Here is a 284,507-nt window from a genome sequence, read left to right as displayed (position 1 = left end):
TTGCAGCTACTAGGGAGGCTGAGGCAAGAGAATTGCTTGAACCTGGGAGGCAGAGGTTGCAGTGAGCCGAAATCACGCCACCGCACTCCAGTATGGGCGACAGAGTGACACTCTGTCTCAAACAAAACAAAACAGGACAAGACAAAACAAAACAAAGCAAAACAAAACAAAAAAAGAATGGGGGTGATGTTAAAAGTTCTAGAGCAGGAATTCTTACCCTGAGATCCAGGGTTTATTTCCAGAGGGAGCTATGGCTCACCCACATTATACACAGAATGTGGATTGGTTGTGTGCACTCCTACGACTGTCTTAGGGGATGGTCCATGTTTTTCACCAGATTTTCAGAGGCCAGGACTCACAAGAGTTACAACCTCTGTTTGAGAGACTGAAAGGCTTGTGTCCAGCAGAAGCGACTGAACAGTGAACCCCAGGTCCCTCTCACACCCAAGCAGGACTCCAGCGGGCAGAGGGCTCTCACGATCATCCACAGCTTTCCTTAGCAATGGGGCTCTCTGGCTTGGCTTTTCCTTCCCACTGTCACCACTTGTGCTTTCATTCCTGACTCCACTTCACTTAGCCTGGCCCCTCCCCTCATCCCTGAGGCCATCCTATAGTGCCTGATGAGGCTAGTTCCCCTGCATTCTAAACCGAATTTCTTGCTGTCTCCCTACCTCCATCCCCTGGCCTCAGCTGAAACCTGTGTCTGCCAGGACACCAAGTCCCAGGTCTCCAAATCTTCCCTGTATCAGCCATCAGAGGGGGTCATGGTGGGGCAAGGGTCTGATCCCTGAGCTGCTATGCACTTGGGCCTCCCCACTGGGTGTTTACTCGACCCAGCTAACCCCAGAGATGAGAAGTCAAGGACAGGACCTTGGGAGGCTGGAATCAAAGGAGAGCAAGCTGGTTTCAGAGTAGGAGTGTCTGCAGCCGGACCCAGGATGCTGTTTGGAGCAATGTGGGTTATGATGACCCAGAGAGACAAATCTAGTCAGAGGCCACCTAAGACTCCACTGGAAAGACCAAATATAAACATGTGTTCCAAAGGCCAGAGACAAGATCAATATTTTTTTGCAACGCTAAGAGTTAAGACACAGAGGGAGGCCAAACTCAGACAAAAAAAAACAGGACAGGGACAAATGAGAAGGATCCAGGACCATCGTCCTGGTTGGACTCAGGCATATGTTTGCATAAAGGCAGTACAGTGGTTAAGAGCATGGACTCTGGCACCGGACTGCTTACATTCAAATTCTGGCTCATCTGCTTCCCAGCTGTGTGACCTTGGGCAAGTTACTTAAGTGCTGCGTGCCTCAGTTTACCCATCTACAAAATGGGGAATACTAATCACACTTACCTCTTGGGCTTGTTGAGAGAATTGAGTGGTTTAACGCATGTGAAGGATTTAGAATGGTGCCTGGCACACCGTAAGTAAGTGTCAGCTGATATTATAAAGTCCACACATGGTGATTCACAGGCAGGCCCTTGTGAGTTCAATATCCATGTGAACACGTCACCTAACACCACCATTTCTGCACTGTTCTGGCTCTGTTGCAGGCCACTGACACCAATGATAGCCACGCACCAGCCCAGGTGAAGCCTGAATAGCTCATCACATGCCACACTCTATTCCCAGCTGCCAGGCTTGGAATGCCAGTGCCTGGACTTTTTTTTTTTTTTGAGATGGAGTCTCGCTCTGTTGCCCAGGCTGGAATGCAGTGGTGCGATCTTGGCTCACTGCAACCTCCGCTTCCCAGGTTCAAGCGATTCTCCTGCCTCAGCCTCCCGAGTAGCTGGGATTACAGGCATGCGTCACCATGCCCAGCTAATTTTTTTTTGTATTTTTAGTAGAGACGTGGTTTCGCCATGTTGGCCAGGCTGATCTTGAACTCTTGACCTCAAGTGATCCGCCTGCCTCAGTCTCCCAAAGTGCTGGGATTACACGCATGAGCCACTGCATTCGCCAGGGCCTTAACTTTCTTCTGCTCAAGCTTCTCTCTCTCAGAACCCCAATCTAGCTTTTTACTGTCTGATTTTCAAAATCCACCACTTTACCCAAACCCATGCATGCATGATCCTGACTCCCTTTCAGTCGTGATCACCTAGTTACCAGCTCAGTGCATTCTTCACTAATACTCAAACCTAATCTTATATAATTTTAATATATAATATCTCCCAAAAATCAAGTGATCTTCCCATCTCAGCCTCCCATGTAGCTGGGACCAGAGGTGTGCACCAACATGCCTGGCTGTTTTTTTAATTTTTGGTAGAGATGTGGTCTCGCTATGTTGCCCAGGCTTGTCTCAAACTCATGGACTCAAGCAATCCTCCCACCTCAGCCTCTCAAAGTGCTGGGATTACAGGTGTGAGCCATTGAACCCCGCCAGGCTTGACATTTATACCAATGAACTTTTTCTAATCTTTCCAAAGCTGCCTGCCTCTCTCAACGTCCCTTATTGTCCTTTAGGCCACTGTAGCAGTACTGACTCTAAGTTAGAAAAAAGTTTGCTTGAAGAGGAGAGAAAAAAAAGAAACAAGTTTGCTTGGCTGGATGCAGTGGCTCACGCCTGTAATCCTAACACTTTGGGAGGCCGAGGTGGGTGGATCACCTGAGGTCAGGAGTTCGAGACAAGCCTGGCCAACAAGGCAAAACCCCATCTCTACTAAAAATATAAAAATTAGCCGGGTGTGGTTGCAGGCACCTATAATTCCAGCCACTCAGGGGGCTGAGGCAGGAGAATCGCTTGAACCCAGGCGGGGGCGGACGTTGCAGTGAGCCAAGATTGCGCCACTTCACTCCAGCCTGGGTGAAACAGTGAAACTCCATCTAAAAAAAAAAATTTGCTTGCTTGAATATAATTATTGCTTTGCTTGAATTTGTAGATTATTTACTAGAAACAGCCTCGGGAAAACAGGGCTTTCAATGAAGATAAAAGAAAACACGCAGACCAACAACTCTGGGAACGGGCTGACTGGCCTGATAAGAATACGCTGATGGTGCCTGCAGAAGGCCACAGAAAGTTGACCAAGAAAGCAATTATTAACTGCCTGTCAGAGGCCATGCATGTTTTGCAAGAATTTTTGTTCGTTTGTTTTTGAGACAGAGTTTTCCTCTGTCACCCAGGCTGGAGTGCAGTGGTGCGATCTTGGCTCACTGCAACCTCCGCCTCTTGGGTTCAAGTGATTCTCTAGCCTCAGCCTCCCGAGTAGATGGGATTACAAGCACGTGCCACCATACCCGGCTAATTTTTGTATTTTTAATAGAGATGGGGTTTCACTATGTTGGCTAGGCTGGTCTCGAACTCCTAACCTCAGGTTATCCACCTGCCTTGGCCTCCCAGAATGCTGAGATTACAGGCATGAGCCACCGCGCCTGGTCCGCAAGAACGTTTTGATCATCATTTCCCCTAATTTCTCTTAAAAACCCCTGATCCAGAGGCACAAGTAGGAAAGCTGGTCTTTCAATGCTAATTTAATGCCTGCCTCAGGTTGCTGGCTTCTCAGATAAAACTAACTTTCCTTTCAACAAAGCTGATCTCTTAAGTTTTTGGCTTTTAGGTGATGAGTGGCCCAGACCTGAGCTCAGTTACAACACCACAATTCTCCCGAGCCCTGGAGCCCTCTTTAATTTCTCTGTAGTCTTCTGGATGCAACAGTAGCCAAGTCCTATCAACAATTTCCCAGTTTGTTTTCATTGCTTCCCTTATTTTCATTCGTGAGGCCATGGTCCTAGTTCAGGCCATTACCTCCACCCATCTTCCGACAACGGCCTTGGCCTGGGAACACTTTCTCCTGTCTCCGGCTCTCTCTTCTCTTCAGTCCATCCTATATGGAGTTGCCAAGCTAATCCGCCTAAATCACAGCTTGGATCGTGTCACTGCCTAGCTAAGAAAAGCTTTGTGACTGCCCACGCTCTACAAAGAAAGATCCAGGCTCCTCACGGGACTCTGAAGGCCTCTTGGAGGCTGCTCTTTGCCTGGTGGACAGAGGCACGAGCAGAACGGCCCAGGTGGGGAGAAGCTTTGGGCTTAACAGCAGCCCGCTCCCACCTGTTTTCCATCCTGAGCCCTAATTGCGGACACGCTCACGCATTTTGCTGACCATTCAGAGGCCCCGCACTCTGGCTCCACTGTGCTTCCCAAAATCCAATTTCACTCTTTGGAGCGTTAAACCTCTTCCTGTTCACTATGCAAATCCCAGCCAGCCTCCAAGACCCCATCCCATTCCAACTTTTCCTCTTTTTTTTTTTTCTTTTTTGAGACAGAGTCTCTTTCTGTCTCCCAGGCTGGAGTGCAGTGGCACATTCTCGGCTCACTGCAACCTCCTCCTCCCAGGTTCAAGCCATTCTCCTGCCTCAGCCTCCTGAGTAGCCGGGATTACAAGCATGTGCCACCACGCCCGGCTAATTTTTGTATTTTTAGTAAAGATGGAGTTTCTCCATGTTGGTCAGGCTGGTCTCAAACTCCTGACCTCGGGTGATCCATCCACCTCGGCCTCCCAAAGTGCTGGGATTACAGGCCTGAGCCACCACACCCAGCTTATAGAAGTATATTTTTAATACCACTCATTTGAGATTCATTCCTCTACTGCCATCACTAGATTTCTTGCACTGGCATGTCGAATTGTCGGTTTTCTCTACATTTTTGTATGTTCAGTGCCAAGCAAGCATCGATATACCAAAAGTTATATTTAACAACTATCTGCACAATAGTTGGCATTATTAAATTTTTAAATATCTCAAACATATAGAAGAATAAAGACACCAATGTAATAGACAACTATGCCACCAACTCCCAGGTTTAACAGATGCTAATATGTAACCAAATTTGCTTCGGAAATCTTAAAAAGAAAGAAAATAAAAACATAACAGGATAAAAGCCCACCTCCTTCCCCTCAACCCATATATATACTTGCTCCTTCCTTTTCTCTCCAGAGGCCACCACTGTCCTCATTCCCAAGAATGTTTGTACTTTTAACTATATATGTATATTTCCGTAAATAATATCTAGAACTGTATGCTTTAAAATTTTACACAGATATCATGTTGCTATGGTTTGAATGTTCCTTCCAAAGCTCATGTTGAAACTTAATCCCTAACGTGGCAGTATTGAGAGGTGGGGCCTTTTAAAAAATATATTATAAATAGAGACAGGGCTGGGTGCGGTGGCTCACGCCTGTAATCCCAGTACTTTGAGAGGTTGATCGCTTGAGCCCAGGAGTTTGAGACCAGCCTGGGCAACACAGCAAAACCTCATCTCTACAAAAAAAAAAAAAAAAAAAAAAAAAATTAGCTGAGCGTGATTGTGCATGCCTGTGGTCCCAGCTACTCAGGAGGCTGAGGCAGGAGGATTGCTTGATCCCAGGAAGCAGAGGTTACAGTGAGCTGAGATGGCACCACTGCACTCCAGCCTGGGTGACAGAAGGAGGCTCTGTCTCAAAAAAAAAAAAAAAAAAGAAATAAAGAGAAAGGGTCTCTCTATGCTGCCCAGCCTGATCTCAAACTCCTAGCCTCAAGTGATCCTCCTGCCTCGGCCTCCCTGGGTGCTAGAATTACAGGTATGAGCCACTGCACCCAGCCAAGACGTGGGGCCTTTAAAAAGTGATTGGGTCCTAAGGGCTCTGCCTTCATGAATAGACAAATTTATTCATAGATTCATGGATTAATGGGTTATCATGAGAGAAGAATTAGGGGCTTTGTAAGAAGAAGAGAGACCTGAGCTAGCATCTTAGCACGCTCAGCCCGCTCACCGTATGGTGCCCCTCGCCATCTTGGGACTCTGCAGAGAGCCCTCATCAACAAGAAGGCTCTCACCAGATGTAGCCCCTTGACCTTGGTCATTTTCTTTATAAATTACTCAGTTTCAGGTATTCTGTTGTAAGTAACAGAAAATAGGCTAAGAGGGTGGGCGTGGTGGCTCACACCTGTAATCCCAGTACTTTGGGAGGCCAAAGTGGGAGGATTACTTAAGCCTAGGAGTTCGAGACCAGCCTGGGCAACATAGAGAGACCCTGTCTTAAAAAAAAAAAAAAAAAGAAAACAAAGACACATGTACCTGTCCTGTTCCAATGTGCCTTTTCTTTTAAACCAAAGGTTGTTTTTTGTTTGTTTGTTTGTTTTTTTGAGACAGAGTCTCACTCTGTTGCCCAGGCTGGAGTGCAGTGGCGCCATCTCAGCTCACTGCAACTTTAGCCTCTCGGGTTCAAGTGATTCTCCTGCCTTAGCTTTCCGAGTAGCTGGGATTACAGGCATGTGCCACCACAGCCGGCTAATTTTTGTATTTTTAGTAGAGATGGGGTTTCACCGTGTGTTGGCCAGGCTGGTCTCGAACTCCTGATCTCAAGTGATCCATCCACCTCGGCCTCCCAAAGTGCTGGCATTACAGGCGTGAGCCACTGTGCCTGGCCATAAACCAAAGGTTTTGTTTTGAGATTTTTTTCATATTGATGGCTTTATTCATTGTGCCCGTCATCCATTGTACCAGTTGCATGAGTTCGCGTCACATTAAGAATGAGATGGCATATACCCAGCAGATTTAACTAAGGAGAGTTCATTTCAGGGGCTCCTGTGAGAGATACGGGCAGGCTTAAGGGAACCAATAAGGAATGATGGTGACTTGCCCAGGGACTAGCAGCATCAGGAAGGTTTTGTGCTGATTCTCTTTGCTCCAAATTCATCCTTTCTTGCCAGCTCTGTGAAAATGGATCTGGGCTGGTCTGAAGACAGTGGTGTTAACAATTAATTGATCACAACCAGCTGTAGATTTCTTTGTTCCTTCTTCACTCCCACTGTTTCCCTTGATTAGCCTTAAAAAATAATAAAAAGAAAAAAAAAAAAAGAAAATGGATCTCAGCCCTTTAAGTATCTTGCCTTTGGGCCGGCTGCGGTGGCTCACGCTTGTAATCCCAGCACTTTGGGAGGCCGAGGCGGGGAGATCACTTGAGGTCAGGGGTTGAAGCCTGGCCTGGGCAACATGGTGAAACCCCGTCTCTACTAAAAATACAAAAATTAGCTGGGCGTGGTGGCGCACGCTTGTAGTCCCAGCTACTCAGGGGGCTGAGGCATGAGAATTGCTTGAACCTGGGAGGCGGAGGTTGCAGTGAGCCGAGATCTTGCCACTGCACTCCAGCCTGGACGACAGAGCAAGACTCTGTCTCAAAAAAACAAAACAAAACAAAAAACAAACAAAAAAAACTATCTGGCCAAAAAAAAAAAAAAAACCAACTAACAAAAAAAAACTATCTTGCCTTTGCCAGCTGGCATGATATAAAGCATCAGTAGAGGGTGAGGGAGTGATGCTGTGGGAGGAAAGGGTTTGGGCAGCATGCTTGCTGGGCCGGCTCCTGTAGCACTCACAACTCCAGTGCTTGGCTCTTGCTGTATACAGCAGCCGGCATCGCCCTGCGGCCAGCAGGTTCCCCTGCCACCCACCTTAGGTGGTTTGGCAGCCTCTAGTGAGTCGCTTTGCCTGGCACCCTAAAGGAAAGATTCCCAGAAAGTTCCAGAGCACAGATTTGCAGTCCCACCTGCGCAGCAGCTCAGTGCCTTCTCTGCTTTTTAGTGAGCCAGGGCTGCATGCTCGCAGTGTGGTCTGGATCTCAGCTTTGGAGCAGGGAAGGGCTCTTTCTTGCGAGCTCCATCACAACCATCCGGTAGCAGGAGCTGCTCCTCCTGTCGGCTAATCCTAGATTCTCCAGAGTTCTGTATGTTTCTTACTAGCCGATCCCTCTCTGCTACAATGAATCATTGTTCATATTAAACTTTCTCTGGTCAAGTGATTGTGTGGCTTCTCTTTCCTGATTGGCCCCAAATTGATAGACAGTTCTCATCCCTAAGCCTGAAGGGCCAAGAAGAGGGAACCAGCTACTGAAATCCAGCAAGAAGCGAAGTTATGGGAGAGTGCTGCCTCATTTGGACAATGAATACGTAATTGGAGGCTTGTTCATACAGCGAAATGCGGTGCAACCGTGAATGCTAGGCAGTCTCTATTCTCCCTTCCAGACACTGTCTCAATGCTTCTTCCCCCTGCTCTGCGCCTGGGAAACCGACAGCAGGGTGCCGGCAAATAGTTAACAAGTACGTGGGCAAAAAAATAATGATCCTGGTTTGTAGTGTTGGCTGATTTCTTTGGCATAAATACTCCCACCAGGGCTAAGAGCCAGCCCCAGCACACCACAGGCGGCTAAGACCGCAAACCTCAGGCTCCTTCGCCCTTTGGTTTTCAGATGGCTGGGCCACTGGGAGGCCCAGCAGATGCGAGGTGAGATGAGATCCTTTCCTTGACCGCCCCGCCCGCGCACCTTGTAGGCTGCGGTTTGGATGGGCCTCTGTATCTCTCCGCACAAGAGGCCTAGTTAAGTTGTTTCTGCCTTTTCTCTATGACACAGCACAGCCGCAGTGAGAATCTTCATGTGCATGTGCACGTCCCCTGGACCCAGGTGTGACAATTTTCCTTGCTGCAGGGCTGTCACATAAAATACAGGGTGCCGGGCCGGGCGCGGTGGCTCACACTTGTAATCCCAGCACTTTGGGAGGCCGAGGCGGGCAGATCACGAGGTCAGGAGATCGAGACCATCTTGGCTAACACGGTGAAACCCCGTCTCTACTGAAAATACAAAAAATTAGCCGGGCATGGTGGCGGGCGCCTGTAGTCCCGGCTACTCAGGAGGCTGAGGCAGGAGAATGGCATGAACCCGGGAGGCGGAGCTTGCAGTGAGCGGAGATCGCACCACTGCAGTCCGGCCTGGGCGAAAGAGCGAGACTCCGTCTCAAAAATAAATAAATAAAAATAAAATAAAATACAGGATGCCAAGCTAAACCTGAATTTCAGATAAACACCAAATAATTTTTTGGTATACATTTGTCTTAAATATTGCATGAGACATATTTATGCTAAAAAACTGTGAGAGTAGAATGATGGCTACCAGAAGCTGGGAAGGGTTGTGGTGGGTGGGAGGGGGATGGGATGGATGTGGGATAGAATGGGCACAAAAATATAGTTAGATAAAATGAATAAGATCTAGTATTTAATAGCACAACGGGGGCCAGGCACGGTGGCTCACCCCTGTAATCCCAGCACTTTGGGAGGCCAAGGCAGGTGGATCAGGAGGTCAGGAGTTCAAGACCAGCCTGGCCAAGATGGTGACACCCCGTCTCTACTAAAAATACAAAAATTAGCCGGATGTGGTGGTGGGCACTTGTAATCCCAGCTACTCGGGAGGCTGTGGCAGATAATCGCTTAAACCCGAGAGGCAGAGGTTGCAGTGAGTTGAGATCACACCACTGCACTCCAGCCCGGGCAACAGAGTGAGACTCTGTCTCAAAAAAAAAAAAATTGCACAAATAGCACAACAGGATGACTACAGTCAGTACAGTCAGCAATAATTTATCATACATGTAAAAATAACTAAAAACATATAATTGGATTGCTTATAACACAAAGGATAAATGCTTGAGGTGATGGATACCCCATTCACCGTGATGGGATTATTACACATTGTATGCCTATATCAAAATATCTAAGTGATATGGTTTGGCTGTGTCCCCACCCAAATCTCATCTTGAATTCCCATGTGCTGTGGGAGGAACCTTGTGGGAGATAATTGAATCATGGGGGCAGGTCTTTCCCGTACTGTTCTCGTGATAGTGAATAAGCCTTACAAGATCTGATGGTTTTAGGAAGGGGAATTTCCCTGCACAAGCTCTCTCTTTGCTTGCTGCCATCCAGGTAAGACGTGACTTGTTCCTCCCTGCCTTTCGCCATGACTGTGAGGCCTCCCCAGCTATGTGGAACTGTAAGGCCAATTAAACCTCTTTCTTTTGTAAATGGCCCAGTCTTGGGTATGTCTTTATCAGTAGCATGAAAACGGACTAATACAGTAAATGTACCCCATAAATATATAAACATACTATGTACCCACAAATTAAAAATTTAAAAATTTAAAACCATTCATTGTTTATCTGAATATAAAATTTAATTGGCTCTCCTTTTTTTTTATTGTTTGTTTTTTGCTAAATCTGACAACTCTACCTGGGGAGACTCCTAGAAATGGAATTTCTTTCTCTTTTTTTTCCTTTTTTTGAGACAGGGTCTCATTGCCCATGCTGGAGTACAGTGGCGTGATCTTAGCTCAATGTGGCCTTGACCTCCTGGGCTCAAGCGATCCTCCCATCTGGAATTTCTAAAATAATGTCTCCAACATGGTTTGAGTTCTGTAAATTAAATTAAATTAAATTAATTACTTAACTTTGAGACAGGGTCTCACTCTCGCCCAGGCTGCAGTGCAGTGGCACAATCATGGCTCACTGCAGCCTAAACCTCCTAGGCTCAAACAATCCTCCCACCACAGCCTCCCAAGTAGCAGGGACCACAGGTGCGTGCCACCACACCCAGCTAACTTTTTATTTTTTGTAGAGATGATTCTCACTATGTTGCCCAGGCTGGTTTCAAACTATTGGGCTCAAGGGATATACCTGCCTCGGCCTCCCAAGGTGCTGGGATTATAGGCGTGAACCACTGTGCCCTGCCCAGGTCCTGTAAATATTATATAATTTGTTTTCCTGTTCTTAAGATACCCCTTGATCTAGTTTTTGGTCATCTGTAACCCCGTATTGGGTCTTTAACAGGGCTTGACAGGGGGTGGGGCCGTGGTCACATGATGACAATATAGAGGCTAGAGCTCTCTGGTGCTATGAGCAAGACTCTGTCACATGAGACATGTCCATGGAGGAGGCTGAGGAATATGCTTCCGTCTGAAATTCAGCACCTCTGGACCCAGCCTCCCCTCCACCTTAACACTGATTGGCAAATGCCTCTGAGTGGGCCAATGCAGATTTGCCTTTAGAGCGGAGGTCCCTTCCCTTCCAAAATTCCCTCCCCCTGGCCTCAGTTCCCAGAGGCCTGACTCTGGGGTCCTTCTCAGGCTTCCACCCTTGAGCATCAGACCTGATCCTCTCCCTGTTTCCCTAGCAAGTCTTTCTGGTTTGGGAAAGTTTCTTTACTGTCAGGGTATTACAAAGCAAGGTGACAAATTAATTCCCAGAAAGGTCTTAATGATGGTGAAATGTGTTGCCCTCTTGGAGCATTTATGTTTAAAGCAGTAATCCAAAGGGCTGGATTTTTTGTTTGTTTGTTTTTTGAGATGAAGTCTTGCTCTGTTGCCCAGGCTGGAGTGCAGTGATGCGATCTCGGCTTACTGTAACCTCTGCCTCCCGGGTTCAAGTGATTCTCCTGCCTCAGCCTCCTGAGTAGCTGGGATTACAGGCGCCTGCCACCATGCCTGGTTAATTTTTGTATTTTTAGTAGAGACGGGGTTTCACTATGTTGGCCAGGCTGGTCTTGAACTCCTGGTCTCAAGTGATCTGAAGGGCTGGATTTTAAGAGACCATTTTAGGGAGACTTTCTGCTGCTTATGTATTTAAATGCAACTTCTCCTTCTCTTCTAGGGGAAGAGTCCTTGTCTTCTTTTCCACCATTTCCTCTAAGTTTATCTTATATTTCCTCATCCAGAAGAATTCCTAATCTTCTGACCTTGGAGATACAGATTTTATAAACAGGTCTGGATCAAGCAGCCGATTGTGTTCTATCAGGTCTGTTTCCTTCCACGCTACTTGAAATAAGTTTTTATATTAATCGTTATCCCACAGCGCCATCTGCTGGCTGAAAGCAGTAGGTACCCGTAAGTTATTTTACAAGAGCGGGTTTTTTTTTTTTTGTTTTTTTTTTGTTGTTGTTTTTGATTTTTTTTCTTAAAGAGAAAGAGATTTGTTTCCTTGGTTGGAATAGGTCGAGTTAGGTTAGGTTTGGGTTGGTTTGGTTTGACTAGGTTTGCTTTGCTTCGCTTTGTAACACTGATGAACTGGGGTTCTACATAACTGGAAAATTTTCAAAAGCTTTAGTTCTTCTAAGAAGGCATCGCCCAGTGAGTGGAGTCTGTTTCAGGGGGTCTGGGCCAGAAATGCTGCATTTCTAACAAGTCTCAGGTGATGCCAGTGCCACTGATCCAAGGGTCACCGTTGAGTAGCGAGGGGATACACCTGAGTAGAGCAGACACCTGGGCAGGAGACCCTTATAGTATAACCCTCCTGGATGCATTTTTTTTCATGCTTTCAGTTAATACATAGAAAAACAACTTCTTTCTCTTCCTTCATAAGATAATTTTATCTTTCCTCATCTAGACAATTTCTTAATCTTCTGACCTTGGAAGTGTAGATTTTAAATAGGTCCAGATCAAGCAGAAAATTGTGTTTGATTTTGTTTCCTTGTTTTCTTCCAAGCTACATTAAAAACAATTACAGCCAGGCGTGGTAGCTCACTCCTGTAATCAATCCTAGCACTTTGGGAGGCCGAGGCGGGCGGCTCACTTGAGGTCAGGTGTTTGAGACCAGCCTGGCCAACATGACGAAACCCTGTCTCTTATAAAAATACAAAAATTAGCTGGGCGTGGTGGTGCACGCCTGTAATTCCAGCTGATCAGGAGGCGAGGCAGGAGAATCAGAGTACCTGGGAGGTGGAGGTTGCAGTGATCTGAGATTGTGCCACTGCACTCCAGCTTGGGAGACAGAGTGAGACTCCATCTCAAAAAAAACAAAACAAAACAAACAAAAAAACCCAATCACTTTCTTCTAGTTGTCCCCCAGTGCCACCTACTGTCTAAAAGCAGCAGGCACCTGAAAGTGACTTGATAATGTATTTTGTAAGAAAGAGCAAGTCCTCCTCTGGAAGGAACAATGAAGTTATTTGTTCCTCACCATTTGTTTCCTAATATACCTCTGAGGTTCTATATAACTAAAACTTTTTAAAAGCCTAAAAGTTCTTAGGAGAATTTAAATAAAGTTTTAAAAAATTTCTTCGAGCACTTTAATGATCCAACGTTTTGATTTTTATTATGTCTTTATTTGATGGTGCCAGAAAGGGTGTTTTAATTCAATCAGACTTTCACCTCATTAATGAAGCATCTGTTGGTGGCAAAGCTCTGAGCCTGGCCCTTTGCAAGGCAAAGCTCCCTGGGAGTAGGGGCTGGAACAGCACAAAATCCAGGCAGGGCACAAGAGAGCTCAGAGGGGCTTTTTTTTTTTTTTTTTTTGACAGAATCTCGCTCTGTTGTTTAGGCTGGAGTGCACTGGCGTGATCTCGGCTCACTGCAACCTCCGCCTCCTGGGTTCTAAGGGATTCTCGTGCCTCAGCCTCCTGAGTAGCTGAGATTACAGATGCATGACACCTTGCCCGGCTAGTTTTGTATTTTTAGTAGAGAGGGTGTTTCACCATGTTAGCCAGGCTGGTGTCGAACTCCTGACCTTAGGTGATCCACCCACCTCAGCCTCCCAAAGTGCTGGGATTACAGGCGTAAGCCACCGCGCCCGGCAAGAGGGGCTTCTTGATGTCATGTGGAAGAAGATGCCAGAGATGGGACATCTCCCTCCTTCCCAAGTCTGGAAAGTAATCAGCTCTAGCGGGAACATTTACAGGCCACACCACATGTGGGCACCTGGACACAGCCATAGTGAAGCTGACAGCAACCAGGAAGCCCCTCTCAACACAGCATCAGCTGTGGTTTTCATCCAGGCTTCTCAAATCTGCAAATCCTGGCTGCGTTTTGTGCAGAAGCAGTGAAAGTGCCTCTTGTCCCACTTGGTGTGACCCATTGTCACAAGGGCACAAATTTGGGACTATTTTTGCCCCAAACTTCTACAGAGTTTGTAATAAAATGGCCAAATGGCCTTTTCACTTTCTTTTTTTTTGAGATGGAGTCTTGCTCTGTAGCCCAGGCTGGAGCACAGTGGCATGATCTCGGCTCACTGCAACCTCCGCCTCCCTGGTTCAAGCAATTCTCCTGCCTCAGCCTCCCAAGTAGCTGGGATTACGGGTACATGCCACCATGCCCAGCTAATTTTTGTATTTTTAGTAGAGACGAGGTTTCATCATGTTGGCCAGGCTGGTCACGAACTCCTGACCTAAAGTGATCCACCCACCTCGGCCTCCCAAAGTGCTGGGACACTTTTTTATTTTTATTTTTATTTTTTTGAGACAGGATCTCTCTGTTGCCCAGGCTGGAGTGCAGCGGCATGATCATAGCGCACTGCAGCCTCGACCTCTGGGACTCAAGCAATCCACCCACCTCAGCCCTCTGAGTAGTTGGGACTACAGGTACATACCAGCACACCTGCCACCACATCCAACTAATCTTTTTATTTTTAATTTTTAGTAGAGATGAGGTCTTCCTATGTTGCCCAGGCTGGTCTCAAACTCCTGAGCTCAGGCGCTCCTCCTGCCTTGGCCTCTTAAAGTGCTGGGATTACAGGTGTGAACCACTGGCCCGGCCAATTCTCTACTCTTATAGAATGAGTTCATTCCTAAGAGGCACCTCAGGCCATGCATGAGTCTAGTCCCTTTTAGTTGCAAGGTCAGAAACCCAATCAACTGGCTTAAGCAAGGCAGAAAAAAAGAAAAGGAAATAAATTGGCTTATGTTATTGGGAAATCCAGAGGTGTACTTCAGGCATGGAGGGATCCAGGGACCACAAACTGTTGTCGGGGCTTTCTCTATTTCCAACTTTTACTTCTGCTGCTTTCTCTGTTTGTCCTCATTCTTTCCCAGTTTATAAGGGCTTCCTCTAGTGGCAGGAATATGACCATTGAGATCTTCAGGCTTATAGCATCACAGCTCAAGAGCCAGGGAAAGTGAGAGTGGTTCTCATTTCCAGCACTCATATATATGATTCTCAGAGATGCAGTCTAACTGGGCTTGCTGGGTTCATGTGCCCATCTCTTGAACAAATCAGTGGCCAAGAGGATGGAGTAGCAGAGTCAAGCACTGTGGTCGGTTGTCTGCCTTCAAGATGGCTCTCAATAATCCCTGCCTCTCTCAATAGTTATGCCTTTGCCTAATGTCCTCCCAAATGGTATCAAGCTGGTCTGTGTGACCAGTAGAAGAATAAGGCAATCGTGATTGTGTGTGACTTCTGATGGTAGGTCATAAAAGGCACTGCAAATGCCTCTTGGTCTTTCTCTTGGATCATGCCCTCTGTGGGAAGCCAACTGCCATGCCTTTAGGAGAGATCCATTCATTAAGGCACTGAGGTCTCCTGCTGACAGTGTGGGGGTGAGGCTGGAAGTGGATTCTCCAGCCACAATCAGACCTTCACATGACTATAGTCCCAGCCGACATTTGGATTGCCACCTCAGAACCACCTAGCTAAGCCACTTCCAAATTCCTTATTTATTTATTTATTTAGAGACAGGGTCTCGCTCTGTCACCCAGGCTGGAGTCCAATGGCACAATCTTAGCTCACTGCAATCTCCACCTCCTGGGTTCAAGCGATTCTCCTGCCTCAGCCTCCCCAGTAACTGGGACTATAAGTGCGCACCACCAGGCCTGGCTAATTTTTTTTTTTTTTTTTTTAGACAGAGTCTCGCTCTGTCACCCAGGCTGGAGTGCAGTGGCCCAATCTCGGCAACATCCGCCTCCCAGCTTCAAGCAATTCTTCTGCCTCAGCCTCCCGAGTAGCTGGGACTACAGGCGCCTGCCACCATGCCCAGCTAATTTTTCTATTTTTTGTAGAGACGGGGTTTCACCGTATTGGCCAGGCTGGTCTCGAACTCCTGACCTTGTGATTCACCCGCTTCGGCCTCCCAAAGTGCTGGAATTACAGGCGTGAGCCACTGCGCCTGGCTTAATTTTTGCATTTTTAGTAGAGACAGGGTTTCACCATGTTGGCCAGGCTGATCTCAAACTCTTGAGCTCAAGTGATCAGCACGCCTTGGCCTCCCAAAGTGCTGGATTGCAGGCGTGAATCACCACACCCAGCCCCAAATTCCTGATTGTTTTGAAATGATGAGATTAAAACATGTTTGCTATTACAAGCACTAACTTTGGAGGTCATTGGAGAAGATGGAGTGCTAATATGGGAAAAATGGATATCTTGCTGATCCTTGAAAGGATGCTGGGCAGGCCCAAATAACAGCTGCCCAATACCATCCCTCATGCTGGGAGGAGTTCAGCTGACTGCCAGGGCTACAAACCTGCCAGGTGGGCCTGACACTCACCGATGAACTGGACCCAGGCTCTAGTTACTGTTACTAGTAGGAGAGTAATGATGAAACATACTAAGTTGGCTGGGCATGGTAGGCTCACACCCATAATCCCACACTTTGGATGCCGAGGTGGGAGGATGGCTTGAGCCCGGGTTTTCAAGACCAGCCTAGGCAACATAGTGAGATCCCCATCTCCACAAAAACTAAAAATAAATTTAGGGCTGGGCGCAGTGGCTCATGCTTGTAATCCCAGCACTTTGGGAGGCCAAGGCGGGTGGATCACTTGAGGTCAGGAGTTCGAGACCAGCCTCACCAACATGGTGAAACACTGTCTCTACTAAAAATACAAAAATTAGCCAGGCACGGTGGTAGGTGCCTGTAATCCCAACTACTTGGGAGGCTGAGGCAGGAGAATCGCTTGAACCCGGGAGGCAGAGGTTGCAGTGAGCCTAGATCGTTCCATTTCACTCCAGCTTGGGCAACAAGAGTGAAACTCTGTCTCAAAAAAAAAAAATAATAATAAAATAAATACATTTAGCCAGGTGTGGTGGCACATACCTGTAGTCCTAGCTCTGGAGGCTGAGGTGGGAAGACCACTTGAGCCCAGGAGGTTGAGGCTGCAGTGAGCTATGATTGCGACTGTACTCCAGCCTGGACGCCAGAGTGAGATTCTATCTAAACAAACAAACAAACAAACAAACAAACCCACAAATATACTAAGTTATTCCTGGTCCTAATTTTCCCTGTTACCAAGAGATTGGGCTTTGGTGCCAGCTATGTGGTAACAGACAAGTTACCTCTCTAAGACTCAGTTTCCTCATCTGCAAAATGGGGTAACATTTGTATCTACCCGTTAGGGCGATGGTAAAGATGAAATGAATGTACATGCTTAGTCCAGTACTTCCCACTTGATGAAGCCCAGTGATGCTGGCTGTTTGGATTATTTACATTCGTAATAGGCTAAATAATGCCCCCGAATATATCAGGTCCAGTCCCTGGAATCTGGGAATGCTACCTTATATGGCAAAGACTTTGCAGATGTGATTAAGCAAAGGAGACTGAGATGGGGAGATTATCCTGGATTATCCAGATTCTCCCTAGATGCAACCAGAAGGGTTCTTTTCTTTTTCTTTTTTTTTGAGATGGAGTTTCACTCTTGTCACCCAGGCTGGAGTGCAATGGCACGATCGCAGCTCACTGCAACCTCCTCCTCTTGGGTTCAAGCGATTCTCCAGCCTCAGCCTCCCAAGTATCTGGGATTACAGGCACATGCCACCATGACCAGTTAATTTTTGTATTTTTAGTAGAGACAGGGTTTCGCCATGTTGGCCAGGCTGGTCTCAAACTCCTGACCTCAGGTGATCCGCCCACCTCGGACTCTCAAAGTGCTGGGATTACAGGCATGAGCCACTGCGCCCGGCCTCAAGGGTTCTTGTGATTTAAGAGGGTGGCAAAAGGAGATTATGCACACGCAGAAGAGGAAAAGGCAATGTGACTGCAAAGGCAGAGATTGGACTGGTGTTGCCCCAAGCCCAGGAATGCCGACAGCCACCGGAAGCTGGAAAAGGCAAGGAATAGATTTTCCTCTAGGACTCCCAGAGAGAGCCACCTTGATTTTAGCCCACTGAAGTGATTTCAAATTTCTGGCCTCCAGAACTGTCAGATAATACATTTCTGGTTTGTTTGTTTTGTTTTTGAGATAGGATCTTGCTGTGTCGCCCAGGTGAGAGTGCAGTGGTGTGATCACCACTCATTGTAGCCTTGACTACCTGGGCTCCAATAATCCTGCCACCTCAGCCTCTTAAGTAGCTGGGATTACAGGTGTACACCACCACCCCCTGCTAATATTTTTGTTTTTTGTAGACATGGGGGTCTCACTTTATTGCCCAGATTGGTCTTAAACTCTTGGCTTCAAGTGATCCTCCTGCCTTGGCCTCCAAAAGCACTGGGATTACAGGCATGAGCCACCATGCCCAGCCACCTTCTTTTGTTAAGCTTGTAGTCATTTGTTTCTGCAGCCACAGGAAACTAATGCAGTATTATTATCTTTTTTTTGTTTTTTTGTTTTTTTTTTTGAGACAGAGTTTCTCTCTTGTTGCCCAGGCTGGAGTGTAATGCTGCAATCTCGGCTCACTGCAACCTCCGCCTCCCACGTTCAAGCAATTCTTCTGCCTCAGCCTCCTGAGTAGCTGGGATTACAGGCATGCGCCACCACACCTGGCTAATTTTTCTATTTTTAGTAGAGACGGAGTTTCATCATGTTGGCCAGGCTGGTCTCGAACTCCTGACCTCAGGTGATCCACCCGCCTTGGCCTCCCAAAGTGCTGGGATTACAGGCATGAGCCACTGCGCCCGGCCTAATACAGCATTATCATCTAAAAGCCACCTGCAGCTGTCCATTCCATGGCACGCAATTTAAAAGAAAATGTAGAAATGGATGTGCTCTAAGACTTCATGGTGATCCTTTGGAAAAAAAAAAAAGAGAAATAGAAGTGATTTAGAAATTAGACTTCTTCACTGTTCCTGACCTTTTCTACCAAATATATAGAAATATCCTATATTACATTAATACAGATATTCATTTTTACCTTGCAAGCTAAAGAGATAAGAGAACTCGGCAGAAAATTCAATCTAAAATTCTAAGGAAAGAAGAAGAAATTCAAAAATGGTACTTAATGCGATACTTAATGCTTCCTTACTATGGCACCTACTCTCCTGAAAAACAAAAAAATTTTAAATTTTAATTTTTTTTTTTTTTTGAGATGGAGTTTCTCTCTTGTCGCCCAGGCTGGAGTGCAATGGCACAATCTCGGCTCACTGCAACCTCCACCTCCTGGGTTCAAGCGATTCTCCTGCCTCAGCTTCCTGAGTAGCTGGAACTGCAGGTATGTGCCACCACGCCCGGCTAATTTTTGTATTTTTATTAGAGACAGGGTTTCACCATGTTGGTCAGGCTGGTATCGAACTCCTGACCTCAGGTGATCCACCCGGCTCGGCCTCCCAAAGTGCTGGGATTACAGGTGTGAGCCACTGTGCCCAGCCTTTAAATTGTTTTTTAACACACTAGATTTGGATCTCTTTTTTGATGATCATCTATAGAATGCTCCTTTATCCACTTATTGTTATCACCTTCTAATTTTGGTAGACTGAAAATATTGCTAGTAAAGTTTGTCAATGGAGCAAAGATTCATCTAAACCATCTCTTCAAATTCCATTCGCAGGCTTCTATTTCAGGAATGTAATTAAAAGCAGCTGCAACGGCTTGAATTCTCACTGGATAAAATCTCTGCAGGCCAATCTCTTTGGTGGATTGCATTTAAATTTTATGTTAATTACAAATTTTGTCTAATTAAAACTGCTACCTTGTGGTCCTACTCTGAACCTTTACGCCTTGATAGTCCAAGGGTGGACCTGATAGTGCTGGCTTTGTATGTTTCTTGTACTTAGGTTTTTTTTTTAGTACTTTCAGGCAGTTCCTCGCTGTAGAATATTAGAATTTGTGTCTTAAAATTCATATTGTCTGGGGGACTCTTTCCAGCAAACATTACTCCCATTGATGGGAGATTTGCAGGTATAATGTTTTAGCTCTCACCAGGCCACCCTATCCTGGGTGCGAGGGCGAAGTATGTTGGAACTGCAGGCCACAGCTGCCTGGGTGTTTACAGCGACCAAAGCTCAGAGGGTAGAGCCACGGAAATAGCAGCTCCTGCTGCTCATTGAGAATTAATTGTTGTGTGTGGATGCAAAAATAGAAGTGGATTCTACCTTTCCCGTTGTGGCGTCCCACTAATGACACAATGATGGCACCAATGTCAAAATTTCCAGAGCTTAAAAATCCCAATTTCACAGTCGTTGAGTTCCTTGAAAATTGTCAGGACCATGTGACACAATGACAAAGGAGGTGGTTGCGAGAGGCACAAACCTAGCAGAAGCTACAGCAGACAAAAGAGAGAGGAATGCAGTCGCGTGCCCAACACGTAGACACCACACAAGGTCGCTGGATAGTAGGCCAAGAAATGTGAGATCTTTTTAAATATCATATGAGACACCATGATTTCTGGTGTTTGCAGCTTCTGGATCTTGATGCCCTTATCTCATGGATGCTGACGCTTTATCATGTCTTAAAATCTTGGCCAAATGCATATCGGGCCGAGTGCTATTTATCTTTAGTGGCTGACTCTGCTTTTTGGTTAGTGTTCAGTTTGTTCTAAACAGGAAATCAACTTACATTTAAAGATAACAGACTGGTCAAGGTCAGAGAATTTGTGGATGGCAGGGGAAGGAGAGGTCCTTGAAGCCAACCAGATTCTTCCACTATGCCACACTGCTTGCCCTAGAGGAGAGATACAGATTTATCTTGTAACCCATTACTCACTAGAAAACGCCAGGGCAATACAAGGAGGCAGGTTGTGATCTAGTAATTATTTCTTTTCTTTCTTTCTTTTTTTTTTTGAGATGGAGTCTCCCTCTGTTGCCCAGGATGGAACGATCTCAGCTCACTGCACCCTCCACCTCCCGGGTTCAAGCGATTCTCCTGCCTCAGCCTCCCGGGTAGCTGGGATTACAGGCACATGCCACCACTCCCGGCTAATTTTCGTACTTTTAGTAGAGACGGGATTTCGCCTTGTTGTCCAGGCTGGTCTTGAACTCCTGACCTCAAGTGATCCACCCGTCTTGGCCTCCCAAACTGCTGGGATTATAGGCGTGAGCCACCGTGCCCCGCCCCGCCAAAAACTTAAATTTTTTATTGTTAATCAATCTAACAGGTAACAGTTTGTTCAAAATAATAAGAGCAACAATGTAGTCAATTGTGTGTGCTTACATATATTGCTTATGTATAAGTGAAATGAATGGCAGCAGGGCTATCATGGATGGGAGGACAGGACTAGGATTATTTTGTTATTTTAAGGTACCTGCACTACCTGTAAAGTGGTATAGTGTTAGTTGAAAGTGGACTTGGATTAGTTGTAAATGCATATTGCAAACTGTAGGACAATCACTAAAAAAGTAAAAAGAAATATAATTGATATGCTAACAGAGGAGAGAAAATGGAATCATATAAAATGCCCAATTAAAACCACAAAAAGCAGAAAAAGTATGGAAGACGAAAGTAGAAACAGAACAAGGGCAACAAATAGCAGGCAGTAACAAATATGGTAGCTATTAATCCAATTATATAAAGAAAAATCACTTTAGGTCGGGCACGGTGGCTCATGCCTGTAAGCCCAGCACTTTGGGAGGCTGAGGCAGGCAGATCACTTGAGCTCAGGAATTCAAGACCAGCCTGGGCAACATGGCAAAACCCTGTCTCTACAGAAAATAAAAAAAATTAGCTGGGTGTGTTGGTGTGCTCCTGTAGTCCCAGCTACTTGGGAGGCTGAGGAGAGTGGATTGCTTGAGCCCGGGAGGTTGAGGCTGCAGTGAGCTGTGATTGTGCCACTGCACTCCAGCCTGGGTGACAGAGCAAGACCGTGTCTCAAAAAAAAAAAAAAAAATCACTTTAAATATAAATGATCTAAACATATCAAACAAAAGACAGAAATTGTCAAATGGATGATGATAAAACAAAGGCCAACTATACGTTGTCTACGAGAAATGTACTTTAAATATAAAGACATATATAGATTGAAAGTTAAGGGATAGAGAAAACTATCCAATGCTAACACTCATCAAAAGAAAGCAGGTGTAGCTGTATTAATTTCAGACAGAGCAGACTTTAGAGCAAGGAAAGTTATCAGGAATAAAGAGGAGCATTACATAATGATAAAGGAGTCAAAACTATAAGAGGGTATAACAATCCTAATGTGTATATGCCTAACAAAAGAACATCAAAATTACCTTACAACAGACGCAAAACTTTTTGTCTCTACAAAAAATTTTTTAAAAATTAGCTGGGCATGGTGGTGCATGCCTGTGGTCCCAGCTACTCATGAGGCTGAGGTGGGAGGACTGCTTAAGCCCAGGAGTTTAAGGCTGCCGTGAGTCATCGATCATACCAGTGCACTCCAGCCTGGGCAACAGAGTGAAACCCTGCCGCAAAAAAAAAAAACCCAATAATATTTACATTAGCACCCCCAAAAAAGGAAATACTTAGGTATAAATCTAACCAAATATGTACGACATCTATATGAGGAAAAGTATAAAACTGATGAAACAAATCAAATAATAACTCGATAAATGAAGAGATATTCCATGTGCATGGACAGGAAAACTCAATATTATCAAGATGTCAGTTCTCCCCAATTTGATCTATAGATTCAACACAATCCTAATCAAATTCCCAGTCAGTTATTTTGTGGATATCAGCAAATTGCTTCTAAAGTTTATATGGAGGGGCAAAAGACCCAGAATAGCCACTGCAATACTGAAGAAGATCAGTGTTAGAGGACTGACGCTACCTGACTTCAAGATCTACTAAAAAGCTACAGTAATCAAGACAGTGTGGTATTGGCATAAGAATAGACAAATAGATCAATGGAATGGAATAGAGAGCTCAGAAATAGACTCACACAAATATAGTCTACTCATTTTTTTTTTTTTTTTTGAGACAGAGTCTCACTCTGTCGCCCAGGATGGAGTGCAGTGGTGCAATCTTGGCTCACTGCAACCTCCACCTCCCAGGTTCAAGCAATTCTCGTGTCTCAGCCTCCCGAGTAGCTGGGATTACAGGCACGCACAACGACGCTCGGCTAATTTTTGTATTTTTAGTAGAGACAGGGTTTCTCCATGTTGGCCAGGCTGGTCTTGAACTCCTCGACCTCAGGTGATCCGCCCACCTTCACCTCCCAAAGTGCTGGGATTACAGATGGAGCCACCATGCCCGGCCCCCTAGGTTCTGACAAGTAGTCATCTTTACCTAAAACTCAGTTAACATGATTTGTTTTCACACTATTCATTCCTTTTAAAATTTTATTTAAAAAATTGATATATGGCTCACGCCTGTAATCTCACATCTATAATCCCAGCACTTTGGGAGGCTGAGGCAGGTGGATCACCTGAGGTCAGGAGTTTGAGACCAGCCTGGCTAACATGGTGAAACCCCATCTCTACTAAAAATACAAAAATTAGCCTGGCGTGGTGGCGGGCACCTGTAATCCCAGCTACTCGGGAGGCCGAGGCAGGAGAATCGCTTGAACCCAGGAGGCGGAGGTTGCGGTGAGCCGAGATCTCGCCATTGCACTTCAGCCCGGGCGACAGAGTGAGATTCTGTCTCAAAAAACAAAACAAAACAAAAACAAAACAAAACAAAAAAACCACACAAAAACTTACAAAACATAACCTATGTACAAAAATGCATACTAAACATATGTACTTTTTATTTTAAAGGAAGAAACAATCTAATGTAAGTCACCCATGTCAACAAAACAGAATATTACAGAACTCCCCCACATGTAAGTAACCTCCTGCATCATGACTCTCAACCTCCTCCCCAGAGGTAACTCCTAACTCATAATAAATCCAGTCCTTGTTTTTCACATGTGTTTGTTTTTGTTTTACACTGAGGGGTGCATCCTGGATTTGAGTATTGTATGGATGGGATGGAGTCTTACCCTTTGGATTCATTCTCTCTCTCTCTCTTCTTTGGCTGAACATTATGATTTTGAGGTATCATCCATGTCTCAATGTACAGTTGTGTATTTTCATTCTATAGACTATTTGTTCTATTGAACGAGTATGCCACAATTTAATTTGCATTTTACTATAGATGGACTTCGGGCTTTCCATTTGGGGTTATTATAAATTATGCTGTTATGAAGGTTTTTTTTTTGTTTTTTAGAGACAGGGTCTCGTTCTGTTGCCTATGTGGGAGTGCAGTTGTGCTATCACAGCTCACTGTGGCCTCAACCTCCTGGGCTCAGGTGATCCTCCCTCAGCCTCCTGAGTAGCTCGGACTACAGGCATGTGACACCACATCCAGCTAATTTTTTGTATTTTTAAAATAGAGACAGAGTCTCCCTATGTTGCCCAGGCTGGTCTCAAACCCCTGGACTCAAGCGATCCACCCACCTTGGCCTCCCAAAGTGCTGGGATTACAGGCGTGAGCCACTGCGCCTGGAAATATTCTTAAACACTTACCTCGACGTACAATGTGCATACACATGTTTCTCCAGGGCATAGACATAGGGTAGAACTGCCCACAGGCTATGCTCATCTTCAACTTTATTAGATAATGCCAAACTGAGCTCATATCCAGTTACTTGGGTGTGAGGCTTCCAGGCAAAAAAGTTGTTAAATTTTTTTTTTTTTTTTTTTTTAGAGACGGAGTGTTGCTCTGTCACTTAGACTGGAATGCAGTGGTGCAATCTCAGCTTACTACAACCTCCGCCTCCCAGGTTCAAGCAATTCTCCTGCCTCAGCTTCCCAAGTAGCTGGGACTACAGGTGTGTGCCACCACACCCGGCTAATTTTTGTATTTTTTAGTAGAGATGGGGTTTCACTATATGCTGGCCAGGCTGGTCTCGAACTCCTGACCTCAGGTGATTTGCCCGCCTCAGCCTCCCAAAGTGCTGGGATTATAGGCATGAGCCACCACACCTGGCCTAAAAAGTTGTTTAAAAAAGATAATGCCAAATTGTTTTCCAAAGTGGTTCTACTAATTTACACTCCCACCCGCAGCATATGACAGTTCCTATGCTCCACATTATCAAAACCTGATATTGTCAGTCTTTTCCCTACTTTGTAATACTGGAGCTGCACCTGCGCAACCTACGTTTTGTGTTTTGGCAGCCAGCTCCATGTTATACTCTGCCAATAGGGGGCACTAAAGGACTTTTCTGCTTCCTGTTTGCTGCTTTGTTTCTCCTCACTGCTGGGACTGGCTTGATGGGCGCAGTGTAGCACTGGCCCCGTGGCATTCCCTGTGCGGTGGGCATCCAGTGAGTTTCCTCCTCACTGTGGTGGTGGGTAGTGGGTTCCTGCAGAAGCTGCAAAATTCTTTTCTTTCCTTTTGTTTTGGTTTTGATACAGAGTCTCTCTCTGTCACCCAGGCTGGAGTGCAGTGGTTCCATCATGGCTCACTGCAGCCTTGAACTCCTGGACTCAAATGATCCTCCTGCCTCAACCTCCCAAAGTGCTGGGATTACAGGTGTGAGCCACCACATCCTGCCCAACATTTTTTTGTTTTTTTTTAAGGCGGGGGCTTGCCCAGGCTGGAACGCAGTGGCCAATCATAGCTCACTGCAGCCTTGAACTCCCTGCTCAAGCGATCCTCCTGCCTCAGCCTCCCCAGTAGCTGGGACTGAAGGCATGCACCACCACATCCAGCTAATTTTTAAATTTTTTTGCACAATGAGGGCTCGGTATGTTGCCCAGGCTGGTCTCAAACTCCTGAGTTCAAGCAATCCTCCTGACTTGGTCTCCCAAGGAGCTGGGATTACAGGTGTGAACCATCACTCCTGGCCTGCTTAACTCTCTAAATACTTTACCTACACCTGTTCCAGCGTCTTATAGTCACGTCCCAGTATTTAGTGGGGGCAGAATCAGGTAGTTATAAGTGGCTAGCTAGCCAGGAGGAAAGACTTGGTACTGATCCCTTCCTAGCTTGGGACAACTTTCTTTGGGGAGCTGGAGAGATAGTTTGGCTGGACAAATGAGGGGGCTCAGGGTCTAAGAGCAAATTACAGACAGAAATGGGATAGGTGATCCAGGATGAAGTAGCCAGCATGTCAATCAATCACAGTAGTCCTGTCACTGGAGTTGTCCAGGTTCTTGGCGTTTTGAACGAAGAATTGGACAAAACACACAAACGAAGCAATGAAAGAATGAAGCAATGAAAGGACAGATTTATTGAAATGAAAGTACACTCCAGAATGGGAGCGGGCTCAAGCAAATGGCTTGATAGCACTGATTACAGAATTTTCTGGGGTTTAAATACCCTCTAGAGGTTTCCCATTGGCTACTTGGTTATACCCTATGTAAATGAAGACTTGGCCCACAACTAGTCTGATTGGTCGTGGGAGGCGAACAATTAGAGGCTGAAGTGAAGTTACAAAGGCGGTGGCTCACACCTGTAATTCCAGCACTTTGGGAGGCCTAGGCGGGTGGATTATTTGAGGTCAGGAGTTCGAGACCAGCCTGGCCAACATGGTGAAACCCCATCTCTACTAAAAATACAAAAATTAGCCGGGCTTGGTAACATGCACTATAGTCCCAACTACCTGGGAGGCTGCGCTGAGGCAGGAGAATTGCGTGAACCCAGGAGGTGGAGGTTGCAGTGAACCGAGATCACACCACTGCACTATAGCCTGGGTGACAGAGTGAGACCCCGTCTCAAAAAAAAAAAAAAAAAAAAAAACTTGGCCTGCAACCAGTCTGATTGGTCATGGGAGGGGACCAATCAGAGGTGCTTTCCATTTTTCATCACAACACAGTGATAAGGGAGTAGCTTCTGATCCTTTTGTTACTTGGGTGTGGAGAGGTGGGGTTTTCCTTTTGATTCAGTACTAGGAAGTCAGTGTGAATTGGCTTTGGGTTCCCTGCCTCCAGACCCTATTCTCCTGCCTCATTTCCCCACTGAGAGATGTGATCCCCATACATTTTTATGGGAGGCAGAGGGACCAATGGTCTCTCTTATGTGACTGCTTCCAGCTGACTTGGGGCGTAGTCCCTACCATTGGGGATCACAGAACTCTTGCCACGCTCTGTCTAGTGGAGACAGGGTGGCTTCTTGATGGCCAAACAGTAGTGTCCTCAGCTGGAACTGGCTGGAAACCTTGTTGCATGATCATCTGAAGTTTGATGGTCCCTAGGCAAGAGGAAATGAAATTGGTTAAGAGATTTAACAAACATGGTCCAAAAACCAAGACAAGTATAGTCATTAATAATTGGCCAGCCAGCAGAAGGAGCCATGAACCCCTACTTAGCATTTTTGACCAGGAGCCCCATGACTTGGACAGCTGTTGTCGTACCTTAGAGGCCCAATTGGCTAGTTTTCTGGTGTCATCTCATTAATCCTGATTGATTGATATAAAAAAGCATTCTTCTAGGAAAAGACATAAGCCACCTTTTTCAGCAGTTAGGAGATCCAGTCCCCTTCTGTTTTGTAAAGCAACTGCTGCCAAGGAGTCTATTTGATTGTGTATAGATACTTTGGGCAATGTCTTCCAAGCTGTCTGAAAGCTTGTCTGAGTCATGGGGCTCCTGGTCAAAAATGCTAAGTGGTGGTTCATGGCTCCTTCCTCTGGCTGGCCAATTATTAATTATTATACTTGTCTTGGTTTTGGTTTTTGGACTTTTTTTTCTTTTTTTTTTTTGAGACGAAGTCTTGCTCTGTTGCCCAGGCTGGAGTGCCATGGCGTGATCTCAGCTCACTGTAACCTCTGCCTCCCAGGTTCAAGCAATTCTCCTGTGTCAGCCTCCGGAGTAGCTGGGATTACAGGCATGTGCCATCATGCCTGGTTAATTTTTGTATTTTTAGTGGAAATGGGGTTTCACCATATCGGCCAGGCTTGTCTCAAATTCCTGACCTCAGGTGATCCGCCCACCTCAGCCTCCCAAAGTGTTGGAATTACAGGCATGAGCCACCGAGCCTGGCCTGGACCATCTTTGTTAAATCTCTTAACCGAATTCATTTCCTCTTGCCTAGAGACCATCAAGCTTCAGATGATCCTGCGACAAGGTTTCCAGCCAGTTCCAGGTGAAGACACTACCACCGGCCATCAAGAAGCCACCCTCCACTAGACAGAGCGGAGCGAGAGTTCTGTGACCCTTGGACAAGCATTGGTAATAGGACAGGGAAGTTGCAAGCCCACCAACTCCCATTCCTACTCCCGCTGTTATTTCTAGGCTTACCAAAAGGGGTAGGAGTTGGATGGCTCGTTTGTGTCTGGCAGTTGCAGTTAAAGGTATAATGAGGGATTGGTTCTTGGGAGCTATATTGATATCGGAGGCTAAATAAACAAGTGTACAGGTTCCAGTCCAATTGGCTGGTAATCATAAGTAAACTAGTCCCACACAGGAAAAAGGCTCCTTGTTTTTCAAGACAAAAATTGTTTGTTTGCTTTTTGAGGTGGAGTTTTGCTCTGTCGCCCAGGCTGGAGTGCAGTGGCGCAATCTCGGCTCACTGCAACCTCTGCCTCCCGGGTTCAAGCGATTCTCCTGCCTCAGCCTCCCAAGTAGCTGGAATTACAGGTGCCCGCCACCATGCCCGGCTAATTTTTTGTATTTTTAGTAGAGATGGGGGTTTCTCCATGTTAGTCAGGCTGGTCTCGAACTCCTGACCTCATGACCCGCCCGCCTCGGCCTCCCAAAGTGGTGGGATTACAGGTGTGAGCCACTGAGCCCGACAAAGTGTTCTTACTACAAAAGCAAAAACAGGGCTGGGTGTGGTGGCTCACGCCTGTAATCCCAACACTTTGGGAGGCCAAGGCAGGTAGATCACCTGAGGTCAGAAGCTCAAGACCAGCCTGACCAACATGGTGAAACCCCGTCTCTACTAAAAATACAAAAAATTAGCCAGGCATGGTGGCAGGCACCTGTAATCCCAGCTACTTGGGAGGCTGAGGCAGGAGAATCGCTTGAACCCGGGAGGGGGAGGTTGCAGTGAGCCGAGATTGCGCCACTGCACTCCAGCCTGGGTGACAGAGCGAGATTCCATCTCAAAAAAAAAAAAAAAAGAAAAAAACAAGGAAACTTTAGCAGGCGTTGGACTTGTATATTACCTTGATTGTGGTGATGTTATCAACTAGTGTTTGCATATGTCCAAGCTCATCACATTGTATACAAGAAATATGTGCAGTTCTTCCTATGTTGATTATACCTCAATAAAGTTGTTGAGGAGGAGGATGAAGATGAGGAGGACGAAGAAGAAGGTGCCATCTAGTAGCTGCAGTTCTGGGGAAGCTCTCCAGTTCATGCAGGGATCCCAGGTCAAGGAAAAGATAGACTTTGAAAGTTATTAGAACCAAAAACGAGGGACAGAGGCCACGGTAGAATCCAATGATAAGATCTAGAACCCCCAGTAGGAGACTGAGATGTTAAGCAAGTTTCCAGAATAGGTACTTGGGGCAGTGACAAAGTAAGAATCCTGGATGTAAGAATTAAGGTCCCACATCAGAATCAAATGATGCGGAAGGGCAGCTGGATGCTTATGTCTGGCCTTCCAGGGGCTGGAGTCTGTTAAATGTCTCTTGCCTTAGGTTAGATCAATCCTGGGATTTGATTCAGTGCTGATTTTATGGGTATGGGCAAAACCTTGCACATTCCTTTCTCCTTGATAATGGTTTCTGCTGTATAAATGTCATCTCCTCCACTGGTCTGCAAGCTCCTGAGGCCAGGGCTTTCTCGGGTTTACCTTCCATTGTAGCTAACTCAGTGCATTGCACAGAGTGAAAGTGACTGGTATTAAATAAATGTACGTTGAGAGAGGTAAGGAGTAGGCCTGGATCTCTGGAGTGAAAAAATAGGGAATGGAGATGTGGTTGTTGGGGATGAAGAGGAAAACTGGCACAGGCAATGATTCAAGATGAGAAGCTGGGACTAGGGAAGAGTGAGTGAGACGCCAGGCTGGAGTGGGGTAAGCTGGATTGAGCCAATGCAAACCTTACTCTGGCAAGGTTGGGAGAGAAAGGGAGTTGTGGGGCATCCCCTGGATACCTATTCATATGAGGGAGCCTATCTATATGTAGAGGTCATATATACTATATATATAGAGGTCGGAGAGTGGCTGAAAATAAAAAAACTTACTAAATATGTAAATTGGAGATCATTACATGTGCAACACAGTGATTATTTGCCTTACAGAAGGGTTCATTATAGGGATGCTATTAAAAACAAAAATAGGCTGGGTATGGTAGCTCACACCTGTAATTCCAGGACTTTGGTAGGCTGAGGCAGGTGGATCACCTGAGGTCTGGAGTTCGAGACCAGCCTGGCCAACATGGTAAAACCCCGTCTCTACTAAAAATACAAAAATTAGCCGGGTGCGGTGGCGCGCGCCTGTAGTCTCAGCTCCTCAGGGGGCTGAAGTGAGAGGACAGCTTGAACCCAGGAGGCGGAGGCTGCAGTGAGCTGAGATGACACCACTGCACTCCAGCCTGGGCGACAGAGCGAGACTCAGTCTCAAAAAAAAAAAAAAAAAAAAAAAAACCAAAACATTAAGGGTCCACCAAGCCATTTGAAATTTGATTCCTGCTCCCACGCCTCCACTAGGCAATACTCTAATGCCGACTGTCTGTGGTGGCTCCACCCATGAAGCAGAGATTTCTGCCTGGGCCCCCATGCTATCCATAATGTCCCTTCTAACCTAGGTGGAGGTAGCCATGCCCCCACAGCTCTTGCATTCGGTGAGCCTGCAGACTTAACACCATGTAGATGCTGTCAAGGTTTACTGCTTCTGCCCTCTGGAGTGGGGGCCCAAGCCGTGCCTTGGGACACTTGGGCCACTTGAGCCACGACTGGGATGGCCAAGGGATGCTGCAGTGGAATAAGTCCCAAGGCAGGCCTGGGCAGTGAGCCTTCAGGGGGTGCCTCAGGCCTGTTCCCTAAAACCATTCTGCCCTCCTAGAGCTCTGGGCCTCTGATGGGAGAGGCAGCCTCAAAGATCTCTGAAACACCTTTGGGGTAATTTTCCTGTTGTTTTGATGAATAGCACTTGGCTTCCTTCTGCCCATACTAGTCTCTTTAGCAAATGGTTGCTTGGCCACACCCTTAGTATTCTCTTGAGAACACGCTTTCTCACTCTTTATGTGGCTAGGCTGTGAATTTTCCAAATCTTTCTATTCTGCTTCCCTTATCATTATAAATTCTGTCTTTAAGTAGCGTGTTTGCTCTCACATCTCACTGTATGCCATTAAAAGTAGCCACACAGCAGCCCGAATGCTTTGCTGCTTAGATATTTCTTCCACTGGATATCGTAGTTTATCATTCTTATGTTCTACAATCCATAAAGTCCTAGGACGTGGACACAATTCAGCCAAGGCCTTTGCAACTTTATAACAAGGATGGCCTTTACTCCAAGGTAAGTTTCTAACACCTTGTACTCATTTCCATCTAAGACCACATCAAAAAGGCCTTTATTGTCCATATTTCTACCAGCATTCTGATCACAACCACTTTTGTAATCTCTAAGAAGGTCCAGACTTTCCCTACAGCTCTTGTCATTTTTTTTTTTTTTTTTTTTTTTTTTTTTTTGAGACAGTCTCGCTCTGTTGCCTGGGCTGGAGTGCAGTGGCGCGATCTTGGCTCATGCAACCTCGGCCTCCCAGCTTCAAATGATTCTCATGACTCAACCTCCCTAGTAGCTGGGACTACAGGCATGTGCCACCATGCCCAGCTATTTTTTTTTAAATTTATTTTATTTTTAGTAGCGAAGGGATTTCGCTGTGTTGGCCAGGCTGGTCTTGAACTCCTGGCCTCAAGTGATTCGCCCACCTCAGTCTGCTCTTGTCTTCTTCTGAGCCCTCACCAGAATCACCCTTAATGCTCTATTCACAGTAATAGAGGCTTTTTCTAGCCCGCTCCTCCAAATTCTCCCAGCCTCTACCCAGCACCCAGTTCCAAAGCCGCTTCCACATTTTCAGGTATTTAGTACAGCAGCAACCCACTCCTAGTACCAATTTTCTGTTTTAGTCCATTTTCTTTTGTTATAACAGATACCACAGACTAGATAATTTATAAAGAACAGAATGCTATTTGGCTCATGGTTCTGGAGTCCAGGAAGTCCAAGAGCACAGTGCTAGCATCTGGCCAGGGTCATCCCATGGCAGAAGGCATCACATGGCAAGGGGGCACATGTGTGAGACAGAGAGAAAAAGGAGGGCAAACTACTTGTGATAATGAATCCACTTCCGCAGTAACAGCATTCATCCATTCATGACCTAATCGCCTCTTTTTTATATTTATTTATTTTATTTTTATTTATTTATTTTTGAGACGGAGTCTCACTCTGTTGCCAGGCTGGAGTGCAGTGGTGCGATCTTGGCTCACTGCAACCTTTGCCTCCCGGGTTCAAGCAATTCTCCTGCCTCAGCCTCCCCAGTAGCTGGGACTACAGGCAGCTAATTTTGTGTTTTTAGTAGAGACGGGGTTTCACCATGTTGGCCAGGATGGTCTCAATCTCTTGACCTCGTGATCTACCCGCCTCAGCCTCCCAAAGTGCTGGGATTATAGGCATGAGCCACTGCACCTGGCATCTCTTTTTTATTGAAACAGGGTCTTACTCTGTCACCCAGGCTACAGTGCAGTGGTACAATCAATCCTAGTTCACCACAGGCTTGAACCACTGGGCTCAAGCAATCCTCCAACCTCAGCCTCCTGAGTAGCTAGAACCACAGGTCCTAATCACCTTTTAAAGGTCCTACCTTTTAGTACCATTACAATGGCAATTACTTTTTTTTTTTTTTTTTGAGATGGAGTCTCACTCTGTCACCCAGGCTGAAGTGGAGTGGCGCCATCTCAGCTCACTGAAACCTCCGCCTCCCAGGCTCAAGTGATCCTCCCTTCTTAGCCTCCTGAGTAGCTGGGACTACACACCTGCACCACCATGCCTGGCTATTTTTTTTTATTTTTTGTAGAGATGGGATTTTGCCATGTTGGCCAGGCTATTTTCAAACTCCTGGGCTCAAGGGATCCGCCTGCTTCAGCCTCCCAGATTATAAGCATGTTGGGATTATAAGCGTGAGCCATCGTGCCTGGCCTAGGTGATTCTTATGATCAAACCAGTCTAGGAAACATTGACTTAGACCAGCGCTTCTCAAACCTTAATATGCATACAAATAGCCTGGGCATTTTGTTAAAATGAAGATTCTAATTCGGTAGGTTTGGTGTGGGGCCTGAGATTCTGCCTTTCTGACAAGCTCCCAGACGACGCTGAAGCTGCTAGTCCATGCTTTGTGTAGCAAGGACTTAGAACAATTCTAATAGAACTTTCTTTGAGATGGAAATGTTCTGCATGGCCCAATATGGCAGCCACTAGCCACGTGTCATTATATAGCATGTGAAATGAGGCAGATATGACTGAGGAGCTACATTTTAAATTGTATTTCATTTAGATTAAACTTAAATTCAAATTGAAATAGACACATGTGGCTAGTGGCTACCATATGGAAAGCCAGATTCAGAACATTCTTCAGGATAACTTGCTGAAGAAAGTACTCCAGAATCATTCCAGGTTAGTAAGTTATGCTGGTTTTTCAAACCTTTGATTTAGAAATTAGCATTCTCAGGCCAGGCTCAGTGGTTCACGCCTGTAATCCTAGCATTTTGGGAGGCCAAGGAGAGTGGATCACCTGAGGTCAGGAGTTCGAGACCAGCCTGATCAACATGGTGAAACCCCGTCTCTACTCAAATACAAAATATTAGCTAGGTGTGGTGGTGGGAGCCTGTAATCTCAGCTACTTGGGAGGCTGAGGCAGGAGAATTGCTTGAACCCAGGAGGTGGAGGTTACAGTGAGCCGAGATCGTGCCATTGCACTCCAGCCTGGGCAACAAGAGCGAAACTCTGTCTCAAAAAAAGAAAAAAAAAAAAAGAAAAAGAAATTAGTATTCTCATACAGTAAAGACTGTGGGCGGTGTACTTTATTCCTGGAAGCCTCAATCGAGTCATGTTCTCTGTATAATGTGCTTTCTAGGAAATTTTTCTTTATCTCAACTTCTGCTATTTGGTTTCTAAAGTTTGTTTCTCATTTACAAACTTTTCCAAAGTCATCAACATTTAAGACAGGGAAATAGAGTAACTCATTTATTGAAATCTTTATTATTGAAAAAAATTCACCCTAAAATAATTCTGAATGTCCAATTCAGAAATAGCAAAACATAGTTGGGACTGTTGGCAACTCTATTTACCAAGGAGTTGAAATACTTAAGGCTGTTCACGCCAGAAAACATTTGCAGTCATTTCCTTAGAGAGACTGCCAGAAAATTGGCCCCTCCTGCCCTGCCAAAACATTTTATGAAAATTTGGAGCTTGCCTGTTATTTGTGGAAACTGTGCTAGCAAATGGGTAGACGACAAGGACTTGATTGTTCATGACACCAAACCTTTAATGTCTTATGTCGTGCTTTGGAAGTTTGCAGGCTTAGGCTTGGTATATTTTTCTTTCTCTATCCTAGCCAACACTACATAATAAAAAAGGTTTGCACACTGTGAGTTTACACAAAGCATCCCACAGAGCCACAGATTTCCATCTTCTTTTCTCAGGCACCTGGGTTGACGGTCCCCACCACTGGAGGGGAGAAGAGAAGCCATTGAGAGTACTGTAGTATTCAGGCCTGCTGGGTCCAGGTCTTTAGACCACGTTGTGGGCTGACTCCCTCTCTCTAGATGCCTAGAGGCAAGGTTTGGAAAGACAACTTGCTGAAAATGTGTGAAGCAGAGTGTATTGGAAATTTCCAAAACTCAGGAGCTAAACGACTTCTTTAGGAAAAGGAGGAAAATGTCCTCTGAGTGAATTTCGTGTTAGGTTGTCTAATTTCACTGTGCTCTATACTCAAAGTCTATAGGATTTTGCATGAAAGACTATTTCTGTTCATTTACATAAACATGTAAGAGTCCATTTGCTTAATAAATGAATACCTATTTGTGCCTACGAGAAATGCGAGCAATGAGTTAACTTCATTGATAACTCTGACCATTAAAATTGCTTATTAATTTATCTGCAGATTATGTATGTATCGCAGGACGTAGCGTGTGGTAGGCTTAGTAAATACTTCCTGCCTGAATGTGGAATGAATGTGCATGATGTTTCATGCAGATGAATTACAATGCTGGATGCTGGCTTTAGCTGGGTGGTCTGAAACAGCTCTGAGAGGGGCTTATGTCTGTGGGCTTTTCCAGTCATTATAGAGTCATGTTGCCCAGGCTGGAGTTCAATGGCGTGATCTAGGTTCACTGCAACCTCTGCCTCCTGGGTTCAAGAGATTCTTGTGCCTCAGCCTCCTGAGTAGCTGGGATTACAGGCGCCAGCCACCATGACCGGCTAATTTTTGTATTTTTAGTAGAGACAAGGTTTCACCGTGTTGGCCAGGCTGGTCTCGAACTCCTGACCTCAGGTGATCCACCCACCTCGGCCTCCCAAAATGCTGGGATTACAGTCGTGAGCCACTGCACCCTGCCTATCCTGTCATTTCTAAAAAGTAATTTGAGATTTTTAATTTTGATTTTTTTTTTTTTTTGAGACAAGGTCTCACTATGTTGCCCTGGCTGGTCTTGAATTCCTGGGCTCAAGCAATCCGCCTGCCTTGGCCTCCCAAAGTGCTGGGATTACAGGCATGAGCCACCATGCCTGGCACAATTTGAAATATTTTAAAATGGTAAGTCTTTGGTTTTGAGTTTCTCTGATGTGTGTTTGTCGCTGAAGTGGTGTTGATTCCATATTTACACCTTTTCAATTACTCACTTAAAAATATGTTTATGCTCCTCTGCCTGCCTCTTCTGAGCATGGTTTTATTTTATTTTGGACGTTTTCTTATTTATTTTGCCTAAATCCCTTTATGTAGTGTCAGTCTTAAATGTCACCCTTTGGCAACCCTTGATGAACAGCTTCTCAAACTTTTTTTCTTTTCTTTTCTTTCTTTTTTTGTTTTTGAGAGAGGGTCTTGCTCTGTTGTCCAGGCTGTAGTGCAATGGCACGATCACATCTCATTGCAGCCTCAAACTCCCAGGCTCAAGCAATCCTCCTACCTCAGCCTCCCGAGTAGCTGGGACTACAGGTGCACACCACCAACCCTGGTTAATTTGTTTAGTTTTTGGTAGAGATGGGGGTCTCACTATGTTGCCCAGATTGGTCTTGAATTGCTAGCCTCAAGCTATCCTCCTGCCTCAGTCTCCCAAAGTGCTGTGATTATGGGCATGAGCCACTGTGCCTAGCCCTCAAACTTTAACCTGCATCAGAATCCCCCGGGAGATTTGTTAAAACACAGATTGCTGGACCTACCCCCTGGTTTCTGCTTCAGTGGGTTTGAGGCAAAGCCCAAGAAATTTGCATTGCTAATAAGTACCCAGGTGAGACAGATGCTGCCGCTCTGGGGACTGCACTTTGAGAACCGCTGACCTAAGGGATCAAGGCATTGAACATCAACAGCTGCTGATGTCATAAAAGGAGAGACGACCAGGTGTTACGTGCCTCCTGATGAAAAAGCACACTGCCTACCATCTAGGAAACATTCTTGCCAAAAAAAAAAAAAAAAAGAACTTGAATCTTACCAAACCTCTAAACTACCAATTTGTAGGAAATATAGAGACAGTAACATATGGGGATGCAATTGGCCAAGTCCAGAACATGAGAAATCAGGATTCTTCAAATAACAAATTACAAAAAAAGAAAGAAAGAGAGAGATGGAGGAGGAACCCACAGATTAAAAGAGATTTCAGGCCGGGTGAGGTGGCTTATGCTTGTAATCCCAGCACTCTGGGAGGCCAAGGTGGGTGGGTCACTTGAGGACAAGACTTTGAGACCAGCCTGGCGAATATGGTGAAACCCCATCTCTACTAAAAATACAAAAATTAGCCAGGCTTGGTGGTGTGTGCCTGTAGTTCCAGCTACTCAGGAGGCTGAGGCAGGAGAATCACTTGAACCCGGGAGGCAGAGGTTGAGATGAGCTGACATCACGCCACTGCATTCCAGCCTGGGCGACAGAGCAAGACTCTGTCTCAAAAACAAAACAAAAAAAAGATTTCAAAGGCCTATCAATCAACTGCAACATACGGACCATATTTTCTTCTAAAGCTGTAAAAAAATTATTATTATTATTATTTTTTAAGACAGAGTCTTGCTGTGTCGCCCAGGCTGGAGTACAGTGGTGCAATCTCAGCTCACTGCAACCTCCGCCTCCAGGTTCAAGGGATTCTCCTGCCTCAGCCTCCCGAGTAGCTGGGACTACAGGCATGTGCCACTATGCCCGGCTAATTTTTTGTATTTTTAGTAGAGATGGGGTTTTGCCGTGTTAGCCAGGATGGTCTCGATCTCCTGACCTCATGATCCTCCTGCCTCTGCCTCCCAAAGTGCTGGGTTTACAGGCGTGAGTCACTGCGCCGGGCAAAAAAATGTGTATTTTTATCAGAAAATTGGGAATTTGAATAGTGAGTGGTATCTTATGATATTAAGAAATTATTTTAAATTATTTAGGTGGCATTATGGTTATGTTGTGTGGTACATAGGATAATAGCTCCCCCAAAGATGTCCACATCCTAATCTCTGGAACCTGTAAATATGTGGCAGAAGGGACTTTGCAGATGTGTTTAAGTTAAGGATCTTTTAGTGGGGAATTATCCTGGATTGTCTGGTTGTGCCCAATGTAATCACAGGATCCTTATGAAGGAAAGAAGAGAGTAGGAGAGTCAAAGTCAGAGAAGGGAATGTGACAATGGAAGAAAAGGTCAGAGAGAGTAAGAAAGAGAGCTTTGGGGCCAGGTACAGTGGCTCGTGTCTGTAATATTGGTGCTTTGGAAGTCTGAGGTGGGAGGATCGCTTGAAGCCAGAAGGTTAAGACCAGCCTGGGCAACATAGTGAGACTGCATCTCTATTAAAAGTAAAACAAATTAGCTGGGCATGGTGGCATGCTTCTGTAGTCCCAGCAACATGGGAGGTTGAGGCAGGAGGACTTCTTGAGCCCAGGAGTTGGAGGCTGCAGTGAGCCATGATTGCACCACTACACTAAAGCCTGGGCAACACAGTGAGACCTTGTCTGTAAAATTTTTTTTTTTTAAAAGAGAGAGCTTTGAAGATGTTAGATTGCTGGCTTTGAAGATGGACAAAGGACCACAAGCCAAAGAATGCAGGTGGAAAGGACAAGTTAGAAGTTAGAAGTTAGAAAGGACAAGGAAGTGGATTCTCCCCTAGAGCCTCCAAAAGGAATGCAACTGGGCTGACCCATTCTGGACTTCTGACCTCCAGAACTTTAAGATAAACTTCAGTTTTTTTGTTGTTGTTGTTGTTGTTTTTGAGATGGAGTCTCACTCTGTCACCCAGGCTGGTGGCACAATCTTGGCTCACTGCAACCTCTGCCTCCTGTGTTCAAGCAATTCTCCTGTCTCAGCCTCCTGAGTAGCTGGGACTACAGGCACACACCACCACACCTGGCTAAGTTTTGTATTTTTGTACTTTTTTTTTTTTTTGAGATGGAGTCTTGCTCTGTCGCCCAGGCTGGAGTCCAGTGGCGTGATCTCGTCTCACTGCAACCTCCGCCTCTTGGGTTCAAGCGATTCTCCAGCCTCAGCCTCCCGAGTAGATGGGATTACAAGCATGTGCCACTACACCTGGCTAAGTTTTGTATTTTTAGTAGAGATGGGGTTTCACCATGTTGGCCAGGCTGGTCTTGATCTCCTGACCTCAGGTGATCCGCCCTCAGGTGATCAGCCTGCCTCAGCCTCCCAAAGTGTTGGGATTACAGGCATGAGCCACTGCACCTGGCCTGTATTTTTTTTAGTAGAGACGGGGTTTCACCATGTTGGCCAGGCTGATCTCAAACTCTTGACCTCAAGCAATCTGCCTGCCTCAGCCTCCCAAAGTGCTAGGATTATAGGAGTGAGCCACCGCACCCAGCCAACTTCTGTCATTTTAAGCCACTAAGTTTGTGATAGCAGCAATAGAAAGCTAATACAGTTATGCTATAAAAAGGGTCATCAGCCGGGCATGGTGGCTCATTCCTGTAATCCCAGCAATTTGGGAGGCTGAGGCGGGTGGATCACCTGAGGTCAGGAGTTTGAGACCAGCCTGGCCAATATGGTGAAACCCTGTCCCTACTAAAAATACAAAAAAAAAAAAAATTAGCCGTGCATGGTGGTGGGCACCTGTAATCCCAGCTACTCGGGAGGCTGAGGCAGGAGACACGCTTGAACCCAAGAGGCGGAGATTGCAGTGAGCCGAGATCGCATCACTGCACTCCAGCCTGGGCAACAAGAGCGAAACTCCGTCTCAAAAAAAAAAAAAAAAAGCCATCTTTTAGAGATGCATAATTAAATACTTACAAAATACATGATATGTTTTCTAGAATTTGTTTCAAAATACTATGGCAGTGGGGAGAATAGAGAGAGGTGTGCAGGGGCAGAATTGACCATAATTATTGGGGCTGAGTGATGAGTGCATTCTTTGTGTATTTTAAAAATTGAACACAAATACATACACACGAAAAAGAATAGTTACATCTAAATGTTATAAACCAAAATACTTCTGAAGACCTAGGTTAGTGAAATCCAAGCTGGTCTCACCTAGGGGTGGTAACACAGCCAAAGTGGGAGTATTATAAGGACTGAAGTGAGAGGGACCATTCTTCAAGCTGGCACTGGAATGGGAGAAGACCTAAGGGGCCCAGCCCAGGAAAGACACAGGCTGGAAGGGAAATGAATGATGCGAGGCTCTAGCAAAGTGGAAGCGTTAAATCAGCAAATACATACAAGGAACAGAAAGGCAGTGAAATGAACCAGTCAAGGGGAAAAATTGTGCCTTGTTTCATAGAGCCAAATGTTCTACTTGCGCTCTCTTAGGCTCTGGGTCACCTTGGTGTTCCAGAGTAGACAGATGCCCACTTCCATTCACGAGTTTGCTTCCTTTTGCCCTCTTTTCCAGTTCTTTTGAACTCATGCTCCCTGAATTATACCCTTCCCTTTGTCAGATACTGTTGCTTCCTATTTCCATGATTGCCTATTGTATTAGGCCATTCTCACATTGCTATACAGAAATACCTGACGTTGGACAATTTATAAAGAAAAAAGATTTAATTGGTTCATGGTTCTGCAGGATGTTCAGGAAGCATGGCACTGGCATCGGCTTGGCTTCTGGTGAGGCTTCAGGAAACTTCCAATGACGGTGGAAGGCAAAAGGGGGACTGGTATATCATATGGCAAGAGCGGGAGCAAGAAAGAGAGGGAGGTGCTACACACTTTTAAACAGCCAGATCTCGCGAACTCATTCATCATCGCTAGGACAGCACCAATGGGTTGGTGCTAACATTCATGAGAAATCCACCTCCCACCAGGCCCCATCTCCAACACTAGGGATTACAGTATAACATGAGATTTAAAGGGGGCAACATGTAAGCTATATCACCTATATTCATTTGACTTTATGCCTTTCCAATCAATTTTTCTTGGTTGTTTGCTTTTTTTTTTTGCTTGTTTTTGGCAAGACAGAGGCAAACAAGCAGAATAAAAATGCCCACATAGGTGGTATACATGGAATGCAAAGGGCCTCTAAATATGTTTTTCTTCCCAACCACCACGCTGGTTTACAAATCTGTATTATTTTTATTTTTATTTTTATTTTTTTGAGACGGAGTCTCGCTCTTGTCGCCCAGGCTGGAGTGCAACGGCACGATCTCGGCTCACTGCAACCTCCGCCTCACAGGTTCAAGTGATTCTCCTGCCTTACCCTCCCGAGTTGCTGGGATTACAGGCGCCCGCCACCACGCCCAGCTAATTTTTATATTTTTAGTAGAGACGGGGTTTCACCATGTTGTCCAGGCTGGTCCCGAACTCCTGACCTCAGGTGTTCCACACGCATCGGCCTCCCAAAGTGCTGGGATTACAGGCGTGAGCCACCGTGCCTGGGTATTTTTAGTTTTTTGAGATGGAGTTTTGCTCTTGTTGCCCAGGCTGGAGTGCAATGGTGCGATCTTGGTTCGCTGCAACCTCTGTGTCCCAGGTTCAAGAGATTCTCCTGCCTCAGCCTCCCGAGTAGCTGGGAATACAGGCGTGTACCACCACACCCAACGAATTATTGTATTTTTAGTAGAGACGGGGTTTCTCTATGTTGGCCAGACTGGCCTTGAACTCCTGACCTCAGCCTGCCTCGGCCTCCCAAAGTGCTGGGATTACAGGTGTGAGCCACCGCGCCCGGCCTCAAATCTGTATTTAGATCGAGGACTCTAAGGGGAGGAAGGCTCCACAATTTACCTACACAATACCCTGCACAGGTGAAAGGTGAAAACTGCTGTTGGCTATGAATTAAAGCAAAGCTTTCATTATTAAGATGACTAAGGTTTAATATAATTGGAGGCCTTAATGAAAGATAATTCACTGTAAGAAGGAGGAGAAAATAATTGGAAGGCAAATTACAATAGCTTTGATAAAAAAGAAGAGGGGTACAGGGAAGCTGTCTGCAACATTTCCTAAAATGAGGGTGATGCTTTACCAGCAGGGATGAACGTCAAGGACATAATGTTTAGTGAAAGAAGCCAGACTCAATAGAGGACATATTATGCGAGTCCATTGATGAGATATCCAGGAACAGGGAAAACTAATCTATAGTGATAGAAATCAGAATAATGGTTACCCAAGCAGGAGGTGTCATGAGAAGATTTTCTGGGGTAGTGGAAATGTTTGTTTGTTTATTTATTTGAGACACGGTCTCGCTCTCTCACCCAGGCTGGAGTGCAGTGGTGTGATCATAGCTCATTGCAGTATTGCACTCTGGGCTCAAGGGATCCTTCCACCTCAGCCTCTCCAGTAGCTTGGGACTACAGGTGTGCTAATTTAATTTTTAAATGAGCTGGCCATGGTGGTGCGCACCTGTAGTCCCAAGTACAGTGAGAGATATATTGCCCAGGCTGGTCTCGAATTCCTGGCCTCAAGTGATCCTTCTGCCTCAGCTTCCCAAAGTGTTGGAGTACAGGTGTGAGGCACCGTGCCCAGCCAGAAATGTTTATAACTTGGTGTTGGTGACAACAAGTGGCTGTATGCATATATAAAAAATTAAGCTGTAGATTTATAATTTCTGCACTTTACTATGTGTAGGTTAAACCTCAACTGAAGAAAAAAAAAGGATGAGACCACACTTGGCCTTCTGGATTGCTAATCCAGCTGGCTTGCTGCCTACTGTGCTGCGCGTCACTCTCCCTGTGACCATGAAACTCAAACTGCCCTGACTGTTCCCAGCCTCCGCCCACTCCAGCCAGTGGTCCCCTGTCAGTGCTCATCCCATCTCTGGCTGCTCTTGCAGACATCACGTTTCCACTAGGAGAGGTGGGCAGAGCCCTCCGAGTGGTAGCAGCAGCTAGAGGGGTGGTGGGATCTGCAATTGTTTCTACAAGTTTTCTGCTTAATAACCATCAATGGATCCCCATTCCCCACAGAATGAAGTTCAGATACCTTAGCATAGCACTCCAAGTCCTGTCTAAATTGACCCCTTCTTCTTCTTATGATTATTTTTTGAGGCGGGGTCTTATCCTGTCTCCCAGGCTGGAGTGCAGTGGCGCGAACTCGGCTCACTGCAACCTCCGCTTCCCAGGCTCAGGCGATTCTCCTGCCTCAGCCTGCTGCGTAGCTGAAACCACAGGCGTTCACCACACGCCTGGCTAATTTTTTGTATTTTTGGTAGAGACGGGGTTTCACCATGTTGCCCAGGCTGGTCTCGAACTCGTGAGCTCGAGCGATTCACTTGCCTCAGCCTCCCAAAGTGCTGGGGTTACAGGCGTGAGCCATCGCGCCCGGCCGCTGCAGTGACTTTTCATTACTTTGTGCACATGCTGTTCTCTATGTGCTTCTGTGTCTGTCAAACTCTGCATTCTTCCCGTCTCAACTCAAATGTCACTTCTTTTACCCTCTTAAAAAATAGGCGCATGAGGAACTAACACTTGTGGAGAGTCTGTTATCAACCGGATAGCATTTAGGTGCTTTTCATACCTTATCTTCTTTAACCTTCACTCTAAGACACTTTCTTCAAATCAATTTTATCCACTCGTAGCTCATAGTATTATAGTGCCTTCCATAAAACAGGCTGTGAAATCTTTAAGTGCTATAGACACAGTGCTTCAGGTCTCTACGTTCTCAAACACTTTACAGAAATATTTGAGGCTCCCAGCCCCACAGTTGGTTGGCTTGAAATATGAAAAGAAAACTGTTTCAATAATGGTCCCAGCAGAAACAGAAGATGTAGTCATAAGTGATTTTGAATTTACTGGGTTATTTACAGAGGTGTGGGTAGGTTCAAGGGAACTAGCAAAAGATGCTGAAGGAGCCAGGGACTGGCGGAAGCTAGAAGGTGTACCTGCTTCTTCCCCAACCCCTCACCTTCCTGAAGACGCAGTGAGAACCAAAGCTGTGAAAAGGGGACCCCTGCCAGGAGCTGTCATTGTACTGCCACTGCCACTGTCACTGCCAGAACTGAGGTCCCAGAAGAAAGGGCCGTGGGTGAGGGGGAAGGACTCAAATGGAGAATAACCAGAACAAAAGGTGTAAAATAATTTTTTTTTTGTTTGAGACAGGGTCTCACTCTGTCACCCAGGCTGGAATTCAGTGGTGTGATCTTGCTCACTGCAGCCTCGACCTCCCTGGGCTCAAGCCATCCTCCCACCTCAGCCTCCTGAGTAGCTGGGACTACAGGCGTGCACCATCATGCCCAGCTAATTTTTGGATTATGTATGTATGTATGTATGTATGTATTGTGTAGAGACGAGGTTTTGCCATATTGCCCAGGCTGGTCTCAAACTGCTGGGCTCAAGTGATCCACTTGCCTCGGTCTCCCAAAGTGCTAGGATTACAGGCATGAAAATCAAAATGATAAATGTTTTAGTGAAATGTCCAAAAGGCCAGTTGTCAGCTGGTCAACTGCAATTCCATTCATCTAGTTATACAAAAAATATAATATAGGTACATCTAAAAAGGTTCGATATGTGGAAGGGTGTGGTAATAGATCCTAGTTCCTCTGAAGATCTTAAAACATACGTCTATCTATCTCTGTCTCTCCTCTTTGGATGGGGTGTAAACTCCTGGAGTATTCAAACTGTCTTATTCATCCTGGTATTCTCACTTCTGGCAGAGTGGCAAGTTAAGCATTCAATACATCACTGAATGAAGGACTGACTGAATGTAATAATGGTCAAATGCAGTGTAGTGTTCACTGAGGTTATGCCAGTTTTCACAGCATATAAAACTCTTGACTTGGCCAAAGTCAGCTTAGGTGTCATGCACTTTGTTGGTAAAAGGCTAATGTAATTTTACTTTTTTAAATGTGGGGATTTGTTAAGCAAAGACCATGTGGTTTTCTGATAGATTTGACTAGTATTTTCCCCATTTGTGAAGTAAATGTAGCAGATTTTATTATCCCCATTAAAAAAATTAAAACAATCTGAGGCATGGAAAGGTTCTAAAGAAATATAGTTACTTGACATAGACTAATGATAGACTTGAGATTCCAGACAAGAGACAGGGCTGGTCCTCCTTTTGCTAGAATACGATGCCTTCCTGTTAGACTGGCTTCTCTGTCTTCCTATTGCACTTCACTTCTTGATCTTTTTCCAGGGAAGTTACTATTTTGAAGTTAAAAAAAGAGGTTTATTGTAAGCAACCATAACAATACTGAAAACAATTTATATCTTACAGATATGTGCTCTTGGTTTAATGGGGAAAAAAGGGCAAATTGTTAGAAACATGGATCTGAAGATGTTTGTAAAGTCACTATTTTAAACAATCAGTTATTTAATACCCATTCTATGGATTTTTACACTAAGGTGAAAATATGAATAGTGGGTTTACTAGTTACAACTTGGAGCTCCAGTCTCTGCCAGGCTTAGTTAGGCTTCTGTGTTTTAGGGAGAAAGATGCCCATTTAGTAGGAAAACTAGAGGGAGTGTTCACTAATCCTAAAACGTTAACTTTATGTATGCAAATTACATTGTTTCTTTTTTTTTTTTTTTTTTTTTTCCGAGACTTAGTTTCGTTCTTGTGGCCCAGGCTGGAGTGCAGTGGCGCGATCTCGGCTCACTGCAGCCTCCACCTCCCGGGTTCAAGCGATTCTCCTGCCTCAGACTCTCAAGTAGCTAGGATTACAGGCACCCGCCACGCCACCTGGCTAATTTTTGTATTTTTAGTAGAGAAGGGGTTTCGCCATGTTGGCCAGGCTGGTCTCAAACTCCTGACCTCAGGTGATCCACCTGCCTCGGCCTCCCAAAGTGGGGGGATTACAGGTGTGAGCCACTGCGCCTGGCCGATATTGTTTCAACATAAGCATGTGTACTGATGAAGATCTAGATTAAACTTGCTTATCTAGGGAAGACTATCTTTTCAATCTAATATCGAACTCTTAAAAAAGGTACAAAAGGAAGTAATAAAACACACTTGAAATACAGGAGTATTTTGCCCTGGACTTGGACTGGGTGGGGTGATGTGTTTTTTTGAAGGTTGTCACAGGTTTGGGGCCAAATCAGGAGAACTGTAAGAGCAAATTCACAAGAGCAAATCTGAGGCTTGAAAAATAAATCATGAAAACTTGGATTTCACCAGCTTTAGTTCTTACTCTTTCAGTTCACAATTTCTTTATTTTCATGTTTTCTAGGCAAAGTTAATTGAACATAATAATAGTAGGTATTCATTTATCCATTCATCTATTCACTCATTCAACAAATATTTACCAAATTCCTACTATGTGCAAGAGACTTACATATAATGTAAGAGAAACGGTGATGTTCCAACCTGTGTTAACATTATGAAAAAGCTGTCTCAAATTTATTTTGGCAAAGGTGGAAAAGCAGGGTATAATAAAATAATTATTGAAAACTTTATATACGTAGTGGACAAAAGCACAATTGATGACAAGGGTGGAAGGAATTATTAGGACATATTTGAATATATTAATATATTCAGAAGCTAACTGCCACTTATTTGCTGTGTATTAATTTATTTTCCTCATCTGTAAAATGGGAATGAGAGTATCTACCTCATAGGAAAGTTGTGAAAGAACATTGCAAATATTGGAAATTTATCTCTAAAGAGACTAAGCGTGATTCTTAGCACATGCTCAATAAATGGTAGCTATTGTTATTATCAATAACTCAGATTTAATATAACGAAGAGTCACACATCTATAAATCCTTTGGTGAGGATAGTAACTGAGATGTTCTAGGATAGATAATTCAAATTTCATTTTTAGAGTAAAGGCTTCAGTAATTTCATGTTAACAGAAATATGAAAAATAGATTAGGCATCAGTGAGCCAGGCAATTCAGCAATCATAGTAGGATTCCTACAATTTAATAGAGTCCATAGACGTAAAAAAGGTATGTGATAAGCCAAAGTAAATCTTTCTTTTTTTTTTTGAGATGGAGTCCCAAATAAATCTTTCATACGTAGAATGTAGAGGTGAATTTCAAATATTTCCATTGCATCGAGATTAGAAGGACAGTGGCCACTAATTAAGAATTTAAGTCCTCCTCAGCCCTGCTGGTGCCCATAATAAGGTTTGTTTAGATTAAACCTCTGTTTAATTTCTTCCTGTTAAAGATCTCCTTCTGGCTTTTTTTTTTTTTTTTTTTGAGACAGAATTTCGCTCTTGTTGCCCAGGCTGGAGTGCAATGGCGCGATCTCGGCTCACGGCAACCTCTGCTTCCCAGGTTCAAGTGATTCTCCTGCCTCAGCCTCCTGAGTAGCTGGGATTACAGGCGCGTGCCACCACGCCCGGCTAATATTATGTACTTTTAGTAGAGACAGGGTTTCTCTATGTTGGTCACGCTGGTCTCCAACTCCCGACCTCAGGTGATCCACTCGCCTCGGCCTCCCAAAGTGCTGCGATTACAGGCGTGAGCCACCGTGTCTGGCCTCTTTCAGGCTTTTAAAAACATGTTTGGGCCGGGCGTAGTGGCTCACGCCTGTAATCCCAGCACTTTGGGAGGCAGAGGCGGGTGGATCATGAGGTCAGGAGATCGAGACCATCCTGGCTAACACGATGAAACCCCGTCTCTACTAAAAATACAAAAAATTAGCCGGGCCTAGTGGCATGCGCCTGTAGTCCCAGCTACTCAGGAGGCTGAGGCAGGAGAATCGCTTGAACCCGGGAGGCGGAGGTTGCAGTGAGCCGAGATCGTGCCACTGCTCTCCAGCCTGGGCGACAAAACGAGACTCTTGTCTCAAAAAACAAAACAAATAAAAAAATATGTTTGAACCTTCATCTTAGAACACTCCAACATTTTCTCCTATGTGATATACATTATAGAATTGATAGGACCAAATCTCACTTTAATATTTGCATATCATCAACTTAGTCTTTCTATTTTCGCTTTAAAGTTTACTTGAATTTGGCATTAACATTTAGGTTTTCATTTTTAAAGGATTAAATAATAGATCCATTTGATTCTGTGCCACTTGCCAATGTTTAGATATAATAAACACTTTGACTTTTGCTTAATACTGCAGAAGCTGCAACTGGAAAATTCTATCCTGCGTTGTAGACAATGGATATATTCCACAGGAGTTTTTTGTTCTTAGTTTTAAGCTCTGATTTCCAAATCATTATTTAAAAAGTATATCATGCCTTCTGCACTAAGTTAGGCGATCACAGATGCAAAACCTACACCCAGCTTTGGAAAGAGTTCTAGAGAGAGAAGCCCTACCAATGGTTTGTTTTTGGCTAACATAGCACATTGTATTATTTTTCAAACAAAAGTTTGAAATCAGCTTATACCTAACCTGAGAACGAGGGACAGATGTTTTTCTCCGGCGTTCTGTTTGCTGTAATTTGTGCTGAGAGATTCACTGGTCGTTTTAAAGCTATTTTTACGCCCCCTCCTTGGTGCGACCTCCACTTGCGCTATGGGCCTTGCCCGGTGGGAAAGGGAGCGTGCAGAAGGGACCCCAAAACGCACTCTCGGGGATGCTCCTGAGTCAGTAAGCAAGTGATTTCCCCCTGCGGGTTCATCTAGTTCCCGTTAGCTCAACCCTGGGTTTAGAGGAAGAACGAAATCCAGAGAGTGAAGCTGGGAGGGGAATGCGTGGCAAAAACTCATGGAAAAAAAAAAAAAAAAAAAAAAAGCAGTTTCAAGGACTATGCTGCAACCCGCCAAGCAGTGGCTTTCCTCAAGCTGCTGTAACCAGCTGCTTCTCCCTGCTCCTCGAACTTGCTTGAGTTCCGAGGGAAGCGCCTTCTTTTTGGGTGCGTGGCCAGGGTGGGTGGTGGCCAGGATTCGAAGGCGACAGCGAAGGGGAGCGAGTTCCCGGAATGGAACTTGACGCGGAACCCGGGGTCCCATCGAGGGGCTCCCCACGGCCTCGGGTGCTTGGGCTGCGACTGGTTTTTCATTTGGCGTAGGCGTGGGGGGTAGGAGGCAAAGTGCCAAGGGCTTTCCCGGGCTCACAGTGTCTCACGGTCCGCCACTGCCTGCGGTGGCGCTCGGCTTGACCCCGGCTCGGGCCCCGCACGCGGCGGCGGTCAAAGGGCGTGCTCGCGGCAACCCCAGGGCACGCGGGCCGGCCGCGCGGGGGGCGGGGCGGCAGTGGCGGTTGCGGGGCATGCGCGGCGCCGCGCGCGGCTTCTCAAACATGGCGGCGGCGGTGTGAAGCTCGGTGCCGGCTCGCGCGATCGGTGGGACAGAATTTCGTTGTTTTCACCGACGAGACTGGAGGTACGTGGTGATTCCGGGCCCCGTAAGGAATGGAGAGGCGGAGCTGTCTCCCGGACCCTGACCGTTGTCCGTGGGCGGGCGGGTAGAAGCCATCAGCGCGCGTCCCGTGCGAGGAACGCCCCCTTACGATCCCGCCGATGTCCCATCTCAGCTCGGCCTCGCGCTCTGGTCTCCCGCCCCCGGCGCCCTCCGCGGACGCCCCTCAGCCGCTCTCGCGCTTCCCCTTACGCCGCCCCGGGGCCTCTTCGCCGCCGCGGGGTTTGGGCGCCCGGCCGATAGCTTCCATCCGCCCCCTCGCCTGCAGCGCGGACAGCGCCCTCCGGCGCATCCTCCCTGCCGTGGGTAGGGCCGGGCTGGGGCCTGAGGGGCATCACGGTGGGCGGCGGGGCCGAGGAGGGAGGTAAACTTTGCCTGGTCTGGGATGAGATAACTTTTGGAGTTTGGGAGGGAAACGTCGGCCCGGAAGGATGCGCCTGTGGCGGCGTGCGGGCGCGAATCCTGGTGCCAGGTGCGCGCCGCCGGGCTCCTGGCGGGGGCTGGGGGCGCCGGTGGCTCACCCTAGCGGTGCAGCGGGACCGGAGGGCGCGTCCCGTCCGGGGCTGGCGGGGAGGCGAGGGGGGGCTCTAAGCCTCCTGAGAGGTGGAGAGGCGGCCTCCCGGCCTGACCGAAAAAAAGTTGCTGCCGTCACTTAGAAACAGTCTCGAAATGGTTTCTTACCTTTCTCGCTTTTTCCACCTGGATAGTGCTTGGCCCCATCCAGGTGTGAAGAGCCGGAGGGAGAATGGGTCTAGGCGAATTTGCTCGATTTTGCGCCTCGAGGTTGTGCATAGATAGCTTCCTGGGCCGACTTGTAATTCGGCTCCCCCACCCCCCAAATGTTTGGGCAGCACAAATATTTACTTACAGGCTCCCATTTGAGACTATTGATTTTTTAAAAAGAGGTTGTTAAACATTTGTCAAGCATCACAAAGTGTGATTGCAACTTGAAATTTGCTTCTTGTTTGTAAATTAGGAGGTTAACGTTTATGACTTACTTTAGGGCATCTCTGGAAAGTTAATGGATCGGTTAGTGGGGGTAAACTGAGGCAGGGAACGTGAATAACTTGCTTATGATCATATGATTTACAAAAGTATTGGAGATAGTTGTTTTTTTCCCTGAAACAGCTTCAGATGCTGCTACATTTTAATGCCCTCAGAGCTATTCATATTTCTGTTTTGAGGGAAAAGTATTTTAAGATGTACAACATTTATGGAGTACAGCTGCCTATGATGAGCAATTGTTTTATAACAATGGTTCATAAACGCATATTTAATTCTTTTCAATAACAGCGAGGGAAATGTTTTTCAATAATGACGATTTTGCCTTTCTTTTATTTTTCTTAATTACTCATTAAATAAAATATTTCCAATTACGAATGTGCTTTCAGGCTGTTTGTGTTTTTTTTTTTTTTTTTCTATTTAATGGGAGGAATGTGAAAATAAGCTTTTGGAAGTGAATCCAGTGGGATTTTTGAGAAAAGATTGAGTTTATGAGTAGTCACCTGATGCCTTGTATTTAGCTTTATCTATAACCTTTAAAACAGTTTGATAGAATGTAAAGAAAAAACACCATTTAAACTGGCTTTGAAAGTTTTGAATGAACTTTATATATATATCATGCAGTCATATGAACTTCTTAAGGATGTATACTTGTTTACCCCGGAGAACCTGATTTGCTTTGGAATTGGTAGTTGGAAAAAAGACTACTGTAACTCTACTGCATTATATGTGCGAATGCTTTAAAGTTGATAGTGTCATAACATGTACAAAAAACATTGCAGTCAGTCTAAAAAAGGTGTATCAGTTTTTCTCGTGAGGTGGTTGATCAGTCCTTTTGATTTATGATTCCATCAACACATCTTTATTAAGCACCTGTGCTGTCTTTACTATGGAGTTCAGTTCATTCAGAGCCCACTATGTGTGCTAATTTCAGGGTGTTTAAGGCTTTCCACCTATGGTTTGTTCCTGAAAATTTCACGGGGTTATAGCTAAAAAAATCAATACGAATATACAACAAGTATTCCTTTCATTCAAAGGGCGAACTCGAGAAGTCAGTATTTTTGTCATAATCCTCCAAACAAAATTCTGAGTGTAACTGCAAACTATTTCTGACTTAACGTGATATTAACTTTGTGATTTTTTGGTTAGGATTATATAAAGCTATATATTTTCATGAGATTATTTTCTGGTTCAAATAGATAACATACTGGTTAAGCTTGAGGGGAAAAATGAGTTGCTGGTATAAATAGAAATCAATATGTGCTCTGGAGATGGGGTATTTTTTAATACTAAGCAACTTCTATTACTAAGTAGTTTAAGCTGTAATTAAGTTTTAACTGGTATTTTAAAGCACTTTGTTTTTTCAAAATATTGCAGAAATCTCTGAGCTCAGAAATAACAAATAAGGGTTATGATCCTCAGCTATAAGCCAGATGTGACTCTTATTTTCTTTTGGGCTTGTTCCTTTTTAGCTGCCTGCCTGTTCCTCCCAGATGCTTCCTATCACCCCTCTTCCTGCCCCTGTTCCCTTTGCTGTTGGTGTCTGTTTCCGCATCAGTGAAATGGTCAGGGTAATCCTTTGCTGCCTCACTGAGAAATAATTAATGATGGTAAAGTGCCTTGAAAAGGCTGAGTAAATACCAAGTCTTTTGAATTAACTTGATGTAGCCACTTGTTCCATTTAAGGAAGAGCCAAATCCCAATTTTAGTTTGAGCTCTTGGGGGTGGGAGAGAAAAGTTTCACTTGACTATTTTACTGCCTTTCTTTTGGGGTTAATAGCAATGACTTTTGTAACTCTAGTAACTGGAACACGGGTGGATACAGTAGTATCCTCTGCTGTTTGCCTTATTAGTCACCTCTAGTCTTTTTTTTTTTTTTTTTGCCTGGTTATCCTGTCTGCCATTTTTCTCCCTCTATTCTCATTCCACTTGTGAATGGAAATCGGAGGTGGTCTCTATTAGCTCCCCTCTCGGGGTGGGGAGGGTAGGTCTCACTGTCTCCTCATAGCCATATTCCTGATTTTTAGGATATACAAGAACAAAGTGGGCTCTGCCAGCTATCAGCCTTAGAGCTATGAGCTGTGGTGCAAAGATTAGTCTGGCATTGCCAGAAGGTGTTTTGTAGTTTGCAGTGGGCAAATCAAGCATCCCTAATAATTTTAGAACCATTATTAATGTCTGAGAATTACTATATAATACCTTAGAATTTGAACTGATTGTTGATTCCAGGAACTAAAAACCTGGACATTTTGAAAATGGCAAATGTTGGTGATTTTTTTTTTTTTTTTGAGATGGGCTCTCGCTCTGTTGCCCAGGCTGTAGTGCAGTGGCACGATCTCAGCCCACTGCAGCTTCTGCTTCCTGCGTTCAAGCAATTTTCCCATCTCAGCCTCCCGGGTAGCTGGGATTACAGGGGCGTGCCACCATGCCCAGCTACTTTTTGCATTTTTAGTAGAGACAAGGTTTCACCTAGTTGGCCAGGCTGGTCTCAAACTCCTGACCTCAGGTGATCCTCCCGCCTTGGCCTCCCAAAGTGCTGGGATTACAGGTGTGAGCCACCACGCCCGGCCGTGTTGGTAATTTTGAAAGAAGAGTTTATACCCTTCTCTGGCTTTGGGGCTTAATATTCATGATCTCTTTGTCTTGGGGAAATAGATAAAAGAAACCACTGGCGTTTATCTTAGATTAAAATGGCATAATTTATACCATTATATGAATACTGGTATAATTTAGTGGTAAGTACATTTTTTAGACTTTGAGTACCTTAGGCTTTGGTTACCATTTATAAAAAGAGTTTGTGGTAGTTCTTTTTTTGATACGGAGTCTTGCTCTGTTACCCAGGCTGGAGTGCAGGTGCAATCTCGGCTCATTGCAACCTCTGCCTCCTGGCTTCAAGCAATTCTGCCTCAGCCTCCCGAGTTGCTGGGACTACAGGCATGTACCACCACACCCAGCTAATTTTTTTTTTTTTTTTCCGAGATGGAGTCTCGTTTTGTCACCCAGGCTGGAGTACAGTGGCACGATCTCAGCTCACTGCAACCTCTGCCTCCCAGGTTCAAGTGATTCTCCTGCCTCAGCCTCCCAAGTAGCTGGGACTACAGGCGTGCGCCACCGAGCCTGGCTAATTTTTGTATTTTTAGTGGAGATGGGGTTTTACCGTGTTGGCCAGGCTGGTCTCAAACTCCTGACCTCAGGTGATCCATCCACTTCTGCTGCCTCCCCAAGTGCTGGGATTACAGGCATGAGCCACCGAATCCGGCCTTTTTTTTTTTTTTTGAGAGTCTTGCTCTGTCTGTTGCCCAGGCTGGAGTGCAGTGGTGTGATCTTGGCGCACTACAACCTCTGCCTCCTGTGTTCAAGCAATTCTTGTGCCTCAGCCCCTGAGTAGTTGAGATTACAGGTGTACATCACCATGCCCGCTAATTTTTGTATTTTTCATAATTTTTGTATTTTTAGTAGAGATGGGGTTTCACCATGTTGGCCAGGCTGTTCTCGAATTCCTGGCCTCAAGTGATCCTCCTGCCTTGGCTTCCTAAAGTTCTGAGATTACAGGCGTGAGCCACCTCGCCCTGCCAATGGTGGTTCTTAAAAATAACTTGAAAAAATTTTAGAAACTATCAAGATTTGAAATGTGTATGTGTTCTTTGGTTTTCATGAGAAAGGCAATTTTGTTTATTTTGTCATTATGTTGTCTATTTCTAAGGTTACCTTGGCAACCTTAGAAATAATACTGGTTTATTTTTTTTTTTTTGAGACGGAGTCTCGCTCTGTTGCCCAGGCTGGAGTGCATTGGTGCAATCCTGGCTCACTGCAACCCCCGCCTCCGAGGTTCAGGTGATTCTCCTGCCTCAACCTCCTGAGGAGCTGGGATTACAGGCGTGCGCAACCATGCCCACCTAATTTTTTAAAAAATAATTTTAGTAGGGACGGGGTTTCACCATGTTGTTCAGGCTGGTCTCAAACTTCTAACCTCAAGTGATCCACCTGCCTTGGCCTCCCAAAGTGCTGGGATTACAGGCGTGAGCCACCGCGCCCAGCCTGGAGAGGTTTTAACATAAGCAATGGAGATATCTTATTGTGTGAAAAGTGAAATATTTGAAGATCCTGTAGCAGTGAATATGATGGTGCTGTTCATCTTAATATCATGATCATTTGACCTAGACTACATGAATTCCTTATTTGAAGAGTTAAAACCTGTGGAATAAGCTGTGAATAAAGACCTGGGAAACTGAAGATAGCATTTGATTACCTACCACTTGTGACCTGTGTTTATGGCTACCGCTCTGCCTCTTCCTAAGTTTATAGGAGCAAATTGTTGTAAGAGGGGAAAGAGAGTGCCCACTTTTAGTGGTAACGTACTGTTGTAAACTTCAGAAGGGACAGATACATTATGATTCTAGGGCATACCTTGAAGATGCTTTCATTTCTCAGAGAAAAGTTTGTGGGGCTCTCTTTGGTTGTATTTAGAATACACATTTGATTTTTCTCAACCTCTGTTTCTCATAAAGATTAACTGGTGGCGAATTATAGACAAACAGCTCCATTTGTTTGGTATGTACCTTATAGCCTTGACATAGTTTTTTAAGTGTATTGACAAAGTGCTTGGTTTTTTTTTTGTTAACATTTGGCCACTTTTCCTACCTTTCATCAGTTTTAGCTGGTTTAAGGTTTGATTATATGTTTATTTTTAAATGCTGAATCAAATGTGTTTCTTCTTTTCAGTTCTCTTCCTCTTTGAATACATTTGGAAACATGTGCCCTTTGCTATGAACTGTTGCTTTTTTTTCCTTTTGAAATATTTTTAAAAATGTTATTTGGAGTATTTTTCTCTTTAATGTTATTTGAAAAGCGGTATACTCAGTATTAATTTTTAACTAACTTGATAGAGTTTCATAAATCTGTTCAAATGAAACACAGCATCTTTGGTCATTAAAAGAATTAATATATAGTAGGCAATAATAAGTATATTTAGATATTGTTGGATTTTAGATTACTTTAGAGACTCTGATTTGAGATTTTTTTTGTGTTGAAATTTGAGAAGTTGTAGAAATATTTGAATGGGTAATTTGCTGACACCTACCTCGTGTTTGAGGTATTTTCAAGGATGTTTAGCTTTCTGGTCTCTTCAGATTGTGGTTTATTGCATGCTTTTCTGCAGTCTGTTGTCTAGTGGGGATTGTTGTTGTCATCATTTCCATTATTTCTTGTAGGGCCAGTGTTAGAAACCATAAATCTAGACTGCAGTGATAATAGGAACAGCCTGTAACCAGATCCAGTTCTTTTGTCAAAATGTTGCACCATTAGCTGCCTGTAGTAAATTGACATGCCCTGCCATTAACTCAAGTCCTTCACGAAAGTCGGTGGGTAGCAGGTCTTTGGGCAGTTAGCCTGTAGCTGTGCTTTAAAACCTTAGGAGTTTACAACTATAAACTGGGATTTTGGCAACCCTTGACTTACCTTTCGTTTATATGTTTTCTGACATAACATACTTCTTCACTAAATACATAGCTTTCAAATAAATCATGTTAAAATTGCAAGTGATTAACTTATAGGTTTTTTTTGGGTAACTTAAATTAGAAATTTTTGAAAATAGTTAAGCCTTCTTAGGTTTGTTTTGACACAGAAAAAGATTAATTACTAATTTGTTGGGGTGGACTTTACAAAAGCATAATTTAAAATTGCTCCTTTAGAAACCTTAATTTCCTCAAGAAGGCTTGATTTGATAAATTGTTGCTACCAAAAATGTTCTTTGATTTTTTTTTTTTAACAGATTTCAGAAATATGGAGATGAAAATGTTCTTTTTTTTTTTTTTTTTTTTTGAGACAGAGTCTTGCTCTGTCGCCCAGGCTGGAATGCAGTGGCATGATCTCGGTTCACTGCAGCCTCCGCCTCCCAGGTTCAAGCAATTTTCATGCCTCAGCCACCCGGGTAGGTGAGATTATAGGCATGTACCACCACAGATGGGGTTTTGCCGTGTTGGCCAGGCTGGTCTCGAACTTCAGACCTCAAGTGATCTGCCCACCTCGTCCTCCCAGAGTGCTGGGATTACAGGCATGAGCCACTGCACCCGGCCCAAAAATGTTCTTTTTTTTGAAATGGAGTTTTGCTCTTGTCACTCAGGCTGGGGTGCAATGGCACAATCTTGGCTCACTGCAGCCTCCGCCTCCCAGATTCAAGCGATTCTCCTGCCTCAGCCTGCCAGGTAGCTGGGACTACAGGTGCCCGCTACCATACCTGGCTAATTTTTGTATTTTTGGTAGAGACGGGGTTTTACCATGTTGGCCAGTCTGGTCTCGAACTCCTGACCTCAGGTGATTCACCCGCCTCAGCCTCCCAAAGTGCTGGGATTACAGGTGTGAGCCACTGTACCCAGCTTGTTCTTTCTTAATATTGATTAGTCTTAATTCAGAGATAGAATTTTAGTTTTAAATGTAATTACAGTATTAGAGTTTAGTGTTTTTCTGATTACTTTTATAACTATGTCAGAAAATGTGACATTTGATTATTTACTTGAGTGAATTGAGTAGATACTTGTGGAATCTTAAAGTGACGACTCATGTTCAATTCCACAAAATTATGTATGGTTATACAATGGAATATACACTTTTTCTATCCTGTATTAGGATAATCACTATTACCAGAAACAAAATCTTAGTTGAAAGAGAGAGCTTCTCTTGGTCAAAGAAAAAATACGTGACTACAGTGTATTTTAATTAAATCAGTATTTTTTTTTGCATTTAGGCATAAATGTGAAGTACTTCTTGAAACAAAATAATAAACTATTTACAAGTTAAAAACATAAAGGTGTTGTTTTATGCAGTTAACTCAGACATTCCCCTTCACAATAAAGGACAGCATTTTTGTTTGTTCAAGTCTAAAAGTAGTGTCTTTATAACAAGATAGATTTTAAAAGGAAAAGAACCCTTTCTACATGTGCTATTTAATTAATCTCTGGTAAATTGTATATGTATAATAACTTCCATCACTTATTCCAACATTTTCTTTAAAACACCAGCAAACATATTTGTGAATCTCTCTTATCCTTGAAACTTCTTATACTATTGATAAACTCAAGGGGATATGATGAAACATTTTTTTCAATAGATTATTTTGTGAATAGGGACTTGGCTTGTTCTTTCTTTTTTTGGTGAATATTGGTTTAGAGCACATGTTTTAGTTATACCTGTTATGTAGTTGGCATTTATAAACTGAATTCTATAATGGTAACTCATTTATATGGAGCCTGACTTTTTGAGACCATGAACATCCTAGAAAGAGATAAAATTCAGAGTAAAAAAAAAAAAAAAAGGCCAATCAACTTCTGGGAAAGAGAGAGGTATTGGAGGTGGGGGATTGTCTCAGATCTCACAGAATTTTCTCCTTGGCCTATTGACTTAGACTTGTGTGTAAATTAAGACAGCTGATTTGATATTGCAGGAAGGAACAGAGAACAACAATGACAGCCGAAAGAAGAATCTCGGCCGAGCGCCGTGGCTTATGTGAGCCTGTAATCCCGGCACTTTGGGAGGCCGAGGCAGGAGGATCATTTGAGCTCAGGAGTTTGACACCAGTATGGGCAACTTAGTGAGCCATCGTCTCTACTAAAATTAAAAAAAAAAAAAAATTAGTTGCTGAGCTTGTTGGCACATGCCTATAGTCCCAGCTACTTTGTGTGTGTGTGTGTTGGGGGTAGGGGGTGTGCGGGGGGTGTGCTGAGGCAGGACAATCGCTTAAGCCTGGAGGTCAGGCTGCAGTGAGCCCTGATTATGCCACTGAACTCCAGCCTGGGCAACAGAGTCAGACCCTGTCTCAAAACAAAGAATAAAAGAAAAATTTTATCAAAAAATTGTTTTAGGCCATGCATGGTGGCTTACACCTCTAATTCCAGCACTTTGAGAGGCTGAGGCAAGAGGATTCATTGAGCCCAGGAGTTTGATACCAGCCTGGGCAACATGGAAAAACTCTGTCACTACAAAAAATACAAAAATTAGCCAGGTATGGTGGTGTGTGCCTGTAGTCCCAGCTACTAGGGAGGCTGAGGTGGGAGGATCACCTGAGCCCGGGGAGGTTGAGGTTGCAGCGAGCTATGATCACTCCACTGCACTCCAGCCTGGGTGACAGAGAGACCCTGTTTCAGAAAAAAAAAATTGTTTTTGAAAACCACAATATTCTAATTCTATATAGTTTAGATACAAGCAGCCTATAGCACAGCAGAGTTTACTCATTCAGCAAACATTTTGGGGACCCTAGTATGTGATAGACACTGTGCTCGTTACTCTGAAGGATATACTTCCCCCAGGAGCTTATTGTCTAGCAGGGGAGAAAAGGCACTTACACAGTTAAACACAGCAAAGGCAATTTTAGCACAGTGGTTAAGCATTCATGAACCTAGATTCAAATCTAGCTGGGTGATCTTGGGCAGGTCTTTGAGCCTCAATATCCTTAACTTTCAAATGAACATTATGGACATTAATAACAGTATCTACTCTGCAGGCTTGTAATAAGCTTTAGATAAGAAAAAATACATATATAAAAGCCTTAGGGTAGGGTACCAGGCATTCATTAATAGCAAGAGCTCAGTAAGTAACAGATCTGAGTAGTAGTATCACCACTGACAACACCATCATCATTGAATCTCTGGAAACATAACTTTTGTTTTCTCCTGCCCTCATGGATCCATTTTGTCTAGGGTGTCTGGTATATTATAATATCTCCTTGTATTAGTCTGTTTTCACGCTGCCAATAAAGACATACCTGAAACTGGGCAATTTATAAGAAAAAGAGGTTTAATGGACTTATAGTTCTACCTGGCTGGGGAGGCCTCACAATCATGGTGAAAGGCATGTCGTACAGGGCAGCAGATGAGAGAATGAGAGCCAGGTGAAAGGCATTTCTCTTTATAAAACCATCAGATCTCCTGAGACTTATTCACTACCATGAGAACAGCTTGGGAGAAACCACCCTCATGATTCATTTATCTCCCACCGGTTCCCTCCCACAACATGAGGGAATTATGGGAGCTACAATTCAAGATGAGATTTGGGTAGGGACACCAAACCATATCACTCCTTATTTCTCCCTTTCAAAGCACATTCAGTGTATTGGAGCCTTGTCTTTTGGCATTTGACAAACCTCGATTTGAATCATTTTTCTTTCACTACCAGCTTCCTGATCTTGAGGAATCAAAATAACTTGGTAACTGATAAGACAGAAGAGGAGGGGAGTCAAAGATGACTTCTAATTCAGAAAGATTGAGGGTTTGTAATGCTTTTAAAATAAAATGCAGAGGAAGAGGAGCTCATTTTGGATGGCAAGAATTTGGTTATTTATGTATTTATTATTTTATTATTATTATTTTTTTAGAGACAGGGTCTCACTATGTTGCCCAGGCTGGTCTTGAACTTCTGGGCTCAAGCGATCCTCCTGCCTTGGCCTCCCAAAGTGCTGGCATTACGGGCATGAGCCACTGCACCTGGTCTTTTAAAAAAATTTTTATTTTTTAAGTTTCCCACGAGTCATAGGGAATGAGAGTTTGGTTTCATATTTTTATTTTATTTCATTTTTCTTTTCTTTTTTTTTTCTTTTCTTTCTTTCTTTCTCTTTTTTTTAATAGAGGCAGGGTTTCATTGTGTTGTTCAGGCTGGTCTCGAACTCCCGAGCTCAAGCAATCCTGTCGCCTCAGCCTCCCATAGTGCTGGGATTACAGGTGTGATTGTAATCCAGCCTAGGTTTTTTTTTCCTTTTCTTTTTCTTTTTTTTTTTTTTGAGACAGAGTCTCGTTCTGTCGCCCAGGCTGGAGTGCAGTGGCGCGATCTCTGCTCACTGCAACCTCCGCCTCCCGGGTTCAAGCAGTTCTCCCTGCCTCAACCTCCCGAATAGCTGGGATTACAGGCGCCCGCCACCACACCTGGCTAATTTTTATATTTTTTAGTAGAGACGGGGTTTTGCCATGTTGGCCAGGATGGTCTCGATCTCCTGACCTCGTGATCCACCCGCGTTGGCCTCCCAAAATGCCGGATTACAGGCGTGAACCACTGCACCTGGCCGTATTTTATTGATTTTTACGTTCTCTCAGGTTGAAATTCTACAGTTGCATTCATTTTATAACATCTGACCAATGGCCTAAAGTTGAAACAGGCCTTGGGAAATCTCTCTCTCTCTCTCTCTTTTTTTTTTTTCTCTAGTGAAATTGAACTGAACCTGGAACCTGGGAGATTTCTTGCTGTCAGATTTGTTTAGTTCCTGTCCTTGTCAAAATGTTTACCCTTACTGAAGATCACTACTCTTCTGGTAGTGATCTTTAATTAGAGACTCAAGGTGTGGCTTACCTTATCTTAAAAACAAAATAAAAAAAAAAAGGGAGGTAGGGCACACCAAAGAAAAAAATAAAAAATAAAAAAGGGAAAAGAAAAGAAAAAGAAAAGAACTCTCCAAACAAAAAACCCCAGAAAATAAACAAATAATGTAAAGGCCCTATAATCTTAGAATTTATAGACCCATTAGTTTGCTAAATAGTACTTTAAAACTGTTTTTCTCAACAGATTGTAGAATTTTCTCCAGAATCAGATAAGAGTAATGGGAGTTTTAGGCTTAATAATTCCACTATTAATCACTGTTTACATTGTTTAATCGTGTTGAGAAAGTGGTTTAAAACAAGACTTTTCAAAGCATTTGTTGATCTTTTATCAGCTCTTAATTCTGTAACAAGATACAATCTGCAAAACAAATGGTTGTGTAAAAGATTGCAGATTGTCCATACTTGTTCAGAGCTTCTAGATACAACTGCTAGATTTAGTATAACTGTAGTCTTTTTTTTTTTTTTGAGATGGAGTCTTGCTCTGTTGCCCAGGCTGGAGTGCAGTGGCATGATCTCGGCTCACTACAACCTCCACCTCCTGGGTTCAAGCAATTCTCCTGCCTCAGCCTCCTGAGTAGCTGGGCTTACAGGCGCTTACCACCATGCCTGGCTAAGTTTTGTATTTTTGGTAGAGATGGGGTTTCACCATGTTGGCCAGGCTGGCCTTGAACTCCTGACCTCAAGTGATCTGCCTGCCTTGGTCTCCCAAAGTGCTGGGATTACAGGCGTGAGCCACTGCGCCCGGTCCAACTGTAGTCTTTTGGTAAGTGAAATTTCAATGTCAGACACTATGAAATACTATTAACCTAACCGTTTTTTTTTTAATTTTATTATTATTATACTTTAAGTTTTAGGGTACATGTGCACAATGTACAGGTTAGTTACATATGTATACATGTGCCATGCTGGTGTGCTGCACCCATTAACTCGTCATTTAGCATTAGGTATATCTCCTAATGCTATCCCTCCCCCCTCCCCCCACCCCACAACAGTCCCCACAGTGTGATGTTCCCCTTCCTGTGTCCAAGTGTTCTCATTGTTCAATTCCCACCTATGAGTGAGAACATGCGGTGTTTGGTTTTTTGTCTTTGTGATAGTTTGCTGAGAATGATGGTTTCCAGTTTCATCCGTGTCCCTACAAAGGACATGAACTCATCATTTTTTATGGCTGCATAGTATTCCATGGTGTATGTGAGCCACATTTTCTTAATCCAGTCTATCATTGTTGGACATTTAGGTTGCCTAACTTTTTTTTTTTTTTTAAGGCTTATTTATATTTGAATGTTTTTTCACATAGTGGAATTGCTCCTAATATGCATTAAGTGAAGCAACTTCTACTCTTTATGTTGCCAAAAACAAAAAGCCTGAAACTTTTAACTTTTTTTAAAACCAAAAATTTTTCTCCCATGTATCAAGGCAAGTTACTTGAGGGTCTTTTTTGAGCCTTTCTTATAATGCTGAAGCAGGTTCAGAGTATATTGAAAGCAAAGATAAGCTTTTTTGCAGTTTTCCTTGCAGACTACCACTGTGGAAATATGTTTCTAAAAGAACTTCAGGCTTCTAATTTTTCCCAGAAAGAGCTGTGCTGTCTGTGTCTATTGTCACCATATTTTTCTATTTGAGACACTCTGAGGATTCAACTAAGAATCCGTTGATGCTATCCAGCATTTACCAATAGATTATAGTAATCTTCTCTTCCTTTTACATCTATAACCTCCATCCTTGTGACTGAAAGACAGGTGAGTTACAGTGTAATGCATTTTAAGAGGGACAATAGAACGTTTTATTTTTTCTCAAGTTATAGTCAGATAGTTTCTATTAAATTAGTCAATATTCTTTTACATCAGAATCTTCGCAGATTCTTCCTAGTATTTGGTCCTAGGGAAATGTTTGTCTTTTTTTTTTTTCTGAATTTGTGTGCATATAACCCAAGTGTTTTCCTTTTTGCTTTTATCTACTAGGAAGCCCAGAGGGAATTACTAAATTTTTCCCAACTAACTAGTACATGTTTATTTTATTTTATTTTTTGCCATGAGCTGTGTTTTCATTATTCATGCAAATAATTTTCTGTAATATCCCGGGGCAAACCAGAGAATTTGGCAGTCTGATTGGACCCATAGGGACCCTCAGGCTGGTGGCATCAGCACGGAGTGCCCAGGTTCACGGCACAGCTTGTGGCTTGTGTCCATCTTGTGGTCATTCTTCCTCCACATCACTACTGGGGTCTTGAAGATGACAGGGGTAGGGAATCCTCCAGGCTCTTAGGAAATTTCACTCCGCTTCTCCTGCTCAATTGCCTCTTTGGTCAGCAGGGTGTTCTCCTGCATCTCCGTTTTCTTCAGCTTGGCCTTATTGAAGCTGGCGATTTCCCCTATGTCTGGTTTGTCTGCCATTTTCTGCCATTTTCTTAAAACAATCCTAGTGGGCAAACCAAGGCTCTTGGCCTGGGGCTGTGGACCAGTGCTCCCTTCCGCATTCCCTGCCAGTGCCTCTCACCATGGCACTCCTGCTGGCAGCCCCAAGGCCTAGGTACTTACTCTTATTAATTTGAACAAACAAATAAAACTTTACCCTAAGTGTATTTTTATATTGGGACTGCTAATCCTTTTTTAAAAACAACAAAGTATAAGTTACAAAAATTATATAGGAAATGATGAAAAGTTTTGGTGATCAAACATTATCAAAAAGCAGCATTTGATAAATATAGTTATGAACTTAAAAATTATACTAAGTCTAGTAAATAGATTTTCATCTGCCTTATTGTTTATCACTATTTATTTATTTATTTATTTATTTATTTATTTATTTTTGAGACGGAGTCTTGCTCTGTCACCCAGGCTGGAGTGCAGTGGAGTGATCTTGGCTCACTGCAGCCTCTGTCTCCTGGGTTCAAGCAATTCTTTTGCCTCAGCCTCCTGAGTAGCTGGGATTACAGGCGCCTGCCATCACGTCTGGCTAATTTTTGTATTTTTAGTAGAGATGGGGTTTCACCATGTTGGCCAGACTGGTCTTGAACTCCTGACCCCAAGTGATCTGCCCGCCTTGGCCTCCCAAAGTGCTGGGATTACAGGTATGAGCCACCGCGCCCGGCCTTGTTTATCACATGTTAGATTGCAAAATAAGCAGTAACTTCTGTCCTGAGCGTCAATCTTAAGAATAGTGGAGATTTTCCTTAAGGAATGACCTTTTTACATTTTATTTTTATGTATTGATTTTTGAGACAGGGTCTCACTCTGTTGCGCAAGCTGGAGTGCAGTGGTGTGATCTCAGCTTACTGCAACCTCTGCCTCCCAGGCTCAAGCGATCCTCCCAACTTCCTGAGTAGCTGGGACTGCAGGTGTGTGCCACCATGGCCTGCTAAGTTTTGTGTTTTTTTGTAGAGATGGGTTTCACCGTGCTGCCCAGGCTGGTCTGGAATGCCTGAGCTCAAGCGATCCTCCCACGTTGCCTCTCAGAGTGCTGGGATTACAGGTGTGAGCCACCATGTCCAGCCTTTGGTATGAACTGACATTTATTATTCATTGTACATTTCATTTTCGCTAAGAAATGTTGGCTTTATGAATTTATTATATAGAGAGAATTTCATTTGAAGATTATTGATATATGGAATTTGGTGGTATATATTTAAAAGTGGTTCAAATATATGTTGTATATGGGTTTACATATATGATTTTTTAAAATTTGAAGGGTATACACCAGATGGTTAACAACAGGTATTGTTTGGTGGTGGAGTTATAGGTGATTCTTTCCCCCTTCTTTTTGCTTATCTGTGTTCTCATTTATTTATTTTCGATGATGATGAATGTGTAAAAAGAAAAAGAAAATTCTGGTTTCTAGGAGTCCACAAGGATGTTTTGGCTCATAAAGGGCCAAAAGCCACCTTCTCTTCTTTTTAATTTAATTTTTATTTTTAGGGCTGGGGTCTCACTCTGTTGCCTAGGCTGGAGTGAAGTGGTGGTGTGATCATAACTCACTGCAGCCTTGAACTCATGGGCTCAAGTGATCCTCCCTCCTCAGCCTCCCAGGTAGCTGGGACTATAGGTGTGCTCCACCACGCCCGGCTAATTATTTTATTTTATTTTTCTATAGTGATGGTGTCTTGCTGTGTTGTCCAGGCTGGTGCCAAATTTCTGACCTCAAGTGATCCTCCTACTTTGACCTCCTAAAGTGCTGGGATTATGGCATGCACCATGGTGCTCGGCCCAAAAGCTATTTTCAATACTCACCTACCTTAAAGGAAATAATATATTAATGAATAATTACCTCAAAGTCATACAGCATGAGATGATGTCAAGTTTCCTTTGGCTTTAGCTAGAATGTATAACTTTTCCGATAATGCTGATTAGTAGATGACAGTTGCTTTCTTTGATAGTGATATGTCTGGTTGTTATAAATATATACATTTATTTATTTCTGCTTAATATAAGAGTGATTTAATTTAGAGTTCCTGTTTTGTTAAGCAACAACTCTTTGGTCTGTACTTTGGAAGAGTAACCAAGTAATGCTTGGAAATCCAAGTTGGAACATAGTTTCATTTTACAACATGATTAATGTTAAATATTAATGCTAAAACTCACTAATTTCAGGAAGTTTTCATTAGGACAGATGGGGTGGGATAAGGAACAGTCTTTGAGCTTCTACTTGTTTGAGATACTATGTTGGGTGTTCCTACACTGCCTCATTTTCTTTTCTTTTTTATTTTCAATGAGACAGGGTCACCACACACTGTCACCTGGGCTGGAATGCAGTGGCATGATCATGACTCACTGCAGCCTCGACTTCCCAGGCTCAGGTGATTCTCCTACCTCAGCCTCCTGAGTAGCTGGGACTACAGGCATGTGCCACCACACCCGGCTAATTTTTGTATTTTTTTTGTAGAGACGGGGTTTTGCCATGTTGCCCAGGCTGGTCTCCAACCCCTGGGCTCAAGCGATCCTCCTGCCTTGGCCTTCCCGAGTGCTGGAATTATAGATGTGAGCCACCACACCCAGCCCCTCCTGTCTAACCTAAACTTTTTACACTTTGACCAACTCCCCATTCCTTGCCCCTTCCTCCCCAGCCTCTGGTAATCATCATTCTACTGTGTGCTTGTGTGAGTTCAACTATTTTAGATTGCACATGTAAGTGAAATCATACAGTTTGTGCCTGGATTGTTTTTTTTTCTTTTTTTCTTTTTTTTTTTTTTTTTTGAGAGAGTCTCCCTTTGTTGCCCAGGCTGGAGTGCACTGGCGCAATCTTGGCTCACTTCAGCCTGTGCCTCCCAGGTTCGAGCAATTCTCCTGCGTCAGCCTCCCGAGTACCTGGGACTACAGGCAGGTGCCACCATGCCCAGCTAATTTTTGTATTTTTAGTAGAGATGGGGTTTCACCATGTTGGCCAGGCTGGTGTCGAGTTCCTGGCCTCAAATGATCCTACTGGCGCCTCGGCCTCCCAAAGTGCTGGGATTACAGGCGTGAGCCACCGTGCCTGGCCCTTTCATCTTTTCTAATATATGCATTCAATGTTGTAAATTTCCTTCTAAGTACTGCTTTCATTGCAATGCACAAATTTTGATAAGCTGTATTTTCATTTTCATTTAGTTGAATTAAAAAAATTATCTTGAGCTTTCTTCTTTGATCCATGCATTATTTCAAAGTGTGTTGATTAATCTCCAAATATTTGGGAGTTTTTCAGGTATCTTTCTGTTATTGATTTCTAGTTTAATTCCATTGTGGTCTAAGAACTGAAACATTGTATGGTTTCTATTCTTTTAAGTGTGTTAAGGTGTGTTTTGTGGCCCAGAATATGGTCTATCTCGGTGAATTTTCCATGTGAGCTTGAGAAGAATGTGTATTCTGCTGTTGTTGGATGAAGTAGTTTCTAGATGTCAATTATATCCAACTGATGATGTTGAGTTCAACTATGTTCTCACCGATTTTCTGCCTGCTAGATCTGTCCATTTCTGATAGAGGGTTGTTGAAGTCTCCTACTATAATAATGGATTTATCTATTTCTTTTTTAGTTCTATCGGTTTCTGCCTCACATATTTTGATGCTCTCTTGTTAGGCATGTACACGTTAAGGATTGTCATATCTTTTTTGAGTATTGACCCCTTTATCATTATGTAATGCCCGGCTTTATCCCTGATAACTTTCCTTGCTCTCAAGTCTGCTCTGTCTGAAATTAGTATAGCTATTCCTGCTTTTTTTTTGATTAGTATTAGCATGGACTTTCTCCATCCCTTTACTTGTAGTTTATATGTGTCTTTATATTTAAAGAGTTTTTTTTTTTTTTTTTTGTAGCCAACATACAATTGGTTTTTTTTTTTTTTTGAGACAGAGTCTCGCTCTGTTGCCCAGGCCGGAGTGCAGTGAGTAGCGCATTCTTGGCTCACTGCAACCTCCACCTCCCATGTTCTAGTGATTCTTCTGTCTCAGCCTACCAAGTAGCTGTGACTACAGGCGCACGTCACCACATCTGGCTAAGTTTTGTATTTTTAGTACAGCTGGGGTTTCACCATGTTGGCCAGGCTGGTCTCGGACTCCTGACCTCAGGTGATCCACCCGCCTTGGCCTCCCAAAGTGCTGGGATTACAGGCACCCAGCCTAAAGTGATTCTTGATATAGTTGGATTAATAACTACTGTATTTATTACTGTTTTCTGTTTGCCCTTGTTTTTTGTTCTTATTTTTGTTTTCTACATTTTCTGCCCTTTGTGGTTTTAATTGAACATTTAATATGATTCAGTTTTCTCTCCTTTGTAAGCATATTATTCTTTTTTTTCCCACTTTTTTTTAGCGGTTGCCCTAGAATTTGCGATATACATTTACAACAAATCTAAGTCTGCTTTTAAGTAACAGGACCATTCTTTTCTTATTTTATTTTATTTTATTTATTTATTATTTTTTTCCGAGACGTCTCGCTCTGTCGCCCAGGCTGGAGTGCAGTGGCGTGATCTTGGCTCACTGAAAGCTCCATCTCCCGGGTTCACATCATTCTCCTGCCTCAGCCTCCAGAGTAGCTGGGACTACAGGCGCCTGCCACCACGTCCGGCTGATTTTTTGTATTTTTTAGTAGAGATGGGGTTTCACCGTTTTAGCTAGGATGGTCTTGAACTCCTGACCTCGTGATCGCCCCACCTCGGCCTCCCAAAGTGCTGGGATTACAGGCATGAGCTACTGTGCCTGGCCATTTTTTTTTTTTTTTTTTTGAGACCGAGTCTCGCTCTGTTGCCAGGCTGGGGTGCAGTGGCACTATCTCGGCTCATTGCAACCTCCGCATCCCGGGTTCAAGCGCTTCTCCTGCCTCAGCCTCCCAAGTAGCTGGGACTACAGGTGCATGCCACCACGCCCAGCTAATTTTTATATTTTTAGTAGAGACGGGGTTTCACCATGTTGGCCAGGATGGTCTTGATCTCTTGACCTCATGATCTGCCTTGGCCTCCCAACGTGCTGGGATTACAGGCATGGGCCACCATGCCCGGCCAACGGGATCATTCTTTTAAAAATACTTTTCTTTTTCCCATTGGATTACCTTGTTCCCTGAGTTGAAAATCAATTGACCAAATATTTGTGGGTCTATTTCTGGACTGCCTAGCCTGTTTCCACTGATCTAATTTGTATATCCTATGCCAATGTCACACAGTTTTGAATACTGTGGCTTTATACTATGTCTTGAAATAAGATGATGTAAATTCTCCATCTTTGTTCTTTTTGAAGATTGTTTTAGCTATTCTAATCTTCTACATTTTCAAAAATACAAATTTTAGAATCAGCATATTACTTTCTCTGAAGACCCTGTGAGGATGTTTATGATCAGTTTGTTGGTTTTGCAGATTAATTTGGGGAGAATTGATATCTTAAGAATATTGAGTCTTCCAGCTTGTGAATATGGTGATTTATTTAGGTTTTCTTCAAGTATGTATTTTCGATCATCTCTATACATATTTTCACTCCTTCCAGGATTACAAAAATAACTTATTCAGCCAATGGAAGCAATTGCTACCAGCTGGGTTAAGCATTCAGCTATGGGTTAGAAATTTGAGAGAACATGGGAACCTGGTTATATCTTCTGTGTGTGACCCATCCCTCAGTTTATTGGACTGAATTCATTTGTATAGTAATAAGACTCTTTATTTATTTATTTTTTTGAGGCAGCGTCTCACTCTGACTCCCGGGGTGGAGTACAGTGGCACAATCACAGCTTACTGCAGCCTGTATTTCCCGGGCTCAGGTGATTTTCCCACCTCAGCCTCCTGAATAGCTGAGACTACAGGCATGTGCCACCACAGCTGGCTAATTTTTAAATTTTTTGTAGAGATAGGGTTTTGCCATGTTGCCCAGGCTGGTCTCGAACCCCTGGACTCAAGTGATCCACCCACCTCGGCTTCCCAAAGTGCTGGGATTACAGGCATGAGCCACTGTGCCCAGCCTAATAAGACTCATTTTAATGTAATTCACAGGTTTTTGCTCTTTGATGAGAGTCGGTAAGTACCTTCACTTACTACCTGGATTACAGTGCTTTATCATCTGTGTGGATTCAACATCCTGTATATATTTTACTTTCTTGTCTGTTTCTTTAGCCACTGGGCTATAGTCTTTAATTGATAACATCCTAGCAGAAGTATTAATCAGTCAATCCACTTGATTATTCCAGTCTAACTTTCAGAGATATGATCTGGGAGGGGGAGGTAATGCTTTGTGAGTTGTCTGTGTATGAGTAGCTCCTGAAGCCATGGCCCCTGTGAGAGATTGTAGAGGGAGATGAGGGCCCAGTGGGAACCTGAGCATCTCCAGCATTTTGTAATCCAGTGGAGGAGACAGGGTCTCTTTAGTCTCTACTCATTTTGTGTCTTCAGCTTGCAATTCCTCTCTTCTTCTTTCTCTGCTCATTGAAATTATCATCTCTAAAGAAACAATTCAAATGCCACTTCCTTTGAGAAGCCACCTTTCATATTCCCAGTTAATTGTGCCTTCTACCTTCTTACATAGTACCACATTTACCACTCTTAAAACCTGTATTTTATTGTTTTGTTCAATAATTTGTTAATATGTCTGTCCTACTAGATTTCCAGCACTTTTGTAGTAGATTGTCTTTTATCCACACAGCACTGAGCACATAACAAGAATTCTGCAAATATTTTGAGTAGATCGCACCTGGATACGGATGTTGGTAATGGTAAAAGGAACAAGAAAGGCTTCAAGAAGGAGGTTTCCTTGAAGCATAAAGGTCTTAAAGCATAAAGATAGTATTTCAAGAAGCAGAAGAGGAGGAAAGGGTATCCCATGTAGATAGAGCAACATAGTGAGTCATTGAAACAAAGTCCTTTTGGGCTTACTGTGGATGGTAGGTGTCAGATGGCTTTGAAATTGTGTGGGGCAGGACCTTAAAAATATGCCCCACAAAGAGTTTTTTTCCCTCAAATAAATAGTGAAATTGGTGAAGCAGAAGGGTGATTTGGGCAGAAAACAGCTCAGACCATATCTGACATTATGTGTTGGATAGGTTATAGTAGGGAAAGACACTGTGGTGAGATGAGTTGGGCGACTATGGTACTACGTAAGACAGGAGCCAATGAAAGTGTAAACCAGTGAATGGCAGGGGAAAGGGAAATGAGCCGGTGCATGCTGGCCACTGATTGAATGTGTGAATTGAAGAAGAGGAACAAACACACCTGGGACTTTAAGGCCATGTACCTGAAAAAGTAGTAGTGTAAGAGAAAGATGGAGAAGAAGCAGGTTTTGGGAAGGTGATGCTTGGGTGTAAGTCTGTTGAATCAGAGGTGCAGAAGGCTCTGTAGCTGGCTTTATGAATTTTTTTTTTTTGGAGACAGAGTCTTGCTCTGTCTCCCAGGCTGGAGTGCAGTGGTGCAATCTCAGCTCAGTGCAACTTCCACCTCCCAGGCTCAAGTGATTCTCGTACCTCAGCCTCCCGAGCAGCTGGGAATTCCGGCGTGTGCCACCACCTTTTTTTTTTTTTTTAAGACAGGGTCTCACTGTTGCCCGGGCTGCAGTGCAGTGGTGCAATCTTGCCTCACTGCAACCTTGACCTCCCTGGGCTCAGGTGATCCTCCCACCTCAGCCTCCCAAGTAGCTGGGACTACAGGCGTGTGCCACCATGCTCAGCTAATTTTTTTTACTTTTTGTGGAGATGGGGTTTTACCATGTTGCCCAGGCTGATCTTGAACTGCTGGGCTCAAGAAATCCACCCGCCTTGGCCTCCCAAAGTGCTAGGATTACAGGCATGAGCCACTGCACCCAGCCTATGAATGTATTCTTCATAGGTTTACTTTAAGTGCCAGATTACCTTCAGTTATACACATCATCATGTTCTTATTACAGGCACATGGAGTAGTGGCGGGATAGATAGCCTTTTGCCATGTTAGGTTTATCCATGTACATATTTTTTTATAGCACTTATATTGTGTTTTGTTCATATGCTTATTTCTGACTAGACTGGGGTCTTGGAGGCCAAGGACAGCCTGTTATTTATCTTTGCTGCAGAATGTCTGGCATATTGAGGACATGCAGGAAAAGTTTGAATTAATGAATTACGGCTCAAAATACACAAGGCTTCTAACATAATTCTTGTTAGACTTGACTCTTGCAGTTCTTACAGGTTTTCCCAACACAGTCATAATTCTTGTACCTCTTGGCAACATGATGTAGCAGAAGTGGGCTTCCTGGAATAGGCCTCAGTTTGAATCCTAACTTTGCTAACCTACCAACTGTTCTTTTTTACTCAATTAATTTTAAAAATTGAGTCAAAATTTGCATACCATAAAACTCACCCTTTTAAGGTATACAATTCAATGATTTTTAGTATTTTCACAACAAGGTGTACAACCATCACCACTGTCTAATTCTAGGACACTTTCATTATCCCACAAAGGAAACTTCATACCCATACTCATGCCCCTTAGCAGTCACTCCTCAATTCCTTCTTCCTCCTTCCCAGGCAGCTAGGCATATACAAATCTTATCATTTTTGTTCAAGGGAAACAGATTAAATTGATCTGGCCTTATAACTGACTTCTTATGCTATTTACCCTTCAGAAATGTAATAGGCTAAAAGAAGGCACTAATTGGTTTTTCTCCTTGTAGGAAACAACACCAAATAGGGATACCATGGGACAAACAGTGAATGAAGGTAAGATTTACTTGTTAAAGGTAATAATGTTTTTAGTTACTCCTTTGGAATGAATATCTTCTGGTATACTGAACTTTTGAAATAAAGCCTTTAAAAAGGAAATTTGTAGGAGATGCTAGGTGCTTAGAATTTGAATTTTAGAACTGAATAGCTATTAAAGGTCATTGTCTTTCCTTGCTAGTTATATAAATGAGAAAACTGAAACTTAGGGAGGTTAAGGTCGTACAATAGTTTGTGACAAAGCCAAGATTAGAATCCAAAGAGTGATTAAAAAATGTTTCATCCTGTTTTGCTCTATGAGAAGTCTGCTCACTATTCCATGAATATGCCACACTTATTTGCAGTCAGCTTTGTGTTGTATCTTCCTTCCCATAATACATTATTTACATATTGGCCTTCCTACATCCTGTTTCTCCTTAAAGCGCTGTATCTCTCATGACTTTTCCTCTGGCTGAATGCTGAGTACTAAATGCTGTTCTCTATAATTTTAAGTGTATCAATTTAGTGTAGTCTCTTAACTAGATTTTTAGCTTCTCTAGAAGCTAAGCATGCCTTTACAGTTTTACTTTGTTTTCTATTAGAAAAATCTTTCTGTAGAACTATTTAGTAAATATACTTTCTTTGTACAGATTCAAGTTTGGCTTTTTGGTGAGGGAGGAGAGGATAAGATGACTTCATAAGTGGTGTTGTGTATTTCTCACAGGAGACTCCTAATATCTAGTTCTCTCTCTCTGTCTTTTGTTAAATTTTTATTTTTATTTTTTTGAGACAGGGTTTTGCTCTGTTGCCCAGGCTGGAGGGCAGTGGCACGATCATGGCTTATTGCAATCTCTGCCTCCTGGGCTTAAGTGATCCTCTTGCCTTAGCCTCCTGAGAGGCTGGGGCCGCAGACGTGAGCTACCACGCCTGGCTAATTTTTTGTATTTTTAGTAGAGACAGGGTTTCGCCATGTTGGCCAGGCTGCTCTCGAACTCCTGACCTCAAGTGATCTTTCTGCCTCGGCCTCTCAAAGTGCTGGAATTACAGGCGTGAATCAACGTGCCTGGCCTTTTTTTAAAAAAATATTTTTTTTACAGAGATGAAATTACTCAGACTGGAGTGCAGTGGCGTAATCATAGCTTACTGTAACCCCAAACTCCTGGGCTCAAGTGATCCTCCTGCCTTGGCCTCCCAAGCAGGTGAGGCTGCAGATGTGTGCCACCACACCTGGCTAATTTTTTAAAAAAATTTTTGTGGAGACTGGGTCTTGCTGTGTTGCTCAGGTTGGCCTCAAACTCCTGGCCTCAAGTGATCCTCCCTCCTTGGCCTCCCAAAGTGGTGGGATTACAGGTGTGAGCCATCATATCCAGCCTAGTTATCTCTTTTTGTGATGTGAAAATCACAAAAAGTCATGGATGGCTATTGCCTGGATCCATTCATTTATTAGTAGTTGTAAAATGAAGGTATTCTATCATTCTTTATTGGCCAGAACATTTCTATATAGAGAAACTACCTTTTTTCAACCACTCAGTTGAAATCATTTAAACAGAAAACAGCTCATATATCCCTCTCAAGTGTTCAAACATTTTGAAGAGTCACTCAGTCATAACTAGTAAGTAGATCTGTTACGTTGAATGGCATCATTCTTAGATCCTTCTTTAAGAAGTTTGTCACTTGACAATTAGAACATCAGTAAGGGTAAAATAGCAACACAAGTATGTTTAAATCCATGAGTTCATAATGATAATAAAAAGCAAAACAAATAAAACTTACTGGTCATCTGTGGAGAATGCTAGAGATCCAGCTCATCACTTTGAAAATTAGAAATACAGGAAAATAATAAAGTGCTGATTGTGATTTCTCTATGTGATCTGTGCCTTAAGGTAACTGAATGGTTGAAGCATGGAAGCTTCTCTCTATGGAAGTTTTCTGGCTAATAAAGAATGATAGAATTAGAATACCTTCATTTTGCAACCATTAATAAACGAAAGGATCTAGGCAATAGCCATCCACGACTGTTCACATCACGAAAAGAGAGATAACTAGATATTAGGAGCCTCCTGTGAGAAATACACAACACCACCTATGAAGTCATCTTGTCCTTTCCTCTCCCACCAAAAAGCCAATCTTAAAATCTGACCAAACTCTTCTGGATTGAAATATGAATGCCAATTTAAAGAAAATACAAGAACCAGAGGAGCCGAACTCTATGGGGAGGTAGCCAGGAAAATCCAGACTGGAAAACTTGAAAGGACCAACCAACTGGTATTGTCAGCAAAAAAATTGTAAAGGGGAAGAATAAAAACGAGAAGAAAGGAGGGAGACGCCTGTAGATCAAAAGAGATGTAAGAGACATATCAACCATTGCTATGTGTGTGGACTTATTTGGATTCTGAATCAAGCATACACACTTAAAATAGTTAAGACAATTGGGGAACACTGGTTATTTGATGATTTTAAGGAATTATGGTTAATTTTTTTAGATGTAATAAAAGTATTATGCTTAAGTTTTTAAAAATGAGTCCTTTTAGAGATACATACTATAATACATGTGGATGAAATGATACATCTTAGATTTGGTGAGGTTACCAGGTCCAGTGTTATTTGAGCTCTTTAGCTTAGCACCGAGAAAATCTCTGCCCAGTCCATTGAATTACACTGTATTGTAGCTTCTCTGTTATGTTTTGAACTCTCAAAAGCATCCGTTTTATTTCTAGGACATGTTAATTTAAACATTGTAAAGATCAGCTCATTTTGATTTATTGATGCACTGATTTTTTTTTTTTTTTTTTTTGAGACGGAGTCTCGCTCTGTCACCCAGGCTGGAGTGCAATGGCACGATCTTGGCTCACTGTAACCTCTGCCTCCCGGGTTCAAGTGATTCTCTTGTCTCAGCTGCCCGAGTAGCTGGGATTACAGGCGCCTGCCACCATGCCTGGCTAATTTTTCTATTTTTAGTAGAGACAGGGTTTCGCATGTGGGCCTGGCTGGTCTCAAACTCGTGACCTCATGTGATCTGCCTGCCTTGGCCTCCTCAGGTGCTGGAATTACAGGCGTGAGCCACCACGCCTGGCCTGATGCATTGATTTAACAAACGCTTGAGAGTATTGTGATGCCAGGTCCTGCTTTAGGCACTTGAGGATACCACAGTGAATGAGATAGAGAATAAAATAAATAAATCTCTGCCCTTTTGGAGATTTCATTTGAGTAGAGTGAGACAATAAATGAGCAAATTATAAAATGCATAGTACATTAGAAAATGGTAAGTCCTACGTGGAAAATGAAGATATTATAAAACGAAAATTGGCTCTTTAAAGTTTTTTTAATTTATATTTTTCTGAGTGCTCTTTCAAGCTGTTGCTGTGGCCTCCCAGTATTGCTGTTTTCTTTTTTATTAGATTCCATGGATGTCAAGAAGGAGAATCAAGAGAAAACTCCTCAGTCAAGTACGTCTTCTGTACAAAGGGGTAGGTTTTAAAGTAATTTAATACAGCATAGTTTTCTTCCTCACTAGTGTTAAAATTAAGTGCAAATTTTCTTATTGTTTTGATTTCTTATTGTACAGTCTGTATACCATAAACTTCTGTAAATATAGAATCTAATAAGAAAGGTCAAAAATTGTATTTTATTTTGAAAATTTTACTTCGGTTTTACTTAGAGATAAGTTGACATGGATTAAGTAAAAGGGTAACTTTGTATATTTCAGTGCAAATTTTCCTAAATTATAGGTATCTAGTTATTAATTTCCATGTATTACCAATTTAAAATAATTTGGTTATTAGCAAAAACCCTTCTAACGTTATAGTCAATGTGAAAGCTTTTTTTTCATGGTCAGAAGACAGTTCAGTGGTTAAGAGCTTATAGGCATTGTGGTGAGTCCGACAGACGTGTTCTGGAATTCTGTTCTCACTCCTTACTGGCCATGGTGACCTTGGGCACATTACTCAACAGCTCTTAGACTCTTTTTCTTCTTCTTTCTTTGAGACGGAGTCTCGCTGTGTCACCCAGGCTGGAGTGCAGTGGTGTGATCTTGGCTCACTGCAACCTCCACCTTCCGGGTTCAAGCGATTTTTGTGCCTCAGCCTCCCGAGTAGCTGGGACTACAGGTGTGCGCCGCCACGCCTGGCTAGTTTTTGTATTTTTAGTAGAGATAGGGTTTCACTGTGCTGGCTAGGCTGGTCTCAAACCTCTGACCTCAGGTGATCCACTTGCCTCAACTTCCCAAAATGCTGGGATTACAAGCGTGAGCCACCGCGCCCGGCTCTTTTTTCTTCTTTATAACACAGGGATAATGATAGTACTTACCTCGTGGTACTACTGGAAATAAATAGAGGAAATGAATTTAAAGCACCTAATATAATGCCTAGGCATATAGTGTTCAGTAAATGTTAACTTGATTAATTCATGTTCCTTATTATGAACAGCACATGTATAATATTGCATCAGAGACACTCAGGAGATGTAATAGAATCTGATGCATTGGCTTGCTCTTAAATGAGAAAATAAGTCATATGTACACAAAAGGCATTAAAAAATAACATAGCAAACTATTGTTTTACCAGACATTTCCAGAGATTTCTTGCCCCTTGTGTTTCTGTTGTATCTGCCCTGCCAGCCCCAGTGCAGAGCAGTTCACCCTATGACTTTCTGTTCCTACTTGAAGATTGCCTATAGAGGTAATCCCCACGGAATTGTTGTCTCTCACTGTAGCTGGGCCCTCAGTGCTCCCTTAACTTTCTTTCCCATGGCCTTATTTGTTCTTCAGCTCTTCCCTGGGACCCCCAAATACTCTGAGGAAATGGAGGCCATTGAATTAGACTGTTCTTTATCCCTACAAACTCCTCTCCATCTGTTTTTAAAAATATAACAGCTTTACTGAGATATAATTCAAATATCATATAATTCACCTATTTAGAGTGCACAATTCAACGGTTTTCAGTATGTTCACAGAGTTGTGCAACCACCACCACAGTCAATTTTAGAACATTTTTATCCCCCTAAAAAGAAATCCTGTACCCATTAACAGTACTCCCCATTTCTCCCTAGTGCCTCCTGTCTCCCCCAGCTCTAGGCAAACACAGGTCTACTTTCTGCCTCTATAGATTTTCCCATTATAGACATTTAATTAAAAAAATAGATTACTTAAGTTGATAGCCATCTGCAGATACTTCTCAGGCCTGGGCCCTAACATCCTATTTTAGAAATCAGTGAGTGACTACCAGAAGGTAAGCTCCAAGAGAGCCAGGGTTTTAATCTGTTTTATTAACTGATGCATCTGCAGTACCTAGGACAGTGCCTGGCAACATGCTGATGACCTGCTATGGGAATCCAGTTACGAACAATATAGACATGATTCCTGCCCTCTTTTATTGACTGACTGATTGAGACAAGGTCTTACTCTGTCACCCAGGCCAGAGTGCAGTGGCATGATCATGGCTCATTGCAGCTTTGACCTTCTGGGCTCAAGTGATCCTCTCACTTCAGCCTCCCGAGTATGTGGGACCACAGGCGTGCACTACCATGCCTGGCAATTTTTAACAATGTTTTGTAGAGACAGGGTCTCCCTGTGTTTCCCAGGCTGATATTGAACTCCTGGGCTCAAGCGATCTGCCTGCCTCAGCCTCCCAAAGTGCTGGTATTACAGGTGTGAGCCACTGCACCCAGCCTCTTACCCTCTTTGAGCTTAATGGGCAAGATAGAAATTAACAGATGCCTAATTATAGTTGTGATAAATGCTGTGAATTAGTGGATGCTGATCATTCAGCTGAGAAACTTCTATCTCTAGGTATTTTGCCTATCTTCACATAGCAAGGGATCCCAAGGATAGCACTGGTGGAAGACATGATTCTGATTTACTCTAGAGAAGACCAGGGGAGCTCATATGGTTTATATTCAGTACAAAAAGATGTTGGAGCTAATGTGTAGACTAGAATAGAGTACAAGTAAAACAAGAAGAGACCATGGGCACATGTGAATAACAATCAGATCACAAGGAGATATATATATATATATAAAATCATATCAGTTCCCAGGCCTCTCTTCTGAGATAGAATACTGCCCCCATCCCCAATCTGTCAATGAAGACATGATGCAGAGGCAGACTGGGACCTCAGGCTTAACTAAGACTTTCTGACTATTTTGGCTTCTGGTTGGGAATTCCAATGGTGGTGTTGACGTAGATGTATCAAGTCTAAATTAGTTAAGCCTGGAGCTTTGTGTGTTTCCCCTATGTTATTGGTAGAGTCTTAGCACGTGGGCAGCCAAGATGAACGGTTTTATCAAGATGATTAAGAATTTTGCCTTATGGAAAAAAGGGGGAAAAGAAAACAAACAAAAACCAACGAACCTGAGGCTCCAAATGGCAAATGCTGCATATGGTCATTAACCAGTAATTTGATAGAAAATTATATTGTAGAGCACTAGTATAAAGGATTTGCTAGCTCAGATTGTAGCCCATTCAGACACAAATAGTAATAGAATATTTTTAAAATTTGTGTTATGGAGATGAATTAAGTATTTTCTAATATTACTGAAAAATTTTACAAATGTCATTGGTTTATGGAAGAGTGTTAGTTCTTTGGGTATTCATTTCCTGCTTGTTATTTCTGACTTACACTATTTTCCTCCAGGGGTGTCAGCTTCTTAATGACATCCATCCATCCCAACTAAATTTTTTTTTTTTTTTTTTTTTTTGAGACGGAGTCTCCCTCTGGTTGCCCAAGCTGGAGTGCAGTGGCGCGATCTTGGCTCACTGCAACCTTTGCCTCCACCTTCCAGGTTCAAGCGATTCTCCTGCCTCAGCCTCCCAAGTAGCTGGGAGGCACCCGCCACGATGCCCAGCAATTTTTTTTTTTTTTTAGTAGAAACGGGGTTTCGCCATGTTGGCCAGGCTGGTCTCGAACTCCTGACCTCAGGTGATCTGCCCACCTCGGCCTCCCAAGTGCTGGGATTACAGGAGTGAGCCACTGCGCCTGGCCCATTTTGTTCTTTTTTAATGCTCTCCAAGATCATATGGTAGTAGAGCTTCACTTAGAATCTGTAGTGCTAGAGGGCAATCACTGAAACATCTGGTCTGTTTAGTTTTGAAGCCATGGATTTCGGTTTTCACTTTTGACAAAGCTATTCAGTATTAATAAATTTAAGTACAACTATGACTTCTAGTTTTATAACGTGCCATTTATTGAGTGACTTACATATATGCTACTTTATTTAGCTCTCAACATATCTAGTACCATGTACATTACTTTTTCCATTTTATAAATGAAGGAACTGAGGCTAAGAAAGTGAATGACTTGCTCAGGGTCACATAGCTAGTAAGAGGTAGAGCCATACTGGAAGCAGGCAGATCTGACTCTAAAGCCCACATTCTTTTTTTTTTTTTTTTTTTTTTTTTTTTTTGAGATGGAGTCTTGTTCTGTTGCCCAGGCTGGAGTGCAGTGGTGCGATCTCGGCTTACTGCAACCTCCACCTCCCGAGTTCAAGCAATTCTCCTGCCTCAGCCTCCCAAGTAGTTGGGAATTACAGGTGCCCACCACCACACCCGGCTAATTTTTGTGTTTTTAGTAGAGATGGTGTTTCACCATGTTGGCCAGGCTGGTCTCGAACTCCTGACCTCAGGTGATCCGCTCGCCTCAGCCTCCCAAAGCGCTGGGATTACAGAGCCACCGCACCTGGCCCTAAAGCCCACATGCTTAACACTCTCTCTGATGCATGATTTTCAATGCTGGTAGTGCTTGCCCCACATCATCTGGAAGTGGAATCAAACCCAGTATTTTCTTTTAAATGAAACAGTCTCTTAGATCTATTAAACAAAAGCAAGGTGCAAAATGTTACATGTGACATGCTTAATACCACATATAATATGTATACATACATATAGAAATGCATACACACATATGTAATGGTGATACACTGGAGCTGGCTCACACCGGCTTGGGAGAACCAATTGTGTACATCTTTTCCCAATTTCATGGTTGGTGGTTTTACCTTGGCACCTTACAGTCAACCATGGTGGTCATATTTACATCACAGAAATCTGCAAACACTGTCAGTCAGGTTTTTTGTTGTATTTTCCAGAAAGCTGGTTGTTAAACATTATCAGCACTCTGTAGGTTTTTTTGTTTTTTGTTTTTTGCAAGGGGGGAGTCATCTAAGTATAATATCTTTTGAAGGAAATGTAAGAAGCTGGTAAACGTAGATTCTTCCAGGAAAGAGAACTGTCAAACCCAATATTTTTATAGTGAGGAAATTTAGCAAGGGTATAGAAAAGCCTCATGAATGATGAGAATTAAACATCATGTGAATTACTAGTTTGTTCACTACTACTATCAAGTCTTTTTCTCAGTGTCTTGACAGTCTGGCTGGCACAGTGAAATGATACGTTCAAGCCAGGCAATGTGCTCTGCTTTCTGATCTTCTCTTCTAACATTATAATATGTCATGAAAACTAAGTGAGGAAGGACAGCAAGAGTCTAGAAAATGTAGGTCATTAAAATAATCCATATTAGTGACTGTACTGATGACTGGTTTATTGCTTTGTTCTGCCACCATCTTGACAGTCTGAATGGAGATCTAATAGTCCATTGAGAAACTACTCTGGTTACCAGATTTTTTTCTTTCCATAAAGCATTGCAAGGGTAAAATTCTGTTTGACCACACACTAAACCTTTAGCTCCCCATGAATAACAAAGAAGTGCCTTCACATTAATGGAATAAAGTGGTGAAAACATATTTATTGAAAAAATTTATATTAGAGACAGATGGGTAGACTTCGCTATTACTCTATAACAATTTCTTTAGTTATTTCTAACGTCCACATTTTTAGAATCACTGTGCTGTAGTCCACATTACAATGAGAGTATCTAGGTTATAATTTATATCTGAGCCATTATTACCAGGATATTGTCTTATTTTTTATTTTTATGCTGGTCATGAAATGTAGATCAGGATGTTTGAATCTACTCTTTTGGAAGTTTTTTTTTTTTTTTTCTTCTCTTAAGAGGCATGGAACTAAAACCCATTTTAATCCTGAAAGTTGTATATACTAAAAGTTACATTGTATATGCTTTAAGAAACTATTTTGCACATGTGTGTTTTCCAGATGATTTCCACTGGGAGGAGTATTTGAAAGAGACTGGGTCTATAAGTGCTCCTTCAGAGTGCTTCCGTCAGGTATGCCAAGATTCTGTAGCTGTTAATGTAAACTATTAACTTGTTGGAGGACGTCTGTGTGATTGTTAGATTCTGGTAGTGTGAGGAGATAGTGGGATTGTGGTAGTGCCACTTAAGAGCCAGATGGTCTCTTTGCATTCATTAATTAAGAACTTACTCTATGTCAGGTACACTAAGCTTTGTGATTGCCCATCTGGCAGGAAAGGCAGACATATAAATAAATAATTATGAGAAGTGTGATAACTCCATACTGGAAGGGCTCACAGGAGTGACGCTATTTGAGATGGTTGGAATGGGAGGAAGGATAGTCCAGGCAGAGAGAACATCCAAAGCCAAGGCACATGGGCATGGAAGAATCTGAGTATTAAGGGATGGCTTGGGGTGGCTGGAGCACAAAGTGGATAGAGGCGATAATGTGGAAATGAGGTTAAAGGTGTGGGAGCATTTAAACTGTGCTGAGGAGTTGGACTTCATTATAGGCAGTGGTGAGCTGCTGGTTGGCTAATTTCAAGGGGAATGGCCTAATCAGATTCTTACTTTAGAAAGCCACTCAGGGTGTATTTTAGAGGCTGTATTTGGGTTGCCTGGAAATGGGCAGATGAGTGAGAACAGCAGCAGGTAGTGTTTTTATGCTGCATGTCAAGCCAAGGAGAGAATTTGAAGATCTTTTCCTTGACTCTTACAGCTCTGACCTCACTCATCATCCGCTGTGACTGTTATTTAAAATGTTCCTCAGGTATTCTGGTGACATAGTTGTCCATGTGTCTTCTCTTATAGTTGATGCATTTTAACCAAATTTTATTTATATATATAGTCTCAGATTCCACCTGTGAATGATTTCAAAGCTGGTATGAAATTGGAAGCCCGTGACCCTCGCAATGCCACTTCAGTATGTATTGCTACGGTTATTGGAATTACTGGGGCCAGGTTACGGTTACGACTGGATGGTAGTGACAACAGAAATGATTTTTGGAGGCTTGTCGATTCCCCAGACATACAACCTGTTGGGACATGTGAAAAGGAAGGAGACTTACTTCAACCTCCACTAGGTAAGAAGAAACAGTTTTAAAAATAGCGTATTCTTTCTAATGTGATATTCAATAGAAATGGCTTTAAGTGGCCTTTTAAAATTTATTTTCTTGGGCATTCTTGCAAATAGATGGTCAGGTGGTTGCTGTGGAGAATGTATGATGAGAGAGGAAATCAGCACCATCTGTTGTGGAGTTTTGCTTAAGTACAGATCTGGCGTATGTGTGTGGAAGTTTCCCCACTCCAGGGCAAGACTCATGCTAGGTCTTCAAACTTGAAATGTCAAAACCAGCTCTACTAGATTACATATGCAGATTCAGAACTCCTTCTGGGGAAGAACTTTGTAGCATTTGATATAAGGCACATGCTCTCTCAATATTGTCCACTGAGCCATTCAGCAATTTTGGTATGGGGATAAGCCTAGGGAAAGGGTGTGATTCCACATTCAGGTTCCAGTTTCAAACTCAAGAATTTCATTTCACCTACAGTGGGAAGAAATCAGAGCGAGAGGGGCAGGAATTAGTACCTTTAGGTCTTTGAAAAGGAGAAAATGGAGATTTTAGCAAAGATTTAAAGGTACAAAATACATACTTTAATTTTGGCCACATTTTTGAAAGGTAAAAAGGGTGTAACTAATTTGGGGCAACATTTTTCTTTTTAAAATGTAAGCATACCATGATACTCTGTAGGAAAGAAATGATTTAGTTTATTTAGTTGCTGTTCTATACTTTGAGTGAATGGTGGGTATTTACTTTTATTTGGTTCTTTACAGTGCTGAAAATGAAAATTCCTTGTTGCAAAGCACAATAAAAGAATGGATTTTTTTTGTTTTCCTATTATTAAAAAATTCCTTGAGAACCACAAATTTAAGATATTAACAATAGTCACTCTTTAGTAATATCTCTTTATGCTGTCCTTGTTCTATTTGTTCGTTATAACTAATTTGGTTTAAAAAATATTTTTTTTTGAGATGGTTTTCGCTCTTGTTGCCCAGGTTGGAGTGCAGTGGTGTGATCTCGGCTCACTGCGACCTCCGCCTCCTGGTTTCAAGCGATTCTCCTGCCTCAGCCTCCCGAGCAGTTGGGATTACAGGTGCCCGCCACCACACCTGGCTAATTTTTGTATTTTTAGTAGAGACAGGGTTTCACCATGTTGGCCAGGCTGGTCTCAAACTCCTGACCTCAGGTGATCTTCCCACCTCAGCTTCCCAAAGTGCTGGGATTACAGGCGTGAGCCACTGTGCCCGGCTGAAATATTTTTAAAAACTAGTTGGAGATATGTTATTCCAAGAAGATGGTTTGGGGCATGTTTGTTTTTTGCCTTTTGCTGCCTTTCACTCATGTCTTTTGTTGTTTATTTGTTGTTTATAATATTTCTCAAATTACACAGAATTCTGTGTGAAAGATAAGTGCAATCCTGGGCTTAGTGCTTCCCTATTTGGATTTTATTTCTCTTGTTGCAATATGGTATGTTTTTGCAGTTTGTTTAAAGGAGATGCTGCTGTTGTAATTGTCAGCATTTCAAATACGTAACTAGATTTATGGTCATTCTTTTAAATAAAATTCTTAGACTTTGTTTTATTTAACAATATGAAATGTATAGAAATATGTGCTGATTAGTATCTGTTTTGGCAATATATTTAAAAATGCACAATTGGTGCCAGTTTGCTTTTTAGGTACTTTTGAATAGTTTAACTTCCATTTTAATACAACTTGTTTAGTTTTCCTTTTAAAAAGATTTATTTATTTAAACTTTAAAGGTTATTATTAAAAGATTTTATAAAGTTTTAACACACAAACTGAAAGGTGTACAGGTCATAAGTATATAGCTTATAAATGAACACATCTGTAAAGCTATCATCCAAATCAGAAAATAGAACATTATCAGCCCCCCAGAAGACCTACTCCTGCTGATAACCAGTCATAATCTCTCCTTTCCTAAAGGTACTACCATCTGTACTTCCTAACCTTATAGATTAGTTTTATCTCTTTTTAAAGTTTTTATATGTACCTTAATCCAATTTTGGTCTTTTAATCTATATTTGACTTTAAGCAATTACAGAATTAAGTAAAATGTTACATTCAGGAAAATCTGGGCACATGATGGAATAGGATAATATGGGGGTTGAGAGAAAGGCTTAAGGACCAGAGAATGATTCTTATGCAATACTCTCCACAGAATGGAGAATAATAATGTTGATTTATTATAAGGGAGTATGTAACAAATCACCCCCCATCCCTGTTTTGTTTTGGGTTTTTTTTTTTTTTCCCCCAACAATTGTGTCTCTGGTCAGATTAAGGGGATTTTGGTACAGGATTATTAGAGGATGACTTTCCATCTTACCTTTTTTGTATGTTTTATTCTATTGATGGAAAATAGGACAAAACCTGCACCCATTGCCAGTGATTCATGTGCCTCCCTGTCTTAATGTATGCACACATCAGGGGCGCATACCAAGTTCTTTCTAATTCTGGCATTGAGGCAAGCAGGTATTGCATGAAACAGATTGTCCCCAGCCAGCAGTAAAACTAGCAGACCCCTGCTCCCTGCTGCATATGCCAGATGCTGTGAAACTATTAGTTGGTGAGATCTCTAGGAAAGACACCTGTTGAGTCTATTTTGATAGCATCTGATACAAATTCTAAAAGAAGATCATTTTTAGTATGTATTAAGATTGCTAAAGTGAGAGCTGTCTTTTTTCTAACACATTTTATGGAGAATTTCAAACATACAGAAAAGGTGAAAAAATTTTACAGTGAGTACCCCCATGTCCTCTTTCTAGATTCTACCATTATCATTTTATTATATTTACTTTATCACATATCTGTCCATTTATCTGCCCTTCTATTTATTCATCAATACTTCTTGTTTTTTAGTACATTTCAGAGTGAGTTGTTGATATCAGTGCACGTTCCCTAAATACTTTAACATATATATCATTAACGAGTTAATATCTATAGGTTTTTTTCCTTTGAGGTAAAATTGCATGCAATGAAATGTACTGTTGTGTGTGTATATGTGCTGAGTTTGACAGAAAACTGTCTTTCTGAAGTGAAAGAAGTCTGGGGCCCTGAGGAAAAGGGGGCTAGAAGTCTTTTACAGCCTTTGCCCTTGCTTGTGTGATTGTTGGTGGTGGAATGGAAGCTCTCCCAGGCTCCAGCTTAGATCACCCGTTGTATTATATACATGTTTGTTGGTGAATTCTAGCTAGTGACTTCTCTTAAAATGAGAGTTTCTATCCCCACTGTAGCATTGTTGCCAGACAGTACAGTGGGGACACTAGCAATGAGAGGAGGGTACATCTGCTCCTCTTGCCCATGTTCAAAGTTCTTAGATAAGAAAGTCATTCTCTCGAGAAGAATGGTGAATGAAACCTATTTTTATACCAACTTGTTAATAGTATCACAGGGAGGCTTTTTCATGATACCTAATTTATTTTATAAAACAGGGTACCAGATGAATACATCCTCCTGGCCGATGTTCCTCTTAAAGACACTAAATGGGTCTGAAATGGCATCTGCCACATTATTTAAGAAGGTAAGAAAGATGTTATAAAAAGCTGCCGTGTTTTTATTGTTTTAGTGGGAATGCTTAAATGCTTAATCTTCTGTGACATGGAAAAGCAAACATACTTTTAAAATTACTGGATTGGCAAGCGTATTAGTTTGCTAGGGTTGCCATAACAAAGTACCACAGACTAGGTGGCTTAAACAACAGAAATTTATTTTCTCAGTTCTGTAGGCTGTAAGTCCAAGATCAAGGTGCCGTCAGATACGTGCAATGCTCCACCATTAGCATATAGACATGTTTGTATCTCCACACCTTCACTAACATTGAATATTTTTCATCTTTTAAAATGTTGGGAATCTTTTTTGTTGGGGAGTGGTGAAGATGAGGATGGTATTCCATTGGTTTCTGGTGAGATCTCTCTTCTTGGCTTGCAGATGGATGCTTTCTTGCTGTGTCTTCATGTGGCCTTTTCTCTATCCATGCACATCCCTAGTGTGTCTTCCTCTTCTTATAGGGACACCAGTCCTATTGGATTAGAGGCCGACCCTTATGACCTCACTTAACCTTTATTACTTCCTTAAAGGCCCTATTTCCAAATACATATATGTTGGGGGTTGGTGCTTCAGCATATGAATTTTGAGATGATACAATTAAATTCGTAACAATAGCTTAAATAATAGAAATGTATTTTCTCACAGTTGTGGAGGCTAGAAGTCTGAGATCAAGGTGTCAGCAGGTTTTTTTTTTTTTTTTTTTTTTTTTGAGACAGAGTCTCACCTGTCACCCAGGCTGGAGTACAGTGGCATGATCTTGGCTCACTGCAACCTCCGCCTCCCAGGTTCAAGCAATTCTGCCTTAGCCTCCCGAGTAGCTGGGACTATAGGCGTGCACCATCATGCCCAGATACTTTTTTTGTATTTTTAGTAGAGGTGGGGTTTCACCATATTGGCCAGGCTGGTCTTGAACTCCTTTTTCTTTTTTTTGGGAACTGAGTTTTGCTCTGTCACCCAGGCTGTAGTGCAGTGGTGTGATCTCGGCTTCCCGGGTTAAAGCAATTCTTATGCCTCAGCCTCATGAGTAGCTGGGATTACAGGCACGTGCCACTATACCAGGCTAATTTTTGTGTTTTTAGTAGAGATGGGGTCTCGCCATGTTGTCCTGGCTGGTCTTGAGCTCCTGGGCTCAGGTAATCTGCCAGCCTCGGCCTCCCAGAGTGCTGGGATTGCAGGCATGAGCCACTGCCCCTGGCCAGGTTTGGTTTCTTTTGAGGCCTCTCCTTGGCTTATAGATGGCTGCCTTTTCCCTGTGTTTTCATGTGGTCTGTTTATCTGTGTCCAATTTGTTCCTCTTATAAGGATGTCAGTCATATTGGATTAGGGCCTACCCTAATAATCTTATTTTAACTTAATTACCTCTTTGAAGACCCTGTGTCCAAATACCATCACATTCTGAGGTACTGGGGGTTAGTGCTTCAACATATGAATTTTGGGGGTGACACAATTCAGCCCAGAACAGCAAGTCATAAAAAAGTCTCAATTATAATAACCCACTAGTCCAATTTCATTAGTAGCCTCTTTCTTGACTGTAGATATAAAAAGAGTGCTCTACTGGAAGCAAATATTCATTGCTATTTTTTATTTGCATTCAGAAGTGAAGCTTCACCTCACTTTACTGTGTTAGTCCCTTTGATATTGGAGAAAAAGATGATGGGCCAAAAAGTCACTTGAAAGTTAGTTGGAGAGATTTGGTTTCAGAAGTAATGTTAAAAGCAGTCATCAGAAAGAATTTGTTATGAGGAAATACTTGCTGTATAAGAAAAGAGGAAAAATTTCCAAAGTAGTTTATGTTCTTGAGAAAATGTTGAAGAGTATGTTAAGAAACAGTAAAAGCCACGTTTTAGTTAAATTATGAGTCAAAATGTTTCTTTCTCACCTTTTCTCCTGATTGTTTTTCAATCACTTAACTTTTATTACAACTATACTTGGAATGGTAAGAATTGATTGTTGTTTTAAAAAGCTTTTGAAGAAGGTTGAAGGCATAAGGATGTGAAACATCAATTACTATGCCTCCATTGCAAAGAAAAATTCTGTGGGTACGCCTCTGAGTAAGATGAATGCAGAAAGCGGACTTGCCCTACCAGCAAGGGACACAGGCAGCACAGGCCCTTTGGCCAGTGGTAAGCCATGTGTGAGAATAGCCAATTAAAAAATATTTAGCAGAAGTCTTTATTTATTGAACACCTATTAGCTTGGGCTGTGGCTTTAGAAAAGCCATTGGATCTGTTTTACTAGTCAGATTGCTTAATCAGCATGCCACACTTCTCATACACATTATGTTTTCAATTTTTTAAATTATAAAAGTAATTCATGTGGTCGGGGGCAGGGGATGGGAATCAAGCTATACTCTTAGCTAGAGTGAAAAATGCATCTCCCTTTGTCCCAACCATTCCTTCATTCCTCCATTCCTCTCTTCCTTCCAAATTGAAGTTTTATTTGTTCTCCCAGACCTTTTTCTTTACATTTACAAACAAATATGGGCTTTTATTTCCTTAAACATCAGTTGGAATATATTGTACATATTATTCTGTGGTTTAGTTTTTCTCCTAACATGGTTTTGGAAATCGTTCTATTTCATTTCATATATATTTTAGCTTGTATTGTACTGTTGTGTAGTATGGATCATCAGAATTCATTTAACCCTAGAATTGACTTAACTGTAAGGATGAATGATTGGGTCATCTCCGCATTCTTGTTTAGATCAGCTCTATAGTGAGCATTCTTATAAAGAGCTTTGTGTATAAATGTGAACGGTTGCATTCTTGGAACTAGAATTGCTTGTTCAAAGGGACGTATGTTTTGGCTGGGCATGGTGGCTCACACTTTGGGAGGCCAAGGCAGGAGGATCATTTGAGCCCAGGAGTTAAAAAGCAGCCTGGGCAACACAGGGAGACCCTGCCTGAAAAAAAATTTTAAAAATTATAAAGAAAAAACAAAGGGGTGTATGTTTTAAATGTTGATATATACTGTTAAATTGCATCCCCAAAGGGTATTCTAAGGCAGCAGTCCCCAACCTTTTTGTCACCAGGGGTTAGTTTCGTGGAAGACAATTTTCCCATGGATGGAGGGGTGGGTGGTTTCGGAATGATTCAAACACATTGGGTTTATCATTAGATTCTCCTAAGGAGTGTGCAATGTAGATTCCTCGCACGTGCAGTTCACAATAGGGTTTGCACTCCTATGAGAATCTAATGCCTCTCTTGATAGGAGACAGAGCTGAGGTGGTAATGCGAGTGATGGGGAGCAGCTGTAAATACAGATGGAGATTCGCTTGCTTGCCTGCTGCTCACCTCCTGCTGTGCCACCCAGTTCCTAACAGGCCACAGGCCAGTACCAGTCTGGGGGGGTGGGGACCCCTGTTCTAAGCTGTGCTCCACCATTAGCCCATAAACATGTTTGTATCGCCACACCTTCACTAACATTGAATATTATCCATTTTAAATTTTCGTGACTCTTTTTTTGGAGGGAGTGGTGAAGATGAGGATGGTATCCCATTGTTTTAATTTGCATTGCACTGATTACTAGTGAAATTGTGCTTTTAAGATTTGTTTAATGGCCTTTTGTTTTTCTGTGAATTGTCTGATTATAGCCTTTGCCTATTTTTCTGTTTTGTTTTTGAGACAGAGTCTCACTCTGTCTCCCAGGCTGGAGTACAGTGGTGTGACCTCAGCTCACTGCAACCTCTGCCTCCCGGGTTCAAGTGATTCCTGTGCCTCAGCCTCCCGAGTAGCTGGGATTACAGGCATGTGCCACCACACCCGGTTAATGTTTGTGGTTTTAGTAGAGACAGGGTTTCACCATGTTGGCCAGGCTGGTCTCGAACTCCTGACCTCAGGTGATCTGCCTGCCTTGGCCTCCCAAAGTGCTGGGATTACAGGCGTGAACCACTGTGCCTGGCCCTTTGACTGTTTTTCTATTGGATTTCTTTTCTTCTTAGAATCATCATCTTGAATCCTCACTTTTCCTTGATTTTGGCCTCTGGAGGTCCACTCTCTTAGCTTCCTAATTATTTATTTGTTCTGTTTCTTTCTAACCTTACCACCACTGCTCCTTGGGCAGACTGTCAACCTAAAATAACAACAGAGAAAGAGGCTGTTCAAAAAAAAATAGTCTATTTGGGAACGAATGACAAGGGATTACAATGCAGGATGTTTGTGCTGTGATGGATCATTGGCATATCTGGTGAAGGTAAGGCAAAGGGAAGCTTTTAAAGGCAAAACAAGGAAGGTTACATAAGTTGTTTTGAAACACTTATCCTTGGCCACAAGGATCAAATAACAAGAGTGGTATCTGGGGTTGAACAGTTACTGGATAGATGTCCTTGCAGGAGTATTCTTTGTGTAAGGTTGTGGTTTTCAGAGAGTCCTTGTAATAGTTTTTATCATAGGCGTGTGTACATGAGAGCCCCTCCTCTATGGTCCATTTTGTTAGGGTTTGGCATGAGTGACTCCATTTTGATTCCGACAACTTTTATAAGGCTCTCCTCTTGCCTGAACTGTTGTGCTAGCCTTTTAACTGACTCTAATTTTCACCCTTTCACACAGCCGCTAGAAATGTGTATCTTATACAAAAACCTTACCAAGTTACCTGTTTAAAACTCTTTTGAAGTTCCTGGTTATACTCAGGAAGAAGTATAAGTTTTTCAATATGGCCCGTTAGGTCCTGTGTGATCAGGTTTAGGGATGCCACTCCCTGCTTTGGATGTTATGTTCTTAAATTGCTTGTGATAGCTTGTAGATACCCTGTTTATTTTTAGAGCTCTGTTTTGACTCATGTTGGTTTTCCCTGGTTAACTCCTACTTTTTAAAGATTCAAGTCAGACATTAAATCCTCCAAGATAATATCCCTAATTCCCCTTCTCCATTCTTCTACTTTTTTTTTTTTTTTTTTTGGTGAGACAGAGTCTCCCTCTGCCCCCTGGGCTTACGTGATTCTCCTGCCTCAGCCTCCCAAGTAGCTGGGACTACAGGCACCTGCCACCACTCCTGGCTAATTTTTTTTGTAGTTTTAGTAGAGACGGGGTTTCGCCATGTTGGCCAGGCTGGCCTCGAACCCCCGACCTCAAATGATCCACCCACCTTGGCCTCTCAAAGTGCTGGGATTGCAGGTGTGAGCCACTGTGTCCGGCCCATTCCTATACTTCTATAGCATTGTACATATCCCAATCTTTGTATGTGTTAGATTATATTATTATTTTTACTGTCTCTCTTCCTGGACTGTGAGTTCCTTTTGAGCAGTTAGCATGTTTTTGTATTGTCAGTGCCTATATTAGTTTCTGGACACATACTTGTTTGTTAAAAGAATGAAGAAAGGATAAAAGAATACAGGGAGATAAATATTTATGGAAGGAACAGATGGGCTTAGTTTTGAACGTGTTGAGGTGTCTTTGGGAAATTTGAGTAGTGATGACTATCAGGCTGTTGAAAGTAAATGGTTTAGAACTTAGGAACAAAGTTTGGCTTGGGCACATGGATTTGGAAATTTTTAGCAGAAATAGTAGTGATAGAAGCTTTGAGCTTAAATGAGCTAGTCCAGAGAATATATAGAAGGAAGAGAGAGGAGTGTCGAGGTGAGAGCCTTGAGAAATACCTACCTACTTTATAGGGTGGGTAAAGGGATAGGAGCAGCTCTAGAAATGGAGGAGGAAAACTAGAATAAGCCAGTGTCATTGAATCCAGTGGGGCAGAGTTGCAAGGATAAGTGAGTGGTTAACAGTCTCAAGTACAGCTCAGAATTACACAGTGCCTGGCCCATATCATGTACTTAAGGAAGGTCATTTATGAGGAAAGCTGATTTTTGACTATTTGGTAGATAGAAAATCATCAGTTACATTAGCAAGAGCTAAAGTCCAGGTGAAAAGTGTCCTCAGCTAAATTTATAATTTTGGGGCAGACTATACGGAGATCATTCCTGATGGCTTCAATTTACTATTTCTATAAATAGACCTCAATGATGGGAGGATCACTTGAGTCTGGAAGGTTGAGGCTGCCATGAGCCATGATCTCGCTACTGCATGCTAACCTTTTAGCCTAGGTGACAGAGTGAGACCCTGATTTAAAACAAAACAAAACAACAACAACAAAAAAACAAAACCTCAAATTCCTATTTCTGCAAAGTAGGAAACTGGCAAAGGCTGGAAGAAAATTCATACATACTGGTTGGGGATAAAGTCAGTTAACAAAATAACAAACATACAGTGAGGCTACATCATTTATCTTAAGGAGAATGGTTAAGGTTTGGAACAGCTGCCATATGGGATGGGAGAGGGAATGGTCTAGGGACACATGACAGTATTTTGGAGGGCTTAGCTAAGGATGAAGAGTAAAAATGTGTGTCACTACATGTAATAAGCATGTGGGAGGGACTTTGCTGCAGCAGTGCTCAGCAGCTGTATTAGTCTATTTTCACGCTGCTGATAAAGACATGCCTAAGACTGGGGAGAAAAAGAAGTTTAATTGGACTTACAGTTCCACATGGTTGGGGAGGCCTCAGGATCATGGTGGGAGGCGAAAGGCACTTCTTACATGGTGGCGGCAAGAGAAAATGAGGAAGAAGCAAAAGCAGAAACCCCTGATAAACTCATCAGATCTTGTGAGACTTATTCACTACCACGAGAATAGCATGGGAAAGACCAGCTCCCATGATTCAGTTACCTCCCCTGGGTCCCTCCCACAACGTGGGAATTCTGGGAGATACAATTCAAGTTGAGATTTGGTTGGGGACACAGCCAAACCATAGCAGCAGCTAAGTATAAATAGGTGAAGTGGATGGTGATATTGAACTAAGGTTTGGAATAACAGGGCAAAGACAAGGGAATAAGTTGGTTTTGGATGCTGAGAAGAGAGTAGTGAAATAATGCTTTGTAACCTAGATATGAGTGCTGCTTCACATCCTACAATGCACAGAATACACATACACACACATGCACACACACACACACACACACACACACCCATACACCCATTCTGGCTCCAAATGTCAGTAGTGCCAAGGCTGAGAAACCCTAACCTGTATTAATCCCCTAGTGAGCTCATCTAATTATCTGGCTTTAAATACAGTTTATATGCAAATGATTTTCAAATTTGTCTTTCTACCCCAGACCTCTTACTCCCAACTCAGATTTGTATATCCAGCTACCTACTCTACATCTCCACTTGGATGTCTGATGGACATCTCAAACAGCTCCACCTGTTAACCTCCCTATCTCAGGGAGGGGAAACTATCTTTCTAGTTGCTCAGGCCTCAAACCTTGGTAATTGTTTCTTTCACACCCTACATCTGGTCCATAAGGAAATCCTATTGACTGTACCTTCAAAATACAGTCAGCTTTCCATATCCTCGGGTTCTGCATCCATGGGTTCAACCAACTGCAGATTGAAAATATTAAAAAAAAAACAACCCAAAATACAGTAAAAAAATAGTACAAGTGAAAAAAATATAGTATAACAGCTATTTACATACCATTTATATTCTATTAGGTATCATAAGTAATCTAGAGATTACTTAAATTACTTATAATCTAGAAATTATTTAAAATATATGGGGGGATGTATATAGGCTATATGCAAATACTGTGCCATTTTATATCAGGGACTTGAGTGTCCTTGGATTTTGGTATCTTCAGTGGATCCTGGAACCAGTCCTCTGTGGATACTGAGGGACAAATGTATATCCAAAATCCAACCACTTCTTGCCATCTCCATTGTTACCACTTTGGTACAAGCTGTCTTTTTCAATCTCAGTTGGATTACTGCAGTAGCTTCTCACTGGTCTCTGAATTTATAACTTTACGGGCTATCATCAGCACAGCAACCAGAGTATTCCTTTTAAAATGTAAATCACAGCCGGGCATGGTGCCTCATGCCTGTAATCCCAGCACATTGGGAGGCTGAGATGGGCGGATCACTTGAGGTCAGGAGTTCAAGACCAGCCCGGCCAACAGGGTGAAACCCTGTCTCTACTAAAAATTGAAAAATTAGCTGGGCGTTGTGGTTGCACACCTGTAATCCCAGCTACTCGGGTGGCTGAAACAGGAGAATTGCTTGAAGCCAGGAAGCAGGGATTGCAGTGAGCTGAGATTACGACACTACACTCCAGTCTGGGCAACAAGAGTGAGACTCTGTCTCAAAAACAAAAACAAAACAAACAAAAAACCCACATAAGTCAAATTATATCACTCCTCTGTTCAAACTCTTCCAGGGGCTTCCTGTTTTACTCAGAGTAAAAGCGAGAATCCTTACAGTGATCTATAAAACTATATATGATATGACCCCTCATTATCTGTCTGACCTCATTTCCTACTGCTCTCCTACTTAGGTTTTACCCACACTCACTTCCTTGGTGTTCTTTGAACATTTCAGACACAGCTCCTGCTTTAGGGCCTTGGTTCTGTCCATTTCCCTCCTTCAGATTTCTGCTCACATGTCACCTTCTATATGAGACTTGTTTTAATTTCTCTATTTGAAGTTGTACAACCCCTCCTACATTTCTCTCTGGATTTTTCTTATTGTGCTGTTTTCTCTCTCTCTCTCTCTCTGCATAGCATTTATCATTTCTAATGTATGTGTTTTACTTTTTAAATTATGTTTATTGTCTCTCCTCACTAGCATGTAAGTGCTGTGAGGGAGGGATTTTGTCTTTTTTGCTTGTTAATATATCCCAAGAACCTTCAGTAGTGTCTGGAATATAGTAGATACTAAGTAAATATTTGTAAATGAATAAATGAAGGTTAAAGGACTAAAATTATTGGGAGGTCAAATAAGTAGTTGATTAAAAATAAGGAGATAGAAGTTCATTTATTAGTTTGTGGTCAGAGGCAGGTACTGGGAATATAGCAGTAAATAAAGCATAAAATATGCCCTTATGGAGCTTACTTTCTACTTGGGGAAATGTTTAATAGATCATGCTAAATAAAGAAAGTGTATCTTATGTTTTATACTCTTACATGCTTAGAAGAGAGGTCGACGTTTTAGACAGGTTGGCCAGGAGGGTCTGAGAAGGTACCTTTTGAGTAAAGATGTGAAGGAAGGAAGATAGTGAACCATGAGGCTACAAGAGTAGGATTATTCCCCAGGCAGAGGAGTAATGCAGAGAATGCTGAGACTGGTTTCGGATTTTGTGGGACATGGGAAGAAATAGCCTTTAAGGAGAATCATATTGTAGGTAATCAAGAAGGGAGGTTAAAAGCTGGATGTGGTGGCACGTTCCTGTAGTCCCAGCTACTTGGAAGGCTGAGGCAGGAGGATTGCTTAAGCCCAGGAGATTTGAGTCCAGCCTGCGCAACATAGTGAGGAGACCCTGCCCTTTATATAAAAATAAATAAATAAAATAAAATAAAGGCCAGGCGCAGTGGTTCACACCTGTAATCCCAGCACTTTGGGAGGCCGAGGTGGGTGGATCACCTGAGGTCAGGAGTTCGAGACCGGCCTGGCCAACATGGCAAAACCCTATCTCTACTAAAAATACAAAAATTAGCCAAGTGTGGTGGCATGTGCCTGTAATCCCAGCTACGCGGGAGGCCGAGGCAGGAGAATTGCTTGAACCCAGGAGGTGGAGGTTGCAGTGAGCCGAGGTCGTGCCACTGCACTCCAGCCTGGGCAACAGAGAGAGACTGTCTCAAAAACAAACAAACAAAAAAAACAAAACAAAAAAAGGAGGTGGTTAAAAGAGCATTCTTTGCTAGCCATCTTCTAGAATAGAACCATTTTTGTCTCACCATAAAAGAAAAGAGAATTCCTTGTTTATTTTAGCTATTGCTTTTGCAAATTATATTTTTGTGTTCAGGAAGTTATTAAAGGACTGATGATGATGACAAACCAAATTCTTTAAAAGCATTTCACTTAACATAATGACCTCCAGTTCCATCCATGTTGCTGCATTGGCAGGATTTCATTTTTATGGTTAAATAATATTCCATTGTGTATATATATCACATTTTCTTTATTCACCTGTTGATGGACACTTGATTTTTTTTGTTTTCTCTCCAACTTTTATTTTAGGTACATGGGGTACGTGTACAGGTTTGTAATATGCATAGATTATGTGTTGGGGGGATTTGGGGCACAGATTATTTTATCACCCAGGTAATAAGCATAGTACCCAATAGGTAGTTTTTTGATCCTCACCCTCCTCCTACCTTCAACCCTCAACTCAAGTAGGCCCTGATGTTTGTTGTTCACCTCTTTGTGTCCATGTGTACTCACTGTTTAGCTCCCACTTGTAAGTGAGAACATGCAGCATTTGGTTTATCTGTTCCTTTAGGGTAGCATTTGGTTTGTCTGTTCCTTTAGGGTAATGGCCTCCAGCTCTCCATCTGTGTTACAGAGGACATGATCTCGTCCTTTTTTATGGCTGCATAGTATTCCATGATATATATGTACCAAATTTTCTTTATGCAGCCCACCATTGACGGACATCAAGGTTGATTCCACATCTTTGCCATTATAAATAGTGCTGCAATGAACATATGCGAACATGTGTCTATGGTAGAACAATTCATTTTCCTTTGGGTATATACCCAGTAATGGGATTGCTGGGTCGAATGGTAGTTCTAAGTTCTTTGAGAAATCTCCAAATTGCCTTCCTCAGCGGCTGAACTAATTTACATTCCCACCAGCGGTGTATAAGCATTTTCTTTTCTCTGCAGCCTCACCAGGATCTGCTGTTTTTTGACTTTTTAATAATGGCCATTCTGACTGGTGTGAGATGGTATCTCATTGTGGGTCCCCCCTTTTTTTTTTTTTTTTTTTTTTTGAGACAGAGTCTCATTCTGTCTCCAAGGCTGGAGTGCAGTGGCCCAATCTCAGCTCATTGCATCCTCTGTCTCCTGGGTTCAAGAGATTCTCATGCCTCAGCCTCTCGAGTAGCTGGGACTAGCCACCATGCCTGGCACATTTTTTGTATTATACGTAGAGACAGGGTTTCGCCATGTTGACCAGGCTGGTCTTGAACTCCTGACCTCAGGTTATCCACCCACCTCAGCCTCCCAAAGTGCTGGGATTACAGGCGTGAGCCACTGCACCAGGCCATCTCATTGTGGTTTTGATTTGCATTTCTCTAATGATTAGTGATATTGAGCATTTTTTTCACATGCTTGTTAGCCACTTGTATGTCTTCTTTTGAGAAGTATCTGTTCATGGATGGACACTTTTGATTCCATATCTGGCTATTGTGAATAGTGTTGCAGTAAACATGGGAGTGCAGATATCTCTTAAATATACTGATTTCCTTTCTTTTGGTTATGTACCCCCGGAAGTGGGATTGCTGGGTCATTTGGTAGTTTTATTTTTTTCTCTATGCCTTCTCACCAACATTTGTTATTTTTTTGGTCTTTTTGATAATAGTCATTCTAACCGGGGTGAGATGGCATCTCATTGTGGTTTTGATTTGCATCTCTTGGCCATTTCTATGTCTTCTTTTGAGAAATGTCTGTTCAGGTCTTTTGCCCATTTTAAAATCAGGTTATTTGTTTTTTGCTATTGAGTTGTTTGAGTTCCCTATATATTCTGGTTATTAATCCCTTGTGATGGATAGTTTGCCAATATTTTCTTTCTCCCTTTCTGTAGGTTGTCTATCCCTCCCTCCCTCCCTCCCTGTCCTTTCCTCCCTCCCTGCCTGTCCTTTCCTCCCTGTCCTTCCCTCCCTCCCTTCCTTCCTCCCTCCCTGTCTTTTTTTTTTTTTTTTTGAGATAGCATCTCACTCTGTTGCCCAGGCTGGAGTGCAGTGGCACCATCTTGGCTCACTGCAACCTCCACCTCCCAGGCTCAAGCAGATCCTCCTGCCTCAGCCTCCTGAGTAGCTGGGACTACAGGCATGCACCACCACACCCAGCTAATTTTTTTTTTTTTCTTTTGAGATGAGTCTTGATCTGTCACCCAGGCTGGAGTGCAATGGCATGATCTTGGCTCACCACAACCTCCGTCTCCTGGATTCAAGTGATTCTCCTGCCTCAGCCTACTGAGTAGCTGGGATTACAGGCACGCGCCACCACACCTGGCTAATTTTTGTATTTTTAGTAGAGACGGGGTTCCACCATGTTGGTCAGGCTGGTCTCAACCTCCTGACCTCATGATCCACCCACCTCAGCCTCCCAAAGTTCTGGGATTACAGGCGTGAGCCAATTTTTATGCTTTTTTAGAGATAGGGTTTTGCTATGTTGCCCAGGTGGTCTCTAACTCCTGGGCTCAGATGATCTGCCCACCTCGGCGTTCCAAAGTGCTGGGATTACAGGCATGAGCCACCATGCCTGGCCTAGGTTATATATTTGAATCTTAAAATTAATTCTATTGCATTGCTTATTCCAGTTTTTTAATTGTTTTGTTGCAGAAAATATACATTGCCATTTGAACTTAGTTTGCTTTGCTACAGAAAGTCTCAGTCTGTTATATGACAGTGTAAGGTCCTGGTATCCTTATGTGTGCCTCAAATGTTTTCTGCATTCTGTGAGCATCTAGCACAAACTTGTCAACTGCCGTGTTTATTCTTTGTTAAATGCGGCTCACCTCCCCACTTTTTTCTTCTCATACACAGTAACAGGCAGTTAACCTTTAGCCCTTTCATGTAACACTGCTTCTTACTTACCAGCTATTTATCAAATACTTTGATCTTTAATCATCTACCTTTCGACTTGCCAGCTTTCAGGGTGGGGTTTTTTTTTTTTTTTTGAGGCGGAGTCTCACTCTGTTGCCCAGGCTGGAGTGCAGTGGCAAGAACATGGCTTGCCGCGGCCTGAATGACTTCCGGGGCTCAAGTGATTCTCCTGCCTCAGCCCACTAAGTAGCTGGGGCTACAGGTGTGCTGCCACCATGCCCAGCTAATTTTTGTATTTTTTGTAGAGACGAGGTTTCGTCTTATTGCCCAGGCTGTTGTCAAACTCCTGAGCTCAAGCAATCCACCTGCCTTGGCCTCCCAAAGTGCTGAATTAGGGATTACAGGTTTGAGCCCAGGGTGGTTTTTAAGAATCAAATTAAGATATGTAATTCAGCCTGGCGTGGTAGCCCACACCTGTAATCCCAGCAGTTTGAGAGGCTGAGGTGGGAGGATTACTTTAGGCCAGGAGTTCGAGACCAGCCCAGCCAATATAGTGAGGCCTTATCTCTATAAAAATAAAAATTAAAAAAAGAATATGTAATTAAAAGGACTTTGGAAGCTAATAATTAAGGAGCTTCCAGATTGTAAGGGTGTAAAGAGTAACAATAGAAAAATACAGGGTGATGAGATGGGTTTTAAGGGGGGCATTTGAAAAAGAAACCAGCCTACCAGATATATTTTTTAAATTGATGAGAGAATTAGTTGAGAGCTTATTTACTGTTTTCGGGTGATTCCTTGGTTCTTTCATTTAAAAAATTGCTTGCTGTTGGTTATTGTGCTGGAAATCATAATATGAATGCTGTTTTTAATAATCTCTTAGTCTCATAGAGGAATGAACACATTTCTCTAGTGATATTACGATTGAAGATGAGAGTGGCTCAGTTGGAACTGGGCCTAGGAGTGGGCAGGGGTTGGTCAGGGAAGCATTCAAGGAAGCTAGGAGAACTGGGCTTTAAACTGGGTGAGTTGGAGTTGTCCAGGCAGATGCTGGGGTAGGGTGCTCCAAGGAGGTGACTCTGAGACAGACTGCCTAGGTTTAAAATCCAGCTCTGATTGGGAGGTTGTGGTTTTTAATTGAATTATGGGTAAGTGAAAGGGATGAATCTAGGGTAGTGGTTCTCAACCTCAAGTGCACCTTCGAATTTCCCTGATAATTAAAATATTACTGCTTCCCAGGCCCCACCATAGACCAATTATTATCTCTGGCGGTGTGGTCACAGGTGATTCTAATGTTCATTAGGGCAGAAAACCACCAGTCCAGGACTACTTTTTTTTAATTCTTTTTTTTTCTCTTTTAATTTGAACAAGTGTTAGTAGAATAGGATTACTATTTCCAGTCTTTTGGCTTAGGTGACTGGGTTGCTGTGATGGTGCCATTTAGTAGGATGAAATGCAGATTGAAAGAAAAGATGTTGCTTTTAACATAACACTTGGGCTTTTTAGCAATCCTGTTAACATTTACGTGCTTTAACCTTTTTGTGACTAATACTTTTAAAATGTTGATTTCTGGATTGGGTATTATAAATGACCCCATACTATATGACTTTCATGTTCTTGTGTCTGTATTTTATACTTAGAGTTTCTTTTTTTTTAATTTTAAGTTATTCATTTTCTTTAGAATTCTTATAGTTTGAGTTTCTTTTAGGATATTGTCTGATGTTGTTTCTTTTCTTCGGACTTACCACTTTTTGACACACCAATTTACGTATTTGTTAGGTTTGTTTGACTGCCTGTTGTAAAATTTCTTGTTGATTGCTTTTCCATGTCCACAACCACTACTACCACCAGCACTAGAATGTAAGCTCTACCAGAGCAGGGATGTTTGATATATTTGTTCATCAGTGAATCTTAAATTCCTGGTACATAGTAGATAATACATATTTCTTGAATGAATGAATCCGGCTGGTTTTGTTTCTTTCCAGGTTCTTGACTCTGCTCCAGAGAAAATATGAGATGTTGGAGAGCAGAGTTTCAGATCTGTGAGAACTGTTGTCTTCCTGTATTAATTGATAATTAAACATGGAGCTTAATTTTTGGTTGCTAAGGGTTGTGAGAGAATATGCAACTTTTCACTTCGAGCACATGAGTCTTAATACATCTTAACAATGAAATCTTTTTTTTTTTTTTAATGTTTTGATAGGAACCACCAAAGCCTCCACTAAATAATTTTAAGGTGGGGATGAAACTGGAAGCTATTGACAAAAAGAACCCGTATCTCATCTGTCCTGCGACCATTGGAGATGTTAAAGGGGATGAAGTTCATATCACATTCGATGGCTGGAGTGGAGCTTTTGATTACTGGTGCAAGTATGATTCTCGAGATATTTTCCCAGTTGGGTGGTGTCGCCTGACAGGGGATGTATTACAACCCCCAGGAACTAGTGGTAAGATAATAACTACTTTTTCTTTTACTTTATTGAAGTTAGATGTAACCGTCATTGGTGGCATTGTGATTGGCGTTGGTGGTACTAGGACTTCATGCCCCAACTCGTGGCAGGCAGAACAAAGCGCTGTCCAGGCTAGAGAACTGGAGGTAAAGGAAAGCTATGATTAGAATTCTTGAGGTCACTGCAGCATCATAGTCTGAGTTCCAGTCCACACTGGAGAATATGGACAAAGCTAAAAGTCATATTTGGACCATTGAGGTCTTGTTGCTATAAGCAAGGGGGGTGGTATGCGCTCAGCTCCTTTTATAGTTGATATTCAATTAAAAATTATACATGGTATTCCATTGTTCATATCTCAAAGATATTTTTTAAAAGGCTGGGCTTAACAACTGTTATAAACATGTCTTACATGATTTTGGTCCTGTTTTTAAGTTAAATCGACACTTTGATAGCCTTAAGTTAAATCTACAGTGAACATTTTTGACTCTGTGGAAGCCATCATAAATTAGTATGTTATTTTAGTCGTGGTAATGTTTATTAGTTGTAACAGTGTTTCCTAAGCTGAGTACTATGATCTTCTAGATATTTTCTTTCAGAGAAAAGCTGTCAACATGTTGATGTTCCTTGGTGACTTTTTCAAGGGCTTAGATATGCCTAACCTGGTCTTCTATGATGGAGTAACTGCTGAGGCTTAAGTTGGGGTCTAAGCATAGAACCCAATCATTGGCCTAAGTTTAATATAAACTTAGTGGGATTCAATTAGCCGGGCATGGTGGCGTGTGCCTGTAATCCTAGCTACTCAGGAGGCTGAGGCAGGAGAATCGCTTGAACCTAGAGGGTGGAGATTGCAGTGAGCTGAGATTGTGCCACTGCACTCCAGCTTGGGCAACAAGAATGAAACTCCGTCTCAAAAAAATAAATAAATGAAAAATCAACTTAGTGGGATTGAATATAAACATACTTAAAAAACTTACGCTACTAAGTATATTTATTTTTATGAGAAAAAAAGAAAGATGTAGAAAATAAGTACGCAAAGTGTACAGAGGAGTGTAATGTCTAGGTAAGAGCTTATAGCCATATTATTCTTGCAATGGCTGTTAGAATCATCTGTAATTCGGGACTTTAACACATTCCATTATACTACAGTACTATATACCACGGTGTCCTTTTTATTAGGTACATCTTTAACCAGTTTCCTGCTTCCATAAGTCTAGGAAGTAGATATTAATGGTTGATTTTGTAAAATTTAGTATGATACAGATCTATGTGTATATGATACTAAGATAAATAAAACATAGTCTCTACCCTCAAGAAGTTTACCTTCTAATGGAAGAGGGATGCATGGAGGCATAGATTTGTAAAAAAAAGATATAGTATTAGCAATGCAAAAATAGAGATGTATGCTAGATGTGGAGGTGGCCCAAAGACTTCCAGTCTTGGCTGGAGGGAAAGGTGGTTGCGTAAAGGAAAGCATCACAAAAGGTGCATGATGTGAGTATTAGATGAGAAGCAGGAGTTTGCCAGGCAGAATGGAGATAAAGGTAGGATGGATACATAACAAAAGTGCAAAATTCCAGTTTATCCTAAAAACTGACGAGTTCACTTTGGAACACAGTGGGTTTGGAACGTGTGGCTGAGAATGCTGTTGTCCTCCAGTATTTCTTCTCTCTTTTTTTCTTGGTATTACAGTTGGCTGCCTAACATACAGACTCCTAGCCAGAAGACTAAGTCCTGGTTGATGGAATAAAAGTACACATAGTGTGTACCTTTTCCAGAAAGTATATTATAGAGAGATGAGCATGTCCTTTCCTTTTCCTTCTTTCTGCTTTTATCCTGCTGTTACGAATGTGGTTTTGACTGGAGCTCCATCTTGGAGCATGAGATGGGGACCATATGCTAGGCACTGTGGAGTGGGGGGAAAGCAGCCAGGAACCAGAGTCCCTGAGAACTTGGTGGAGCAGAGCTTTCATATTAGCCCGTATTATCTGTTTTCAGACAATTGTGAGAAATATACTTCTATGTTATATAAGTCGCTGTTCTTTTAGGTTTTTCTATTACTGTTAGCTGAACTCAGTCCTAACTGATTCAGGGTAACTTTGGGACATACAGGTGCACATGTTCATTGGATAGCTGCACATGCAGATCTGGAGCCCAAAAAACATAGGTCTTGTTGACAAAGCAGGTTTGAGAGTCATCATGTTCCCTCAGATAAATATTCTTTGTGCCAGGTGGATTATAGATGCTTGGGATGGGAGGGTGAGCAGTTTACTTATTTTGTTGATAGCAGCAAGTGGTGGAAGTTTTGAGTGTGTTTTAATTGTGTATGTATAACAAGTAGAGGTAGAAAAGGACCAGGACAGAACCTGGTGGGTCAACATTTAAAGCAGTAATTATCACTCTTGAATTGCCTAGGGGAGCTTGTTAAAAGGCAGTGCTCGGGAACTCACATCCAGGGGTTTGAATCCGTGGGTTCGAAGTGGGGCTCAGTTGTTTCCAGTGCACATGGTTTGAAACCTGAACTTTGAGAAGCACAAAAATAAGGAATAGGTAGTAGAAGTCAATCTAGGACACTGGAAAAAAGTATACATAAATGTAGGAGATCAGTAGGTTGGCTTCCATGGCAACAGGAGAGAAAAGATTTTAAGGAGAAAGTACCCAACATTATCAAAAGCAGTGTAAAAGTCAAGCAAGAGGAGAACTCGTTAGTGGTCTTAGTAAAACTATGGTTACTCGGCTTCCTTAAAAAGCTAGATTTAGAGAGTCAAGGAGTAAATAGGAAATGCACAGTGTTAAAAAGAAAAAAAAAAAGAATAAGAAAAAGTGGCTTCCCAATACTTTGTGAGATCTGCCTTCTCTGTCTTTACCCCAGTTGACATTCACTTTGAGTGAACTTTAGAAATCTTACCTCACTTTATGTCCCTTTACCCTCTATTATATATAATTGTCTTCAATATTGAGAACCACATTAGTGTTATAATTTTTGCTTCCACCATCAAACATAACTTAGAAAACTCAATAGAAGGAAAGTCTGTTGTATTTATTTACATTTTTACCCTTTAAATTGTTCTTAATTCCTGGTTTTCAATATTTCCTTATTTTATCATTTTCTTCCTGTTTAGAGAACTTCTTTTAACCATTCTTTTAGGGTTGGGTGGCAACAAATTCTCTGTTTTTTGGAGACAGGGTTTTGCCGTGACACCCAGGCTGGAGTGCAGTGGTGCAATCATGGCTCACTGCAGCTTCAACTCTCCAGATGCAAGCAATTGATCCTCTTGCCTCAGCCTCCCCAGTAGCTGGGACTACAGGCATGTGTTACCATCCCAGGCTAATTTTTTTAATTTTTAGTAGAGACGGGGTCTCACTGTGTTGTCCAGGCTGGTCTTGAACTATTGGACTCAAGTGATCCTCCCTCTTCAGCCTCTCAAAGTGTTGGGATTATAGGCATGAGCCACCACACCCAGCCCTCCTCTTCATTCTTGAAGGATAGTTGCTGGATATAGAATTCTAGGTTGATAATTCTTTTCATTTCTTCTTTTTTGATTTTTTTTTTTCTAAGGCAGAGTCTTGCTCTGTCACCCAGGCTGGAGAGCAAGTGGTGTGATCTTGGCTCAGTGCAACCTCCGCCTCCTGGGTTCAAGTCATTCTCCTGCCTCAGCCTCCTGAGTAGCTGGGACTACAGGTGCCCACCATCACGCCCAGTTAATTTTTGTAATTTTAGCAAAGACGGGGTTTCACCATATTGGTCAGGCTGGTCTCGAACTCTTGACCTTAGGTGAACCACCTGCCTCGGCCTCCCAAAGTACTAGGATTACAGGTGTGAGCCACCGTGCCTGGCCAATTCTTTTCTTTTCACACTTGAAAAGTATTCTGCAACTTCCGTCTGGCTTCTGTGGTTTCTGATGAGAAATTTACTGTTATTCAGATTATTTTTCCCTTATAGGCTTCATATAATTATGGATTTGTTTTTCCTTGTATTTCTTTCTGTGTTTGCTTTCTGCTTTATCTATTTTGTGGCTATATTATCAAGTGTGTACCAATTTTGAATTATTATAACTTCCTGGTGAACTGAACCTTCCACGGTAACCTGATTTATTTATGGTTTTTCTCCGTTTGCTGGGGAAACCAACCTAATGTTTTTTTTTTTTTTTTTTTTGAGACGGAGTCTTGCTCCGTTGCCCAGGCTGGAGTGCAGTGGTGTGAACTTGGCTAACTACAACCTCTGTCTCCTGGGTTCAATCGATTTTCCTGCCTCAGCCTTCTGAGTAGCTGGGATTATAGGCGCCTGCCACAACACCCGGCTAATTTTTGTATTTTTATTAGAGACAGGGTTTCCCCATGTTGGCCAGGCTGGTCTTGAACTCCTGACCTCAGGTGATCCACCCGCCTTGGCCTCCCAAAGTGCTGGGATTACAGGTGTGAGCTACCATGCCTGGCTGATCTCCTTTTTTTTTTTAACCTTAACGTCTACTTTATCTGATGACCAGATTTTGTGTGGATGATGTTTTTGTTATCTTTTTCTGACTACGGCTCAAACTTTTTTTTTTTTTTTTTTTTTTTGAGACAGGGTCTCACTTTGTCACCCAGGCTGGAGTGCAGTGGTGTGATCTCGGCTCAGTAAAGCCTTGACTTCCTGGGCTCAAGTGATCCTTCTGTCTCAGCTCCCCAAGTAGCTGGGACTACAGGTGCGCACCACCACACCTGGCTAATTTTTGTATTTTTAGTAGAGACCGGGTTTCACCACGTTACCCAGGCTGGTCTCGACCTCCTAGACTCAGGCGGTCTGCCTGCCTCGGTCTCCCAAAGTGCTGGGATTACAGGCGTGAGCCACTACGCCTGGCCAAGAAGTTGCCATACTGTTTTTCATAATGGCTGTACTAATTTACATTCCCACCAACAGTGTGTAAGAGTTCCCTTTTCTGGCCAGGCATAGTGGCTTACCCTATAATCTCTACACTTTGAGAGGCCGAGGTGGGAGGATTGCTTGAAGCCAGGAGTTTGAGACCAGCCTGGGCAACACAGTGAGACTCTGGCTCTACAAAAAAATAAAAAGGTAAACTGGGCATGGTGATACGTGCCTTATAGTCCTAGCTGCTTGGGAGGCTGAGGTGGGAGGATTGCTTGAGCCCTGGGGCTAAGAGATCCCAGTGAGCTATATTCATGTCACTGCACTACAGCCTGGGCAACAGAACGAGACCTTGTCTCTATTTAAAATTAAAAAAAAAAATGTTCCCTTTTCTCTGCATCCTAGCCAGCATCTATTTTTTTTTTTGTCTTTTTAATAGTAGCCATTCTAACTGGAGTAAGATGATTGAGTTATCAACCACCATTGTGGTTTTGATTTCCATTTCCCTGATGATTAGTGATGCTGAGCATTTTTTTCATATACTTGTTGGCCATTTGTATGTATTATTTTGAGAAGTGTCTATTCAGATCCTTTGTCCACTTTTTTTATTTTGAGATGGAGTCTCACTCTGTTGCCCAGGCTGGAGTGCAGTGGCGCGATCTCAGCTCACTGCAACCTCTGCCTCCCGGGTTCAAGCAATTCTCCTGCCTCAGCCTCGAGTAGCTGGTACTACAGGCGTGTGCCACTATGCCTGGCTAATTTTTTTTTTTTTTTGTATTTTTAGTAGAGATGGGGTTTCACCATATTAGCCAGTATGGTCTCGATCTCCTGACCTCGTGATCCGCCCACCTTGGCCTCCCAAAGTGCTGGGAATACAGGCATGAGCCACCTTGCCCAGCCCCTTTGTCCACTTTTTAATTAAGGGATTATTAGTTTTTTCTTGCTGTTGAGTTCCTTGTATATTCTGGTTATTAGTCCCTTGTGGGATAGTTTACAAATATTTTCTCCTATTCAAGGGTTGTCTCCACTCCATTGATTGTTTCCTTTGCAGTGCATAAGCTTTTTAGTTTTATGTAGTCCCACTTGTCTGTTTTTGTTTTTGTGGCCTGTGCTTTTGAGGTCTTAGCCATAAAATCTTTGCTTAGACCAATGTCCTGAACTGTTTCTCCTGTGTTTCCTTCTAGTAGTTTTATAGTTTTATAGTATCGGGCCTTATGTTTAAGTCTTTAATGCATTTTGAGTTGATTTTTGTATATGGTGAGAGAGAGGAGTCTAGGGGTCTAGTTTCTTTTTTTTTTCTTTCTTTTTTTTTTTTTTTTTTTTTTTTTTGTGAGACACAGTCTCACTCTGTCACCTAGGTTGGAGTGCAGTGCAATCTTGGTGCACTGCAACCTCCGCCTCCCAGGTTCAAGCAATTCTCCTACCTCAGCCTCCCGAGCAGCTGGGTTACCCATCAGTTAGAGACGGGGTTTCCCCATGTTGGCCAGGCTGGTCTCGAACTCCTGACTTCAGGTGATCTGCCTGCCTTGTCCTCCCAAAGTGCTGGGATTACAGGCATGAGCCACCACGCCTGACCTAGTTTCATTCTTTTACATATGGATATCCAGTTTTCCTAGCACTGTTTATTGAAAAGGGTGTCCGTGTCCCAATGTACGTTCTTGGCGCCTTTGTCAAAAATCAGTTAGCTGTAAATAGATGGGCTTATTTCTGGGTTTTCTGTTTTATAGGTCAATGTATTTGTTTTTATATTAATACCATGCTGTTTTGGTTACTATAGCCTTGCAGTGTATTTTGAAGTCAGGTGGTGTGATACCTCTCTCTTTTTTTTGCTCAGGATTACTTTGGCTAGATGGGCTCTTTTTAGTTTCATACAAAATTTAGGATTGTTTTTTCTATTTCTGTGAAGAGTGACATTGGTATTTTGATAAAGATTGCATTGAATCCGTAGCTTGTTTTGGGTAGTGTGGTCATTTTAACAATATTAATTCTTCTGATCCATAAGCATGGAATGTCTTTCCATTTCTTCATGTCCTCATTAGTTTTTTTCATCAGCGTTTTGTAGTTTTTCTTGTAGAGATCTTTCACCTCCTTGGTAAAATTTCTTCCTAAGTGTTTTCTTTCTTCTCTCTCTTTTTTTTGAGAGTGGTTCTTGCTCTGTCACCCAGGGTGGAGTGCAGTGGCGTGATCACGGCTCACTGCAGCTTCCATGTCCTGGGCTCAAGCAATCCTCCCACCTCAGCCTTCTGAGTAGCTGGGACTACAGGCATGTGCCACCATGCCCAGCTAATTAAAATAATGTGTTTTTTTTGTTTTTTGTTTTTTTGTGTTTTTTTTGTAGAGACAGGGTCTCACTGTGTTGCCCAGGTTCCTGGACTCAAGTGATCCTCCTGCCTCAGCCTCCCAAAGTGTTGGGATTACAGGTGTGAGCCACCACACCCAGTGTTTTATTTCTTATGTGGTTATTATAAATGGAATTTTCTTAATTTCTTTTTCAGCTATTTCATTATTGGTGTATAGAAACACTACTGGTTTTTGTATGTTGATTTTGTATCTTGCAACTGTACTGAATTTGTTTATTAGATCTAAGAATGTTTTGGTGGAGTCCTTAGGTTTTTCTAAATACAAGATCATGTCACCTGCAAAGAGGGACAATTTAATGGTTAGAAAGTCGTGTGAGGCAGTAACCACTTGAGCCAAAGCCAGCCCACGAGGCACAATTTGCCTTCCTTTTTTCCATTTAGATTCCTTTTATTTTTCTTGCCTAATTGCTCTGGCTAGGACTTCCAATACTATGTTGAATAGGAGTGCTGAAAGTGGGCATTCTTGACTTGTTGCAGTTCTTAGAGGAAAGGCTTTCAGCTTTTATTCAGAATGATGTTAGCTGTGGCTTTGTCATATGTAGCCTTTATTATGTTGAGTAGTGTTCCTTCTGTGCCTAGTTTGTTGAGAGTTTTTAATCATGAAGGACGTTGGATTTTATCAAATGCTTTTTCTGCATCTATTGAGATGACCGTATGGTTTTTGTCCTTCATACTGTTGATATGATGTATCACATTTATTTGTGTATGTTGAACTTATCCTTGCATCCTTGGGACAAATCCTACTTCCTCTTGGTGTATTGTTTGGATTCAATTTACTAGTGTTTTCTTGAGGATTTTTGCATCTATGTTCGTAGGGAAATTGGCCTGTAGTTTTCTTTTTTTTCCTTGTGTCCTTGTCTGGTTTTGGTATTAGGGTAATGCTGGCCTTATAGAATGAGTTAAGGAGAATTCTCACCTCTTCAATTTTTTGAAATAGTTTGAGGAGAATTGGTGTTAGTTCTTCTTTATAAGTCTGGTAGAATTTAGCAGTGAAGCCATCTGATCCCAACATCCCAAAGATGTTGGGAGACTTTTTATTACTGATTCAGTCTCATTGCTTGTCAATTGGTCTGTCAAGGTTTTCTGTTTCTTCCTTATTCAGTCTTGATAGGTTCTATGTGTCCAGGAATTTATGCATTTCCTCTAGGGTTTCCAATTTGTTAGTGTATAGTTGTTCATGATAGTCTCTGATGATCTTCTGTATTTCTGTGGTTTTTGTTGTGATGTCTCTTTTCGTTTGGGTAGTTTTCAGCTATTTTGCTAAATAGGTTTCTCTGCCTTTGGCCTTCTTTTCATCTTTTGAAACATCCAAAATTTGTATATTTGTTTGCTTTATGGTGTCTCATATGTCATGTAGGCTTTCTTTATTCTTTTTTTTTTTTTTTGTCTGATGGGGCCTATTTCAAAGGACCTATCTTCCAGTTCTGAGCTTCTTTCTTCTGCTTGCTCTAATCTATTGTGAAGCTCTCAAAGGAATTTTTTATTTAATGCATTGAATTCTTCATTTCTAGAGTTTCTCTTTGGTTCTTTTTTATGCTATCTATTTCTCTGGTGAATTTCTCATTCACAACCTGACTTGTTTTTCTCATTTCTTTGTATTATTTATCTGTGTTCTTTTGTATCTCACCGAGCTTCTTTAATATCATTATTTTGAATTCTTTTTCAACTATTTCTTTTTCATTGGAATCTGTCGCTGGAAAATTATCGTGTTCCTTTGGAGGTGTCACATTTCCTTCTTTTTTCATATTTCTTGGGTCTTTACATTGATGTCTGCACGTCTAGCGTAATAGTTGCTGCTTCTAATTTTTTGGACTGGCTTTTGTAGGGGAAATCTTTTTTTTGAAGATGTATTTATGTGTTGTTGGTTGGATAGGATACTTTAGCTTTGATTCTGAGTGCATGAAGTAGTGAAGTTTCTCTATGAGTTATTTGGCTGTAAACAGTGTCATTAGTGTTTGTAATTTCCTCAGTGGCTTAGGCTGCGGTTGTTGGTTGAGGCTGTGGTGAGGTTTTCTGTGGATGAGGACGCCAGGTGGGCCAGTCCTCAGGCCCCACCGATGGCAGTAGAGGGCTGAGCGTGCCTGTTCTTGGGCCCCTGGTCAGTGTATATGGACACCGGTGTCATCTGGTCCAAACTGGCTGAATTTGGGCTTGCAGGTGGCTTGATAGGATATCAGCAGTGGCAGTGGTGGGCTAGGTGGGTGGGTAGGTCCTTGGTTCTCTGGGTGGTGTGTGTGGTGTAGGTGATGGTGCTAATGGTGATAGGACAACTTTTGGGCCCCAAAGCAGCATGTGTTCGTGTTAACAGTGCCTGCAACAGGCTGGGTGGGCCAGTCCTCAGGCCCCCAATGGGTATGTGCCAGTGGGTGCTGGCTGAGGTGACAGCGGCAGGCTGGCTGGGCCCATCCTCAGGCCTCCAGGAGGAGTGCGTAGCAGTGATGGTCAGGGCGGGGCAGTCTCCAAGCTCCCGGGAGGTATACTTGGGCAATGAGAGAGCAGTGCCAGCTAGCCATGCCTGTCCTCAGGTCCCTGGTGGTGTATTTTGGCACTGGCTGTGGTGGGCAGGATGGGGCAATACCCTGGACCCCTGGTGCAGTGCTTGGGTGGCAGCAGCAGTGGTGAGCAGGCAGAGCAAGTGTGTATGCAAGTGTGCCTTCGTACTGCTGCTTGGGAGAGCTGCAGCCACAGACAGGCAGTTCTCAGGCCCTGGTGGGGGCATGTGCTTTAGCCCCTGGTGGTGGCGGCTGTGGTAGCAGCAGGGAAAACCAGTGTGCAGGTACACAGAGGTGGCCTTGCTTCTGGCGGTGGGGGGTAATTGCTAGTGGCGCACACTTAGGCCCCCAGTGGCAGCTGCTGTGGGCAGTGTTAGAGTCTGTTCTCAGAGTCTGTGTGAAGGAGCCCTGCTACTGTGGAGGGATTAAGGTTGCTGTCAGTAGTAGTCCTCCCAGGTAGGTGGTTCTTAGACTCTATGGAGCACGTGCTTTGGCTCCCTTTCTCCTGGATCAGGGTGGGCAGCCTCTCCAATGTGCTGCACCATTTGTTCCCCAGGGTGCAGGACACTGTGTGTGGTAGAGTGCTGGGGATCTTGCCACTTCGCTGGGTCTAACAGTTGTTACACCACTGCAGCCCTCTGGGTGGATGTTGGGAGATGTTGGTGGGGCTCTAGGGATGTGGAGATGTAGGGGTTGTTGGGCTCCAGGGCAGGATGCAGTGTGGTGGGGGCTGAAGTCTCAGAATGGTGCTGTGCTACGGTTGCTTAGGACTTGGGACGTGGGCTCACTTTCTAGAGCAATGATGTTGCATGATCTCTAGGCAGGTCCTTAAGCTGTTCTCAGGGCCTGCGATGGGTTTTTCTGTGGCTAGGGCTGGCGGAGTCCATGGTGGGAATATTGACCACTGTGGATCTCTCACTTACCCTTTCCCCTCACTGAAGAGCCTCTTCGGGCTCTCAGCCAGTCTTGGCCAAACTGGCTGTCTTGCGTCCCTCTCTTTTTATGCCTCGGGTGTTTCCTCTTCTTGTTAGATTCCAGTGTTCCTTCTTAGATGCTCAGTTTGAAGATTATATACTTAATATTTTGGTTCTTCTTTGTGGAGGAGAGGAATATTGGAAGCCTCCAGTCAGCCATCTTGAAGTGATTTACCTGTTGTATCTTTAAAAAAATCTCATGGACTATTACTATTGTTACTTACATAGTCAATGTTTGTTGAGATTTACCCACATATTTAGCATGTTCTTTGCTCTTTATTTATTCTTGACATCTCAGACCTTTCATCTGGGATTACTTTTCTTCTTTCTGAGGTAGATCCTTCAGAATTTCCTTTACTGAAGGTCTGCTAGTGGCATTCTGTCTTGGTTTATGTTCATTTGAATATGTCATTATTTCAGCTTTGTCCTCGAAAGACACTTTCTGTGATGGTAAAATACCAGGTTGACAGCCATTCTCTTTCAGCACAATGAAGACATTCTTTTGACTTTTGGTTTCCATTATTGCTGTTGAGAATACAGCTGTCAGTATTTCTCCTCTGACTGTAATCTGTCATTTTAAAATCTAGCTACTTTAATCTTTTCATGTCATCTTTGGTGTTTTACAGTGTCACCATGGTAGTTCTGTTTGTAGGTTTTGTTGAATCTTGATGTCTTGGCAAAACCACACATATACAAATACACTGTTTACTTTCATTGTGAGAAATTAAGGATTTCAGATGGCACAAGTAATTCAAGGTTATAAAGCAGTTTTCTTGATAGCCTTTTGAATATTGAGTACAAATAGTCCAAACCATGTTAAAGTAGAATTTGGAAGCAGTTAAGAGTAGAAACAAATGTATGCCCACTGCTGCCACAATCTGTTTTATAAATATTCCCAGAAGTCCCCAGAAGAACTTTGGGATTCTGGGGAAAGAATGGTTAAAAACTTGTAGTTGGCGTTCACCCAAAGATAATGCATGTGTGATTCATTTTGCTTTTTTTCAGGCATCGCTTATTAATTATGAATAGGTTAATAGTGGTTAGTACTGTATTTAGACAAAATGAAATACTCTTTTTGAGTAGAGAAAAGATTTAGGCAATACACCATTTATTTAGATGTCAGCTATAAAATAAAAGTACAGTTTTTAAGATATAATTTGTATATTCTTGAAAGCAAAATATTTTTCTAATTATTTTTCATTCTAATTTTTAACATAACAATTTTCTTCTAATAGAACAAGTAAATGCTCAAAGCAAAATATTGGGAAAAGCTTTTGGATACAACTATCGCAAGCAGTGTGGTATTTGGCTTCATACTACTTTTCTTTTCTCTTACACATATAACTTTAGAAAACACACACATGGTCAAATCAGTGGAGAAATGTTGAAATAAGTTATGGTATAGTTGTTCTTTAGAATAATTATAGAATAATTTAGAATGAGAGTGTTTCTACTTATACTAAGAAGGAAAGCTCTCTAAGATATATTAAGTGAAAAAAGTAATAAGTCTCCTCAAATATATACAATGTAATACTGTTATGTCAAAACAAAATAAATATGTATTTCTATATGTACCTTTAGAAATATGTGTGTAAATATGTAAAAAAAATCTGGAAGGCTATATGTCAGATCTGTAGTACTGATTATTTCTGCGAAGGATGTTGAATGGTAAGGGAAGTGGTAATGGGGACTTTTGCTTTTATCTGTGGCTTTTTTTAAAAAAAACAAGAATATATTTGTATATAGCATTTGTGCTTTAAAGTAAACAAAATGACAATTTTCATTTGAAAAGGTGTTATTGTGTATATTCTGCTTTCTTGCCTATTTTTTTCATAATCTGTTGTGACTGTATTCCCATGTAAAATATCTTTATAAATTGAAATTTATGTCTGCACTGCATTCCATTGTATGGCTGTTCCATAATTTACTTAACCCAATCTCTATTTTGTTAAGCATTTAGAATATTTCCAGATTTGTTATTAAACTAGATGATAATGATGTATACTTTTATGTATATGTCTTTGTATACCTCTCTGTTTCCATAGATAACTTTGCTAGGTTAAGGGGTATGTTTTTAAGGCTGACAAGTGGTCTTTGTCATTTCCGCCAACCTCAGAAGTAGGTGAAAGTGTTTTTTTCCTACTCTGGCCAACCTTGGAAATTATTTTTCTTGTTATTTTTTGCTAATTAAAAAAATAATTGTTTTTCAAAATTTCATTTCTTAGATTACTAGTGAGATTGAATCTTTTTCTTTCCATGTTTTTTGGTCATTAATATTCCTTTATAGTTTGCCTGCTAATCACCTTTTCCCATTTTTCTCTTAGCGTGTTTTTCTTATTGATTTGAGTGCTTCATTTATTGCACATATCAACCCTGTGTCATAAAAGTAAAAACTTTTTTCCAGTAGTTTGCTTTTTAATGTTAAAGTTTTTTTAACTCAGAGAAATATTACTTATTGACTTGAATATTAAATACTTTAAATGCCTTAGAGTTAAATAATTTCAAAAGGCACACATAATATTAAATTAATTGAATTCCATAAATTAAAAAAATCTGTATTTTTGTTTATTTTGAATGTTTCTATTCTTTTTTTTAAACACATCATTCAAATGACAATACTTTGAATATTTCTTAAAAACACTGAAAATGTTTGCTCTCAACCTTTATATAACAGCTTTTCCAAAATATTTTAAGGTCATAGCACTTAAAACTTTATAATTAATAACTAAAGAAATACAATTGCCTAGTTTCTTAAAAAATGTAACGAGGCATCTATGAATGCTCCTTGATAGGACTTTACATTAAATAAATGTTTATTTAAGCTTTACTGGTTTCCTTTTCAAGGATAGTAATAAAGTTTAATTTACTTTAAAACTTTTTCTAACAATTTTTAAAAACTGTGTAAATACTTCTGTGATCAGAAACAGCAAAAATTTGCATTAGGCTTATTAATGGTAGAAAAAAATCACGGAGAAACTTACTTGGATAGAAAATTCAGCAAGATGTGTGGCTTTTTCCCTCTTGTTTATTTAAGTTTTCTTTTCTTAGCTCTTGTTATGACCCTACAATCTTTCAAAGCCCTTAGCTTCTGGTTGGTGCTGTCACAGCTCATCAGATTTACTCACGAGACCCGTACAGAGTGTCTGGTGAAAAAGAGGAAAGGAACATATGTGCTGCTGTGTCCTTGGCAACTTGCAGAAGGCTGAATCACATAAATGAAAACAAGGCCCATTGTAGATTTTCTTCTTGCAAACTTATTTGATCTTGCCGTTTTCTGTTTTCAACGTGCTCCCCCCCTCTTCTGTATCTTATATTTTAGTTCTCTCTAAAAAATGATAGAAATTTAGGAATGCCCTGTAAGATACGGTTTTTTCCCTCATATTGCCATTCCCATGTCTCCAGTGCATATATACTTATAGGAGTATATAGCCAGTCATTTCATTAAAGTCCAAATATTTAATACATGAAAGAGCAAGACAGGATAATCCAGCAACTTAGAATCAGAACTAGGACTACCTTGTTTTGAAGGCTATGTGAAAAATTTAAAAAAAAATCTCTTATTTTTCCTGTCTTTTTTGGGGAAAGTTTGTAAACCCATTACTATTTTGTCTCTATAATTTTATTTATTAACATAATAAGTACAAATTATTAGTCTTTGGAGAAATTAGTCTTTTGAAAAACTAAGAAGTAGAAGATTCTTTTAAAAGTTTGCCCCCAGTATTAATTGCTTTCATTATTATGGGATGTTCAAAGTTTTTAACTTTAGCTTCAGATTTATGTATCATTGATTGTAACTTAATGACCTACACTGGTCTGAAGTGTCATCTTGTAGCCTAATTCTTTAAGCAATTGTGACCTTACAGACTAGGAAGGAGGGCAAGCAGCAAACTTCCAGATGCCGAGTATAAGGTTGCAGGATCCCAAGGGTACAGAGGAATTCTTCTGGTCCAAAGGGAACCGTGGAGGAGGGGAAAACCTAGAATCAGGAAGGTGTAGCAAAGCATTCCTGTCCTGTGGCACCATAGGCTTCCAGTGACCATCTTAACTCTTTTTGATAAAACCTTTCCGTTTATTGGGTCTTCTGTCCCCCTACATCTCACAGAAACAGCTTAATTTAGAATTGGAACTCAATGGCAACATGGCATTTCCTTCACAACTTACTTAAATAGACCTTAAAGGTAATTAATTATTTTGGGCAGTATTAGCTGCTTCTTTGAATGCTGGTTTGTTTTATGGGCAAGTATGTGTGTGGTTTAGTTTTTTCTTAATTAAAACTTTAAGGGAGTGGGTTTTAAAAATCTAAACGTTTGATGTTTTAAAAAAATGTAACTGGTCACTTTAGTAGTTTTTTTTTTCTATTTTGAAAAACTCTAATGTTTTCCTTCTTAACTGTTTCAAAGTTTGTCTTTTGGGAATTTTTTTGTTCAGCAAACAAGAAATAGGTCTACTTTCCACACTCCCACCCCATTCTCATTTTTAAGAAAACAAAACTAGAAATTGTGGCTGCTTTTTGCTCTTTGTTCAGGTATGCGCAGAGAGGAGTATGTGGTTTCTGTAACTTGTGCTTCATCTCTCTAAATTTTAAAATTAAGATTTTACAGCTTTTAATGCATGTATTCACCAGCTTTCTCCCTGTTTTTGTAGGACTGTGTATGTTCAGTTAAAGCCACATAAAGCAGCACTTTTCATTTTTCTGTAAAACAGTAGGTCAAAAGTGGCAGAGGTGCATATAACTAAGGTTGTAAAAAGTTCGAGGTGTGTCAGTCCCACTAGAAGGCTTCTGAATAGACACTTGAGTATTTACGTAGATTTTTGCCCTTAATGTAGTTTATAATAAAATACGGACTAATATACTGAGTATATTCAGTACTCTTGTTTGGTATAAATGAAATGGTTAGAAATGCTATCAACCTAAATGACTGACTCAAAAGCTATGAAATTTAATACAGCTGATATTTTCTTTTTCATATGAACAACTTGGAACAAATGTTTTGCTTGTGCAAATGAGATGGCTATTATGATGCAAAGAAGTATCTTGGAAAAAAAATTTCCTTTTTCTGTTTTAAGTATTCCAGCTAAATACTGCAACAATTGCAAGCAGTCTGGAGATTTTTCTTTCTTGCTTCTGTTGTATGATATATTTTAGCAAGTTCTCTTGAGACTATTAAAATGTCTTGGTTTTTAGGACATGTGATCAGGTGGGAATAACTTTGTCTATAGATGCAGTGAGTTAGCAGTTAGATTTTGCATGTCTTCTCATTTCTTTCCAGTTTCTCTGACCCCGGGTAACCTTTGGAAGGACCTTTGGTTCTTCTGAAGGCAGGAGTGAAGGAGGTTTGAGCAGGTGACTGATGATCACTGTCTCTACAGTCCACAGACAATATACGAATTACTTTAGCAGTCCCCTTAGTCCCCTCCTCCCACTCCTCCCCCCTTAAACCAACAAATGCAAATAGCTTCATCCCCATTTGCTAGAAATTCAGGCTTGCTCAGGCAACATGGGCTTTGTTGACTTGCTTTCTCCAGAAAAGCAATTTTATTCCTGGTAAGGAGCAAGGCTATCCTATCATTTGGAACCTAAATCACCTTAACGGTAAAAACAGCAACAACTTGTTTCTCTGGAATATTGATAAAGGTACGAATTACTGCAAAAGTTTTTTTATATTGTAATTGAAGTGTGGTTAAAGAAATTCATTGTCTGCTTTGTTAGCTTTTGTATACTAAATATCTCGGTAATTTTGGTTATCTCAAAGACGTCCTCTGTTTTGTTCTAAATATTACTTATTGAAATTGTTGGCACTACTATTTGAATAGTCACTTCTAAAAATTGTTTTATGGTACAGGGAAAAGTAAGCCTTTGGTTATTTCTACCGTAAAAACGTTTTTTTTTTCTTTTTAAAAAGAATAGTCCTATTGTAAGTCAAGTTTGATCATTTAAATCACCAGTTTGTAATGACACTGTTGTCATTTTTTAAAAAATAGTTTTTAGGGATGTGACAGTAAATGCTTTTTTACTGGTATTACCTGAGATTTATTAAAAGTTTTTTTATGATACAGAAATGTGAATAACATTTTGCTAATTAAATATATTAATACATTTGATGTGTTTTTTTGGAAATTGTAGCAGCGACAGCTAAGATTTTTTTTTTTAACAGTAGCATAATGGAAGTTACTTTGTAGAAATAATTTGGGAAGAAACAAGATACTAAGGTTTAAAAATTGAGTGGCTTTTAAAAGCTCATGTTGCTAGATGAATTATGAATTGACCTAAAACAACTGAAGTTGCTTCTTTTTGTGTGAACTTAAATATTAAAAGCTATGGAGATTATCATATTTTTAATAATGTCATTGTGACCAAAATCTTGGTTCTTTTGAAGTAAGCACATATGAGTAGCAATTGTGAAATAAAATAGTCTTCATGAGAAGCATCCCCCATGAGGCTGAAGGGGGGAGTAGTTTACAAATAGTGTCAGTGGTTGATTGGCAAGTAGAAAACAAACATGTTTTAAAAACAAGATTCTTAGAGCCTTTCTAAATTCTAATTGTGATTTCTAGCTTGTTCTTGCATTTTAATGATTTTCTTTCTAGGCTGAATACTTATGGGGATATAATTATATAACAGAGTAGGGAAACGATGTAAATTTTACTAAATTAGATTTTCTTATTTTAATTTAGCATATATGCCAACTTAGAATGGCATTGTCACTTAGGTATGGTGGTAGAGAACAACTTTAGCTGGTCTTTTGTTTCTTAAACAAAATACAGGTTAGAGAACTATCCTTTAATGTCTCATTGGGTTTGGGAAATTTTTCCCAGTAGCATTGCAAGTTTCCAGTAACCTTAAGATAGAATATTCTATGCAGATTAAGGTATAATGTTTTATAAGGTATATGAAGTGTTTCTTCTTCCTTCTTTAATCTGTTTATCTTAGGTCCCCAAGCCCTGTTTTGAAATGGGGGAGGAGGGAGTGAATCAAAACTATAGATCCTTTCAATATATTTGGTTTTGGTTTAGTTACCCAGACCTAATTTTTAAAAGCTGCCGGAAAAGACGTAACAGCGCTTCCTAATGAGAAGTTCTGTCAGACCCCCAAAGCAATCTAATTTAAACGAAATCTTTACTTTTCTGAGTGAGTGATTTCTTTCTTTTTGTGTCGGAATTGCTTTTTATTGTATGTGTTAAACATGTAATTTTTAATACTGTAAAACTGATTCTTTGGTGTTGAGAGGGAAACCTACATGGACCATCAAGGAGACTCAGGAAGGATGGTGAAGGAGCTAAGGCAGCAGATTCTGGGCTTGTTTTAGCTGTTGAACTCTGGCCATGTCATCCATCTCTGCTTGGTAAATGAAGAGAACCCTCTGGTTCAAATAGGGAAATTGGTGCAAGGTCCAACAAGGGTTAAAATATGAAAAGGCAGGTACAATTTTTATAAAAACTGGAACAGCTACCACTGAAAATTAAAGACTGTGTTTTCCTTTGTAACTTCATCCCTTTTCCTTGTAGTGATCAGTTGCAAAACAAATCTTTGAAAATGAAGGGAGGGGAACAAAAGGGCCTTTTGTGCTCGTTTTGGGTACAGTAGGAAAGTGGGAGAAAGAATGAAAGTAGTATCTCAGAGAGAAGTTTTTAAGTGATGATACAAGGAAGAGTGCTAACCTGTGGGAGGCAAGGTTGAGGTGTGGGAGGGATGTCTGACTAGAACAGAGGATGCCCTGTTACTATGCATGGAGGTAGACACTGTGCGTTTCTGACGGTCAACTACTTGGGCAATAGAAATGCTTTTACCATTATGTTCTGCTGAGTCAGTTTCTTTGAACGATTACTGTCTGTAGTACTGAGATGATCTATTCTTTAATTCTGAAATTGCTGGAGACTGAGTTGCAGATTATTGTGTTTTATTTGTGAGGATTCTAAAGGTCACTGCTGGTATGCAGTGAGCCTGCGTGGGTATTTCTAATGTTATTTTTAATAGGTTCACATATGCTAGTCTAAAAATTTTATAGCTGTTTATCTAAATAGAATATTATAATGCTAATGTTAAATCATCATTTTCTTTAGAGACATCTATGTATTTAGAATGGCTGGTTCTATCGTTACTCAAAGAAGTGGCTAAGTTGTTTATTTTTTGGGGGGCATTTTGTATTTTTAATGACAAAATTGGTATGTATTATAGAACATTTAGAAAATAAGTGATAAGAGGAAAATCTGAAAACTACATGTATTCTTGCCATCTGTAGATTATCACTGCTAATATTTTGGTATATAAGGATTAGGATATTTTAATTAAAAATCAAATTTTAATTGCCAGTAGTCATTGAGACCAATTGAGGGCATCTTTTAAAAAGCATATGTTGTATTCTATTCTGTGTACACAGAATTGTATTGATTTTGTCTCATCTACTTAGGTATTCTTATTCTGTTATTCTGGTAGTTAACAGACTTAAAATGTGGTCCGATTATAAATATTTGAATTAGAGAAATTCCACAGGAAAATTGAAATTGTCAAGAAAGACTATCAGAAGGTACTCCACCAATATTTGGTGCAATAGTTTTTCTTAAAGGTATATTTAGTCAAGAGAATTGAAAAAACTCAATTGCTTTGAGGAAAAAAGAAAAAACTGAAGCTTATTATAATAATAGACTTATTATAGACTTATTATAATATATAATAAGTATAATATATACTTATATATAAGTATACTTATATATAATATAATATATACTTATATATAAGTATACTTATATATAATATATATAAGTATATAAGTATATAATAGACTTATATATTATATATGATATAATATATAATAGTATAATATATTATTATACTATAATAATAGACTTATAGACTTATTATTTTTAGATTTCAGCTTTTATTTTAGATACAGAGGGTACATGTACAGGATTGTTACATGGGTATATTGCATCCAGGTAGTGAGCATAGTACCCAATAATTAGTTTTTCAACCTCTCCTCCCCCCACCCCCCCGTAGTCTGCAGTATCTATTGTTCACATGTTTATGTCCATGTGTGCTCAGTGTTTAGCTCTCACTTATAAGTGAGGACATGCAGTATTTGATTTTCTGGTCTTGTGTTTATTTGCTTAGAATTATGGCCTCCAGCTCCATCTATGTTGCTGCAAAGGATATGATTCCATTCTTTTTTATGGCTATCTAGTATTCCATGGTGTATATGTACCACATTTTCTTTGTCTAGTCTACTATTGATGGCCACCTAAATTGATTCCATGTCTTTGCTATTGTGTATAGTGCAGCAATGAACATATGAGTGCATGTGTCTTTTTGGTATAATAATCCATTTTCCTTTGGGTATATACTCAGTAATGGGATTGCTGGGCCGAATGGTAGTTCTGAGTTCTTTGAGGAATCTCCAAACTATTTTCCACAATGGCTGAACTAATTTCTGTCCCCAACAATGTATAAGTGTCCGCTTTTCTCTACAGCCTTGCCAATATCTGTTTTTTTTTTTTTTTGAGGCGGAGTTGCGCTCTTGTTGCCCAGGCTGGAGTGCAATGGCACGATCTTGGCCCACTGCAACCTCCACCTCCCAGGTTCAAGCGATTTTCCTGCCTCAGCCTCCCGAGTAGCTGGGATTACAGGCATGCGCCACTGTGCCTGCTAATTTTGTATTTTTAATACGAGACGGGGTTTTTCCATGTTGGTCAGGCTGGTCTTGAACTCCTGACCTCAGGTGATCCACCTGCCTCAGCCTCCCAAAGTGCTGGGATTATAGGCGTGAGCCACCACACCCAGCCACATCTGTTGTTTTTTGACTTTTTAAATAATAGCCATTCTGACTGGTGTGAGATGGTATGTCATTGTGGTTTTGATTTGCATTTCTCTGATGGTTAGTGATGATGAGCATTTTTTCATGTTTGTTGGCCATATGTATGTCTTTTGAGAAGTGTCTGTTCATGTTCTGTGTCCATTTTTAAATGGGGTTATTTATTTTTTGCTTGTTGATTTAAGTTTCTTATAGATTCTGGGTATTAGACATTTGTTGGATGTGTATTTTGTGAGTATTTTCTCCCATTCTGTAGGTTGTCTGTTTATTCTGCTGATGGTTTCTTTGGCTGTGCAGAAGCTCCTTTGTTTAATTAGCTCCCACTTGCCAATTTCGTTGCACTTGCTCTTGAGGACTTAGCTAAAAATTCTTTGCTAAGGCCAATGTTGAGAGGGTATTTGCTAGGTTTTCTTCTAGGATTTTTATAGTTTGAGGTCTTACATTTGAATCTTTAATCCATCTTGAGTTAGTTTTTGTATATGGTGAAAGGTAAGGGTTTAGTTCCATTCTTCTGCATATGGCTAGCCACTTATCGCAGCACCATTTATTGAATTAGGGAGTCCTTTCTCCATTGTTTGTTTTTGTTGGTCTTGTACAAGATCAGATGGTTGTAGGTATATGGCTTTATTTCTGGGTTTTCTGTTCTGTTCCATTGGTCTGTCTGTTTTTGTACTAGTACCATGCTTATAGTATAGTTTAAAGTTGGGTAATGTGATACCTCTGGCTTTGTTCTTTTTTGTGTAGGATTGCTTTGGTTATTTGGGCTCTCCTTTGGTTTGGTATGAATTTTAGAATAGTTTTTTTCCAATTTTGTGAAGAATGACATTAATAGTTTGTTAGCAATAGTGTTGAATCTGTAAATTGCCTTACACAGTATGGCTGTTTTAATGATATTGAGTCTTCCAATCCATGAGTATGGGATATTTTTCCATCTATTTGTGTGATCTCTAATTTCTTTCTGCAGTGTTTTGTAGTTCTCCTTGTAGAGATAGTTCACTTTCTTGGTTACCTGTATCTAGATATTTCATTTTCTTTGTGGTTGTTGTAAATGGGATTGTGTTCTTGATTTGACTCTAAGCCTGGATATTATTGGTATGTAGAAATGTTACTGATTTTTCCGCATTGATTTTTATATCCTGAAACCTTGCTAAAATGTATCAGTTCTACTAGCCTTTTGGCAGAGTCTTCAGGGTTTCCTAGGTATAGAACATATCATCACTGAAGAGAGAGAGTTTGACTTAGCTTTTCCTGTTTGGTTGCTTTTTATTTCTGACTGTTCTGGCTAGAACTTCCAGTACTGTGTTGAATAGAAGTGGTGAGAGTGGGCATCCTTGACTTGTTCCAGTTCTCAAGGGGAATGGTTCCAGCTTTTGCCCATTTAGTATGATGTTAGCTGTGGGTTTGTCATAGATGGCTCTTATTATTTTGAGGCATGTTTGTTTGATGCCCAGTCTATTGAGGGTTTTTATTATGAAGAGATGTTGGATTTTATCCAAAGCTTTTTCTGCACCTATTGAGATGATTGTGTGGTTTTGCTTTTAATTCTGTTTATGTGTTGAATCACATTTATTGATTTGTGTGTGTTGAACCAACCTTGCATCCCAGGAATAAAGCCTGCTTGATCGTGGTGAATTAACTTTTTGATGTGCTGCTGGATTCAGTTTGCTAGTATTTTGTTGAGGATATTTGCCCCTGTGTTCATCGGGGATACTGGCCTGAAGTTTTTTTTTTTTCTCTGTCATGTCTCTGCCAGATTTTGGTATTAGGTTAATGATGCTAGCTTCATACAATGAGTTAAGGAGGAGTCCTTCCCCCTCAGGTTTTTGGAATAGTTTCAGTAGGATTGGTACCAGCTCTTCTTTGTATGTCTGATGGAATTCGGCTGTGAATTCATTTGTTCTGGGGCTTCTTTTGGTTGCCAGGTTTTTTATTACTGATTCAATTTCAGAGCATGATATTGGTCTAGTCAGGGTTTCAATCTCTTTCTGATTCAATCTTGGGAGATTGTTTGTTTCCAGGAATTTATCCATTTCCTCTAGATTTTGTAATTTGTGTGTATAGAGTTTTGTTGGTTTTGTTTGTTTGTTTGTTTGAGATAGGGTCTCACTTTGTCACCCAGGCTGGAGTGCAATGGCGTGATCTTGGCTTACTGCAACCTCAGCTTCCTGGGCTCAAGTGATCCTCTCGCCTCAGCCCCACAAGTAGCTGGAATTACAGGTGTGTGCTACTATGCTTGGCTAATTTTTGTATTGTTAATAGAGACAGGGTTTTACCATGTTGCCCGGGCTGGTCTGGAACTCCTGGATTCAAGCAATCTACTCACCTCGGCCTCCCAAAGTGCTGGGATTACAAGTGTGAGCCACCGCGCCCGGCCTTGCATAGAGTTGTCTATAGTATTCTCTGAGGATCTTTTATATTTCTGTGGGATCAATTGTAATGCCATCTTTATCATTTCTGATTGTACTTATTTCTATTATCTCTTTTTTTTTTCTTCGTTAACCTAGCTGGTGGTCTATCAATCATGTTTATTTTTGCAAAGAACAAGCTTGATTTCCTTGATCTTTTGTATGGATTTTTGCGTCTCAGTTTTTTTTTTTTTTTTTTGAGAAGGAGTTTCACTCTTGTTGCCCAGGCTGGAGTGCAGTGGCACGATCTCGGCTCACTGCAACCTCTGCTTCCTGGGTTCAAGTGATTCTCCTGCCTCAGCCTCCCAAGTAGCTGGGATTACAGGTGCACGCCACCACGCCCAGCTAATTTTGTATTTTTAGTAGAGTTGGGGTTTCTCCATGTTGGTCAGGCTGGTCTCGAACTCCTGACCTCAGGTGATCCACCCACCTTGGCCTCCCAAAGTGCTGGGATTACAGGCGCGAGCCACAGCGCCCAGCCTGCATCTCACTTTTATTAAATTTGCCTTTAATTTTAGTTCTTTTTTCTGCTAGCTTTGGGGGTTGATTTTTTTTTTTTCTAGTTCCTTAGGTGCAAAGTTGGATTTTTTTTTTTTTTTTTTTTTTGAGACAGAGTCTCACTCTATCCCCTAGGCTGGAATGCAGTGGTGCCATCTTGATTCACTGCAACCTCTGCCTCCCAGGTTCAAGTGATTCTTATGCCTCAGCCTCCCGAGTAGCTGGGATTACAGGCGCCTGCCACCACGGCTGGCTAATTTTTGTATTTCTAGTAGAGATGGGGTTTCGCCATGTTGGCCAGGCTGGTCTCGACCTCCTGACCTCAGGCAATCCACCTGCCTTGGCCTCCCAAAGTGCTGGGACTACAGGCGAGAGTCACTGTGCTTGGCCCAAAGTTAGATTTTTAATTTGAGATCTTTGTAACTTGTTGATGAAGGCATTTAGGACTATAAACTTTCCTTTTAACACTGTTTTAGCAGCATCCCAGAGATTTCGGTAAGTTGTTTCCTTATTTTTATTAATTTCAAAGAATGTTTTGATTTCAGCCTTAATTTTGGTGTTCACCCAGGAGTTATTCAGGAGCGAGTTGTTTAATTTCCATGTATTTATGTAGTTTTGAGAGATCTTGGTAGTGATTTCTATTTTTATTGCACTGTGGCCCAAGAGTGTGCTTGGTATGATTTCAGTTTTTTTTTAGTTTTATTGAGACTTGCTTTATGACTGAGCGTGTGGTCAATTTTAGAATATGCTCTGTGTGCAGATGAGAAGGATATATATTCTATGGTTATTGGGTGGAGTATTCTGTAGATGTCTATTAGGTCCAGTTGGTCAAGTGTTGAGTTTAAGTCTAGAATTTCTTTATTAGTTTTCTGCTTCAATGATCTAACACTATCAGTGAGGTGTTGAAGTCTCAGTATTATTGTGTGGTTGTCTGAGTCTTTTCTTAGGCCAGGAAGAACTTGTTTTATGAATCTGGGTGCTCCAATGTTGGGCACATATATATTTAGCATAGTTAAGACTTCTTGTTGGATCGTACCCTTTATCATTATATAATTACCTTCATTATCTTATTTTTTATTGGTTTAAAGTCTGTTTTATCTGATATAAGAATAGCGACTCCTGTTCTTTTTTGTTTTCTGTTTGTGTGTTAGATCTCCATTCTTTTACTTTGAGCCTATGAGTGTTGTTACATGTAAGATGGGTCTCTTGAGGACAACAGATGGTTAGGTCTTGTCTTTGTATTCAGCTTGTCATTCTGTGTCTTTTAAGTGGAGTGTTTAGCCCATTTACATTCAAGGTTAGTACTGATATGTATGACTTTGATCCTGTCATTGTGTTGTTAGCTGGTTGTTATGTAGACTTAATTGCATACTTGCTTTATAGTGCCTGTGGGCTATGTGCTTAAATGGGTTTTTGTGGTAGCAGGTGTCATTCTTTCAATTTCATGTTTCATACTCCCTTAAGGATCTCTTGTAAGGCTGGTCTAGTTGAAATGCATTCTCTCAGCATTTGCTTATCTGAGAAGGATTTTATTTCTCCCTCGTGTATGAAGCTTCATTTGGTGGCATATGAGATTCTTGGTTGGAATTTCTTTTCTTTAAGGACACTGAAAATAGGCTCCCAATATCTTCTGGCTTGTAAGGTTTCTGCTGAGGGGTCTACTGATAGTCTGATGGGATTCCCTCTGTACATGACTTGACCCTTATTTCTGGCTGCCTGTAAAATTTTTTCTTTTGCATTGACCTTGGTGAATCTCATAACTATGTGCTTTGGGGATGGTTGTCTTGACCGTCTAGCTGGTGTTCTCTGTATTTCTTCTGTTTGCATGTCAACCTCTTTAGTGAGATTAGGGAATATTTCATGGACTGTATTGTCAAATATATTTTCCAAGTTGCTTATTCTCTGTCCTCTCTCAGAAATGCTAGTGAGTCATAGATTTGGTCTCTTTGCACAATCCCATATTTCTCAGAGGTTTTGTTTGTTTTTAAAAATCATTTTTTCTTTCTTTTTGCCTGACTGAGTTGATTCAAAGAAGTAGTCTTCGAGCTCTGAGATTCTTTCCTCAGCTTGGTCTCTTCTACTTGTTAATACTTTTGATTGTATTATGAAATTCTTGTTGTGAGTTTTTCAGTTCTAGAAATTCAGTTTGGTTCTTTCTTAAAATGGCTATTTTGTCTTTCACCTCTCACATTGTTTTACTGGATTTTTTGGATTGGGTTTCAGCTTTCTCTTGAATCTTAATGAGCCTCCTTGCGCATCCAGATTCTGAATTCTGTGTCTATTATTTCAGACTGATTAAGAACCATTGCTGGGGAGCTAGTAGACTCCTTTGGAGGTAAAGAGGACACTCTGGCTTTTTGAATTGCCAAAGTTCTTGTGCTGATTCTTTCTCATCTAGGAGGGTTGGTGTTCCTTTAACTGTGGTGTAAGTTGAGTATAGTCCATTGGCTTCATTTCTGGATGCTTTCAGGGGGCCAGTGCCCTGTGCAGGATCTTTATGTGTAGGTGAATTCTTACATTTGATTTATAGGTGTATTTATTAGGCCAATAATTTTTCGTTTTGTAGTTTGTGCTGTGATCCAGTAGATGGCATTTGACAATAATAGCTGTAGGTAGTTAGGTTAGTACCTATCCACGCTTTTCTACTTCCTCGTGTCCACAGGCATGCTCTATAGTGGGGTATAGAGGAAGAGAAGTGGTCCCCTCCCCAGGTCTGCTCCTGGGCCTTGGGGGAGCCCCCTCTGATGACTGTTGTTGTGCTTGTGATTCTTTTGGTAGGTTTTCCAGGTTGTGGTGTCCTGTCAGGCAGGGGTTGCAGCGGAGAAATACACCACACCCCTTCTGGACTGGCCCTCCGAGGGAGGCACACCCTGCTCCCGCCCTGGCTCAGGAACCTACATGTCTTGCCCCTCTCAGATCTCTGAGGGTGGGGACCCCTCCTCTCCTCGAGTGGCAGCCACAGATCTCAGCTACATATTCCCTAGTTGCAGGCTGCAGCCCTGGAGGAACTGGAACTTTCCCGTGGCTCCTGGTCAGGTTCCAACTGTGCTGGGGGATCTGATGTGCTTCTTGGTTGCTAGGAAAGTAATCAGTTGCAGCAAGGCACTCAGGCTGAGCTGCAGGGGCTGTGCCGTGCACCTGCTCCTGCAGAGTAGCTAGGCATTGGGCCTGGGAGGGGCTGGTGGGCAGGAGGGCTTGCAGAGCAGGCATGCGCCAGTCCCATGGGGAAGCTGGCCCAGCTCTCTCCTGGCTCAGAGATCAGCTGGGTGTCTGTGGCTGCTCTCTGCCAGAGCTGCCCAGCACATAAAACCTCCTGGGCTCTGCACCATCCAAAGGCCTGTCTCTGCCTCCTTCCCGGGGAGATCCCCCTGCCAACTCACATGTCCATGGGGGATGCAGGGTCCTCTGTAGCTAGTCACAGAGGTCCGTGGCCAGGGTGAGTTGTCCTTCAGTTCTTTTACTCACCCCTTTCCCAGGAGCTGTTCAGGGCTGGGAGCTAGCCTTGCATTCGGGTACCCTGTGCAGGGTTCCCAGCTTCCTCCCTCTTCAGCCTTTGCTTCAGTGGTGCCTATCCATTCACTCTTGGTGTTTTCTCCCCAAAGATCTGCCCAGATTATGGTGCTTTAGTTGATAATTTGGTCTCTCTCTCTTTTATTATTTATTTATTTAATTTCGAAATAGGGTCTCACTCTGTTGCTCAGGCTGGAGTGCAGTGGCATGATCTCAGCTCACTGCAGACTCTGCCTTCCAGGCTCAAGTGATGCTTTCACCTCAGCCTCCTAAGTAGCTGGGACTACTGGCGTGTGCCACCACATCTGGCTAATTTTTGTAGAGATGGGGTTTTACCATGTTGCCCAGGCTGATGTCGAACTCCTGAGCTGAAGTGATCCTCCCGCCTCGGCTTCCCAAAGTGCTGGGATTACAGGTGTGAGCTACCACACCCAGCTAATTTGGTCTGTCTTGGTGGGAACGGCACTTCCTGCTGTGTCTAGTTGGCCATCTTCTCTCCCCTATAACATTGGATTATTAAGGAAGGGCATGTTGATATTTGTTTTCTGTACTACTTTGTTCTTTTTTTTTTTTTGTGGTTTATGTAAGCTCCCTCAAATTTGAACCTGAAAAACATATTTAACCAAAATATTTAATTCTGTATTGTGTTTAAGTTTATAGAAGAAAATATTTTGATTAAAAGATCTCTTTTCATTTTCCTCTTCATTAATTAAAAATAGTACCCAGTTTAAACAAAGAGCATAAGCTTTTGGGTAAGACAGTTCTGAATTTGAATCCTAGTTCTACCACTTCTAGACTACTGTGTGATACTGAGTTGGGTGGTTACTTATCTTGCTGAGCCTCTGTTTATTCATATTTAAAATAGAGATAACACTTGCTTCACAAAGTTGTAAAGACAAATTTTAATATTGTATGCAGAGTCTCCGGCACATTTGAGGTTTGCAAATTTCCTTCCTGGCCTGGCATGGTGGCTCATGCCTATAATCCCAGCACTTTGGGAGGCCGAGGTGGGTGGATTGCTTGAGGCCAGGAGGTTGAGACCAGCCTGGGCAACATGGCGAAACTCTGTCTCTTCAAAAAATAAAAAAGTTAGCTGGGTGTGGTGGTGCATGCCTGTAGTCCCAGCTACTTGAGAGGCTGAAGTGGGAGGATCTCTTGAGCCTAGGAAGTCGAGGCTGCGGTGAGCCATGATCACACCACTGCACTCCAGTCTGGGTGACAGAGTGAGAACCTTGTCTCAAACAAAAACAGAAACAAATTTTCTTCCTTGTTTTTATTTATCCCAAGGTTGTTTTTTTTGTTTGTTTTTGGTTTTTTTTTTAGATGCAGTGAAATTCACATAACATAAAATCAGCCATTTTAAAACAAACAATTCAAGAGCATTTAGTACATTCACTATGTTGTGCAACCATCACCTCCATTTTATTCTGAAACATTTTTATCACCTTAAAAGGAAACCCTGTACCCATTGAACAGTTGCTCCCTATTTCTTTCTCCTCCTTGCCCTTGTTAATCACCAATCTATATTCTGTCTCTATGGATTTACCTATTCTAGATATTAATAGTTTGTGTAAATGGAATCATACAAGGTGTGACCCTTTTGTGTCTTTCACTTAGCATAATGCCTTCAAGGTTTATACGTGTTGTAGCATATATCAGTACTTCATTCCTTTTTATGACTGAATGCTATTCCTTTGTATGGATATGTCACAATTTGCTTATCCATTTCTCCAATGTTGGAGATTTAGGCTCTTTCCACATTTTGGTACCGTGAATAGTGCTGCTATGAACATGGGTGTGTATGTACATACATACACACCCATGTTCATAGCAGCACTACTACCATATGAGCTACCAATTCCACTCATATATATATGAGTACGTCTTTTCAATTCTTTGGGATCTGTACCGAGGAGTGGAATTGGTAGCTCATATGGTAATTTAATTTTTTTGAAGAACTGCCAAACTGTTTTTTTTTTTTTCTTCTTGAGATGGAGTTTTGCTCTGTCACCCAGGCTGGAGGGCAGTTGTGCAATCTTGGCTCACTGCAACCTCCGCTTCCTGGGTTCAAGCAATTGTCATGCCTCAGGCTCCCGAGTAGCGGGACTACAGGTGTGCATCCACCACGCCTGGCGGATTTTTGTGTTTTTAGTAGACACGGGGTTTCTGTTGGCCAGGCTGGTCTCGAACCCCTGACCTCAGGTGATCTGCCTGCCTTGGCCTCCCAGAGTGCTGGGATTACAGGCGTGAGCCGCTGTGCCCGGCTGCTAAACAGTTTTTCACAGCAGCTGCACCACTTTACATTCTCACAAGGGTCCTGATTTCTCCACATCCTTGCCAACGGTTGTTATTTGTCATCTTTTTTATTATAGCCATCCTAGTGAGTATGAAGTGGTACCTAAATTTGCAGTTCTTCCTTCCGTTTTGAATATATTCTAAAAATTAAGTTGGTCGATGAGTATTTGAAGCTTACTTTTGCCAAGAAAATGGTAAAATGTTACGATCAAGCTATAGTAGTCAATTTAATGCATAAACACCCTGAATTGTTTCTATGAGAATGTAAGATCAGAGACAAAACTTGAATTTTAAACAGTCGTTAACATTAACAGTCAGCAAACATTTATTGGATGCACATTATATGGTAGGCCCTAGACCAGGTATTTGAGATATAACAATGGAACTTAACATAGTTCCTTCTCCTAAGGGAACTCACAGTGTGGTGGGACGGATAGATATATGTAAATAAAGATAAGATGTTATAAGGTCTGTGCCAATAGAGATAAATACATGCCAATAGAGATAAATGTGTGCTGTGTGAGCATCGTGGTCCTATGTTTGCCTGGGTAACTTATTGCTAGAATTTTACAGAGCTGGTAGTTGAGCATAATTTCAAAGAATGTGTAATAGTTTAGCCATTGACAACAAGGAAGGGAAGGCCTTTCCTGAAAGGAGGATCGGTCTCTGTGAAGGCAGAAAGAGTGAGAATGGAAGCCTGAGCAGATGTTGACGAAAAGTCAAATTCTGTAAAATGTTTGAAGAGATTTATTCTGAGCCAAATATGAATGACCCTGGCATGTGACACAGCCCCCAGGAGATCCTGAGAACATGTGCCCAAGGTGGTCGGGGTGCAGCTTGGTTTTATACATTTTAGGGAGACATGAGACTGCAATCAAATACATTTAAGAAAATACATTGGTTTGGTCCAGAAAGGTGGGACAGCTTGAAGGTGGGGGGACTTCCAGGTCATAGAGTTAAAATTTTTCGAATGGGCAATTGGTTGAAAGAGTTATCAATAGGAAGAAATGTCTGGGTTGTGATATGAGGTTGTAGAGACCAAGTTTTATCATGTAGATGAAACCTCCAGGTAGCAGGCTTCAGAGAGAATAGATCATAAATGTTTCTTATCAGACTAAAGGTCTGTGTTGATATTAATGCTGGAGAGGTATAATGAGGCATATCCGACCCCTGTTTCTCATCAGACCTGAACCAGTCTTTCAGGTTAAATTTTAAAGTGCCCTATCCTAGGGGGAAGTCCATTCCGATGGTTGGGGGTGGGGCTTAGAATTTTATTTTTTGGTTTACACAGATGATTATGGCAGAATCTATAATGATAGCTGGGAAAAAAAGATGGGGCTATGAAGATACATAGAGGGCAGATAGTAGAGGGCCTTAGACAGCAGACCAGGGAATTAAGATTTTAGCATGTAGGTAATGTGGCATCACTGAAGAGTTTTAAGTGGAAAAGTGACATACAATTTGTATTTTCTAAAGATCATGCTTATGGGCTAGAGTATGGATCAGAAAGGGCAGCCTGTAATGGCAATTAAGAGGCTAATGTTGTAGCTTATGTGAGAGGTTATTGAAGCAGGATATTTCCCTGACCCCTTCATGGGTGGGAACTGGAGTGCACTAGCTGGCTGCTTTGGTGCCGGCAGGGGCAAACTCCACTCACTTGGACCTGCTACACTCCACCCCTTGTGGGAAGAGGAACACACAGGTGAGCAGGTGCAGGAGCCGGGGCGAGCGCTTTTGGGCGCTAGCAGGAGCGAACTCCATGGGGGCCCCATGGCAGCATCTAGGGGGGTACCTGTGACCCCTGAAGCCCCAGAGGGAGTGTTAACAGTCAGTGCTCTTTTAGCTCTGCCATCCACAGATGGCTTAAGTGTTAACAGCTCAGTGGAGGGTCAGTGTGACAGCCTTTTGCACTCGCACTTGTGACACCTGAGTTCTTGTCTGGCATCCAGGAGGAATGAGGTTGCATGAGTGAATTTGAAGGATAGTAAATGTGGGGGATTTTATTGCTGATGGAGGTGGCTCTCAGTGGGATGGGGAATTGAAAAGGGGATGGAGCGGGAAGCCAATCCTCCCCTGAAGCTACACTGGCAAGCTGTCCCTCTGAAGTGAAGCCGCTTCTCTGTGATGTCCAACCATAGTCTCTGAGGTCCAGCTACTTCTCCTCACTCTGCCAGCTGAGACTGGGGTTTTTATGGGCACAGGATGGGGGGTGAGGGGGGGCCATGGATGGTTTTGGAAAAGGCAACAATTGAGCAGTAAAACGGAGATGTAAGTTCTCACTTTGGGCCACGGTATCAAGCTTTTTGGGTTGAGGGTAAGGCCCTTGCTGGGAACCCACCCTCGCAGAATTTCTCTGCCTCCTGTTTCTATCATTATGAGGTCCTGAATCAAGTCATTGACAGGCATGAAGAACACATCTGGGAAATACTTGGGAGGTAGGCTTGGCTAGACATTTGGAGGGAGGAAGCATACAAGGATGACTTCAAGATTTCTGACTTCAGATAGGTAATGTCATTCATCAAGATAGAGAATTTAGGATAAACAAAATGAATTCTACTTTTGGAAATGTTGAATTTGGGATGCTTATGTAGATATCTAGTTGGCTATTGAAAACATCTCTGGAACTTGCAAGAGGCCTGTGCTAGAGAGAGGGAGAGAGAGTACGCAGGCATGTGCACAAGTGTGCGTGCACTTGAGCAGGCAAGAGAACATGAGAGTGAATGATTTGGTAATCATTACTATAGGCAGTAGCTGAAATAATGGGACTGAACTAGAGCACTGAAAACTGAGGTGGGGATGGGGGAGAAGGCAGTCAATCATGAGGAACACTACTGGAAAAGTGACGGAAGTAGGAGGGAACTCAGGAAAGAGTTGCTATGTGAGACTTAAGAAAGAATTTTGAAAAGAAGGCAGTGTCTAGTGCTAAAAATCAAGTAAGATCAGGAAGAGGCATCCATTGTCAATGGCTGTTAGGAAGTTGTTGGTGATATTAACACACAAAGGTTCCCTAAAAGGTGGTATCTGTGGAAATGTTATAGCAGGTTAAAAATGAGAAAATCGTAATAATAGTGAACATGGACTAGTCTTTAAAGAAGCTTAGTCTTAAAAGGAAGTAGAGAAGGTATTAGCTAGGGAGAGTGTAGGTAAGTAGGATTTCCTTCTTTGGAGGAAACTTTTTTCCTTCCATTTGTCAGGCAGTGGCAACAAGCCTTCCCCAGTCTCTAATCCATTGATAGAAGAGGGCAAGGAACACCTTTAGGGCCTGGGAAAGGAGGGTAGGAATAGAGACAGGGATGGTGGTGTGAGTGGTGCTGCTGTTGATTAAATGTGCCACATGCAAAATTTAAATAATCTGCCCCAAATCTCATAGGGAGGTATTGTGTGACGAAGCTGGATTTGAACCTAATTAGTATGGAACCAGTGTTCCTACAATAGATAGTGAGAAGCAGGGAAAGGAATAGCTGTAAAGAGCAATTGGTAACAGAGCCCCATGTCCATGTGATCTCTACCCCACCTCTTCTGAGAAAATTCTTAGTGTTCAGCTGGCTTCTGACTTCCAGATGCCTGTTGTGATAAGTACCAGGAACATGCTTCCTTGTTTTCCTTTCCGCTAGTATCTACCCCTTGTGGTTTCCTTCTAGAGTTTTCCTCAGCCTTTGAGGTGTTCTTAAAGGATATTTTGTTGTTGCTGAAAATAAGGAAATAAACATACATTTAAAGGACTTCTATGCTTATGGAGAGGTAAAGTCACTCTTATCTGACAATAACAGTCCTTGAGTATTCAAAAGGTATTTTCAGAGGAAGAGCAGACTTGGTTGTTATGAATGTTTAATTCCCAAGGCAAGGTTGACCTCTGGGATGGGATGAGTGGCTCTTCTGATACAGGTAGGGGGAAGGGAGAGAAGAAATAGAGCAGTATCTGAGACACCAGTCAAGGAAGCCAGTGTTATGGTATGGGATGGCAGCGGGAGCAAATGAAGGAAGCTCACCGGGTTTATACCTGACCTACCTCCCCTTTGCTCTTATTGCTGCCCATGATTGATTAGTTTGTGGCAATCTGGGCTCTGCGGGACAGGGAGCAAAGTTCCAAGCAGAGGCATTGGGCAGCACAGCTGAGTGTATATGAACTCTAGGCTTCCTTTAAGTGAGAAGGTGAAAGTTGTTGACTGAATAAGGAAAGACAAAAATCATATGCTTAGGTTGCCAAGGTCTACAGTAAGAACAAAACTTGTATCTATGAAATTGCAAAGAAGGGAAAAATAATTCGTATATAGTATATATGGGGTCTGATACTATCGGCAGTTTCAGGCATCCACTGGGCAGGGGGGTGGGGTAGCATCTCAGAATGTATCCCCCAGAATATATGGATAATGGGGGGCTACTCTACTTGTTAATATTTTTCCCTATAAACATGCTTTCACATCTGATTTTTTTTTTTTTTTCTAAACAAGAGTCCCTGTCAGAGAGCACCTGTTGACTATTGACTATATAGTGAAACAGCACATAGGAGTTCCCAAGGTTGTCCATTGGGTCATTTAAAAAAAAAAACACACACATGCACCTTGACTTGGGAGTGAATTTGATGATGGCCTTTTTGTTGTTGTTGTTGTTACAGGACAGAAAGCAGAGTGGCATATTGGAAAAGGCATGAGCTTAGGAGGCAAACTCTCTTAACCAAATGGGTGCTCTTGGCTCAGTTACCTAACCTCACAGAGCCTATGTTTCCTCATGTGTAAAGTGAGGAAACAATATCTACCTCATAGGATGTTTGGGAGGATTTCATGCAATAATGGATATTGAAGTGCCTAGTATGTAATGGGTAGCCAGTAAATATTGGCACCTATCTCCTTTCTTTCTCTAGTTTCCCTCATTCCAGGCTTCCAGACCCCCTGTTGGCTTTACTCCTTGCCTTCTAGATTGTTTCCCAAAATTTGTTAATTTCTTTTTCATTTCCACAATTCAATAATTATCATTTCTTGGATGTTTTTCTTACCTGGACATTTTCTGTTCTGTCTGAAGATAAGCTGAAGAACCAGGTAAATTTTGTGTTGGTTGTTTACATAAAAGTTTTATTAAAGACGAGTAGCATATCCTTCTTTATATTTCATATAACTTTTTCAAAAAGATTTTTATTCACTTTGTGACCACTATGAACACACAAAGTTTTATATATAGTTTTAACCTTATTTAAACAAATCCATTTCCTATTTCAAGTAGTTTAATACTGAATAGAGTTTCAGCATGGTGTGTGTGTGTGTGTGTGTATATATGTATGTATATCTATATGTATGTTATATGATTGCTCCTGGGAGTTTAATTTTGATGTGTAATATATTGAATGGTTACTCTTTCCTTTTTAGTTGAATCAGCTTAAAAAGTATTTTATTCTAGGTGCTGGGGATATGGCAATAAATAAAATCGAGTCCTTAGGAGGCTGAGGTGGGAAGATTACTTGAGCCCAGGAGTTCAAGGCTTCAGTGAGCTATGATCACATCACTTCACTCCTGCACGTCGGCACTGGACGACAGAGTGAAACCTTGTCTCAAACAAAAAACGAAAAACCCCCAAAAAACTGAGCCCTTGACTTTGAAAAGCCTACTTTCTAAAGTGAAATTTTGTTCATATGTAAAAATTTTTGGCCAGGTGCGGTGGCTTATGCCTGTAATTCCAGCACTTTGAGAGGCCAGGTGGGCGGATTGCCTGAGGTCAGGAGTTCGAGACCAGCCTGGCTAACATGGTGAAACCCAGTCACTACTAAAAATACAAAAATTAGCCAGGAATGGTGGCACGCGCCTGTAGTCCCAGCTACTTGGGAGGCTAAAGCAGGAGAGTCGCTTGAACCAGCGAGGTGGAGGTTGCAGTGAGCCGAGATCATGCCACTGCACTCCAGCCTGGGTGACACAGTGAGACTCTGTCTCAAAAAAAAAAAAAAAAATTTATAGTACTTTTTTTTTAACTTTGCTCGTACATACATATATGCTATACATCAAAAAGTTTTTATTATAATATAGAACAAATATATATACTTTAGGGGACTATTTGAAACTATAGCTTCAGTTTTCAAATGCCAAAATAGTTAGATCAAATATTGATTTCATTATAGTTGCCATGTTCTGTAAAGTTACTGTTTTATTTGCTACAATTTAACTGCTTATTTTATATAGAATATACTAGTTTTGGGGGTATAACATTGACTTGCAGGCTGAAAATATTTTTCATTCGTTCATTCAGTATTTTTTGAGGACCTCCTATATATTCCTAAGTTCTGTCTTAAACCAACCTGGCACAGGAATTTGAACCCAGATCTGGAGCTCAATTATTCCTCTTCTTCATTCTATATATTTAGAGTTGGGGACTAGAACTGTAGAGATCAGTAGATTGGTCAAGAGAATGAACATTTTATTTGGGTTTAGTAATTGTGTTAGTCTGTTTTCATACTGCTATAAGGAACTGCCCCAAACTGGATAATTTATAAAGGAGATTTAATTGACTCACAGTTCAGCATGGCTGGAGAGGCCTCAGGAAACTTACATTCATGGTGGAAGGCAAAGAGGAAGCAAGGCACCTTCTTCACAAAGCAGCAGGAAAGAGAGGTTCCGAGCGAAGTGGGAAGAGCCCCTTATAAAACCATCAGATCTCGTGAGAACTCTCTTACTATCATGAGAACAGCATGGGGGAAACCGCCTCCATGATTCAGTTTCCTCCACCTGGTCTCTCCCTTGACATGTGGGGATTATGGGAATTACAATTCAAGGTGAGATTTGGGTGGGGACACAAAGTCTAACCATATCAGTAACTAAAAAGAAGTCAGTTAATGACCTTGGAAAATAATTTCTTTAAAATATGTTTGGGGAAAGAAAAGTTTATTACAGGGGCTAAGGAAATGGAATAATAAGGAAATTGAAATGTCAAGTATAGGTAATTCTTCTTGATGTTTTATTCATAGTAGTGAGTGGAAAGAGGGAATTCACTCAAGGGCTTGAAAGTGTATCAGAAACAGGGAGGTAACTTCAAAATAAGGGATATGAAAGTTGTAAGAGACAGCAAGGAGTTGGGGATTGAGTGATCAAATATTGAGGAGAGAAGAGATAATTGAAACCAAAATGTCCCATATGAACCAAAGAAAGGTGTTGTTAAGGCATAAATAAAAGAAGATTGGACTTCGAAAACTAGAGAGAAAACTTTTCATTTGATGTAAGAGAAAAAGATGAGAATGATTGAAAATAAAAGTATTTTAAGATGGAGAAATGGGATTTTTTTTTTTTTGAGATGGAGTTTCACTCTTGTTGTCCAGGCTGGAGTGCAATGGTGCATTCTTGGCTCACTGCAACCTCTGCCTCCCGGGTTCAAGTGATTCTCCTGCCTCAGCCTCCCAAGTAGCTGGGATTACAGGCATGCGCCACCATGCCTGGCTAATTTTTTCTATTTAGTAGAAATGGGGTTTCACCATGTTGGTCAGACTGGTCTGGAACTCCTGACCTCAGGTGATCCACCTGCCTCAGCCTCACAAAGTGGTGGGATTACATGCGTGAGCCACTGTGCCCAGCCAGAGAAATGGGATTTTTAAGTTTACCCCCAAAGGATAGCCTTTAATCTTCTCATAAAGTAGAAGATTGGGTCATTTCCTGAATGGAACAGAGAAAGGGAGATGGGAACTTAAATAGGGAAAAGCCTTCTACCATGGAAACATACTTAGAAATCAGTGAGTTGCAGCAGTGATTCCTCAGTTAAGGTTAGCATGGATTTTATAGACACCAGTAGCATCTTAATGTTCTAAAGCAGGAGCTGGCAAACAATAGCCTGAGGGCCACATCCAGCTCATGTAGCTTATAAGCTAAGAATTTTTTTAATATTCTTAATTGGTTGTAGAGAAACAAGCAAACAAAGAAACAAAAAAGGGCTGAGCACAGTGGCTCACACCTGTAATCCCAGCACTCTGGGAGGCTGAGGCGGGCGGATCACGAGGTCAGGAGATTGAGAACATCCTGGCTAACATGGTGAAACTCCGTCTCTACTACAAAATACAAAAAATTAGCTGGGGGTAGTGGCGGGCACCTGTAGTCCCAGCTACTCGGGAGGCTGAGGCAGGAGAATGGCATGAATCCGGGAGGCGGAGCTTGCAGTGAGCTGAGATCGCACCACTGCACTCCAGCCTGGGTGACAGAGCAAGACTCCGTCTCAAAAAAAAAAAAAAACCCAAACAAAAAAGAATGTACGACAGAGACCTTATGTGGCCTTCAAAGCGTGAGATATTTAGTACCTGGCCCTTCCTGGAAAAAGATAGCTAACCCTTGTTCTGTAGCTCAGGACCAGAGAAAGCAGATGATAGTGTGACTCAGAGATGGGGACTGACATTCTGGACATGATCAAAGATCAAAGGGTGATAAAAGAAGGTATACTAGTTAGGGGTTTTTGGTGGAGGTGGATAGTTGGGTGCAGGTTGAGTAGAGAGTAAAGCAAAGCCAGAAGAAAGCTAATGGATTGCATGAAAATGGAATATGGGCTTGTGGATAGATGTCATAATGAGAATGTAAAGCCTGATCAGTTGGTTTGAAGCAAAGATAACAGGTAAGGAAGTTGGAATTGGAGAAAGGGGACATGGTTGGTTGTCTGGGAGATAGAAGAGTTTCAGAAATTGCCAACTGCAACCATTTTAGGAAATAGCTGAACTCTCCAGTGATAAGGTCAGGATGATGAAGCGTCCAAGAGTACGATGGTCAGATTCCTTAAGATGATGACGGGAAGGCTATGTATGAAGAAATAATGTGTGTTAGGTTACTGGACTTTTTCAAAAAAGTGAAAGTGAGCCTGGAGTATGAAGTAGATGATGGCAATGAGGTAAAAACAGGCTGGTGTAAGTAGGTGAACTACTTGTAAATGAGGGGGAAAGTGATGTTGGCAGTGAAGTGGTCCTCTCTTTGCCCTGGCAGCTCAGGATAGGCTGTTCCTTCCTCTTGGTTTGGTAAGTGGTAGAAGGTAGATAAAAAGGCCGTAGAAAAGATGTGGTATTATATGTTGTGGGTCAGATGTACATGTACATAGTCTTTGAGTGTGGGAGGAACAAAGCAGCAGATTGGTTTGGAGTTGTAAAATGAAGCCCTCAAAATGACAGTAGTTGATTTTTGCATAGATGTATAAATGTTTCACTTACATAGTTCTTCCTGTAAAGAATTTTTTTAAGCATTAGTGCTTTTTACTATGTAAAATTTATTTGTAATAATAAAATTATCAAGGAATTAATACTAAACATATCTCTTTTTACTTAAATGTGAACATGGACAAAAGTAACCTGGCAGGTAACCTTTATTTGAATATTGAAACTGGATTGGGCTACAAGGAAACTAATAGCTACAAATCACTTGGGCCTGATAGTGGTCTTTCTATGACAACGTTAATGTAGAGTCTCTATTTTAGTATATGAAACTTTATTAGTAGACATACATATAGGGACATAATGTATATTAACCTTAAATATATAATTTTTATTTGCCAATTATACCTCATTAAATCTGAAAAAAGTCAAGAGCAAGGGAGCCCCTGCCCTCTGAAACATGAAGCAGGAGCCCTAGGCAATTGCTTTGCTATGTTTTTCTATGTTGATGTGAGAGATGATTCCTGTATATGACATAATTGGATAGTGTATTCTGAAGGAAAGACTCCTTTTTGTGCTTCCCATAAAAATATGGGAAGTTCCTAATAGGTAAGTTGCTAGGAATTTTTACCATGCTAAGTTGAAGTTACTGATTCCTCTAATAAAAACCTCTTTATTTTTTCTGGAGAATTAAACTATTTTCTGATAATATGAAATCTTAGGATACCTAAAACTTCATTTCAGATGGTACTTTTAAATGGTTTTCAGTGACTAACCTTTGGAAATAGTTTTAAAGATCAAGTAAAACTTATTTTGAGTCATGAGGAGACAATGCCTTAATTGTGTCATTTACTTAAATATTTTTTGTATTTTTTTCCTCAGTTCCTATTGTAAAGAATATAGCAAAAACAGAGTCTTCTCCTTCCGAAGCGAGCCAGCATTCAATGCAGTCTCCACAGAAAACTACTCTAATATTACCAACACAGCAGGTCAGGAGATCAAGTCGAATTAAACCACCTGGACCTACTGCAGTCCCCAAAAGGAGCAGTTCTGTTAAAAATATCACACCAAGGAAAAAAGGTCCAAACTCAGGAAAAAAGGTAAGTTGTATGTCCTCCTAATTTGTATTATAGGTTTTTATAGTGCCTTATTATTTATAACATACAATTTAGGAATTTACTAAGAGTATGATGAGGGTCTTTAGAAATGTACTAAGAGTACGTAGGCTTTTGAAAGCCTCACGTAACTATTGATAGATTGTTATTTCTTTGCTTGTGCAAACTTAAAACTTTTTATAGTGTTCTACTTCTTCAAAACCACAATGAAAGTACTATTAATACATGGGTGTGTTTATGTTCAGACTAGTTAATTTGAAACTCAGTATACTTTAAAAATCAATGTGAAGTGAATCTTACTGTACACATATTATACCTCAATAAACTGGGGCAGGGAGAGAAGAATCAATATGATGAATTCAATAATGCTGGAGTCAACTCTAAAACTTAGAAATAATAGGAAAAGCAACAACCTGAAGACACTGAAGAGTGAATGGAAGCAGACAGATTCTGGTGGCAGGGGAAGTACTCACTGGGAGAAGGGGTGTTATACAAAGTGAGTTTCCATTGTTGTGGTTTTAAGCCTTAGGTCAAGTATACTTTGTGTAGCATGTGAAGCAACAGGAGTATTAGTAGAAAAAAAACAATTTATCTGGCCTAGGGAAACCAGAAAACAGAAAAGCCAGGAAAACTGTGGCTGTAAAGGGAATGGAGGGATTTTGGAAGGGAAAGGACCAGAGAGGGTATCTGCAAATTCTGTCTACCAACGTCTCTGACAGACCCCTGATCTGAGCATGTTTGTCTAATACACACAGGCCAGTGTAGCTAAAGCAAAAGATCTGAACTGAGGCTGGATGAAATTAGGTCCAAGATCAGAATTTAAAGTTCAAGTCCAGCCAAGGTAATTACTAGCTAAACAAAAGAAATAACAATCATCAGAGAAATATAGAATTTAGAATCTGCACAAATTAATATTTGTAACATCTGGAATGTAGTTCACAATTACCCAAATACATAGTAAAATGAATAATATTTTCAAGAGAAAAGAAAATCAACTGAGACAGACCCAAGTATAACCCAGATATTAGAACTAGCAAACAAAAATTTTAAAGTGGCTATTCAACTGGTCTTCGATGACATTAAACACACACACACACACACACACACACACACACACACACACACACAATCGTACTGATTAAAAAGGCCATCTTAGTGGAGAAACAAAGGATAAAAAGGAGCCAAATTGAAACTCAGGAACTGAAAAATACAGTATCTGAAGTAAAAGATTCACTGGACAGAATTAACCAGAATTGACTGGAGATGACAGAAGAAAGAGTAAATAAACTGGAAGATAGAAGAGTAGAAATTATCCAGTGTGAAAAACTCAGACTAGGATTGAGAAAGAAAACGAACCCAGAGACCTTTTAGATAATATCGAAGGTCCAATACAATGTAATTGGAGTCCCGAAAGGAAAAGAAAGAGAAACTGGAGCAGAAAAAATATTTGAAGAAATAATGTCTCAAAATTTTCCAAATGTCATGAAAGAAATACATAGACACAAAATACTCAGCCAAGAGCAAACAGAATAAGCACAAAGACATCTAAGCTGAGGCATATTAGTCAAACTGTTGAAAACCAGAGACAAAGAGCAAATCTTAAAGGTAACAATGTAAAAATGAAAAAGTACATGCAGAGAAACAAAAATTTGATTAACAGCTGACATTTCTCATCAAAAGCCATGGAGGCCAGAAGAGAGTAGAACAACATCTTTAAAGGGCTGAAAGGAAAAAAAACAAAAAAAACAAAAAACTGTCAACCTGAAATTCTGTATCTATCAAAAATACTCTTCTAGAATGAAGGTGAACTTAGAATATATATAATTTTTGTTTGTCAATTATACCTTAATAAAGTAGAAAAGATTCCTTAGTAGAATTCAATAGTTTTCTTCATATAATTTATACTCTCGTTTATTCTTATTTATTTATGCATATTTTAGTGATTTTTGTTGCTATCGTGAAGGAAATCTTTTCCTTATTACTCTTTTCTATGAAACAAAAGATATAAATATTTCTTAAAAAAAAGAATGAAGGTGAGGACATTTTCATTTTCAGATAGAAGCATACTAAGATAAATCACTGTCGAACCAGCACTGCAGGAAATGCTTAAAGGAAAATGAGACCAGATGGAAACCTGTTTTCTCAAAGAGAAAGGAATTGTTTTGAAGATGGTAAATCTTTGGGTAAATGCAAATGACTTATAATAACATGACTATTTATAACTAATTACAATACAGTGTTGCAGAGTTTATATTTAACAGACATGAAACAATTGTAGTATAAAGGCCTGACGTGGGGGATATGGATCCTATATCATTGTAAGATTTCACCATTTTATGTGAAGTGGTACAATATTAACTTTATGTGGCTTGTAGAAAGTTAAGGATGTACATTCCAATCCCCAGGGCATATTGTAAAAAAAAAAAAATAATGCAAAGAATTATAGCTAAAAAGCCAATAGAAAATTAAAATGTAATTCTAAGGAATATTTGAATATTCAAATATATTCATTATAAAATATTCTAAGGAATATAAACTATTAACAAAAGGAAAGGAGGGGCTGGGTACAGTGGCTCATGCCTGTAATCCCAGCACTTTGGGAGGCCAAGGCAGAAAGATCATTTGAACCCAGGAGTTTGAGACCAGCCTGGGCAACATGGCAAAACCCCATCTCTACACAAAATACACAAATTAGCTGGGTGCAGTGGCTCACGCATGTAGCCCCAGCTACATGGGAAGCTGAGGCAGCAGCAGAATTGCTTGAGCCTAGGAGGTGGAGGTTGCAGTGAGCTGAGATGGTGCCATTGCACTCCAGCTTGGGTGACAGGAGTGAAAGCTTGTCTCAAAGGGGGGAAAAAAAAGGAAAGGAAAAGGAGGAACAGAAACAAACACAGAGGAGATAAATCAAAATAGTAGACCCAGCCAGGCGTGGTGGCTCACGCCTGTAATCCCAGCACTTTGGGAGGCTGAGGCTGGTGAATCACCTGAGGTCAGGATTTCGAGACCAGCCTGGCCAACATGGCGAAACCTCATTTCTACTAAAAATACAAAAATTAGTCAGGCATGCTCACAGGTGTCTGTAATCCCAGCTACTCAGGAAGCTGAGGCACGAGAATCACTTGAATCCAGGAGGTGGAGGTTGCAGTGAGCCGAGATTTCGCCACTGCACTCTAGCCTGTGCGACAGAGTGAGACTCCATCTCCAAAAAAAAAAAAAAAGTTGACCCAGATCCAAACATACTGGTAATTGCATGAAAAGTTAGTGGATTATCCTTTCTAGTTAAAAAGACAGAGATTATCAACATGGATTTTTTTTTTTTTAAAGACCCAAATATATCCTGTCTACAAGAGATGCACTCTAAATATAAAGACATAGAATCTTTTCAGATCTCTTGCGGCTGACTGAATTAAATGCCAGCAGTATTATCTTACACATTCCTGAGTTCAGCCATCCGATATCAGTATCTATAACATTTCCATTTTGTTTCAACTTATGTTTGCTGTATGGAAAAAAAAGAACATTGTGATTTTAAAATATATTGATACTGGTATTTTTCTTTAAAAACACTCAAAATTTACAAAATAAAAATCAAAAGTCAAAGCTAAATATTTCAAAAATATAGTCATGAACATTGAAAAAATAAAGCAGATTGTTCTAATATAAATGGTGGCAGGTGAAATTTTTTAAATGAAAAATAAAAGTTAATAGTGAAATTTAAAGTGAAATAATATTTTAAATGCATTAAAAAATTAACATGTATGTATATTTTCCAGCTTCTGAAATGTCTTTGTGATTAGTTGGTACAATGGTGAAAATGTAAGATAACACCAAATAGTTTCCTTTGACTCCTTTAGTTTCCAGTTCCAAGCTAATTTGATAATTTTGGAGAGCTCTCTTTGAAAACGTTGTTTATTTGATGATGGGGATGGAGAAGGGGCAGGTACTTTAATCTTTTAAAAATTATTTTAAAAATTTTTTACTTTTTATTATGAATACATAATACTTGTATATATTTATGGGATCTATGTCATATTTGGATACAAGTTGTCATTTTCTTCCTCCCCTTAAGGGAGGAGTGCAGGAGCACATTTTCTCGATAAATGTACCTTTATTCAATTTGCAGTGTTAATGCAAACATACTATCTTGGTATGTCTCAAGACAAAGGATTCAGATTTCAGATTTTTAAAATAGTGAAAGAATGACATGATCAACCCAGTAATTATAATTCAGTACTGAAAAATAACATGATTGTGTCCAGGCAGTGGCGCATGCCTGTAATCCCAGCACTTCGGGAGGCAGAGGTAGGAGGATCCCTTGAGCCCAGGAGCTCAAATCCAGCCAGGGCAACATAGCAAGACAAAAAAAAAAAATCACATTTTTTGTTTCTTTAACATTGATAAAGAACACTGTATCAATGTTAAATAAACAAAAAATGTGGTTTACTAGATTACTGTCAACCCAAAGGACAGCCATTAATTTAAGCAAATAAATTCCAGCAACATTGAATGTTCTATTTTTTACTCCTTTGTTCCTGCCTTTTAAATGCCCTCTGTTATTACCTTTTCTATGCACAGGAATCCCTTCTCTTATATTGGAGAGTCATGTTTGAAGGTGGCTCCTGGAAAACCCCAAGAGTTGATGTAAAATAAACAAAATGCTAGTGAAGTTTAACAATGCTTAGGAGACATTGGTTCTTATAGGCAGTAGGCATAATTTTGTATAGACTTTAGCAAGCCATCTGTTGGGATTTTGTCAGAATTATTGTATGTAATATGGAGAAATGTGGGTTAGACACAGCGAAGACTAACTAGATGAGCAACTTCTTTCTGAAAATAAACTCTGTCCTCTGCCTTGCTGAGGTTTTTTTTCTATTGGAGGTATTGCTCTGGGTTAGAGATTTACAGATTTTTCTTTAGCAATGTGAAAAAACTTGTCTTACAGGGAACCTCAAAAAATAAAGTACGTTTTATGGAATAAACTAATTTGGCTAAGGTGTAATTAGTTGCAGCAGGAGTAGGACAGGGAATCCCAGCCATTTGGTCTCTTTCTCCCCTACCTGGACAGTTTGTGGTCCTCTGAGAAGCTCAGTTTGGAAAGTTCTGCAGTTCATGACACACACGGGGGTTTCCAACCTGAGGACTTCTGATAACTAATAATTTTATAAACCAATGATATTTATAATTTTCTGACTTTCTTATCTAAGAATATATTAATGAGTATTGTATACTTGTGTTTTTTTCCCTTTGTTTTTAACAGGAAAAACCTTTGCCTGTGATATGTTCTACATCTGCAGCTTCTCTAAAATCGCTGACCAGAGACCGTGGCATGTTATATAAAGATGTCGCTGCTGGGCCATGTAAAATAGTGATGTCTACAGGTAAATTCATATTTTAAAAATAGTATAGAATTACTAATCTTTTATCCTGTATTATTTTCAGTGTCTTCGAAGTCCTGGAAATAAAATAATAGGGGAAAAAGATGGTAATATTAAACATTTATCTTAGCATTTTTCATATTAAAGTATTTTGAAATTCTGATTGTTCCATTTTACATTAAGGAAAAAGTCTTTAAATACATGAGTCACTTGAAAATTCAGATACTCTTAAAGTATTTTATCCATTTAAGTAAGATTTATGAAATTTACATTGTCAAATCTATTCTTGTTTTCCCTTTATCTCATTTCAAAATTTGTCTTTTTGTATTGTATGTATTTTCAAAGCTGCCTCAAACCTTTTCTTAATGCCTTTTAAAAATTATCTCCCTTACACTCTCCTATTCCTTGGACATTTTTTTCCTTTTAATTTTTCTTTCCTGACTAAAAGTAAATTTAGTTTTTTAAAAATAGAAGTCACTTTAAAAATGATTGTTGTAACATATCTCATTTTTTTCAGTTTATTATTTCTGATTTGTAATTAACAGGAAAGACTAGCTAAATGGATATAACACAAAGGAGATAAAACATTGAAATCCTTGTTTAGCTTCACGTGTGTTCAGTAGAATTTGTCCATGTCATCAGCACCGTGGGTTGAATTTTTAATAGCTATTTCATTTCTGAAGGATAACAGTCCTTCCTCTGGCTGTTGCCACAAAGTTGAATTGTATATTTCAACAGAGCAAAACTGAGATTGATCAGTTTTCTTATACTAAATATAGACTATGTGTGTGTGAAAGTTTTGCAATAAAAATAACATGCTTCTTAGGGGGACAATTTATTTTATTTTTGGTAGTGATGTGCCCTCATGTTTTGTTTCTTTGTTTTTTTTTTGTTTTGTTTTGTTTTGAGACAGTCTCACTTCATCACCCAGGCTGGAGTGCAGTGGCGTGATCTTGGCTAAATGCAACCTCTGCCTCCCGGGTTCAAGTGATTCTCCTGCCTCGCCTCCCAAGTATCTGGGACTACAGGCATGTGCCACCACACCCAGATAATTTTCGTATTTTTAGTAGAGATGGGGTTTCACTATGTTGGCCAGGCTGGTCTCAAACTCTTGACCTGAGTTGATCCGCCCACCTTGGCTTCCCAAAGTGCTGGGATTACAGGCGTGACCAACTGCGCCCAGCTTCCCTCATGTTTTTTATAGTGTATATTGATTTGCATTTGTTGATTCTCAGTAAAGAAAATTATTAGAAGTTGGCATTTATGTGATTATAGATGAATTGCTTCTATATCATATGCTTTTATTATACTAAGGAGAGAGTTTATTTTAAAATTTTCTTCTGTGAATCTTGGTGTATATATAGAAGGAACATTTTTATTTTCTTAAAATTAATAAAATATTAATATATATCAATATAACTTAACTGTTATATATATCTTAAATTGTTTGGTTACTTTAGAAAATATAATTGAGGTGCAGTATTGGTAATTTAAAAGAAATTCAGTCCAAAAAAGAGCATAGCAAGATGACCCGTTTTGAAAGGAAATTCTTGTACTGTGTATACAATTAAAAGATGAAAATATTCATCTGTCTTTGTGCCATTTTATATAATGTGGGAATGTATGAAGAATTGTTTTTGTGATGTTCCTAAAATGTCTGTAGGTTTTATATCATCAGTTTGGACAAGATTCTAAAAAATTGAATAAACATTTTGATTGTTTCTTTGTGAGTTCAGTGTCTTTGCATGAATGTAAAAATATATTTACCTACATATTTTTAGGTAGCAGAAATGATCATTGATATTAACTATATTTAGGTTTTCTGTGAGTGAAGTGGCTAGTGGGATGTAGTAATTGATTATGTAGTATTTTCACAAAATTTCTTTTAATCAGTCTCATTGTTGTGTATGCATACGCATTTTTCCTCAAGTCTGTGTCTATGTAAACAAACATGGAAACTTTGGCCCTCATCTGGATCCGAAGAGAGTCCAGCAGCTGCCTGACCACTTTGGCCCGGGCCCGGTGAATGTGGTGCTTCGCCGGATTGTGCAGGCCTGTGTGGATTGTGCCCTTGAAACTAAAACTGTTTTTGGATACCTGAAGCCAGATAATCGTGGAGGAGAAGTGATAACTGGTATACTTATCTAATACATTGTCTAATTCAGTCCCTTCCCCCTTCCCCCTTCCCTTCCCCCTCCCCCTCCCCTTCCTCCTCCCCCTCCCCCTCCCCTTCCTCTTCTTCTTTCTTCCTTCTTCTTCTACTTTTTAGAACAGGGTCTCACTCTGTCACCCAGGCTGGAGTGCAGTGGTGTGATCTTGGCTCACTGCAGCCTCCACCTCCCAGGTTCAAGTGATTCTCCCACTTTAGCTTCCTGAGTAGCTGGGATTATAGGCATGCACCATCATGCCTGGCTAACTTTTGTATTTGTAGTAGAGACAGGGTTTTGCCATGTTGCCCAGGCTGGTCTTGAACTCCTGGCCTCATGTGATCTGCCCACCTTGGCCTCCCAGAATGCTGGGATTACAGGTGTAAGCCACTGCACCTAGCCTGTAATATTTATTATATTAGTATAATAGAACATTTATAGGAGTTATAATATATGTTTATAGACTTTAAGCCCTGGTTTGAAAAGTTTACTTTTAGAATGGACAAATGATGTGAGAATAATGTAAATTGGGACAAAAGTCACAGATTCTTCATTTTACATGCTGTGTTAAGCTCACTATAGGCAGAGTACCTTGGCTGATAATATATTTTATCTATAAGAAGCTCTAAATAAATATGTGACTCAAGAAGTCATTAAGCAATAAGATACAGTTGGTGGCTATCATCAGACACCACAACATTCATACCCATGGAATATTTGGAATAGAAGGAAGCGTTACATAGATCAGTAAGTTTCTGTTGTTGTTGTTGACTTAAGAGTATTTTCACATGAGGATGTTTTTACCAATACAGGCTATTGTGTTTGAGAGGAGCTTTTATAATTTAAGATTATTCCTTTATGAATGACAAAAAACACAAATTAGACTTATAATACCTTTCCTAAAGTGATAGTTTTTTTTTAATTAGTGTTGTATTTCTCATCTCTCTGAGACTACTGACATCCTTTTTTTTTCCCCAATAGCCTCCTTTGATGGGGAAACTCATTCCATCCAGCTCCCTCCAGTGAACAGTGCATCATTTGCTCTTCGCTTTCTTGAGAACTTCTGCCACAGTCTGCAGTGTGATAACCTTTTGAGTAGCCAGCCTTTTAGTTCTTCCAGGGGTCTTACTCACAGCTCTGCAGAGCCTGATAAAAATCAGTCAGGTGAGAGCTTACACTTCTGTTTAACTTGAGAATCTTGTGTAATTGTTTTTCCTTGTGTTCTCCTCAAAGTAAACATTTTAGCCACAGTGAACTAATTAGAAATGTATAACATATAGTTGTTTTTGTTCATTCAAAATAGGAAAGTAATTTCTTGTATTCATAATGAACTTGAAAATCAAAGCCCATGGCTTACTTATGTTTGGCTTCATTTTGACTACCTCACAGAGTTAAACATTCTCTATTAGACTGAAGTATGGCTTTAAAGTTACTGACCTTTATAATCCTCAGAAGTTAGCAAAGCGTATTGAGCCCATTGGCTATAAAGATAATTTTGTTGGCAGTCATTGAGGTTTGACAAATGATGATACGGTTTTGTTGTTGTTTTTGGAGACGGAGTCTCGCTCTGTCACCCCAGGCTGAAGTGTAGTGGCGCAATCTCAGCTCACTGCAACCTCCGCCTCCCGGATTCAAGTGATCCTCCTGTCTCAGCCTCCCGAGTAGCTGGGATTACAGGCGCCCACCACGATGCCCAGCTAATTTTTGTAGTTTTAGTAGAGACAGGGTTTTGCCATGTTGGCCAGGGTGGTCTTGAACTCCTGACCTTAAGTGATCCTCCCGCCTTGGCCTCCCAAAGTGCTGGGATTTACAGGTGTGAGCCTCCACACCCAGCCTGTGATATGCTTGAATTTGACATTTGAACCATGGTTGCTTCTCTTCCATAAGAACCCCAAACTGATGCCTGAATAAGAGGGTAGGTGTAAGATAGCCCTGTAGAACCAAAAGCGGGTTTCTTGCTTCTGATCTCTAAAGCAAGAAAGCTCTTTCAGCTTTTATGCAAGTGCTGTTTGTTTTTTGGGAGTGGTTTGTCTCTTTTTCATGTGACTCATGAAAGCTATGTTCTACTGATCATGGCAGGATTGTATGTGGGTCTTTAAAGAGTAGCTGAAATTCTCAGGTGTTATTGCCGCATGGTTTTCTGGCCAGGTGCTGCTGATTCTGGAAATACAGAGTACTATCACAGACTATCTTTTTAAGTCCAGGGATTCTAATTCATGTGCCACTCAAGTGTGAAGCGTGGGTACCACGTCTCTAGCTACTACTTTTTTTTCTGGTCCTCCTGGTTACCCTCACCCTTCTTCATAAAGCTTGTCTCCTCTACTTCAGTGACATCTCTCATATCCATCCCCTTTTTTCCATTTCCTTGTTACTACCCTGCTTCAGACTGTAACTAACCCTTTCTCTGGTTTAGTAAAGCAGGCTCCTAACTGGAGTCCTCTTTCCAGTTTCTCCCCTCTGGTGTAGCTGTCCAGTGAGTCCCTTTGAAATAAAGGTATGATACTGTGACATGCTTGCAAAAAGTGTAGTTGGAGAAGCAGTGGCATGGAGAGCACAGGTGTTGGAGTTTGTCAGACCTGGATTCCAATCCTGGCTATGTAATCTCTATGCTGAAAGAGTATAAAGTCTGACCGGCCTACATTTTAATTCAGTTCCTGCTGTTAACTAGCTATGTGCCCATAGACAAAGTACTGAGCCTCTCTAGTTCTCAGTTTCCTTATCTGCAAAGTGGATACCTCTTTAGTTGTGAAATTGAAAGAAAGTATATGTAAATTCTTAGCCTGCATTATGCCTGGCATGAAGTAGGAGCAATAAAAGGTAGCTGTCAGAACTAGGGGGAAGAGGAAGAGTGAAGTTTCATGTTTTCATGTGATATTATCCTTCTTTTTCCTTCTTCAGGAGAGGGAGGAGGTCATCAAAAATGGTAGGAAATTTGGAAGATGGCTAGAAAGGGAAGGGCCACCTGTGTGGGAAGAGGGGTGTCTGTGTATTGATAGGTTTTCTGTTTCTAAGAGTAATTTTGGGAAAATACGAGTTGGAGATGTTGAGAGTACAATTTCCCGATTTCTTTTCTTTTTTTTTGGAGACAGAGTCTCACTCTGTCACCCAGGTTGGAGTGCAGTGACACCATCTCGGCTCGCTGCAACCTCTACCTCCTGGGTTCAAGCGATTCTCTTGTCTCAGCCTCCCGAATAGCTGGGATTGCAGGTGCCTGCCACCACGCCTGGCTAATTTTTGTATTTTTAGTAGACATGGAGTTTCACCTTGTTGACCAGGCTGGTCTCAAACTCCTGGCCTCAAGTGATCCTTCCACCTTGGCCTCCCAAAGTGCTGGGATTACAGGCCTGAGCCACTATGCCAGGCCCGATTTCCTGATTTCTTACACAGAGCATTAAGAATGCCAGTAATTTACAAAACCCCATTTTTTGAAAGATTTTAAAGAAAATCTAATTCTTCTTTAAATTGAACACAGAATGTTTGAATTTTCAGATTAATCAAATAATCAGAATAGGTAACTATTTGAAAAAATACACTGAATAATCCACATATTTTACCTTATTTTAGGGGTTATTAATTTTCTCTCACAGAAAGCTTAATTTAGCCATTTGAAAATGGCTTTGAGTTGGAACTCTTATGTTTTTCTTAAGTCAGCTTGTAGTTAAAGAAGTTACATATAAATGTTATGAGGTTATTACTAAGTTTCACGTCTAGTATCCCATTTCTCTTAGATTTTTTAAAATAAGTGACTCAAAAATAGTTTAATATAGAGTGCTCTTCTTAGGAGACTTTGATTCTGACAAATCTAGTGTTTGCATATTTTAGCAGTAATTTTAAAGACATTTTACTGAATTATAGTATACATAGAAAAAATTATACATGGAATGTAGCTTGATTAATTTTCATGCCTGTATAATCAGTCCCTGGTTGGAAAAGTAGCTATTACTAGTACCCTAGAAGCACTGCTAATGTGTCAAACCCCCTTTCATCCACTACTACCCCTCACTTCGCACAAGGATACCTACTGTCCTGACTTCTAGTACCATATATTACTTTTGCCTATTTTTGTACTTTATAGAAATGGAATTATACAGCATTTACTCTCGTGCCTAGCTTTTTTGGCCTATCATTATGTTTGTAAGTTTCATCTGTATCGTTGCATATAGTTAGATCGTTCATTCTCATTGCTGTATAATATTCTGTTGTATAAATATGCTACCATGGTATGTATCCATTTGAGTGCTTTCTGTTTTGTGCCCTTATAAATAGTGTTATGTTTTGTACTCTTATAAATAGTGTTATCATGAACATTCTATACACATCTTTCTGTTCCTGTATCTATCAATTGCTAGGTCACAGGAAATGCATAGATTAAGCTTTAGTAGATACTGCCAAACAGTTTTTCATAGTGGTTGCCTCAATTTACTTTCCTATCAGCTCTCTGCTTTTTTAAATAGATTATAATTCTCAGGTGAAATTTTTTATTCTTTGATCTTTTCTGTCCATTTTTCCTGTTTTCTTGAACATATTCATCAAAATTGCGTTATAGTCTTTGTCTACTGACACCAGTAGTTTTTCTCTCAATAGTTGGTTATATGGTCTTACTTCTTTGCATGTTTACCACTATTTTTTTGTATGTGGGACATTGTATATAAAAGATCTGCAGAAGCTCCAGATTTCTACCTTAAAAAGTTTCCTCTTTCTTAAGCAGAAAGAAGGAGGGCTCATTCCATTCAGTGATTGAGCTGGGTTGGGACTGAATAGCAGTTTTAGTAAGACTCAGTCTATCTCCTGATTCCTTGCTATTCTTCAGGTGTTACTTTCCCACGCTTTTGATTGACAACCTGGGAATTACCTAGCTCCTTAGCCTTGAAAGACTATGGGGAATTGTACTTCTCTCCTTCAGAGGTTTGCTGCTCAGCTCTTTAGCCTTCTTCCTCATGTATTATCACAACTTTGCACCTGTGTTTAGGTGGCTTGTGTGCTTGCCACAAACACACAATAAAATAAAGACCCCCTGGTGGGTCTTTATTTCTTAAGCATCATAAGACTGTGAGAGATTTCAGCGTGCCTTTTAAGAGTTTTCAGCCTAACTCCCCAGCTTCCTGTGTAGCTCCAGAACTTGGCAAATATCCCAACCAGCTATGAGTTTGAGTTTCTGATTTGTCACTCCAGCTGTGTGAAGCTGCTAAATCTTTTTTGATTTATTTTTGTCTAGGTATAGCCCTCTGCCTGTGTCAAGTTCTGTTTTCACTGTAGTGCCAAGAATCAGCAGATTCCTACAGGGAAAAAATATGACGAAATCTTCAGTTTAGACTAGAATGGTTCTTCCCCTCTGGAATTTGATTTTATTAGTTCCTATGACTGCTATACCTTGAGGATGCTTTTCTTGTAATAACTTTATTGAGCTATAATTTACATACCATAATTTCACCCTTTTAAAAGTATACAATTCAATATTTTTTAAGTGTATTCACAGAGTTGTGCAGTCATCACCACTATCTTCATCACCCCCAAAAGAAATCCCATACCTATTAACTATCATCCCTCAATCTCTTTTCCCCCTCACCGCTGGAAACCATTCATTGACTTTCTGTCTTTATAGATTTTCCTATTCTAGACATTTCATATTAATAGAATCATATAATATGCAGCCTTTGTGTGTGGCTTCTTTCACTTAGCATAATGTGTTTTGTTGTTTGTTTGTTTTGTTTTTTTGAGACGGAGTCTCGCTCTGTTGCCTAGGCTGGAGTGCAGTGGTATGATCTTGGCTCGCCACAACCTCTGCCTCCTGGGTTCAAGTGATTCTCCTGCCTCAGCCTCCTGAGTAGCTGGGACTACAGGTGCACACCACCACACCCAGCTAATTTTTGTATTTTTAGTAGAGACGTGGTTTCACCATGTCATCCAGGCTGGTCTCGAATTCCTGACCCCAAGTGATCCGCCCATCTTGGCCTTCCAAAATGCTGGGATTACAGGTGTGAGCCCCTGTGCCCACCCTATGTTTTCAAGGTTCACCCATGTGGTAGCATGTATCAGTGCTTCATTCCTTTTTGTGGCTGAATAATATTCTATTGTATGGCTGTATTATGTTTATCCATTCATCAATTGATGTACTTCTGGATTGTTTCTACTTTTTGGCTATTAGGAATGCTGCTGCAATGAACATTTGTATATAAGTTTTTGTGTGGACACATGTTCTCTCAGGTACAAACCTAGGAGTGGAATTGTTGGGTCATATGGTTAACTCTGTTTAACTTGATGAGGACCTGACAGACTTTTCCAAAGAGGTTATACCATTTTACATTTTCATCAGCAGTGAATGAAGGTTTCAATTTCTCCTTTTAAACACTTGTTATTGTCCATCTTTTTCATTATACCCATTCTAGCAGGTGCGAAATGGTATCTCATTATGGTGTGATTTGCATTTTTCCAGTAGTTAATGATGAGCATCTTTTCTTGTGCTTTTTGGCCATTTGTATATCTTCAGAGAAATGTCTGTTCGAATCCTTCGTCCATTTTTAATTGGTTTCATTGTCTTTTTATTGTTGAATCATAAGAGTTCTTTGTATATTCTGGATACAAGTCCTATATGAGGTATATGCTTTGCATGTATTTTATCCCATTCTTTGGGGTTGTCTTCTCACTTCCTACTTTTTTTTTTTTTTTTTTTTTTACGACGGAGTCTTGCTTTGTTACCCAGGCTGGAGTGCAGTGGTGTGATTTTGGCTCACCGCAACCTCTGCCACCAGTTTCAAGCAATCCTCCCACCTCAGCCTCCAGAGTGCCAGGACTACAGGTGTGTGCCCCCACACTTGGCTAATTTTTGTATTTTTAGTAGAGATGAGGTGGCATGGTTTGGCTGTGTCCCCACCCAAATCTCATCTTGAATTATAGTTCCCATAATCCCCACAGGTCATGGGAGGGACCCAGTAGGAGGTAATTGAATCATGGGGGCAGTTACCCTCATGCTGTTCTTGTGATAGTGAGTGAGTTCTCATGAGATCTGATGGTTTTAGAAGGGGCTTTCCTCCCTTTGCTCTGCACTTCTGCCTGCTGCCATGTGAGACGTGCCTTTGCTCCTCCTTTGCCTTCTGCCATGATTGTGAGTCCTCCCCAGCCATGTGGAACTGTGAGTCTATTAAACCTCTTTTTCTTTATAAATTACCCAGTCTCCAGTATGTCTTTATTAGTGTGAGAACAGACTAATACACTGGCCTTTTTTTTAGTTCTTTAGACATGATTTTCATTTTTTAGGTCCTTGAATATATTTATAATAGTTGATTTAAAGTATTTGTCTAGGTCGGGTACAGTGGCTCACACCTGTAATCCCAGCACTTTGGGAAGCCGAGGCGTGTGGATCACAAGGTCAGGAGATCGAGACCATCCTGGCTAACACAGTGAAACCCCGTCTCTACTAAAAATACAAAAAAAATTGCCAGGTGTGGTGGCGGGCACCTGTAGTCCCAGCTACTCTGGAGGCTAAGGCAGGAGCATGGCTTGAACCCAGGAGGCGGAGCTTGCAGTGAGCCGAGATCGCACCACTGCACTCCAGCCTGGGTGACAGAGCCAGCCTCCATCTCAAAAAAAAAAAAAAAAAAATTAGCCAGGCGTGGTGGCATGTGCCTATAATATAATCCCAGCTACTTGGGAGGCTGAGGCACAAGAATCATTTGAACCTGGGAGGCAGAGGTTGCAGTGAGCTGAGATCATGCCATTGCACTCCAGCATGAGCAACAGAGTGAGACTGTGTCCCAAAATAAAGTATTTGTCTAGTAAGTCCAATGTCTGGGCTTCCTTAGGGACAGTTTTTGTTGACTGATTTTTTTTTCCTTTGTATGGACCATATTGTTTCTTTGCATGTCTCATTTTTTTTGTTGAAAACTGGACATTTAAAAATCATATAATGGCAACTCTGGAAATCAGATTCCCTTCTCCCTAGGGTTTGTTGTTGCTGGTGCTGTTTAGTGACTTTTCCTCGACTAATTCTGTAAAGTCTATATTTCTTTGTTAAGAGTGGCCACTGAAGTCTGCTTGGTTAGCTTAATGTGGTTAACTAATGATTGGGTAGAAATTTCCTTAAATGCCTGGAACCAGCGTATCTCCCAGCCTTGGCCAAGGGATTTTCTGTGTGTGTTGGGACATAACTTCAGTGCTCCAAGAGGCAGCTTGTAAGTCGACCTTGTGCAGAGCCTCAAGGTCAGCCAGAGATGAAAGATTAGGGTGTTCTCATGTCTTTCCTGTGCATGCATGTATACATCTGTGCACATGCATGTGAACCGTCTAGATTCCCAGGAATATGTTTGTGTTTTTCAAAGTCTCCTAGGGGACATCTTATACCCAGTTTTTCCTTTTAAGCTTTTTGGCCAGCCTGTTGTTAGCCCTGACTGGTAATACTGTCTCAGGCAGCTGCAAAGTTAAACAGTTGCCACCATTTTCCCCCGTCAGATGCCCTGGAGATGGGGTTGTTCACACAGAACAAGCTCTAATTTAGGTCAAAAAAAGACAAACCCTGAAAAGGAGCTTTTCAGTGAGCTTCAAGACTGGTCTAATAGTGATAGTTCTCTGGGCATGGGGCTTTTGGAGAGCTCCAAACCCATTGTGCCCCCTCCAGCGATTATTGCATGGCTGTTTTTCACACCTGCTGTAGTTGTGAAGTGTTGGTTTTCAAGACTACTGTGAAAATGGGGTGAGAGGGATTATATTAGGGCAAGTTAAAATGCCACAGAATTTGCTGTTTTTTTCTGAGATCCATCCATTTTTCTTAAACACTTTGGATTGTGGCAAGTCTTTAATTTCCAGAGTTTTGAAAAAGATAGTTTTTATAGTTTTTGCCAGTGTTTTCATTGTTTTTATGAAGGAGTAGATTTTTGGAGGTCTTTGATCAGTCATCCTGGAAGTGCTTCTCTGATGATTTAAAAAATACTTTGTAAATTACCTGGCTTTTCCTAGTTATCTCTGTAGGAACACTTTCCTCCCTTAGCTTACAACAATACCCAGAAGCAGAAGTCGAGTCAATTTTATATTTGTTTCAGCCCCAGATAGTAGACCATACCCAGCTTGATAAACTTTTCATAAAGCATGAGTACATTACAAATAAATGATAAAGACTTTTTCTAATCTTGCCGAGATTCTGAGGTAAATAAACATCTATAGAAAACTATATTTTAGAACTCGAATTTTCCATATTATTAAATGGGTGTGAAAAGCCAATTATTTCTTTCCTTAGAATTTAATGTCTTAATTGTAGAAATATGAGATATGTTTTGCCTGTTGGTTTTACAGTCCATTATTAAAAATAAAACTAAAGTGGTAAGAGCTCTACTGGACTCATTGGGATTCGCTGAGTAACTAGATTGAGCTAAAGCTTGCTCATCATAAGATTTTGAGAAGCATGCCTGGCCCTCAGCCGAAATTTTGAACCAGATGAAGTTTGACTTTGATACTCATTGCAATCTTTCTTCTCTTTTGAGGTCTACTATCAGACTTTTTAGATTTGTCTTATACCTTATTTGTCCTTTTAGTTGGAGGTTAAATCCGGATATTTGTTGATACTTAGGGTATAACTGATAATTAAAGCTGTCTTTACTTTCAGGATCATGCTTTACAGAGTGGTCCTTTAGGTAGAGGTGCATTTGGTTGAATGATAAGTAAGCAGTAGACTTGTTTTAAGGGTAGCTCTAGGCCAGGATTGTTACTTAACAAAATGGATGTTCATTATATTATATCATTTAATTTCTCTGAAGTTTTAACTCCTCTGGCTCATGGGAACAATTTTCCCAGGCCATTTTAGACACATTTTAATGGGTTGCCTCACTGCCTTGTGAGATATTTAGAGAGATCTGATAACCCCAGAATAAAGAAGCCTAGATATACTCCTTCTGGAAATGCTTTTAACTCTTGAATATTATTTCAGTGAAAATATAAAATAGGATGAAATAGACACGTTATTCATGAACATCAAATAATTGAGAAGTTCTCAATGAAGGTATTGTAGGCAAATGATGTAGAAACAGAAGTGTTTCATGCTGATGATATGAAAATGCTTGAGTATATTAGTTCGTTATAACAGACAACAGTTTTTTCTTTGAAAACAGCAAAAGAAGATGTAACAGAAAGGCAAAGCACCAAACGATCTCCTCAGCAAACTGTACCGTATGTTGTTCCTCTCTCTCCTAAGGTCCCCAAAACAAAGGAGTATGCGTCTGAAGGTAAATAGCATTTACACCTCCCAGGACTGGGAAGAAATGTTTCTCTGCTACCACTTGTGTATACTCTTGGGGTGGTAGTATTGGAGGTAGGGACGTAAATTTGCCCAAATAAGTTTGGCAGTTAGGCTGCTACTTGGACAGCTTTGTTGAACCCTTCATTCCCTTCAGAAGTGGACGGCTGTCATTTCTCCATAGATTTAAAAAAAAAATTGTAATAACCTTTTTCCTTCACTTTTGTATTGCTAAAAACTGGCAGAAAGAAGAATAGAAAAACCTACTGCCTTTCTCCAGAGAATGTGTTAACTGCCCAAGTAGTAAACAAATGTTAGAAACCAACTGTATGATCATATTATAACAAATAGTAATGAAGAACTGCATTTCTAAAAACAAATGCTTCAGTGAGGTGTTTATAGTCTTGGTGGCAAGACTGGCAAATGATAGTAAGTTACTATGAAAAATATAGGTGATATGGAATCACTTTGGACTGTAGGACAATGCCCATTAATATAAATGCCAAGAAAGGTCAAGTCGGGTGGATCATCTGAGGTCAGGAGTTCGAGACCAGCCTGGCCAACATGATGAAACCCTGTCTCTACTAAAAAAAACCCAAAAGATTAGCCGGGCGTGGTGGCAGGCGTCTGTACTCCCAGCTACTCGGGAGGCTGAGGTAGGAGAATTGCTTGAACCCAGGAGGCGGAAGTTGCAGTGAACCAAGATTGCACCACTGTACCCCAGCCTGGGCAACAAGAGCAAAACTTTATCTCAATCAATCGGTGCATGCATCCATACCAAGGAGGGGATAGCCATGAACTTTGTGTTAGAGTATTGTGGTTCAGTATAGCACAAGTTAAGTGAACTGTTGCTAGGGATGAGATTTTTAACCTTTTAGTAGTATTTGAATTGTAAGTCTATTGAAGATAGCCTCCTTTGTCTTTTTCCCTGTAGGAGAACCATTGTTTGCTGGGGGAAGTGCCATTCCCAAAGAGGAAAATCTTTCAGAAGATTCTAAGAGCTCATCACTAAATTCGGGAAATTATTTGAATCCTGCCTGTAGAAATCCTATGTATATTCATACTTCAGTCTCCCAGGATTTTTCTCGAAGTGTGCCAGGCACCACAAGTTCACCACTAGTTGGGGACATATCCCCCAAGAGCAGTCCCCATGAAGTTAAATTCCAAATGCAGAGGAAAAGTGAAGGTATGTTCAAAAATAGTGACTCTCAATGTGTTTGTCTTTTGCCTTGAGATTTTCACACCTAACAGCATCCCCTGAGAGTATCACATTGGAGAAAGTGCTAAAATTTGGGAGGCTAAGTCCTCCCTTTCACATCACTGTCAGGTCAGACCATTATGGATCCGCCAATCCTCTTGACAGCACAGAACTGTCTCTAGGGATCTGGATCACCAACCATGTCTCTGATAGAGACTTCTCAGATTAGTAGTGCTTGAACAGTTGTAATTTATCATTTCCTTGGGTACCGTCTGGACTCACAAACCTCTCATGACTCTGAGGCCTGGAAAGACAGTCCCTCTCCTTTCTGTTGTACACTTTTCTTAGTCTCTCTTGAGACCTTCCTGGCCTCAGCTTGTGTTGACTCCTGGATTCGGGCTGGCATCTTGTTACCACAGCCACACCATTTCCTCATTCTCCACATCCTTCCTCAGACCCACCAGGAAGACATGACATGTATAAATAGGGCAACATCCTGTTGCCATTTAGAAAGAGCCAGAACAGGCCAGGCGCGGGGTGGCTCACACCTATAATCCTAGCACTTTGGGAGGCCGAGGCAGGCAGATCACCCGAGGTCGGGAGTTTGAGACCAGCCTGACCAACGTGGAGAAACCCTGTCTCTACTAAAAATACAAAATTAGCTGGGCATGGTGATGCATGCCTGTAATCCCAGCTACTTGGGTGCCCGAGGCAGGAGAATCACTTGAACCCGGGAGGCAGAGGTTGCAGTGAGCCGAGATCGCGCCATTGCATTCCAGCCTAGGCAACAAGAGTGAAACTCCATCTCAAAAAGAAAGAAGAAAGAAAGAAAGGAGCCAAAACAGCCTTCCATGTGCAAAGAGGGCTAATACCCTGTACCTTTGAAGGATTAAGGGTGCAGGAGAGTGAGGGTGGGAATAAGTATTTTGTCCTTTTTCTCCAGGTAGGCATGCAGGCGAGGTTGAGGAGTGAAGGAAGTGGGAACCCTTGCCTTTGATCATGGGTGTTATCTATGGGCAACCACACTGTGCACACACCATGACACATTTAATGTTGTCAGCCCCATCCCCTCTGGAGATTGTCTCTGCCTTTAGAGTGACATAGCTTGCAGAGTCTAACAATAGATGCTTACTCAATAATGGCTAGTATACCCTGCATTTTAAAGTATTTTCACAAAGTATGACCTTTTGGCGATAGGCTTTCTCAGTTTAAGGTTACTTCTAATGGTGAATATCTCACTTTGAAATCTATGTCAAACACTAAGGTAGCTGGTATTGGGGCGTCAGACGGCTAGCTTCTGGTCTTCTTAGCAATGTAGAGACTAATAGTAATAACATTGCTTTCTAGTAATTTACTTACTGGTAATAGAAATAATCATCATCTTCATCACTATCTGATGTATGCCAGGCATATAATATTTCATATGGCCTCCTACATTATATTGTTACAACAATTCCTTGAAATGTAGGTGCTGGTAAGCATTTTCAGGTAAGAAATTTGAAGTCATTTGGCTAAGGTTCCTCAGCTAGAAAGTGGCTGGGCCAGTCTTTGAGCTCAAACACTCTGACTCCAGGGTTGTACTCTTAACTTCTGTACTGCTTGCACCTCCCAAGAATAGATACGCATTTCCATTAGAAACTGTCTAGAGGTGTCATTACTATTATTTTTAAGGCATTTGAACTGTTACCTAGAGCTAATTCCACTCCTGACAGCCAGTGATGCTCACACAATTTCCTGTCCTGCCTTGTCCCATTATTTGAATGAAAAATACTGCTGATCTTTATTATAGGAAAGAAATCCAATGATGTTGGGGGGGGGGGGATCAGATCACTTTCATACTTTCATTATATTTATTCTAGAAATATTTATTGATATGCCAGTGTATATAAGACAGAGCCGTTCAGGAGAAAAGCATGACTGGACTTTGATTATTTTTCACATGATTAGTTTGTTTCATGTAATTATTTGAATAACAGTAATGTAATGCTTGCGAACTTCTCTGATTGTTTTGAAGATGTAGGCCCAATTAAATTATATTTTCATGATAGACTAAAAATAGAAAATCTTATGGTTTTATTTTTAATATAAAATTTTATACCCCAAATCATATCTTTTTACATATAGTTTATCTGCAGTAAACTGTAAAACTAGTTACATGTTATTCAAAACATAAATGTACCAGATTATGATGAGAGAAACCAGAAATTCCACAAAAATGTACGTTAGGGATATGATTAGCTTTGCCAGTGATTTTTTTCATGTTATGTTGTGTCTGTGTTAATTTAAAGGAGATGGTGTTTCTGTCTAAATTGTCAGAATGCTAACTTAGGCACAGCATGGTCTACACCATCATCATTTTTACTTGGGTTGATACAGCCTAGCAGAATTTCTCTGTAGATGTGACCAACATTTTTTTCTCTGAGTGGAGGTGAGAATATATTTTAGTATAGAGTTTTTATTTCACATCATCGTTGTGATGTTGAAAAGAAATAAAATTCAGAGCTACACACAAAAAATTAACCACTATAAGTTCTTTTATTTTCTGTTTTTCTTTATCCTTCCCCTAGGTAAATATACTTAAAATGCTTCTAAAATGGCCATAGCCCAGAGGATAGGAAAGAAAGGGTACTCCTTTGGCTAATTCACACACAAAAAAACATCAAATTTGTGTTGACAGTCCTTGGTTAGAGAAACAAATCTTCCTAGCTAAGTACAAAATTCACTTCAGTTATCCACACTAACTTTAGGGAGTTAAGGGCTCTGGTTGAGTAAATGAATACTTGTCAGGACACAGATTTCATCACAACTTAGTAAAGACCACAGCTAAGACCATTTGAGATATGAGCACTTAAATTGTTTCATGTCTCAGTTATGTATTTTTTTAATGTATAAACCTTCGACCAAAATATCTATTACTATGCAATCAAACATGATAAAGGAATTAAATTAAATGTTAAAGTTATTTCTGACCTACTTAGCAGAAAATAATCTTGTCTTCTTCAAAATTCAGGTAAGCATTTAAGCCATGAGAGACAGGAATCTAAAGAGTAAAGTGATGCTAAAAATATTCTTATTGGATACATCAGAGAGATTTGGTAAAAGGACTAATTTGTTTATCAAAAATAATGGAATTATTGAAATTCTTTGATTAAAGTGAACGCCTTTAAGCAATTAGAAAACTAAATTTAGCCAGGTGTGGTGGCTCATGCCTGTAATTCCAGCACTTTGGGGGCCTGAGGTGGGCAGATTGCTTGAGTCCAGGAGTTTGAGACCAGCCTGGGCAACATGGATAAATCCTGTCTCTACAAAAAATGTAAAGATTAAGCTGCGAGTGGCGGCATGTGTCAGTAGTCCCAGCTACTTGGGAGGCAAGGTGGGAGGATCACTTGAGCCCGGGAGGTCAACGCTGCAGTGAGCCATGATTGTGCCACTGCACTCCAGCCTGGGTAACAGAGCGAGACCCTGTCTCAAAAAAACCAAAACAACACCAACAAAACAAAACAAACAAAAAACTAACTGTATATTTGGGGAATTTCCATTGGATTTAGCTAGTAAAATATACCTAGTCTAGACAGACAGAGATTGAAATTCCTTGAAAGACTTAAGAGAGAAGTCATAGGTTAGATTAGATTAACCTAATTTTACCCGAGTAACAGATCTTTTGCTGTATTTGTCTGTGTCCAAAGAGGCTTGGATTGCTTAGTCTGTTTTGTGATCTTTGAAGCTTTAAGGTAACGTCTGAACCTGCTTTTGTTGTTTGGGGGAGGTCAGATGGGATGCTCTTATGTAGCCATCCTCACATCATTTTTGTATAAGCTTTCACAGTTGGAGTCTTGAGACCTTGTTGGGGAACTTAACAAAAGGTTCCAGAAATGAGACCATTATTCCCTACCTAACATCTCTTCTTTCAGGATAATGATCAGGTCAAGTATGATTTGTCTTTTTTCCCCCCCATTGAAGCTCCAAGTTATATAGCTGTACCTGATCCCAGTGTCCTGAAACAAGGCTTCTCTAAGGACCCTTCAACCTGGTCTGTGGATGAAGTGATACAGTTTATGAAACATACAGATCCTCAGATATCAGGCCCCCTCGCCGACCTCTTCAGGCAACATGTAATGTATCTTTTGATCCGGTTTTCCTGCCGTAATGCCTTTGAATGACCTCTGTGCAGGCCCTTCATTTGGATGCTGTGTGGATGGTGGGGGAACCCTATCAACTGATTTTTCCATATGTGAGAGGGGTTATTTTTCCCAAGGTTAGTTCCTTAAATGGTAGATTAATGGTCTGTTCTTTAAGTGAGTATCCAGGTGCCTAAAATACAAACTGCTTCAACTTCTCAAGATACGATGATTCAGCATTGCAACTCTCAGGTGTACCTCCCTTTTGTAATATCAGATACAAGAATCCTCCCCGACTTGCTCCCAGCTCAGTGCCAGAACCATGAGTAGGAGGGGTTGACCACAAGCTATTACACGGTGGCCTTCCTCCAGTGAATCCAGCAACTTTATAAGATTAAGTACATCCTTTTAAACAGGAACTCACAAATACCAAATAATATGCTTCCATGACATAAATTGATTAAGGTAATAAAGAATTTTAGGAGGATGCCTTGTGACTATTAAGTAATATTTTCAGTGTTTTCTAACAAATCAAATGAGTGATCTATTATCTGAGGTACCCTTTTCACTATCGCAAGAAAATCAGTAGTTTTAGCATCTAACCAGCTTCAGACAACTAACTGATTAGCTTTCAACATAATGACAACACTGTATAGCACATTTACAGTTTGCATTGATATTGACATCTTCCTGGCCCTTCTCAGAAAGTTATTGATCATCTGAAATTCATTTCTACCATTAATAATTTTTGACCTTTTGTCATAGATATATTTAGTATTTTATTTAACACACAGTATTTAAAGTCAGATTGTTTGATACTTGGGACATTTTTTGAAGATACAAGGTTAAATTTTCTTTTTCTTAAAGTTTGAACTAAATTCATAAATTATCAAATGATGCTTCACTGTATAAATTATATTTTTAATAGTTTTCAGGAAATAAAGCATATTCAGAGAATATATATCCGGAGTATACAGCTGCTCTATTTTACATGTTCTTATGTATAAATAACTTGATATGAAAGCATTATTAATGATTATGATTTCCTTCTCTCTGTAGGAAATTGATGGGAAGGCTCTGTTCCTACTCAAGAGTGATGTGATGATGAAGTATATGGGGCTGAAGCTGGGGCCAGCATTAAAGTTGTGTTACTACATTGAAAAACTTAAAGAAGGAAAATACAATTGAAAAAAATGTGTAAGTTTAGATTGGACATAATTCTCAGGTGTACTGTTAACATTTTAATTTAAAAGTATTTCTCTTAGCAGTTTTTGTTTTGTAGACAGTTCCCATAAAAATATTTTATCAGAATTGCAGAACTGTAGTAACAGTTCAGTCAACTTTTTTTTTTCCCTGGGGTCACCAACCAGCTTCGGGAGGCACAGCCGCCACTCCCCCACTCCCCCAGTCTACTTCTTTAAAAAGCATTTAACATGTTAGTATTGGCATATTCAAATTGGCAGTTCTTTATGTCTTTTTAAATTTTCATTGTACAGTTTACAAATATACTTAATGTAGTTAACAGAGAAAAACCTTTGATTTTGGTTAACCTTTATATCTAGAACCAAAACAGCTAAATCCCAAAGAGGAAAATATCAGGGATTGACAGCTTCTATAATTAAATCCATGAGAATTTTTCCTCACCAGAGAATTTAAAGGTGCACCTGTAGATATCATCTCTTCTCACATATTTTGTGTGATACTCTGTGGTGTTCTGTTCATGTTCTATCAGTATATCTAGAAAGGGAATAGCCATATAAATTATTTTCCTTTTATTATTTCTCTGTATGTTGTATTTGATCATATTTAAAGGAAAAAAGCAAGCTTATAAGCTTTCATAAAGTGTTCTTACCAGTTTTTGATAAATTTTTTAAATTATAGGATAGAATTGTCATTTTATGCAGGAGATATTTATACTACGAGGGTTGTTTGGATGGAGTTGGATTAAATTTTTTCAGTGAAATACTTATTATTTTAAAACTTTCCGTATTTTCACTAAGCTTGGACATTTAACTAGGCATTCTTTTCTTACATCTCTATATGAAGATACCTGTGTCCAAAGTTTTTGAAGATATATATTGTATGTGTTTATTCCTCATATGGTACTTTACCATATTTATATATTGTTTTATACCTGTAGGTTTACACACAAGTAAATCTTTTTTTTCTTGAATTTAATCTGGCACTTTGCACTGCCACAGAGGTAACGATGAACTATGTATATAGTTAGATGTTTTGATTTCGTAAAAAATATATGTCCATCGTTTGCTATCACCAGTACCTCTCAGCTTACTCTTCAGGGGATATGAAACAATCTGTAGATTGGTTTCCATACAGGGAAGTTCTCTGTCCTATGCAATGTTTCTAATTAATTTGCTTAGTTCTGAGCCATTTATTCTGCTACACTTTGAAAGATATATTAGTTCTGACTTATTGTTTGGGGCTTTATTTTATTTTTATTTTTTTGAGATGGAGTTTCACTCTTGTTGCCCAGGCTGGAGTGCAATAGCTCGATCTCGGCTCACTGCAACCTCGCCTCCCTGGTTCAAGCAGTTCTCCTGCCTCAGCGATTACAGGAATGCACCACCATGCCCAGCTAATTTTGTAGAGATGGGGTTTCTCCGTGTTGGTCAGGCTGGTCTCAAACTCCCGACCTCAGGTGATCCGCCCACCTTGGCCTTGCAAAATGCTGGGATTACAGGCGTGAGCCACCATGCCCAGCCATGTTTGGGGCTTTATTTTATAAGTTAGAACTTTGAAGAGGAAATGGTGCTATATGTTTATTGTTATTACTTTGTGTAACTTTGATATAATGTTTATAAGCTATGAGAATCAGTTATAAAAGTATTAGCCATTTGTTGTAAATGCCAATAAAATATTCACCAGGGGCAAGAATGTACATTTTCTTTTTAGAAAACCAAATGTACTTCAGACATGAATGCAACTATTTAAAAAATAGCTTCATCTATGTTATTCCTTATATGTCATAAGATTCTTACTTAAACTTGGTCTTCTTTCAAGTTGTTTGTATGAAGATGCTGTACCCACTTGAACAGTCCTCAGGTGTTTACATAAATACTATGTTTTACAGTTTTCATATTTTAAAATATTAATAAAGTTAATCGCAACGATTCATTCAAAGCCTCAGATGTGATTTTATTTATCATTAACTGCATTACATTAAAGTGTGTATTTGTTGGAACTGAAACAGAGCCACTCTAGTAAGCTTGTGGCTTTCCATGTCCAAATACTTGAGTTTTAAAACCTGCCCAGATTCTACTGCTAAACAGATGTCTAAGAGCCAAGGGCTGATTTCTTACAGGGGTCTTCAATGAGACCCCAGGAGGGGCTGTAAGAAGTTCAGTCGATGAGCTGTATCTGTACTCAGAGCCTTTGTTATTTATTATATCATCAGTGATGCAAGAGTGCTAGAAAATGCCCGTGCCCTGAGATATCTCATCCCATCTGAGGCTGTACACCTGGTTGGCAACTCCGGCTGCTCTTTTACCACTGGGGGCCAGAGGCCGCCTCCTGGATGTACCTGCTCTTGGCCCTCTGCCTTCAGATGGCCCAGCTGCCCCGGTGGGATTCCCTTGGAAGACTGGGTTACAGTTGCGTAGCCTCACTTATCCAACCCCTACCCCCACCCCAGGAGCTGCGGCTCCAGCTGAGGAACCCAGAAACCCTCACTACTCTTGCTCCTCAGCAGCGTGTCCTGTGATTCATTGGAGACAATGGTGCCCTGACCGAGGCTCCAGGGGTGATGCTCAGTGGCTGGAACGGGGGTGTCGATTTGAGTGATCTAAGACTTGAGTGGTTCGGGGCCCCTTTTTTTCTCCTATCTGGCTTGTAGACTTTTAGTCTATAGACTATCATGCCATATTACCCTTCCTGTGAATTTTCCAGACTTGAAATGATCTTCCTCTAGCTTTGCCTCTCATTCCATCCTTTGATGCTTTGTAGCCTGCAGAATTCTGCACCCTGAGCTCTAAGACCTTCCAGGAACACCTAGCATTTGCTTTGGTCTTTCGTCTGTGTGATTTCTTATTGTTGAAATGTCTTACAGTACACGTTCTAGAGTGGGATTTCCTAAACTTTTAAACCAAGGCCTCCCTCTGTAGGCATAGAAACACCATGCCCTTCTGTAATATTCAAAAGTAAAAAGTAAATACTGTGAGTAGTGGCAGTGTAATTGGGAGGAAAAGCACAGCTTTTTCAAGCTGCAGAAGGGATTGTCCTCGCAGTTGGCTGAGTACATGAAGTAGGTTAAAATTTCTGGGGCTATAGCTGGATGCTGGGGCTTGCTCACAAAGTCTCCTGAGGCTGATCCAGGCAATGTGGGAGAGCTTTAGGTTTGAGAGGATGTGCAAGCGAGAGTCCACTGTTAGAATGTGTGGCGGACAGTCCTTCCTCTCTTCTGGCTGTTTGCCCTATTTTGTCAGCAGGTTGATGTCACTAAACCTTAAGAACGACACTCCATAGTTAGCACATGCTCAAATTGAGCTTGGCCACTCCCCCTGCTCTAATAGAGGCCACTCTAGTGTTATGGGATCACCTTTCTGCCTGTAGGGATACTATCAGCATTGAGGGGAGATGTTTTAGAAATAAGGGACCTAGCTCCTCTCCTCGAGCTGCCTAGAACATAACAGACAAACCAGCGTTCATGAAAAGGAGAACGTCGGCATTTATGACAGGACGTATGAGTCAGTGCCAAGTGCCCATAAGTGACGTGTCCTTATGCATCAGTAGTGGTGTGTCCTGTTCTCCTGCCATAGGACTAAAGCACTTAAGCACATGCATTTGTGGAAATAATCCCTCAGGGACAACGGGGTGGCCAGGGCAGGGTTTTGGCCTTGCCAAGCCCTGCTCCTCCTTTGGCCTCACTCCTCCACCTGGCTTTGGCTAGCCTTGGAGGCTCAAGTCCACTGATGTCAGGGGCAGGGTGGGTGCACATATTCCACGGGGGCAGAAATCAGTCCGTTGGGAGCAGGACACATGTCTTACAACTTCCTTTTACATTCATGTAAGACGAAAAAGATTAAGCTTCTCTGCAGTTAACGTACGGAGTCACTGATGTGTTCTAAAGTGCTGAACATTGTTGGTACTTGGCACCATCCCAGCGCTTCTCGGTTCCTCCCTGTCCTTAGAGGCATAAAGCCTGGATGCGACACTTGCCACACTCCTTTGCCAGTAGACCTGGATTCTTAGATTCTGCCCCAAGAGACCCTGTGCCCTGATTTGGGGAGGAGGGAGGTGAGGAGAAGCCGCTTCCTTCTGGTGGCTGCACAGGACAGGCTTTCGAGCATCAGCAGGAGGCAGATGTGGGGTTTGCCAGCAGCCTCTGGATATCACCTTGAGACTCACCCACTTCAGTCGTGCAGGCAGCTGAGACCACTGGGGGCAGGGGAACTTCTCTGTGACTCTTGCAGTCCTGGGTTTCTAGAAACTTCCTCCCTCACCTTAGCCCCTGCCTTCCAGGAGCCATATAAGCTTCTGATTCTGTATTAAACCACTTCCATTCTGAAGATTCAGAATGGCTAGTATGTCCCTGACCAGACCTGGACTTGTCTACCTTCTTCAGCGTATCTGTCCTGTAGAGGTGGCCCACCGTTCAGAAAGAAGAGTAAAACTCCCACAGAAAGTGGCCTTTATATTATCTAGTTTAAATAAACTAGTATATTTCATCAAATCTAAGACCCTGTTGATTTTAAGATGCACCGTTTACCAAATAGTGAAGGAAAATGCTACCTATTAAATCACTCACCATTGATTATAATACACAAACTGGGCCGGGCGTGGTGGCTCACGCCTGTAATCCCAGCACTTTGGGAGGCCGAGGCGAGCGGGTCACTTGAGGTCAGGGGTTCTAGGCCAGCCTAGCTAACATGGTGAAACCTCATCTACTAAAAATACAAAAATTAGCCGGGTGTGGTGGCACGCGCCTGTAGTTCAGCTACTCCGAAGGCTGAGGCAGGAGAATCGCTTGAACCCGGGAGGCGGAGGCTGCAGTGAGCTGAGATTGTGCCACTGCACTCCAGCCTAGGTGACAGAGTGAGACTCCGCCTCAAAAAAAAAAAAATGCAAACTGATTTCATAGATGTTAATGTGAAAAGATGGGTGGCTTAAGACATAAAATGTTAGCTCTTAAAAGCTGAACAGGTGGTTTTATTTATTTTTTATTTATTTATTTTTTTTGAGACAGAGTCTCTCTCTCTTGCCCAGGCTGGAGTGCAATTGTGCAGTCTCAGCTCACTGCAACCTCCGCCTCTTGGATTCAAGCGATTCTCCTGCCTCAGCCTCCTGAGTAGCTAGGATTACAAGTGCGCACCACCACACCTGGCTAATTTTTCTATTTTTAGTGGAGATGGGGGTTCACCATGTGAATTTGTCTTTAGTGGATTTGGGGATTCATTACCATAGCTCAAAAATATGGTGAGATGCAACTGATACATTTCCTGCCACTGTTCATTCATTCATTCACTTGTTTATTTATTTGCATATTGGATGTCTTTCCCCACTAGAATGAACTCTTCATGAGGGCAGTGAGTTTCACCAGCTTTGACTCTTGCCATCAGGAATCAATTACTTGTTGATAGAATCGTAATCCTGGGAATCAGATTGAGGCTGTTTTTAAGTAGCAAACACATACTGAGCCATTCCACAAGTGTCAGTGAATGACTGACATAAGGTTCCATTTGGCCTTTGGATTATTTTCTGGTTGATTTCACTTCTGTGTTTTACATATAGCCAGTCAAGCACTGAAACTATAGGAAGAAAGAGGGAGTTATTGGAGGATGGTGTGGCTCTGAAGAGAATTAAAAACTGTAAAATCCCCAACCAGCCACTGGTTTAACATGACATCTTGCTAGCAGCCATTGAATCACTCACTCTCTATTTAGTGAGGTATTCTCACTAAATACCTTTTGGAAAAAGAAAATGACCAGAACACAGGGTACCCCTGAAAACTAAGAAGGGCAGGCAAGCTTTTGCCCATCTGGGAAATATTTCTACAACTCTCAGGCCCTTGAAGCTGGATTGAGAAAATACATACATCATCAATTCTAAGATGTTCTTTTTTTCCCAGGCATGAACGTGTCTGACATCTGGATGGGTTTTACAATCCACGGCGTCTTCAGATGCCATGTAGTATGGTCATTTGGGGCGTGGCCATGCGGCACCCCTTGCGTTGTTCCTTCAGGTTATGTCAATTCCAAAACACTCAGCAAACCCTAGCCAAGGAGGCGGCTGCAACACCTGGAGCTGGGGCGTGGGTAGCACATGTGGACCCCACAGGCACAGCACTGCAGGTGGAAGCTGAAACAGAAGAGCCCTGATGGGAGCACACACTGCCAAGTGGAGTTTTCAAACCCCATGTCAAAGAACCAAGAAGTCAGGGAGGAAAATGCCCCATAAGGCACTGCAGACTGGCAGGCAGCTGGGCATGAGAGAGTGCACAGCATAGGCACCATCCCTAGCCTCAGGATGCTCAGTCTATCTGGGAAGACAGCATGAAACATACAAACACCTACGGAACTCATGAGTGTGCAAAATGCGGCAGGTGGCTTAGCCATGAGAGATCCACCAGGCAGCCTCTACCTGGCTGAGAAGATTGCACAGGGCTTGTGGAGAAAGCATCGTTTCCACCAAGACCTGAAGGATGATGGGCAGGGGTCAAGGGAGGTGTGTGTTGAAGGCCAAAGACCCTGAGCAGGAGTGAGCTTCTGTCAAGACACACCTGTCCCTCTTCCAGTAGGTCTGTGGCTTTCTTTTCAAGACGTCCTCAGTACATCTGGTGATCATTTGATTGAAAACCTTTATCTTTTCCCCAGGATAAACCAATTGTTCCTACACTTTTCCCAGCGGGTAAATTCATCACCTTTATCACATATTAAATCCTTATAAAATGTTTTAAAAATATAATGTATTACTTGTGTGGAACAAAATTACCCCCAAACTTAGCAGCTTAAAACAACAAACACTCATGATCTCATGCAGGGTCTGATGATCAGAAATCTGGGCGCCGCTCAGCCATGTGGTTCTGCCCCAGGGTCTTACAGGTCATATACTCACTGTCGGCTGGAACTGCAGTCATCTCAAGGCTTGACTAGGACGGGGCTCTGCTTCCCAGATGGCTCACTCATGTATAGGATGACCAGCTTGTTGCCGGAGTTAGCACTGAGAGGCTTGTGCCCTGGCTCACCCCGCAGTTCCAGGATGGTTGGTCACCCACACACGTTGACTGGAGCCCTCAGCTCCTCTGTGGCTGTTGGCAGAAGGCCTCCATTCTCATGGGGCTGCCCACCTCAGCCACCTATTCCCTCCGGTACAAGGCTCCCAAGACTGCAGTGGATGGGAGGCAGAAGCAATTCAGGAGAGAGGCAGAGGCATCCAAAGACCTTTCACAAAATTGAGCACAGGTTCAGCAACAAGGAACATGTGAATTACAGGAAACAAATACTGTCTTTTGTACCCTAGGGTCAGAAGTGACGACTTCTGCGGTGTTCTGTTGGCCTGCAGACCATCCCTGATTCACTGTGGGGTGGATTACACAGGAGCGGGACTACCAGGGGGTGGGGATCACTGCAGGTCAACTTGTGGGCTGATACCACACATGAAAAATGTTGAGCTTCGCCAGTGACTGAAGAAACACGAAGTAAAACAGGGTGTGTGTGATTCTTCACCTTTTATAAATTTAGCAAAGTCGTGGAGGCCATAATCCTAAGTGAATTAGTGTAGGAACAGACAACCAAATACTGCATGTTCTCGCTTGTAAGTGGGAGCTAAACATTGGGTACTGATGGACATAAAGATGGCAGCAATAAAAAAGTGGGGACTACTAGATGGGGGAGGGAGGGAAGAGAGCAAAGGCTGAAACACTCACTGTTGGGTGCTATGCTCACTACCTGGGTGACGGGATGATTCGTCCCCCAAACGTCAGCGTCACACAATATACCCAGGTAACAAACCTGCGCGTGCACTCCCTGAATCTAAAATAAAAGTTGAAACAAAATTTAGCAAAGGTCAAAGGAATGTCAAATACTCATGCTAACGGTACGTGAATTTGGTGTAACATGTCCAGAAGGCAGGTAGGCATTACACAGAAAAAGCCTGAAAAAGGCACACACCTATTGATTTAGTAATTTCTCTACTTCCAATGTATCCTGCAGAAGTAACCACGTGCTCAAAGAGTAAGGTATTAGCAAGCCTGTTCATCACAATATTGTTAGCAATGACAAAGGGCTCATAAACAAGTCCACAATAGGGGAACTGTTGAAATTATGTTATATCCATTCAATGGGACACATTTGCAGTCATGAAAAAGTTATACAGGGGAAAGTCATTTATTCACATGGAAAAATACACGATATGTTGATCAAAGCAGGTCACAGGCAGATTTGTAGCATTCCTTCTGCAGGGGATCCCATTGTGTGTTTATACTCAGATGTGTTTATATGTCTAGAAGATGTTGGAAGATACACATCAACCCGTCTATAATGGGTGTGGAGGGGCAGGTGGGATTCTGGCCATGTTCTCTTCGTTTTGCTTATCTTCACTCTCTGATTTCTCTGCAGTATATTGCTGTTATAATAATTGTTCAATTTCAAGAACACAGGCTATATCATGTCCAAATCACTGTGGAAGACAAAAGGCAATAAAACATTGCCATTTAGCAGGCAGCAGAAATAGCCAGATCATAAGGAAAAAACATAACGTATGTCAGAAGACCAACTTAATGTAATGACATTACATAGAAACAGATTAAACGCTCACGTTAAAAAGATTTCAGGATTTATTTTAAAAACAATCTTGTGCTTTTACCTACCTCATCATTTACCTTAAATATTAGAATAAAAGGTCCAGCCGGGCATGGTGGTGCCTGCTGTCATCCCAGCTACTGGGCAGGCTGAGGCGGGAGGGTTGCTTGAGCCCAGGAGTTCAAGACCAGCCTGGGCAACATAGGGAGACCCCTGTCTCTTAAATAAATAAAGGACTGGACAGAAACTCATCAGCAAGCAAACAGAAAGTGCCACCATGATATTACTGATCCAGGCGAGGGAGAATTAGAGGCAAAAAGCAGTCAATACCTCAGGACTGGCTACCTGGTAAGAGGTTCAAGTGCAGATAATGAACTTGTGTATGATCAATTACACGTAATCAACAGCAGAAAGCAGGACCAGATGAACCTTATGGATAATTTAATAGAAAGGCAACAGGAATGAAAGACTTTGTTCTCAGCTTTTGATAGATGTATGCAAAATTAATGGTAGATATTGGTATCGTTGTAAAGGCATTATTAATAGACATCAAATTAAAAAAGGGAACACAGCCTTTTCAGTACTCCATAGAACGTTCACAAAATTGAATACCTACTACGCTACCAAGAACCCTCTGAATGTCAGAAAGCACAGTACAGGCTATGGTCTGTGGCAGAAAGTTGGAAGTTAATGAGACCCTCTGAGGCACTAACAACAAAATCAACAATCACCACCACCACCACCTTTCTAGGCAAAGCTTCTTTCCTGAACTTTCTCCTTGTGTTCCTGGCCCATGCATCCAACTGTCAGCTAATGTCTCCACCTCCAAGCCACAGCCATCTCCTGCTTATCATCCCTGAGTCTTTTCCCCTCCTCCTTTTGCCACTCTACCCATCTCTAGTCCCGCCTGTGTCAATAGCGCCCTCAGGGAAGAGTCATGAGTGTGGGTTTGCCATCTGCTGCTTCACAAAACCTTTTCACCTTGCTTAAACCTTCAGTTTTGTCTCATTACTCTTTTAGGTGAAGACAATCTTTAAAACCCTCTGAACTAGACAAAATTATATTCCCTTTAACAAAAGCCATATTCCCATGCCTTCTTCTAATCTTTACTAAAGAAACATTATACTTTCCTTACACACCTTGTATGTAAAACTGTTTCTCCAGTAGTGTCAATTATATATTACAGTGTTAACTCTTAGCAACTTTTATTTTTTGTGATCTCGGCTCACTGCAACCTCTGCCTCCTGTGTTCAAGCGATTCTCCTGCCTCAGCCTCCCGAGTAGCTGAGATTCCAGGTGTGTGCCACCACGCTCGGCTAATTTTTTTGTATTTTTAGTAGAGATGGATTTCACCATGTTGGTCAGGCTGGTCTCAAACTCCTGACCTCAAATGATCTGCCGGCCTCTGCCTCCCAAAGTGTTGGGATTACAGGCGTGAGCCACCACACCTCGTTAACCAATAATTTTTAAAACTGTCTTTATTTCCAAAAGATTGCTAAAGTCACATGAACAAAAGGCACTGAAGTTTCTTTTATTTTATTTTTTGTCAGACAAAGTCTTGCTCTGTCACCCAGGCTGGAGTGCAGTGGCGAGATCTTGGCTCACTGCAACCTCTGCCTCCCAGGTTGAAGCCATTCTCTTGTCTCAGCCTCCCGAGTAGCTGGGATTACATGTGCGCGCCACCACGCCTGGCTAATTTTTGTATTTTTAGTAGAGATGGAGTTTTGCCATGTTGGCCAGGCTGGTCTAAAACTCCTGACCTCAAGTGATCTGCCTGCCTCATCCTCCCAAAGTGCTGGGATTACAGGCATGAGCCACCATGCCCAGCCTATGCCTTATTGTATTACTTACACTCAACGCCAACACATGATGTGGCTCTGACCATCTCTTCCTGTCTTCCTTTCATTGGTACTCACACAGGATCTGCCCTCGCCCGTCTCTTCTGTCTTTCTGTGCTCCATCCTCACACCTCTTCTGCTCCTGTCCGTGTCTTTCTGTTTTAGTAGGGTCCATATCTACCCGTGATGTGTTTCATTCCCTTCTCTCGTTGTCTTACTTGATTCTGACCCTTACTGAATATTGGACCCATCCTTCTCCTCTCGGCCACTCTTGTGAAGCTGCCCTGGCCATTTCTCCCACGCTTCCGCATGTCCAGCTTCCTCCTGAATTTGGGCCCCGCCTTTGCAGTGGCTCTTCCTGGGTTTCTCTGTTCCCAGGTGTTGGGGCTTCTTCCTCTTTGAACCATTCATGTCTCAGTTCCAATGTGGCCTCTCAGAGAAGTCTTCTGTGACTGTCCCTCTTGGCACGTCCTCCCTTCCTTGTCATCCCCTTTCACTTTCTTCACAGTGCTCCACGCCTTCGGAAAGAATTTTGTTCATTTCTGTTTTCCCTCCCCTTGCTGACCAGAAAGAAGGTCAAGGTCAAGGCCTGGTGTGTGCGGCTGCCCGCTCTGTCCCCGCCTCACGATTGTGCATGGCGCCCTGGAGGTGCTCAGTGAGGATGTGTTCAATGAAGAAGTGAATTCCAGGAGTCAAGACACAGCTCAGCAGGAGTGGCCATGCATGCTGAAATTCACGGGACCTTAAGGCAGAGGAAAGCTGGGAGGAGCCAGTGGATTTGGACTGTAGAAAGCCGGTGGTCGGCTGTGGCTAACTGCGCTTAAAAGACCCACGAGGCGGAAGGTGATGGAAGGAGGGACTGGGGGGTGGGTTCAGGGAGGAAAAGAAACGTGAGAATTTGAGTGGCTGGAGAAGAAAACACGCGGCCGCAAGTGTGTGAGGCAAGCCTCGGGCCAGGGGCTTGGCTGTCCTTCGGGGTGGGCTGGTCCTCCTCTCGTGTTGCCGTCGTGGGAGGGATCTGGGGCTCCTGGCCTGTAGACAGGGCTTGGCTTCAGGCACCAGGAGCCTCTGTCTACACGTAAGACAGGCGCGAAGAGCTCAGGTTGGAAGGTGGGTGTTTAGAGGACACCATGCCCCAAGGCAGGTTGAGAGGCAGAGGACTGCTCAGGTGGGATTCGCGGGTGAGGACCGGGGGCTCAGTGAGAGGGCTGGGGAGCTTGATCTCCTGGTGCAGCAGCGGGGCTGGAGAGGGCAGTGAAAAGGGAGACCATCAGAGGTAGCCCTTGGGCCACGGGGCCGTGGTCCAACAGCAGTTGGCGTCATTCTGCAGAGGGAGGAGTCGTGGAGCCTGGAGGGGAGGTGCAGAGGCTTCTCAAGCCATCCACGGGGTGCCAGGGTCAGGGGGCCACAGAGAGCAGAGGCCCAGCACTGGAAGCCAGGGAGGCGGGAGTCCAGGACAGGGTGCCCTGTGGGTGAAGGCAACACACGGACTCCCGTACCAACACGTGTGCGGGTCACCAAACCCACACCAAGTCAGAAATTCCAGTGAACGCAGACGGTCTACCAGTTCCTGCTGGGGGCCTGCGGAGGGCCTGTGGGGGCCGCCTGTTCTCAGGGCTGGCTCCCGCTGGCTTGGCCCTGTCCACGGAGGCCCCTCCATGGCGCTTTCCTTGCCTCTCCTTTCAGGGCCCCTCCTCCGTCCAAGAACCTCAGAGCCTTTAAGAAAGGGGTTGGAGAGGGAAAGACCTGCCCAAGGCACTCAGGGCTGGGCCCCCCTCCTCTGCCACCTCTGCCTGTGTGGCTTTGTCACAGGGCTCAGGCAATCCGAGTCTGTTTTCTGCTTGGTCCAATGAGGATCGCCCCTCCCCTGACAGTTCAGGGAGATCAAGAAGTGGAAGTGCCTCATCCCAAAGAGTGCCCACTCTGTCTCTGCCTGTCTCCCTGCCTTTCCCACCCCCAGGCCCCTGCTACTCCCTTTTCTACAGCCTGGCCACAGCTCACCCAGCCGCACACACAGTGGAACTGCAGCCCCAGGAAGCCTTACTATTAAGGAAGACTTGAAATTCCTTCTCCAAATTCTTTTGAGCTTGGGTTCTGGACAGCTGAGCAGGGCCTGGAGCAGGAAGGACCTTGGGTCGGCTTTGAATGGGATCCCAGGAGCTGTGGGAATCAACTGAAGGGTGATCAATGGCGGGAGGCCACACAATCAGATTCGTATTCTGGGAGCTCTGGAGCTCTGGAGCTCTCAGCCAACAGGAGCTGACCGTCTGCTCCGCGCACTACCTAGGATGTGCATCCCAACCGCGTATTTTCCTTGGGGTCCACTCGAAGAATTTCTTTCTGCCTTTTCCTGGGCTGTGCTCAGAAGAGCAAGTGTCCCTCTGAGAGTAGCCCAAGTTGTTGGGTTAATGACCGCGAGTGAAGCACAACTCCCTTTCTCTTTAAAATGGTAGAGGAAAGTACTTTCAAGCTTGCCTGAGGTCTGAGAAGCTGAGCTTTCTGCAGTGGTCTTAGCGGAAACTTTGACTAGAGCATTCAAAAGGCGTCTTTCCTGTTTGCTTTCTCGGCATGAAAACGTCAAGGTGCAGAATCCAGAAAGGTCACTGGAGGCTGGCCCTCTGTGATCTGGATTCGAGGCTGCAGACTCTCTGTTGAACTGGGCAAGCGGGAAGGCAGAGTGCGCTGGGGCCCAGTCTCCTGGGGCCCTGAAAGGGTGGGATGGTGCAGGCCGGTTCCCCCACCCAAACGCAGGCTCGGGAGGAAGCCACGTGGGATTTGCTTCCCCACCCGGAGCTAGGTGAGTGAGAGGTGTGCCCCGGAGTCGTGCACCTGGTGGCGATCAGCATGGGCTGATGGGGTCGGAGGAGGTGACAGCTCAGGTTGTGCCTAATTAGGAGGCCTCCTTCAGCTGGAGGTGCTGCCACCTTCCACCACCCCTGGGGCACACCTAACACTCTGCTACCCGCCTCCCAGAAGGCTGAGTGCTAGACTCAGCCTGGGAGACAGGGTGAAGTTCTCAGGCAAATTTTACTCTACTAAGGTCACCGTTTTGTAGGTAACACAGAAATGGTGAGGTGCTAGCCTGTCACTCTGTCTGGTGTTCAGCCTGTCTCCTCTTTTCATCGCCATCTCAACCCCATCCATCTTCCTCCCTCCCTCCCTCCTCTCTCTTTTTCTCTCTGACACACGCATGCACACACTCACACACAGACATGTGTCTGTGCCCATGAACACATGGGATCCAGCTTTCACAGCCGATGGCCGGAGCTCGGTGCTTCTCTGTAGCTCCTCCGGGCTTTTCCCTGTCCTTACAAAGAACATACCCTCTGATGGTTAATATTGAGTTTCAACCTGATTGGATTGAAGGATGCAAAGTATTGTCCCTGGGTGTGTCTGTGAGGGTGTTGCCAAGGAGATTAACATTTGAGTCAGTGGATTGAGAGAGGCAGACCTACTCTCAATCTGGGTGGGCACCATCTAATCAGCTGCCAGCACGGCTAGGATAAAAGCAGGCAGAAGAGCATGGAAGGACTAGACTGGCTTAGTCTTCTGGCCTACATCTTTCTCCCATGCTGGATGCTTCCTGCTCTCAAACGTTGGACTCCAAGTTCTTCAGCTTTTGGACTCTTGGACCTTCGACCACAGACTGAAGGCTGCTGCACCGCTGGCTTCCCTACTTTTGAGGTTTTGGGACTCAGACTGGCTTCCTTGCTCCTCAGCTTGCAGATGGTCTATTATGGGACTTTACCTTGTGATCATGTGAGTCAATCCTCCTTAATAAACTCCCCTTTATATATACATCTATCCTATTAGTTCTGTCCCTGTGGAGAACCCTGACTAATACACACTCCTTTGTCAAACCTGCCCTTAGGGCCAAAAACCCACTGCAAACACTGGGGTCAACAAAGCAGCAGGCTCTCAGGGCCTCATGAAAGCATGGCGTTGCACGCCTTGGCCAGGCCACTGGAGCTGCGTCTGGGGCTCCAGGCCACGGGTGACGACCACTGTGCCTGGTGAGATGGACCCCCCCGGGTGGCAGGAGTTTGAATGGAGTGGAGTGGAAACAAGTGGAGAGTGGCGCCATGGCCAGCTGGACGCTGCTCTGTGGCCATATTGTCCCCTCTCGTGTCCTGTGGGCTGCATTTAAGTCAACTCTTCCCCTCTTCTTGCAGGCCCAGTAGGCAGAGCAAGGCCTGCTTGCTTCCACTGCACATCAACTAGGTTGATGCTAGGAACCTGCCTCGTTGGTTGGTGTGAGGCTTTAACGTCCTGATCCTGTGGCTGACAGTGCGTGGAGCTGCAAGCAGGTGATCCGGCCTGGCCACCGTGAGAGGCGCCTGCAGCTTCTGAACCCTGAGTTGGCTGCCCCCACCAGGCATGGGCATCTCTGGGCTCAGGCTGGGCATCAGGCGTCTTGACAGTTCTCCTGGTGATCCTGGGGTGCAGCTGGGGTGGGGAACCCGGTATCTGGCAGAGTGACCAATACAGGCTGTGTTGTGGGAGTGCCCTGGCTTGCCCTCCCCACTTGCTGGAGGGCAGAGGCTGCCAGGCTGGGCCTGCACTCCTGCCGCCCCTTCCCTCCTCCAGCTCCCCTGGGGAATGCGTTCCCTCCTTCCATGAGTTGCATTCCAAGATCCCCAGCCTTCACTTGCTCTGTTCCTCTCGTCCCCAGAAACGTCAAGGCCCCTGATTCAACTCCACACCTTGCAGTGTGCTGTGTCCCCAGCTTTCATTTTAGCCTGTCACTGAAGCTGCCAACTCCCAGGCCAGTGAGCTTCTCTCTTCCCGGCTTTGCTGGGACACGGAGGTTTCCCATTAATGAAGGGTGAGGAGGCTCCCTTCTGAAAACTTGGACCCTCCAGGGTTTTCAGTCTGGGCCCTCCCCTGGGATGTCCCAAGAGGCTCACAGAGCTAGCTTCCTTCAGAGGACTGAGATGGCTAGGCCAGCGCCCATGCCAGGACCACTCTGTGGTTGTTGGAGAGTCGGGGGTAGGGGGCAGCAGAAGGCTCGTGTCCCCCAGTATAGATGTTTCCATTTCTTCTTTCTTCTTTCTCCTGCTGTCTTATCTCCTCCTATATCTGGTTCTATTTCATTTTATGCTGGATATTCTATTTCAAAATTCTTTGTAATGGCCATTATTAAAAACTAAAAAAAAAAAAATAAACGTTGGCATGCACATGGTGACAGGGGAACGCTTATAAACACTGCTGGTGGGAACGTAAATTAGTACAAACTCCATGGAAAACAACGTGGAGATTCCTTAAAGAACTAAAAGTAGAATTACCATTCGATCCAGCAAACCCATCTCACTATTGGAAAATAAGTCATTATATGAAAAAGACACATGTACATGCAGATTTATTTATTTGTTTGTTTATTTCTTTATTTATGAGACGGAGTTTTGCTCTTGTCACCCAGGCTAGAGTGCAAAGGCGCGATCTCGACTCACTGCAGCCTCTGCCTCCTGGGTTCAAACAATTCTCCTGCCTCAGCCTCCTGAGTAGCTGGGATTACAGGTGCCCGCCACCATGCCTGGCTAATTTTTTTGTTTTTTTGTATTTTTAGTAGAGACGGAGTTTCACCATGTTGGCCAGGCTGATCTTGAACTCCTGACCTCAAGTGATTCACCTGCCACACATAGATTTATTACAGCCCAATTCACAATTACAAAGATATGGAACCAACCTAAGTGCCCATTGACCGATGAGTGGATAAAGAAAATGTGGTATATATACACCATGGAATACTACTCAGCCATAAAAAGGAATGAAATATTGTCTTTTGCAGCAACTTGGACAGAGCTGGAGGCTATTATTGTAAGTGAAGTAACTCAGGAATGGAAAACCAAATACTGCATGTTCTCACTTATAAGTGGGAGCTAAGCTATGGGTATACAAAGGCATGCAGAGTGGTATAATGGACATTGAAGACTCAGAAGAAGGAGAGTGGGAGGATGGTGTGGAATTAAAAAAACTGCAGTGGCTCACACGTGTAATCCCAGCACTTTGGGATGCTGAAGCTGGCAGATCACCAGAGGTTAGGAGTTCAAAACCAGCCTGGCCAACATAGTGAAACGCTGTCTCTACTAAAAATACAAAAATAAGCCAAATGTGGTGGTGCGCACCTGTAGTCCCAGCTACTCAGGAGTCTGAGGCAGGAGAATCACTTGAACCTGGGAGGCAGAGGTTGCAGTGAGTGGAGACTGTGCTACTGTACTCCAGCCTGGGTGACAGAGTGAGACTCTGCAGATTGGGTACAGTGTACACTACTCTGGTGACAGATGCAGTAACATCTCAGAATTCACCACTATATATTTCATCCCTGTAACAAAAAACTACTTGTACCCCAAAAGCTATTGAAATAAAAAATTTTTAAAAGAATATCTTTGAAAATAAATAAATAAAATAAGTAATTCTTTGTAGAAATAAGTTACCATTATCTTTGCAAGAGAGAATATCTGCTTGCTTTATGCAGGCACCTGGGAGTGCTAAATTCGCAGGTGACATGAGGCTGATCTAGAGACTACGTGGTTAATTTTTGGTTACTTTTACTCTGAAGATTTGTCTCTTTGTGGTCTCAGTTTGAGGTGGGAGGTGGTTTGCAAACTCTCTTCCTTTGGTGGGTCCCAGATTCTGACTTTTGTTCCTCAGTCCCACAAAACCACCCAACGTGTAGCTCAGCCTCCTTTGGCCTCTTCTGCATCAGCAAATGTCCAAGAACAAAAGCAATGCTTTCAGTTTATCACACCTATCTAGGTTTTGGGTCTTTCTCAGATCTTAGCTCAGTAATTGTTAACTTTATGATATTCTTTAATGGTATATATATATACATATATATACACACATATATATACATATATACACACATATATATACATATATACACGTATATATATACATATATATACACGTATATATATACATATATATACACGTATATATATATATATTTTTTAAAGACAGAGTCTTCCTCTGTCGCCCAGGCTGGAGTGCAGTTTCGTGATCTCGACTCACTGCAACCTCCATCTCCCAGGTTCAAGCGATTCCCTGCCTCAGCCTCCCGAGTAGCTGGGACTATAGGCACCTGCCACCACGCCTGGCTAATTTTTGTATTTTTAGTAGAGACCAGGTTTCACCATCTTGGCTTGGCCAGGCTGGTCTTGAACTCCTGACCTCGTGATCCACCCGCCTCGGCCTCCCAAAGTGCTGGGATTACAGGCGTGAGCCACCGCGCCCGGCCTAATGCTATAATATTTAAAAAACATTGCATCCAGCTTTTTTTAAAGCTGTCTTTCAGAAGATGTTCACCAGTCCACAATTACAGGCTGCGGAACTCCACATTGCCATGACTGTACTGGCTGTTGACAGAAATACCTGCTCTGTAGCTGCCGTGGTCCAGCTTGCACCTGGGAACAGACAGCTTTGCAGCATCTCCTCTCACTTCTCCCATTGCTGGGAAGCCTCCTTTGCCTGCGGTTCTTCCCTGCTCAGGTTAATGTAGCTTAGGCAGGACAGGAAATGGAAAACCAGTCTTAGGTGTGACAGTAGGAAAGTGTTTCTTCCCTCCCTCCCATCTCCCTCCGTGGAGAACAGGGGTCAGGCAAATGAATGGAGAGGACCGACCAGAAATTAAACTGAAGGGGATTACTGAGTATCTGTTGGCTATTCAATTACAGTCCATGAACAAACCTTGTGTACCTATTGAGTACTGTGTGCTAGAAGGAAATCCCAAAAGGTGGGTGCATCCCTCCAGGTCCAATATGAAGAGAAATACCATGCAGTAATTTGAACAGGGAAAGTTTAACGTAAAGAATTATTGGTTGGGTGTGGTGTCTCATGCCTGTAATCCCAACACTTTGGGAGGCCGAGGTGGGAGGATCGCTTGAGCCCAGGAGTTTGAGACCAGCCTGGGCAACATAGGGAGACCCCATCTCAACAAAAAAAATTAAAATTAGCTGGGCATGGTGGCGCACGCCTGTAGTCCCAGCTACTTGGGAGGCTGAGGTGGGAGGATCGCTTGAACCCGGGAGATCCAGGCTGCAGTGAACCATGATCGAGTCACTGTACTCCAACCTGGATGACAGAGCCAGACCCTGTCTCAGAAAAAAAAAAGAAAAATATATTAAATATGAAAGAGGACTGGAGTAATGAGAGATTAGCTAATAAGAAAACTCTAAAATATTCTTTACAAATTACAGGTATAAGAAACAGGCCCTACCCTTAGGGTTGAGACACAGTGTCTAAGACTCACTGAATGGCTGCACTGGTCGACTTTGCTGTAAATCTGTTCTCTGGAATTTGCTGGAAACCCAACCTTGCAACTTCACGAACTTGTTGGAAATATGCCCTCTTTAAAGTACTGGAAATCTGCCCTCTCCTGCAGGAGAAAGCTACACTTTGCATCAATGTCCTCAGAGAGCACAGGTCAACCAGGAGGCAAAAAAACTCTTTCCTCCTACATTCTCCTTTTAGCACCTTCTACTGCCAAAGGCTTAAGTTGTGTCACTGGCAAAGGGAAAAATATTTAAAGGGCCCACATCCATTTTCACGGAGTCGGCAAAAGTGGGTGAAGTTGGAGGTGAGAGGTAACACATTGGTAACCAGCACAGTGTATCCATTTCAGCCCTCAGTTTCTCTATGCATCCTCCTACACATATGTACACTCTGGAACGATAGCAAAACAAGTCTGTGTTTCTACCTAACAATATACACCTTTGCTTCTCACAAGTAAAGAAATTCTTACCCTTCCCCCAAATGAGGAGACACACAGTCCCAAGAGTCATTGTGTAACTGACACAGTGAAGAAATGAATCCTAAATTCCAGGCACCGGGTGCTTTATATTTTATAACATTTAATTCTTAGAATCTTGTGAGGGAGGTGGTGTTCAAATATAAATAAGACATGGTGCTGTCCTCCAGGAACTTAGGAGAGAGGCATGTTGACGAGGATTTATAATGTCAGGCAAAGTAATTTAAATACTAATAGGGACGTGAAGATTACCTGCTGTGGGATCCTTCTTACCAGGGGGCTATAGGAAAGTGTCTTGATGGAGGTATTATTCAAACAGATGTAGTACCGAGACAGGTTTTGAAAGATGTGAAGACAATAGTAAAGACATGGAATCAATCTAGGTGCCCATCAATGGTGGACTGAATAAAGAAAATGTGGTACATATACACCATGGAATACTATGCAGCCATAAGAAAGAACAAAACCATGTCCTTTGCAGCAGCATGTACACAGCTGGAGACCTTTCTCATAAGTGAATTAACACAGAAACAGAAAACCACATACCGAATCTTCTCACTTGTAAGTAGGAGCTTAAACATCCGGTACACAGGGACACAAAGATGGAAAGAATACACTGCAGACTACTAGAGGGAGCAGGAAGGAGGGGAGGGGAGGGGTTGCTGGGTATTTATTAGGGGCACATTTTCAAAGTTGGCTTGTTTTCGGATTTGTTCCCAAAGCCGGCATCGGATATGAGGAAGCAACCCGGAAAACACTAGAAAGTCTGAACGCAATTCTCTTACATTGGACTTTTTCTTTTATGATGTGCGTTTTGGGACGAGCAGAATTACACTGTTGGCTCCCAGTTCATTATCTCTATCTCTATCTCTATCTCTATATCTCTATCTCTATCTCTATCTCTACATCTGTATCTACATAGATTCACACACACATATATAGTACAAATATATATATATACATACATATGTATATTTTTGTAAAAAGAACTCTTTAAGAAAGTAGGTCGGAAGTGGGGTGGGGGCGAGGCCCTTTGACCCCCAGGAGTCACGCACGCATGCCAAGTGCTACTGCGCAGCCGCAGAGACGTGGTCCAGGCTCCTGCCGGCGCCTCATTGTGCCTCCGACAACGAGTGTACGCAGTTACCACGCAGTTACCAAGCAGTTACCGCGGAGCCGCGGCGCAGACGTAGGCCTCAGGTCTCGGGACTCAGAGCCAGACCCCGCCATCTCACGATGTCAGAGGTGACCGAGGAACAGGGTAAGGTGACCTCGCCTCAACTGGCCCACTAGCTTGGGCCTCAAGTTCTGTCAAGAGTCTGGATGGCACCCACTTAGGCGGCCATTCAGGGGCGGCAGGATTGGCTAGTCATCGGCCGGGGCATGTCGGGGGGCGGCCTCTGGGTATTGGCCATCTGCCGCCGATTGCTCAGCGCGCCGGTGGGAAATTTGGCGTGGTGGACCGAGATGGCCCAGGGTTCAGGTCGTCTCAGGGGCTCAAGATGTCCCTGAGACGTGAGGTGATCCTGAGGCTCATGGCGTCTCCGTGGCTCTTGGTGGCTCAGGGTTGGGGTGACTTGGGCTTGTGCCGAGAGTGCGTCCAGAGGCTGGGTCTGGTTGCCCTCCGGCCCGCGGTTCTTTCCGGAGCCTCGAGTGGTTGGGAAACAATCTAGGCGGTCGTGACGCCGGGCCCCGGCGATACAGATCTATGCGGCCGCACTTTTTCTTGAATTTATTGATTTTCCCTGGTGGGCAGCCGCGGAACACAGCCCTGTTCAGCGTTTTGGCATAGCAGCTGGGGCGCAGCCTCAAATTCCGGGTGTTCTGAGGGGGGTGCTTTGGGTGGTACCCGCCGCCTCTCCCGGGGTGCCCTCTTGGGTTACATTTTGAGATTTTGCAGCTTATTAGATACTTGATGCTGACTTTCTGGGACGAGCTGATCCTTTTTCAGCTGTTCTCTTTTTGGTGAGGCGGGGTATGGGGGGGCGAGGAATGAGGAATGACTCAGACTTTCACAGAGGTTTTTTGTTGTTGTTTTTTGTTTTTGTTTTTGGTTTTGCTTGGTTTTGTTTTGTTTTGTTTTGTTTTCAGACAGAGTCTCGCTCTGTTGCCCAGGCGGGAGTGCAGTGGCGCCATGTCGGCTCACTGCAGCCTCCGCTTCCTGGGTTCAAGGGGTCCTCTCACCTCAGCCTCCTGAGGAGCGGAGACTACAGGCGTGCACCACCACGCCTGGCTAATTTTTGTATTTTTTGTTGAGACGGGATTTCGTCATGTTGCCCACACTGGTCTCGAACTCCTGGGCTCAGGCAATGCTCCCGCCTCAGTCTCCCAAGGTGCTAGGATTACTGGCGTGAACCACCGCACTGGGTGAGAGCTTTGAGTCTAAAGAATTGACAAACTCCCGAGTTGATTTCCTGTCAGACGTTTTGCGGTTGAGACATGGAGTCTGAGGCTTTGATGGTAACCGCGTTTGATTTAGAGACAGACTGTGCAGCTTCGCTGTTTTATTGTAAGTACGTAAATGAGGAGGAAGAGAAACACGTAGGGTGTTGGGAACAGAGGCGGAAGTTGGGAGATCCTGCGAAATCGGAGTCCCTTTGCAGCGGGGGAGGCTGTCGAGGCGTGTGAGGGCCCGGCCCCCTTGCCGCGTGGTTGTTAACAGGAAGGCCCTGATTTGGCTGGTGGCAGATCGCGTGCCTCCCGGCTCTCCCCGAGTGCGGCAAACTGGCTTCAGGTTGACTAAAAGCGATTTTTCGAGCAGCTTTGCTGCGCCGTGTTTTCTAAAGCGAGGCGTGGGCTGGGTGCCTTTTTGAGCCTCACTTGTCCGGCCTGCGGCAAGTGCTGGGCGATGGGATACGGTTCTGGCGGCAAAGGAAGGGCTGCCTTTGAGAGACCCGCAGGAAGATTTAGAAAGTGATTGTTCTTAAAACAAACGGAGCAGTCTGGCTGTTGTAATTGGCCCCGTTTTGCTGTGTGTTCCTCAAAATGGTCCCGGCGTGAAAAGTTCTGAAAACAATGAGTTTTCAGAACTCATTGTGAGCTGTGCCTCATCTGATGAGTTGATGGCAATTGAAAGCCTTGCGCCTTGGTAGTATAATGTTCAAACAGTTTCTTGTTTTTGTTTGTTTGTTTTTTTGTTTTTTTGAGGCGGAGTCTCACTCTGTCGCCCAGGCTGGAGTGCAATGGCGCGATCTCGGCTCACTGCAACCTCCAGCTCCCAGGTTCAAGCGATTCTCTGGCCTTAGCCTCCCGAGTAGCTGGGACTACAGGCGCACGCCACCACGCCCTGCTGATTTCTGTATTGGTAGAGACAGGGTTTCACTGTGTTGGCCAGGCTGGTCTCGAACTCGTGACCTCAAGTGATCCGCCCGCCTCGGCATCCCAAAGTGTGGGGATTACGGGTGAGAGCCACCATGCCCGGCCATCTTCAAACAATTTCTAAGTGTTAAAATGTCTTTTAAAATTTAATTGGGAAAGTTATGTGTATACCTAAAAGAACTGATTGGACTTTTACATATTTACTGAGAAACCTTAGTGGCGTTGTCAATAGCTTTACTAGCTCTAGTTTGAAAGATCTGTTGATATACAAAAGCTTGCCTTAAAAATACACTTTCAGTTGCCTTGGTTATTTTCTTCTGATGACAGAATCTAAAGTTCATTGTACAGAATCGACAGAAAAGTCTAATGATAATAAATTTGCTATTCAGTGATAGCCACCTAGATAACGATTGGTATGTTACCTTTGGCTCTCAAAGTTAGGATTATACTGTGTTTTTCTGTTTTGAATCCTTTTCTCCCCTTTAACTTTATTTAACTTTATTTCACAAGCATATCTAGTATTAGTACACTTTCTTTGGGAACATGCTTCTTCTTCTTCTTGTTCTTTCTTTCTTTTTTGTTTGAGACAGGGTCTTGTTTTGTCACCCAGGCTGGAGTGCAGTGGCGGGATCCTGGCTCACTGCAACCTCAGCCTCCCGGGTGCAAGCCATCCCATCTCAGCCTCCCGAGTAGCTGAGACTACAGGCGCATGCCACCACTCCCGGCTAATTTTTGTATTATTATTATTATTATTATTTTTCTTGGTAGAGACAGGATTTTGCCATGTTGCCCAGGTTGGTCTCGAACTTCTGAGCTCAAGCGATCTGCCCCACTTGGCCTCCCAAAGTTCTGGGATTACAGGCATTCGCTACCGCGCCCTGCCTGAGAACACACTTCTTATTGGCAATATACCATTCCAGCTCAGGGAAATACCATAATTTATTTAAGCTTTTGTTTATTTAATACTTTGGTTTAGATAATTAGGTGGTTTCTAATGTTCTATTTTTTTTCCATGAAGACTATTAAGTAGACTTCAGAGTGACTCTTAAAAAAGCCCCACTTATTATGGGCGAGAAAACAGAGGCAAAAGAGTCAATTTATCTGGCCCAACAGTCATACCTCTGGATAATTACAGAGCCTGCATTGGAACCTTCATTCTGTGGTTCCTAATTTAGTACCATTTTCAAATCATCACATGCCCCTCACACTAGCTAATTATTTTATTCTCCTGCATTAGTCTATTTGAAATAAATAGAATAAATCCAAATTATGATGTAGTTTAAATGTGGTCTGTGAGTGAATACTTCAAGCTTAAATGTGTTCTTTTTCAGGCCAGCTTTAAGAAATAAAGCTTATTTTGATCTTAGACATTTTGCATAATGTGTTTTCGTATTCATTAAAATGGTTTACCGAGTTGATATTTCACATCTGGTATATTTGTCGTTACCTATTTCACATTTTGTGAGATTCAGTTTTAATTCATTTCATAACAACATTTACTTTTGCACTTTATTTCTGCATCATCAGTCATCATAGACATTAATATTAGTTTTTAGAGAACAAATTTAGATCTTCATGGTCACCACAAGTATGTCTACTTAACACCAGTTGCATCATTTAAGTTAAAAGCATATCATTGAACACTGTGGCATGGGCCAGCTGGCCACATTTCTTAAATGAGAAGAAATTTATTGCTCTACGAAATTGGAAGTACTAGAGATAGTAGTCTATGTGTGTGTATGCATACATACATATATACATACTTCAAAACTTCCTACTATTGGTTCATTAACTAACTTGTAATGATTACAGATATAAAAATATGTAATACAAATTTTCAGCTAAAATATGTTTTTTAAACAATCTATAACTTTATAAGGTAGCTTCCTCAAGAAACTTTATTTAATGTGATATTGAATCTAATCTTTCTCTTTGCTTATTCTTAGATTTTGTTATTGTAACTGTCGACGACAGTGATGATAACAATGGTTGCAGTATTGAGATGGTGGAAGTTTCTGAAACAGCAGATAGTTCCACTAATGACATAGCAGATGATTCCACTTATGTCACAGCAGATAATCCCACTGATGACGCAGCCACACCAAATTTTCCAGGCAGCAATGATGACCATCACCGTCCACTCCAAATGTCATATGGTAATTTTGTTAAATTTCATCCTTGGCAAAATTTTGCTCTCTGGTCCCCATTTCCAGTAAATTGCTTAAATATTCCTGTAACCTTTACAGTAATTAGTTATGACCAGAGGGCTTAGCTTCGTGGTAATACCACAATGTTTACTTCTGCTTGCATTTTCCCTTCACTTAAGCTTTGCCACGTTTCCTTTGTTCTGTGTGAGACAGTCTCAGGAAACATTGGGGAGAATATATTCTCTGTCTTTGAACAATTATTTATATCTGGCAACTATAATTATAACAATTTGGTGGCAATGCAAAAGTGAAAAGCTAAAACTGAACTTCTAGGAATAACAGCTTGAGTCAGCAGTCCGTGGAGCAGGTGGCATGATTATCTATGTAGAAAGTCTCAAAGAATCAACAAAAATCTCCTGGAAGTCATAAGTGATTATAGCAAGGTTGCAGGAAACAGGTTAATATACAAAAGTTAATCACTTTACTACATGCCAACAATAAACAATTGGAATTTGAAATTTACATTGGCATCCAAGACCCCATGGAAAGTGGAGTCCTGCAACCAGAACTGCTGTAGCCACTGGTCCTTTGAATGGCTCTCTAGGAAATGTGAGACCATCCACATCCTCACTTGTACAGAGAGCCATGAGACGTTAACTCCTTGGAATATTTCTTCCTTAGCTATATGACAATTTGTTCTTTGCCCTTTGCTTAGAGAATTGGATTTTCTTCTCTTTAAAACATGGAAATATTATTGCCTATGTTGGAGACTGGCAAATTTTTTCTGTAAGGGGCCAGATAGTAAATATTTTAGGCTTTGCAGGCCATAAGGTCTCTGCTTTAAGTATTTAACTCTGCCTTTATAGCATGAAAGCAGCTGATATGTAAACAGATGGCTGTGGCTGTGTTTCAATAAAACTTTATGGTCATTGAAATTTGAATTTCCTATAATTTTTCCATTTCATGAAATATTCTCCCCCCATTTACAAATGTAAAAAAAGTCCATAACATCTTAGCTTATGAGCTATACAAGAACAGGTGGCAAAGTGGATTTGGTCCACAGGTTGTGGTTTGCTGATCCCTGATCTGATACCAAAAAAGTCATTTGATACCACTTATCTGTTTTGGTTTTAAAACTATATGCAGGGCTAGCAGGATACTTCTTTAATGTGTTATAGAACATCTGATATCATAGAGACAGAAAGTAGAATAGAGGTTACCAGGGACTGAGGTGAGGGGGAGTTATTGTGTAATGGGTACAGAGTGTATGTTGGGGATGATAGAAATATTTTGGGTATAGATAGTGATGATAGTTATACAACTATCTGAATATATTTAATGCCACTGAATTGTATACTTACAAATGATTAAAATGATAAATGTTTGCCTTTCAATGTATACACATCATTATATCAAAATAGTGAAAAATTAGAAGCCATATAAATGTCCCACAGTGGAAAACAGATAACAGAACCTCTGGACATCCATAAAATGGAATATTATGCAGGCATTTAAAAATATTTTTAAAATTATAAATGACACACAAAATTCCTTAAAAATACATGAGTAAGATAAATAAATGTATTTAAAGGTTACAATATTTATTGCTGATGGATTGCTTTCTCTTTTTATTCAGATTCTGAATTATTTATAATGAGCTGAATTTTTTAGGTGAACTTTTTTTTTCTTTTTTTTTTTTTTTTTGAGACGGAGTCTCTCTGTGTCGCCCAGGTTGGAGTGCAGTGGTGTGATCTTGGCTTACTGCAATCTCTGCCTCCCGGGCTCAAGCGACTCTCCTGCCTCAGCTTCCTGAGTAGCTGCCACCACCACGCCCGGCTAATTTTTGTATTTTTAATAGAGAGGGGAGTTCACGTTGTTGGCCAGGCTGGTCTTGAACTCCTGGCCTCAAGTGATCTGCCTGCCTCAGCCCCCCAAAGTGCTGGGATTACAGGCATGAGCTACCATGCCCAGCCATAGGTGAACTTTTTATGGAAGTCTATGACATACAAAATATGCACACATCATAAATATACAGCTTAAATAAATTTCAAACTAATAGATGCATATAACCAGCACCCATCCCAAGAAATATAAGGTTATGAGCTCCCTAGAATCCTATCTACCCACTTTCAGTCACTACTCTTCTTTGTAAGGTAACCACTATCCTGACTTCTCCCACCATAGATTACTTTTTTCTGTTTTTGAGTTTTACACCAATTGAATCATATGCTATACTCTCTTTTATATCTCGCATTTTTTTCAGAGACAGGGTCCCACTGTGCTGCCCATGCTGTACTTGAACTCTGGGGCTCAATTGATTCTCCTGGCTCAGCTCCTGTGTAGCTGGAACTATAGGCACGTGCCACCACACCCGGCTTGTGTCTGGCTTTTTTACTTCTTGCTATGTGCTGCAATAGTTGGTTTATTCTCATTGCTGTATAGTTCCTTTGTTTGAATACATCAGAATTTAATTACTTATAGCTTGCATTATAGTCAGAAAAAACTCAAAACAGCTTAAAAAATAAAATTTGGTTGAAGTTACAGCTCAGTTTGGAGGTATCTTATTGTATCTTTTATTTTCTTCTTCTTCTTATTATTTTTGAGTCAGGGTCTCGCTCTGTCACCCAGGCTGGAGTGCAGTGGCATGATCACAGCTCACTGCAGCCTCAACCTCTTGGGCTCAAGCAATTCTCCCACCTCAGCCTTCCCAGTAGCTGGGATGACAGGCGCATGCCACCATGCCCAGCTATTTTATTTTTATTTTTATTTTTAGTAGAGACGATATCTTGCTATGTTGCCTAGGCTGGTCTCCAACTCTTGAGCTCAAGTGATCTTCCTGCCTCAGCCTCCTAAAATGTTGAGATTACAGGTGTGAGCCACCGGGTCTAGCCTGGAGGTATTTTATAACTTGATATTTCTATATAACATTAGTCTGCATTTATCTAACTTGAGAGTTAGTTCTCCCATTTTCTTTATCCCCTTTTGATTTCTCTCTTTTGGGTCCTTGGTCATTAGGATCTCCACTATGGAATGAAAGGAAACAGGAAAGAGATGAAACTTGAATCCCTTAATTGTGCCTCTCATTACTGCCCTGGCTCAGGAAGGTTTAAGTGAAGTAGCTCTTTCATTAAAGTGTCACTCCCAGTAACTGTGATGCAGGCTTTTAAAGCAAATCTCTAGTACAAGATATAATCCAATACTGTTGCAGCCAATGTCTTCTTCTAGTTCCGTAGTTAGGTGACTCAGAGCCATAACCAGATCTTCCTAATTCCAGATTGTTTGGCTTACATTTCACATCCATTTATTTAGGATTAATGTAAAATTTAATAAGGCAATCCTAACTTGAAAGCTGAAACGGACCTTAGAGATCATCTCAACTGATGTTAACCTGGCAGATGAGGAGGTGGTGTCTCTAGTGGTCTTGCCAGCTCACATAGCAGTGGGGGCCCGATCTAGAATAGATTCCTGGCTTACATTTTGGACACAATGCCATCTCCTTAGTCAAGGGCCTTTTGGGGCTCCTTTACAAAAGCAGTTAGCCCTTGTGTTCTCTTGTTCATTTGTTTCCAGCATTTACTGTGTGGGCTTTAAGTTATTAAGCAGTCACTTCACAGTTTGTAATTGTGTTTGATTTGATTCTTATTCCTAGTCATAAGTAATATAGCGCTTCAGTTTTAAAATAGTTACTCTAAATTGGTCATGGAAGAATTCTTGTTTTGTCACTCTAAAATTCAACCCAAAGTCCAATTCAATTTGAGTTAGCATTCTGAGAGCATATCCGTATTAAGGTTATTAAGAGAGTAGTGTATGAAATAACTTTTTAATGCATTGCTTCACAGTAGCCCATGGTGACCAAACAGTTTCACAGATGAACCACCCAGTACATTTAAGAAGATACAGTTACAACTCAGAGGAAGTGGATTTGCCAAAAAGAGGAAGATTATGTACTCCAGAGGTAGATGTTATGGTTTGTTTATTAAAGTGAAAATCTCTCTTCGTTCTTTTCATTCTGCTGTATTTCTTTTTAAAAAATGGAGTTGAATTTCATGCAGTAAAATGCACAAATCAGTGAGTTTTGATAAATGTGTATACTTACACCCCGTGAAGATAATGAACATTTTGGCCGGGCGCAGTGGCTCATGCCTGTAATCCCAGCACTATGGGAGGCCAAGGCGGGTAGATCACCTGGCGTCAGGAGTTTGAGACCAGCCTGGCCAACGTGGTGAAACCCCATCTCTTCTAAAAATACAAAAAAATTAGCTGGGCGTGGTGGTGCATGCCTGCAATCCTAGCTACTCGGGAGGCTGAGGCAGGAGAATCGCTTGAACCCCGGAGGCGGAGGTTGCAGTGAGCCGAGATTGCGCCACTGCACTCCAGCCTGGGTGACAGAACAATACTCTGTCTCAAAAAAAAAAAAAAAAAAAAAAAAAAAAGACCGTAATAAACATTTTCATCACCCTAGAAAGTGACCTGGGACCTCTTCCCAGTAAGTCCCCATCTCCCTTAACTTTGGGGGAAATACATTTTGATTTTTTTTCCATCCTAGATGAGTTTTGCCTGTTCTAGAACTTCACATAAATAGAATTGTACAGTATGTACTGTTTTGGGTCATAGTCTTTTTTCCTGAGGAGAACGTTTTGGAGATTTGTTTCATAGTATTAATATTTCATTCCTGTTCATTGCTGAGTGGTATTCTGTCATATAAATACTCATAAGTTGCTTACCCATTTTTTTTTTTTTTTTCTGAGACGGAGTCTTGCTCTGTCATCCAGACTGGAGTGCAATGGCACGATTTCGGCCCACCGCAACCTCCACTTCCTGGGTTCAAGCGATTCTCCTACCTTAGCCTCCTGAGTAGTTGGAATTACAGGCGCCCGCCACCACATTCGGCTAATTTTTGTATTTTTAGTAGAGACGGTGTTTCGCCATGTTGGCCAGGCTGGTGTCAAACTGCTGACCTCAGGTGATCTGCCTGCCTCGGCTTCCCAAAGTCCTGGGATTACAGGCGTGAGCCACCGCACCCGGCCTGTCCATTCTTTTGATGGACATTTGGGTTGTTTGCAGTTTTGGGCTATTAGGAGTAAAGTGACAATGAACATGCTTATGGCAGTCTCTTTGTGAACCTATGTTTGCATTAAATTTGGGTAAATACCTGGGAGTGGAAGTATTAGGTAATGGGGTAGGTGAAAGTTTATGAGAAATTGCCAGTTTTTCTAAGTGGTCGTACTGTTTTACATTACCACTATGTTCTCCTGTGCTTTTTGATCTCTGAAGTTGAATAAAATAGATTATTAAACTATATATAATTTGGCTTAACAGAAAATGTATTTGTTTACTTACATAAGGATGTAGATATCAGTGCCACATAAGTAGTGTAGGCAATTCTTAACTTCTATCAGCCTCAATATTTTCATTTTTGGGGATAATGCTAATTATCTGCCCAGTGTCATGGTTTTGTACATAATTATCTGAAAGCACTTTGGAAAGCATGAAGCACTATACAAGGGTAAGATGGTAATATTTTGTTTACAATTATTAATATCTATTATAATTTGATATAATTTTGCCATCTAATAAGTTTGTAATCCTGGGCTAATTCGGTTAATTTTTTATCATGTATTTTGAAACAAAGAAGTAGGTAACTACTTGGTATGTGTATATTAAAATTATTCTTATGGCCCACAATTCATCTTTAGAATAATTATACAGAAACATAATTTACTGTTATTTATTGTCTGTTTACTTATTTATACCCTGCCTTACTCCAAAAATATTTTAAGATGATTTACAGATTAATTTACCAAGAAAAATAGATGGTTAAGTGTTTCCTGTCTTGTCCACAGAGTGTCACTGTTGGTTTATTTGAAAATCAAAAGCCATTTAACATTTGGTTCTTTGTTCATGGTTAGAAATACTTGCTTTTAAAGCAGTTCTGGTGCTAGAAGACTCGTTTATCTACCACGAAGTATATAAATGGTTAAGCTTGATGAAAATGGTGTCTTAAGTGTAGTTGGGTTAATGAGAACACAATTCTGCAAATATATCTTTTCCTGTAGTTGTAGGATTTGCAATGGGCAAAGGTCCTTTGATATCACAAATAGGCCTTAGGTGCTTCTTGAAAGTGAAATGGAAGTTCTGAACTTTTCTTTCTTTCATATTTTCTTTTGGTTTATTAATAAATTTTCCTTAGACAATAACATGAATACTTGATTGTGAAGAAGGTGGAAGTATCATTAATGAGTGTATACCAGACTTTGAATCTTTATATAATATTAAATGCTCATTGCCAAATATATTCCAAGAAAGCAATTTGGATTCTTTTTCAGTCTTCATATATACTATAGAATTACTCTGAACTCAGGCTTAAGGAAATATCTCTCTCTCCTGAATCTGTATGCTTCTTTTCATTAGACAATGAGCTCTGAAGCATTTTGTTTCCTTCTTTTCCTTATCTAGTAGGAAATTCACAGCATTTTTGTACCCAGTTTCATTAGCTTTTCTAATTTTTAAAATAATTATAGATTTACAGAAGAGTTGCAAAAATATTTCAGAGAATTCTCATATATATGCTTCACACGGCTTCCCTTAATGTTAACTTACCTGTATAACTTAAAATTATGGTAATTGTAATAATCACAGCACAGTTATCAGAACCAGGAAATGAACATTGGTGTAGTACTATTAGCTAAACTGTGGTCCTTGTTTGAATTTGCCATTCCTACCAAATCCCATGTCCTTTTTCTGTTCCAGGATAAAATCTAGTATCCCACATTGAATTTAGTTGTGTCTCCTTAGCCTCTTCTAGTCTGTGACAGCTCCTCATTCTTTCCTTGTCTTTCATGACTTTGACACTATTGATGACTACTGGTCAGTTATTTTATAAAATGTCTCGTTCTTTGTGTGTCTGATACTTTCTCTTGAATAGATCGAGATTATGCATTTTTGGCAAGAGTAACACATGAGTGATGTTATCCCCTCATTGAATCATATTGGGGGATACGTGGTGTTGATATTTTTTTTATTGGTGATGTTAACATTGATCACTTGGTTAACATGATGTTTTCCAGATTTTTCCACAGTAAAGTTACTGTTATTTTTCCCCATTGCCCACGATAAAGATTTTGGGTGGCAGGGGATTTTGAGACTCTGCTAATATCCTGTTTCTCTTCAACTCACCGAGATAAATTAGTATCCATGCATGGATTTTACCTGCAGCAGCCATTATTGTGGTGTGTGCCTTATGTTGATTCTCTGTTTCCCTCATTCCTTCTGGATTTATTAATTGGAATGCATTTGCAAGGGAGAGCTGTCCTTTATCTCCTACTTATTTATTTATTCAATTATGTATATTCATATTAATATGGACTCATGGACATTTATTGCATTATATGAGTTATAATCCAGTATTGTAATTATTTCTTCATTGATCAGATTTTCCAGCTTTGGCTATTGGGAGCTCCTGCCGTTGATTCCCATGGCCTTTTGACTTTCCCCCACCTTTTTTGTATACTCACTTGTCTTCTGACATCACAAGACAGTCTAGGCTCATCTGTACTTTCCCTGTCTTAGCTCTGAAATTCAACTGTTCTCTAAGGAGCCCTGGTTCCTTTAGTTGGAGACTGGTATTTAGAAACCAAGATCTGGACACTAGGTGAGTTCATTGCTCCTCTAGTGTCATTGATCCTAGGCCTTCTCAGTGGACAGAACTAGGAAATAAATGTAGGTATCCTAATCCATGCATACACATACATCTATATTTCGATCTCGCTATATATTAAAACTATATGTTCATACCGATATTCAGTAGCTTTTCTTAAACCTAGGTTCTTATATAATAACTTCTTTGCCTACCTCCTTTATTAATCAGCTCTTTTATTCTCATATTCTCTTTTTCTTGGCTTTATAAGACTTCTGAAATCCTCTGGAACATAGGGGAGAAACAAAAAGAATTTAAAAATATAAATATTTAAACTGTTCTTTTTATAGTGCTTACTTTGGCTCCTAGTGATATTAGACATTGACTACTTATTTTATATATGTATGTATCTGAGATGGAGTCTCGCTCTGTCGCCCAGGCTGGAGTGCAGCGGCGCAATCTCGGCTCACTGCAACCTCCGACTCCTGGGTTCAAGTGATTCTCCTGCCTCAGCCTCGCGAGTAGCTGGGACTACAGGCGCGTGCCACCACGCCCGGCTAATTTTTTGTATTTTTAGTAGAGACGAGGTTTCGCCGTGTTAGCCAGGATGATCTCAGTCTTCTGACCTTGTGATCCACCCGCCCCGGCCTCCCAAAGTGCTGGGATTATATGTGTGAGCCACTGCACCTGGCCTATTTTTTATAATGTTAATAGAACAATGAAGTTTCTTGTGATGAAAATGATAGAAACCATCTTTCTGTATTCCAACACTGTTGTAAAGTATGAAGTTCTGTCTCTCAAATGTAGTTTTCTGAAATACTGAGCTAAAAAAATTTTTTAAATCACATTTAATGCCATTGTACTATTTTTTTTTTTTTTTTTTCTGAGACAGAATTTCGCTCTTACTGCCCAGGCTGGAGTGCAGTGGTGTGATCTCGGCTCACTGCAACCTCTGCCTCCCGGGCTTAAATGATTCTCCTGCCTCAGCCTCCCGAGTAGCTGGGATTACAGGCGTGCGCCACCACACCTGGCTACTTTTTGTATTTTTAGTAGAGACAGGGTTTCACCATGTTGGCCAGGCTGGCCTCGAACTCCTGACCTCAGGTGATCTGCCCACCTCGGCCTCCCAAAGTGCTGGGCTTACAGGCGTGAGCCACTGTGCCTGGCCGCCATTGTACTATTAATAGAAATTTTGCTGTGTCAAGTTCTGTATGATTATCATCTCATTGTGATACATTTTTCAAAAAATTTCTAGTTAGAACAGTATCCCAAGGTGAAAAATTTGAAGTAAAAATAATTTCTATAGCCCCCCCTTTTTTTTTCACAAAAAAAGCCCATAACTGATCAAATGTAGTTAAGCCTCTTTCATCTAGATTGTTTCACATTTAATTTCTCCAAAATAATCCTTAAAGGAAATTGGCTGATATGGATGAAATTTAGTATGTGCTTGAATGTGTATCAAGATGTCTCAATGGAAACAAACTGGCAGCCCATCAAGGTTTTGTAAAGAACCATACCTTAGGTGGTTTTGAGGGGGTGTTATAAGAATCACCATGTTGGTAAAGATGTGATTTCTGGGGATTTTGTGAGTTCTAAGCCAGAGGTAATGAAGGTTTATTAAAAAAATGTTTCTTACCGTATATAATGTTTCTTGAATGGAATGAACTAAAGTATTTTGGAAAGTAAAATTGTTTGGGCGTTTATCATGATCATGGGGGAGAACAGAAGCAGAGTGCTTCCAGGGGACACATGCAGTCTTGGGGGGAAGTGCGTGCAGAGGCGAGCTGGGAAGGGAGGGAGCAGGTTCTCCCTAGCCTGCCTTCCCCTGCACTGCTAGGCCAGGGTCCCCCTCGGCAAGCCTGCACACTGGGGTGGGAGGCAGCATCTGTGGGGGGAGGTGCCTAGGGCCATGGTCAGCCTGAAATGGCCCCAATGGCTCCTCTCCATTGCTCCTAAGGGGCTGGCTTTTTCCTTCCCTGCCCGTTCTGGATCACAGGGGTGGCGCTGCAGCTTGCCTTGTTCTTTCATACCAGTTCCCTCTTGAGTCCACTTCCGTCCTGCTTAGCTGGGAGCAGAGGAGGACGCCCTCGGTTGGCAGTCCCCGGCCTACCTCAGCCCCCTAGTCCTGCCTCTTCACTCCTGGAGACAGTGGAGCGCCTGGGGCAGTCCTCTCCTCCGACTCCTCATATCTGTGCCCACAGCCAACCAACTGCCCCCATCCCCGCCCTTCTTCTGACCCCTTCCCGACTATTCTAGTGGCCAGGGCTGACATCCTTGCTTCTTTCTGCATCTAGTCCCCTCCCCGAACTCAGAGCTGCCCCCCATCAGGCATCCCTCTCTGTCTCCTCTGGCTCTAGCTCCTGACCCTCCTTCCCCTCTACGTGTTCTCCCACAGCTTGGAGAAGCCACTTCTCTTGCCTCCCATCCCTCGTTTGCTGTCATCCTCACTCTTTCCTTCCCATGACAGCCTCGCTCCTGGAATGTCACTGATACTCGCTGTCTCCACATCTGGCTTCCTGTTTTTCTCTGGGTATTTTTGAACCTGCTGTTTCTTCTACCCTGTAAACCCTTCCATGCATCCTCACCTGGTGAGCACCTTCTCATGTTTTAATTCTCACCTCAGACCTCACCTCCTCTGAAAAGCTCTCCATGACTGCCAGCCTGGGTTAGGCCCACTCTTCTGTGCATGCTTAGCCTCCTGTTCCTGCCTGTGTCATGGCGCTGGTAATAACAACAGTAACATGAAGAGACCACTGAGCACTGTTGGACTGGGCGTAGTGTAGTGTTGTTACTGTTAGTATTAACCTAATACTATGGCAAGGTTCTTGTCCTCAAGAGAACCCTGAGAGAGATTTTCATCCCGATTCCCTACATGAGGACATTGAAGCACAGAGAGGTTAAGTAACTTGCTCAGGGTCACACAGCCAATAAGTGGCTGGACTCTAGTATTTGACGCCAACCATGTTCCCCTAGAGCCTGCATTGTTTACCTCAGTGTCATAGCCCAGTGGTTCTCACTGGGAGCATCAGAATCACCTGGAGGGCTTGTGAAAACATAGACCACTGCTCCCACTCTCAGAGTTTCTGACTCCAGAGGTCTGGGGTACAGCCTGAAATTTGGCATTTCTAATTTCTTGCAGGTGATGTTGATACTGCCAGTCTGTGGACCACTTTGCAAACCACTGTTCCAGGCTGCCAGTGGAATCCTCTCTTTGTCTATTGGAATCCTCTCTTTACTTGTTTCTCTCCCAGCTGAGATGGCAGTTCCTCTAGGACAGGAGCTTTTTTTTTGTTGTTGTTTGTTTTGTTTTTTTTTGAGACAGGGTCTCATTCCGTTGCCCAGGCTGGAGTGCAGTGGCGCAATCATGGCTCATTGTAGCCTCAACTTCTCAGGCTCAGGTGATTCTCCCACCTCAGGCTCCCAAGTATCTGGGACTACAGGTGCATGCCACCATGCCTGGCTACATTTTTGTATTTTTTTTTTCTAGACACGGAGTTTTTGTTGTTGTTGTTGTTTTTTGTTAGAGATGGAATTCTGCTGTATTGCTCAGGCTGGTCTCGAACTTCTGAGCTCAAGTGATCCGCCTGCCTTGGCCTCCCAAAGTGCTGGGATTACAGGCGTGAGCCACTGTGCCTGGCTACGAGCTTTTATTCAGTCCATGTTTCCAACACATAGCAAAGTAGTTCTGCCAGGTGGAAGGCCGTCAATAAAGGTTTAGTTGAGTGAATGAATGAGGAAATGTTTCTGGCCCTTTGTTTAAGTGTATTTTTTTTTTTTTTTTTTTTGCCCAAAGTTTCTGTGTATTTCAAGAAGAATTCTCAGATTTTTATCAGTCATATATGCTTGATTGGCACGTAGGGGATGTGTACTCAATGGTTTTGTAAGATTAGTTGTTGACTGCATGATTTTAAAATGTTTGAAGCCAAAAGTCACATCTGTTATATTTGGCTCAATGTTCTTTCTGGAGTGGAACACTCACTGTCTGTATATAATATAGACTTCATATTTGTACATATATGAACATATATGTTACGTATGAACATTATAAAGTGAGTCTTTGGCCTTTTAGCAGATTTGAGGATTTCTTTCCTAAAATAGCACCTTCCTTGATGTGCAGTGTCTTCATCATCAATGTGCTGGTGTAGAGGCATTGTGGCACTTTCATTTGCTGGCATTAGAGCATCCTCAGTGCCTGCACGGGGTAGAGCAGCAGAGGGGATGTTGGGGCTCCTGAGCTCAGCCTCCTGGCTCTGTGTCACCTATAGCCAGGCCTCGAATAGGAGCAAGACATTTCTGATGGCTTGAGAACTTTTGTTGTGTCTAGCAGTTAACATTTGACTTAATGGCATTTTCACATGTTATTTTTCTTTTGAAATATGAGCTACTATTTTTTAAATATAATAGAATTTAGAAGATCTTATTGAAAATACCACTACGCAGGTTGACCATCTTTGTGGAGCTGTTTCAGAAGTGCAATGTTCTTGGGAGCAACCACCTTTGGTAAAACATGTGTTACAAAAACATTTTTACAACTTTGATAAACCTCTAGCTCCTAAAGACACAAATCAGTTAGAATTGATAGAGAACTAGTAACTCTGACATTAGCAAGGCTTTTCTCTACTTACTTTTATAGCAGATGGGGGACTAAAATTCCCTTGGAAGAATGCTGAAGCTTAGGTCTGACAGATTACAACACTGAGTATTTTTATGTTAGTAATTATCATGTATAAAATGTAGGGTTGAAGAAGAATAAAAATCATATAATCAAAGTACAGCATTTATCCTTAACAATGGAAAATGATGTTGCAAGGAAAGTACATAGGAATGCTTGTTTTTTTTTAATCAACTTTTTAAGCCTCATTTTAAGTTACAGTTGATTTATACTGGGTTGGTGTCATTTTAGAGGTCATCTGGATTTACACAAAAAAGTTTGATTGTATGTCTCATGGAGAAATTGAAGTCTAGGAACCGAAGAAAATAACTTTACTCATTCTGTTCTCTTACCCTGGATAGGTACAGTCTAGCATATCAGTGCCAGCGGAAAGGCAGGAAACCCATGCCTGGGCCAGCCCTGCTGTAACATCTCTTGAGTCAGCAGCATGTTGTGAACTGCAGGAAGCAGACCTCAGTGAGAGTTTATCATATCCCAGAATTGTCTCCTCAAGTTCATTACAGCAGTGTGTCGCACAAGGTGGCTCATTTCCTTGCTTCGGTATGCCATGGAACTTTATCAGTGGAGGTGCTGAAAGTACCAATGCTGTCATCTCATTTGCCAACGCTACTACAGCAGTACCTATGGCAGGTCTGTCACGAGGAGAACCCAGTCTGGCAAACAACCCTGGTATGGTGAATTACTCTGCTCTACCAGAAAATGAAAACGTGGGCCCAGGTAGAACCTTGTCATCTTTCTGCTTCCATCCTAATTTGGGTGAGTTTGAAATGACACATATTACAGGTAGCATTTTTCAATCTAGATTTTAAAACACCCTTCATGCAAATTAGTGTTAGTTATTTTTTAAATTAAAAGTTTTATCTTGAAGCCATTATAGATTCATATGTAGTTGTAAGAAATAATACAGAGAGATACCCTTTCCCCAATTTTCCCCAGTGGTAACATCTCATAAGACTGTAGTTTGTATTCATTTGTGTGTCTGACTTTTGGCTTTTTTTTCAAACAATTTTATCAGATGAGAAAGTTTGTATGTTCCTATCATAGTCAAGATACAGAACGGTTCTATCACCAGAAAGTTTGCTTGTATTGCCTTTCTATAACCAAACCCATCCTCCTTTTCCTTCCCCCACTTACCTATTCCTAACCTTTGGCAAGTGTGATCGCTTCTCCATCTCTATAATTTTGTCACTTCAGTATTGTTATATAATTGGATGCATATAGTATGTAACCTTTTGGTACTGGCTTTTTTTTACTCAACATAATCCCCTGGAGACTCAACCAAGTTGTGTGTTTCAGTAGTTCCTTTATTGCCAAGTACTATTCCATGGTATAGGTGTGCCATGGTTTAACCATTCATCTACTGAAGGAAATTATTTTTCCAGTTTTTGACTATTAGTAGTAAGGCTGCTATGAAAATTCGTATACAAGTTTTTGTGTAAATGAAAGTTTTCATTTCTCTGACATGATTACCCAAGAGTGCAACTGCTGGTTATATATTAATTGCATGTTTAGGTTTTTTTTTTTTAAAAAACAAACCTTTATTGAGATATTAATGTCTTGGTCTGTTTGTGTTACTATAACAAAATACCATAGACTGGGTCATTGAAAAAGAACAGAAATGTAGTTTCTCACAGCTCTGGAGGCTGGGAAGTTCAAGAGCAAGGTGCCAGCCAGTTTGTGTGGTGAGGGCTGCATCCTCTGCAAGAGAGGAGCACTGTGTCCTCACGTGGCAGAAGGTAGAAGGACAAGATTTCAAAATGCCGTGTGAAGCCTCTTTTATAAGGGCCTCCATCCCATTCATGAGGGAGGAGCCCTCATAGCTTAATCATCTTAAAGGTCCCATTTCTTAATACGATCACATTGGCAACACCTGAATTTTGGAAAGGATACCTTCAAACCATAGTAATTGATAAGTAAAAAACTGCACGTATTTATTATACCCAATGTGATGAGTTTGGACATATGCATGTTTAGTTTTATGAGAAACTGCCTAACTATTTTCCAGGGGTGCTGTACCATCTGACATTCTTGCCAGCTATATATGGGTGATCTACTTTCTCTAAATGCATATTTCTGCTCTTTCTTTTGTTCTTTCTTCCTGATGCTCCAAGATTCCTTCTTTCATCATTTTCTTTTTTTGATTGAAGAGTTTTCTTTAACCTTTCTTTAAGGGTAAGTCTGCTGGGGACAAATTCTTTTTGTTTTCCTTTGTGTGTGAATGTCTGTTTCTCTTTCTTTCTTGAAGGATAATTTTGCTTGGTATAGAATTTGTGGGTGAAGTTCTTGTATTACAGCTCTTGAAAACTTTTTATTTATAGAAATGCCAGAAAGACCAGCAAACAGCAGTAAAAACAGCACTGAGACAGCAAATTACCCAACTTTAGTGGGAAATTACAATGGCCAAAATACTGCCTCTTTATCTGTCTTCATCCCTCCCTATTTTGGTGAGTTTGAAATGATACATAATGCTGGGCGTGGTGGCTCACACTTGTAATCCCAGCACTTTGGGAGGCTGAGGCGGGTGGATCACCTGACATCAGAAGTTTGAGACCAGCCTGACCAACATGATGAAACCCCGTCTCTACTAAAAATACAAAAAATTAGCTGGGTGTGGTGGCGGGCACCTGTAATCCCAGCTACTCAGGAGGCCGAGGCAGGAGAATCACTTGAACCCGGAGGCAGAGGTTGCAGTGAGCTGAGATCGTGCCACTTAACTCCAACCTGGGCAACAAGAGCAAAACTCCATCTCAAAATAAATAAATACATAAATACATAAAAAAGAAATGATACATATTGCAAATAGCATTATTTAATCTTGATTCACCAGTTTTTTGTTTTGTTTTTTTTTTGAGATGGAGTTTTGCTCTTGTTGCCCAGGCTGGAGTACAATGGTGCGATCTCGGCTCACTGCAACCTCCGCCTCCCGGGTTCAAGTGATTCTCCTACCTCAGCCTCCCAAGTAGCTGGGATTATAGGCATGCACCACCACGCCTGGCTAATTTTTTTGTATTTTTAGTAGAGACGAGGTTTCTCCATGTTGGTCAGGCTGGTCTCCAACTCTCAACCTCAGGTGATCTGTCCGCCTCTGCCTCCCAAAGTGCTGGGATTACAGGCTTGAGCCACCGCGCCTGGCCTGATTCACCAGTATTTTTAATGTCAGCTAGTGTGACTCTTTTCAAACTAAACTTTTTAGTTTGAGATAATTTTAGATTCACACAGTTGTAAGAAATAATGCAGAGACCTGTTTATGCTTTAGCCATTTCCCCCAAAGGATAACATCTTTAAAACTATAGTAAAATATCACATCCAAGGTATTGGCATTGATACACTCCACAGATCTTACTGAGATGTTCCTAGGTTTACTTGTAATTAATTTGTGTGTGTGTATTTAGTTCTTTGCAGTGTTATCACAAGTAGTTTTAATGTCTACCTCCAGTGAAGACATAGAACATTTCTATCACTGCAATGATGCCTCATCTTGCCCTTTGATAATCACATTCACTTTCCTCATGTCATCTTTTCCTTCCAACCTGCCCCATCCCTAACACCTGGTAACTACTGATCTGTTCTCAGTTTATAATTTTGTCACTTCAAGAATGTTATATTAAGGGAATGTTACAGTATGTAATTTTGGGGGATTGGTGTTTTTCACTCAGTATAGTTATCTGAAAACTCACCCAGCTTGTTGCATGTATCAAGAGTTCCTTCCTTTCTTTTCTTTTTTTTTTTGTTTTTGAGACAGAGTCTCACTCTGTTGCCCAGGCTGGAGTGCAGTGGCGTGATCTTGGCTTACTGCAACTTCTGCCTCCCGGGTTCAAGCAATTCTCATGCCTCAGCCTCCTGAATAGCTAGGATTACAAGTGTGTGCCACCACACCTAGCTAATTTTTGTATTTTTGGTAGAGACAGGGTTTCACCATGTTGGCCAGGCTGGTCTCGAACTCCTGACCTCAGGTGGCCCGCCTGCCACAGCCTCCCCACAGGCATGAGCCACCACACTCAGCCTACCCTCCTTTTTGTTTTTGATTTATATTTCATAGTATGGCTATGCCACAGTTTGTTTAGCCATTCACCCATTGAAAAGGCATCAAATTGTTTTTTTTCCAGTTTTTGGATATTAGGAGTGAAGCTGCTATGAACAGTCATGAACAGGTTTTTCTGTAAATATAAGTTTTCATTTCTCTGGCATGAATGCCAAGAGTGTAATTGGTGAGCCTTATGGTACTAGCATGTTTAGTTTTATAAGAAACTGCCAAATAGTTTTCCAGAGAGTCTGTATTATCTTCCATTTCCACCAGCAATGCGTGAGTGATCCAGTTTCTCCACATTCATATTTCTGTTATTTCCATTGTTCTTCCTTCTGGATGCTCTATATTTTCTTTTTTCATCAATTCCTTTCTGTTTGAATACTTTTCTTCAGCCTGTCTTTCAGGTTTCTTTAGTGTTCCTGCATGTGAAAATGTCTTTATTTTCCTTACGTTCTTCAAGGATAGTTTTGCTGGGCATAGAATTTGTGGCTGAGAGTTTATTTTCCATCAATATCCTGAATGCAAGTCAGTGGTAGCTCTTTAAAAACAAAAAAAACTAGGCTTTTTATTTTGAGATAATTTTGAATTCACATGTAGTTGTAAGAAATTGTACAGAGATCCCATTTATACTTTACCCATTTTCCTCAATGATAGCATCTTAAAGAACTATATCCTGCATCCAGGATATTGGCATTGATTAAATCCACATCTCTGTGTGTGTATTTAGTTCTATGAAATTTAATCATGAGTCAGTTTACATGTCCACTATTAGTTACAATACAGAACATTTCCATCATCACTACAAAGATCCTTCATATTGTTCTTTTAAAACCACAGCCACCTCCCCCAATCTCCCTTGCCTCTCATCTTGCCCTGTCTTAACTACTGATAGTCAGCAATCTCACTTTGTTTGCCAGAATTTCATTATTTGAGTATTGTTACTTAAATGCAACTAAATGCTGTGTAACCTTTTGAGCATGGCTTTTTTTCACTAAACATAATTTTCTCGAGATTCATACCAATTGTTGTATGCATCAATGGTTCCTCCATTTTTATTGTTGAGCACTATTCCATAGTAGGGATGTATAACTGTTTATCTGTTTATTCATTGAATGACATCTGGGGTGTTTTCTATTTTTGGCCAATACAAGTAAGGCTCTATGAACATTTATGTACTGGTTTTTATGTAAACAAGTTTGCATGCAATTTTGGGTCATATGGTACTCCATGTTTAGTTTTGTAAGAAAATGCTAAAAAAATTTTTTTTAGAGGGGCTGTATCTTTTTTTTTAAAGACATTTATTCAGCATCATGATCAGACTATTACATTTAGCAATCAACAACATGGATGCAAAAAAATAAAATCTACATTAAAACTCTTTGTTGGAATGTTTTACACTTTCCACAGAACAGAAATTAAAATAACCTGTTATACAATTAATCACAAATACAGCCCTCGAATTTTTTGCCCATACACATGAGTATTTGTCTAAAACATGTGTTCTTTGTAGCACCTAGGCCCTGCCACCATTGTGCTTGGCTCAGTTCACAAATCTGTTGTAACCTGTAGCTTCCCTGTCACTTCTCTGGCTCTCCTCCCCAGCTAAGCTTTGTTTCCTAATTAAAATCTTCTGCCACTGCCATAGCTACTGGTGCTACTGGAACCACCATAGCCACCTTGGTTTCATGGTTTGGCAAAGTATTGGCCTCCACCACCATAGGGGCCAGAGCTTCTGCCTCCAACGTTTCCTCCCTTCATGGGTCCAAAATTTGAAAACTGATTGTTGCAATTGCCAAAATCATTGTAGCTTCCACCACCTCCAAAATTGCTTCCATCATTACCAAATCCATTATAGCCATCCCCACTGTCACCATATCCACTACCACCACAGCTGCCACCAAAACCACCACGACCACTGAAGTTTCCTCCACGACCAAAGTTGTCATTCCCACTGTAAACCACCTCCACGACCACCACCAAAGTTTCCAGAACCACTTTGACCTCTTTGGCTGGATGAAGCACTAAGCCATCTCTTGCTTTGACAGGGCTTTCCTAACTTCACAGTTGTGGCTATTCACAGTATGGTATTTCTGAATGACAGTCTTATCCACGGAGTCATGGTCATCAAAGGTTACAAAGGCAAAGCCCCTTTTCTTGCCACTGCCTCGATCAGTCATGATTTCAATCACTTCAATTTTTTCATACTGTTCAAAATAATCTCTTAGGTGATGTTCTTCAGTGTCTTCTTTAATGCCACCAACAAATATCTTTTTCACAGTTAAGTGGGCACCTGGTCTTTGAGAATCTTCTTTTGAGACAACTCTCTTTGGTTCCACAACTCTTCCATCCACCTTGTGTGGCCTTGCATTCATGGCTGCGTCCACCTCCTCCACAGTGGCATATGTGACAAACCCAAAGCCCCTGGAGTGCTTGGTGTTTGGATCTCTCATGACCACAGAGTCTGTCAGCGTTCCCCGTTGCTCAGAATGGCTCCTCCGGCCCTCATTGGTTATTTCAAAGCTCAACCCTCCAATGAAGAGCTTCCTCAGTTGTTTGGGCTCTTTAGGAGACTCTGACTTAGGCATGAAGGCAGGGAGAAGAGAGACTTTAACAATGCTTCTTCAGCAGAGTCCACGGGCAGAAAGGCGGGGCTGTATCATTTTATCTTCTCACCAGTAACATCTGAGTGACCCAATTTCTCTGCATGCATATTTCTGCTCTTTCTGTTCCTTCTTTCTTCCTGATGCCCAAGATCAATTTTTTCATCATATCCCTTCTGCATAAAGATTTTCCTTTAGCCTTTCTTTAAGGGCAAGTCTATGAGGGATAAGTAATCCTAGTTTTCCTTCATGTGAGAATGTCCTTATTGCCTGTTCATTACTTGTATTAGTTTGTTTTCACACTGCTGATAAAGATATACCCAAAACTGAGAACAAAAAGAGGTTTGATTGGACTTACAGTTCCACATGGCTGGGGAGGCCTCAGAATCATGGCAGGAGGTGAAAAGCACTTCTTACATGGTAGTGGCAAGAGAAAAATGAGGAAGAAGCAAAAGCAGAAACCCCTGATAAACCCATCAGATCTCATGAGAGTTATTCACTATCACAAGAATAGCATGGGAAAGACTGGCCCCCATGATTCAGTTACCTCCCCCTAGGTCCCTCCCACAACATGCGGGAATTCTGGGAGATACAATTCAAGTTGAGATTTGGGTGGGGACACAGCCAAACCATATCATTACTCAAGGAGAATTTCACTATGTATAAATTCGTGGTTGAGAGTTCTTAAGCACTTGAAAAATGTTCTTTCTGTGGATATGCCGGGAATTGCAGAAACCAGGCTGGAAAACAACCCTCAGACAATGAATTGCCCAATTTCTTTGGGAAATGGCAGCAGCCCATGTTCTTCCTCTTCATCTGCCGGCCTCACACCTGATTTTGGTGAGTTTCAGATGCTGTATTACAAGTGACACTATTGAATCTGGATCGATCAACATCCTTAATGCAAGCTAGTAGTAGCTCATTTTTAAAATTAAACTTTTATTTTTATTTTTTTTTGAGACGGAGTCTCACTCTGTCACCTAGGCTGGAGTGCAGTGGTGTGGTCTCGGCTCACTGCAGTCTCCGCCTCCTGGGTTCAAGAGATTCTCCTGCCTCAGCCTCCCAAGTAGCTGGAACTACAGGGAATGCCACCATGCCTGGCTAATTTTTATATTTTTAGTAGAGGTGGGTTTTCACCATGTTGGCCAGGCTGGGCTTGAACGCCTGACCTTAGGTGATCCACCCTTCTTGGCCTCCCAAAGTGCTGGGATTATAGGCGTGAGCCACTGTGCCCAGCCATTTTTATTTTGAAATAATTTTAGATTCACATGTATTTGTAAGAAATAATAGAAATGATCCCCTTTATGCTTTACCCTTTTCTCCCAGCAATACCATCTTACAAAACTATAGTAAATTAACACAACCAGGATATTGACATTGATAAAATACACAGATATAACTGAGATATCCCCAGTTTTACTTATAATAATCTGTGGGTGTATCTGTATTTCTTTCTGTGCAAATTTCTTCCACGAATAGGTTTGATTCTCACCACCACAGTCAAGACATAGAACATTTCCATCACCACCAGGCTGCCTCATCTTTGATAACCACCCCCACCTCTCTCAGGTCACCCTTTTCTTCCCCATTGACTGTTCCCTAACCCCTGACAAACACTGGCCTCTATAATTTTGTCACTTTAAGAGTGTAATATAAAGGGAATCTTATGGCATGTAGGTTTTTTTTTTTTTTCAGTCAGTATGATTCCCTAAAGACTTATACAGGTTGTTGTGTGTATCAGTTGTTCCTCTTTTTTTTCTGATAATCTTCCATGGTTTGGATGTACAATCGTTGTTTTTAACCATTTACCAATTGAAGGCCATTATTTCCCCCCTCCCACTCTTTGGTATTAGGACTAAACTTCTCTGAGCATTCCTATACTGGTTTTTGGATAAATATAAGTTTTCATTTCTCTGTCATGAATGTCAAGAGCACAATTGCTGGGTCTTATGGTACTAGCATGTTTAGTTTTATAAGAAACTGCCAAACATTTTTCCAGAAAGGCTTTACATGTATGGGTGATCCAGTTTCTCCATATTTATATTTCTTATCTTTCTTTTTTCTCTTCTTTCCTTTTTTTTTTTTTTTTAAATTGAGACAGTCTCGCTCTGTCATCCAGGCTGGAGTGCAGTGGTATGATCTGGGCTTACTGCAACCTCCACCTCCCAGGTTCAAGCAGTTCTCTTGCCTCAGCCTCCCAAGTAGCTGGGATTACAGGCACCCACCACCACACCTGGCGAATTTTTGTATTTTTAGTAGAAACGGGGTTTCGCCATGTTGGCTAGACTGGTCTTGAACTCCTGACCTCAGGGGCTCCGCCCACCTTGGCCTCCCAAATTGTTGGGATTACAGGTGGAGCCATTGCTCCCAGTCTATATTTCTGGTCTTTCTATCAGTCTTTCTTCCTTCCTGATGCTCCAGGATTTCTTTCATCATACCCTTTCTGTTTTAACATTTCCTTCCCTCCCTCCCTCCCTCCCTCCCTCCCTCCCTCCTTCCCTTCCTTCCTTCCTTCCTTCCTTCCTTCCTTCCTTCCTTCCTTCCTTCCTTCCTTCCTTCCTTCCTTCCTTCCTCTTTCTCTTTCGTTCTTTCTTTTGTCTCACTCTGTCATCCAGGCTGGAGTGCAGTGGTGCAGTCATGGCTCACTGCAGCCTCCATCTCCCGTGCTCAGGTGACCCTCCCTCAGCCTCCTGACTCAGCTAGGACTACAGGTACTTGCTATCACTCCTGGCTAATTTTTAAATTTTTTTTGTAGAGGTGGGGTCTCATGTTGTCCAGGCTGGTCTCGAACTTCTGAGCTCAGGCAATCCACTTGTCTCCGCCTCCCAAAGTATTGGGATTGTAGGCATGAGCCACTGCACCGGGCCTGGAGATTTTCCTTTAACCTTTTATATGGATAAGTCAGCTAGGGACAGATTTTTTTAGTTTTCTTTTGTTCGAGAAATGTCTTTACCGTTTTTCCAGAAGGATAGTTTTACCTCATGTAGAATTTATGATTGAGCATTCTTTTTTTTTCCAATAGCTGAGAAAATTATACTTATTGAAATGCCAGGAACAACAGAAACCAACGTGGAAAATAACTCTCAGACAGTGTATTACCCAGCTTTATCGGGAAATACGAGTGCCCCAAATCCAGCCTCTTCAAATCTTCCCATCACTTCTAATTTTGGTGAGTTTGAAATAATGGATATCACAAGCAGCCCTCTCATCTAGATTCATCAACTTTCTTAATATTAATTCTTAGTGATAGCTTTTTACAAATTAAACTTTTCATATTGAGGTAGTTCAGAAATCATACGCAGGTATAAGAAATAAGACAGAAAAATCCTGACTACCCTTTACCTAATTTCTCCCAATAATTATATTTAGCAAAAATACAACAAATATTACAACCAGCATATTCACATTTATACAAGCCACAGATCTTATAGAGATGTCCCATTTTACTTGTATTTATTTGTGTGTGTGTGTGTGTGTGTGTTTAGTACTATGCAGCTTTATTCCACAAGTAGGTTTGTGTGTCCACCACCACAGTCAAGGTAGAGATCATTTCTGTCAGCATGAGGCGCTGTTGTGTTACCTTTGATAACCACACCAACTCTCTCAGGTCACCCTTCCCTAACACTCCATGACCCATCCCTAACACCTGGCTTCCACTGATTTCTTCTCTTTCTCTATAATTTTATCTCTTTCAATTGTTGTATAAGTGGAATCATATTTGGAATTGGATTTTTTTTTCACTCAGCTTAGAGACTCATCCAGGTTGTTTTTTCTATTAATAGTTTATTCCTATTGCTGAATAGTATTGCATGTCTGGATATACTATGTTTTGTTCAACCATTCACCTGCTGAGGGATGTCTGGTGGGTTTTTTGTGTTTTTATTTTATTTTTATTTTTTGTCTATTGGGTGTAAAGCCGCTATGAATCGTCATGTACACATTTTTGTATAAATGTAAGTTTTCATTTCTCAGTAGTTTCTTTCTTTCTATTGATGAATAGTTCCTTCCTTTCTATGGTACAGATAGGAACAGTTTTTTTTTTTTTTTAAATCATTCACCTATTGAAGGACATCTGGTTTTTTCTTTCAATTTTTGGATAATACAAGTAAAGCCACTTTGAACATTCATGTACTGTGTACTGGTTTTTGGGTAAATATAAGTTTTCATTTCTCTGTCATGAATGCCAAGAGAACAATTGCTGAGTCTTATGGTACTAGCATGTTTAGTTTTATAAGAAACTGCCAAACAGTTTCCTAGAGAGGATGTACTATTGTTTATTTCCAACAGCAATGTATGAGTGATCCAGTTTCTCCACATCTGTATTTCTGATCTTTCCATCATTCTTTCTTCCTTCCTGATACTCCAAGATTTCTTCTCTTGTAGTATCTTTTCTGTTTGAAGGTTTTCGTATAGCCATTTTTTAAGGGTAAATCTGCGAGGGACAAATTCCTTTAATTTTCTGTTTTGTGGGGATGTTTTTATTTTCCCTTCTTTCCTGAGGGACAATTTCACCCAGTATAAAATTCATAGTTGAGAGTTCTTTTCTTTCAGTACTTGAAAGAGTTGCAGAAATGCCAGAAACAGCAGGAACTAACGTAAAAAACAATACTCAGGCAGTGAATTACCCAACTTCATCAGGAAGGGGCCGTAGCCAAGGTAACGCCTCTTTATCGCTCTCCATTCCTCCCAAGTTTGGTAAGTTTGAAATGATACATGTTATTAGTAGCACTGTCTAATCTACATCCATCAATGTCCTTAATGTAAAACTAGTGGTAGGTTTTTTTAAACTAAACTTTTAATTTTGTGGTCATTTAAGACATACAGGTAGTTGTAAGAAATAATGCAGAGAAATACCCCTTCCACTTTACCTATTCCTCCCAACAATAATATCTTGCAAAACTGTAACAGAACATCACAACCAGAATATTGACATCGATATTATCCACACATCTTATTGACATTTCCCACTTAATTGTATTAATTTGTTTGTGTGCATTTAGTTCTACGTAGTTTTGTCACGAGTAGGTTTGATTCCCACCACTATGACCAAGATATACATTTCCATGATTACCAAGATGTCTCATTTTACTCTTTTTCTTTTCTTTTCTTTTCTTTTTTTTTTTTTTTTTTTGTGAGACAGAGTCTCAAAAATCTCTGTCTGTCACCCAGGCTGGAGTGCAGTGGTGCGGTCTTGGCTTACAGCAACCTCCACCTCCTGGGTTCAAGCGATTCTCGTGCCTCAGCCTCCCAAGTAGCTGGGATTACAGGCATGTGCCACCATGCCGAGCTAATTTTTGTATTTTTTGGTAGAGACGGGGTTTCACTGTGTTGGGCAGGCTGGTCTTGAACTCCTGGCCTCGAGTGATCTGCCCGCTTTGGCCTCCTAAAGTGCTGGGATTACAGGCATGAGCCACTGCACCCAACTCTGGCTGTTTTTTTTTTTTTTTTTTTTTTTAATTTTGGAGTTTTTGTAGAGATGGGGTTTCACCATGTTGGCCAGGCTGGCCTCCAACTCCTGGCACCAAGTGATCCACCTGCCTTGGCCTCCTAAAGTGCTGGGATTACAGGCGTGAGCCACCACGCCCGGCCCATCTTGCTCTTTTATAACCACACCTGCCTCAGCACATAATTCCCTGAACATTCATCTGACTGACTGGATGTATGAGTGGTCCTTAATTTTTATTGTGGACACTATTCCGTGGTATGGATGTTTCACAGTTGGCTTATTCATTCACCCATTGGAAGATATCTTGGCTGCTTCTAGTTTTTCACTATTACAAGTAAAGTTGCGATGACCACTGATGTACAGATTTTTGTATAAACATAAGTTTTGATTTCTCTTGGATAAATGTCCAAGAGTGCAAAGGCTTGGTTGTAGAGTAATTGCATGTTTAGTGTTATAAGAAACTGCCAAATGGTATTCCAGAGAGACTGTATCATTTTACATTCTCGCCAATTGTGTATGAATGATCCAGTTTCTCCACATGCATATTTCTTCTTCTTTCATTGTTTTTTCTTCCTTTTTGATGCTCCAGGATTTGCTTTTTCATCATTCTTTTCTGTTTGATGATTTTCCTTTAGCCATTCTTTAAATGTTTGTCAGTTAGTGACAAATACTTCAGTTTTCCCTCATGTGAGAATGTATCTTCTCTATATTTGAAGGATACTTTTGCCTGATATAGAATTCATGATTGAGATTTATTGTCTTTCAATATTTGAAATATTTTATTTATCGAAACATTGGGAAAAGCACGAACCAGCTCAGGAAAGAGGTCTGTGAAAACAAATTACAGACCTTTATTAGAAAACAACAGTCACCAGAATGTTTCTCATTACTTCACAGTGTCCCTTGCAATTTTGGTGAGTTTGAAATGATACTTGCTATATGTAGCACTATTTAATCTAGATTCATTAGCATCCGTAGTGCAAGATATTGGTAGTTTTTTCCAATTAAAGTTTTTATTTTCAGAAAACTTTAGCTACACATGCAGTTATAATAAATAATACAGAGAAATCTGTGTTTCCATTACCACTTTTCCCCAACAGTAACATCTTGCAAAACTATAAGAAATTATCACAAACAGGATGTTGACGTGATACCTTCTACAGATATTATTGAGATGTCCCCAGTTTTACTTGTATTTATTTGTGTGCATGTGTATGTGTGTGTTTTAGTTCAATTTTTATCATATGTTTAGGTTCATGTATCCTCTACCACAGGCAAGCCCCCAAATGGTTCCTTCTTTTTCATTGCTGAGTGCTATTCCATGGTGTAGATGTACCATGGTTTGTTTATCTTTTCAGGCATTGAAAGACATCTAGGTTGTTTCCTGGTTTTGGCTATTAGAAGTAAAGCTGCTATGAACACTCATATACCATATAGGTTTTGTGTGAACACAAGCTTTCATTTCTCTGAGATACTGCCCAAGAGTGCTGTTGCTGGGTCCTATGGTAATGGTATGTTTAGTTTTATAAGATACTGCCAAGTTGTTTTCCAGAGTGTCTGTACCATTTTCTACACCCACCAGCAACGTGTGAGTGACCTAGTTTCTCCACGCCCATATTTCTGCTCTTTCTGTTGTTCTTTCTTCCTTCGTGACGGTGCAAGATTCCTTCCTTCATCATATCCTTTCAGTTTGAAGATCTCCTTTAGTTGTTCTTTTTTTTTTTTTTTCTTTTTTTTTCTTTTATTGTAATTATTATTATTATTATTATTATTATACTTTAGGTTTTATGGTACATGTGTGCAATGTGCAGGTAAGTTACATATGTATACATGTGCCATGCTGGTGCACTGCACCCACCAACTCGTCATCTAGCATTAGGTATATCTCCCAATGTTATCCCTCCCCCCTCCCCCCAACCCACAACAGTCCCTGAAGTGTGATGTTCCCCTTCCTGTGTCCATGTGTTCTCATTGTTCAATTCCCACCTATGAGTGAGAATATGCGGTGTTTGGTTTTTTGTTCTTGCGATAGTTTACTGAGAATGATGATTTCCAATTTCATCCATGTCCCTACAAAGGACATGAACTCATCATTTCTTATGGCTGCATAGTATTCCATGGTGTAGATGTGCCACATTTTCTACAATGAACTCCAACAAATTTACAAGAAAAAAACAAACAACCCCATCAAAAAGTGGGCGAAGGACATGAACAGACACTTCTCAAAAGAAGACATTTATGCAGCCAAAAGACACATGAAAAAATGCTCACCATCACTGGCCATCAGAGAAATGCAAATCAAAACCACAATGAGATACCATCTCACACCAGTTAGAATGGCGATCATTAAAAAGTCAGGAAACAACAGGTGCTGGAGAGGATGTGGAGAAATAGGAACACTTTTACACTGTTGGTGGGACTGTAAACTAGTTCAACCCTTGTGGAAGTCAGTGTGGCGATTCCTCAGGGATCTAGAACTAGAAATTCCATTCGACCCAGCCATCCCATTACTGGGTATATACCCAAAGGACTATAAATCATGCTGCTATAAAGACACATGCACACGTATGTTTATTGCCGCATTATTCACAATAGCAAAGACTTGGAACCAACCCAAATGTCCAACAATGATAGACTGGATCCTTTAGTTGTTCTTTAAGGGTAAGTCAGCCAGTGACCGCTTTTTAAAGTTTTTCTTTGTCTGAGAATGCCTTTATTTTTCTTTTATTCCTGAAGGATAGTTTCACCTGATATAAAAAACATGGTTGAGATTTCTTGTCTTTCAGCACTATAAAATGTTTTACATATTGAAATGTTGTTCAAAACAGAATCTGGCCCACAAATGAGTTCTGAGACAATGAGTTACTCAACTGTAATGAAAAATAACTATGACCAAGATGATGCTTCAGCATCTGCCTGCCTCACTCCCGATTTTGGTGAGTTTGAAATGATATATGTTACAAGTAGCACTCTTTAATCTAGATTGAAAGAATACAGAGAGATCTTGTGTACCTTTACCCAGTTTCCCCCAATAGTACTATTTTACAAAAATATAGTAAAATATCACAACTAGGATTTTGACATTGATGCAATCACCAGATCTACTCAGATGTCCTCTGCTTTTCATGTATTCGTGTGAGAGTGTGTGTGTGTGTGTGTGTGTGTGAGAGAGAGAGAGAGAGAATATTCAGTTGTCTGGAATTTTATGACATCTACTTTCAGTCATAAATAAACCTAACTGTATCTAGTCATGATACAGACTGTCCCATGACTTCCAGGAACTCTCTTACTGACTTTTTATAACCATATCTACTCCTTCATGTCATTCCCTCCCTGGCCTCATCTTTATCCCATACAACTACTAGTGTGTTCTCCCTTTTTATAATTTTGTCATTGTAAGAATGGACTGATATACCACTGGACTGATAAATGGACTGATACACCATTTGATCTTTTGAGATTGCTTTTTTTCCACATAGCATAATTCCCTGGAGATTCATACAAGTTTTTGTGTATATCAGAAATTCCTTCCTGTTTATTGCTGAGTACTATTTCATGGTATGGATTTATCATGGTTTGTCACCCACTGAAGGACATCTAGATTGTTGTTTTTGGCTATTACAAGTAAAGCAGCTATGACAACCAGAGTACAGGTTTTTGTGTGAACATAACGTTTTTCATTTTTCTGTGATAAATGCCAAAGAGTGCAATTAACTGCTGGGTGGTATATTAATTGCATGTATAGTTTTATAAGAAACCGTCAACTATTTCCAGAGTGGCTGTGCCATTTTACATTCCCATCAGCAGTGTATGAGTGATTCAGTTTCTCTGCATTCTTACCAGCATTTGGTATGTTCGCTTTTTTTTTTTTTTTTTTTGAGATGGAGTCTTGGTCTGTCACCCAGGCTGGAGTGCAGTGGTGTAATCTCGGCTCACTGCAACCTCTGTCTCCTGGGTTCAAGCGATTTTCCTGCCTCAGCCTCCTGAGTAGCTGGGACTACAGGCATGTGCCACCATGCTCGGCTAATTTTTTTGTATTTTTTTAGTAGAGACGGGGTTTCACCATGTTAGCCAGGATGGTCTCGATCTCCTGACCTCATGATCTGCCCACCACTTAGCCATTCTGATAGGTATATGGTAATATTTCGTTGAGGGTTTAATATGCATTGGCCTTTTGAAATGATGTATGGCTCTTCATGTGCTAATTTTCTATCTGCATATCCTCTTCTTTGAAATATCTATTCTTGTCTTATAGTAATGTTTGCTTTTTTTATGCTTACATTTTGAGAGTTACTTAATTGAAATGATCATACAATTTTTGTCCTTCAATTCTGTTCATATGACGTATCACATTGATTGATTTGTGTATGTTGAACCATACTTGAATCCCTGGGATAAATCCCACTTGGTCATGATGAATGATCGTTTTGAGACAGTCTCTGTCACCCAGACTGTAGTGCAGTGGCATGATCATGGCTCACTGCTGCCTCGACCCCCTCAGGCTCAAATGATCCTCCCAACTCAGCCTCCCAAGTAGCTGGGACTACAGGGATGGACAACCATGCCTGGCTAATTTTTAAATTTTTTTTGTAGAGACAAAGTCTTGTTGTATTGCCCAGGCTGGTCTCAATCTCCTGGGCTCAAGCAGTCTTCCCGCCTTGGCCTCCCAAAGTACTAGGATTGCAGGCATGAGACCCCATGGCCGTCCATGAATGATTTTTTTTTTTTTTTTTTTTTTTGAGATGGAGTCTCTTTCTGTCGCCCAGGCTGGAGTGCAGTGGCACAATCTTGGCCCACTGCAACCTCTGCCTGCCGGGTTCAGGTGATTCTACCTCAGTCAGCTGAGTAGCTGGGACTACAGGCGTGCGCCACCATGCCTGGCCAATTTTCTGTATTTTTAGTAGAGACGGGGTTTCACCATGCTGGCCAGGCTGGTCTCGAACTCCTGACCTCGTAATCCACCCGCCTCGGCCTCCCAAAGTGCTGGGATTACAGGTGTGAGCCACTGCACCCGGCTGATCTTTTTAATGTATTGTTGAATTCTATTTCCTAGTATTTTGTTGAGGGTTTTTGCATCAGTATTTATCAGATATATTGGCCTGTGGTTTTCTTTTTTTCATGTATCTTTGTATAGCTTTGGTATCAGGGTAATACTGACCTTGTATAATGAATTTTGAAGTATTCCTTCCTCCTCTATTTTTGGGAATAGTTTGAGTAGGATTGGTATTAATTCTTTAAATATTTGGTAGAATTCAGGAGTGAAGCCACTGGGTCTTGAGCTTTTCTTTACTGGGAGAATTCTATCATGGCTTCAATCTCACTACTTGTTATTTATCTGTTCAGGTTTTGGATTCCTTCACGGTTAAAACTTTGTAGGTGTTATGTGTCTAGGAATTTATACATTTCCTCTAGATTTTCCAGTTTGTTGGCATGCAGTTGCTCATGGTAGTCACTAATGATCCCTTTGAATTTCTGCGGTATCAGTTGTAATGTCTCCTTTTTAATCTCTGGTTTTATTTATTTGGATTTTGTCTCTTTTTCTTTTTCTTTTTTTTAATTATACTTTAAGTTCTAGGGTACATGTGCACAACCAACAGACACATGAAAAAATGCTCATCATCACTGTCTCTTTTTCTTAGTTAGTCTGGCTTAAAGGTTTGCCAATTTTATCTGTCTTTTCAGAAAAGCAACCTTTTCTTTCATTTCATCTTTTGTATTGTTTTCTTCATTTTAAATTCTTTTGCTTCTGCTCTGATCTTTATTATTATTTTCTTCTACTAATTCTGGGTATGGTTTGCTCTTCCTTCCCTAGTTCTTTAAGATACATCATTAGGTTATTTATTTGAAGTTTTTCTTCTTTTTTGGTGTAGGCACTTATAGCTATAAATTTCTCTCTTACTACTGCTTTTGCTCTATCCCATAGGTTTTGGTATGTTGTGTTTCCATTACCATTTGTTTCAAGACTTTTTTTTTTCAATTTCCCTCTTAATTTCTTCATTGACCATTCATTTACCATTGCCCACTGATCATTTAAGAACATATTATTTAATTTTCATGTATAGTTTCCCAAATTCCTCATTACTGATTTCTGGCTTTATTCCATTGTAGTCAGAGAAGATGCTTGAAATTGAATAATTTTCAATTCTTTTGAATATTTTCAGACTTACTTTGTGACTTAACATATGGTCAATCCTTGAGAATGATTCATGTGCTGAGAAGAAATATTAATAGGTATTTGCAGAACAGCTGCAGAATATACATTTAATATATCTGTGAAATGTTCATATCTATTAGATCCATTTGGTCTACAGTACAGATTAAATCTGATCTTTCTTTGTTAATATTCTGTCTGAATGATCTGTCCAATGATGAAAGTGAGGTGTTGAAGTCTCTGTCTATTAGTATTGTGGCCTATCTCTCTCTTTAGCTCTAATAACATTTGCTTTATATATGTGGGTGCACCAGTGTTGGGTGCATAGAGATTTACAATTGTTATATCCTTTTGCTGAATTGACCCCTTAATCATTATGTAATGGTTTCCTTTGACTCTTCTTATAGTTTTTTGTCTTGAAATCTATTTTGTTTGATATAAGTACAGCTACTCCTACTCTTTTTTGGTTTCCATTGGCATGGAATATCTTTTTCCATCCCTTTATTTTCAGCGTATCTTTACAGGTGAAATGTGCTTCTTGTACACAACAGATCATTGTTTCTTGCTTTTTTATCCATTCAGCCACTCTATCTTTTGATTGGAGAGTTTAGTCCACTTACATTCAATTTTTTTTATTGGTAAGTTGGGACTTTTTCCTGCCATTTTGTTATTTGTTCTCTGGTTGTTTTTTGGTCTTCTCTTCCTTCCTTCTTTCCTTCCTTCCTGTCTTCCTTTTAGTGAAGGTAATTTTTTCTGGTGGCATGATTTAATTTCTTGTTTTATTTTTTGTGTGCCCATTGTATCTTTTTTTTTTTTTTTTTCCAGACATGGTCTTGATCTGTTGCCCAGGCAGGAGTGCAGTGGTACGATCTTGGCTCACTGTACCCTTGACTTCCTAGGCTCAAGCGATCTTCCCACCTCAGCCTCCAAAGTAGCTTGGACTACAGGCACGTGCCCCATACCCGGATAACTTTTTGTATTTTTTGTAGTGATAGGGTTTCGCCATGTTTCCCAGGCTGAACTTTTCTTGAACTCCTAGGCTCAAGTGATCCTCCCACCTCGGCCTCCCAAAGTGCTGGAATTATAGGCATAAACCACCATGCCCAGCCCCATTGTATGTTGTTTGCTTTGAGGTTACCATGAGGTTTGCAAATACTGTCTTATAACCCATTATTGTAAACTAATGACAACACTGATTGCACAAACCAACCAACAAGCAAAAAGAAAACTAATGAAAACTCTACACTTTAACTTAATTTCCCCTTTTAACTTTTTGTTTTCTCTTTATGTCTTATTGCACTGTCTATGTCTTTTTTTTTTTTTTTTTTCTGACAGAGTTTCCCTCTTTTCACCCAGGTTGGAGTGCAATGGCGCGATCTCGGCTCACTGCAACCTCTGCCTCCCGGGTTCAAGCAATTCTCCTGCCCCAGCCTCCTGAGTAGCAGGGATTACTGGCACCCGCCACCACACCTGGCTACTTTTTGTATTTTTAATAGAGTTGGGATTTCACCATGTTGGCCAGGCTGGTCTCAAACTCCTGACCTCAGATGATCTGCCTGCCTCAGCCTCCCAAAATGCTGGGATTACAGGTGTCAACCACTGCACCCGGCCTGTACTGTCTGTGTCTTGAAAAGTTGTTGTAGTTATTATTTTTGATTGGGTCATCATTTAGTCTTTCTACTTAAGAGTATTTTACACAGCACAATTACAGTGTTATAATACTCTGTGTGTTGTTATTACCAGTAAGTTTTATACCTTCAGATTGTTTATTATTGGTAATTAATGTCTTTTTCTTTCAGATTGAAGAACTCTCTTTAGCATTTCTTATAGCATAGATCTGGTGTTGATGAAATCTGTCAGCTTTTGTTTGTCTGGGAAAGTCTTTATTTCTCCTTCATGTTTGAAGGATATTTTCACCAGATATACTATTCTAGGATAAAATTTTTTTCCTTCAGCACTTTAAATATGTCATGGAACTCTCTCCTGGCCTGTAAGATTTCCACTGAAAAGTCTGCTGCCCATTGTATTGGAGGTCTTTGTATGTTGTTTGTTTCTTTTCTCTTACTGCTTTTAGGATCCTTTTGTAATCCTTGCCCTTTGAGAGTTTGATTATTAAATGTCTTGAGGTAGTCTTCTTCGAGTGAAATCTGCTTGGTGTTCTATAACCTTGTACTTGGATATTCTTTCTCTAAGTTTGGAAAGTTGTCTGTTGTTATTATTATTATTATTATTATTATTATTATTGAGACAGAGTCTTGCTCTGTCACCTAGGCTGGAGTGCGGTGGCGTGATCTCAGCTCACTGCAACCTCCACCTCCCTGGTTCAAGTGATTCTCGTGCCTCAGCCTCCTAAGTAGCTGGGATTACAGGCACGCACCACCATGCCAGGCTAATTTTTTGTATTTTTAGTAGAAATGGGGGTTCGTCACGTTGCTCAGGCTGGTCTTGAACTCCTGAGCTCAGGCAGTCTGCCTGCCTTGGCCTCCCAAACTGTTGGGATTGCAGGCATGAGCCACTGCGCCCAGCCAATCTTTTTGAATAAGCTTTCTACCCCATCTTTATCTCGATGTCCTCTTTAAGGCCAGTAACTCTTAGATTTGCCTTTTTGAGGCTGTTTTCTGGATCTTGTAGACATGCTTCATTCTTTTGTCTTTTTTGTATTTTCAAATAGCCTGTCTTCAAGCTTACTAATTCTTTCTTCTGCTTGATCAGTTCTGCTATTAAGAGACCCTGATGCAATTTTCAGTATGTCAACCGCATTTTTCAACTCCAGAATTTCTGCTTGATACTTTTTATTTCAATCTCTTTGTTAAATTTATCTGATAGAATTATGAATTCCTTCTTTGTGTTATCTTGAATTTCTTTGAGTTTCCTCAAAAGAGCTATTTTGAAATCTGTGTTGGAAAGGTCAGATATCTCTGTTTCTCTGGGATTGGTCCCTGGTGCCTTATTTCATTCGTTTGGCGAGGTCATTTTTTCCTGGATGGAGTTGATGCTTGTGGATGTTTGTCTGTCTGGGCATTGAAGAGTTAGATATTTATTGTTGTCTTTGCTGTCTGGGCTTACTTGTGCCATCCTTCTTGGAAGGCTTTCCAGGTATTCGAAGGGACTTGGGTGTTGTGATCTAAGTTTTTGGTCACTGAAGCCATATCTGCATCAGGGGACACCCCAAGCCCAGTAATGCAGTGGCTCTTGAAGACTTGTAGAGGTGCCGCCTTGGTGATCTTGGTTAAGATCCAGAAGAATTATCTGGATTACCAGGCAGAGACTCTTGTTCTTTTTTTGAGACGGAGCCTCACTCTGTTGCCCAGGCTGGAGTGCAGTGGTGTGATCTCAGCTCACTGCAATCTCCACCTCCCGGGCTCAAGCGATTCTCCTGCCTCAGCCTCCCAAGTAGCTGAGATTACAGGTGTGCATCACCATGCCCGGCTAATTTTTGTATTTTTAGTAGAGGTGGGGTTTCATCATGTTGGCCAGGCTGGTCTCAAACTCCTGACCTCAGGTGATCTGCCCGCCTCAGCCTCCCAAAGTGCTGGGATTACAGGAATGAGCCACTGCGCCTGGCCTCTTCCCTTACGTTCTCTCAAACAAAGGAGTCTCTCTCTATGGTGAACTGCCTGGAGCTGGGGGAGGGGCGACACAAACACCCCTGTGGCCACCACCACTGGGACTGTGCTGGGTCAGACCTGAAGCCAGCAGAGCCCTGAGTCTTGCCCAAGGCTCACTGTAACCGCTACCTGGCTACAACGTGTGTTTGCTCAAGGCCCTCAGCCTCTACAATCAGTAGGTGGTGAAGCCAGCCAGGCTTGTGTCCTTCCCTTCAGGGCGGTGAGTTACCCCTAGCCCTGGGCAGGTCCAGAGATGCCAATCAGAAACCAGGGCCTGGAGCTGGAGACCTCAGGAATCTACCTGGTGCTCTATTCTGCTGAGCTGGCACCCAAGCCACAAGACAAAGTCCTTCCCACTCTTCCCTCCCATTTCTACAAGCAGAGAAGTCTCTCCTTGTGGCCACCACTGTCACAGGCCCACAAGGGGTACCGCCAGGCCACCGCTGCTGTTCACTCAGCTTACGGTGAATGCTGCCAGGCCTGGGACTCACTCTTCAGGGCAGTGGGCTCCCCTCTGGCCCAGGGCAGGCCCAGAAATGCCATCTAAGAGCCAAGGCCTACCATCAGGGACCCCAAGAGCCCACTTTGTACCCTACCCCACTGTGGCCGAGCTGGGACGTAAGCTGATTTTGGATTTCTTATTAAGGTGCTTTTTTGTGTAGATAGTTGTTAAATTTGGTGTTCTTGAGAACAATCGGTGGAGGCTTCTATTTAGCCATCTAGCTCCCAAACTGTGTCCTGTGTATTTTAAAATTTCCTTGGAGACTTCTTTTTGACATGTGGATTATTTAGGAGTTTGCTGTTTAATTTCCAAGTGTTTATAGATTTTTCTCTTGTCTGTTATTGATTTCTAGTTTGGTTCCACTGTGGTCAGAAAATATACTCTATATGATTTCAATTCTTTTATATTTATTGAGGTTTTTTTCCTTTGGCTCAGGATGTGGTCTGTCTTGGTGAATGGTCCATAGGCATTTGAAAAAAAAAATGTGTATTTTGCTTTTATTAGATGGAATGTTCTATAATGAAAATCCTGTTGGTTGGTTGTGTGTTACTCAGGTCTTCTCTGTCCTTGCTGATGTTCTGTCTAATTGTTCTTTTTTTTTTTTCTTTTTTTGAGACAGAGTCTCGCTGTGTAATCCAGGCTGGAGTGCAGTGGCATGATCTTGGCTCACTGCAACCCCTGCCTCCTGGGTTCAAGTGATTCTCGCGCCTCAGCCTCCTGAGTAGCTGGAACTATAGGCGTGTGCTACCACACCTGGCTAATTTTTGTATTTTTAGTAGAGACGGGGTTTCACCATGTTGGCCAGGCTGGTCTCTAACTCCTGACCTCCAGATGATCTGCCCGTCTCAGCCTCCCAAAGTGCTGGGATTACAGGCATGAGCCCCCCGTGCCTGGCCTCTGTAAGGTTGTTCTGTCAGTTGCTGTGAGGTGGGTGTTGAGGTCCTCAATATAATTGTGGATTTGTCTATTTTGCCTTTCTACTCTTTCAGTTTTTGCTTTATATATTTTAAGACACTTTTGATTGGTGTGAACATATTGAGGATCATTATATTTTCCTGGGGGTTAACCCTTTTATTGTTATGTAGTGTTCTTATTTGTCTCTGGTAACTTTCTTTGCTCTGAAGTCTGTTTATTTTATCTGATATCAATATAACCACTCTGCTTTCTTTTTTTTTGGATTAATATTTGCATGGTGCATTAGTCCACTTTCATACTGCTATAAAGAAGTACCTGAGACTGAGAAATTTATGAAGAAAAGATGTTTAATTGACTCAGAGTTCCACAGCCTTAACAGGAAGCATGACTGAGAGATCTCAGGAAACTTAAAGTCATGGCAGAAGGTGAAGGGGAAGCAAGCACCTTCTTCACATGGTGGCAGGAGAGACCAAAGGGGGAAGTGCCACACACTTTTAAACCATCAGATCTCATGAGAACTCACTCACTCTCATGAGACCAGCAAGGGGGAAATCTGCGCACATTATCCAGTCACCTCCCACCAGGCCCCTCCTCCAATTTGACATGAAGTTTAGGCAGGGATACAAATCCAAACCATATCACATGGTATATATTTTTCATTCTTTTACTTTTAACCTACTTGTGTTATTGAATTTGTAGAGTTTCTAATAAAGAGCATATAGTTGAGTCTTGTTTTTCTTTTCATTTACACTACCTGGCAATCGAGGGTCTTGTTTTTTATCTACTTGGTCAATTGCTGCCACTTAATTGGTATGTTTAGATCATTTACATTTAACATAATTATTGATACAGGGTTTAAGTCTTCCATTTTATTATTTTTCTGTTTATCTTCTGTTTCTCATTCTCCTTTTCTTTTTCTTGCCTTCCTGTGAGTTACTTGAATATTTTAAGTATTCCATCTTGATTTGTTTGTTTTTGAGTATATTGATTTGTGCAGTTTTCCTAGTGGTTGCTCTGAGTGTTACTGTATACGTATGTGACTTATCACTGCCTGTTGGAATCAGCATTTTACCACTTGGAATGAAGTGTTGAAACTTTAATTCCACTTAGGTTTCTTTTTTCTCCCCACCTTTAAATATCATTGTTATAGGTATCAGATGGTGTTTTCATTTTTGTTTCAGTCATGCCATATGATTTAGAGAACTCATGATGGTTTTGTATTGCCTTTCTTTCTGCTCTTTCTCTTCTTCATTTTTATTGCTGAATAGTATTCTGTGGTATGGATTTACCACAGTTTCTTTAACCATTCACCTATTGAAGGACACTTGGATTGTTTTCAGGTTTTGGCTATCACAAATAAAGCTGCTGAGGATACTCATGTGAAGGTTTTCATGTCAACATGAGCTCTTATTTCTCTGGGATAAATACCTAAGAGTGATTTCCAGCAATTTCACTCTTAGGTGCTTAACCCTAAAAAAACCCTGCAATTAATTACTACATTTTAAATAATAATAATAATTACAATGATAGTAATTGTAATTACAAATGTAGTAATTGTTTTCCAGTGTGGCTGTTCCATTTCTCCACATGTATCTTTCTATTTTTTCTTCCTTTCTGATGTGCCACTGTTCCTTCTATCATCATAACCTTTCTGTTTGAAGATCTTCTTTTAGCCATTCTTTAAGAGTAGGTCTCCAGCATTTTGGGAGGCTGAGGCAGGCAGATCACTTGAGGTCAGGAGTTCAAGACCAGCCTGGCCAACATGGCGAAACCCCATGTCTATTAAAAATACAAAAATTAGCCAGTTATGGTGGTGGCTGCCTGTAATTCCAGCTACTCGGAAGGCTAAGGCATGAGAATTGCTTGAACCCAGTGGGCAGAGGTTATAGTAAGCCAAGATCATGCCATTGCACTCCAGCCTGGGCAACATAGTCTAAAAAAAGAAAGAAAGAAAGAAAAAAAAAGAGTAGGTCTGCTGGCAACAAATCTTTTTAGTTTTCTTTTGTCTGAGAGTGTATTTCCTTTCTGTACCTGAAAAACAGTTTTGCTGGATATAGAATTGTCAGTTGAGAGTTCTTTTCTTTCAGCACTGTTACCTCTGAATGTTTTGGTAAAAGTAGACACCAACACGGAAAACAGCCTCAACACAATGAATCACTCAACTTTATTAGACAGTGACAGTGGCCAGGATTCTTCCTCATCATCTGTCTGTATCCCTCCCAAGTATGGTGAGTTTGAAATAACACACATTATAAGTGGCACTATTTGAGCTACATTCTTCCACTTCCTAGATGCAAGACAGTGAAAGCTGTGTGTTTCCTATTTTGAGGACAGGTTTTAGGTGATATTCAGAACCATGACTAACGTTTATTGAGTGCATATTACGTGCAAGGCACTGTGCTAAACAATTAACATGCCTCTTCTCCACTTATACCCATAATGACTCCATGGTGTTGGCACTTTTATTATCCGCATCCCCAAGGTCACAGAGCTGGTGAGTAGGACTTGAGCTCTGCCCCAGCTTTCTCTGACTTTAAAACTCATGTGTCTTTTTTCTTTTCGAAGTGGAGTCTTGCTTTATTGCCCAGGCTGGAGTGCAGTGGCATGATCTTGGCTCACTGCAACCTCCACCTCCCAGGTTCAAGCGATTCTTCTGCCTTAGCCTCCCAAGTAGCTGGAATTACAAGCACACACCACCACGCCCAGCTAGTTTTTGTATTTTTAGTAGAGATGAGGTTTGGCCATTTTGGCCAGGCTGTTCTCAAACTCCTAGCCTCAAGTGATCCATCTGCCTCGGCCTCCCAAAGTGCTAGGATTACAGGCATGAGCCACCGTAACTGGCCTAAAGCTCATGTTTCTTACCAGTCCACTGTACTGCCTGCCAAGCCACAGTGGCAGAGATGAGGGGACCCTAAGCTCTGTGGCTTCTAAGGGTAAGCCTTCCAAATATTTTATAGTCAGTTCATTTTTGTCTCAACTTCTAAGCAGCTTATCTCTTATTAATATCCTAGAACAGGGATCAGGAAACCTTTTCTGTGAAGGGCTAGATAGTATTGTCTGTCACAAATACCCACCTTTGCTGTTGTAAGATAAGAGCAGCCTCAGCCCATAGATGAATGAATAGGCGTGGCCATGGCCAGCACACCTTTCACACACATCGGTGGGGGGATGGGCCAGTGGACTGCAGTTTGTTGACTCCCTTCCTAGAGGAGAGCTTATTCCTTTAAATTATTTTGTTACTCAAACTAGAAGAAATTTCAAAAATTGTGGTCTCGGCTGGGCATGGTGGCTCAGGCTTGTTAATCCCAGCAATCTGGGAGGCCGAGGTGGGAAAATCGCTTGAGCCCAAGAGTTTGAGACCAGCATGGGCAACATAGCAAAACCCCATCTCTACAAAAAATACAAAAAATTAGCCAGGCGTGGTGGCATGTGCCTGTAATCCCAGCTACTTGGGAGGCTGAGGTGGGAGGATCACTTGAGCAGCCTGGAAGTTTGAGGCCATAGTGAGCCATGATCATGCCACTGTACTCCAGCCAAAAAAAAAAAAAAAACAACAGAAACAAAAGTTGATTCTCTGTACTGAAATGGGCAGTCTGATACATTGTTAGAAGTATACATTGGTACAGACTTTCTGAAAGATAGTTTGTAGAAAAATCCATAAAAACATTTTATGGCAGTTGACTGTAATCTCACTTTATCTGAAAGTATAATAAAAAATTACATTAAAATTTTGGTACAAGAATGTCCTTTACAGAATCATTGGGAAAAATTGGAAGCAAACAAACAAAAATAAATGATGATAGGGAATTAATCACTTGACTTCTGGTGTATCCACAGCATGTGAGGCAGTAAAGCCTAATGGTTGAGGGCATGAGCTCTCATGTCTGCCTGCTTGATTTCAAATCCCAGCTCTTACTAACCTTATGACCTTCAGCCACTTTCCTAACCTAAATACTAGTTTCTTCAGTTGTGAAGTGACAAAAATAATAGTGTCTACTTCATAGAATTGTGAGGATCAAATTGGACAATGCATTTAAAGCTCTTAACACAATGCCTGGGATGTAAGTACAACATAAATGTCACTTGTCAGGAAAATCATGATGACAGGAATGCAGATTAAAAGAAAAAAAGATGAAAACAGAGAAATGCTCAAAATATAATGTTAACTGAAAAAGCAGGATTTAAACTATACTTAAAGTATGATTTCAATTTTGTCTTTTAAAAAAATAAATAGGAAAAAGAATGGAAGATATTAGTAGAAGATTCATGGTTTAGAGCAGTTAACTCATAAACAGACAGATTTTAAAACTGGTTCTGTAACTAGCAGTGTGACCTTTTCAAATAACTTATCTCCTTTGGGCCTCAGTCTCCTCATTTGGAAATAATGGGGTGGGAATAACGGGGTGGGAGTAATGAGAGAGTTGTTAGAATGATGAAACTGAGCTAGTGCATAGATGTAAAATATTTAGCACATGCCTGATATACAGGAACTACTGATAAATGCTAGCTATTTGAAAATTTTCTTAATGTCCCCACCAACGCTTTCAACATTGTCTTCAGGGAACATCTACTTGCCCAGTAGAATGGCTCTGAGTGTACTTTTAGAGCATGAAATGGAGCAGTGGGAACTCAGGGCAACATGTTTACATATGCACCTGCAGCCTAACAATGACATGTGTTCAAGCTAATGAACAGAGTAGTTCAATACAGCAAGCTCAAGACCAGTAGAAGTGAAGAATGTTGACAGTTTGGCAGATGGTGTCAAAGAGACCCATTTAAGGAAGAGGAAGAGAAGCATAGAAAAAAAATTCACCCAAGTAGAAATTCATGAATTAGAAATCAGTTTATCTGCATTTGCCTTATTTGAAGAAAAAGAAGAAAGAAATCAGTGTAATTCTCTTGTGTACTTTGAGGGTACCCTTGCATGACAAAACCAAGGATGTTCCTTTTTCTCTTTATTTTTAAAGGCTATCTTGGTGATCCAAAAAGAAATGTCAGAGTACTTAAAACTCATTTGCTGGCCGTACGAAATATGGCCAAACCTAAGCAAGCAGCCTGCTACTTGGTTCATATTTTGTTCTCCAAGGAAATCCTGATTAGCAGCTCAGTGGATATCCATTTGAAAGACAGCCAATCCCTCGACCCAAACAAAATGGCTGCATTGAGAGGTATGTGTACGTAAAGTGATAATGGAATCTTATTTTTAATCATCATTTGGTCATATAATGAATGTTATTGGCAGTTGAAGAAATAACAATAAGTCTGTGTAAATCTTAAAACTATTCATTTTTTCACCTGTCTGACCCTGATTTTACAACTTAATAATATATAATTGGTAAAAATTTCCAAAGAATAAAACTTGTCCATTGACTTGAGTGGTTGAATAAGACAAGCCTCATCTATTATAGTTGTTTATGGTTAGTACTAAGTCAATTCTTTAGCCCTGAAACTTGCTACAAAAAAAAAAAAAAAAAAAAAAAAAAGGAAAAAGCTTCCTCTGCCAAAAGGTGGTGGTGGGGGGGAGGTGCGGGGGGCAATAAAAGACTTGTCAGTGCTGGTGACTAGCAACACAGAAATAGAATTTTATGATTAGTCCTTTTTAGCCTCCTGCCTTCCTGCCTTCCAGACATGTCTATTGAGATCCTAGAACTCATGGGTACTAAGGATACCACAGTGAATAAGTGTTTCTGCCTATGAGGAGCTCATAGTCTAGAAAGGGACATGTTGATGGAAACAGATACATCCCAGTCCAGTGTGGTAGTGTTGGGGAAGCTCAGAGCAGCTGCTTTGAGGGAGTTGAGGAAGGCTTAGCTAAGGACAGGATGTTTGAGCTGGATTCTGAAGGACTCCTTCAGTAGGCAGAGGGAACAGGAGGATGTTCTAGGCAGAGGGAAGAGCTGGGGAAGATAGACAGGATGAGTGAGCCCCTGGTGTAATCATGTTTGCAGTAACACTATTTTCTCTTGATATGTTTCCTTTTAGTTCTGATTTATCCATTGGGTTATTAAATGGTCTGAGCACCCTGAAATAGTCAACATTTGGTTACACACTTAAAATTTTTTTTTCAGACACATGGTCTTGCTCTGTCGCCCAGGCTGGAGTGCAGTGGTTTGATCATAGCTCGGTGCAGCCTCGAACTCCTGGGCTCAAGCAATCCTTCCTGCCCAGCCTCCTGAGTAGCTAGGCCCACAGGTGCATGCCACCATACCCAGCTAAGTTTTGTATTTTTTATAGAAATGGGGTCTCACTTTGCTGCCCAAGCTGTTCTCAAACTCCTGATCTCAAGCGATCCTCCTGCCTCGACCTCCCAAAACACTGGGGTTACAGACATGAGCCACTGTGCCTGGCCTACACACTTTTTTTTTTTTTTGAGCACCAAGAGCTCAATATTAGCTTCCTATGTCAGTATTTTAGGGGATCTCATGGTAGGGGAAATAATTCAGCAAAGCATCCTCATTGGGTGGAATTTCTAAACTCTCAGAAAGAATAAGAGAAAAGGATGAGAAGTAGAAAGAGAAAAAGTCACCAGAGTGCTCACCATTACACAATGGAACCATCTAAAAGTCAGTGTTTAAAGAAAAAAATTTTTCATTAGTTTGTTAATTTTTTTCTAATTTTCGTGAATACTTTCTGCTGTTTGCAGAATATCTGGCAACAACTTTTCCCACCTGTGATTTGCATGAACATGGAAAAGACTGGCGGGACTGTATTTCTGGTATCAATTCTATGATCTACTGTTTATGTTCTGAAGGCAAGAGTACTCCAGTAAGTTATTTTTTATCTAAATATGGTAACTGTTACCTGAGTTTGTACTGTGTACAGTTTCAGAACTGATAGCATGAGGCACAGGCTCTTTGGGCCATGTGCTAAAATTCTCATTAACTTAACTTAGGGGGCATGGGATGTTCTTTCAAAAGCACACTGCACGTTTATTTTACTTTTTTGATATTTATGCTCTATAAAAATATCCTAAAGATAAATAAAATAAAGTGCTATAATTAGTATATTTGAAGCCAAGGATAATACTAGGAAAACAGTTTCAGCTACAAAGATATTTGGCAAATCTTTTTCAGTATCTCACCGAGCAACACAAAAATGAGCCAGCTGTGTGCTCCTTGGCTGTTTCAGTGGTAGCTGAGGAGGTGCAGGGGAAAATGCAGGCACTTCATTACTTGTTCACTTTTAGTGATGATGGAACTTGTGAAATAAACGCATGTCATGACGTTAAACGATTTCAGATATTTTACACTCCGTATAGTTATGTGGTAACAGAAATCTAGTTTCTCTTTCCTCCAGTCTATCTTCAAAGTACATTAGAGATTTTTGTTTGTTTTACCACAACCGGGCCATTAGGGAAGAGTGTCATATCTGTTGTCTTCTGATGAAACATGTATCTTAATGACAATTCCTAATTTCCACCAACTCCCTTTTCTTCTGGCCATGTCTAGTCGCTCCTGTGTCTCTAGAGTAAGTTTATGGAAACAATTTGCCAAGAATATTTGTAGCTGAGCGTATGTTTTCCTGGTGAACGGGTTGATTTCAGTGATAGCTCAAGCACCATCTGCCTGAAACCAAATCTGCTTATTTTTAACTTTCCGTTTTATAGCCTTCAAAAATTGCACCCTAAACAATTTGAATGTAAAATTAAGACACTGCCTGGAAAATGGTAATTTGCATATTTGCTTAGGTGTCAGAAGAGAAGCAGTGTCTGCCAAGTGCCTGCTGTGTGCTTGACTAGGAATGGGACAGGTCCTTGCCACTCAGAGTAGGTCCACAGCCCAGCAGCAGCGGACCACTGGCAAGCTTGTGAAAAATGCAGGGTCCTGATTCAGAGTCAAAATTTGCATTTTAGCAAGACCCTCCCCAACCCCCGTCCCCAATGTGATTTGTGTGCACACTAAAGTTCAAGAAGCACTAACCCAGAGCAGTGGTTGTCAACCCTGGGTGCATATTAGACTCACACGAGACACTTTTAAAAATAGTTACTAACGCCTGAGCTCCCCACTCCCACCACCAGAGATTCTGGCTGAATTCGCCTAGGGTGGGGCCCAGCACAGTCATTTGTTTTTAAGATCCTGAAGGTCGTTCAAATGGGCAGCCAGACTTGAGCGCCACTAGGGAAAAAGAATACAAACAAAACATGAGAAACAAAAAGTGGTCATCCCCAAGAAACTCACTGCTTTATTTGTGAAGTGTTTATTATGCGCCTAATTTGTACCAGCAGTTCTCATTTAGTTCCTTACACAGAGCTACAAAATCCTCCAAGGAGCAGCAGGTCATGACAGCTTGCGGAAGAAGCCATCCCTTTCCTTCTTTCCAGATAGTATTGCGACACACAGTATTCCTATGGCTTCAGCCCACCTTTTAAAGAGTCAGTTGCTTCCCTAGCAACCTGGGGGGCCTGATAGTTGGTAGAGCACAGACATATTTTCTTGCTGTGGGACTTTGTTTACGGATATGGTTTTGTGTTTCAACAGAAAACTGTTCGCAAAAATAAAAAACGTACCAACCCTGTTGCACCGGCATCTGCAGATAGAAATGATCAAAGGGGCAGAGATGGTGGTGAAGGCAGTTCTTGGATGTTTCAGTCAATGAATAACTCCAAAATGAGAGAAAAGGGGAACTTGCAGCCAAACAGTAATGCTATCCCTGAAGGAATGCGAGAACCTTCCACTGATAATCCAGAGGAACCTGGTGAAGCATGGAGTGAGTTTTTTAAAAACTTATATTTAAATAAGTTCTCTTGCTGATAAATGTTGAATCTGAGTGATGCATTTATGGGGTTCATTGTACTGTTCTCTCTACTTTTATGTGTGTTTGAGAAATTTCATCAGAAAGTGAAATAATTTAATGTCTTTTATTAATGAGTTAATGAAATATATAGACACATGGTTCTAAGACTGTTATTTTTCTTATGGAAAGCAGCTCTTTGCTGACTCACTGGACTGTGTGAGTTCTGATAAGGCACTGTCCTCCGTGGTGAAGGGGAGGGGCTGCAGCTGAGATGCACTTCTTGTTCTCTGTGTGCCTGGCATATTGCAGGTGCGCAGTAGGATTTTTGGCACGAATTCGTGAATCTCATCTCTCAGAACATTGTGCTCCTGCTGCTAAACTGCTGAAGGCGCCTCCTGCTTTGATGGGTGTCAAGTGGCAGTGGTTCAGTAGTGACTGTGCCACCTGCCACTTGTGCTTCCCAATGCATCCTCCCCGGGCGCTGGGCTTTAGCATCACCCATACCGATGAGTGACATCTGAAGTAGCAAAACTTTATTCTGTCTGTACCCTGCTCCCATGTTAACCCTAAGTAGAATACTACCGGGGATCCTTTTCAAATGAAATTATTGACATGATATAGCTTTATTTCTTCCATTATAAAAGTAATCTGACTACTGTATTTGTTAAGATTGTACACTACAGACACAGACTGGATAGATTAAACAACACAAGTCACCAGTTGAATACCTCCTGTATTCAAAGAAGCAAAGAACCGAGCGAGAGCCTCAGGCAGGCAGGAGCTAGAGCAGCCCCAAGACTGTGAGAACTTGGGCCACATATCTCTAACCCTGACTCAGCTATAACGAGGGGACAGGGTGACTAAGCCCACTGTGAGCCAAGCAGTCACTGCAGTGTGTGTGGAGTCTGTTATGCCATTTTATTTTAAAAATTGGAAAATATTTTTAAGAGGGGGAAAAAGCTCCCACAATCAAAATACTTTAAAAAACTATTGTGGGCATTTTCATTTTCCTCCAGTTTTTTTTTTTCCTGTGAACATTTTGAAACATTATGATTCCCATATAATTACTCTCCTTCTCTAATATTATAATATGTATCTATTTTTCCTCAAGAATCTACAGTCTTCATAATCATTGCTCTTAATAGGATTATAGCATTCCATTAATTAAGTGCACCCCAATTTATTTAATTGCCTCCTACTTTGTTTCTTTTTGTTGTTGTTGTCATTTTGGTTTGAGGGTTTTTTGGAAGGGGATTATAAATCAGTCTGCAAAAAAACCATCTTCATTCAGATAGTTTTTTTTTCTTTTTGAGATGGAGTCTCGCTCTGTCACCCAGGCTGGAGTGCAGTGGCACAATCTCGGCTCACTGCAACCTCCACCTCCCAAGTTCAAGTGATTCTCCTGCCTCAGCCTCCTGATTAGCTGGGACTACAGATGTGTGCCACCATACCCGGCTAATTTTTTTGTATTTTTAGTAGAGACAGGGTTTCACCATGTTGGCCAGGCTGATCTTGAACTCCTGACCTCAGGTGATCCACCTGCCTCAGCCTCCCAAACTGCTGGATTACAGGTGTGAGCCACTGCACCGGCCCATTCAGATAGATTTTTCCATACTTTGGATTATTAGGTTAGGTTCTTAGAAATTGAATTACCAGGTTAAAGAGTATTAACCTTTTTTCCCGACCCTTGATAAATATTACTAGGTAAATCTCCCAGAGTTAAGTCTTTGGACCCATTAAATGTGTTTCTAAATAATCTCTCCTGCTAAATGTTGAATCTGGGTGATTCAACAGTTTTTATTGCCACCCATTAAATGATGGATGTTCTAAGATGAAGCATATACTTACTGACTTATAATAATTATATTTTTCTAGTATATTTAACAAATAATTATTATATGTAAAATATAATATTTTTCAAATATAGTTAATTTGAATCAACTATGGACTGAAGAGAGATGATGATGATTAAGCTGTAGAGTTGAGAAATGAAGTCTTAAAACTTATTTTTCATTTCAAATAAGAGATCTAAGATACAATATGTAAAGTGAACCAGCAGTGTGTTGATTTAAAATGAATTTAATACTAAATAGAAAACCTACATTTTAAAAATTATAAGTATTTCAGGAGGAATCATGGAGCTTATTTTTTGAAAAAGTCCTTCTTGTAAGTAGGGAAACAATGCATTAAATTACTTAGAATTTGTTACTAAATGTAATTTTAAAACTTCTTGTATCCTAAAAGGTAACAGTATATTAAATCTTCCTGTTGAACCATGGTAGCATGTGTAATCACAGTGATTTCTACCTCATTTCTCATGCTGTCTCATAATCCACTAAAAACGTAAGGCTTTAGGCTGGGCACGATGGCTTATACCTGTAATCCCAGCACTTTGGGAGGCCGAGGCAGGAGGATCATTTGAACCTGGAAGTTTGAGACCAGCCTGGGGAACAAAGTGAGACCCTGTCTCTACAAAAGATACAAAAAATTAGCTGGGTGTGGTGGGGTGGGCCTATAGTCCCAGCTACTTGAGTGGCTAAGCTAAGAGGATTACTCAAGCCCTGGGAGGCTGGGGCTGCAGTGAGCCATGATTGTGCTACTGCATTCCAGCCTAGGAGACAAAGCAAGACTCTGTCTTTAAAATAAATAAAAATGTAAGGCCTTAAATTTTTTAACCTCTCAAATTCTTGAATCTAACAATTCAGAAAAATCAACGTTTCTGTTTCAGCTTTTAAAAAATAATGCAATCTAACATCTGCTATGAAAATTGACATCTTTCTCTTTTGCTTCTAGGCTATTTTGGAAGACCATGGAGAAATATACGAATGCCATATTCAGTACTGACTTTGGCAAAAACTAAGTCTTGTGCAAGCATGTCGGCTAGATACCTTATTCGAAAACTCTTCACAAAAGATGTCCTGATCCAAAGTAACGTCTATGGCAATCTGAAGCATGGCCTGTATGCCCTTGACCCCAATAAGATTAGTGCTCTCCGAGGTTTGTTACACGTAGAGTATGTATGAATAAATAAAAGCCAATTGTGTTTGAGAGAAGGGTAGAAAGAAGAATCCATTCAGGTTGTGTTTGTTCTGGGGAGAATGGAACTTAGTAATTACTGAGTCCCTCATTAGAGTACAGCAAGGAGCAAGATCATGAATTGTATTTCTCTCTGCATTTGGGTTCTTAGGGCTAATTGCTCTGCCTTGAATGGCTTTACTAGAACAGGAAAGGGGTTATTGACTATGGCTCCCTGCTATGGACTGCCAGGGGTATGGAAACTCAAAACACCTTCATTGACTGAGGAGCAAGGTCAAAGCTAAAGGGCTTCATCCATTTGCAGAAGCATCAACAATAGCACAGAAGGTTAATTTGCTAAGTTCTTTTGTGCACATTAGCCTAATATAGTCTCTGACATATGCAAATGAAGTAATAAATCTTCTAAAAATTTCCTGTGAAATCTTAAATTTGGACAAAGCGGAAGCAAAATATTTCTTACTTGTGTCACTGGCACCCAGCAAAGATGTAGCTCTGATCTCAGGTGGTTCCTACCTTCATATCATACATTTTCATAGCCAACAAATTTGAACAGCACTGATGTTTCAGAATAAAGAAACCTGGTTTTCAGCTAGCGGCTTTTATAAGCATTTGTTATCATCTAACCCAATTGTTTTCAAACTTTTTTTTTACTGCAACCCATAAGAACTACACTTTACATTGTGACACAGTACATGCCTCTGTGTGAGTGTGGCTTTTAAAAACCAAAGCAAAAGTTTCACAAACAGTACTTACTCTATGAGTGTTACATTCCAGTATTTTCTCTTCCATTACATTTCTTTCAAGTACTGCTATCACTGATTTCACAACCTAGTAATTGGTTACAACTTGCAACTTGAACATCACTGAGCTAACCTACTAGGCAAAAAAACTAAACTCAATTTCCCTTACTTTATGGTTAAAAAAAAGTTTGTGGGCAATTCTGAAATGAATGTATTTATAGAAGAAATAGTGTTTTTCCAATTACTTTTTTTTAATGTGGGGGAAAATCGGTGACTTTTATAGTTCTTTAATATCTGGAAAAGATTACTTCTTTAAAAGTTGATGAAAAATATTTTCCTAAGCCTTTTATCATTTTATCTCTCACTGAATTATATTAAAATCTGGAAGATGTCTTTTGCAGTAAACAAATATTCAGCACGAGTTTGACATATTATCCACATAGGGCAGATTTTAACAAATTTCTCCTAAGACTCAAAGTTCTATTGCTTTGTAGAAGGGCAATCATTTGAGTTATTTCAGCAGAGAGAAGACAGTAGAGTCATTGCTGTCCCAAGGGGCAGAGCCAGCCCCAAGGAGTAGAAGCTGACAAGAAAGTCTGTTTCACTTTAATATAAAGATAAAATGAACTTGGAGAAGGAAGAGTCAGAGCAAAGGCTGGGTGACCAGATATGAGAGAAGAGACCTGCACTTGTGGGAGGACTGGGCTTATGACCCCTAATATGATTTCTGTAAAAGTACTCCTTCATTCGAAATGAGTTCAAACATACAGAAATATATGGAAAATAATATAATAAATACCTGTCTACCCCCATCACCGATAAGACATTTTGTGTTTTGTGCTCCAGGTTTTTGTTTTAAAAAAATAATGAAAGCTTCACTGATATAATTAACACTCCAACTCATCATCCCTTTCCCCTCTCCTGCTCCCCACAAGTAATCACAGTCCTGGAGTTGGATATACCATTCCCATGCATGTTTTATACTTTTGCTACCTATGTTAATAGATCCATAAATAATATATAATATTGTTCTGTAGTTATTTTATTTTTTCTTTTTTTTTGAGATGGGGTCTTGCTCTGTTGCCCAGGCTGGAGTGCAGTAGTGTGATCGTGGCTCACTGCAACCCTGCACTCCAGCCTCAAACTCGTGGGCTCAAGCAATCCTCCCACCTTGGCCTCCCAAAGTGCTGGGATTATAGGTGTGAGCCACTGCACTCGGCATCTGGTTGTTTTAATGTACATAAATGGGGATGTACAGTAATCTTTTTGCACATCTTAAAATCACTCAACATTATGTTTTTGAGATCTGTTCATACATTTGAATTGCTGATTCATATCCCATTGAATGAATAAACCAATTTATTCTTCTATTCTAATATAGTTTCTTACCCTAATATTTTGTTATTTGGGGGAAAAGCTTCTGAAAATTAGTAGTCAAATGTAACTCTGTCCAGGAGCCAAAGGTGTTGATTTCATATAAATAACTATTATCTGATGCTCTCTGATGAGAGTTCAGTATCACTTAAGGGCTCTTAATTGATAGGGAGGAAGTTAGTAGGCAGATTTGCAATTAGCCAACAACCCTCACTCCTTAAACCCCCATCCCTGTCTTTATATTGCAGAACTGTCAAATGTTAGCTATAGGAAATACTTTACAGGCCCTCTAATACAACATCCCACCCACAGCAGGAACTCCTATCTCAGCTTTGACAGAGTCACCTCTCCTGGGCTTGAACACCTCCATTGATGAGGCACCTGCTGTCTCAGCTCCAATTCATGGGAAAGTTCTTCCTTCTAGTGACTCAAAATGTACCTTCCCTTGTAAATCATGCACATTTGTCCTGGTTATCCCTTCTCTACCTAAACAAGGTCAATCCAATCACTTTTCAGAGGTTGGGCCTTCAAGCAGTTAATGACAGCTATCACTTCCTGCTGGAGCATTAGGAGATCATAAAGACACTCCCTTTTAAGTTCAGAACCGAGTGAGAGAGGGCTGCTCCATTCAGGCAGGTGAAGATAAAAATAGCAGCTTTATTCTTCAATCGTACATGTCGCATTCATCCCAACTTTCCAACATAGAGGTCTCTCCACATGGTAACATGAGGGTCGGGGAGGAAATGTTCTACCTAAGCTTTTCCCTCTTAAGCCTTATGCTTTTTCAGTGAAATATTAACATTTCCCTCCAGAATTCCTCACATACGTGTTGCCCTGATCCTTCATGATTTGATTCAATGACTACCTTCAGATGTGCTTAAATACACCCAGGATACAATAGTACAACCTATTAGGCTGTTAATGCAGCCGAAAATGTCACATGCCATTTAAACATTTACGGTCAGGTCGGGCACAGTGGCTCATGCCTGTAATCCCAGCCCTTTTGGGAGCCAGAGGCAGGAGGATGCCTTGAGCTCAGGAGTTCGAGACCAGCCTGGGCAACATGGCAAAACCCTGTCTCTACAAAAAATACAAAAATTAGCTGGGCATACACTAGCTACTAGCTACTCCCTAGCTACTTGGGAGGCTGAGGCAGGAGGATCACTTGAGCCTGGAAGGTTGAGGCTGCAGTGAGCTGTGATTGTGCCACTGCACTCAAGCCTGGGTGACAGAGTAAGACCCTGTCTCAATGAAATAAAATAGAATAAAATAAAATTTATGGTCAACTAAGACCTCTAGATCTTTCTTGCTATAACTGACATTTATCCAGTACTTATATTGTTAGTATTCAGGCTGTTACCATTTATATTGCTAGTACCTTTTAATGTTAATGTAGGAAAAATATAAATATAAATATATTTTTTGCTGCATCATATCTTGTCAGTGTGTAGGTCAGCATTTCCTGAACTGTGTTTCTCCAATTCAGCTAGATGGTAATAGGTGTTTCATGAAATACCTTTTTTCTTTTCTTTCTTTCTTTCTTTTTTTTTTTTTTTTTGAGACAGGGTCTCACTCTTGCCCAGGCTGGAATGCAGTGGCGTGATCACAGCTCAGTGCAGCCTTGACCTCCCGAGCTCAAATGATCCTCCCACCTCACACTCTCGAGCAGCTGGGACTACAGGCATGAGCCACCACACCTGGCTAATTTTTGTATTTTTTTGTAAAGATGGATTTCACTATGCTGACCAGGCTGGTCTCAAACTCTTGGGCTCAAGCGATTCACCTGCTTCAGCCTCCCAAAGTGCTGGAATTACAAGCATAAGCCACTGTGCCCAGCCTCATGAAATACTTTTAAAGTCACACGGCTAGGAAAGACCTTAAGCAAGCACCCCAAGGGCCTCAGTCAATAGATGGGTTTCACTTGACTGTCAGTTTCTTTTATTTTGGAGACAGGGTCTCATTCCCGTTGCCCAGGCTGGAGTACAGTGGCTAGATCATGGCTCACTGCAGACTCGACTTTCCGGGCTCAGGTGATTCTCCCACCTCAGTCTCCCGAGTAGCTAGGACTGCAGGCATGCACCACCATGCCTGGCTAATTTTTTTTTGTATTTTTAGTAGAGACGGGGTTTCACCATTGTTGCCCAGGCTGGTCACAAACTCCTGAGCTCAAGCAATCCGTTCGTCTTGGTCACTGTGCCTGGCCGACTGTCAGTTTCAAAACTGAATGCCTTTAGCCATCAAGCCTGCCTAAATCTCCCAGTCCTGACCCCTGACCCTCTGTTGTCCTATGCGCTGCTACCTCCCTCATTTATGTGTCCCACCAACACGGCTGCATCTGTAACATTTCAATCAGCAAAAGGAGGCTCCACTTGTCTTTTCTGTGGGATTTTTCAGAACCCTGAATATGCTTGTGTGCAATCTTAAATCCCCAAGCGGTGACTAGCTGTGGAGGGTAGCGTTTCCCATTTGCGCAACTAGAACCTTTTTCCCCAAGAAACTTCTTTTATGACTAGTGTTCCAGAGAACACATTGTGGGAAACACCAGCCAATTTAGGCTCCTTGTTGCCACCTGTTGAAAGCTTTGCAAGCGCTGTATTTGTCTTCCAGTGTGGTAATTATCCCTCCCAGCTTTGCTGTTGTGGGTAGTTGGGACAAACATTTTTTCCAGAACTCATTTTTGGTTAATAAAATGTTAGCAGGATAGAGTGGGATACTGAATCCAGTGACATACCACAAAAACCTTTTTCCAGGCTACCGCTGATCCATTAATTAATTAGTCATTTGGGTACGGAAGCCTTTTAACCTTGACACATGCTTTGTTAAAAAATTTGGATATATGTGATGTTTATGGCATTGTCTTCATTTATTAGCCTATTAACCCTATTGAAAAACAAATGAGATTAATGTAGCTAACTAATGCTAACCTGTAGGGATGACCAGATCCTTTTCCAAGGGCTGAAAGGCACTTAGCCCTTTGATTACCTAATGATGTGTCCGAGGGCAGCCCTGCTCTTCTAATAACACCTGTCTTCCCTACGTTTCTCCTTGTCTGTCTTCTTACTTTCTCTAAGAGTGCTCCTTGAATTATGTTACTCTGTCACCTTCCCTTTCAGAAGTCTTCCTCTAATTGCCAGATCTAAAGACCCTTATTCCTTTTATCAGAGATAAATCCAGCAGTACCAAAAAAGTTAGCAGTTACAGCTTCTTCCCTCTCAAAGTAGGATGACACTGCAGCCTCTTGTTCCTTGCAGAGGCTTAGCTGTCCCTATTTGAGCTGATGAGTGACATGCTAGATGCTTCTTTCATATTTTTGAGAGTAACAAAAGTTGGCCTTGGGTACTCAAGGCAGCAGAGGATTTCTATTCTGGTATGTGGCAAGGACATGGGAGATTGTTGCTTTATTGTGATTTAAGCATGGTGCTGTTTCATATAGTTCTCTTTTTAGATTAAAAGATTTGTTCAGCTAATTTAATAATGATTATAGCCTATGTGTGTTTAATTAAAGTGTTAATGATTCTTTCACAGACACAGTAGTAGAATGAAAGTTGAATGAATTGATTTCTCTGAGAAGTGATTTGCAAGTAACTGTTATGTCTTGGGTCTTTACCACCAGAGTTCCTCCAAGAAAACTACCCAATTTGTGATCTCTCAGAAAATGGAAGAGACTGGAAGTTGTGTGTGACCTCCATCAACAGCGGTATCCGTAGCCTTAGACATAACGTCAGAAGTGCTGAAGCCAGGTCTGAGTCGCTTCCAGCAGTGACCCCTCCAGAGTCCCAGCAGTGACTCCCAGCAGGAGTCAAAGCCAAGAGATCCCGACGCCACTGACCCAAGCACCTGAACGGCAGCTGCCAAACATTTTTTTTTTTTTAACTGTTAAGACTATTTTGTAAGTTTCTCAAGTTCTAATTCCAAAATCAGCCTGCTGTACTGGCAGAGTAGTTTGCATTTACACCTGTAGTAATCGCCAAACCTCTTTTTCTGCTCATAAAGGAGGTAGAATCACATTAGGAAGATATGTAATGTTTCATCTGCGGATTTGACGACAACCTCTGATTGAGGGAATGGTAGTAAACTCCTCATGGGCTTGTGACCCATGGCTTTGACTTAGATAATTGACATTAATATACTTTTTTTTGATAAGGCAGAGAAAGAAATTCAATAGAAAGCAAGGAGTCAGTCAGTCAAATAATATAAAATGGTAGTTTTCATTGCTGTTGAATGTGGGGTGAGAAGAGCAGTACACTCAGCATGTAATGACAGATGACATCTGAGTGTCAGTGAATAAAGATAGGTAGGGAGCTGTAGGAGAGGCACCGGGAAATATTTGCCAAGCGTAGAAACTTGCAGGCAGTAGACATTCAGTATCTGCCAGGTACATCTTAACCAAGGGCTTAGATCTTAACACCACTAACTCAGAAGCGAGGTATGGTTTACATATAACCAAAGGACCCACAGTGCCTTTCTTAACATCCATCAGAATCATAGGATTGATATCACATTGTTTGACCTAAGCTTTCCGATGAGACCTGTGTTCTTTTGATTGTCTCTTGATGAGAACAGCATTTCTTTAGTTACCTCCTGATAATATCTTAGCATTGAAGTTTTCTCAGGGTTAACATAGAAAATCATATTAGAAAACTGTAGTTCCATTTAAGTAGGTTAGATTTAAGAATATGCTACCGTAAATGCTAAGGATCTGACCAAATTCAGACATTAACATTATTTTTGGTTTCCAAAATGTCTGAGTGAAGGTTTTAATATGTTTGCTGTATTTTTCTGATAGATTCTACTCAATATAGATTCTATCAATTTCTAGTTGAAATGCATACAAATGTAAGTCTTACAATGTTTTAAGTGAAAAAAAAGATTCAAAATTCAGTTAGAAAAAAAGTGGTTTTAAAGGATATTGACAAGATTCTTAGAGAATTAAAAAATAATTTCATTTTGCTCATGCATAGGATTTTATTTTTAACGTAGGCACTTGATTTTAAAGAAAGTTCTTGAATGTTTCAGCCATGGGAAGTACTCTATAATTTCATCATTCGACCATTTGTGTTTAAGAACCATTTTGCCAGGTTTAATGCCATCTTTCAGCTTTTAACCTATCAAATGGTCCTCAGTCACATTTGTTTTATAGCATTCTTAGGTATTATTCAAAAAGCAATTTTTTCCCTTGTAAGAGGTCAGCCCTTAGTTTTGGTCATTGGCTTCTGACCTATGGCTTTGTCTTAGATAATTGACATTAATATACTTTGTTTTTTTGATAAGGTAGAGAAAGAAATTCAATAGAAAGTAAGGAGCCACTCAGTCAAATAATATGATTCGTATAAAACTTGACAAGTCTTTTTATTTTTATGACTTGCGAGATAGTTTAAGATATTTTTATGTGACCAATTTGTAGAATGAATATATATTTTCAAATTTATTTTTTCAAAATTCAACTTTTAGAGTATTTTAGCAAAATATAAGTATAGTTTATAATATATAAGTATAGCTTTATAAAGATATTAAGGATTTATTTTTAAAAAAATTCTCTGAATAATTTGCTGTAGTAGTTGCCTTCAGCTTAATAAAACCATAGTACTTCTACATACGTTTTTATAAGTTAGGCTATGCCTACAAAGGTCTTAAAAAGTAGATAATTTACCGGGTATAGTGGCTCACACCTGTAATCCCAGCACTTTGGGAGGCCGAGACGGGTGGATCACCTGAGGTCAGGGGTTCGAGACCAGCCTGGCCAACATGACGAAACCCCGTTTCTACTAAAAATACAAAAAAAGTAGCCAGGCGTGGTGGCATGCACCTGTAGTCCCAGTTACTCGGGAGGCTGAGGCAGGAGAATCACTTGAACCTGGGAGGTGGAGATTGCAGTGAGCCAAGATTGTGCCACTGCACTCCAGCCTGGGTGACAGAGTGAGACTCCGTCTCGGGAAAAGAAAAAAAAAAAAGTAGATAATTAAAAAAATCTTGCATAAAAAAAAATCTTCCATGAAGGGCAAAAAGGCTTTAACTTCCATTATTCAGATTTAATCCAACTAAGATAGTCTTTGGCTTCACTGTTCAGTTTCACAAGTTATTTTACAAACTACTAGTAACAGAGCTAATACAGAATGGTAATCCACATTATAAACATAGATCAAAATAGCACATCATACCCCATAAATACATGCAGTTATTATTTGTCAATTAAAAATAAATTTTTTTTTAAAGAAAGGTATAGTTCGACCCTAGGCAAGAAGAAATTTCAAATTGTATATGCAGATTTTGAATTTGGTTTATATTTTGTGGTATCTGAAATATTCCCTGGACTAGAAGCAAAACCACAGAAACAAAACTTTACATTTAGAAAAAAATTTCAAGACTTCTATTGCTAACTTTATTACATTAGCGGTTTTTAGAAGTTATTTAGAGCAGTCTTGTCTGATAGAACTTTCCACCATGATGGAAATGTAAATAAATATGCCACATTAAAAATATAAATTTGCAGTCTCCAATAGGCTCGTATGGCTATTGAGCACTTAAGATGTAACTAATTAGACAGAGGAAGTAAATTTAAAATGTTCTCTCATTTTAGCTAATTAGAATTTAAAGTGAAATAGCCACAAGTGGATAGTGGCTACTGTGTTGGATGGCACAGTTCAAAATGCCCCTTATTTATAAAAAAAAGTGTTTAAAAGTGGTTCCCATGGCTTGAAGAGGAATAACATACACATAACTTCTTTAAAATCACATTTTGTTTGAGATGGAGATCTTGCTATATTGCCCAGGCTTATCTGGAACTCCTGGGCTCATGAGGGAGGATCACATTTGACTGGACAAAATACATTTTATAAAGGCGTTTTGTATTTTATGTTAAAGTGGAATTGTGTCTTCAAAATTGTGTCTTCAAAATTCTGTCTTCAAAATTTCACAGGTTAATTCTATTACTGTATTAGTCCAATGTTAAACATTTTAAATGCCTGCTCATAAGACTCACTTTTGATAAATAAATGTATCTTTAATGTTTTGTTTCCCAAACAGATACAATAAATAAACATTTAAAATGCCTTAATACAGATGCTTAGGTTGTTCTTTTAATGAACTCATCTTACAGAACTTTTGCTGATGTTACCTACAGTGTTTTATATTAATGTAACACATATTTTTCAGCCAGTTTATTAAATGTGGCACAGCTAGAATGTTGACTTTCTTCCTTGATAAGCAAAACAGAATAGTTTAACCCAGTAACAGTAATTTACCATGGTAGATATAATTATAAGGCTATTGAAAACTTTGGCAGTACTTTGTCCTTCCTGGGTAAAATCTAAGTGTTATTAACACATGCCATTTTTATGCTTTAATACTTATTTAAATATATGGTAATATTTTCATTTTGGCCAGCAAAGCTAAGATTTTCAGCTCTGGCCTTCAGTTTTCCTTATAGCCCATATCCATATCTAGTGGAGTAATTTCTCCATGGAGGTCTGACCATATTAACTCTTGTGTGAGAGTAAAGCACTTGTTACCCCTTCCTTTCATCCTAACTTATTTTAATTCACAATGCATCAAATTTGCAATGACCTTTCTCACTATGCTAAAAAATATGTTCATCTACTTCAACGTAGAATAATTTGTAATCTCAAATAGCTAGTAAAATCAATTTGGAAAACTGATGGGTGAGACAGGTACAAATCTCAGTTCACAAACACAGGCGGGCAGGAAATCTAACTTTATTTTTCTATAACTACTCAATTTCTATTATGAGCCTCCATGCACTGGAAGTAGAAGCTTAATCTTAGTCATTGAAGGCTTTTGACTTTCCTTGGAAGACAAGAAAACAACCCGAGCCATGAAAGGAGGTTGTTTGGGAGAATACCAATGAGTGGTGTTTCCGTCCTTTTCTCCAGACTTACTTCTAAGTTCTAGGGGTCTTCTACAATTCCAAGCTGGGGAGAGGATATCAGAATCAGATTTTTGTTGTTTTCTGTAGCCATCATCAGTTGAGGTGTGTGTCCCTTGTCCCAGTTGGTCTTCAATCAGTGGTCCACAGCCATTTTATTTAAAAAAATTCTTAAATATTATTAATATATAAAGCTTTTTTTTTTGAGACAGGGTTTCACTCTGTCACTCAGGCTGGAGTGCGATGGAGTGATCTCTGCTTACTGCAACCTCCGCCTCCCAGGCACAAGCGATCCTCCCACCTCAGCCTCCTAAGTAGCTGGGACTACAGGTGTGCACCCCCATGCCTGGCTAATTTTTGTACTTTTTGTGGAGACGGGGGTCTTGCTATGTTGCACAGGGTGGTCTCAAACTCCTGAGCTCAAGTGGTCTGTCCACCTCAGCCTCCCAGAGTGCTGGGATTACAGGCGTGAGCCACTGCGCTCAGCCCCACAGCCATTCTTATTCCTGTCCCCAAGTCCCATTCAGATTGAGCAGCTCCTGTCTCCACCCCTTCCAGGACCCTCTCAAGCTCAGGGCAGTCATTTTGCTGCTGCTTCATTGCTTTCCATCCTAGGAAATATTTCGTCCAGTTCTCCATATACTTCCATACGGGACTGGCTACATCATTTGCAGGCCCAGTGCAAAGTGATGAATTCACTCTTGATGCTACTTAGCCGTCTTTTATTTTTAAAGTTTTTATTTGGGGATAATTTTGGACTTACAGAAGAGTTGCAAAAATAGCACAGAGTGTTCCCATATAGCCTCCCCTGAGCATGGTTAACAGCCACATAACTGTGCTACAATGATCAGAACTCAGAAAGGAACAATTGGTACAATACTGCCAACTCCAAACTGTCTTTGTATTTCACTAGGTTTTCCACTGAAGTTCTTTTTTACTTCCAGGATCCAATCCAAAGTCCCACATGGCATTTAGTTGTCACATCTTACTTTCCTTCAACCTGTGACAGCTCCTAAGTCTTTCCCTGTTTTTTTCCTGACCTTGACACTTTTGAAGAGTACTGGTCAGTTGTTTTGTAGAATGTCCCTCCCTTTGGGTTTGTCTGTTGTTTTCTCCTGATTAGATTGAGGGTGTGCATTGCGGGGAAGAAACCCCAGAGCTGATGTGCTCTTCTCAGTATTGCAGCCTTCTAGATTTTTCCATAAAATAGTTACAAGAACAGTTCAGTAGTTTGCCCCAAATCATAGAGCTGCTAGCAACAAAGCCAGGACTAGATCTAAAGTCTCACTTTTATGTGAGGGGTGTTATCACTAACCCATAAATCCCTTCATATATTTTCAATACCACTGAATTATCCAGCAGTTGCCTTCCAGGATTGTGACAGCCAATTCTTTGTTTGGCTGTAGAACATTGGAATAGGGGCCATGAAGAGGCTGCATGGTGGACAGATATCCTGGAAGAAAAACAGTAATTTCAAACAAAGCAAAAGTTAAGTGCTGGCCCAGCTTCCCTGCTGCTTCATGAATGGTGATGATGATGATCGTCACTGCTTATTAAGCTCTGGCTGAGTGCCAGGCACTGTGCTTTCTATGTGGGTGGGACTGTCCCACCTCAACTCAGTGTCACCACTGCCCCCCTTCTAGAATCTGTGCTTTCCAGAAGAGACACTGAGAAGCACATTCCCCAGAACTCTTGCCTTAGTACAGTTCCAGTTCAGAGTTTGTCAATGAGAGAAACCTGCATAAAATTTGAAGGCAGAAGAGAGCGGGAAGCCATTATTGTCCATGGCCAGACATGTGGGCAGGCGTGAGATTTACAGAAGCTTCCTTAAGGAACTCATGAGAATCACACACTTCACAGCAGACAAGGGTGGGACTAGGGGAGGGGATTTCCATTGCTTCTTTAAAACCTCAGCAGCTCCCCAGTAATCTTTTTGACAATCTTCCACCTAGGTGCTTTAAGCTGAGGTCTCCAGTGTCTGCTCCCTTTATCTTCGATGACACCTTCTTTGACCTTGTCTTTCCTACCTCTTTTAATAGTCCTGTAAACCACTAATTCCTATGCTAAAACCCTTTATACCTGGCGTACATAGCATGGCTTCTGTTTCTCCAACTAACTCCTGATGTAGTATAACATGTTAATGCATTTGATCCTCTCACTATCCCAGAAATCAGTGCCATTAGAAACAGGGACTCACAATCAATTGTGCCCATACCCACTAGTGAGCAGTTTAATGAATATTTCAGATATTTCTTAGCAGTAAAGCTGAATATCTTTGTTATTAGGATGTATGCTTTTATTTGAAAAAAATGAAGATCAAAATTTAATTTCTTTTGTCTTTCAAATATAAAAGGCTGTTTCCATAAGAAAGCATTTCCAGGCACTCTGGAAGCATTCAGAAATCTGAGGATCAGAGATGGATAAATTCCCTTTCTTCTACTTTGTGGCATTAGAACGCACAGAGTCAGCCTTAACATCACTCACTTGCTTAATTATTTGTCTTCGTCACTAGCCTGAGCTTCCGGCAGGCAGAGACTGTGTCTTTGGTGCCTAACACCGAATAGTAGATGCCCAATAAACAAAGGCATTCCTCAGTCACCCTGCCTTAGCATGCCTGAGAGTCCATGATTAGTTTTATTTCTTTAGTTTGAGCCTAATTTGACCTTTTCCCCTGTGAAAATGTAAGTTCTGTCTGTACTCATCCCTTATGCCTTCATTGTTAAATCTATTCCTCAAAGTTGGTTTGATTTCGAGTGTGAAGAGAGCACGAGGACTTCTGAGTCCTGAGAGAGATAAATGTGCACTAAGATAAATATGTAATTAGGGCTGCAATATCCTTTGTAAAAGGAAAAAAATTGGAAAGGTGTTCCTTTTTAAGTAAAATCATGGCTCTCATACAGATACAAAATGAACATATGCTGGAGATTTTATTGAATCTAGTACTAATGAGGGAATTGGTAAGATGTTACAACCATTTCAAAGGACAATCCAAAGAATGGACACATGTAGACATCAGGAATATGAAAGTGAATGTGCAAATGAAGGCAAAATTGGCTTCTTCCACAGCGAGGGCAGGCAGCCAATTGAATCTCCATCTATAGATGCATTGCTATCAGTTATACACAATTTACGAATCCAAAAATGGTCCAAAGACAATGAAAGGTGCAGAAGCAGAATCTGAGAACCCAGAAGGATGTGCAATGCTGTTTTCCACCAAAGCACATTTTTCCCCCACTGGGAATCTAAATGTCCATTAATAGAGAACTTGTAGTGTAGATGAAAAAACTCCCACTCCAATGGGAAAATAGGCATCCATTAAAAAGAATGTGATCAGTATTAACATGAAAGGCAAGACATAGATTAAAAATATTCACAATACATATGTCTGATAGAGAACTTGGATCCATTATATATTTTAAAATCCTATAAATCAATGATAAAAAGTTGAACAATACAATTTAAAAATGGGCAAGATTCTTGAATGGGCATGTCACTAAAGAAGATATAGAAAGGGCCAATTAGCACATGAAAAAGTGCTCAACATAATCAGTCATCAGATTAATGTAAATTAAAATTGTAATGAGATGCCAGTATCCATCCATCAGAATGGCTTACATTGTGAAAACTGAAAATACAAAGTGCTGTCATGGGACAACTGGAATGCCATACGCTGTTGGTAGGAGTGTAAGGTGGCATAGCCACTGTATTAGTCATTCTCACAGTGCTATGAAGAAATACCTGAGACTAATTTATAAAGAAAAGAGGTTTAATTGGCTCATGGTTCTGCAAGCTGTACAGGAAGCATGATAGCTTCTGGGGAGGCCCCAGGACAGTTTCAATCATGGTAGAAGGCAAAGGGGTAGCAGGCACATCTTACATGGCCTGAGCAGGAGGAAGAGGGAGAGAAGAGGGAGGTGCCACACACTTTTAAACAGCCAGATCTTGTGAGAACTCTAGCACAAGACAGCACTAGGGGGATGGTGCTACACCATCATAAATCACCCCCACGATCCAGTCACCTCCCACCAGGCTCCACCTCCAGCGGTGGGTATTACAATTGAACATGAGATTTTGGTGGGGACCCAGATTCAAACCATATCAGCCACAGCGGGAAAATGGTAGTTTGTAATAAAATTAAATGGACAGTACCAATGACTCAACAATTGTAAATATATTCCCAAGATAAGTAAGTGCATATATCCACAAAATGACTTCTATGAGAATATTCACAATAACCTTACTCACAAGAGCCCCAAAGTGAAAACAACCCGAATTTTGGGGGGAATACCACTCGGCAGCCACAACAACAAAATCCCAAACTACCAATGCATGCAAAAACATGGATGATGCTCCAGAATATTGTGTTGCACAGAAAAATCCAGACACAGAAGAATACCTGCATGTGAATCCATGAATGTGATGTTTAACAGGAAAAACTACTGCATAGTGTTGGAAGTCAGTGTAGTTGCCATCTCAATATCTGTGGGGTGATATTGACTGGAAGAGTATGGGGGAGCCTTTCTGGGGTAATAGAAATGTTTTACATCTTGATCTGGGTAGTTGTCACACAGGAATACAGATGGTCCCAACTTATGTGGTTTGACGAATGATTTTCCAACTTTATGATGGTGTGAAAGTCATATGCAACCACAAGGTTTCAGACTTTAAGCACCAGAGACTCTTTGACCAAAGACTCTCAGGCTGCATTTTCAACTTGTCTTTTCAACCTATGATGGGTTCATTGGGACATAATCCCATTGTAAATCAAAGAGCAACTGTAAGTACATGTAAATAGTCCTCAAAGTCAGTTATGTGCAGTAGACTGTAAATAAATTATACCTCAACAAAGTACTGGTAAAAAAAAGAATGCAATCAATCTAGATAAAATGATTTGAAAATCATGTCCTAACTTTCAGAGACATATTTCTTAAGTTCAAACAGCAAGTCACAGAACAGTAAATGAAATGCAATTCCATTTGCATTATTAAAGACCACATGGGTACATATGTGTAATTTGTAAATGCATCACACAAGTTAGAGGACAGTTGCTGGATGCATAGTTGGGGTTACTTCTGGGGAGTGGAAAGGAATAAATAGGTGTGGGAGGCATTATTGTTTGTATTCGTCCATTTTCACATTGCTATAAAGACATAACTGAGACTGGGTAATTTATAAAGGAAAGAGGATTAATTGACTCACAGTTCCACATGGCTGGGGAGGCCTCAGAAAACTCACAATCATGGTGGAAAGCAAATGGGAAACAAGGACCTTCTTCACATGGCAGCAGGAGAGAGAAGTGTGCGTGAACAAAGGAAAAACTACCATTTATAAAACCATCAGATCTCGTGAGAATTCACTCACTATCACAAGAACAGCATGGGGGAAATTACCCCCATAATCCAATCACTTCCTTCCCTTGACATGTGGGGATTACATGCCCCTCCCTCAACACGTGGGGATTATAATTGGAGATGAGATTTGGGTGGGGCAACAGAGCCAAACCATATCCTTGTTTGTATTGTTTATAATGCAAATGAATGTGTAACTTAAAATAGGCCAATTCTAATTCATGTAACAGTAACAGGAAATGCAACACTTGATCTAGAAGAAGAGTGCTGCAAGGGACAGTTACACAGTTGGGCTGGGGCTGGCACTGAGATCTCAACTGGATATCTTATGAGAAAAATACCTTTGGTTAAACCATGGAATTTTAGCTCTAAATAAAGCCATAGCCAAAGGTCTTCTGTGAATCCAGTTGTCTCAGTCCACTTGAGCTGCTATAACAAAGTACCTTAGACCAGAAGTCCAAGGTGAAGGTGCTGGCAGATTTAGTATCTGGTGAGAACCTGTTCATAAATGGCCATCTTCTTGTGTCTTCATGGTGGAAGGGGTGAGGGACGTCTCTGGGGCCTTTTTTATTCATAAGGGCACTACTCCCATTAATAAGGGCTCTGCTCTCATGACCCAATCACCTCTCAAGGACCCCACTGCCCATCACAATAACAGCACTTTGAGCTTTAGGATTTTTTTTTGAGGCAGGTTCTTACTCTTTTACCCAGGCTGCAATGCAGTGGTACAATCACGGCTCACTGAAGCCTCGACCCCCCATGCCCAAGTGATCCTCCCACCTCAGCCTCTTGAGTAGCTGGGACTACAGGCATGCACCACTATACCTGGCTAATTTTTGTATTTTTTGTAAAGATGAGATTTCATCATGTTGCCCATGCTGGGATCTCGAACCTCTGGGCTCAAGTGGTCCTTCTGCCTCAGCCTCCCAAAGTGCTGGGATTACAGGCATGAGCCATTTTGCCCTGCTGATTGTTGTTTTTTCAAGCCAAAGTTATTTCATATGTCTGTTTAAAGGAAATGTCACCCTTCAAGATATAGGCAAGGGTAGACTTCTTTTCTCCTTTCAAAAACAGGAAGAGTGGGGTGTGTGTGTGTGTGTGTGTGTTTGTGTGTGTGTGAGAGACAGAGAGAAAGAGAGAGAAAGGGAGAAAGAGGAACATATATATGCATATTCACGATCCAATATATTTTGTTTATCCCTAAATGGCCAGCTAAGAGTCCTGCTTTAACTGAGATAGCCATTCAAAATCATTAGAGCCTTTCACTCTGACTGGAACAAGATTGTCCAAGCCCAGCTCCAGGAGGGAATTGTACATTTGCATCTCTAATATACTCCATTCCCAAAGAATGTTGACATTTCAGAATTTTAATGGCACCACTTAAGTGAGTTTCCAAGTAAGTCACTTGCTTGATGTTCCTGAAATAAATTTTACATCTAGTGGATATCACTTTGTTCTATGAGCACCTGTGTTTTCAACCTAATTGTTGGTTTACTTAACTGATTAATCCTGTCTGTTTAAGGGAGATATATCACATTGATACATTAAATATTTTTGTGGTGCCTAGCAAGGTAGTATGCTGTACTTATATTCACTTATTGGATTCCAAGGACAATTATTGTTTAAATGCCCTTTTGATCTGCCTAAGAATACCAGCTTAAGAAGAAAAGTTGTTACCCAATTTACAAGCTGTGGGCCTGAGAACAGACGTGTTCACATTGGCACACTCACCAGCTTGTCAATTATTAAGAGATATCAACCAATTCATAGACCTGAGGTGTGTCTCTGTGTATACAGGTTGGTTCTCTAACGTGTGACGGCGGGTTGATACCAAGGTAGCAGGATTCAGCACAGGGATGATGTGAACCCCACAATTACAACAAAGGCCTCAGTCGAACTCATAGGAGCTCTACTTGGATTGCTCTTCCCATTTGTTTTTTATATTTTTTTGAGACACAGTATTGCTTTGTCACCCAGGCTTGAGTGCAGTGGTGCAATCTCGGCTTACTGCAACCTCTGCCTCCTGGGTTCAAGTGATTCTCCTGCCTCAGCCTTTCAAGTAACTGGGACTACAGGTGCTCACCATCATGCCCAGCTAATTTTTGTATTTTTAGTAGAGATGGGTTTCGCCATGTTGGCGAACCCCATGGTCTCGAGTTCCCCATGGCGAGTCCATGGTCTCAAACTCTTGGACTCAAGCGATCCATCCGCCTTGCTTCCCAAAGTGCTGGGATTACAGGCGTAAGCCACCATGCCCGGCCCCAGTTCTTTTCGAGGCAAGGGGACCAGGACTATGTTATGCCTCCTCACCCACTAGTCATTGGATGTGAGCTGCCCAGGGAGGCAGGTGTGACCTTGGGTGAGGCAGCTCTCTTTGGCTGAGGGCAATTCCCAGACAGCTGTCAAGTGGCAGCACTGACAGCAACTGGGGGGGTAAGTGTGTAGGCCTGAGTGGGGGATCTGGGTGGCACATCACAGCATTCACCACACATTTCTTTATGGTATGTTAATTTGTTTATTGGAGTCCCGTTCTTAAAATTGTGTCATTATTTTGAAAGGTTACAGCTTTGTCATTTTTTTTTTTTTTTTTTGTAATTCAGGCCTGTGGATTTGTGCTCATGTAAAACACCATCCAAATCATGTGTGCCCACTCAATTAAATGTCATGGTGTCCAAATAAGGGAACTTGTAACAGGTCTCATCTCACTGGGTCAGTATCACATGCAGTTATATGTATGCATGCATTCTTTCTTTCCTTTTTCTTTCTTTTCTTCTTGTTATTTTTATTTTTATTTTTATTTTATTTTATTTTATTTTATTTTTTTGAGACAGAGTCTTGCTCAGTTGCCCAGACTGGATTGCAGTGGTACTATCTTGGCTCACTGCAACCTCTGCCTCTTTTGTTCAAGAGATTCTCCTGCCTCAGCCTCGCGAGTAGCTGGGATTATAGGTGTGTACCACCATATCCAGCTAATTTTTGTATTTTTAGTAGAGATGGGGTTTGGCCATGTTGGCCAGGTGGTCTCAAACTCCTGGCCACAAGTGATCTGCCCATCTCAGCCTCTGAAAGTGCTGGGATTATAAATGTGAAACACTGTGCCCAGCTCCTTTTTCTTTCTTGTTTTTCTTTTCTTTTCTTTTTTTGGAGTAAGGCTTGGGTGCTTAGTCTGTTTGTGTTGCTACAAAGAAATACCTGAGGCTAGGTAATTTATTTAAAAAAGAGGTTTATTTGGCTCATGGTTCTGCAGGCTGTATAAAAAGTATGGCACCAGCATCTGCTTCTGGTGAGGACCTCAAGAAGCTTCCACTCATGATGGAAGGTGAAGGAGAGCCGGTGCGCAGAGATCACATGGCGAAAAAAGAAGGAAGAGGGAGAGGGGAGGTGCCAGGCTCTTTTCAACAATCAGCTCTTGTGGGAACTATTAGAACAAGAGCTCACTCCCCCTGGGAGAGTATTAATCTATTCAGGAGGAATGCACGCCCTCTTTCATGGGCCCCAAACACCTTCCATTAGGCTCTAATCGGACACCTTCATTAGGCTCCACCTCCAGCATCAGGGGTCAATTTTCAACATGAGATTTGGAGGAGACAAACATCCAGGCTGGTCTCCAAGAGTTCGAGACCATCCTGGCCAACACGGCAAAACCCATCTCTACTAAAAATACAAGGTGCTTCTTCTCTGAATTAGAATTTATGAAATAAATTCAGACAAATAAAATACCACTTTTAAATCTGCTTTATATATGGAAAAGTCAAATAAGATTTGTTTGGCATCAAAAGGAATTTGCTCCTTGAAAATCAGTGGTCTACAATTCCTCTCCCATCTCCAGCCAAGGTGACTTCCAAATATGGAATGAAAAATTTGAAAACAATAAAAAAGAAAAAGCAAAGGTTGGTGACACTAAGCATAACTGGCATTCGACCCTGCTGAACCTCTGCATCCTCATAATAACCGAATGAGGACAGTTGTCCCTTTTTGCCTGCACTAGCTGCTGTCTGGAACAAGGACAAGAACCAACAAGGGAAGTTCTCTTCCAGTTATTTTAAGTGCTTGTTTCTGTCTAGTTTTCTTTATTCCCTCCTTGCCACAGTTTTTAGTATGTGCTTCATTTATTCAAACAAGGGGATGATATTATTTCACCAGAGATAAAAAACAATGGTTCCAGAAGCAGAGCCCATGCATTGCAAGAACTCAAAAGTCACATTTCCTGGGGGATAAAGGCTTATTTATCATAGAATGGATTTGGCCTTTTAAAACATGTATACAAAGCAGGAGGAACATAAATATAACTCTGAAGTCTCTGTAAAATTATTTAAACTACAGAGTGGTAAAGCAGGATCTTAAATTCTTTTTTAAAATAAAATATCCTTTTGAACTACTTTGCATTGTCCTACCTGTCACTTCAAAGGAAGATTTGGCATGATCTTCAGAGACTTTTTTCTGTCCAAGGAAGGGTGCGAAGATGCTGGAAGGGGTAATTTGAACTGAGTCACCCATCTATAATCTCCTGGCTTTTCCCTGCATTTCCTCACAGGGCCTTTGTAAGGAATGAGCAATGAATGGTTGCAAATCATCTTGAAAAGAATAAAGGGCAGAAGAAATGCTCCTTAATCATTTTCTCCAAAAGTAGTGTAAGTGATAGAGTTGGGCAGTCTGGAGCTAGACCTCAGTCTGATCTTACAGAGAGTGGCAGTTTGCCGAGGGAAGGTCACTGTTCTCACAGAAGGTCTCCAGGAAAGACCAGCCCTCCCTAAAAGTGACACTGATGTTGGATGTCTCAATTCCCACCCGGAATCAGGGCCAGGCAAAACCCTACTGTAGTCTCCAGAAGCCTTTGGAGCATTGAGCTGTGCAGGTTTTTAGAGCACACACAGGCAAGTCATTTGTAACACCCACAACATGAAGGATTGTCAGCCCATCCCTGGCCCCACGTCCTCGCTAAATTCCAGTTGTGAATACCCATCTTAAATATTGTACATTTCCTTCCTTTCTCCCTCTGCAGTAAATAAGGCCATCAGCATCAGCTATGCATGCTGGGAGTGCTCACTAAATGACATGTTCATTGATTAAAATGTACCAAGAATTTTCTACATTTCAGGAAATAAAAAACAAGTGTTAATGACTCAGTTATTTCTGACATTAAGCAATAAGTAGAAATTGTACAAGACATGCTGCAATCGTTTTTTTCTGAGTGAAATATGCCTTAGTTTGGGTTCCCACAGAAGCCAACACCAGGACAAAGGTTCGAATGCAACTCATTTAATTGAGAGATGAAGGAAATATTGATGGAGAGTGGGGAAAGAAGACAGGCAAGGGAAAAGCCAACATAGGGTGATACCGGAACTTAAGCCTGCTGGGGAACTCTAGGAGGCAGTGTAAAAAACATACCTCTTGGGCCTGGCACGGTGGCTCATGCCTGTAATCCCAGCACTTTGGGAGGCTGAGATGGGAAGATAGCCTGATCCCAGGAGTTTGAGACCAGCCTGGGCAACATGGTGAGACACCCATCCCTACAAAAAAATACAAAAATTAGCTGGGTGTGGTGGCACACACCTGTAGTCCTTGCTACTGGGGAGGCTGAGGTGGGAGGATTGCTTGGGCCTGGGGGGTTGAGGCTACAGTGAGCCATGATCACACTACTGCACTCCAGCCTGGGTGACAGAGGGAGACCCTGTTTTAAAAAAATGCCTCAACATGGATGGAACTAGGGAACGTTATGTTAAGTGAAATAAGCCAGGCAGAGAAAGACAAATATGGCATGTTCTCATTCATATGTGGGAGTTAGAAAAGTTGCTCTCATGGAGGTAGAGAGTAGAATAGTGGTTACCAGAGACTGGAAAGGATGTCTGTTGGGCAAAGAGATGAAGAGAGGTTGGTTAATGGGTACAAACATGCAGTTAGATAGAAGGAATAAGTTATAATGTTTGATAGCAGAGTAGGGTGACCATGTTATTAACAATGTATTGTATATTTCAAAATAGCAAGAAGCGAGGACTTGAAATGTTCCCAACACAAAGCAATGATAAACATTCGAGGTAATGGATACCCCAAATACCCTGACTAGATCATTACACTTTCTGTACATGTAATAAAATATCACATGCACCGCTTAAATATGTTCAAATATATATACCAATTTAAAAAATGCTAGTATTCCTCTGAGCGAAGGAGGCAAAGTTTTATATCCCAAAGACAATCAGTTCTTGGGTTGAAAACCGTTATGGGACTGATAATTTCCCAGAACTTTCATCCTGCTGCCCTGCTGACAAAATGAACTTTCTGCTGATAGGTTAGTGATGGGGTAAATGTTACAAAGATGCTATTGGCTATCCAGAATAGCATGCAGCTATTTTTAAGCACAATCTGAGTTTTCTATCATCAAAGAATTCTTATTTTCTGGTGATGGACAAGTGGTAGGTTTCATCTACTTTGGCTTAATGAATAAGAATAATATTACTTTCTTTACTTCACAGGCTTACTGTGAGGATCAAGTGAATTAATATGTGTGAAGGTACAACAGAAATGGAGGGTGGCAGTTGAAATGATTTTGCAGTTTGCCATTGGATAGAAAAATGAACCCAGGAAAAGCAGCAAACTAGACAATAATACAATCACACTCATTTCTTATTTTAATATCTTTTAAGTGGTTTTGCTTCTGAACCCCAAATGTAGAGCTTCCAATGATTTAGTTTAAGTCATGTTTTCTGATTCATCAGAAAACTTTCTTGGAATCTGACATAATCTTAGTTTGGACCAGTTGGCCAGCTGCTTCTGACTTGGCTACACGGGGGCTGGGACTTTCCCAGTCTCTGAACTAAAGAAAGCCAATAGCATTAGTAGATTTCTCTCCACCATGAATGCAAGTTCAGTAACTGGCCCATAGTTCCCCAGATTTGGACTTGGAGGAATTCTCTTTATAGCCTACTTAGTATGTGGTCAATTTTTATAAATGTTCCCTATGATCTCAAAATGAATGTGCATTCTTTATTGGTTGAGTACAATATTCTGTATATAAATATTAGATCAAGCTGTGTTTTCAGTGAAGATTAAATCTTTGCTATTCATATATATATATTATATATATATATATACATATAGCCACCTTATCAATAGCTTTTTGAGAAAAGTTAAGTAAAATTTCCTTCTATGATCGTATATCTGTTATAAAAATTTTGCCTTATATATTTTGAAACCAAATTATTATTATTATTATTATTATTATTTGAGACAGGATCTTGCTGTGTCACCCAGGCTGGAGTGCATTGGCATGATCACAGCTCACTGCCGCCTTGACCTCCTGGGATGAATTGATCCTCCCACCTCAGCCTCCTGAGTAGCTGGGACTACAGACTGGGACTACCATCATTCCTGACTAATTTTTTGTATTTTTTGTAGAGACGGGCTTTTGCCATGTTGCCCAGGCTGGTGTTGAACTTCTGACCTCAAGTGATCCTTCTGTCTTAGCCTTCCAAAGTACTGGGATTACAGGCATGAACCATCATGCCCAGTTTGAAACCACATTATTAATTGCCTACAGGTTCAAAATTGTTATATCTTCTTCGTGTATTGTTCTTTTTGTCATCAAGTGAGGTCTTTCTTTATTCCTACTAAGTTCTTCCTCTAAATTCCATTTTTCCTTCTCTTAATTTTGCTAGGTAGATTTTTGTTATTATTTGTCTAGTACATCTTTTATTTTAGCTTATATATGTCATTATGTTTTAGGTGTGCCTTTTTATAAATAGATTATGCTTGGCTTTTGTTTTTCATCCACCCAATATAAACAAATTTATTTATCTTTTAAAGATAGTGACTGAAACAAAGGTTACTGATATATTTGAGTTTAATTTTTGCTTTGTTGTTGTTCCTGTTTGTGTATTTCATTTTTGTTTTCTTCTTCTAGTTTTGAAGTTATCCATTTTATTTCTTTCTTTATCACCCATCTCATGTTCTCATTTTCTTTTGCCTTTTGACCATTTATATTGTTGATACGATGTTTTCTGCAAGGCTAATTGTCTTTCCTTTGCCAGGAATACAGTAAATGCATGATAAATATTTATCTTGTGGAATAATGTTCACTACATATTTGAGGGTTGTATTAGTCTGTTTTCACCCTGCTGATAAAGACATACCCGAGACTGGGTAATTTACAAAGAAAAAGAGGTTTAATGGACTCAATACCCGAGACTGGGTAATTTACAAAGAAAAAGAGGTTTAATGGACTCACAGTTCTACGTGGCTGGGGATGTCTCACAATCATGGCAGAAGGTGAAAGGCACATCTTACATGGTGGCAGACAAGAGAAAATTGAGAACCAGGTGAAAGGGGTTTCCCCTTGTAAAACCATCAGATCTTGTGAGACTTATTCACTACAATGAGAACAGTATGGGGGAAACTGCCCCATGATTCATTTATCTCCCTCTCATAACATGTGGGAATTATGGGAGCTACAATTCAAGATGAGAATTGGGTGGGGACACAGCCAAACCATATCAAAGGCTGTGTCTGTGCACTTAATGACATATATGTATATGTTACCTTAATCCCTGCTCACAGAGAGTAGAGGCAAGCTAGTGAAATCTTCCCAAACTTTAATGTGTCTATCCACAAAACTCAGCTGACCTTCTTCATTTCCCCCTTTCTGTTTTCTCACGATCTGTCACCAGTAACCTTTGAAAAGGAGCCTAAAGAAGTGTTGACAGGAGTTGCAAAAGGTAGCATGAAGGAAGGTTCAGCATATCAAGTCATAAAACCGAAGTAACCCAATTCCATGAAGTTAATAGCTTTTAAAGGGAACCTCTTTTTTTCCCTATCCATTTCTGTGACTGCTTTGTCCTGTGGCACTTGCACCTTCAGCTGACTTTTGAAAGCCTGCTATTTTAAAGGTCATAATTTTGACTGATGGGTCCATAATTAGTAAGTGTTCATTAAGTACTCTGTCCTGAGTGTTTCTGTGGGGTGGGAGAGAATGTTCTTAAGCAGCTGCCAGGGCTGATAACAGTCCTACAACTTGGAATTACTCCAGAAGTAACCAAATAACTTTATAAAGATTAATAAGTAAGCAAAAAACAAAAAACAAAACAAAAAAACAAAAACAAACACACACACACACAAAAACCAAACCAAACCAACAAACAAAAAACAACCAAACAAGCACCCTGCAGTAGCTGTAGCAGCAGCTACAGCAAGGCAGAAAACAGTGTAATGGCCTCCTGGTCACCAAATCTAAGCACCTTCTTACCCTTGTTTTCTTCATAGTGTGGGAAGCTTGATATTTTCTCCATCTTTCTCCCAACCTTTCTCTAGTGGCTCTCTGTCTTCCTGCGTCTTAGCTATAGGTGTTTTCCAGGTGTTAATCTGGAGTCTTCTTCTCTCTTCCCTGATCCTCCCCAACAAAGAACATTCCATTCCGATGGCTTCAGATATAAGCTTTATGTTGATGACTCTCAAGTCCATGTTTCTGGCTTCTACACAAACTCCAGGCCCACATTTTTAATTGCCTGCTGAATATTCTTTCTAGATGTCCCCCTGAAGTTTTGACTCAATACACCTGAAGCTAAACTCATACTCTTTTCTTTAAAACCAACTTCCATACCCCGTGATCTAGCAATTTCACTCCCATATATAGTAGCCAAAAGAAATGTGCACACAGCATACCAAAAGACAGGTATAGAAAAGTTCACATAACATGATACATTGTGACAAAATTAAGTTTGACCCAGGAATGCAAAGGTGACTTAAAATTAGAAAATCAAACAGTGTAATTCATCACATACCAGAGTCAGAAAAAAATTACATCATGGTCCGGGTGCGGTGGCTCACGTCTGTAATTCCAGCACTTTGGGAGGCCAAGGTGAGCGGATCACTTGAAGTCAGGAGTTTGAGACCAGCCTGGCCAACATGGTGAAACTCCATCCCTAGTAAAAATACAAAAATTAACCGGGCATGGTGATGCCTGCCTGTAATCCCAGCTACTCGAGAGGCTGAGGCAAGAGAATCGCTTGAACCCGGGAGGCGGAGGTTGCAGTGAGCTGAGATCGTGCCACTGCACTCCAGCCTGGGTGACAGAGTGAGACTCTGTCTCAAAAAAAAAAATTACATGATTGTTTTAATCGATGTAGAGAATTTATTTGATAGTATTAAACAACCATTTATGATTAAAAAAACCTCTTAGTGAAGTAGGAGTAGAAAAGAACATCTTTAATCTCCAAAAGACTTACTGCAAACATCATATTGAATTACAAAATATTTAAAAATTTATCTTGGAGATCAGGAACAAAACAAGGATGACCCTGATAACCACTGCTGTTCGACACTGTGAACAATGTTCTGACCAGTACATAAGACAAGGAAAAAGAAATAAAGCCATAAGAATTGGAAAGAAAGAAACAGAAAACTTTCTGCATTATTTACAGATGATATGGTTGTATTCATAGAAAATACAAATGACTTGGTTGATAAACTACTGAAATTACTAAGAAAATTTAGCACAGTCTCTGGATACAAAACCTCAATATCCCCAAATCCAATATATTTCTCCATACCACGAGCAAACAGAAAATGAAATTAATATAAAATATATAGAAATAAATCTAATAAAGAATGTGCAAGATCGTTACAGAATAAAATGATGAAACCTTATTTTGAAGCATTAAAGAAATGCCACAAAGGGGAGATATACCATAGTACTCTGAGCAAAAAAGACGTCAATTCTCCCTAAATTTATTTCTAAATTCAATGCAATTCCAATAAACGTCTTTGATGGAACTTGAAAAATTGATTTTAAAATTTATATGCAAATACAAAAGGCCAAGGATAGCCATTATCCTTTTGAAGAAGAAAAAAAACCCACAAAGCAGAAAGACTTGGTCCACTGGATAACAAAACTGTTATAAATCTGTAGTAATGAAGGCAGTATATTATTTTTCAAGGATAGAAAATATAGACTAATGGAATAGAATGGAGAACTCAGAAATTTATCTACACATAAGGTTAATATTTGACATACCTTGCACTGCAGAACAGAGGAGAAATGTCAGTCATTAAAATAAATAGTACTGAGACAATGGGATGACTCAGCCTAGCAAAGAGAGGCATCATCAGACATAGTGAGCAGCTTAGGTCATGCTCACCAGAAGCAGAGCTGGAGATAGGGATTCCTTGGATGCTGTTTATTGGATGAATGCTTTCAAAAGAAACGGAGGGAGGTAACAGGAACAGAGCAGGGGAAGGTGCTAAGTAAGGATGTGTTCTTAGTTTCGGCCTGATTCCACAAGGAGTTCTGTAGCATAAACTGCACCACAGAGTTGGTTCCCCTTGAAGCAAGGACGCCAGAATTTTATATCTTCGTGGCATTTAGTCATTGGCTATGTATGGGTTGCACCCCAAAGGCAGAGGTAAGTATAGTTTCCTGGATAGCAGTGGTTCTCATTCAGCTGGTGGAAGTTCTGCAAAGAAGGGTAATCTCTTAGCAATCAACGTGCAAAAGCTTGAGGAATCAGTGATTGATTGGTAAAGGGGATCACTGTGGAGCACCAGTAGTGTCCTCTGCAGTGGGGGCCTGGTTAGCACTCTTGAGTCAACCTTAGTTCTCGTGCAACGTGGACCATATGTTGGAGCCAGGAAGCTGCCCATGAGGCTGCCTGTGACAGGGCGCAGTCATCTGGAGCAGAGGGTGAGGGTAAACTCTGCTCCTAGGGGTTGAGGAGGAGGTTGTAAAAGAGACCCAGAGGGATTTCTAGAGATTAGATTGAAGTTGCCAGAGGGAGAGGGCCAATACTCTTCTAGTATATTGAGCCAATAAACAAAAACAAATCACAAGTTCACCAGCTGCAGTCACTGACCTCAAGACCAGCATGGGACACAGCACCAGAAAATTCAAGACCACCATTTCATATGAATCCCATTTCCCCAAGATCCAAGCTGTAGCCTAGAGAAGACGCATGGGCTTAGAAATAAATGCTATTGGGGTCTGTGAAGAATAATATATCAGGTTATGAAGTAGAGAAACTATATTTTTACTGCATATTTGAATTGTGCAAGTGACATTTCAACATCTACTTTAAAACATTTTAAGGGCACTAGATTGCTATATTCAAACAGATAAATGATGTGGTCAAAAGTCTGGACTTTGACAACAAGATTATAAACCTTTTGAGAGCAGGATGGTGCAAACCACACAGGAGAGTGTTAGATAATTCCATCTTATCTCATATTATTTCTTTTCATGATATTTGAAACTTGTTCCCTTTTGTTTTAATCCACCCATATTACCAAGAGCCAGTGGTAAAAGTCAAAAACCCTGGGGAAAAGATTAGATTATAAATTGTATTGAGATATCTGTTACTAATTTAAAGAAACATCTATTTAGACCCACATCTCACACTATAATACCAGATGAATAAATTATATATAAGAAATTAATTCAAAAGGAAAAACAGTGAATTTTATGAGGTCTCTGGAGTTTGCTATAAGTTTCATAATCTTTAAAGTGATAAAACATCACAATTATTATGACTGAAAAATCTGATTACATAAAAATTAAAATTGTGTACCTAAGAAATTAAACAACACAGGGGAAATATTTTCAACAAATATGAGAAACAGAGGCTTAATGTCTTAACCAAATTAAAAAGAAAAACATTACTACCCTGATAATAAAGAAGAAAAAGAAAGACAATTCCAAATGAGGAACTGTGCTAAGTAGACAAATACGTGAGAAAGTGTTAAACCTTTCATTTTGACATTAAACAAATATTTATTGAGTATCTATTATGGGCCAGACACAGTTCTAGGTACTTTATAGAAGTAGTGCTAGCATGACTACTACCTAATTTTCTAGGTACTAGTCATCAAAGAATGTAAGTCAAGTTACTAATCAAGTACAATTAAAATTGAAATTGATGTTTTCATGCACTACTGATGGAAGTGAAATTATACAAACTCAGTTGGATTTGGCCATATCTGTATAGTGATATAGCATTGTTCTAGTTCTTTAACTCAGTAATTCTACTTGGAGGAACATATCTACAAAGGAAACAAGATCCTAAGAGGAAAATAAACTTATATACCTGAAAATGTTCATCACATTGTACTTTATAGAGAAAGAAAAAATATATAAAAGCACTATAAATGTTTAACAATTTAATTCAAAGTTTTCCAAAACTTATTTTACTATAAAATCCATTTTCATGGAATATCTGTTACCTTGCTTGAGAACACACTTTCGGAAAGAAAAAGATCTATAATTTTGGCAATCCTCCTGTTAGGGTCAAAGGGCTAATGAAATGGTTAATATAGTAATAAAGTTTCCCTTGGTAACGTGTTTGGAACCAGTCTCACCTAAGCACCAGCCTCTAACCTAGAAAAGAGAAAGCTCCTAGAACATACATAATCAAAGAGAATGATGACCTCTGGTTATGTACTTTTCTAGATTTTCTGAGGTGTGACCCTCAGTGAAGCTAGATAAGACAGCCTCCACCTATCTACTGGACATAGACAGTGAACTCCTCAGAAAGTATGACAATGAATCTCCTGTTTCATAGAAACCAAGACATTCATAGAGAGGACAAGCCCCTTTTATGAACTAGGGAGTTCAGAAAAAAGGGCAAACTACCTGATGGGGTTCTTAGAATAAACATTCTTAGCAATTGTGCGCCAAGAGCTCTCCAGGGTCCTGAATAACTGCTGCTGTCTGTCTCTGGCCTGGTGGAATCTTGCTCTCATTAGTGTCTCTCACCTAGCAGATTCACTACCCCTGCTTGCCTTGGCTCTTGCCCTCTGGCCTCTGGCTTCTTGACAGCATCTGTCTGTGACATATAACGAGACTTCAGTCACTTCCTGTTCTCTGCATGTACTTGCAGCTTCATTTATCAGGTTCCTTCTAAAGGAAGTCGATTTGAGCCCATCTCAGTAGGAGAGAATATATATTTTATTAACTCTTGATTGTACTATCAGGAAGGAAGGGAACTCAGGGGAGATAATTTTCAAATGTAAGTCCTCTTTTTAGGTCAGTAAAGCCTGGTATCTGTTATTGTATTTGCTTGTTGCTGGGATACTTGAGGAAGTAACTACTAGAAGAACACATGGAGAATGCAGAAGGAGGAGATCATCAGAGAGTTGAGAGATGCAAAGACTTGTCTATCATCCTTCCAAATCTTTCAGTTACTGGATTATCAATAGTGTACAGCACAGTGCATTACATATGGTTTTCGCTAGTAAACAAATGAATATTAAACTACGCACTAGAAAAACAGAGTTCTAATCCTGGCTTTTTTTCTAAATTAAGTAGCTGTGTAACACTGGGTAAAGAGTTTAACTTCTCTGTATTAATGTATCATAACTGGTGCAGTAATAACCCCAATATTCCAATCACTTAAAACAACATAAGCTTATTTCCCACTCATTCAACAATCCAGTGCATATTTCTGACAGGGTGGCTTTCCTGGGCAACTCTCCTCTTAGTTGTGACTCAGTCTTCTTTTATCTTGCAGCTTTGCTATCCTTGCAGTCGTTAGAATCATCTTCATTCAGGTAGTCACTGAGGAAAGGGAATGGGAGGCTTATATACTGGAGGGTTGTATGGGTCAGGCCATGAAGTGGTATACATCACTTCTACCCATATTCCAGTGGACAGGACCCATCACATGTTCAAATCTAACTGCAAGGGATCCTGGGAAATGTAGTCTTGCTTTGTGCCCAAAAGGAAAAGGGACACGGTGTGGTGGACAACTGACCAGCTTCCACCATACTGTCTGAGTTCTGGTTTCCTCAACTGTAAAATGATGCAAATGGTATCTGCCCTTTCCTCTTCATAGAGTTACTATGAAGCTTAAAGGAGATCATAAACTTGAAAATGCCTTGAAAAGTGTAGAACAACATATACAGATAGGGAATCATTATTGCATGGCTTACCTGTTTTAATTTTAGAACTGAATAAAGGTGTCTTTTCTTTGGTAGGACTCCTTATAGTTGGCTCTAGTATATACCAAGTATAAATATATTTAATGGGATAATATAAAATATTTTCATATGGGGTGAAAATAGAGATTGTAAATGGATTTTTGACATTTCGTAATTTGAATGCCTTGATAAAAATATACCAGGATAAAATTTAAAAAGAAAGTACTATTTTACCTTCAAGCTTAATTTCTTGCCAAGTTCTTTAAGATGCTTATAACCTCCCAGACAATAAAACCTACCATAGGTTTGATAATAGGTGTTAAGTTCGATTACTTTTGACATTCTTCCCTGGAATGGTTTTTGGAAATGGGAGATTTACTATGATCGTTGTGCATGACATATAATTATTTATGTACAAACACATACACACACACACACACACACACACACACACACACACAGCCCCCTTTTTACTTTTCTGAAACCCTTCAACCCTTAACAGCCAGAAGCCAGTTTCCTCTGGCTCCCAAAGCAAGCAAACAAAAAAATTTGCCTTTTCCAACTTCTTCTCCTTCTCAGATTTGCCATTAATCAGAGGATCTGATAGAATTTCATTATGCTTACATACCCAGCAACACTCCAGTGATTTCTGAACACTGATCACTCTTTAGTTTCATTATGTTTTGACCTGAAGCTACCATCAGCCATCTGGGAAGGGCTGTTATTTAAGCAAACATCACTCAGCCAATTGTGACCGAGGCACTGGATCATGCTGAACTGAGAGATTTCTTCTAGGGATGAAAGGAAATAATAAGAAATCACAATAGCAAGGGACATACTTTGAGACCCAGCTTAGTTTTCTGAAAGGAGAAAAAGAAAGACATTTGTTTGAAACCCCAAGGCCTTAGAGTAGTTCACTAGAGCACACTAAGGCTTAGGAATAATGTCTAATTTATCTTAGAGCAGACTGAACTCTCAGCTTAAAAATTCAAAGGAAAGATTATACATATTGAGTTACTCTCAATATGCATAAAATAATTGAATGTGAACATGACCTAAAGGAAATTAGACTGCACATAATCGTGCATTCTGGTGCACTGTGGCATTAACTGGAAGATATAGAGCCTTGGGTTTTGTGGAAGGAAATAGAAGTTGGGATGTAAAATGAAGCAAAGAAGGAGATGCCCTTGGAAATATGAATTGCTATAAAATGAAAGCAGCGTCTAATCAAATAAGCACCTTCTACAGAGACAGTATCCCTCACATCTGGGTATCTTGGCTATCTATCTCTTATTAGGAAAAAAAGTGGGTCAGGGAATTATATCAAAGCAGATCCCTTTCAGCTGGGCAAGCTTTGAGAGAATTAAAAAATCTCTTCTAGTGCCTCTCAGTGGACATCCTTTTTTTTAAATCTCCTTCTATCAGCCATTTGACGGCTACATTTCTACATGGGTTTCATTCTGATCTGTGTTCTACTCACCCTCTGTATCTTATAGCACATGGGTGCCAAAGACAAACATACTGAAAACGCTGGAGTCCTCCAGCGGATTGAGTCCACCATGTATTGGCTGACAGCTTGCATTAGTGAATATCCTCTTCTCATTTTGACAATTAAGCTGGGTTGAAAGTGAAGAGGAGACGATTTTGCTTCTGGAAGGATCTGAGTATTGAAATGTTGTACTTGGAACAAAATTTACTCCTTGACAAGGTAATACATTTGGATCTTTCCAGATTCTGTGAGGAGGGAGACATGAGGGAGTGTAGAGGCAATGTGAGAAGAGTGGAGGAAGAACTGGGAGTCAGTGCTTCAAACCTGGGATCTCGTGCTGTCTTTTATTGAAACTGGGAACTTGGCAAGTGGTTGATCACTCTGAGCCTCAATGTTCCTGTTTGCAAAATAATAGTAATAATGGTAATGAACAACTGAGAGGCTGGGTGGCATAGTGCACAGTGTGCACACTCCAGAGACGCATTGCCAGGGTTCCAATGCTGGTCGTGCTGTTATTACCTGCAACACTTCTGTCCCTCAGTTTCCTACTTGTTTTGTTCTCCTGATTTTACATCTAGCTGAATAAAGCGTGAACTACATTGCTGGTTGCAGAATATTTCATTGTACTTTTAATAAATCAATAAACTTTTTTTTTTTTAGAACAGTTTCAGGTTCACAGCAACATTGGGTGGGGAAATACAGAGATTTTCCGTATATCCCCTGGTTCCACACATGCATAGCCTCCCGCACTATCAGCATCCCTTACCAGGGTGCTACATTTGTTACAATTGATGAGCCCATACTGACACATTATCACCTGAAGACCATAGTTTACATTAGGGTTCACTTTTGGTGTTGTATGTTCTATGGGTTTGGACAAATGTAAGGCGTGGATCCACCAGAGCAGTGTTGTACAGAGTACAGGCATGCCTCAGAGATATTGTGGATTTGGTTCCAGACCACCACAATAATGTGAATATTGCAATAAAGTGAGTCACATGCATTTTTTGGTGTTCCAGTGCATATAAAAGTTATGTTTACACTATACCGTAGTCAATTATGCATGCAATAGCATTGTGTCTAAAAGAGCAATGTATGTACCTTAATTAAAAAGTACTTCATTGCCAACCATTATTTGAGCCTTTGGCGAGTCATCATCTTTTTGCTGGTGGAGGGTCTTGCCTGCATGTTGAGGGCCTTACTCTGGATTAGGCTTTGGCTTAAAGGAATATTGTGGCTGGTTTGATCTTCTATCCAGACCACTCCAACTTTCTCCATTTCAGAGATGAGGCTGTTTTGCTTTCTTGTCATTCATGTGTTCACTGGAGTAGACTAATTTCCTTCAAGAACTTTTCCTTTGCATTCACAGCTTGGCCAAGTGTTTGGCGCAAGAGGCCTAACTTTTAGCCTGTCTTGGCTTTTGATATGTTTTCTTCACTAAGCTTAATCATTTCTAGCTTTTGATTTAAAGTGAGAGACGTGCAACTCTTCGTTTCACTTGAACACTTAGAGGCCATTGTAAGGTTATTAATTGGCCTAATTTCAATATTGTTGTGTCTAAGGGAATGGGAAGGCCTGAGGAGAAGGAGAGAGACAGGGAATGGCTGGCCAGCAGTCAGAACATATGATATTTATCAATTAAGTTTGCTGTCTCATATGGGTGTGGTTTGGTGACCCAAAAATCATTACAACAGTAGCAATAAAGGTCATTGATCACAGATCACCAAAGCAGATATAATAACAATGGAAAAGTTTGAAATATTGCAAGAATTCTCAAAATGTGACACAGAGACACAAAGTGAGCACATGTTGTTGGCAAAACTTTCAATTTGTGAAAAATGCGACATCTGCAAATCACATAAAGCAAACTGCAATAAAACGAGGTATGCCTGCAGTTCCACTGCCTTAAAAATTATCTGTGCTTAATCTATTCATCCGTCACTTCACACAATCCCTGGCAATCACTGACCTTTTTTTACTGTCTCCGTAGTTTTACCTTTTCAAGAATGTCATACAGTTGGAACCATACAGTATGTAGGCTTTTTGTATTGACTTCTTTCACTTAGTAATGTGCATTTAAGTTTCCTCCATGTCTTTTTATGGCTTGATAGCTCCTTTCTTTTCAGTACTGAATAAAGTCCAATATCTGGATGTACCATAGTTTATTTATCCATTCACCTACTGAAGGACATCTTGGCTGTTTTCAAGTTCTGGCAAATATAAGTAAATCTACTATAAACATCCATGTGCAGGATTTTATGTGGATATGTTTTCAGTTCATTTGGGTAAATACCAAGTAATGCGATTGCTGGATTGTATGATAAGAGTATGTGTAATTTTGTAAGACACTATCAAACTGCCTTCCAAAGTGGCTGTACCATTTTGCATTCCTACCAGCAATGAATGAGAGTTCCTGTGGCTCCACATTTTTGCAAACATTTAGAGTTGTGAGTGTTTTGGATTAGGGCCATTCTGCTAGGTTTGTAGTGATATGTCATTGTTTTAATTTGCAATTCCCCAATGACATATGATCTTGAACATCTTTTCAATTCTCTACTTGCCATCTGTATATCTTCTTTGAAGAGGTGTCTTTTGAAGTCTTTTGTCTATTTTCTAATTGGTTTTTTTATTTTCTTATTGAGTTTTAAAGGTTTTTTGTTTATTTTGGATAATAGTCTGTGGTGGTTAGTCTTTTTTTATATATATACTTTAAGTTCTGGAATACATGTGCAGAACGTGCAGGTTTGTTACATAGGTATACATGTGCCATGGTGGTTTGCTTCAGTTTTGCCAATTTGATTCTACTAAGGGATGCCCAGATAGCTGGGAAAACATTATTTCTGGGTGTGTCTGTGAGGGTGTTTCTGGAAGAGATTAGCATTTGAATCAATAGTCTAGCAAAGAAGACCTACCTTCACCAGTGTAGGTGAGCATCATGCAGTCTGTTGAGGACTGAAATAGAACAAAAAGGCAGAGGAAGGGCAAAGTTGCTCTCTCTTCTTGAGCTGGGATATCCAGCTTCTTCTGCCTTCAGACATTGGAGGTCCTGGTTCTTGGGCCTTTGGGCTCCAGACCCTGGGACTTATGCCAGTGGCACCCCAGTTCTCAGGCCCTTGGATTGAGACTGGTGGTTACATAATTGGCTCCCCTGGTTCTCAGGCCTTCAGAATGGGACTGAATTACATTGATGAATTTTTAAATGTTGAACCAGCCTTGCATATGGGGGATAAATCACATTTGGTTGAGATGGATACTTTTTAAATACGTTGTTGGACTTGACTTGCTAATATTGTGTCAAGAATTTTTGCATCTATGTTTATGAGAGATATTGGTCTATATATACATTTTTCAATTTCTTTTTCTGGCTTTGGTATTAGGGTGATGCTGACTTCATAGAATGAGTTAGGAAGTAGTCCGTCTGCTTCTATATTCTGAAAGAAATTGTAGAGGATGGGTGCAATTTCTTTCTTAAATGTTTGGTAGAATTCATAGATGAATCCATCTGGGCCTTTCAGTTTTGGAAGGTTACTAATTATCAATTTGATTTCTGTAATAGATACAGGCCTATTCAGATTGTCTATTTTTCTTATGTGAATTTTGTTAGATTGTGTTTTTCCAAGAATTGGTGCATTTTATCTAGATTATCAAATTTGTGGGTATAGAGTTATTCATAATGTTCCCTTATTATTATTTTAATGTCATTGGGATCTATAAAGATGTCCCCTCTGTCACTTCTGATATTAGTGACTTGCATCTACTATTTTTTTTCTTAGTTAGCCAGGTTAGAAGTTTGTTTATTGATCTTTTTAAAAAATCCAGCTTTTGGTTTTGTTTATTTTCTTCATTGATTTTCTGTTTCTGATTGCACTGATTTTTACTCTAACTTTTATTATTTATTTTCATCTGCTCACTTTGGATTTAATTCGCTCTTCTGGGTTTGTAAGGTGGAAGCTTGGATTACTAATTTTAGTTCTTTTTTTCTAATATATGCATTCAATGCTATAAAATTCCCTTTAAATATTGCTTTTGCCAGATTCTGTACTGAACATATTTTGATAAGTTGTATTTTTATTTTCATTTACCTCAAATTAAAAAAAATTTCTCTTGAGATTTCTTCTTTGACCCATGTATTATTTAGAAATGTGTCATCTAATTTCCAAGTATTTGGAGATTTTTCAGATATTTTTCCCCTATTGATTTCTAGTTTAATTCCATTGTGGTCTGAGGGCAGACATTGTATGGTTTCTATTCTTTTAAATTTGTTAAGGTGTGTTTTGTACCTCAGAAAGTGGTCTATTTTGGTCCATGTTCCATGTGAGCTTGAGAAGAACGCATACTCTGCTGTTGTCGGGTAAAGTAATCTATAGATGTCAATTATATCCAGTTGATTGATGGTGTTGTTTCATTCAACTATGTCCTTACCGATTTTCTGCCTGCTGGATCTGTCCATTTCTGATAGAGGGGTGTTGAAGATTTCAACTATAATAGTGGATTTATCTATTTCTCCTTGCTGTCTTATCAGTTTTTGCCTCACATATTTTGACTCTCTGTTGTTAGGTGCACACACGTTAAGAATTGTTATGTCATTTTGGAGTATCAACCCCTTTATCATTTTGAATGCCTCTCTTTATCCCTGATAACTTATTTTGCTCTAAAGCTTTTTCTGTCTGAAATTAATATAGCTACTCTTGTTTTCTTTTGATTAGTGCTAGCATGGTGTTTCTTTCTCCATCCCTTTATTTTAAATCTACTTATGTCTTTATATTTGAAGTGTGTTTCTCGTGGACAACATAGAGTTGGGTCTTCCTTTTTGATCAGGTCTGGCTATCTCTGTTTTAATTGGTGCACTTACAACATTAATGTTCAGAGTGATTATTGATACAGTCAGATTAAGTTTTACCATATTTATTACTATTTTCTATTTGTTGCCCTTGTTCTTATTTATTTATTTGACAAATACAAATTGTATATATATAATTTATAACACATTGTTTTGAAATATGTATACATTATGAAATGGCTAAATTGAGCTAATTAACATGCATTGCCCCACATATTTTTTTTTGTGCTGTGATGTTGCCCTTGTTCTTTGTTCCTTTTTGTCTCCCACTCTTCTTCTGTTTTCTTTGTTTTTTAATGAGCATTTTATATGATTCAATTTTCTCTCCTTTATTAGCATACCTGCTGTACTTCTTAAAAATTTTTTTTTAGTTGGTTGCCCTAGCATTTGCAATATACATTTACAACTACTCTGATAGTGCAAGTGCCTTCTAATAACATAACAATCTTAACTCTTCCCTTTTACCCCTTGTATCTTTGCTATTATTCATTTTACTTATACATAGCTTATATAAACACACACACACATAAACGTATATAATTGAATACATTGTTGGTATTCTTATTTTGAGGAAACTGTTATCTGTTAGATCAATTAAGGATAAGAAAAATTAAAATTTTTATTGTATTTTCACTTATTTCTTCTCCAATATTCTTCCTTTTTTTATGTGGGTCCAAGTTTCTGACCTGTGTTATTTCCATTTTCTCTGAAGAACTTCTTTTAACATTTCTTGCAAGGCAGACCTACTGGTAACAAATTCCCTCAATTTCTGTGCGTCTGAGAAAGTCTATTTCTCCTTTATTAGTGAAGGATAATTTCACAGGGTACAGAATTCTAGTTTGGTGAACTTTTTTTTCTCAATACTTTAAACATTTCATGCCGTTTTTCTTATTGGTTGCATGGTTTCTGAGGAGAAGTCAGATGTAATTCTTATCTTTTCTCCTATATAGGTAAGGTTCCTCCCACACCCCTACCCCTCTGGCTTCTTTCAAGATTTTTTCTTTATGTTTGATTTTTGGAAGTTTGAAAATGAAACGCCTAGTTGTTGTTTTTTGGTATTTATCCCGCTTGGTGTTCTTGAAGCTTCCTGGATCTGTGGTTTTGTGTCTAACGTGCGCCTCACTTTCTTCATTTGTAAAGTGAGGATTTTAATAGCAGCTACTTAATGAGGTAGTTGTGGAAATTAAAACAAACTCAATACAATACATGATGAGTACTTAGAATAGTATCTGGAATGTAGCCAGTGCTATGTAAATGCTAGCTATATTTAATAGACACTTGCCAAGCAACAGGCTAAGAGCTTTTCATACAGAACCTCATTTATTCTTCACAGGAACCTTGTTCTCACAATGTACCTATTATTATCCCATTTTACAGATGGGGAGACTGAGGTTTAAAGAGATTAAGCATCTTGTCTATAATCACACAGCTATTCAAGTGGAAGGTCTGAAACTCCTACTCAGGTCAGTCTGACTGCTAAGACCATGCCTTCAATTACCAAGGTAAAGCACCTCAGAAGGGGTGAGATTCCAGTGAATCTCTGTGGTCCCTCCAGAACTAAACTCTATTGTATGAAGTCTGAAATAATGTCAGTATAGTACTGTGATAAAGTTCACAGGCTTGGGGGTTGGAAAGATTGCCTTTAAGCAAGTCAGGCACCCTCTCTGCTTCCCCTGCTGTTACATGATATGAATCCAAGTACCTTCCTTATGGAGTTGTTTTCAGGGTTGAATGAGCTATTACATGTAAAATATCTAGCACAGAGCTTTGTAAGTGGTACTAGCACCTTATAGGTACTCAAAAATATTAGATAATGAATAATAGTAATTTAGAGATCTTCTCTAGTAGCTATAGTTTTGGAAGGAGACGTGAAATGCCTTGATTTAGAGGCTCTCCAAGCTGTCCAGGGAGGAGGGCATATGGGAGGAAACTGGTTTGTTTTTTTTCTTTGTTTTTGAGACAGGGTCTTGCTCTGTCACTCAGGCTGGAGTGCAGTAGTGTGATCATGGCTCACTGCAGCCTCGACCTCCCTTGGGCTCAGGTGTTCCTCCCACTTCAGCCTCCTGAGTAGCTGGGACTACAGACATGCACCACCATACCCAGCTAATTTTTTTTTTGGATTTTTTGTAGAGAGGGGGTTTCAACATGTTGCCCAGGTTGGTCTTGAACTCCTGGGCTCAAGTTATCCTCCTGCCTCTGCCTTCCAAAGTACTGGGATTACAGGGGTAGGCTACCATGCCCGCCCAAGGGAAGAAACTGTTGGGCTTAGTTATAATAAACCAGACTAACTTACATGATAGGACCCAGCCCTGGGGCTGCACAAGACCCTCCCTGGGCAGGAAGCTGAGATGTCTCTGGTATGTGGAAGGTCTTATTTCTAACACTGGCAATCAGAAGAGAATCAGGACCCTCCTGGGCATCGCGGCAAGGCTCCTATTTATGATCAGTCACAGTCAGAAGAAGAATTCAATGGGAAGGAGTATTTCCATCATGATTGGTACTGGTTAGATAGGGAGCAGATGGCCTTTAAGCGAGACATCAGCCATGCCAGACAGTGTTAGGACTGCCTGCTTTCTGAGCTTCTCACAGTGAAAGGGCTGCCACCACGATGTGACTTGGGCATAAAATCTCTTGGAACAGGGAAAAGGGAGATCTCTTCTTTGAATCAGAAGTGACAGCTTCTCTGGGGGCCAGACTTAGGGGACATGGTGTCAGGAGCAAAATTCCTATGCCTCACATTTTGAAATGTGTGTGTGTGCCTACAATTCTGTTACTGCCTTTCCAATTTCAGCGGAAGAAACAGAATGGTTAAGTAGCAATTCTACTCCCTTTCGTTAGCTGCCCAAGCAGCCTTACCTCCAAAACTCTCGATTATAATCTCAAAGCCCCTTGCTAGCCTCCTCCAATCATTCCTGCTCATCACACATCACTCACTACAATGGCACTACTTTGGTTTTCAAATCTCTCCCTTCAGTTAATAAGCATGGCTTGTGGGCACACTATGTACGAGGCACTATCTTATAATTTGCAGATACATAGAAGAATGAGACAAAGTCCTGGCCTGCAGAATTGAGAGTGCTGAGCATGACAGGGACCTTTAAATAAATAGGTATAGCACTATGTAACAACCTATGAGAGAAGGGTTTTAGTTTGGGTTTCTCCCAAAGCAGGCCCTGCAACAAGAGTTTGAATGCAAGTAGTTTATTTGGAAGGTGATCCCAGGAAGCACTGGTTAAAGAAATCAGGGGGTTGAGGCAGGGAACAGAAGAAAGTTGGTCAGGGGTACACTTTAAGCTAGCTACTACTATAAGCAACTGGGTATTTCAGTCCTTCCCGATAACTTCTGGGAGACACTGTAAAAACGAGCCTCAGAGTTGTCCCCACTAGCGGTCACAAAGCTGGGGCGGTTATCCATCAGATCCGTCTTCATCATTGTTTGAAGGCTGCCTCAAGGGGCATTAACTCCCTAGCATGTACAATTGGGCCCCTACTTGGGCCAAATATGCTCTAGTGAGCAGATGTCAAGCCCCCAGGTGGAGCCACGGATGTTCATAGCAAGCTGCCTTCCCTGTGGAGGTGAATTCCAAGAAAATGAGGGTAGGGTGCCAGCAGTATCTGCTAAAAGAAGTGTGTTGACTTTACAGTGAGGGGACAAGGAGAGGATTAGTCAACAAAGACTTCATAGAGAAGAGCTTTCAACAAAGCTCTTCCGGCTTTTATGCGAGACATCAACCATGCCAGACAGTGTTAGGACTACCTGCTTGGGTGATCAACAAAGACTTCATAGAGAAGAACTTTCCCAGTAGGAACGAGGCACAGAACATTTGGAAGAATGCAACAAGTTCAACATAGCTGGCACATCAGAGTGGCAAGGAAGAGAGTGTTGAATGTGGCAAAAGTGCTGGCAGGTGGGCCAGGGTCACAGTCACTTCAGGGAGGGCCTGTCTGCCAAGCTGCACTCCAGACTCCACCTCAAGATGCATAGAGAACCACAGGAGGGCTTTATGAAGAGCTGTGACCCGGCTGCATTTGCTTTCTAGAAACACCCGTCTGGCTATGGTACCCAGAACAGGTTGATGCTCCTTCCTGTTTGCTCCCTGTGGCTTTGTGTCTATTTCCTGTTGCTGTGAGCGCTATCCCAGCAGTGGTAATTTGTTCCCAGTTGGCAGTTTCCCCAACATTCCAAGAACCAACCTCATTGTGACTCCTCAGAGATACCAGCACGAGCTGGGTGGCATCCCGTCCTCAGGGATGTGGGTTAGAGACCTATAGGGTACCTCCTCCAGGCTTTTAGGTTCTGATAATCCCCACCTCCTCTCTTTTTTTCCCCAGATCCCAGAGGCAGTCACTGGTCTCTATAGCTTCTAACTCTGTGGCATCTCAGCATCCCCTGGGTCTACCTTTTTAGTCCTCCAACACACTTTAAGCAAGCTAGCCTCAAATGCCCTGCTCATTTCTGATGAAACCACTGCTGCGCTCTATCTTTCTGTCTGGACTCTGACTGATGCCGGGAGGGACACACAACAGAGTCTCAGAGGAGCAGGCTTAGATTGGATACCATTTGCAATCCATGAATTTGCAATCCACACGCTTGCTTGATTTTCCCCCAAAGCTCTCAACAGCCAGGACACAGCAATGGAGAAGGCTGAACCAACCTTGGGGGTTTGTAGAGGAAGATGTTTAAGAGGGCACACAAGCATCAGAGGTAGTGAACTAGAAAATAGCAACGGCAGCAGCAGCGACGATCATAATTTTGCATTTACTGTGTGCCAGGCACTCACTGTTAAGTGCTTTACATATACTGTTAATTAACTTAATTCCCACTACAACCTTGTGAGTCAGGTATTCTCCATTTGACAGATGAGGATACCGAGGCACAAAGAGGCTAAGTCATGTACCCAAGGTCAAATAGCTAGTAAGGGGCAAAATTGCTCTTTGAACCTGGGCAGTCTGCCCCCATGGTTAAGACTCATAATCATTATGAGGGGTGATTTTCTTGCCCTTGCCCTCTGTGATTCCATAGAAATATGACGGAGTGCCTCCATGACCATCTGAGGCTTGGCTGTACAGTTTCAGAGATGAAGACACATTTCCAAGAAGCCCTCGCAGAAAGAGAAAGCTGGCCTTAATCTATGAAGACGAGACGGAAGAGAAAGGCCGAGAGGGAGGCCAGTAACTCCTGATCTGTACATGCACAGATGGAAATGAGACAGAGGAGTGGAGAGTTTATCATTCTCTGAAAGCTTAATTAGGTCATTGGTGAGGACAGAATATTAAAAAAAATCCTACTAGCTAAAGACCTGTGGGATTTAATTCCCTCATTCCTGCTCTTTAGTCTTAGAATAAATGAAGCCTTTTCCTAGTAACAAAAATGATGTTTGAAAAATGATTGATTCTCCTAATGAGGAAAGAGAACAGCTGCCTGAACAGCAGATGTAACTTTTATAATCATTTCCTCTTCATCGGTTTTCTCCCTAACGACCCCGACACTGATGATAGTATTTAAGAAGGAGGGTGTGTGATGGGCAGAGGCCTGGAATGATCAGGAAACTTGGGCAAAGAGGGAAACAGTTGGCTAGAGTCCTTCATGATCAGCTGCATTTTTAACAAGCCCAACATTATGGCTGGTTCATCAGGCTGGATGAAAACGACAGCGTTTGCGGCAACCCAAGGTCCCAGGAGGAGGGCAAGTCCTGGCAGAAAAAAACACTTTCAGCTACCACATATACTTAGATCTGCTCTGACTTCACCAAGGCTCTAGAGTGAACCGTCATGCAGAGAGGAACAGCCCCACCAGGATACATTTCACAGCAAGTCTGCAAAGAAACTGAAAGCTGGTAGCAGAGGCAGCAGAGCATGGTGGTTAGGAACATAGGCCCTACCAGCAAAGTCTGCATTCAAATACTGAATCTGCCACTTACCAGCTGTGTGACCACGGACAAGTTTCCTAACCTCTCTGTGCCTCAATTTCTAACTGTGTGACCTTGGGCGAGTGTCTTAACCTTTTCTTGCAGATCTTGTTGCAGATCAGTTTCGTAATCTGCAACAAGAATACCTATTTCACAGAGTTGCTGAGAGAATTACATAAGTAATTGTTTGTAGGGCACTCAGAACAGTGCCTGGGATACATCAAGTCTGTTGATACGTTTCCTAGATATAACATACCTGACCTCCTCTTGGCAAAACTGAATCAGCCAAGTTTTTCTGCCATTGGCAAAAGTGTGATTCAGCAGTTTGTCTCCAATGCCCTCAGAGTTCCTGGACCTCTTTCTCTTCCCCTCACTTCAGTGGCATGGGGGCCCCCACCCTTTTCGTGGTCCCCTCATTGGTCTCTCATTTGGCACAAATCTTTTACACCAGTCTTAGGAGGGACTGAAGAACCAATGCACGGTGAGATGCTAGGGGTGGATGACTTTCATCATGTTCCTCCTCTACTTTAAATCAAGGCGCTCTAGTGGCATTCCAGGCACTGACTAGAAGTAATGGACCTCTTTGTGCTACTTGGTGCCCACTTTTATTGAGACAAGGTCTCGCTCTGTTGCTCAGGCTGGAGTGCAGTGGTATGATCGTGGCTCACTGCAGCCTCGATCTCCCCGAGCCCAGGTGATCCTCCACCTCAGCCTCCCAAGTAGCTGAGACTACAAGCATCACCACCATGCCTCACTAATTTTGGTATTTTTTTTTTTGTAGACACAGGGTTTTACCATGTTTCTCTGACTGACCTCAAACTCCTGGGCTCAAGTGAGGCTTTTTGGGAGGCTTGGCCTCCCAAAGTACTAGGATTATACACATGAGCCACCGAGCCCGGCTTTGATGCCCATTTTGAAGACCCGTTTTGTGTGGACCCTTCTGGTGTCCCTCACCACAGCTCAGAAATCTTGAGCTGTTCCTCCAGCTGGGATCCTAGACCCATACCACCACACCCCTCCCAAAATTGCACCTTCAGAGCTGTTGTCTGTCTGGCTTATTAGCATAGCCATTATGGGTTCAGAAAACACTGGAGGCCAGAACTGCTTGGTAGTACTCTTGTCCACATATCCAGGCAGCTGTCCCAAATTTGGGTTTGGTTCTAGTAGATATAACTATCCCAAATGTTAAAGAGTAAACTTTCTTTTAGTTTTCAAGGCATTTGTCTTCATTTCTTTTATCTCCATTTTGCAAGTGGAAAAAATATCAGGCATGGTTGCGTGTACTAGAAAACCTATCTTCAAGTGGGTTCGAAAATATGGGAGGTCTATTGGCCCAGATAAAGGAAAAGCCCAGTGGTAGGGCAGTGATTAGCTATGGTTTTGTGAAGACGCTGACTTCTTTTCTCTTGAGACTCTCCTGACTCTTCTTCAGGAGAATCAAGCCATTTGGCTTGATTCTCAGGCTGATAGAGGGCACTGCAGTACACCTGTGGTTCAGAGCCACAACCCAGAACACCTGAGGAACACAGGAACCATCTTTTCTAGTGGCTCTATGTTTTTGAAGTTTCATTTTATTTTAAATTTTTTTTCTTTTTTTGAGACAGAGTCTTGCTCTGTCGCCTAGACTGGAGTGCAGTGGCACCATATTGGCTCACTGCAACCTCCACCATCGAGGCTCAAACCATCCTCCCACCTCAGCCTCCTGAGTAGCTGTGACTACAGCTGTGTGCCACCACTCCTGGCTGATTTTTGTATTTTTTTGTAGTGATGAGGTCTCGCTATGTTGCCCAGGCTGGTCTTGAACTCCTAGGCTCAAACAATTTTCCCACTTTGGAAAAGTTCTGGGATCACAGGTGTGAGCCACCATGCCTGCCCTTCCTTTTATTTTTAATGGACAGTTAATAATTATATATATTTATGCAGTACAATGTGTTTCTGATACATGTATACATTATGGAATGATCAAATCATGTTAATGAACAAATCCATCACCTCAAATACTTATCATTTCTTTGCAGTGACATTTAAAATCCACTCTCTTAGCTATTGTGAAATATACATTATTATTAGTGAAGTTACCATGAGGTGCAATAGATCACCAGAACTTATTCCTCCTAACTGAAACTTTGTACCCTTTGACCTTTCCTGTTCCACACCCTCAGCCTCTTAGTTCTATAAGTTTGACTTTTTTAGATACCACATATAAGTGAAATCATGTGGTATTTGTCTCTCTGTGCCTGGCTTATTTCACTCAGCACAATGTCTTCTAGGTTCATCTATATTGTTACAAATGGCAGAATTTCCTGCTTTTTAAAGGTTGAACAGCATTGCATTGTGTACATATACACCACATTTAAAAAATCAACTTGTCTGTTGTTTCTGTGTCTTGGCTATTGTGAATAATGCTGCAAGAAACATGGGAGTGCTATCATCTCTTTGACATAATTATTTCATATCCTTTGGATATATACCCAGAAGTGGGTATATTAAATCAGTATTTTTAGTTTTTTGAAGAACTTCCATACTGTTTTCCAAAATGGCTGTATTATTTTACAATACCAACAGGGTACAAGGGTTCCCTTTTCTCCACATCCTCACCAACACTTGTTACCTTTCATCTTCTTGATAATAGCCATTCTTACAGGTGTGAAGTGATAGCTCAGTGTGGTTTTAATTTGCATTTCTCTGATGGTTAGTGATGTTGAGCATTTTTTTCAAATACCTGTCGGCCATTTGAATGTTTTCTTTTGAAAAATGTCTATTCAGGTCCTTTGCCCATTTTTAAATGAGGTTATTTGTTTTCTTCTTATTGAGTAGTTTGAGTTCCTTATAGATTTTGAATATTAGCCCCTTAACCAATGTATGATTTGCTAATATTTTCTCCCAATCTGCCCGTTGTCTCTTCACTGTGTTAATTGTTTCCTTAACTATGCAGAAGCTTTTTAGTTTGGTGTAATCCCATTTGTCTATTTTTGCTTTTGTTTCCTGTGCTTTTGGGGCTATACCCAGGAAATCACTGCCCAGACCAATGAAGATTTCCCCCTGTGTTTTCTTCTAGTAATCTTACAGTTTTGGTCCTTACATTTAAGTCTTTAACCCATTTTGAGTTGATTCTTGTATAAAGGGTGAGGTAAAGGTCCATTTTCATCCTTCTGCCTGTGAATATCCAGTTTTCCCAACACTATTTATTAAAGAAACTGTCATTTCCCCATTCTTGGCACCTATGTCAAAAATCAACTGAACCTGGTGGCTCTACGTTAATAACCTCTTTGAAAGTGTCCTTTTATGCCTCCTTGGTCTGAATCTTGTCATATGCCAACCCCTGAATGATCCTGGAAGCTGGGAGAATGCCATGTGCTAATTGGCTTAGTCTTGGAGTGTTGAACCTATTATTGTCAAAGGGGCCATTATTACATCTAGTCCAATGAAACCCACCAGTGATGTTGAGGATGGGTCAGCTTCCTTTCACACTGTGGGAGGTGGGAACCATGCCTAAGCAAAAGGGCCATCAGCTTCCATGATGGCCTCCAATGATTCCTGCATCCTGGTATTCCCACCTCTCCCACATTGAATAGGGCTGAAATGTCACCAATCATATATTGCTGAAATGACAGTGTGTGACTTCCAAGGTTAGGTTATAAAAAGCATTGCAGCTTCTGCCTTGGATTGCTCCTTCTGGGGGAAGCCAGCCACCATGCTATGAGCACACCTCTGCAGCTCTGTATAGGGTCCCACATAGGAACTGAGACCTAGAGACAACAGCTTGCACCAACTTGCCAGCCACGTGCGTGAGCCATCTTCGAACTGATTTTTTGTAGTGATGCCAGTGCCAGGCGAGCCTCAGATGACTGAAGCTCTGACTGACACCTTAACTGCAACCTCGTGAGAGACCCTAAGCCGGAACCACCTAGCTAAGCTTCAGAAAGCCACGAGAGAGGGTAAATGAGTATTGCTTTGAGCCATTAAGCTTTGGAGTGACTTGTTAAACAGTATTATGCAATGGGAACAGTGGCCCTCAATGGACACTGCACCGATTTCTTTTTTTAGATCCAAGGAGTGCTCTCCTCCTTTCCTTTTCTTTCTAAATAATTAGAAGTGAAATGAATGCTTCTCAAGGAATCCCCCACCTTTATTTCCTGTTACTTTCACTTCTTCACTGAGTACGCAGCTACCAACCAAATACATTTTCTGAGGAATCTCATCTGAGTTGTTTAAAAATTCCACACTTCAGGCCACTGGGCATGGTGGTGCGTGCCTGTAGTCCTAGCTACTTGGGAGGCTGAGGCAGGAAGATTGCCTGAGCTCAGGAGCTCGAGATCAACCTGGGCAACTTTAGCAAGACTCTGTCTCAAAAAAAATTTTTTTTTTCACCCTTTCAACTTGTGCACAGACAGGGCTGGTATGGAAAACAATGAGCTCGGAAGTTGCCTGAGTAAAAAAGTGGGAGTTTCTAGGGCCCATCCGAATAGCTGACCTGGAATCAGTCCTTAATGCACACAGGCTCTACCAGGTCTGACAAACACCCTTTCAACTTTACAAATAATCAAGGTAGAATAGAATTTCCCTCTAGCAATATGATTAAGCTGAAAAGGTTTATAACATTTCATTTACTTTTTTCCTGATTATAAAGATAAAAACTTTTTATTATAGAAAATGTGGGGGAAAACACTGAAAAGAATAAGGAATAAACTAGAAACCACCCATAATTTCACTACCGAGACTGCCATTAACATTTCTTCATTGCTTTTCTCATGCGTTTTACTATAAAATTAGGATATGAAATATACAGTTTTATATCTCGCTTTTCCCTTTATATTCTAAAGCATTTTCTCATATGGTTAAATATTCCTTGAAAATATGTTCTTTCATAGGTGCTTAAGGTTTTATTAAATAAATGTGCCACTTATTTAGCCATGCCTCTAGGTTATTCCCAAGTTTTTTCTATCATAGACATCCTTGTATGTTCATCATTCACAAGTTTCTGATGATTATTCTGGTGATAATTCCTAGAATTAGAATTATTGGATCCAGTTCATGATGATTTTCTTTTCTTTTTTTATTTTTATTTTTTGAGACAGGGTCTCGCCCAGGCTGGAGTGCAGTGGTGTGGTCTCAGCTCCTCACAACCTCTGCCTCCTGGGGTCAAGCGATCCTCCCACCTCAGACTCCCAAGTAGCTGGGACCACAGGCCCATGCCACCACACCTGGATAATTTTTTGTATTTTTAGTAGAGATAGGGACTCGCGATGTTTCTTTGGCTGGTCTTGAACTTGTGAGCTCAAGCAATCTACCTGCCTCGGCCTCCCAATGTGCTGGGATTACAGGCATGAGTCACCGTGCCCCACCAAGTTCATGACGATTTCCTAAGGCCACTGATCCATATTGCCAAATTGCCCTTCAGGGAATCTTACCAATTGATAGTGTTTGGTGAAAGTAATAAGACTATTCATATCACAATATTTGTCAAAACAGATTAGTCTAATTTCTAAAAGTGATTATCAACTTGAAAGACGAAAATAGCATTGTTTTAATTTGCATTCCTTTCTTAGTTGGAAGTTGAACATTCTCTCTCACAAATTTATTAACCATTTGTATTTCTTTTTTTGTCAAGTGTCTGTCATATTCTTCAACTATTTTTTCCCATTAGGATTGCATCTTTTAAAATAAACTAATTTTAAAAATACATAGATGAAAAATATCAAATATAGTGGAAAAATTTTCTCTAATTGGTCATTTGCCTTTTACTTTTATTTCTGGTGTTTTTAGATGATCATATTTATGTCACTCTCTGCTTTTATACTTAGAAAATTTGTTACTATGTCAATATGATTTAAACATTTGTTTAAATTTGTGTTTCTCTTTTAATCATTAACCCATCAAGAACTTATTTTGTGGAATTGGTGTGAAGTAAGATTCTAAGTTTTGGGCTTCTTTTTCTGATTTAGTCAACCAGTTGCCCTAGGAGAGTGTATTGAATGACCCCACAGGTAATGAATGCCTATAGGTGACAAATTTCCTTAATTTTTGTTTGTCTGAGACAGTCTTTATTTTTCCTTTACTCTTGAAGGTTAATTTCACGGGATACAGTATTTAAGGGTGGTGGTTTTTTTTTTTCTTTCAACACTTTAAATATTTTCCTCTACTTTCTTCTTGCTTGTATGGTTTCTGAAGTGAAATCCGAGATAAATCTATTTACTTGTTCGTACTCTTCTTGCTTTTCTTTTTTTTTTTTGACATTGGTAAGGTATTTCTTTTTTTCTTTCAGTCTTTTATCTTCGTCTTTGATTTTCTACAGTTTGAATATGACATGCCTAGATGTGGACCTTTTGGTATATAACCTACTTGGTGTTATCTGAGCTTCCTGGATCTGTGGTTTGGTGTCTACCATTAATTTTGGAAAATTCTCAGTTGCGATTATTTCAAATATTCCTTGTGCTCTCTTCTCTCTTTTTTTTTCTGGTATTTCCATTATGTATATGTGACATCTTTTGTAATTGTCTCACAGTGCTTAGATATTTTGTTGTGTCTGTTTCTTTTTTCTCTTTGAATTTCAGTTTTGAAAGTTTCTATTGGCATATCTTCAAGCTCACTGATTCTCAGCTGTGTCCAGTCTATTGCCAAAACCAACATGCAAATGCATTCTTCATTTCTGTTACAGTGTTCTTGATTTTTAGCATTTCCTTTTGGTTGTTTCTTAGAGTTTCCATCTCTCTTCTTACATCACTCATCTGTTCTTTTTGTTTGTTTGTTTTTGAGAAGGAGTTTCACTCTTGTTGCCCATGCTGTAGTGCAATGGTGCGATCTCGGCTCACCATAACATTTGCCTCCCAGGTTCAAGTGATTCTCCTACCTCAGCCTCCCAAGTAGCTGGGATTACAGGCATGTGCCACCACTCCTGGGTAATTTTGTATTTTTAGTAGAG

The 284,507-nt window shown here is 41.2% G+C and overlaps 3 protein-coding genes and 1 pseudogene across 16 annotated transcripts; 2 read left to right on the top strand and 2 right to left on the bottom strand.

Annotated features, from left to right (window-relative positions):
* The first annotated feature begins 47,766 nt into the window (after positions 1-47,766).
* SCML2 (Scm polycomb group protein like 2) lies at positions 47,767-165,107 on the top strand. 7 transcript variants are annotated; one of them, XM_063660909.1, is made up of 16 exons: positions 48,176-48,284; positions 63,061-63,177; positions 70,761-70,806; positions 74,184-74,252; positions 79,886-79,956; positions 80,771-81,005; positions 84,434-84,522; positions 99,280-99,523; positions 138,683-138,900; positions 144,173-144,293; positions 146,221-146,424; positions 147,419-147,601; positions 156,532-156,645; positions 157,591-157,842; positions 161,815-161,966; positions 163,032-165,107. In XM_063660909.1, the coding sequence occupies exons 2-16, from the start codon at positions 63,097-63,099 to the stop codon at positions 163,158-163,160; spliced, it is 2,208 nt and encodes a 735-aa protein (XP_063516979.1). In that variant the 5' UTR covers positions 48,176-48,284; positions 63,061-63,096; the 3' UTR covers positions 163,161-165,107. The 7 variants fall into 7 exon arrangements, with proteins under 7 accessions (XP_063516976.1, XP_054328716.1, XP_063516979.1 ...); XM_063660905.1 differs by having other exon boundaries at positions 48,202-48,284; positions 74,184-74,231; XM_063660906.1 differs by lacking the exons at positions 48,176-48,284; positions 63,061-63,177 and adding an exon at positions 47,767-47,815.
* On the bottom strand, positions 61,942-62,146 carry LOC129025144 (thymosin beta-10-like). Its single transcript, XM_054472742.2, has one exon. It carries the CDS (start codon positions 62,071-62,073, stop codon positions 61,942-61,944), a length of 132 nt encoding a protein of 43 aa, XP_054328717.1. The 5' UTR covers positions 62,074-62,146.
* Positions 165,108-183,437: 18,330 nt separating the features above from the next.
* On the top strand, positions 183,438-244,271 carry BEND2 (BEN domain containing 2). 8 transcript variants are annotated; one of them, XM_054471537.1, is made up of 14 exons: positions 183,438-183,575; positions 187,579-187,788; positions 191,619-191,734; positions 200,429-200,843; positions 202,406-202,531; positions 209,737-209,883; positions 211,266-211,370; positions 214,989-215,096; positions 225,424-225,564; positions 228,304-228,504; positions 229,980-230,101; positions 231,814-232,042; positions 234,863-235,066; positions 240,833-244,271. In XM_054471537.1, the coding sequence occupies exons 1-14, from the start codon at positions 183,551-183,553 to the stop codon at positions 241,003-241,005; spliced, it is 2,322 nt and encodes a 773-aa protein (XP_054327512.1). In that variant the 5' UTR covers positions 183,438-183,550; the 3' UTR covers positions 241,006-244,271. The 8 variants fall into 8 exon arrangements, with proteins under 8 accessions (XP_054327512.1, XP_054327515.1, XP_054327513.1 ...); XM_054471540.1 differs by lacking the exon at positions 202,406-202,531 and having other exon boundaries at positions 240,833-244,265; XM_054471538.1 differs by lacking the exon at positions 202,406-202,531 and having other exon boundaries at positions 211,266-211,409; positions 240,833-244,265.
* LOC129024458 (heterogeneous nuclear ribonucleoprotein A1-like) lies at positions 205,621-206,699 on the bottom strand (annotated as a pseudogene).
* Positions 244,272-284,507: the final 40,236 nt, after the last annotated feature.

Source organism: Pongo pygmaeus, chromosome X (assembly GCF_028885625.2).
Source record: "Pongo pygmaeus isolate AG05252 chromosome X, NHGRI_mPonPyg2-v2.0_pri, whole genome shotgun sequence".
Taxonomy (NCBI): Eukaryota; Metazoa; Chordata; class Mammalia; order Primates; family Hominidae; genus Pongo; species Pongo pygmaeus.
Note: the sequence above shows the minus strand (reverse complement) of the source record. Positions and strands in the feature narration are given on the sequence as shown.

Coding starts and splice junctions, on each gene's coding strand:
- LOC129025144 (XM_054472742.2), bottom strand. CDS start 62,073: ATGGCAGACAAACCAGACATAGGGGAAATCGCCAGCTTCAATAAGGCC.
- SCML2 (XM_063660909.1), top strand. CDS start 63,097: ATGCCTGAGCTCAAGCGATCCTCCCACGTTGCCTCTCAGAGTGCTGGG. Junction 146,425..147,418: donor TGGAGGAGAAGTGATAACTG/GTATACTTATCT, acceptor TTTCCCCAATAG/CCTCCTTTGATGGGGAAACT. Junction 156,646..157,590: donor AAAGGAGTATGCGTCTGAAG/GTAAATAGCATT, acceptor TTTTCCCTGTAG/GAGAACCATTGTTTGCTGGG.
- BEND2 (XM_054471537.1), top strand. CDS start 183,551: ATGTCAGAGGTGACCGAGGAACAGG. Junction 225,565..228,303: donor CTGTATCCCTCCCAAGTATG/GTGAGTTTGAAA, acceptor TTATTTTTAAAG/GCTATCTTGGTGATCCAAAA. Junction 230,102..231,813: donor CTGAAGGCAAGAGTACTCCA/GTAAGTTATTTT, acceptor GTGTTTCAACAG/AAAACTGTTCGCAAAAATAA.